The 282,201-nt window shown below is 50.5% G+C and overlaps 8 protein-coding genes and 2 long non-coding RNA genes across 14 annotated transcripts; 7 read left to right on the plus strand and 3 right to left on the minus strand.

The window, feature by feature from the left end:
- The first annotated feature begins 2,798 nt into the window (after nt 1–2,798).
- On the plus strand, nt 2,799–10,517 carry LOC118588061. Its single transcript, XR_004945493.1, has 3 exons — nt 2,799–2,853; nt 8,621–8,823; nt 10,109–10,517. It is a non-coding gene; the product is annotated as an uncharacterized LOC118588061 (long non-coding RNA).
- On the minus strand, nt 7,090–13,947 carry Glyctk (glycerate kinase). Its single transcript, XM_036194367.1, has 5 exons — nt 13,914–13,947; nt 11,228–11,642; nt 10,877–11,028; nt 10,136–10,311; nt 7,090–9,836 (listed from the first exon to the last, which is right to left on the minus strand). The coding sequence occupies exons 2-5, from the start codon at nt 11,602–11,604 to the stop codon at nt 8,961–8,963; spliced, it is 1,581 nt and encodes a 526-aa protein (XP_036050260.1). The 5' UTR covers nt 11,605–11,642; nt 13,914–13,947; the 3' UTR covers nt 7,090–8,960.
- Nucleotides 13,948–25,818: 11,871 nt separating this feature from the next.
- On the plus strand, nt 25,819–46,338 carry Wdr82 (WD repeat domain 82). Its single transcript, XM_036192914.1, has 9 exons — nt 25,819–26,314; nt 31,415–31,512; nt 35,786–35,852; nt 39,168–39,267; nt 39,731–39,847; nt 40,170–40,325; nt 40,757–40,826; nt 41,795–41,937; nt 43,787–46,338. Exons 1-9 carry the CDS (start codon nt 26,154–26,156, stop codon nt 43,814–43,816), a joined length of 942 nt encoding a protein of 313 aa, XP_036048807.1. The 5' UTR covers nt 25,819–26,153; the 3' UTR covers nt 43,817–46,338.
- Nucleotides 46,339–48,758: 2,420 nt separating this feature from the next.
- On the minus strand, nt 48,759–53,195 carry Ppm1m (protein phosphatase, Mg2+/Mn2+ dependent 1M). The gene is made up of 10 exons (XM_036193088.1): nt 52,909–53,195; nt 51,981–52,104; nt 51,644–51,898; nt 51,112–51,224; nt 50,672–50,756; nt 50,454–50,572; nt 50,217–50,280; nt 49,894–50,001; nt 49,634–49,782; nt 48,759–49,361 (listed from the first exon to the last, which is right to left on the minus strand). Exons 1-10 carry the CDS (start codon nt 53,130–53,132, stop codon nt 49,217–49,219), a joined length of 1,386 nt encoding a protein of 461 aa, XP_036048981.1. The 5' UTR covers nt 53,133–53,195; the 3' UTR covers nt 48,759–49,216.
- A 4,626-nt stretch (nt 53,196–57,821) lies between these two features.
- Nucleotides 57,822–69,590, plus strand: Twf2 (twinfilin actin binding protein 2). Its single transcript, XM_036194366.1, has 9 exons — nt 57,822–58,025; nt 61,251–61,328; nt 65,838–66,016; nt 66,355–66,450; nt 66,897–67,001; nt 67,112–67,237; nt 68,272–68,422; nt 68,559–68,680; nt 69,000–69,590. Exons 1-9 carry the CDS (start codon nt 58,001–58,003, stop codon nt 69,165–69,167), a joined length of 1,050 nt encoding a protein of 349 aa, XP_036050259.1. The 5' UTR covers nt 57,822–58,000; the 3' UTR covers nt 69,168–69,590.
- Nucleotides 69,591–74,268: 4,678 nt separating this feature from the next.
- On the plus strand, nt 74,269–78,832 carry Tlr9 (toll like receptor 9). Its single transcript, XM_036193759.1, has 2 exons — nt 74,269–74,290; nt 75,092–78,832. The coding sequence occupies exons 1-2, from the start codon at nt 74,288–74,290 to the stop codon at nt 78,185–78,187; spliced, it is 3,099 nt and encodes a 1,032-aa protein (XP_036049652.1). The 5' UTR covers nt 74,269–74,287; the 3' UTR covers nt 78,188–78,832.
- A 9,166-nt stretch (nt 78,833–87,998) lies between these two features.
- Alas1 (5'-aminolevulinate synthase 1) lies at nt 87,999–100,681 on the minus strand. Its single transcript, XM_036193179.1, has 11 exons — nt 100,514–100,681; nt 99,481–99,699; nt 96,536–96,763; nt 95,397–95,546; nt 94,850–95,072; nt 93,828–94,012; nt 93,003–93,182; nt 92,255–92,419; nt 90,492–90,760; nt 89,677–89,839; nt 87,999–88,309 (listed from the first exon to the last, which is right to left on the minus strand). Exons 2-11 carry the CDS (start codon nt 99,677–99,679, stop codon nt 88,149–88,151), a joined length of 1,923 nt encoding a protein of 640 aa, XP_036049072.1. The 5' UTR covers nt 99,680–99,699; nt 100,514–100,681; the 3' UTR covers nt 87,999–88,148.
- Nucleotides 99,676–206,243, plus strand: Poc1a (POC1 centriolar protein A). 5 transcript variants are annotated; one of them, XM_036193182.1, is made up of 12 exons: nt 99,676–99,716; nt 133,704–133,859; nt 135,374–135,458; nt 137,417–137,588; nt 137,904–138,083; nt 139,443–139,550; nt 140,759–140,874; nt 146,523–146,656; nt 156,995–157,063; nt 160,373–160,465; nt 184,080–184,223; nt 205,429–206,243. In XM_036193182.1, the coding sequence occupies exons 2-12, from the start codon at nt 133,842–133,844 to the stop codon at nt 205,525–205,527; spliced, it is 1,218 nt and encodes a 405-aa protein (XP_036049075.1). In that variant the 5' UTR covers nt 99,676–99,716; nt 133,704–133,841; the 3' UTR covers nt 205,528–206,243. The 5 variants fall into 5 exon arrangements, with proteins under 5 accessions (XP_036049075.1, XP_036049073.1, XP_036049074.1 ...); XM_036193180.1 differs by lacking the exon at nt 99,676–99,716 and adding an exon at nt 132,971–133,435 and having other exon boundaries at nt 133,552–133,859; XM_036193181.1 differs by lacking the exon at nt 99,676–99,716 and adding an exon at nt 132,971–133,435.
- Nucleotides 206,244–224,373: 18,130 nt separating this feature from the next.
- Dusp7 (dual specificity phosphatase 7) lies at nt 224,374–230,124 on the plus strand. Its single transcript, XM_036193313.1, has 3 exons — nt 224,374–225,156; nt 226,511–226,945; nt 229,341–230,124. Exons 1-3 carry the CDS (start codon nt 224,640–224,642, stop codon nt 229,646–229,648), a joined length of 1,260 nt encoding a protein of 419 aa, XP_036049206.1. The 5' UTR covers nt 224,374–224,639; the 3' UTR covers nt 229,649–230,124.
- Nucleotides 230,125–244,021: 13,897 nt separating this feature from the next.
- On the plus strand, nt 244,022–252,267 carry LOC118587801. The gene is made up of 3 exons (XR_004945472.1): nt 244,022–244,161; nt 245,054–245,312; nt 252,134–252,267. It is a non-coding gene; the product is annotated as an uncharacterized LOC118587801 (long non-coding RNA).
- Nucleotides 252,268–282,201: the final 29,934 nt, after the last annotated feature.

The following is a 282,201-nucleotide window of genomic DNA, read 5'->3' on the forward strand; positions in this document are numbered from 1 at the left end:
GGAGTGGGAATGGGAAGATGTATGAATGCATGAATGGCAAACACAGAAAGAAAAAGCAAACGGAGGAGGACACCAACAGCTGAGCAGTAAGACTACTCGAGAACTGCAGAGACGGCTCAATGCTTAGGAGCGCTGGCTGCCCTTGCAAAAAACTTGGGTTTGATTCCCAGGACCATGTGACAGCTCGTGACCATCTGCAACTCCAGCTCCAGGGATCTGTTACCCTCTTCTGGCCTCCACGGACACCAGTCACACATGTGCTCCACAGACATCCATGCAAGAGCTGTCATTTAAAAAATCAAAATAGAAGCCGGGCGTTGGTACGCACCTTTGATCCCAGCACTCAGGGGCTGGCAGATCCCTGTGAGTTCGAGACCAGCCTGGTTTACACAACGAATTCCAGGACAGCCAGGGCCATTACATGGGGGGGGGGGGAGGATCAAAATAATTTAACAAAAAAAAAAGAATAGTTGAATAAGCTGACACAATGCCTTTTGTCTATAATGCCAGCACTGGAGAAGCTGAGGCAGAAGAATCACTGCAAGTTCAAGGCCAGCCTCAGCTACATAGCAAGTACCAGCAAAGCCTGGGCTACAGAGTGTGATTCTGTCTCAAAAAAAAAAAAAAGTTAAATATATAAAAATATACCCACAAGGACATATGGGTGTCATTCATACTATTCTTATTCTGGCAACTTTAAGTTCAAAATAATTCTTAAATAAAAAGTAGTTTAAAATACCAGGCAGGTTGGGGATTTAGCTCAGTGATAGAGTGCTTGCCTAGCAAGCACAAGGCCCTGGGTTCAGTCCTCAGCTCAAACAAAAACAAACAACCAGGCATAATTGTGCATGCCTGTAGGCTAAGGCAGGAGGACTGCAGTTCAGCCTGGACTGCATAGGGAGTCCCAGGCCAGCCTAGCTACGTAGTAAGTTCCTATCTCCAATAATAATAACGATGGTGATGATGGTGATAATAAGGACTATGATGGTCAGGAGCTGGAAAAGGGGCTCAGTAGGTAAAGTGCTTTTGGGCAAGCATAAAGACTAGAATTCGGATCCCCAGGATCTGAGTGAAAGCCAGGTGTGGCTGTGAGACTAGAATCCCTGCAACTGGGAGGCAGAGACAGTGAATCCCAGGGACTTGCTGGTCAGCCAGGCAAGCCAAAAAGGTGAGGTTTAGTGAGACTCTGTCTCAAAAAAATAGGTGGGGAAGCCACTGAAGAAGACGTGCCAGAGTACCCCTGACCAAATGCGTCCACATGGGTGGGAGCATCCCCACATATGCACACATACATGCACCACACACAAGGACTGGGGATGTAGTTCGGCGGTAGCACGTTTGTCTAGCATAAGCAAAGTCCTGGGTTCCAGCCCTAACATTAAAAATTGTTGTTGTTGTTGTTGTTGTTGTTGTTGTTGTTGTTGAAGTAATGAGAAAGGAAGAAAAGTCTTTTTCCTTTCTGGGGCTCAGGTCCCTGGAGAAGACTTCTGTGACAGCCCAGTGATGTGACCCTGCTGGGTGGAGTTTGAGGGCGAACTCTCCCCCCAAACCACCACCATAGCTTTATATGCTCCACCCCCTTGCTCCCGAAAATGACTATGAGGAATCTCAGGGTGAACAAGAGGAGAACTTTCTTCGGTGGGCAGGTACAGGAGGAAAGGCAGCAGGAGCTCCTGCACTTCGGAGGAGACCTGATTGCTCCCCAGACACCCCCCCTCCCTCCACCAGCACTAACACGTGCTGAGCCCTGCTGGCCAAGGCAACTTTCCCAGGCAGTGGCCTTGCCGGTCACATCTTGGGCAGCAAGAGGGTCACAGCGAAGACCGTCGGGTCACCTTTCTGCATCAGGCAGCCCAAGAAGCACATGGGGTGGTGTGGGAGGCCTCAGCTTCAGGTGGGTCTGTGGGGAAGCGCTCTGTGTCCACTCCTCACTGCCTCTTCCCCGGCTTGGCTTCCCACCCCTCTGCTTCCTCCATAGGCCCACCATCCTCTGCTCCTCCCATGGGGCCCCTCGGACCCCCTCCCGATGAACTGTCTCTTCCCCCTCCCCTTCAAAGGCAGTGACACCAGCATCCTGATGTGTGGTCAATCGTGGAGTGTGGGGTAGGGTGTTCAGAGCTCCCAAGGAAAGGGAGCCCTGCCTGTTCCCCCAGACCCTGGACCTCGAGGGGCCACTCCAGCCTGGGCAGCGGGAGTGAAGCTGCCAGCGGAGATCAGGACACTCCGGTGTAGGCTCAGGGCTGGGGCACCTGCGGTCAGCAGGGGTCCTACTCTTCCCTCAGACACCTTTGTTCTCCAGCCTTTGTGGCTGGCCCCGGCCTCCCAAGCCAGCCCACCAGCCCTTGTCCTTTGCCTGGCAGGTCTCTCTCCCAGCCATCCCCGCTTTCCTGCATCGCTTTTTACCCATTCAAGTCTCAGATCAGAACCTGGCATGGGACGGGGTGGGACCCCTTCGCTCACTGCGGCCCTTCTCCCGCAAGGCTCCCTCTTCTGCCCACACCCCCTTACTTGCCCCAATCCCCTCACCCTGCTCTTGCTCCCCGCCCCTCTCTCCTCTCAGCCTGGCCCCCTCCCCATTTCCTCTTCCCTCCTTTCTTGGCCCTCCAGTTCGGGGAGTCGGGCTTTCTCTCGGCAGGGGCAGTGGCGGCTCGTTGTCCTCCCCTCTCCCCTCACCCTCTCCCTTCTCTCTTCCCCCTCCAGCCTCCACTCCTCACTCCTCGTCTGCTCACTCACCCTCTCCCTCTCCCGCCGCCCCCCCTCTTTCTCCCCCACCTCTTTGTTTCAGCTGAGAACCGGCTCCTCGGGACAGTTCCCACACTGCAGTGCCTCTGGTGAGGAGACAGCGCCACTGAGGTAAGCTGGGGGTTCGGGGACACAGGCGCGGGGCAGCCGAAGCCCTGGGGGCGGGCAGGTGGGGACGGTGGGTAGCCCGGCACATCACTTCTCTGCCCAGGGCAACGGAAGCAGCAGAGGGCTAGCCGCAGGTGCCCTACCGGTCAGCAAGAGCAGGGTGGAGGGAGAGGGCTAGCAGGGAGCTGGCAGGCTGTCCTTGCCCTGGTACCCAGCTCCTGATGATGGCCCAAGACTGAGGGAGACCCTCCCGGGACCCCGACAGAGTGAAGGGGGAAGCTGGGACACCCAGAACAGCGCACCCCTGAAGGTTTGAGTCTACGCCCAGTCCTCCCTGCCTCTAGCTGAGCTGCAGCTTGGAGATTGCCAGGGGGCATCAGCCGCACTGACCGCCTTGTGACCCTCACAAGTGCCTGTCCCGGGGTTGCTTGTGGGTCGGAATATGCTGGGGCTGTTCCTACTGCCCAGGTAGAGGGGGCGGGGCAGAGCTCTCTCCCCTATCACCAGCTCCCAGGAATCCTCCAAGCTATTGACCCCGAGACTCACAAAGCCATAGGAAACCGGACATCTTTCCCTTCTCTACGGGTCTTTGACCAGCTCCCGCCCAGACAGGGTGCCCAGGACAGCATTCCCCAGAGTTGCAAACAGCATCTGAGGCCAGGGAACAGATGTTCCTGCAATTGGCTCCCTGGGACCGGGAGAGACAGAAAGGTATCCGGCTCTGTGGGAGGGGTGGGGTGAAGAGGCGGGAAGCAGGTGGAGACAGAGCCCTGCCTCTTGAGGGAAGCTACAGGTGCACTTTCTGGGACAACCTGGAGCCACCGGAAGGAGCTAAGAGCCTAAAGCTGGGTGGGGAGTAGGAGCAGTCGGAAGGGACAGGGGCTGAGCACCCCGGCCCCTTCTCAGCTGGGGCTCCAGTCGGAGGCAGGGCTGGCTCTGACTGGGACCAAGTCTGAAAAGCTCCTAGTCCCAAGTGCGCTCTCTGCTGGTTGCAGGAGAGCCAGAGAAGGATAGGTGGGAGAGCGGTGACCCACAGGGGACCTTCCCACAGGGGTGCATTCTGAGGGAAGGCCTCAGGCTGCCGGTCTGGGGTAGGACCTGATCCTACAGCTTTTGGGGTAGGACCAGATCCCACCCAGGGCCAGTAGTGGACGAGATGATCCCATGAGTTACAGTTACTAAGCGTGCTGGCCTAAGGACTGAGCGCCTAGGGCACACATTTACAGACGCCACCTCTCCCTCACCCTCAACCAGAACTGCGTTTTAGTAGATAGAGCAGCAGCCACTGATTCTCCCACCACTCTACCCCAGATGGAGCTGGTGTAGTTGCTATAGACCAAATAGCCACGTCCAGCCCACACCCTCCAGCCACCACAAGCCAGCCTGGGCCAAGGGGGGGGGGGGGGGGGGGTAAGCAAAGCCTCAGGACCAACACAAGTGGTTTCCTAAGAGGCTTGACCCCAACGATCCCTCCCAGGCTGGGCACAGCTCACTCTAGCTCTGCCTTCTGTGAAAGTCTACCTAAGTCATTGGGGTCAGGGCTCACCCCAAATCTTCTGATCCAGCCTGGGGCCAGGCCAGCCATCCCCTCCCTAATCTGGGCCTATGTCCCTCATGCATGAACCAAACTCAGAGGGAGGCAGGCTTCCCTACCTTTTTTTCTGGGACATAAGGGGACCATCGTCCTGCTAGACAGGTAGCTGACTAGCTCCAGCTAGCCCTCCTCAGTTCCTAGACCACCCATAACTCAAATACCATCCCTGAACTGGAGGTATAGCTCAGTGACGGGCACTCCCAAACACACACACACACACACACACACACAACACACACTAAGGAGAAGGGACTGGAGATCTAACTCAGCTGGTAGAGTACTCAGCTTGCACTCAGGAGGCCTGTGTTCGATCCCCAACACCACATGAAACTGTGATGATGGCACACATTTGTATTCATGAGACAGAGAAAGGGAGATGGAGAAATTCAAAGTCATCCTTGGCTACATCGCAAGCTCAAGGCCAACCTGAGCTATATGAGACGCTGTCTTAAAAAGGGAGGGGGTGGCTGGCTACTGCCATTCTCATGTCAGAGGACATAGGTGGCAGGTGGCTTGCTGGGCTTCAGGCCATGAACACCAAGGTCCTGCTGGCTCCAATCTTGGCCCCTTCTGGCAAGAAGAGGGCCTCTCTAAATTGAGATCTCTTTACAGGTATCTTTGGAAGATACTAATATTCCAGAATTTTTTTTACAGATTTTTATCTATTTTTAAAGACTTATTTTTTTAATTTTATGTGCATAAGTGGTTTGCCTGCATGTATGTATGTGTGTATGTATGTACATCACATGTATGCCTGGTGCTCACAGAGACCAGAAGAGGGTGTTGGATCCCTGGCACTATAGTTACAGACAGCTGGAACTGCCATGTGGCGGCTGGGCACTGATCTCAGGTCCTCTGGAAGAACAGCCATCTCTATAGCTTCGTCTACCTAGCCCTTTTCCCCCTTTCTCTCCCTGAGCTTCCTGTTTGCATCGAGCTTCCGCATATAGATCCTCTGCTGCTGCTAACCCCACCCCACCAGAGAAGAGCGGGACACAAACACTGTCTCCATCAGCAAAAGGAGGAAAGACAGGTTAACAGGCCAAGACAAGGGCCTGGGACCTGGATCCCCTCTAATGCGCCTTCCAGGCCACTGAAGTGCCCACTCCAGTGAGATTTTATAGGAACAGACACTCTCCACACCCTCTAATGGACAAACTAACTGTCCAGTCTCTCCACCTCCTAAATCCTCACAGCACTGATGACATTCCCAGGGACAGAGGGGCTCATTAATTCCCAAGGATGTTTGAACCAGGGCTTTCATCTTGATTCCAAAGTGGGCATCTAAAGAGTTGCCAATGAACTGGGTGTGGTGGTACCTTTAATCCCAGCACTTGGGAGACGACAGAGGCAGATGTATTGCTCTGAGCTGAAAGCCAGCCAGTGCTACACAGTGACCTGGTCTCAAAAAAAATAAAAACAGAACAGAGTTGCCAGGCCTAAATGAAGGCTACAGGACTGAGGCCATAAGGAAGGAAGGACAAGCTGGAAGTCACATGATGTGTCTCTCCACCTGGAACCCTCCTACCTCCTCGCATACCTTCCTCCCCTGTCCTCTCCATCAATCCTGCCACATCCTCTTGGTATCACTTCTTGCTGAAATCTCCATGAACCTTGCCTCTGCTATCAAAGGACGGTTCACTCCCCTGGTCAGGCCCACAAGGCTCCCACCTGCCTTCCATCCCACCTCTGCCAGCCTTTCAGGTCTCCACGCCCACCACGTTCCACAACACCCCCAACATTCTAACCACACCAAATGCCTGCACCTTGGAATGGAGGGTATGGAGGCCTGCTCAGTGGCTGGTTGGAGGTTGCATTGGACACACACTCCTACACATGCACACTCAGGTGTATGCACACCTTTATGTAGAAGCCCACCATTCACATGCATGGGATTTCCTACCAAATTCCTTGTCACGCTGCCCTTCCATCCACAAAGAGACCAAGAAACCTGCTTTACAGATCCCTGAAGAGGCTAAGTGTGGTCACATGACCATCCTCAAACCCCCGAGAGGCAACAAGGAAAGAAAAGGTACATCCCCTAACTCCACTGAGCCTTGGGTTGGCCCCAGGGTATCTGAGCCCCAAAGGGCAGCAGAGGATGACTCAAGGATCCAAACCAGGTTCTCAGTCTGGGTCTGTGACTACCTTCCTCTGTCTCCCGACAGACCATCTTCTCTAGTTCTCCAGGTATAGGACAAATGGGTTTAGATAAGCTGACCCCAAAAAGGCTCTCCAGACTCACAGTTCATGCCAATTGCAGACAATGAGGAGTTTGTAGTGTAAAGAAGGGCTGGGCACCCTCATGGAAAAATCCTCTAGCCATGGAAAGTATCAGCACATGAAGATGAAAAGGGAATCTGGGCAGCCAAAAACTGAGTCAGGAGAGCTGGCAGCCAAAAACCAAAGAAGGGGAGTGCCTTCAATAATCCATAATTGATAAGACGTGTTGTGTATTTAGCCATTCATTCATTTATTTTACTTTTCAGGGCTGGGAACTGAACCAGGGCGTCACACACGCTAGAACAGCAAGTACCATTGACTGTATTCCCAGCCTTCTTGTTAAAGCTCTTTGAAATGGGATCTCACTTAACTGCCTAGGCTGGCCTTGAATTCTCTCTGTAGCTCAGGCTAGCCATGAATTCTCAGTCCTCCTGCCTCTCAAGTACCCTGGGATATACAGGCCTGTGCTACCAGGCCCACCTACATAATTGACATTTAGGGAGGAAAAAAAAGTCCTATTGAGCACTAACTGTGAGGAATCTGCATATTTTTATCATCTAGACTGACCAAATATATAGGCAAGCAAATACAATGAGTTAGGTCCACCAACTGTTTGCTCTAAAGGGTCCAATTCAGACCCTGGTCCCCAGACTCTGAAAACATAGTTACAGAAAAGGGACCAAGGTAGACAAGACTCTGCCCATGCGTAAGGCCCTCAGCAGGCAATGGAGGCAGCCATACCCACAAGCAACCCTACTCTGAAAAGCACCTGTGGGGGCACCAGAGGCGTTCTGACACCAGTGTCCCGTGCTCACATGCTCACCACACAAAGACAGGATGTGGCTGACAGACAAGTCCTTGGTCCCCAGCCCTCTTCTCTCGAAGCTCTTGCCTGCAACTTGGTGTCCAACAGGAATACATTCCCAAGGTCAAGAACACAGAGGCAGGACTCCTCTAGTGGAGGCCTGAACACCCGTGTAAAGACAAAATCCCCTGAGACTTTGACCGTCTCCATCAGTAAAGAAAATGGTGCACACCACTCCACTCTCCTAACCCTCTCTGGTCCTCAGAGTCAGCTTGCCTTGTTTATCTCCCTCCTGGTCCCTGGAACACGCAGGATCTAGCTCTCCAGGTCATGGCCCAACTGCCAGCCAGACTGTCCAGAGCCCAAGGAGACGGGCAGCTCTACCCCAGGACACATCAGCTCTGAGCTAGACCTCCCGCACATCCTCACAGTGGAAGAAGGGCCCATAGGAGCAGCCCCAGGCCTCACTGTTCTCTATGGCTTTTTATTCCTATGTGATTCTGTTGCTCACTCATATAGGGATTGGAGCCGTGGCGTACGGTGAGGATAACCAACGGAGGGCTCTGATACTGAGCAGGAAAGCTCAAGGGGAGCCAGGCCAGTGGCTGCAGGCCCACCCAAGGGACTCACCTCTGACAGCTGAAACAGGAGGGGGTGAGAGATGGCTGAACTCCTTCACTGCTCTGACCTACCATTCTAGTCCTGGAGACAGGTACCGAATGCTGGCACCAGGACCCCAACGGTGTACCCAGAACACATGGAACATGGCGTGTAGGGAGCATGGCATATTTAAGAGAGGGGGTAAGATAAAGGAGGAGAGCTAAGAGTAGTCCAAATGCTGAAGGAATATCCTCGGTGTCAAGTAGAAAATTTCCACCCAGCCAGGCTACAGCAGGAAGAGGAGAAACAGTGGCCAGGTTGCCACAGGGAGTCATGGTTGAATAGGTAACGATCCTTAAACCTGTCCTGCTCACCCACATTGAGGCTGCCAGGAGCCGTATTCAACCCTCCCAGATTCCCAGAGAAACTCTGTGAGATGCCGGCAAAATTGCTAGGAGCACACCACGCTCCCCTCTCCAGCAGCTACCCGCAGCCATACTGAGGACAGTGAGCTGAGACCCCCACAACATCCTTCTTTTTATTTTCAGGCTCCCTAACTTTACTCCACGGGAGAACCAGGCTGAGGACTTTGGCAGATGGGCTCCTGGGGAGAAAATAAAGACTGGGAACTGGCTGAGGAGCTTCCTGCGGGTCTCAGGGGTACCTGCTGACATGACAGGAAGAAGGGGTGGAAAGGAGCCCTCGTCTTCTAGTCTAGTTGGGGAATGGATATGGAGACCATCTGTGGGAGGTGAGTGGAGCAACAGGGAGCCAGACTAAGGGGACAGGGATCCTAAAGTACAGTGAGGCCCTGGCAACAAGCCCGTGATCTTCCCACGAGATCCTGCCCATATATACCCATATACTCTCAAAATAGGAACTATGCCGTCACTGAGGATGAAAAATCAGGAGGTGGACATCCATGACATTGGTCCCTGTCAACCCTGTCTGCAGCAAGTGTGTTCCACCCTGGAATCGGCAAAAGAAGGTGTATGAGTCATTGTGGGAAAGGAAGGTGGCTATGTCCAGGCCTTCAGCAGAAGCCTGGCTGACAAGATCAGACATGACCCAGGCCCCAGCCACCTTGGTAGGCCCATCCTGCCCATCAGTGCCTCCACTCAAAAATAGCACATCAACAGGCCCCAGTGGCTGTCTTCCCAGCTCTGTTCCCACATGCAGGGCCAGTTCTTGGTTCCGGCCACCCTTGCCAGAGCCCTGCAGCTGCACTGTGGGCTCACCACCAGCCAGGAGGCAGACTGGCCCGTTAGCCTTCGCCACAGCTTCCAGGGCCTCCTCCAGCTGCAGGTCTGGGAGCTGGAGCTCAGCTGCCAGCTGATGGAGTTTTGCCTCCTCCTCCTCTTCCTCCAAGGAATGCCCAGCCGTGGATGAAGCGAGGCGGGCTGCAGCCACCCGGGCTAGCAGTCCATAGAACCGGGCCACATTTTTAACATCGCCCTGAATGGCTGTACTCAGCACAAGGGCTTGGTAGCCCAGGACCTCAGCCTGCCTCTGAGCCTCAGCCAGAGCCAGAGAATTAGAGCCGATGATCACATTGAGAACATGACCACAAGTATGTGGCCCGTGGGGGTCAGAATCAGCTCGAGAGAGCACAGTCTTCACGGAACGTGGCAGTGCGGCACGCAGGCCATAGTGATTAAGAATGTGCAGGCAATCTTGCACACTGTGGGAACTGGCCACAGTAGGGCCACTGGCGATCACCTCCAAAGGGTCCCCAATCACGTCTGACAAGATGAGGCTCACCACCTAGACAAAGGCCATAAAAATAAGGCTCAGTCTTGACCCTCCATGCCCCGGGGCCCTTAAGGACAAACCGGTCCTGGGTGTACACCCCCTGGCATGCTTCCTTGCCCACATCTATCTGCTCCTGGACACTGTCAGGTGTGCTGGCAGAACACTAACCAGGGAGCATCCCTCTGGCCCTCTTTGGCCTCCTCCCAGGACTTCCCTGACGAGGCCCCTGCCAACTTGTATGTCGGCCTAAACTTTCCTATCCCTGTCACATGTGGGGAACCCAGGGCTGGCTGAAGAAGTGATGAGTGCACCTGAGCAGGATAGGCAGCCTGAGCCAGCCCTCCACCCTTCAGCTGGGACAGGGCCTTCCGGATGGTGTTCAGCTCCTGAATTGTGGCTCCACGGGCTGCCAGCAGCTTGGTGAGCATCTGTTTCTCCTCCAGTGTGACAGGTGGGATGGGAGCAGGCAGCAGGGCTGAGCCCCCACCTGCAGAGCCAGTGAGGGTGTCAGGAAGAAGAGACGGGAACCAGATAGACCACAGGGGAGGGGGGATGTGGACTAAGACAGTGGAGTTACAGTGCCCCCCTGTGGACATGGAGTGAAGTTGTCCCCTCGCTGGGGTACTCCAGACCCCAGAAGATGCTAGAAGGGCTGGGGATATAGCTCAGTAGTGGAGTGTTTGTCTAGTCCGTGTGACGTGCCCTCAGCACCACAAAAATTATATTTTTTGAAAGCATGGACTAAGGAAGAGCAAGGAAATAAAACAGCAGACAACCAAAGAGAGAGTGCTGTGGGGGCTGGAAATCCGGCTTGTAGAGCCTGGGTGGCGCTGTTGCAGACAGAAACGTTTTCCAAAGGTTCTGATGTGTTAGCATGTTAGTGTGCCCTCACCGTCACAGCTCAGAACAGATGACTACCCCTGGCATCCCCCCTCCCCCCTGCATGGTACCCTCTAGGCTCCTCACTGTCTCTCTTGTTCCCACTTTACCCTGTGACGTGGTATTTGGGACATCCCCCTGTGAGTTGTTCTCAGCTGATCTGGAACCCACACCTGAGATGAGCACAAGCAGCAGATCATTGGCTGTGAGCCCCTCTGCCAGCTGCTGGATGGCCAGTGCAGCCCTCAGAGCATCACGGTCCGGTAGGTTGTCCTCTGCACCCTCAAACACCTGGATGTGGCTGTGCAGCTTCAGCAGCATCTCTCTGAGGAGGGAGCAAACGGGGATGGGATGGGGTGGGCTCCTCTCCTCCCACCTGACTTCCAGCTGTCCATCAGGGACAGTGACATGAGTAAGGAGGCCCACCAGGCCAGACCCAGGAGACAGGGAGGCCAAGAAGGAAGAGGGGTTTTCCTCCAAAGGGCAGCGGAGAGCAGCCCCGCCCTCCCCCAGTGGATTCTTACTGCTTTCCGGCATGCTCCATAGCAGCTCGGATCCCCTTGGGAACGCTGATCACACCCTGCACAAGATGCTGGCCCAGTAGCTCCTCAGCTGCAGCTGCCATGCCCAATACAGCCTTGCCGAAGCCCACTAGGTGGAGGTTTTCCTTTAGCTGAAAGCTCCGGTCCCGCACCTTCAGCTGTCTGCCACTAGGATCCAAGGACAGTGCCCTTTGCAGCATGGGGCCCGGCTGCACAGCGCCCACAGCACTCTCAAATAGCTGTCGTGCCCGTTCTGCCAAGGCCACACCACTGGTCATCCTGGCCAATGGGGGCCCCCAGAGGAACGGACGTGACGGGGCTCGGAGGAGACAGGGCAAGATCTGTAGGGCTGCAGCCATGCCCACATCTCTCAGCAAAGCCTTGTATCCATAGCTGCCTAGAGAGAGAGGAGAATGAGACCACAGACAGAACCCTACCGTCATGGCCACCCCTCTGAGAGCTCAGGGCTGGTGGACTCCATAGCCATTGTTGCAAGAACGAGCCACCTGAAATGAAAGCTGAAGAATTCATGAAGCCTGCAGCGAACCTGATCCTACTCCAGTCCTGCAAGCCCAGCCCTGATGCCCAGCCACGTCCTCCTCCTCTGTAGGCCACACACGGGTCTTCTAGACACTCTGCCCCAAGTCCAAAGTTCCTATGAAGTGGAGCCTCCTCCTGGGTCACCCCCTTTGGCTGGGAGTTAATCATTCACAAAGGAAGCCATTCCTCCCAGTGGTCTCCTGCACCTCGTTTCCACATCCTTCACTGCCAAGCCCTCACACCACACACCACACACCACACACCACACACCACACACCACACACCACACACCACGGCTCCTTTCTGGCATTTCTGCCTTGCCTTTTTACCACTTCACTGCCAAAAGAAAGAAACAGAAAGGCTGTTGGTTGTCTCACCAACTGACCCCAAGCCCACTGACCTCTAGCCTGATCTATTTCATTGGCTCCTAAGACTAGTCTGGGAATGCTGAGTCCATGTAGAAAAGGCTACATACAGGCTTAGCAGTGCACATGACCCGAGGATCTCAGCACTGAGACCAGTTCAGCAAGAGGTCCAGGCACAGATCAGGAGTAGCTACAAAAGCTGACTCAAGGGGAGACTTTAGGCAAGACCCCAGTTCATCTGCAAGAGGACGTGAGCTATGGGACTCAATCTACAGCATAAGAAAAGATGCCCTTCTACCCACACAGCTGGGCAGGGTCAACCTTGCCAGGAACACCCCTTTCTGGCTCCATGATAGCAAAATAAGCCCTGAGTTACACCACTCAGAGCAGAAACAGCCCAGTGCTGGAGCAGGCAAAGGCCAGGTTCCTAACTATGCCCAATCATTTTCCACACTGGGCAGAGTGAAAAACAGAAAGGTCTTGGGGTAAAGGTCAGGACGCTCTACAGGGTAAACGTAGGGACAACGAAGCAAAAGGACTCATCATAGCTTTTGGGTATCTAAATCTGGAGACAGAGGAGTACTGGAGCCCAAACCCATGTTTTGCATATGATAAGTATGCACTCTATCGCTGAGATACATTAAAGCCCCTAAATAAGATACTTATTGTAATGCCTTCCATTATGCTGAAAGACAATTGTTTCAGTAAGCGAGGATACAAGAACAAGTCTAGGAACTAGTTTTTTTAAAGTGTGTAGTATATCTTTTCTCAAACTGAGTTCATTTGCAAGATGAGAGGTGGGATGAAATTAAGCCCTGGGAATTCCTTACATGAAAACTGGACATGTTTACAGACAACCCACAGCCAGTTCCCTGTATATTCTTTTTTACAACACAGCTAGCTTTTTTTTTTTAAAACTGTGAACTACACGGCCACGTGGCATAGGTCTGGAAGTGGCATGTTGTTTAGGAGTGGGATAAATTGTTAACTGGAGGGGTTTTGTTTTTTAATCTGTTGCATTGGACGGAGCATCAGAAAGCCTTTAGTGTCTGGCAAACAAGTTATCAGCCCTCCACCACTGTGGAGTCCATGACTTCATACATGATAGAGATGATCTCTCCCACAGAACCATACTTTTCAAGTTCCAGGGCTTGGAGCTAAGTGCATCTTTGCATCTAAAACATACAATGCTCAGCCTCAGTTGAACTTTTGTCTATCTCACAGAGGAGCAAAGCCTAGAAGATCCCTAATAGAATCCAGGACAAAGGAATGCTCAAGGCCAAAGTTGCCAGATAAAATGCAGGACATTTGATGAAACTTCTATTTCGGATAAGTAATTTTTTAGTATAAATATGATCAGAACATTTGGGATTATATGTAACTAAAAATTACGTTGTGGTGAGTTTAAATTTAATTGGATGACTTTCATTTTCAGTTTCCAAATCCCCAACTCTATTTAAGAGACTACACCTCTCCAGCACCGCTGCACTCGGGGTTGCTAAGTGAGGAAATGCGAAGACCAGCCTTGCCTCCTTCCGGAACAAAGTGGGGCTGACGTCACATCCGGATCTGGCCATCCGCCAGGTGACCGGAAGTGACGTCGCCGAGACTAATGGCCTGTAATCTTCGCGAGAGAGAAATTATGCCGCACAATACTAGGTGTCGCAGAAAGTAAGGGGCTGCTGTCGCCTGGATTCGCCTCCGTCTGGAGGCGTCAGGAATGATTTCCAAGGTCTATATATGTCCTTGAGACGCAAACTTACCTTCCTGCCGCTTCCAGCACTGGAGACCGGAAGTGCTCTGGTGGGTGGGGATTCATCCGGAAATGGCAGGTCTGGGGCTTCCCTAGAGACCAGGAACGTGGGTCAGAACTTGCGTGCCTCACTGACATCCAGAAAACCTGAAAAGAGGTGTATGGAGCCCTCCGGTTTCTGCATTCCTGCCGTGGATTCTCATTGATTTGTAATGATCCCTCCCTCTTCATCCTGTTAGATATAGTCAGTCATTAAATACACCCCGAATTCCTGTTAGGTGCCAGACACCAGGCTGAACCATCAGAGAGAGCTACAACCCACCCCTCTAGAGAGATTTAGGGTCATCCTTGCTCCTCCGCATAGTTACACTTCTTTTACAGTTCATTGATGTTTCCCACCCTCCTCCAGGAGCCACCATATACAGCTAATTCAGCAAAATATTTCCATGATCTTTGAATACAAGTGCAGACTGCCTGTAAACAAAAATGACCGTGAGCCTTCTTCCTCCCTACCCTTGCTCTCACCTTGTGTCCACTATGACCCAAGCGTGATGCCTACCCCACATTCAAAAATCAACTATTTGGCTAGACTCCAAAAACACAAGAGTACACTTTTTTTTTTTTTTAACTGATGAAAAGGATTTCTTCAAACATGTTTACTTAAAAAGTTTTGGTTTTTGCCCTGCTGCTCCCCACACACACAGGGACACACTGCGTAGCCTAGGCTGTCTTCCTTCAAGTTCATGATCCTCTTGCCTCTGCCTCCTGAGTAACTAAAATCGCTCAGGCATGTACTTCTGTGTAATTGAGAAGCTTAATCACCCACCCACCTACCATTTAGACCTTGCTTCTTGACACTTCCACTACTCAGCAACTCGTTAAGATATTGCTGTTCTATGTCAGTCTGGGCAACCCACTGGGAAGAAGAAAGAGAGGAAGGGAGGGGAAGGGGGAGGGGGTTGGGGAGATGGGGAGATGGCTCAACAGTTAAGAGCACTGACTGCTCTTCCAGAGGACCTAGCACCCACATGGCAACTCACAACTGCCTGTAATTCCAGTTCCAAGGGATATGGCACCCTCACACAGACATGCAAGCGAAAATGCACATAAAATGCACAATGCACATAAAAATCTTAAAAAGAAGAAAGAAGGAGGGTAAAAGGAAATTCCAGTTTCTGTTTGTATGTTGGGCAATAGAAATATAAGAATTAAATCAACTCAATATCATTCAGGAGTTTACAGTCCAGTGGGTTTAATCTTCTTGCTGTTAAAAAGCATCTTGTGAATAGTTTGGGAATGACAATGGAGTTTAAAAAATGGGTACAGGAAAAATGAGTACAGGGAGCTAGAAAGATGGTTCTGTGGTTAAGAGCACTTGTTCTTGTAAAGATCTTGAGCTCTGTTCCTAGCACCCAAAGGGTTTACAACTCTCCAGAACTCCAGTTCCAGGGAAGCTGATGCCATCTTCTGACCTCCTCAGCCACCAGGCATTCATGTGGTACACATACATACATGAGGCAAAGCATTTATACACATAAAGAAATCTTTTTAATTTTTATTTATTTATATTTTATCTATGAGTGTTCTGCATATATACCTGCACTCCAGCAGAGGGCATCAGATCCTATAGATGGTCATAAGCCACCATGTGGTTGCTGGGAATTGAACTCAGGACTTCTAAAAAAGCAGCCAATGCTCTTAACCCCTAAGCCATCTCTCCAGCCCAAGAAATCTTTTTTTAAGAAAATGAAGACAGGGCTGGTAATGTAGCTCAACTGATAGAGAGCTTGTTTGGCATGCACAAGGCCTTGGGTCTGGTCCACAGCATCAAATAAAACAGTGTTTATAGCACATGCCTAAATATCAACATTTAGAAATCAGACTCTCAAAGTCATCCTTGTCTATGTGGTTTAAAGTGAGTCTAGGATACATAAAAAAAAAAAAAAAGGAAGGAAGGAAGGGAGAGAGAGAGAGAGAGAGAGAGAGAGAAAGAAAGAAAGAAAGAAAGAAAGAAAGAAAGAAAGAAAGAAAGAAAGAAAGAAAAATTGGGGGACTGAAGAGATAGCTCAGCTGTTCAGAGCACTTGATACTCTTCCAAAGGATGGGGTTTGATTCCCAGCACCCACATGTCAGCTTACAACCATTTGTAACTCTAGTTCCAAGGGATCCAGTGCCTTCTTCTGGCCTCTGAGGGTACCAGGTACACACACAATACACTTACATACATGCAGATGACACACACACACATAAAATTAGAAAATAATTAATTAAAACAATAAATGAAGGGTTGGGGATTTAGCTCAGTGGTAGAGCGCTAAGGCCCTGGGTTCAATACTCAGCTCCAAAAAAAAAAAAACAATAAATGAATAAATGAATAGTACCTGAGGAGTTACACCCAAGGTTGTCTTTTGTTCTCACACACATGCACACATATGAAATAACCTATCTGCAGTTCTGATGTCTGGTCATGGCTTATTTCTGTTTCCAAAATGGCAGTTTAATCACTGTATCCTCGGGAGGAGATAAAATAGGGCTTCACATGGTAGAGAGTTGAAAGGTCTCTTAGAAGAGGCCTTGACCTCATTTACAATGGACTTATTCTCAGGATCTAGCCATCTCCCAGAATCCCCACTTTTTGGTGGTTGGTTTTTTTTTGGGGGGGTGTTTTTTTGTTTTGAGAAAGGGCCTCATTTTGTAGTTCTAGTTGTCCTAGAACTCACTATGTAGAACAGACTCAAAGAGCTCTGCCTGCCTCTGTCTCTGGAATGCTGGGATTAAAGTTTTGCACCACCACACCTGAATAAGGCTCTACTTCTTAACATTATTTTACTGAAGATTGAATTGCAACAAGAATTTTAGAGATACAAATATCCCAACAATAGCAGCACTCAGTAGTTTGGAGTCGCACCTAATGGGAGATTCTGCAGACTAATCTACTGACTGGAATCCTGTGATTCTGGAGGATTGGAATGATGCACATCTAAAGCTGAAATTATTAGTTCCCTTGAGATTTTGTTGATGCTTGGGTCAGGTGTCATTTTATTTGTATGTGGTGTGTGTGCCTCTGTGCGGGTATATACACGAGTGCAGGTGTCCAGGAAGCTAGAGTCCCCTGAAACTGAAGTTAAATCAATTGTGAACTGCCTCACCTGGGAGACTGGAATTGAACAAGAGACCTCTAGAAGAGCAGCACACACCCTTCACCACTGAGCCCTCTCTCCAGCCCTTCGTTTAGTGATTTTTGTTTTGTTTTGTTTGAGACAGGGTTTCACACTATACCCCAGGTGTGTGTACCCCAGGTTGACCTGGAATTCATGGCAATCCTTCTGCCTCAGCCTCTTATGTGAGCTACCATGCCAAGCTTTTTAGTGCCCTTAGTAGACATGTATCACCTCTCTCTCTATCTGACCTGACATCACTTTAACAATAAAGTCTCTGAAGTGCAATAACCTACCAGCAAGCCCGCTAGCTTCACTCAACCCAAGAGCTAAGAATGCTGTTAGATAGCATCTGAGACCCACAGCAGAGCTTTCCTGTTTGGGTAAATGCAATAACATATACTCCCTTCTGCGACTATAAAATTATTATATAGCTGAGCGGTGGTGGCACACGACTTTAATCCCAGCACTCGGGAGGCAGAGGCAGGCAGATCTCTGTGAGTTCCAGGCCAGCCTGGCCTACAGAGTGAGTTCCAGGACAGCCAGAGCTACACAGAGAAAGCCTGTCTCGAAAAAGAAAAAGAAAACAACTGATTTTTGAAACTGTATTTATTTAGATGGTGTGTTCATGACATATAGATGCAGCACAAGTGTGGACGGACAAGGAGGCCAGAGCACACCTTGGTGAGTCACCTCTCTCCATCCACATTGACATGGGCTCCAGGAATCAGACTCCAGTTACCGGGGCTGTGCCGCAAGTATTTTTACCAACTGAGCCAACTCACCAGCCAAAAACGGATTCCATTTATGAAACATTTTTAAGAACCCAGACTGTCATCAGCTCCATATTGAAAGCCGCTGACTCTCCTAAAGTCGCTTCAGATGTCTGTGTTGTCCTTCACGTGTCCTTGATAACCTGGACCTTGAGCCCCATAGTTCCTTGTCTGCTCAGCCCTTCTTCCTTACCTAATACCTCACAGGGTCTGCACCAGTGGCTTGGCCACTCGCCACAGAGCTTTGGGGTTAAAAACTGGAAGAGCCGGGTGGTGGTGGCACACACCTTTAATCTCAGCACTCGGGAGGCAGAGGCAGGTGGATCTCCCTGAGTTCGAGGCCAGCCTGGTCTACAGAGCGAGTTCTAGGAAAAGTGCAAAGCTACACAGAGAAACCCTGTCTTGGAAAAAAACAAAAACAAAAACCTTGGAAGAACTTCCTTGGTGGGATGTCCCAGGTCAGCCCTGTGTGAGGTTCTGCTGTGCCCAAAAGAGCCAATAACTCTAGAAACTAGTGATGGAACGAGGAAAGGGTTTTGTTGTTTTGTGGGTTTTTTTAATAAGGGGGGGGGGCATGTTCCATGTGTGTACAGGTGCCCATGGAGGCCAAAAGAGGACATCAGATCTCCTGGAGCTAGAGTTGACAGGTGATTGAGCTACCTACCCTAGGGAACAGACGCAGGAGGATCATACAGAGTTTGAGGCTAGCTAGTTCTACATAGCAAGTTCCAGGCCAGTCAGAGTTAACACTCAGTGAGATTTTTATCTCAAAACAAACAAAATAATAAATGCATTTTTAATTAAAAGAAGAAGAAGAAGAAGAAGAAGAAGAAGAAGAAGAAGAAGAAGAGCCGGGCGGTGGTGGTGCAGGCCTGTAATCCCAGCACTCGGGAGGCAGAGGCAGGTGGATCTCCTTGAGTTCGAGGCCAGCCTGGTCTACAGAGCTAGTCCAGGACAGGCTCCAAAGCTACAGAGAAACTCTGTCTCGAAAAAAAAAAAAAAAAAAAAAGGAAGGAAGACCGAAAAAAACCTCTTAGTCACAGCCCAGCCCGGGTGTTGGACTCCTATTTTCCAACATATAGAGTTGTTCCAAATTAAACCTTTTATTGGGCTGGCAATGTTGTTTTGTAGTAGAGCACTTGCTCAGCATCTGTGATGCCCAGGGTTCACTCCCCAGCACCACATAGACTGGGCATGGTGGTGCATGTCTCTAACCCTAGCACTCAGGAAGTGGAGGCAGAAGTTCATGGTCATCCTCACTAAATACAAGTTAGAAGTCACATGAAATTCTTTTAAAAAATAAATAAATAAAAGGAAAAAACCATGATTGATCAAAAGTTTGTTTGAAGATCTGTGCACCTGATTTAATCACTAGTCTCTGCTTGGTATTTTCTGGACAAGTACCTTTTAATCATAAGCCTTCCTGTAACCTGTGAATGGGGCAGCCCCAGGGAAAGGATCAATAGATTTTAATTAACGTCACAGTTCATTAAAACATGGAGCTGTGTGCAAGAGAAAAGGAAGTTGCCCTAGTGAATTGAAGAAAGGACTGACACACAAAGAAACAAAACCCTCTCAGCTTAGGGTGGGTGGAGCCTCAGGCTTGGGGCCAGTCCCCTCTGCCATCACCCCTGGCTCTGATGTGCTAGATGTTCCTTGAGACCTTGTCTAGTGGAAGGATGCTAATGTGCCCACCAATGGGTATGGTGGTGCACGCCTTTGCTGACAGCACTCCAGAGGCAGAGGCAGGTGGATCTCTGTGAGTCTGAGCCAGCCTGGTGTCTACATAATGAGTTCCAGGCTAGCCAGGGCTACAAAAATGGACCTTGTCTCAAGGAACAAACAAACAAAAAAGGCCAGAAGAGCTGGCGCAGCAGTTAAGAACACTGGTTGCTCTTCCAGAAGACTCAGGTTCAATTCACAGTACCATAACGGTGGCTCACAACTACAGTTACAGAATAGCCAACAGCTGTTGTGAAAATTACTTTAACTAGGCAAATGTAACTAGGTGTTACATTTACTTCGGCTGTATTAATGATGTAAATATGTCTTACATTTATTTATGCTGCATTTGTTTAATGATGTAAAGATGTGTTGTGTTGCACCTTGCCTGCCTGAGGCACCTGAGTGGTCTAATAAAAAGCTGAATGGGGTTTGGGATTTAGCTCAGTGGTAGAGCACTTGCCTAGCAAGCCCAAGGCCCTGGGTTCGATCCTCAGCTCAAAAAGAAAAAAAAAGCTGAATGGCCAATAGCTAGACAGGAGAGGGATAGGCAGGGCTGAAGGGCAGAGAGAATAAGTAGGAGGAAGAACCTAGGCTGAGAGAAGAAGAGAAAGATATGCTCAGGACCAGGAGCCAGAAGCCAGGCAGCTGCCAGACAGACAGACACTAGAAGCAGTAAAATATGACAGACAGACAGACAGGAGAGAGAGAGAGAGAGAGAGAGAGAGAGAGAGAGAGAGAGAGAGAGAGAGAAAGCGAGCCCTAAGGCAAAACACAGATAAAGAGAAACATTAAAATAAGAGCTAAGATAAGGCAAAGTATTCATAACTAATAATAAATCTCTGTGTCATTTGTGATTTGGGAGCTGGTTGGTGGCCTAAAAGAAAATCTGCTATAAACACCCTCTTCTGGCGTCAGTGTGCATCCATGTGGTGCATAGACATACATGTGGTGATATTTTGTTGTACCCTAGTAAATTTTGCCTGAAGATCAGAGAGCAGAACAAGCCACTAGATTAAACATAGAGGCCAGGCAGTGGTGGCATACACCTTTAATCCTAGCACTCAGTAGACAGAGATCCATGTCTCTGTGAGTTCAAAGCCACCCTGGAGTACATGAGATTGATTCAGTCGAGGAGAGAAACAGAACCAGGCAGTGGTGGCACACACCTTTAATCCCAGTATTTGGCAGTCACACATCTTTAATCCCAGCACTTGAGATCTCCTGCCTTTGCTACCAGTATTTGGAAAGCACACACGTAATTAATCCCAGCACTAGGAAGGAAGTGATGGCTGGGCAAAGAAAGGTATATAAGGCGTGAGGAGACAGAAACTAAAGCCCCTTTCAGCTGGATTCCTTTTGGCTGAGGACTCAGACATTCAGTCAGAGGAATCGTGGAGTTGGCGAGGTGAGAAGTAGCTGTGGCTTGCTCCTTTGTCTCTCTGATCTTTCAGCATTTACCCCAATATCTGGCTCCAGGTTTTTTATTATAAGACTTTTAGGAATTCGTGCAACACATACATGTAGCCAAAACACCCATAATAATAATAAAATATTTTTAAAGTAACAATAATGTCCACCAATAACGGATATTTGGTACCCATGAATACCAAAACCCATGGACATTTAAAGTCCCTTAAAATAATATTTTTGTTTGCTTTTTTTTTTTTTTTTTTTTTTGAGACAAGGTCTAACTGTGTAGCCCTGGCTGTCCTAGAACTCAGAGATCCACCTGCCTCTGCCTTCTCAGTTCTAAAGGCAAGGGGCACCACACCCAGTCCTAAAATAGTATTTGTATATAGGCCACATGCATCCTTCTGTATACTTGAAATTGCCTCCTTTGTAATGTTTGTTTGTTTGTTTGTTTGTTTGTTTTTCAAGACAGGGTTATTCCTGTGTAACTTTAGAGCCTGTCCTGGAACTCACTCTGTAGCCCATGCTGGCCTCAAATTCACAGAGATCCCCTGCCTCTGCCACCTGAGTGCTGGGATTAAAGGCGTGCGCTGCCGCCACCGCCACCACCACCACCACCACCACCACCACCACCACCACCACCACCACCACCACCACAGTGTGTAATTCTTGATACAATATGCATGCTGTGTAATTGCTACACTGAACTGTTTAGGAGGCAACTACAGGACAAGGAAGTCCTTACACACTCAGTTCAGATCTACCTATCCAAGGCTGAACTACACTGTCCATCTATAATCTGGAATCCATGGGCTGTAATGTAGGTTAGATTAGCAGAAAGTGTTTTAAGACTTTGGAGATAGTTTTGTGGATTTTGTGGCAGAGCTTCAGGGGCTAGGCAGTTCCTTCTGCTCCAGGTCAGTCCATATCGTTGCCCTAGAACAAGACTGCACTGTTTGCCAACAATAGGCTTTGTTAAATGTGAATGGTTATTTACCCTTAGCCTTGGGAACAAAGCCAAAGCTGGAGTTGCAGAGTACTGAGTGCATCCAGTCTTGGGTGTTGGCTGTCTTCATGACCTTGAGAAACCACTCAGAAACCCAGTCTTCCTCTTCATAAGCCTAAAAGAGACTAAGGAAGCTTGCTTAGTGTTCACCAGGCCCTGGGTTCAAACCACCACAATAAACAAACAAATAAATAAATGAGCAAGCACACCAGGCAGTGGTGGCATACACCTTTAATCCCAGCACTCAGGCAGGTGGATCTCTGTGAGTTTGAGGCCAGCCTGGTCTACACAGCAAGTTCCAGGACAGCCAAGGCTACATAAAGAAACCCTGCCTCAAAAAAACAAAAGAGAGAAAAGTTCTGTTTTACATTTACTTATTCACTTTGTGTGTGTACATGCCACAAGTCAAGCACAGACAGCAAAGGAGGATTCGGGGAAGTCCGCTCTCTCCTTCAACAGATGGGCTCCATAAGTGACCCAATGTCACATCCATGTCGGGAGAGCATTTTCATCCCTGAGCCATCTCACTTCCCACATACATGGTTAAATAAATAAAACCATCAATGAGGTTGCCACAGAAGATATTATAATTTATAATTTGAGATTGATATAAAATGTTATCTCTGTTCATGACTGCCATAGGACATTTATTTCCTCAAGGGCATTCACTTACCAAATCAAGTAACTCATAAGGTATGCAGCAGTTATACGCGAACTATGCATGATATCTGAAACCTTCTATACAAATTCACCAACAAAATTACTATACAAAATTCTGGGTGGATTTAATTGTGTTCCAACATCCTACCTTTCTTTCCTACACACACCCTCTTTTAACTGGCCCAGTGACGTTACCTGACTCTAGTTATTTCAAGACTCAAAGAAGCCCCGCTGGGCACTTTAGCTCAGAAATGTATCTCCATTAGAATTTGTAAGGAAAAACCTGGAGTGCTTGTAATCCCAACACCTTGAAGGCTGAGACTGGACAATGCCATACACCTAACCACTTTTTTTGTTGTTGTTGTTTTGTTTTGTTTTGCTTTTTGACACAGGGTTTTTCTCTGTGTAGCTTTGTGCCTTTCCTGGAACTCGCTTTGGAGACCAGGCTGGCCTTGAATTTACAAAGATCTGCCTGTCTGTGCCTCCCGAGTGCTGGGATTAAAGGCGTGCGCCACCACCTCCCTGGCTCCTTTTTCTGTTTTTTGATTTTAAGTAGTCTTACTATGTAGCATATTGTCCTCAAAATAATCCTGTTTCAATTTCCTGAGTACTGGGATTCATGTGTATATTACCATTCCCAGCTCTGATTTTTTTGTTTGTTTCATCAAGCAAAAATTAAAAACCCTACAAGGTCTCACTATACAGCCCTGGCTGGCCTCAAACTAGCTATTGTAGACCAGTACTAGTATTAAAGGTGTGAGCCACCAGACCTGGCCTGCAGCTCTTTTTAAATCAATGCAGTTTCCTCTCTAACTTCAGCTTTTCCTCGGCCCACTGTTCACTGGAGCTAGCCATTTTGGGTCATTTTCAAAGTCTGTCCTTTAAGGCAAGCCCACTGTAGCAGAGCAGGGAGCCAAACTAGGAAATGAAACGGAGATGTGTTTCATGACACTCTTTTTTTTTTTTTTTTTTTTTGGTTTTTTGAGACAGGGTTTCTCTGTGTAGCTTTGCGCCTGTCCTGGAACTCACTCTGTAGCCCAGGCTGGCCTCGAACTCACAGAGATCCTCCTGCCTCTGCCTTCCGAAGCTGGAATTAAAGGCATAAGCCACCATGGCCCGGCCTTTTTTCTGCATTTTAAAAATAGTGCAGGCTGCTAATAAGTCTTGGGAGGGAGCTTTGGTCTTAACAGTGAAATCCGGGAAAGGTACAGGATACAATTTTGAAAGCTACCCTTCAAGGATTTCTTTTGGTTGGGAACATTAGGTAGATTGTGGCTGTTTCTGTGTTCATTTTTGTATGTTACTACAGACTCCTCTCATCAAAATGCCATCTCCTAGGTATATTTGCTTCCCAACTGCTGATATAAAAGGACAGCTTTGCCCAGGAACAAGGAGGAGTCAATTTACCCTTAATGACTGTTTCTACCTGGAAGAGAACCACACAAATTTCTAGTCACAGAACAGTACCCCCAAAATATATGTAAAAAAAAAAAATCAATATGTTGACCAATTATATTTGTGGGACTATCAAGTAGATGGGCCACACAGCAAATCTGCAAAGTGGGGAAATAATAGATTTCAGGTATGATGTTACAGCCACCTTAGCTGTAGGGTTGATAAAGCTAAACTGAATGAGGCCTCTCAGGAAGTTTATTAATTAGGAGAATGTTACAAGTTAAAGTAGGGCTGGAGAGATGGCTCAGCCACTAAGAGCACTGGCTGCTCTTCCAGAGGTCCTGAGTTCAATTCCCAGCACCCACATGGCAGGATCTGCTCTCTTCTCACAAAAAGTTGTACATACAGACAGAGCACTCATATACATAAAATTAATAAATCTTTTTAAAAAGTCAAACTAAATGGCTACTAAAAGCAAGGCGGGTACTAAAGATGGCTCAGCAGGTAAAAGCATTTACACACAAATAGGGTTTTGTTTTGTTTTGTTTTGTTTTTCGAGACAGGGTTTCTCTATGTAGCTTTGTGTCTTTCCTGGATCTCGCTCAGTAGACCAGGCTGAACTCGAACTCAGAGATCCGCCTGGCTCTGCCTCCCGAGTGCTGGGATTAAAGGAGTGCGTCACCACTGCCTGGCTACAAATAGTTTTTAAAGAGGCCTAAAATAGTTCACGATCATTTGGCTCTTGGCTACACTTGATCTCCCCACCATTGTGATGTTCTCTAGTCAGTCAGTCCGAGGGATCTTGACTATAGATGTTCTTCAAAGAACTGCAGTTTACACAGCGGGTCCAGAACAGGGCAGCATATCTGACCTTGCCATCTCAAGCTTTCTTGGCAGACCGTATCGTCCCTTTTAGACTCAAAAGCAATCAGTGGGAATTGAGTGCCACAGTCTGTGGAAGATTTTTCTTGAATCAATCTGCAATTTGGGAAGTTGCCATCCATTCAGCTTGCACTCAAACCGGTTTTTTCCCCCCTCAAACCTCAGAACAAATTGTAGCCAGGAGCTCTGCTTTGTCAGGTGGGAACTTCAGTCCAGACTTACAATCTTGTCTTTTTCCCTTAGCCAACTTCTCTCTTGTTCCCTACATCCCTCTAAGGACGTGGGATTCTGCCTCTGGTTATTTCTAACTAGACTCCAATTTCTCTAGTTTCCATTTCGTGGTTTTTATTTTGCTAACCATTGCCCAGGTTATAAGGGCCTCTGGTCACACCTATGAGTGAAGTGTCTCACAGCCCTTCCTAAGGTTCCCCCACCCCCGCACTTAAGTTAGCTCTCTTCATGCGCTTTGACTCTAAAAGTTTTTAAAGAAAGCTCTGACGTTCTGGGCAGTGATTATAGTCTATACCAATAGAAAGAAAAAGGTCACCCACTTAAGATTTTACATGTTGCACTTTATTAAAATGGGGGCTTCCTGGGTTCGTGGTGTAGTGGTCAAGCCCCCCAGTGATGGGTTCACCTGAGTCACACCCACGAACAGGCCACCAGGGGTGATCTCCGCAAGTACCTGCCACCTCAGGGATACCCGAGGCTCCCTGGGGAGCACTCACAAAGGCAGTAGTCCCGAGGCGACCTCAAATTCCCGCCCTCAGGAAAGGCTGTAGACGCTCCACGCCCGCAGGCCTCCCCTTGCACACCCGTGCTCCCGGAACCCGGGCCGCGGAGATGCGAGTCCGCCCGCTGACGTCATCGCCCCGCCCCCTCAGCTCGCGCCTCCGTTCCCGCCCCGCCCCCTTTCCCGACGTTCGCCGCGGCCGAGGCTCCTCGCCCTCTGATTTTGCTTCTCCCTTCAAGATGGCGGAGACAATGAGCCGGCGCAGCGCCGGTTGGCCCTGAAGTGGCTCTGGGGAAGAACGGTCAGTGGGGTCCCGTCATCCCGACGAGAGAGCGTCGCTCGAGGAGGAGGACGCGGCGGCCCGACTGTCAGCCGCGCTCCCGGCAGCCGCCAGCGCGGCGCCCGCACCGCTGGGGTTGGCCCTGAGCAGCCCGCCCGCTCGCTCGCCTCTCGGCCCCGCCCCGGCCCTGCGCCGCCGCGGCTGCCTTCAGCCGCCGCCGCCGCCGCCATGAAGCTGACCGACAGCGTGCTGAGGAGCTTCCGCGTCGCCAAGGTGTTCCGCGAGAACTCGGACAAGATCAACTGCTTCGACTTCAGCCCCAATGGGGAGACGGTCATCTCCAGCAGCGACGATGACTCCATCGTGCTCTATGACTGCCAGGAGGGCAAGTGAGTGTGGCGGTGGCCGCGGGCCGGATCCCGAGCGCCTCCCTCCTTCCCTCTTGTCGCCGGTTCCCGACGGAGGCCCCCCCCAGCCTGTGGTGCACTCCAGCCTGCAGCGGTGCAGGAGATCTTTTCCTTTCTTTTTTACGACGGTCATGGCCGTAGTAATATTAGCGTTGTTATTTCATGTGTCTTTGGTCTCTGGCGAGCGCGCTTCTCCGTCTCTTGCCAAACCCCACCTTGACCTTGACCTTTAAACGCCGCGTCCGTGCCCCCGGCGGCCCGGCGGATAGCCCTTTCCACCCCTCTGACTGCCGGAAGGTGCGGGTCGCCTCTGAGCTCGGTGCAGAACCGTCAGAGCTGCTGTGCCCGTCGGCGGCGTCAGCTCTCTGCCCTCGCCGCGGTGACCTGGATTCAGCCCTGGCACCGCGCCCGTCCCTGCCCCTCCGCTTCCCGCGCGGCCTTTCTGCCGTCAAGCCCCGCGAGATGCCGTTGTTAGCTGTCAGGATTTATCGATTGTGCCAGTGCGAGCTTGCTGCCCTTCCGCTGTACGGATACCCACGCTTACAGTTAACTTGTTAAACAGCCTCCCGGAAACTTTTCTTTGCCAGACTCTTGCGAACTTGGCCGCCCCATTCTGGTCAGAATGCGAGCTCCCTTTAAAACAAAGAAAGAAAGCATTCTGGAACAATTTAGTGTTTCCTTTTGCATTACAAAAAAAAAAAAAAAAAGAGTTTACCCGGGTGTGGCGGCCCAGCCAGCAATCTCAGCATTTGGGCGACAAGGGCAGGCAGATTCTGAGTTCTGGACTTCATAAAGCGAAACTCCAAACAGTCAAAAACCCCGCCAGTGTATGGTTTGTTTGGATCTGGATCTGGTTGTGGGAGTTATATGTTAGTTGGAAAACTACTGTGATTGTGTATCTTAGCTGAGCAGAGCACTTTGCCTTTTTCATGGCCTAGATCCGGGGAGACATTGTCTGCCTGGCCTCACCCCTGTACGTCGAAATCTAGTTTAGGCTCAGTTTTATTTCTCGAGTCAACTTCAGCCACCTTTCCAAAGCAGATGTTTGATTTAATTTAATAGCTGCTGTTTTTGACATCATTTTGTCAAAGTTACCTATGGCTTTGAAGCCTTAGCTTTTCCTTTTGTTTATTTTTTCAAATAACAGACAGTTTTCCTTTGGAACTTGTCTCTGAGTTTATCTAAAGTAAGGCTGTGTTGTAGTCTGAGCTGCATATGATGTTTATCCTCACTGGGGTTAAAGTATTACATAACTGTCTCTGGACCTGCCTGCTGTATGTGGTAGAGTTCCATACAGTGGTGATCCTAGGGAAGAGAGAATTACCAGCTGGACAGATAGTTGTTTGAATTGATGTTCATTTTAGTGTATTGATTTTTTACCTGCTCTGCCCATTTGAGTTTGTTTGGAAGAGCTGGTAGGATTTAAAGTAGAGAACTAGAAGTAATTTGAAGTTGGTTTGCTTGAAATGTTTAGTGCAGTGCATACATAGATTAGAATCTTCCCTCCTAGAGCTGAAATGGAAATGCATATCCCTTATTCAAAGGAACAAAATGCTAAGACTATAAGACTGTTTATTGATGCATAAAATCTTTTTACATGACTACAGACTTAATAGAAAGTTACAGTGTTCCTAAGGACTTTTTTGAAGGAAAAAAAGAACATTCTGCGCCTGTAATTCCAACACTTGGGAGACTAGGGGTGGGAATATTGGAATGCAGCTTGGAACTACATAGTAAGACCCTGTTGCAAGAAAAGAAAATATACGAACTGGAGAGATGGTTAAGAGTATACTTGCTGCTCTTACAGTTCCCAGCACCAGCATGGAGCTTCACAACCATCTATAACTCTAGCTCCAGGGGATCTGACCCCTACTTCTGACTTCTGTGATGCCAGGAACATGTGTGATACACAGACATACTTACAATCAAACCCTTATACCATAAAAATAAAGTAAATAAGTCTTTAAAAACAAACAAACAAAAAACTTGTTTTAAAAAGAAAATATGTTTGGAAAAAAAGGATCCAGGAGCTGGAGAGATGGCTCACGTTAAGAGTACATGCTAATCTTGCAGAGAACCTGGTTCAGTGCCAGAACTGACTTGGAGGCTCACAACTACATTTAACTCCAGTTCCAGGGGACCTGATACTCTCTGGCTCCGTGGGCATTAGACATGCACAGGGTGCACATACATAGATGCAGGCAAAACACTCATACACATATAATCAGTAAATCTAATATATATTTTAGAAGAGCAGTCAAACCATCCCAACATTTGGAACTTAGTGTGTATCCATAGTGCTGGCTGGCTTCAAAAAACAATTCTGCCTGAGCCTTCCATGTGCTAGAATTACAAGTGTGAGCCAGCAATATTTGGCTTAAAAGAATTTTTTTTACATTTTTCTTTTTGTCAAAAGTAGTTTTTTTCCCACAACGTTTCTTTTTGTACATTTTTATTGTGTGAGCTTGCTGTACATGTATAAATCAGGACAGCTTGTAGGGTTTGGTGTTTTCCTTCCATCATGTGAGTCCTAGGGATTGACAGTTGCCTTTAGCCTCTAAACCATCTCATCAGCCCAAAAAGGATTTTTGTTTTGTTTGTTTTTGTCCACTTAAACATTATATTGCATTTCAGTCCTTGAGTTAATTAGGTGCGCACATACACACACACACACACACACACACACACACACACACACACTCTTAGTTTGCCTTAAGACAACAGTTTCATGTAACTCAGGCTACCCTCCAACTCTATCCAAGGCTGGCCTTAAAAACTCCTGATTCTTCTCCTTCGACCTTCCAAGAGCTTGATTATAGATGTGCACCACCCCCACCCCCACACTAGCTGGCTTTACTGTTATTTTCTTTGTTCATACTTTACCTCCAGAATCATAATTTTAAAGAAGGAGCTTGCCAAGATACTTGGAAAAACTGTGCTTAAAAAGACACGTGCAATGATAATACGTTAAGGCTCTTTCTGAGTAGAACTGAAATAAAGAAATAGGTTTCTTTCATTAGGAACAAATCTCAAGTGTTTTTTAGATTTAAGAAATACAGGCCATATCTTATTGGAACCAAGCTTTTTTTGTTTTGTTTTTTGAGATGGTTTCTCTGTGTAGCTTTGTGCCTTTCCTGGAACTGGCTTTGTAGACCAGGCTGGCCTTGAACTCAGAGATCCACTTTATCTTTTTTGTTTACTTGCAGTGTTGAAGTTAGAATCCAGGATCCCATGCATGCTAGGCAATCCTTTTGTGACTAAGCCAAATCCCTAGACCTGTTTTCTATTTTAGATGGGCTGAAATACTAGGATTCACTTTTACCACTGATAGATGCAAAGTTATCAACCTTTAGTGTAGGCACATGCTTAGCCTCACTTAATCATTAGTTACCAAGCACTGGCTGCAGAGCAGAACTCCAGAGGAGACTGGATCTGGTAATAGTTTATTTCACAAAAGGCAGACATATAGAAAGTGTAGTACAAGTTCAAGAACTTTTGTTTGGAATACGTGTCATGAAGCAGAAGGTCTCACCTTCACTGACTTTAACAATTAAAAATGCAAATTGATTCGTAGGCAGCCTGGATCATTTGATTGTTTAACTCACTGGTTCCAAAATAATTTTACATTGAGAAGGTAAGCATTATTTTGCATAAATTCAAACTCTGGGTGAACATTAGTACAGGAGTTTAATTTCTTTTTCCCTTTTGTTTTTGAGACCGGTCTCATTTTGTTGTTGAAACTAGCCTTGACTTTGTAGTGATCCTCCTTTCAAGTTCTGGCTGGAATTGGAGATGTGAACCACCATGTCTAGTTTAAAATTCTTCTAGACATAAATGTAAAACATCCTAAAGGTTTTCTTATTTTCTAACCTGGTTCATGTGGAGAATTCTAGCATTCAAATTTTTGTTTTGGCTATAGGTTTTTCTAAGATCATTTATTTATTTATTTATTTGTTTATTTATTTTATGATTGTGTGCTCTAATTGTCTGTATGCATTTATGCCAGAAGAGGGCATCAGATCCCCCTAAAGATGGTTGTGAACCGCCATGTGGTTGCTGGGAATTGAACTCGGGACCTCTGAAAGAGCTCATGCTCTTAACTGCTGAGCCATCTCTCCAGCCCCCTAAGATCCCTTTTATTTGATCATCAAGGTTTGCATTTAAGGGACTTTAAATAGTTTGGAACTTTGGTGTTGGAGATGTGTCTTCTGAAAGGTTTAGCCAGTACTTTTACCTCCAGATAAGAAGGTTGTACATCTTTAAGAGCGAGTTATATTAGGAACATAGCAGTGTTAACATCTGGTTTCAATTTTAATAGATCATTGCCTTTAAGAAAGTGCTTTCTCCTGGGTGGTGGTGGTGCATGCCTTTAGTCCCAGCACTTGGGAGGTAGAGGCAGCTGGATCTCTGTGAGTTCCAGGACATCCAAGGACTGTTACACAGAGAAACCCTGTCTCAAAAAAAACAAAAAGGAAAAGAAAGTGCTTTCTAAATGAATGGCTTAGGAGAAGTTACTGGCTTTCAGGTACTCTTGTATCGCTCTGTTGTAAGTCATGATTTGTGATATTTCCTGAACCTTTTTCTCAAAATAGTATTCTCAGAGTTTTTACATTTGAAGCCAGGTATGGTGGCCCACTCTTATAATTCTAGCACTGAAGAAGCGCAGGCAGGAGGACCATAAGTTCAAGGCCATCCTCAACCTAGTAACTTAGAGGCCAAGTGAGAACCTGCCTCAACTCTCCCACCCCCCTTCTTTTGAATGCAGTGTGGTAAAAGATTGAATTAATACTCTATATTTACTTTTACTTTCTAACCTGGGCCTTGTGTACACAAATGAACGACTATTCTTGAAGAGCTGTTACATTTGATTTTTATTTTCAAGAGATGGGTTTTGGGGGCTGGAGAGGTGGCTCAGTGGTTAAGAGTTCATACATACTACACTTGCAGAAGACCCGACTTGTATCTACTAATAATCCCTGCTCTTGCCATATCAAGTCAGGAGATGCTGTTTATATGCAGAGCTCCAGTGTTTGTGATGTTGGATTCTGATGGTTTTTGTTTTTTCCTTTGCTTGCTCATCAGACCAAAGAGAACCCTGTACAGTAAGAAGTATGGTGTGGACCTCATCAGATACACTCATGCAGCTAACACAGTCGTTTACAGCTCTAACAAAATAGACGGTAAGCAAGCCTTTTGAGGAGATCACGGGCGTGGTTCCTTTTAGACTTGACAGAATCTTCATGGGGATCTGTGCTGTGGTTATAGTTGGTTTAAATATTTTCCTATAATGTTGGCAGTGCTGGTTACATCATTAAAAGTGAAAGAATGCTGGAAGCAAGCCAAAGTACTTTGGAAGGACTTGGAACAGCGTTTGAAAAATGTCTATGTACAATGGAGAATAGGAAAAGAAAGTAACTAATTATGTTTATGATTTGCACTCCTTGAAACTTGAAAGAATACTTAGCAGAAATGAAGGGAGAAATACTTGACACAGCAATTAGTAAATTACTGGGCCTTTCCATTCAGAATATGTATGTGGCTTAAACCAGGTGTGACACCTTACCTCTGTGTTCTCAGCACTGAGGAGTCTAAGGCTGGAGGAATGGGAGTACCGGGCTAGCCTGGGCTGCAGAGTGAAACCTTATCTTCAGAAACTAAAAAGGCAGGTGGTTGGTATAAAGAAAACGTTTACATTTCTGACTAGGGAGAATAAGACAGAATTACGATATACTAAAGGCAGACTGGAAAGGAGACCAAGTGCATGAAAGTAAACAGTAGAAGCAGCCAGGTGGTGGCGCAGGCCTTTAATCCCAGCACCCGGGAGGGAGGCAGAGGGAGGCGGAGCTCCGTGAGTTTGAAGCCAGCCTGCGAACTAAGAGAGTCCCAGGACAGCGAGGACTGTTAGACAGAGAAACCTTGTCTTGTGGGGAAAAAAAATAGAAGTATCCCAGCACCCAAGTGGTTTGGACCCTATCTGGGCAGTTTAGCATTTGTAGCTAGACCCTGCCTTAAAAACAACAAACAAGGCCGGGCAGTGGGGGTGCACGCCTTTAATCCCAGCACTCGGGAGGCAGAGCCAGGAGGATCTCTGTGAGTTCGAGGCCAGCCTGGTCTACAGAGTGAGTTCCAGGAAAGGCGCAAAGCTACACAGAGAAACCCTGTCTCAAAAAACCAAAAAAGAAAGAAAAAGAAAACCCAAGGCTTACAAATGGTTCACTGTGCTAGCTTAGAGGCAGGTAGAAGAGTTTAGCTAGCTCTTCTATGGTATGTGTCATAAAGAATAGTGTGATGACCTTTGTGGTCTTTGATCCTAGGAATACTTTTTGTTTTGTTTTAAAGTAAAGAAATTTTTGTAGGAATTGAAACTTTCTTTTTAATAAGTAGTCTCTGCTTTTGACTGATTTCCTCTGGAATAAATTCCTAAATTGACAAACTGTCTCAGTGATTGAACTGTCACATGTTTGTTATTTTATCTTATTTTGGCCTTATTGGTACTGATTTACTGATTTGCTTTTTGCAGTAAGATTTCTTAGTATAGAGATAGTGTCACTGTAATTCACATTGCCCTTGATCACATGATGCTTCTGCCCAGTACCGAGATTATAGGTCTGTGCCACTGTGGTAGGCACAGTTAGATTTCTTTTTATTTATGTGTATGTGTGTATTTCTGGGTGGGTGGGTGCCAGTGCCCTTGGGCCAAAAGAGGGCATTAGGTCTGCTGGAGCCTGCCGGCAGTTGTGAGCCATGTGCTGTGAGTGCCAGGAACCACATTCAGGTCCTCTGGAAGAGCAACAAGCACTGTTAACCACTGAGCCGTCATCTCATCTAAGATTTATTTTTTGATCATGTATATATGTGTGTGGAAGTGGTATGTGCACATGTGAACGCAGGTGCCAAAGAGTCTAGAAGGTGGCAGATCCCAGAGCTAGAATTATAGGTTGTTATCAGCTGTCTGGCATGGGTACTGGGGAACTAAGCTCAAGCCCTCTGCAAGTACAGTATGTGCTCTTGATCACAGAATAGTATCTTCTGCCTCCCTCCCTATTTTGAGACAGGCTCTCCCTATGTATCCCTGGCTGGCCTGGTACTCTGTAGACCAGGTTGGCCTTAAACTTAAAGGAATCCTCCTCTGTGCTGGGACTAAAGGCAGGTACCACCATGCCCAGACATTCAGCAAAGATTACTTTAAATTGCTGTTTTAATCTATCTCAAAGCAAATGGGCAGAAGTCTTTCTTTAATGAGACTTCTCTACCTGAACTTGATTTTAGTACATATCTAATTTCTATTTTCCATGCCTGTTTCAGAAGTAGTTTTCTAAGTAGGCAATGCCATTGATGCTTTTGGATAAGGATAAATACTAGGATCCTGGGGCTATCCTAATAATTGGTGTATTTCTTGTTGGGCCGCTTTTCTGAGTAATTAATTAAACGATTCTCCAAACACGGTACAAGATGAGGCAAATGTGTGGCACTTGCAGCTTTGCTGCCAGGCCTCTGCTGTGGGGATGTTGCCTTCCTGCCTCGAGTGCGTCCTGCAGAGTTCCTCCAGTGCACCGTTCTCTTTTGCCTGATTCCAGGCTGAGGTAGTAGTTTGTACAGTTTGAGGGTCTATGATACCACCCGGTACAGGAGATAACTGTACAGGCCACTGCCTTGCCAGGAACAGCGCACCAGCTACCAAGTGGGGTGGAGAAGATGGCGAAGCTCTGCTCATCTCTGGGAGTCCAGGTAACGGGGAAGGGAATCTCTCTTTAGGGCAGGGGAGTAGTTCCTAGCACTAGAATAACCAGAAATGCTTATGGTTGTCCTTTGAGAGGCTGGAGTTGTTCAAATAAACCATGTAGAATTCTGTTACAGATTGTATGGAAAGGATTCCTTTTTTTTCCCTCTTAGGGTAAATGCACTTTCATTAGAGAGTATGTTGCTCACACCAGTAATCTCAGCATTTGGGAGGCTGAGGCTGGAGAATTGCTGCTAATTTTGAAGCTGGCCTGGGATATATAATAGGTTCCAAGCTAGCTTTGACTATAAAGTGAGACCCTGACACACAACACACACACACACACACACACACACACACACACACACACACACACACACACAAAACGAAAACAAAAAAACCCCACCTTTGTAAGCCACTTGATATTCTTTTTTTGTCTGTTTGTTTTATCTTTGTTTTTCAGGACAGGGTTTCTCTATGTAACAACCCTGGCTGTCCTGGAACTCACAGGGAGGGATCCTGCTGCCTCTGCCTCCCAAGTGCTAGGCTTAAAGGTGTGTGCCACCACACCTGGCTTGGACCTCTTATCTTCTGTTTGCCTTTTATCTTTCTCTACCTATTTTTTGTTGTTGTTGTTGTTTTGTTTTGTTTTGAGTGATGTTTTGGTTTGGTTTTTGAGACAGAGTTTCACTAAATGTTCCCCATGGTGGTCTCCAGTATGTTGAGATTACAGGTTATAGTCACCATGTCCAGCTTTTCTTCATCTTTTTAGGAGCATAGTAATTTCCTACTTTCTAGTTCTAGTAAGGGCCTCACCCATGCTAGGTAAGCACTATGCCCTGAGCTGCATACCCAGCCTCACTTCATTCTGCTGTCAACATAATCTTTTTATCGTTTTTTCTTTTCTTTTTATTTTATGTGTGTGAGTGGTTTGCTTGCATGTGTGTCTATGTATCATGTGTCTGGTGCCCAGGGAGGTTAGAAGAGGATGTCAGATCCCCTGGAATTGGAATTATAGACAGTTGTGGTCCACTATGTGGGTTCTGGGAATGGAAGCCAGGTGCTCTAAACCACTCTGCAGCCCTTATGGTTTGCTTTTCTAGATGGAATTCTTTCTTTCACCCCCCCCCCCTTTTTCTTTGACAGATCTGGCTGTGTAGTAGCACTGACTATTCTCAAACTCACTATGAAGCCCTCTAGTTTTCAGTCCTAATACTTAGTATAAGAGTTGTCATTTTGCAGATACTAAAATTAGTGTTTATAGCCAGTGATTTTTTTTTCCTTGCCAGAAAATACTTATGTAGGACAAGTTGAATTTTAAATTATGAAGAATCCAAAGATTGGTAGCAAAACTGTGGTTTTTTTTTTTTTTTTTTTTTTTTTAATGTAGTCTTTACTCTGAGTCCCCCCACCCCCACTCCAATGCTGCAGATTGAACTCTGAGATTCTCATACACTAGGCAAGCACATCACCATTGAATTGTCTATCTGGGCCCCGAAACAGTGATATTAAGTGTTGGTATAAATGCTATCAAATGAAAACTTGGCTTTTGAGTTGTATGAATCTATATGTGTACTCTTAAGTTGTTGAGAGAAGTTGTTTGCCTTTATCTGTCTGTAATTTGCTTGGGTGATAGAATACAGTGGGTTCTTAGGCCTTGTCTTTTCAGAAATGAAAATGCAGCGTGAATTCGATTAAATGGTGAAATGTCACCCCTGGTTTGTTTCTTACAGATACTATCCGTTACTTGTCGTTGCATGACAACAAATACATCAGATATTTTCCTGGACACAGCAAAAGGTAAGACTCGAGTATTACAGGGTTAGAGTTCCTTTATCTCAAGAGAAGGGAGAGGTCTTGTTAGTAGATCCAGCCTGCCTTGTGCTGTCCAGGATTTCTCTTCATCTTTCATCTTGTTGACTGATCTCAGTCAGCTCTTGGTTTACTGAGGTAATGGAAGCAGAAGATGGGTTTCAGAAATAACTACATAGTCTCTGTTAAAATTTAAATGAGGAGTCGGACATTGGTGGTGCACGCCTTTAATACCAGTACTCAGAAGGAAAGGCAGGGGGATCTCTCGAGTCTGAGGATTGACTGATCTACACAGAGAAACCCTGCCTTGAAAAAACAAAGGGGGGACATTTGTAAGTAGGAGCTTGGAGTATACTTTAGTGGCTGAGCACATGCTTAGCATGTGAGTGACTCTAGATTCAATTCTTCATACCCAAAATAAATAAATACAATTAATGAGGGGTTACACGTGGCTCAGTGCAAGAGCATGCTTTTGCCGTGTGTGTGTGTGTGTGTGTGTGTGTGTGTGTGTGTGTGTGTGTTTAAGAAACGTGAACTAAAGTTATGCTTTAAGATTAGACTTGGTATTTCTCAATTAGCTCTTAACAAAAGAACTGTTTGCATTTATGAGGCCTTTCACTACAAAGGCCAACATTGAATTAGTCTCTACATGAAAAATGTTCCTTATGATGTAAAAGGGGTTTTTGTTGTTGTTTGTTTTTTAAGCTATATTTATGTATCTTATGTATATGGGTGTTGTGTCTACATACATGTCTGCACACCAGAAGAGGGTAGCAGATCCATGGGTGGTTATGCACTGCTATGTGGGTGCTGGGAATTGAACCCAGGACCTCTGGAAGTGCAGCCAGTGTTCTTAACCACTGAGCCATCTCTCCATGGCACCATTTGTAGATGGACTTTTATTTTTGTCCTACCTGCCAGCTCCCAAATAGCTACACAGAGACTTTGTTCATCTACTTTTTGTCTCATGGCTTTATTACCTTTACCTATGCTGCTTCCTCTCTGTCTGTCTGGTGACTGTGCCTTTCTCCTTCCCAGCATTCTCTCTGCCCCCAAAGTCCTGCCTAGCTATTGACTGTTTAGCTTTTTATTTAACCAATCCAAGTGACACTTCTTCACAGTGTACAAAGAGATTATCCCACAACATTCCAGCCCCCCCCCCCTTTTTTTGGAAAAAGGTCTTACTATGTGGCCTTGGCTGTCCTAGAGCTCATTGTCTAGACCAGGCTGGCCTCAAACTCCTAGGGATCTGCCTGCCTCTGCCTCCCAAGTGCTGGGACCAAAGGCATGTCTATTAATATAGATGATACAGAGTGGTAGTATAGTGCCCTCACAGGTGTTACGTCACTTGCTGAGAGGTGTAAAAAGATATCTGTCTATTTACCCCAGAAAGCCAAAGAAATGATTCCACCCAAATCTTTGTGAATGAGTTTAATTCTGGTCGCCTATAGGAGCACGGGCAACTTAAATGGCAGCTATATTCTTCTCCCTCCTCTCCCAAGAAATGGTTAGCTCCTCTATGTCCTTGGAAGGGATCAGGGTCTTTCGAGAGTTCCACAATAGCAGGCACAGCTGCCCGGATGACAGGAGAGGTGGCTGAGAGCTGCTGGACTTGATGATGCACGCCTTTAATCTCAGCGCTCAGGAGGCAGAAGCAGGCAGATCTCTGTGAGTTCCAGGCCAGCCTGGCTGTGTACATAGCAAGCTCCAAGACTATAGAGAGAGACCCTATCTCAAAAAGAAAAAAAAAAATGTACTTCTGGATGAACATGGTGTGGTATGTACTTGTAATTCTAGTGCTGTGGAGGCTGAGGTAGGAGGATTGTTACAAATTGGAAGCCAGCTTTAGATACATAGTAAATTAAAGGTCAGCCTGGGGTACATATCATTAATACCCCGTCTCAAACTCCTCCCTCCAAAATAAATAAATAAATAATAGTTCAGTAAAGAAGTTGCGCTTACAAGTAGGTGGGCAGGGTATTTCTGTGCTGCTGAAGACAGGAAGTGTTGGTTACTGTGTAAGCCAAACATGGGCCAGCTTATTCACTTTTGCTCTAGTGTCTTGGCACCTTGTGAACTGGCAGGTAAGTTTCCCTAGTGCCAGGGGTTTGGTTCTTATGTTCCCTATACTTATCAGCACAGAGCCTTTTGTATCCACTTGGACCTGTGAACTTTTGAGCTAGACAGTGTGACAAAATTGCATGTCCATGTGCATTATGCTATCTGTTTTACTATGGCAGCCTGGGCTATATGAAACCCTATCTCAAAATAAGAAATACAATTTAGTGATTGTATGTATGTATGCATGTATGTATGTAGTTGGGCAATCACTGCTAGTATAATTCCAGAATATTTTCATCTCCCTAAGAGAAACTGTGTACCCATTAGCAGCCATTCATCTAAGTGATGTCTCTAGATTTGCCTATAAGTGGACATTTTGTATAAATGGTGTCAGATAACATATGTGTGTGTCTCCTTCCATGTAACATGATGTTTCCAAAGTTTATCCCTGTTGTCATATGAATTAGCACTTAGTTTCTTTTTGTTTTCAAATAATATTTTGTCATGTTATATGGCTAGTCCACATCTTGTTGATTTGTTAATTAGTGAGCATTTGGGTCATTCCCATTCATAATGCTACTATAAAAGCCTGAACATTTTGGTGTAGACATTTTCAGTTTGCTAAAGTATATATACCTAGGAATGGAATTTCTGAGTCACATAACTTTCCAGAAAAAAGTATGGTTTGTTTGGTTGGTTGGTTAATTTTGGCTTTTTTGTGGTGGGGTCAGAGGATCAGGCTTGGAATTCACTATATAGACTAGACTAGCACTGAACTCAGAGGTCCACTTGCCTCTCCCTACCTCCCTAGCACCACCACACCTGGCCTGAAAAGGTCTTTGGTAGAGCATCTGTACCATGTTTTCATCAGTGGTATATACAGTGTTCTAAGTCCCACTATGTTCCTCTTCACCATACTGAGCAATCTTAGGACAGCCGTTAGTGGTGTGAACTAATATCTCACCGTGCTTTTGATTTTCAGTAGAGTTTTGTTTTTAACACTAGCACTGTGCTGTATAGCTCCAGCCTGAGACCATGCATTTTTTATACGGAGGCTTTAGGTTGGTTTTTTTTTGTTTGTTTGTTTTTTTTTTTTAATTAGCTACTTTTGATTGCTTCAGATAAGTTTGTGTATGCTTCCTAAGAAAACAGGTATATGTAGGCAGGCAGAGTGGTTTAGGGTTCGCATCCAATTTTTGCTCATATTTTGCTTCAACTCCTATTTATCTTGATACATTGCAGGGTGGTGGCCTTGTCCATGTCACCTGTGGATGACACTTTCATTTCTGGGTCTCTTGATAAGACCATTCGACTCTGGGATCTCCGGTCTCCTAACTGCCAGGTAATGGTACCTCACAGTTACATTTTTGAGCATTTTCTGTGGAAAGCATTATCAGCTCTCCCTCTCAGTTAAGGGAGACAACAGTGGTTCCATTTTGGGATCCCAGAGTCTTATGTGGCAGCAAAACCTTTTACCAGTTGACTACTGCTTGGTAAGCAGATCTCCTACTCCAGAGCAGATTGCATTATGATGTGGCTTAGTGCTTGAAAAACTGCCTAGAACCTTTAGCCTCAAGGGGTTTGTTTCTCTTTGAATCTGTAATATTATATAGTTAAGGCTGATTGGAAATGCATCATATAGTTACATTTTACATTTTAGTCAGTTTTGTGTGTCTACTTTTAATGTTTTGTAGGTAGGCTGGATACAGTTCCTATTCCTTCCTTGTTTGCACTGGAAAAAAATCAATGATTGAGTGGTGGGCTCCTTCATTCATTCATTAACTCGTTGTTCTCTTCTTTCTTAGGGCCTCATGCATCTACAGGGCAAACCAGTTTGTTCCTTTGATCCAGAAGGGTTAATTTTTGCCGCAGGTGTCAACTCAGAAATGGTCAAACTTTATGACCTTCGTTCTTTTGATAAGGTAAATCTTTGAATCCTTGAGCTATATTAAGGCTGCAGAAATTTTAAGGGCAAGTTGGACGTTTGAGAACCCTTTCTAGGCCAGGCATAGTGGCACACATCTTCAATTCCAACACTACACTCCAAAGCAGATGCAGGTGAATTTCTGTGAGGCCAGCCTGGTCTCCATAGTGAGACCCTGTATAAAAAGACAGCCTTTCTGTGATGAGGAGCAAGTAGTGGGTAACAGAGTGGCAGAGAATCTAAATGGATAGAAAAGAAGTTCTAATAGAGGAAGTATTGATGTGTGTGGAGCCTAGGGACTGCTATTTTGTGTTTTGCAGGGACCATTTGCAACCTTTAAGATGCAGTATGATCGGACTTGTGAGTGGACAGGACTTAAGTTCAGCAATGATGGCAAACTCATACTCATCTCCACCAACGGCAGCTTCATCCGTCTTATTGATGCTTTCAAGGGTGTGGTGATGCACACATTTGGGGTGAGCTGGCAGCTTTGAATAATGGCTGTTTCCTTGCTCGTAAGACCTGGGTTGGGAATGCTGTTAGCTGGATTGTGGAGATCAGCAGTTATCCTTGACTCAGTGATGGGGCATGGACCTATGTTTTCTTCCTGCACATGAACTTTACCTCCTTTGTATTGCAGTCACTCACCTCTTACAAATGACATACGTTTGCTTTTCATTTGGTCTTGGTAACACTGCACATTCAAAGACCTTTAGTGGAAAGGGGCTTGTGTGTTGGGATGGGTATTTCTTTTTTTTTTTTTCCCCAGAACTGAGGCTTGAACCCAGGGCCTTGCGCTTGCTAGGCAGGCACTCTACCACTGAGTTAAACCCCCAACCCCGGGATGGTATTTCTATGCAATTGTTTCTATTACTGGCCCTATAATGAGAACCATTCTTTGTTTCAGGGTTATGCTAACAGCAAAGCTGTTACACTCGAAGCTTCATTTACTCCAGATTCACAGTTTATTATGATTGGTGAGCTGTTTTCATTTTCCTTGTTACTTCTCTGGTACTGTGCATTTGTTTATGTTATCAAGCAAAGTAACTGAAATGCTGTTCAATATATGCTTTCAGATTTCTGTATAGCACCTCCAGACTTCATAGTTCCCTTTACTGTGTACATAAGCGTACATGAAGTGCCATGTGGGTGGAGGTCAGAGAACATCTTTGGGGCATCAGTTTTCTCCTTCCATCATTTGAGTTCCATTGGTCAGACTCATGTGGCCAGACTTCCTGGCAGTCCACCTTTACCTTCTGAGCCATCTCTCTGGCTTTGTTTGCTCATTTTTCTTGTTTTTCCGATAGTCTTGTTTATATATATATAACCCTTCTGACCATGAAGTTGCTATGTAGTCAGGGATTACTTTGGATTTCTGATTCTCCCAAGTGCTAGGATTGCAGGAGTGTGCCATCACACTGGCAGGGTTCTTTATGGAACTGGCAATGTGCTGGGTTTCCCTTCGTGAGCTTTAGAATTAGGCTCTTAAAAAGCATTTCTGTATTGTGTTGATAGCTTGGTGTAACCTTCAGTAGTCTCGGTATCCAGATGTTGGCAGGCTAATGATATTAGCTCCCTTTCTGGATGGGAAATGTAAAGGTATGAGGGGGAAATGACTTAGGAATAGTGAAGCACTCCTGCACATCATTCTAATTGCCGGCACTTGGGTGCTGTTACTGGAAGGCAGAAGTATGAAAGTTAGAAGTTTGAGGCTGACTTGGGCGTCATAGAGAATTCAGAATAATCTGGATTATATAACAAAAATAAGTCCCTGAAGAGAAGGAAACAATTAGATCAAGATCAATTCCCAGTGTCCTTCCTCCATTGTGCTCTTAGTTTCTGCTGAGTGATGTGTCCTGAAACTTTTTCTAGATCTCAATCTGTCTTTTTCTCACCTGTCTTTATTTGCCTCTTGAAGTGTTACTGTCTTAATCATTCTGTTTAGGTTCAGAAGATGGCAAGATTCATGTCTGGAATGGAGAGAGTGGTATAAAAGTAGCTGTATTGGATGGCAAACACACGGGTCCCATTACCTGTTTGCAGTTCAACCCCAAGTTCATGACCTTTGCCAGCGCCTGTTCCAACATGGTATGTGAAGAGTGAGAGATATTTTCTATTAGGATCCTCTTGATTTGGGGTGTTGGGTGCCTCGGACAGCAAACTGTGTTCTATCCACATAGTACAAGTTCATGTTTCAGAAGTGGTGACTTCCCTGTTACATACCCACATCATGAGATACCTGACGAGGCTGGCTGCATTTTTTACTTTTGTTCCTCTTCCAGTAAGATAGGATCATCCATGCTTTCTGAAGAGGTTTGCAGAGCAGTTTTTGCTCTGGTGCGAGGTTTTTTAGGCCCAAGCTACTTAGGTTCTTTTGACATTAATTTTACGCCTTAAAATATTCTGACCAACCTTTTATAGGTGCATTCTTTCAGAAGTTTTGAATGTTGTTTTGGTTTGGCTTTTGGAAATAAGGCCTCTCTCTAGCCCAGGCTGACCATGTACTCCAGTTAATCTCCCTGCCTTACAGCCTCCTGAAGGCTGAGATGAGAAGTGTGAGCCACCATGCCTCCATTCTTTTCCATTGAATTCCTCAAAAATTCTTCTAGTGGTCTGAAACTATCCATTTATGCACTTCCTTTGTTTTTATTACTTTTTTGTATATTTTATTTATTCCAGGAGGGGGTCTCTGGGTAGACCTAGCTGTCCTAGAACTCTTTGTAGACGAGGCAGCCTTGAACTCAGAGATCCACCTGCCTCTGCCTCCCAGGAGCTGGGACTAAAACTATGCATCACCATACCTAACTTCATTTTGTTTTTATTTTGTGTTTTCTTGAACATGTGCCATGACGCGTGTAGAGGTCAAAGGATGACTTGTGGAAACTGGTTCTCTCCTTCCACCCCAGACATGTTAATCTTAGCACTTGGAAGGTAGAGGCAGGAGAACCAGGAGTTCAATCCAGCCTGGGTTATATGAAACCCTGTCTCAAATACAAACAAATTAAAAACAAGGAAAGAGTTCTGAGGAGATAGAAACACTTATTGTTAAGCCTGACAACCTGAGTTTTATCTCTGGAACTCATAAGAAAATTAACTCTCAAAAGTTGATTTCTGTACAATGATGTACACACACACACACACACACACATGCACACACGCACGTGTAAATTTAGAAAACAGAATTAACTGGAGATGGGAGATAGGTGACCCTTTGTCTCTAGTTTCCCTGAAGTCTGTTATCTTCCAGTAGGAACTTGGATGAGGTGTTTTGCTCCTGACTTTATCCAGAGCCTAGTACCCCCTCTTCCTCTGGTGTTGAGGCTTGAGCCTGGGGCCTTTACTACTGAGCTGCACCTCTAGCCCACTTCTTGTCTTTAGGAACCAAGAAGATAGAGTCAGAAGAAGTGCAGCAGTGGCTGGGAACAGACTTAGAGCACATGCCTGGCATGGATGAGGCCCTGGCTTCAGTCCTCCAGGACTGGAGGGCCAGAAGGAAACTAAGCTGGATGTGTTGGCATCCACCTGTAATCTAAACATTTGGATGGTAGAGGCCTGAAGGTCAGTTCAGGGTCATCTTTGGTTACATAGTGAGTTTGAAATCATGTAAAACCAAAAAGCCACTTGACCCTCAAAGGCAGCAAAACCATCTCATCCAAACCTTCTTCTCAGATTCAGGAAGGAAAGGGTATGATTGAGGCCACCTTGAGATTAGCTGTGAGGCCAGGTTACCCACAGGAGTGAATGTTGGAAATAAACACAACTTTCAGTGTTTCTGGCTCAGTAGAAACAATGGTTTGGTCAGGAGTAAGGGCCTCCAGACTGTAATTCCTTCATCATTGGGGTTGGGCTCCTTGATGCTGCGAGGTGGGGAAGAACAACCTTCCATTGTAAGAAGAAGCCTGGCTTTTTAAAAAGCTGATTTGTGTTCTCCTTCCAGGCCTTCTGGTTGCCCACCATTGATGACTGATCCTGACACTGCTCGGCTATGTGTACAGTGAGGGCGTCCAACAGGAAAAGTCAGAGGTGACTGAGATGACAGTGGGATTGACTGGATCATTTGACTGGACTGGAGAACATCTTTCCACATGGCCTTCCCAGGGATGTGCTGTCCATCTGCTCTGAAGAATCCCTTTGCTGAGCGCCTTCCAAAGGACTCTTGGTGCTGCAGATTCAGTTGGCTCTCAGCCTTTCCAGCTCTCAGTGCACCAAGCTCTTCAGAGGGTGACTATTTAGGATTAGGTTACAGTGGGGCCCTTGAGCCTCAATTTTGAATATATATATTTGCTGCTGAAGAGCCAGTGACGTCACCAGTTTCTGCACATCCTTCTCCCACCCCAGAAATGCATGGGAAGCCACATGGTTTTGAGATGCTAGGGCAGCTCAGCACCTCTTGCCCTCACCCTGCATGTCTTGTTACTGGGTCTCCCTGTGTAATTGTGGCATTATTCCACAACCATCATGTTTCTTAGGTGCCAAACATTTACAAAAATAAGTCTTCATATATACCTTGGGGTCAAAGAAAGGGACAAATAGAGAAGGACCTTGTTTGTCAGGAGGCTTTACAGTATTCCTGTGTAGGTGGGTGGGGCAGGTCTTGGGCTTGGATGTTGGCTAGCAAAAGGCCCAAGCCTCTGAAAGGGAGGGAAGGGAGTAGCAGGTAAATTCTGAGAGCTGAAAGGTTTAACAGCCTGGTGCAATTTCCCCCATCAAGACAGTCCCACAGTCTTTGTGGGGATCCTACCGAGCTTGGCTTGTACAAAAAGCAAGGTAGTAGTTTATTTTTGTACCTGAGTCACATCACGTTTTCCTGAGGGCCAGTATTGTGGAATGAGTCTGAGTTGTTTACACTGATGCCTTCCTTCCCTGCCCACCGCGAATTGTGTACATAGTCAGCAGATGACACCCCTCTTCCCCAGCTCCTACCCAAGAGCTGGCTCTAGGCCTGTGTTATATGTTCTATTTAGCCTTTTTATATATGACCCTTGATCTGTTTGTATTTGAGCACAGTGTGTGTGTCCAATTAAATACTCTCTCACTCATCTAGTTGATCAAGAGTTGAGCAGGAGAGGGAACCCTGCAGCTGAGAAAGACTCTTTGTGGGTAGTGTTTGCCACAAGTGTTAGTCTTCTCTGTTAACTTCGGGAGACAACGTGAAGCAGAGCTTCTAGTGTTTGCTGTTTTCATGGCAGCTAAGTAAGAGCCTTGGGATAACTCCCTTGTGCTCTTTAAGCCACACTTTGGGGCCCTCTCTACAGTATTAGAATCTTTTTTTGCCTGATTATGCTCTGTCTGCACCTGTATATGTGTGACAGTCACTTCTGCATGGCTTCTTTGCCTGGCTTGTGGCATTTGGGGACAGGGTGCTAAACCAGTGTTTTTAGTTTGTCAGGACTCCTCACCTGTTGCGTCAGCATCATTGCCCTTTTCTTGCTTTCTCCTGAGAGAAGGCTAGGACCAGACTGACAAGAGCTGCAGCTGGCCTTTTCTTCCCAGTACGGCCACCTCAGAGGAGAACAGATGATAGTCAGACATTTATATAAGCGAGCAGTACCCCTGCAGCTCCAGAAATCAAGACCCATCAGGCTGATTTGTCCATGAGTACCCAGCTGCGAGGGTGTCGGTCAGGCCATCACTGCTTCTGTTTAAGAGCAGGCACGGACTTCGAACTGCTAACGCTATGTTTTAAGCAATTACTTTTTGACTTGTTATTCCAACTGAAAAGGTGGCCACCTTCACTGAAGTCTCGTAAGTGTTGCTGAGCAGTCCTGCCTTCCCAGAATGGACAAACTATAGGAGCCAGGTGATTGGAAATGTTACTGCCTACCTTCAGGATCTAAGAGTCCCTGTTTGGAGGAACTGTTGGGAGCAAAGGTCTGTAACTATGGATTAGTAAGGCTGCATAACCTGAAAGTAGAGCGGCTTGCCTGGTCACAGAGAAGTGAGTTCATGAGTGTCCAAAGCTGAGGCAGCATGTGCTTGGAAAACACACTGCCTCACAGCCTCTGCTGGGCCCTGTGGCAGCAGAGCTGAGTTCTGAATTGGGAGGGAAAGGTTCAGCTGGAACTTAGGATTCTGTATGTGGTCACAGGGTAAGCAAGAGGGAGAAAGCAATGGCAGTCTGGGGGTGTGTTCCTGGGATGTATCACTGTACTCTGAATGTCAGCCACAGCCACTGCTCTGTGTGGCAGAGGACACCACACTGTTCAACCACCAGCCACTGGGGTTTTTTAATGAATTATTCCCCATTGTAACTGACAACTACTGCTTATGAAGGAAAATTGGGGGATTTTTAAGAACCAATTTGCCACCCAAATGGTACCACTGTTAATTTTGATGTTAAATGTTCCTCTAGATATCTCTGTGCATAGACTTTGGTGTGTTTACATAGTTGTTACCCTACTGTACATACAATTTTATGTCCCTTTTGTACTTAACATAAACTTTTTTTTTTTTTGCCATGTTACCAGTCTTAAACAGAATTTTATGGCTTACAGTCTCTTCCATTGAGTTTCTGTGACATTATTTACCTGCTTCACTTCAGAAGAGATGTGTTGTTCCAATATTCTGGCTCAGGTGGAGCTGCCTGCAATGTTGTGAATTGTTGGGCTTCTTTCAGGCCTGTGGGCAACAGGAACCCCCTGGGCCCATCCTTTAACCCCAGACTCCAATTAAATTACCACGGGGCTAGTAATGAGTTACTGGAGAAGGTGAGCCTGACTTCAAAGGTGAACCCATTCTTCAAAGACCTCCTCACTGTCTGCCTTTTGCTGTTTACCTCAAACTTTGACAAAGTTGGCATCCTAGGGCCCTAGGATCCTAGCTGTCTGCCTGGTGAGCCACCTGCTTGGCATATGCATTGGGAATTGTTGCCACTCTGGGCCCTGCTTTATGCTTCCCTGACTGAATCAGAATAGGTAAAAATCTTGGCCTGCCACTTCAGAAGAAAATGGCTTGGTTTAGCTGACTAGGCTTTCCTGCTTGGTCTACTCTAAGAGATCCCTCAAAGCCTGGTGCGAGTATACAGCAAGATGGATCAGCAGCTGAAAGTTCTTGCCACACAAGCATGACAACCTGAGTCCAGTCCCCAGAACCCATGGTGGAAGGAAAAAACCCACTTCCTGAAAGTTGTCCTTAGATTTCCATACATGCCACAAAAGTCACAAATGTAATAAAAGCCTGCTGCAGCTACTACAACATGCTCGCAATAGAGAGACCTGGTATGCCCACTCCCTCAGTGTGTGAACAAGAGGAACAGGCAGTAGGTGTGGGGGCGAGCTTGCTCAGCAGTTGGTATGGGCAAGAGGCAGGCACAGGATGTTGTCTGCACTTTGCCGAGAGGATGTGGAGGGATGTGCTGAAGAAAGAGGAAGCCAAATTCAGCAGCTTTAGACAGTGACACTAGCATCTGCCAGCTGATGCTGGTGGTCTATGTGTTACACAGGAAATGGGAAGTACCAATGTGTTCAGTCCTGTCTTCCCTGGGTAGCATACAGGAAATGAATCTAAGATGAGGAAATGGGGTCTGAGCATCCCAGGTGAGTTAACTATGCAAGCTTTTTAGCTGCATTCCAGAGCTGTGTGTTGCCTGAAGTCCCCTTGATGGTAATACTAGGAGTGAGTCAGGTAAAGCTCATGTGATGAATACTGTATTTCAACAGATACTTCAGAACCTCAGTAAGTTCTAGATGGTGACAGAGGTTTTGGTTTAGTTTTTCAAGACAGGGTTTCTCTGTACAGCCCTGGCTGTCCTGGAATTTACTCTAGACCAGGCTGGCCTTAAATTCCCAGAGATCCTCCTCCTGAGCACTGGGATTAAAGGCATGCGCCGCCCCCACTACCTCTGGCCTAGGCTGGCAAGTCTTAAGGGGAAGATGAAAAGTGAAGTTTCATAAAGCCCTTACTAACTCAAAATGTAAAGCACCAGGTCACTCAGAAGTAAGTGATGAGTCTGGTAGTGATCTACACCTGTTATCTCAGTATTTAGACTGAGGCCGACTCAGGCTATGGAAGTTTCAGACTAGCCTGGCCTACACAGCAAGAAACCTACCACTCTAGAGGCAGAAACAAAGGGATCACAAAGTTGAGGCCACAATACAGTTTCAGAACTGACAAGGCTACATAGTGAAACTCTTGCAAAACAATTTTAGAAAGTGGAAAGGCAGCCCTTATGGTACCTACAGTCCAGAGTTCGCAGGTATTAAATGTCTTCTCATTCCCTGGCAACAATGAGGGGGCTGAGCATGGGAACCAGCCCTGATTATATGCAAGCTTCCATAGTGAAACTAAAAGGAATCTACAGAAAGGCCACAAGAAACGGCAGTGTGTCGACCAAGCTGTGAGCAACTCACAATTCACAAGGGCTCTTTTATAGGCAAGCATTTAATGTCAGGCTGGCTGAATACCTACAGGGAAAACTATGGCTGGTGCTGGAGGTAGAGATGAGTGAATCCTTGGAGGCTGGGCAGGGTAGAGTAGGCAGGAGGGCAGCAGAGGGGGTGGGGGACCATCCTAGGCTAAAAATGGAGTGTTAGAAACAAGGAGAACTGGCTAGCTGAAAAGTAGATGTCCTTGGAGTAAGCTCTGGGAAACAACAGACACTGTTAGCATAGGTATAGGGCAGGCCTGGGACTGGGGAAGAGCAATCACTGGCAGCCAGGCTCCAGGCAGCAACAATTGGCCTAGCCAACTCTGGAAGCTTCTCTCACCGTTTTGCTCTAAGTTTTATTTGGGATCTGTGCCCTCCATGGTCAGAGAGCAGAGCAGGGTCTGAACTGTTCTCAGGAGCTGTCTTCAAGATGGCTGGTCCAGCCAGGCACAGTGGTGCACGCCAGTGCTCAGGAGGCAGAGACAGGTGATCTCTGAGTTCAAGACCAGCCTGGTCTACATAGCGAGTTCCAGGACAGCCAGAACTACGTAATAGACCCTATCTTAAAGAGAAAAAAGTGGAAAAAAAAGATAGTTGATCCAGCAGATGTGGGATTGCCCAGAGGTCTCAAGAAGGCACCTTGTGTGGGCAGATGGTTAGATGAACCTGACACTCATGGGTCAGAACCAAATGAGCTAGCTGCCTGCTCCCCAAGGCATCTGTCTTATTATCCTAAATCCTTTAGGCTGCTGAGGAGCCAACAGATACCATACTTTGTAAATGATCTCTGCCAGGAAGATGTTACCATTGCAGAAAGTGGGACCTGGTAGGCTAGGCTCTCCACCCACTGCTCTCTTTGAAACAGATAGTTAAGGCAGAAAGCAAGAGCACTGAGCTGTGGCGGGGGACAGGCCAGACAGGGCCCGCTCTTGGCCACAGTGGATGTATGCTCAGACTGCACTGGTCCTGAAGAGGTCATAGAATGTGCAAGTATCTGAATCCTCAGTGGCCACAACTGCCTTGGCCCTGGTTGTGCAAAGGAATCACAAACACAGAGACGTCATCATAGGACACCTGCCCTTCTCCAGCGGCACCATCCTCCTTCCCCTGTGTGCTGTGTATCAGCATTTTAGCCAGCTCTGAGAACCTGCAAAGACATAACTGAAGATGTACTCTGGAAGTAAAGCAGAAGGCCAAGCCAGGCCTCCCTCCAGAACCTGCTTCACAAGGACAAGACACCTGGGAGACCCTTAAATGTGGTGCAACTAAGGGCCATAAACTAGATTACCAGACCTAACATCTTTTTTTTGAAGTCATATCCCCTCTCCCTTGGGACAACCTGCCCTGAGTTAGTGCTGTCTTCGAAGCTGTAGCTACCTGGACCAAACCGTCCAGTCCGGTCCCCCTCAGCCACAGTACCTGTATGGGTCCTCTCGGTTCCCAGTGAGGAAGCTCCGCACAAGCTGTGCCACCTGCTCATTAGATAGGACATCCCAGAGCCCATCAGTTGCCATGACAACCACATCCTCCTCTTGCAGTGCCAGCTGGTCCACATCCAGCACAGTCACCTGCAACATAAGCCTGAGGATCCTTCAATGCTCCCTTCCTAGCTCCTACAAGGCTCATTTTCTGCCCTTCCTGGGCACTGGAACCTGGGGTGGGCTACATTGCTCTATCACCTGTGGGATGGAGAGCAGGAAGGGCTTGAGCTGGATGTTGGTGTCCAGGACTCTAAGCTGATGGTCTCCGAGGCCTCGGGAGACAGCCAGTGTTCCAAGTAACCGAGCCTGGGGGAAAGGGAGGGGTGAGATGATAGTGATGAGCTTAGCACATGCCCAGGGTCTGCCTCTCCTGAGCACAAAGCGGGAAGTGGGGGGGGGGGCTGGCTTCTAAGGGAGAAACATCTGAGGGAACTGAGGATACAGCCACAGCCACTAGTAAGGGACAAAGGAGCTCCCAGCTTCAGGGAGCAACTCAAAGGGATTCTGCAGGGGGCACTGACCTGCCTACCCTGTCCATGAATCAGTGGGTACTTGAGGTCAGACTTTTCCACCTGTTTGTAGCTCCTGCAGGAGCAGACCTAGAATCAGCCAAAGGCCCACACCCTGCTGCAGCTTCTTCCATCCTCAAGCCTGGCTACCACGCCTTCACACACCCACCTTGCCCAAGCACAGCTGCCTCAGGCCATACAGATGAGCCTGGACCTCTTCCCACCCTGTCCCCCATCCCCACAGCTCACCAGCCATTCATGTGATGATCCCTGAACAAAACCTTCTGCCCTACATCATCCCCCTTCAGCCGCCGAGGGAACTCCAGTCGGGTGAACTCACCAGCCAGAAGCTCAGGGTAGATAAAGGCCTAGGATGTGGAGGTTGATTTCAGATGGGGCTTCCTTCCCAGGGTCCTATGTGGCCCCTGACACAGGGAGTTGGGGGTCCCTCTGCCAAGAAGACCTACCAGCTGCTGGATCCGCTGCCGCTCTGTTTCTGGAGTGAACTCAGAACTCAGCACCCGTATCTCATCTCTCCGCACCAAGATGGCTCTAAACAGGTTGGAAGGGGAAGAGGTCTATCAAACAACTTCCATACTCACCCATGGCCACCCTCCTTCCACCCTTCTCCAACACCAGGGGCCACTTCTGGCCATGCTGATCCCTTGTTCAAATCCCTCCATGACTGCCTCAGACCTATAGAGTAAAGGTGCAGCCCGTTAGCATGGCCCCTGTAGCTCCTGTCTGCCCTAGCATCAATGTCCACTCTTACACTTGGCTTATGCCAAGTACAAATACATCTTGGTCAGCCAGTCCCCCTCATTTCTAACCCTCCTTCCACTTCTTCTCAACCCTCTTTGGTACCCTCCTGCCCACTACCCTGCCCACCCTCCAAGGGTCCACTCACCTGCTATCCCCAGCATTGGCCACATACAGCTTCCCCTGCAGGGACACTGCCACCAGGGCTGTACAGCCACCCACCTGGCCTGAGGCCTCCAGCTCTCTCCCAATCACATCATCCTGGAGCAAACCAAGGGCATCATAGCTGCTGCCCAGCTGGCAACCATCTCCAGCCCCCCACCCCTTACAATTGCATTCCCACAAGCAAGCCTACAAACCCCAAAAGCTTGGCCATTAATTAGCTCTTGAATTCCTGTGTAAAGAGAATTCACACAAGGGAAGTGTAATTCAAAACAGGAAGAGAAACCAGTGCTTGCTCTGAGGGCCAACGGCAGTACAGGTGAGCAATTAGCACACAATAGGAACTAGATAAATGGAAGGTTAAGCTGAGGACCATGGAGCTATGACTAGGAAAGAACAAATCCATACAACCTTCTCTCCACAGTCCAAGGAATGGGGTGACTATGGTATGTAGCTATACCCCCAGTTTCTTAAGTCCCTAGGGGAAAACATCCCTTCTCCCCAAAGGACCCACTCACACATTCCTGGAAGGCGCTCTCCAGGGCCCCAATCACCAAGTCTTCTGCCCGAATGCCCTTTTCCTCCACAAACTGGGGGTCACTGGAGCAGACACAGCGACCACTGAGATGCATGGGGGGCTGAGTGGCCATCATGCCTTCTACCACAGCTTCCAGCTGCCGGCGCAGGCAGGAATGCAGGGTGTTGGCAGCCAAGATGGCTGCTGTAGGTCCACCATGCCCATCAAAGAGTGCCCAATAATGACCTGTCAGGAACTGCACAGGAGGGGCTGTCAGCCTCCACCAAGCACATCCTGGCGTTAGCCTGAAAGTGGGGTTCAGGCAGGGCTGTACTCACCTCCTCTGGGCACACCGTCAGCCACTCCTGATCTTCTTCAATCCCAAACTCACACCGCCGGATGCACAGCTTTCCACAAGCAGCCTGATCCTCATTGAACTCAGATTTCTCTGCATTGATAATCCTGAGGCCATGAAATCACCAGTGATGTCTCATCTATGTCACTGTGGCACAGAGACTCCACCCAGGACAACTGCTTCTGGGTGCTGTCCCTGACACCACACCTAGACAACTTTTCTTATTTTGTGTGTGAGTGTGCATGTGTGTGCACAGACCAGAGGTGGACGTTGGGATTTTCCCTCTATTGTGCTCCATCTTAGTTTTTTGAGACAGGTCAGGCTCTTACTAAATCGGGGGCTCACTGATTCAACTAGACTGCCTGACCAGCAAGTCCTGTATCTTCCTGCATCTGCCTCCCCAGTGCTGAGATTACATGAACTGCCACGCCCAGCTTTTTACAAGGTTGTTGGAGATTCGAACTCTGATCCTCATGCTTGCTCTGCAAGCCAGTTATTTTACAGAGCCCCAATGATGTAAGTTTTGTAACTGTTCAGTGGCTTTGTCACTAGGGTCAAAATCAGAGCCCAGGCCATTTTAGAGACATTGGGCTGGCCCAAGGTTTGTGAGGTTCATCTCTGTCCCAACCCTATCCCATAGAGCATAGGCCAAATCCAGAGTGAGGTGCGAGGTGAGACACACATCTCCAAAGGCCAGAATAAAGGAAGGTCCAGACCCGGGATAACTCTCCCGGGACCTCCAACCTTCTCCAAAAGAAAATGCCAGAGTGGGAAAAGAAGGAATGTTGTCAACAGTCCCGGGATCAGGACAAGAAGGGGGTTAGCAGGAGTGCCCACACTCAGCCAGTTTTCTAGATCAGCACAGAACCCGACGAGATCAAGGAGGGGGGCGCGGGGGCAAAGACACTCACTCGGCGTAGCCTGCGTTCCAGGGCAGCGTGCGGCCCCGCGCCGGGCTGCGCACGGGCCGGGAGTCCGGGCGGCGCGAGGCGTCGGTGGCGCCGGGGCTGGAGCCTGAGCCGCGCAGGAAGCGGGGCCGGTGATAGGGGACAGGGCTGGAGCGCGGCCCCACTGGCTGCGGCTCTGGAAGTGGACCCCCAGGTAGGAAGCGGCGCCGGAACCAGCCGGCGGACATTGCGTGGCGGCCGGGGGCTGCCGGCGCAGAGCGGGACGCCAGGGTCCCGCCCGCCCCAGGGAGGAAGCGGGCCTGGGGGTGGGGCCTGGGCTGGGAGGCCACGCCCCCTCCTGGCTCTCCCGCCCCAGGGTGTGCGGCCAGTGAACACAGCCACCCCTTGTAAGAAAAGGAAAGCGTTCACCCACCCCACTTTACAGGCAGGAAAACTGAGGCCAGGCGAGAGTGGCACTGAGCAGGCACGAAGGCTCACCCGCACCTGTGGGACTCTGAGTGGGGAAACCCTTCCCTCTACTCTAGGAACTGTGAAGTCATCTCCAGTGGGTGCTGGGCGAGAGTCACACAGAGCCTCAGCCTCGCGCTGCTAGCAACCGTCTTACGCAAGGGGAGGACGGGGACAGTATGTCCTTGGAGATGTGCGATGTGCGACTGCGACGACACACTGACTAAGAGCGTGCCCAGAGGCCCACTCCCCAATGGCTGCCCCTACAGTCAAGATAGCTTTTCTGGACAGTACAAGATTCTCCCTGGAGTGTGAATGACGGACGAGAGGAACCTATGGGAATTCAAAGGGGAGTGTAGTTCCTTTTTCCAGCTTGTCAAAGGTACAACCTTGAGCTGCGGGAAGGGTAAGAATTTCACTGATGCTAGGCGGTGGTGGCGCATACCTTTAGTCCCAGCACTCCAGAGGCAGAGGCAGGTGGATGTCTGTAAATTCGAAGCCAGCCTGGTCTACAGAGTGAGATCCAGAACAGGCTCCAAAGCTACATAGAGAAACCCTGTCTTGAAAAACCAAAAAAAAAAAAAAAAAAAAAAGAGAGAGAAAAAAGAATTTCACTGATATCTCTTTTGTTTTGAGACAGGCTTTCACCATGTAGCCCAGGCTAGCCTGGAACTTGCTTTGTAAGCCAGGCTGGCCTCAAACTAGGCACCCCTGCCTCTGCCTCCCGAGTACTACAATTACTGGCAAGTGCATCACTCTGGTTCAGAATGTCTCTTAACCTCTAGGTAGCTGTCACTGTTGAGGGCTGGCAGCAGTGTCCCCTTTATGTCTGTACATTGACAGAGCCTTGTCACTTTCTGTCACCTAAGTCCAGAAGGGAGAGCTCAGGCCCACAGAGGGGAAGTGTTAGATGCCCAGGGTTTGCAGTATGACAGTGCAGCTGAGTCAGACCTCCGCTCAAGGTATTTCTCTTCCTCTTTTCTCCAGGAAACCAACTTAAAATCTCTTAAGGCTCAAGGATGGATGGATGAGGCGTCTTCTACCCTTGCCTCTGCTCCTAAACCCAGTCAGGGCTCAGTAGGCCTCACTTCCTTCAGTCAGCCAGCCCTCCTCTGCTGCATTTCCTCCTGCCCAAGGCGGAGGGGTCTTAGGGAACAGAGCTGCTTTAGTAACTTGCAGGTGGGGGGTAACCTACTGAGCCCACCTAGTAACAGCCACACTCGGGGCATAGGAGCAGGATGGAGATAAGGCCGAGCCTGGAGGTGACAGAGAGTAAGGTTCCGCCAGGTGGTGCCTGATCCAGGTATGAGTAAGGGACAAAGTCTGAGAAAGTTACAGCGTGACACCCCACCCCCTGCTCCAACAAAAGACAGGGTTACCTAGGATCTGTTGGCCTAAGTCTCTTTAGTTCTTGCTGTAACAAAGTATCTGCAAAAGCAACTACCGGAAGGAAGATCTTGTTCAGTCCACGCGGGGGAGGCGGCCCGAAGCAGGGCCATCAGGAATGAGAGGCAACTGGCCAGTGGTCCGCGGCCAGGAAGAGGCGACTCTTCCCTAGTTATTCAGACCCCACCCGACAGGATGCTGCCCACACTCAGGGCGGGTCTCCTCTCCTAGTTAAACTCTTCTGGAAATGCCCTCACAGACAAAGCTCAAAGGTTCCGCTCCTAGATACTTAATTTCATACTCAAGGTCAGTCATCACACTGTTCGACGTAGGCTTCCATAGCCTATTTACCCATCCTTGACAATCCAATTCTTACCAAAGTTTTAAAATTTTTGCCTACAGGTAAGTAAAATTCCAAATACAGTCCAGTTTTCATGTTTGCCATTTTTTTCTGACTCCTTGATTGCTTGTTGACAGAGTCCCATGTGGCCCAGGCTGGCCAGGAACTCACTATGTAGCCCAGGCTAATCTTGAACCTTTTTTTCTATTTGTTTGTTTGTTTGCTTTTGAGGCAGAATCTAGCTGTGTAGCCCTGGCTGGTCAGGAACACATTGTGTAGACCAGGACAGCCTTGAATTCACAGAGATCCACCTGCTTTTGTCTCCTTAGTGCTGGGATTACCGTTAATTGCCACCGCACCTGGTTTATGTAATGCTGGGGATCGAACCTAGGGCTTTCCACATGTTAGAAAAGCTCTGTTAGCTGAGCCATATCCCCAGCCCTAGGATGTTGTTTTAACTAGTTATTGCTTGTTTTCCTTTTTATTTTGTTTGTGTGTGTGGTGTATACATATACTATGTGCACATGTGTGTTCGAGTGTAATGTAAAAACCAATGGTGGACACCAGCCATCTATCTTTTATTTTGTTTTTTGTTTTTTTGTTTTTGTTGTTGTTGTTGTTTAATTCTCTCACTCAGCTAGGAGCTCTCCATTTAGCTGGGCTGGCTGGCAAATGAGCTCCAGGTAGGTAGTGGCCTGTCTCCTTGAACCCCCCTCCTCATAGTCCCCGTGGTCTCCCTGCCCGGCCCAGGGGGTAAAGCCAAGTTTTTTCACGCTGGCGCTGGGAATCTGGACTCATATGCCTGCATGTGACTGAGCCATCTCTCCAGTGCCAGACTATTAATTTATCTATTTTTGGCTTTTTTAAAAAAGTTTTTTATTTCATTTTTAAAATGTTTTGTGTGTCTGAGTGTTTTGCCAGCATGTATCTCTGTGCACCACATCTGTGTCTAGTCCTAGGAGGCCAGAAGGAACTGGAGTTACAGACAGTTGTGAGCTGTTATGTCATGTGGGTGCTGGGAACCAAACGCGGGTCCTGTGCAAGAGTAGCAGCAAGTGCTGTTAACCACGGAGCCATCTGTCCAGTCCTATTTGTCTATTTTTAAATAACAAGCTTCAGGGCTGGAGAGATGGTTAAGAGCACTAGCTACAGGTTGGGGATTTAGCTCAGTGGTAGAGTGCTTGCCTAGCAAGCTCAAGGCCCTGGGTTCAGTCCTCAGCTCTGGGGGGCAAAAAAAAAAGCACTTGCTACTGGGGCTGGAGAGATGGCTCAGTGGTTAAGAACACTGACTGCTCTTCCAGAGGTCCTGAGTTAGTTAATTCCCAGCAATCACAGGGTGGCTCACAACCATCTGTAATGAGAGCTGGTGCCCTCTTCTGGCTTGCAAGGACACATGCAGGCAGAACACTGTATATTTAATAAATAAATAAATCTTTAGGGGCTGGAGAGATGGCTCAGGGGTTAAGGACACAGGCTGCTCTCCCAGAGGTCCTGAGTTCAATTCCCAGCACCCAACATGGTGGCTCACAACTATCTGTAATGAGGTCTAGCGCCCTTTTCTGGTCTGCAGGAATATATGCAGACAGAACACTGTGTACATTTAATAAATAAATTAAACCTTTGGCCGGGTGGTGGTGGCACACACCTGTAATCCCAGCACTCGGGAGGCAGAGCCAGGTGGATCTCTGTGAGTCTGAGGCCAGCCTGGGCTACCAAGTGAGTTCCAGGAAAAAGGCGCAAAGCTACACAGGGAAACCCTTGTCTCAAAAAGCAAAAAAAAAAAAAAAAAAAAAAAAAGCACAGGCTGCTCTTCCAGAGGTCCTGAATTCAGTTCTCAGCGACCACATGGTGGCTCACAACCATCTCTAGTGAAATCTAATGCCCTCTTCTGGCATAAAGTCATACATGTAGATAGAGAGCACTCATATACATAAAATAAATAAATCTTTATTTAAAAAATTAAGCCGGGCGGTATTAGGGCACATCTTTAATCTCAGCACTCAGGAGGCAGAGGCAGGTGGATCTCTGTGAGTTCCAGGCCAGCCTGGTCTACAGAGCGAGTTCCAGGACGGCCAGGATTGTTATACAGAGAAACCTTGTGTCAGAAAACCAAAAGGAAAAAAAAATTAAGAATACTAGCGGCTAAATGGCTGTTAGCATTAACATCAGGAAAGGCCTCTGATAATGGAGACGAGTTCATTAGGAATTGGGAAGTTTCTCAAAGTTCCAGTCCTTCAACCACAGGCCTCAGCACATGCACCTTCTTTTTGGAAAACTTCCCACCACTCTACTAGGTCACCCCGGTCTCCTACTGTATTCGATCCAAAATTCACCCCCTCATTTTCTCAGCGTTATGTCTCCAGCCACCACATTGACCGTGCACCTGATGACTGGTCAGTCTAGGTTTCCACCTATGAAGAAAAGTCTGAGGATCAAGACCACACACACTAACACGCGCGCGCGCGCCGCCTACACTGAGCTCCCCTCACGTGTCACAAATTGGGGGACGCCTGGATCGCCCCCCCAAAACCTCCTCAGAGGCAAACGCACAGTCCCTCCCACGCCCAAGCGCGGATCCGCCCACAGGCCTCCTGGATTGTGGCCTACCAGCGCTCGCCCACACACCCCTCGGGCACCCGGAGGCCCCTTCTGTGCCATAGTGGTGGTAGCGGCACGGCACACGGCCATCCGGACCCCGGTGCCCGCTGCGCGCACGCGCGGCACTAGTGCCCGCCTCTGCCGGCCTCGCCCTCCGGGGGCGGAGCGCGCTGGGGGCGGGTCCTGCGGCACCGCCCGGGAAGCTGCGCGAAGCTGGGCGCCGCCGCCACATCCTCCGGAGCTCTGGGTCCAGGCGAGCCGAGTCGAGCCGGGCCAGGACCAAGCGGAGCGCTCCGACGGTACGAGCGAGCCGAACGCTGAGCCATGGCGCACCAGACCGGCATCCATGGTGAGGGCGGATGGAGGGCGGACAAGGGGCCCAAGGGCTCTGCCGCGCCTGGTCTGCGAGCTTGGTCCCTTCATCCTCCTCTTCCTCGCACCCTCCAGGGAAATTCCTGTTCTTCTTTGCAGCCGCGAGTCCCTGGGATGGACACATCTTGGGGGAGTACAGACTGCTGTACATAGCCGAGAGTGGGTGCACATGAATGCACACAGCAAGGGTGGAAGTATCTTGTGTACTCATCTGGGGGCGGATGTGCCTGTGTGTACCCGTCTGGGTATTTTTGTTCTTTTCTGGAGGTGGGGTGTACCCGGATGTGCACATCTGGAAAAGTGTACATGCATGTGCACATGTCCTCTGTATACAGTCCTGTGTGTGCACATCTGGATGCGACTTGGTTATGCCTATCCAGGCTCCTTGGTGTGCATGCATTAGTGGCTGGTTTTGGACACTGTAGGTGCCATGGACCATCTCAGACATCATCAGTGTTTCCTGACAGCGTGCACACATCTGTCTATGGGAGTCTGCATGTGTGCACAGTTTAGGCACATCTCAGTGTGTGTGTGTGTGTTATCGTGGATGCTTGCACAGTGTCTTATGACTGACATGAGCTTGTGTGTAAATGTGGACAGGATATCCTGACCTTTACTCCTTCCAGGACCCCCATACTCCTGCACTAGGCTGGTCAAAAGCTGGCGTAGAGCCCCTCTTCTTAAGTACTATGGGGAGAGTTGCGCATCTGACCTTGGCCTCTGACTTCTTCTGTTTTCCACTCTGATCTGCTCCAACCAGGATTGTAAAAGCCCCAACTTTAGGCTGGAAGCAGGGAAGAGGGTCAGAATTCAGGCTTTCTAGGAGAGCTTCGGTCTCCACCCTCATTTACAGGAAGCTTCTACAGCCCAGAGTGTCACACCCACAGTTCCGCTCCAGAGTCCCAGTTTCCTCCTTAGATAGACTAAAACGGAAGCACTAGCTAGGAGCCAGGTGTTTTGGCCCTACCTTGTCTCACTGGCCCTATCTCTTACTGGCTTGGAAGGGCTGCTTCCCTGGCCAGTTGGGAAGGCCAGGCTGCTTGCCTAGACAGCTTGTTGGTTTGGCCATCAGCCACCCCTGTCACATCATGATCCCCTGCCCAGGGCTGCCACCATCGACCCGCCTGACCGCCTGAATCCCTGCTTGCGGTTGTGGCTACTTGGTGAATGGATAGCGTTCAGAGGCTTGCCCCCACCCCCCTACCCCCGCCCCATCCCCATCCTGCTTGTCCTGAGCATGCAGGGACCTGATGGCCTCCCACAGGTGGGCCATCCTCTCCTGGAGATGGAGGGCCAGTTTTCCTGAGTCAGCTTCAAAGTGGGGAACTGCCCGTGAGAGACTGCTGCGTGGCCTGCCCCTTCCTTCCTCTTTGTCTGGTCTGAGCTGCTGAGAGACAGGCCTGCCTTTGAGGGTGTGCACCTTCCTCTTTGGGGCCTGCTGGAGATAGCAGGAAAGACCACCCTGGAGGATCAGGTGCCAGCCTTGGCCTGGCCATAGGAGGAGGCCTGGTGACCTCAAGAGTGAGGCCCGAGAAGGAGCGTAACCTGAGGCTTGCTAGAGTTGGAGGTGGGCACGGTGGGGGCAGGGAGGCATGAATCTTTGATGACACGGGCTCAGGTGTCCCAGGTCTGGCCTCTAGATTATTGATGGTTACTGGGGTGGGGTAGGAAGGGATGTCACTTTCCCTGCTGGCTTTTCAGTCTGCTCTGGTAACAGTAGAAGGGGCTTGTCAGCCTCCCTCTGGGGAGCTTCTTGGCCTCTCTTGCAAGGTCTAGGCAGGTAGGAGGAGCAATAAGACACAGCCACCCTTAGATCAAGAAAAGAATTATTAACAGAAGTCCCATTCCCTAACACCTTCTCTCATGTACTCCTTACCACAGACCTTTGAGTTGAGGGAATTAGCGCTGTTTTATAGATGAGGTTCAGAGAGGTCAGAGGTCACACAGCTAAGAGGGAGCTGGAGCCCCAAAGATCAGACTTGAAGCTTCAAGCATCTACTGATGGTTATTAGCCATGCATGCCCAGTGGGGCTATGTCCCTTTGGGTATAGCCCCAAGCCATGCTTCTCTGTCCCCAGGGCTTGATAGACTTTGTTAGGCCCCTGGCCACACAGTGACCTTCATGGTGGTATCCAACCTGAGATTCAGGCATAAGGCCACTCCACAGGGTAAACAGGGAGCACCTGAGGACATGCCTGAGCGTTTGTTTACTTAAAGCCCCTCTACCCCGCCCCTAAGCTGCCCATCAGCTGCCCAATCCAGGGCCTATAAATATTCTCTGATCTCAACTCTCCAGCTGTGTTCCTGCTGGGATTCTTCTGACCCTTGACAGCCCCAAGGTCACACTCACCCAGAGACCCAAGCAGGTCCCTTACACACTTGGACTGTGTTTTCTACTCCAGTACCACTAGTGGAGCTGAGACGATTCATGGTCCTCTAGCCCTGACCATGGTCCTCACCTTGGCACTGTGTCCTTAGTCATTAGTGACCTTCCGGGTCTGCTGCCCAGGTTCCAAGATGGAGTCTCCTTTCTAGGTACCACTCCTCCTCCAGGAAGCCTTCCTTACTGCCCGGCAGCTGAGGCTTTATTGCCCCTTGATAGGGCTGTGTTGGGTCTGGTGGGCCCCTCCTTTGGAACAAACTGGCTGGGGGCTTGGAGTCCAAGTGCATTCCTGTGTCATCTACACCCATGTCTGTATAAATTGTCTATATTGCCTGTACACATGGTGTAGACACATTGCAGCTGTGTCTGGTGCGTGCGTGCGTGCGTGCGTGCGTGCGTGCGTGCGTGCGCGTGTTTGAACGTCTAAATGAGCGTGTCCACTTACATTGACCAGCTGAGTGGGGTTCATCTACTGCTGGATCACCCTGTGGTCGGGGACAGGTGGGTGCCCTTCATTCTCACCAGCTTGTCTTGTCTTAGAACTTTCTCCATCTTCAAGTGGACTGCCCCATTCCTGCCTGCCCTTCCTGTCAGCAGAGCGATCCCAGCCAGCAGGCCATCTGCCTGCCACTCCTGCTAGCTAAATTTGGGAGCTTGTGTTCAGTAGCTGTCTCAGGTTCCCAGTCACATGGGGGAACCATATTTAACCCACTTCCCAGCCCAGCAGCCATCAGACCCCACGGGACACCAGCAGACCCAGACTCATCCGTATCCACTCTGCCTGCTCACCACCAACGACTATGTTTCTTGTGCTTGTAGCCACTGAAGAGCTAAAGGAATTCTTTGCCAAGGCCCGGGCTGGCTCCATCCGACTCATCAAAGTTGTCATTGAGGACGGTGAGTGTCCCCCACATGCTGGGGCATGGGATGGAGGCTGAACCCAGTTGCTTCTGGGGATAGGAACGATGGGTGTTAGCTTCCGGCCCCCTTTAGACCTCATTTTCTGCATCTGAGAATGGAATGGGGCCACTCACAGAGGAGCCTTATGGGGGTCCTACAGGTAGGGATCACTCTCGTGCAGAGCTCTGTCCTGTGGTTGTGTTCAGCCTCAGTACCTAGAGTGACCTTTTTTTTAAAAAAAGATTTATTTATTTATTACGGATACAGTGTTCTGCCTACATGTATTCCTGCAGACCAGAAGAGGGCACCAGATCTCATTACAGATGGTTGTGAGCCACCATGTGGGTGCTGGGAATTGATCTCGGGACCTTTGGAAGAGCAGCCAGTGCTCTTAACCTCTGAGCCATCTCTCCGAGGCTGTGTGACTTTTGAGATGGCTTTGTCAGGGTGCTGGGCTAGTAGATGGCAGGGACCCAGTGAAGACCTACTGTATGTATGTTGCATGTGTGCATACATGCTTAGGTGTGTGGTCGGCAGGCTGGACCTGGCTAGGCTGCTGGCTGTAGGAGGACTGAGATGCCAAGGACCTTCCTCAGAATGGGAAGCAACAACTCATGTCTTGCTCATTCTGAAAACAGGACAGAGTAATTCTGTACTTGACGGGACCTTGAACTGACTGTGGGACCCAGGGTTCTTACCAGGCGGTGCTAGAGGCATGAGGGTGTGGGGCTTGAGACAAGGCCTGAAGTAGAAGTATTCAAGAAGACAGAGGCTCTGTCTGCAGCTGAAATAGGGGTGGGGAGACAAGGAGTCCCTCTTCCTTCTGTGCCCAGCGGCTGCCTCAGCAGGGAGGGTGTGGCTGCGGGGCGGAGGTGTGATCCTGGCATTCTCAGCAGTCATGCTGTCGTGAGCCCTTGGGCACTGGCACCCAGTGTCCATTCACTTTAGCAAGGCCTGCCAGACCCAGAATTCATCTCAGGCTTTAGGGCCATAGCTAGGCTGGGCTTTGTCCAGATGCCCTCAGAGACTGGGTAGGGGTTGTTATGGTAGGTGACAAATGAGGCCTCCTGCCCCCCCCCCCAAAGAGAAGCTGGAGATCATTGACTCTGTGCCTTAACCTCCCAGGTAAGATGTCACTTGTAGATGGTCCCCATACACATAAAGAGTCTCTAGGTAGAGTCTTACCTTAATTCTGCATTCCAGGTGTTGGGGTACCTGGGAATGCCTGGGTTAGGGGTTTTACATTCTAGTTGAGTATGACTGGAGCACCTGATTTTTCTATAAAAACTAAATTATAGTTCATTTTTGGTTTGGGTTTTTTGTTTGTTTTGTTTTCAAAAACAGGGTTTCTCTGTATAGCTTTGGTTCTCCTGGAACTCTCTGTGTAGACCAGGCTGGCCTTGAACTCACAGAGATACGTCTGCCTCTACCTTCTGGGTGCTGGGATTAAAAGTGTGCGCCACTGCCCTAGTTCTCTTTTTAAAACACAAAACAACAACAAACACCTGTCTGTGTCTGTGTCTGTGAATACAGTGCTCAGTGAAGCCAGAAGAGGGCATCAGATCTGCTGGTAGTGGAGTCGCAGGCAGTTGTGAGCTGCCTGACCTGGGTTCTGGGAGTCAAAGCCAGGTCCTCTGGAGAATCAGCCAGTGTTTTCAGCTGAACCATCTCTCCAACCCTAAATTGCACTTCTTATGTGAAATTCCTGTGATAGCTTGGCATGATGTGTAGACAGTCTTAGTAAGTAAGAAACACAGAGCCAAATACAGAGGAAATAGCCAGAGAGATCAGAGCACTAGCCACAACTAGCTTTAGCTTACCACCAGCAGTAGCTTCCCCAGAGAGAGCTACTTCCTGCCTGACTTGTGTTTTTATTGCCTTTCTGTTCTGCCTTCTCATTGACTCTTAAGTCCAGCCACATGTGACTTCCTCGTCACTGCCTGTCTATACAGACCTCCAGGTCTCTATGGTTGGTACTGGGATTAAAGGCACTGTCACCATGCTTGGCTGTGTCCTTGACCACACTGAGACTCTGCCTACCAGGTGATTGGATTAAGGGCATGTGCTACCACCACCAGACTTCTGCTTAATGGCTGTTTGACCTCTGATCTCCAGGCAATGTTATTTATTAACATATAAATAAAATATCACATTTCATCACAAATAAAGTATCATCACAATAGGATATGCCTATAATACTGGCACTTGAGAGGGCTGAGACTGGAGGAACTCAAGTTTGAAGCCAGCCTAGGATATATAGACTTGTCTCCAAATAGAAAAATGAAGCCTTGGGAGGTAGAGTTGTGAGAATCAGGAGTTTATGGGCATTCTTGGCTATATAGTAAGTTGAAAGCCAGCCTGGACTGCATGAGCCCTGGTCTAAAAAATACCAATAGTAATAATAAAATTCTGGATTTTTAAAAAAGATTTGTTGTTTTTTATTATTATTATTATTATTATTATTATTATTATTATTATTATTATGTATACAGTATCCTCCAGGCATGTATGCCTGCAGGCCAGAAGAGGGCACCAGATCTCATTATAGATGGTTGTAAGCCACCATGTGGTTGGTGGGAATTGAACTCAGGACCTCTGGAAGAGCAGCCAGTACTCTTAATCTCTGAGCCATCTCTCCAGCCCCCAAGTCCTGGTTTATTTTTAAATTTATATTTAGTGTACGTGGGTGCGTGCATGTGTATATCCCTGGGTTTGAACTCAGGTCATCAGGAGGCTTGGTGGTCAGTACCTTTACCCTGAGTTACCTCACCTGTTCAAACATTCTGGCTTACAAATGAGAACAAGAGGCTGAAGAGATGGTTCAGCAGTTAGGAGCATTCATGACCCAGATTCAGCTCAGCTTCGATATGGTGGCTCACAACCATCTGCCACTTCAGTTCAGGGGATCAAACACCTTCTGATTTCCGTGGGTACCAGGCACACACATGATGCACATACATAAGTCTAGGCAAAACACTCATAAAATAAGTAAATAAAACCTTAAAAAATATGAACAATAAAGTAAACAACACTGTGTTTGGTTCCCCAACCTCACCAGCCTATAGCTGCTCACTTTCTTTTCGTTTTGTTTGGTTTTTGGTTTTCTCTGTGTTGCCCTAGCTGTCCTCGAACTCACAGAGATCCGCCTGCCTCTGCCTCCCGAGTGCTGGCATTAAAGGCGTGCGCCGCCACCGCCCGTCTTGTCCGGCTAACTTTCAACCCTGATTCCCATCTGAGTTCTGGGTGGGCAGGGAAAGAGGCCAGGGCCTGCAGAGGCGGTTAGACTGGTGGCCTCGCATGTTGGATTCTTAGGCAGCTGGATTCATGTCCCTATCAAAAAGACCTGGTGGGATCTGGTGAAGTGCTGGCAGGGACCAGCTACGATCACGGTTTTGGCCAGTTCTTCCTCTGGGTTGGCCTGTATGACCAAGTGCATGTATGGTGTCCCAAAGAGGTCTCAGCCTGAAACTGTGGTTGGATGACCTACTCTAAGCCGGGTGGTGGTGGTGCACGCCTGTAATCCCAGCACTCGGGAGGCAGAGACAGGCGGATCTCTGTGAATTCGAGGCTAGCCTGGTCTACAGAGCTAGTCCAGGACAGACTCCAAAGCTACAGAGAAACCCTGTCTCAGAAATAAATAAACAAACAAACAAACAAACAAACAAATAAATAAATAAATGAAATAACCACAAGCAGGAGCTGGGCATGATGATGCACACATGTAATCCCAAGCCTTCAAGAGGCTGATGACTGATGCAGAAGGATCGTGAGTTCAGGGTCAAATGGGGCTATGTAGTGAAACCTTGCCTTAAAAAAATAGTTGGCTACTATTGGTTTTTTACTTTGAGGGAGAGAGCTGAAGCTAGGGTGGTAGCCTCTCCCTTAGCACTTTGTCCTGAGGGGCATATCAGAGCCAGGGGCTAAGGGAGTTGAGAGCAAGAAGTCATACACAGTTAATGCACTGAACACAGGGCAACAGTGGCACACACCTTTAATCCCAGCACTCGGGAGGCAGAGCCAGGCAGATCTCTGTGAGTTCAAGACCAGCCTGGTCTACAGCGCGAGATCCAGGACAGGCACCAAAACTACAGAGAAACCCTGTCTTGAGAGGGAAAAAAAAAAAAAAGAATGCACTGAGCAGCACCGGTGTAGGAATGCCTTGAGGGGACTGTGTTGTGGCTGGCAGTGGGCACATAAATGTGTTCCTTTGTGTGTTTGTGTGTGCACAGATACATGACTGTACATGAATACAAGCGTTTGCAGGTGTGGGGTGTGTGCAAAGGAAGCCACCTGCAGCTGGCAACCATGACCTGGTTCATTCACTCCTATTCATCACTCAGGATCCAACTTCATACTTTGGGGATTTGAGGGCTCCTGGGAGAGTGGGGTGAAGTGGCCACCAGTAGGTCTGAGATAGCTCAGAAAGCTACATCCGTAGGACAGAGGTCCCCAGGCAGAGGGGGAGGTAGGATGTGCCACTTCGGCTCACCCGGCCTCTGCCCCCAGAGCAGCTCGTGCTCGGTGCCTCGCAGGAGCCAGTGGGACGCTGGGACCAGGACTACGACAGGGCTGTGCTGCCGCTGCTAGATGCCCAGGAGCCCTGCTACCTCCTCTTCCGCCTTGACTCTCAGAATGCCCAGGGTTTCGAGTGGCTCTTCCTGGCCTGGTCACCTGATAATTCACCTGTGAGTCCTGGGCACCACTGCCCATCTCCCTGCTTGGGGCCGGTGGGAAGTGGGGAGAACAGATGAGAGATTGGCTCAAGGAGGGTAATGGAAGGAATGTTAGTTAGGGTCTGCCCCCAACCCTGTCTGTTTGAATGGCCTGACTCGGGCCGTTTGAGCTGGGTGGAGGCTCCCCCTGCTGGCGAAAGCTGCCTGATACAGCTCTGCTGCGCCCCCTGCTGGGAATATGGGACCAGTGAGATGACCTGATTCCGTGCCCTGCCTCCCTCTTCTGGGGCTCGCGTTGGCTCCAGTTGGCAGCTTGGCTCACGGGCGCCTCACAGTTTGCCCCATCTCAGGTGCGGCTGAAGATGTTGTATGCGGCCACACGAGCCACAGTGAAGAAGGAGTTTGGAGGCGGCCACATCAAGGATGAGCTCTTCGGGACAGTAAAGGTTAGTTACCCAAGGCAGAATGCAAGGGTGAGGCATTATGTGAGGGTCACAGCAACTCGGTGCCAGGCTCAGGGTGAAAAATAGGACTCGCCATAGTTGACACAGTGTTTGCCTAGCATGCATGAAACCCTGGGTTGATTCCTAGTTCTCAGGAAGTGGAGACAGGAGGATCAGAAGTTCAAGGTCATTGCTGACTGTGTAGTGAGTTTGAGGCTGGCTTTGGTGCTACATAAGATGCTGTTTCGGGTTGGGGATTTAGCTCAGTGGTAGAGCGCTCGCCTAGCAAGCACCAGGCCCTGGGTTCGATCCTCAGCTCAAAAAAAAAAGCTTTCTCAAATAAAAGAAATGGAAGGATGGGGAATCTGAGAGCTACAAGCTGAGATACACAGTGGGCTTATGCCTGCCTGCCTGGGGTGTCCATTTCTACCTCTGAGCCTGCCCCACAGGACGACCTCTCCTTGGCGGGGTACCAGAAACACCTGTCGTCCTGTGCGGCACCTGCCCCACTTACTTCGGCAGAGAGAGAGCTCCAGCAGATCCGCATCAACGAGGTGGGTGTGCAGGGTGTGTGCTGGGAGTTGCTACCTCCCCCCCCCCCCCCCACCCCCCGTAGGCTGCAACTGGGTAGTAAGGCTTTCCTTCATGGTCGCCCCACCCCCAGGTGAAGACGGAGATCAGCGTGGAAAGCAAGCACCAGACCCTGCAGGGCCTGGCCTTCCCCCTGCAGCCTGAGGCCCAGCGGGCCCTCCAGCAACTCAAGCAGAGGACAGTCAACTATATCCAGCTGGTGGGTGCACAGGCGTGTCACGTGTCCACGACACACAGCCAGGCACCGTGGGCTTCCCCTACTCCTGGTTATGTGTTTGCAGATGGGCACAGAGCCCAATCCCCATCTCCTGAGCGGTTCCTCTAATCCGTGGTTTTTGTTTGTTTGTTTGTTTGTTTTGTATGTATGAGGATCAAACCCAGGGCCTTGCACTTGCTAAGCAAGCGCTCTACCACTGAGCTAAGTCCCCAACCTGGTCCGTGTTGTTCTTAGACCGGGGATGTAGTTCAGTTGGCAGAGCGCTTGCCTGCCATTCACTGGGATTTGATCCTCAGCAGCAGCACACAGAACTGGGTGTGGTGGCACACACCTGTAATCTCAGCCCTCAGGAGGCAGAGGCAGGAGCATCAGAGCTCAGTGTCATCCTTGGCTACATAAGGAGTTTGAGATCAACCTAATCTGCACAAGACTGTTTCTTTTATTTTTTCTCCTTTGGTGCCTGTCCTGGAACTCGATTTGTAGACCAAGTTGGCCTTGAACTCACAGAGATCCACCTGCCTCTGCCTTTTTTTTTCTTTTTCTTTCTCTCTAAAAAAAAAAAAGAGTGTACTGTTTTTCTCTCCTCTCCCTGCCCCCAAATCCTGGCCACAACAGACATCCTGTAAACAGTTCCTCTGTAACCCCCTTGACTACCTCTTTCCCAGGCAGAGTTCTTCTGCCACCTCTGACCACGCAGGCTGGCTCTCCCTTCCACTTTCCTGGGGCTTTGCCTCTGAGGATGGAGCCATTGCAACGTCTAGCTGAGGTCACAGTCCTCCACACCACCCCAGAAGGGGATCTCGGGGGGGGGGGGGGCTCATCCTTAGCTGAACCTTCAAAGGGGCAGAGTTAGGGCCAGGCCTGGAAGGTCTCTTTAGAATAACCCCTGCAGCCTGAGGTCGAGCCTTGGGGAGGGGACCCCGGGGAGAAGGACCCCCAAACACTCTGGCCCGCCTACCAGTCCTGTTTCTTAGTGGGTACAGTGGTGCCCTCACACCACCCCTTCTCCTCCTCAGAAGCTGGACCTGGAACGGGAGACCATTGAGCTGGTACACACAGAGCCCACAAATGTGGCCCAGCTGCCCTCACGGGTTCCCCAAGATGCTGCCCGCTACCACTTCTTCCTATACAAGCATACCCATGAGGGTGACTCCCTTGAGTCTGTGGGTGAGTAGCAATGGCAGGGACCTCAATTCTGCACCGGCCAGGAGCAGCAGTGACAAGCCACTGCTTGGTCCTGCTATGGGGGTAGAGGCATGCAGGTGCCCCAGCCTGTGTGGGCTCACCTCCTCATCCTCCACAGTGTTCATCTACTCCATGCCGGGGTACAAGTGCAGCATTAAGGAGCGCATGCTCTATTCCAGCTGCAAGAACCGTCTCCTCGACTCTGTAGAGCAAGACTTCCAGCTGGACATAGCTAAGAAGGTATGGCCTGTGTCCATCACCGCACTCTCCGTGTGGGACCCTGGAGTCCTAAGTCCGTATGGGATCCATTGCTGCAACATTGGATGGGTAGGGAGCCGAAGATGTGGGACAGCCAAGACATACACAAGCCCAACCTCCTTTCCTTAGGTCTTAGGTGACTGGGAGAAGCTGACTTGGGCCAGCAGGGTAACAGCCCTGCGTTATATATCCTCTGGTGACCTAAGATAGATGTCAGGGTTGACTGGAGGAGTGAGACTTCCTAAGAGTGGTGTGTGTTGGACCCTCAGCTTAGTGACGGCTTCTGTCTTGCTCCATGCAGATTGAGATTGGTGATGGGACAGAGCTGACAGCCGACTTCCTCTACGATGAGGTGCATCCCAAGCAGCATGCCTTCAAGCAGGCATTCGCCAAGCCCAAAGGCCCTGGGGGCAAGCGGGGCCATAAGCGCCTCATCCGGGGCCCCGGCGAGAATGGAGATGACAGCTAGGTGTCTGGACTGGGAACAGGGCCAGGCATGTGGACTGCTGGGTTGCCGCCCTACCATCCCTGCACCCCCTTCCTCCCTAGCCTGGGCTCTAAGGAATTGGTTCCTGTGGGACAGGAGGGCAAGTGACTGAACACATGTGCTACTTTCAAGGGCCATTGGACCAGCACTTCGTGACCCTGCCCTGTGGCTGTCCCTTTCTTTCATCTGTGTGCACAGGGTGGCTGGAGACCCCTTCCTGGCTCTTTCAAGGGGTCTGAGTCGGGGGGCCTGGCATGAACCTAGCCTCCAGTCTGATGCTGTGGTCCCAGCTCAGTCCAGAAGCCTTTGGCCACAGAGCGTAGGGACGGTTGGCAGGGGCCAGATGTCACAGGAAGGGATGGTTGAACGCTGTATTTTCTAAAGAATAAAATATTTTTAAATCAATACTGAGCCTGACTCTGAATTGGGGCCTTTGTTTGCATGGTTGTCTTTTTGCTTGTTCAGAAGGGGCTTTGCTGGCCTGCTAGGGTGAAGCCCAAGCACTCTTGGCCTCAGATGTACGGGAGATACTTTGAGAGTGAGGGAGAAGCCCTGCCCAGGAGGCCCACACACTTCCATGAGGTTATGGACATCTGGGTGTCTCTGTTTCCTGTGAGTGCTGTGACAAGTTACCACAAACTCGGTGGCTTGAAAAAGAGGTAGTTTGAGCCCAATCTGAGCAAAACTCTGTTTAAAAAAGGAAAAGAAAACCTTGCACATTTATTTGTACAGATCTGGAGGCTGGACAAGGCTAACACCATGGTACAGACAGCTGGCCTCCGGCTGTGTTCTTAGCTCTGAATTTGAAGACCCAGATCCTGCATCTCTGTGCTTCCCTGGCCTTGTGCCTCCGTCTGTTGTCACACCTTTTCATCTTTAACATCTTAGTGTTGTGTTTGAGACAGGGCCTCACTGTCTAGTGACTGAGACGATCATCCTGCCTCAGCCTCCCTGATGCTGGCGTTACCAGCACACATCACCACACCTGCCTCTGTCTCTGTTTCATTTGTTGGGTGGATTTTTGAGACAGAATCTCATGTACCCCAAGCTGGCCTCCCAATGGGCTCTGTAGCTGAGGCTGATCTTGAACCTCTAGAGGCATGCACCATTGTGCCTAGCTTATGGGGTGTCGGAGATCAAATCCAAGGCCTTGTGAATGCTAAGCAAGTAGTGTGGCAGCTAAGCTACATCCACAGTACCCGGTGCTTTATAACAAACACTTTCTCAGCTTCCTGTCCACACTTCCCCTACAATAATGTAGCATGGGAGGAATTAGAAGGTGGATCCCTAAGAAGGCACTGTTTGTTTTGGTATTTTCAAGACAGGGTTTCTCTGTGTAACAGCCCTAGATGTCCTGGAACTAGCTCTATAGACCAGGCTGGCCTTGAACTCAGAGATCCATCTGCTTCTGCCTCCTAAGTGCTGGGATTAAAGGTGAGTGCCACCACGGCCCGGCTTCAGTGTTTGTTTTTTGAGCTGAGGATCGAGCCCAGGGCCTTGCACAGAGACAGAATCTTACTATGTAGCCCTGGCTAGCCTGGAGCTTTGCTATGTAAACCAGGCTGGCCTCAAAATCACAGAGATCCACCTGTTTCTTGCCTCTTGAGTGCCAAGATTAAAGGTGTGTGTCACTACATTTGGCTCCTAAGAAGGCACTGTTGATCCTACCACCCTGGGTGAGGGCTCTCTGGCTGGGTTTTCATGGCACCAAGGCTATAATGGGTATTCTAGCGACCTGTATCTTGGAGTCTCCAGTCCTATGTGTCCTTGACCATGTTGTCAGCATCCCTGTGCCCGTCTTCAGGCTTGCTTTCCTATTCCCAAGGAATGCACACTGACTCTGTGGTCCATGAGGAGTCACTTAGCCTCTGAGAAAGTGCCCAAGTTTGATACTCAGCAGAAGCCAGGGGTCAGTCTATGCCTCTGAAGAATGGGTAGACAGACACCTCCTAGCTCAGGACAGGAGGGCTGGAGAAACATTTGGCTGCTGAGTGGATACTGTCCTTTCTCCTGGATCAGAACATTGTCCCATTGCAGGGGCCCTTTTGTACCCTGTTAAAGCCCCTAGGATTATGGGTAGAAAATCTGGGACCCTGGCAAAGAGCCACAGGAGACTCAGCCCAAATACTGGTTCTCAGGCAGGCAAGAAGATAGCGCAGATGACGCTCAAGCTGCCAAGCCAGCCCGATCATTGGCACCGCGGACACTGTTTACTATGGAAACCACTCTGATGAGGGTCTGGGCAGAGCCAGGAGACTGATGTAGAACCCTGCCCCTTTCGGGAGGAAGGCCCATTATTCTCTCATTCATTCATTTATTCAGACTTCACTCAGAGATACCCTGACCACCAAAGCTGAGTGGGCAGGACATAGCCTCAGCAGATATTGAGCAGTGCCACAGACACAGGTAGAGGTTCTTATCCTCAAGAAGTCAACATTCCAACAGGAGAGTAAGACAGTATCCAGCAGTGCATGACAGGTGGGTGGCATGGTGTGGCAGCAAAGAGAAAACCAGCAGGCCACAGTGCTCAGGCAAGCCAGGCCTGGGCTGGCAGGCTCACTTACGTCTGTATTTCTTTTGAGTCAGGGTTTCACTATGTGGCCCGGGCAGGCTTTGAACTCTCATTCTCCTGCATCATCCTTGTGGTGCTGGAAGAACGGGTGTGTCGCTGAGCTAAGAGGTCCATGAGAAGGTCAGGGAAGGCCCCATGGAAAGAGAGGATGGTATGAGCAGTGTATAAAGGCAGAAAATAAAATGGACCATGTGGAGAATCTGGGGAAGAGAGTGTCCAGGCAGAAGGAAGAGAATGTTCAAAGGCCCCGAAGCTAGAAAGTGCAGAGATACATCCAAACAACAAAAAGCCAGGGTGGCTGTCAGCAGATGGGGAGAAATGGAATGGCAGGGAGCATAGAGCCTGGGCTACTGTTTGGACAGTGACTAGGGCTCCAGACAGTTATGGAGGGACCTGGGTAGAGGAGGGACCCAGAATGGAAGTTTTGAACAGAGAAGGTGGAGAGATGGCTCAGCAGTTAAGTGCATTGATTGCTTTCCCAGAGGACCTAGGTTCAGTTCCCAGCACACACATGGCAGCTCACAGCTGTGTATAGCACCAGTTGCAGGAGATCTGATGTGCTCTTCTGACCTCCTCTGACACTAGGCTTGCAAGTGGTCCAGGCAACATATACACATGCACACACACACACACACACACACACACACACACACACACACACGTATACACAAGGCCTTTCCAGGGGCTCAATGTGAATTGCTGGGGATATCTTTCTGTTGTGCATATATGTTGTTCCCATTGGTTAATAAAGAAGCTGCTTTGGCCTATGGTAAGGCAGCTTAGAGGCAGGCAGGAAATCCAAGGAGAGAGACAGAAAGAGAAAGGCAGAGTTGAGGGAGACACCAGCACCGCCAGGAGAAGCAAGGCATGAAAGTACCAGTAAAACCACGGCCACGTGGCAACTTATAAATAGGAATGAGTTAAGGTATAAGAGCTAGCTAGCAAGAAGCGTGCCATAGCCCATGCAGTTTGTAAATAATACAAGCCTCTGTGTGTTTACTTGGGTCTGAGTGGCTGCGGGACCTCAAGTGAGAGATTGTTCTGGACTGCAGGGAGCCAGGCAGGACCCGAGAAACTCACGGCTACAGTGAAGAGGCTGCAGGAGACGAGAGAGCAGGACCAGGGTGATGTTAGAGACGACGTCAGCGCAGGCAGGCAGATAGGTGTGCAGGGTTGTGAGCAGTGGGCAGCTTCTGAAGGGACAGTATCAGGGCTTAAGATTCCCGGGGCTTTCTAGGGCTTTGGGCTTGAACCATCTGAGTTCCAGTCACCTGGGCCAAAGGAGAGTGGGAAGAATTGTGTGGTCAGTGTTGCATAGCACTTTCCTCCAAGGGAGGCGTCCCATCCTTCGGGGAAGCTCCTTAAAACTCAGGATGTGAACAACTGAAAAGCTTCAGGAAGTCCCTGAGAGGGATCAGATGCACTAGGCCCTCGATCCCCAAGCTGGTACTCACAGTAAGGACCACTGAGAGGCACTGTCAGACAAGCGGGGGGGGGGTAGGGTGGGGAGTGGGGGATGGGTAAGAGGGACCTGCCTGAAAGAAGCAGAAACCAGCTGAGCTGCCTGGAAAAGGCTCTGACCAGCTGAGTTGCCTAGAAAATTCCCTCTCCAACATTTGTGAGCTGCCACCCGATTGGGCTACAAAGCTGCAGGTTTCCAGCTTTTGTGGAATCCATGCTGGGGTGGGCTTTTGGTGGTCTCTGAGTCATGTCTGTCCCTTTAAGTGAGCCTTCACCCATACCTTGTGTCCATAACTCCAGGAAAGCTCACCGGCTAGCCAACTGGGACTCGGGTGCTGACCTCAGCTTTGGTCTGTCATTGGTTGCCTTTCTCAGGTGAGTACACATCTGCACGCATCTCGCCAGGAATCATGCCACACAACAGCAAGATCACCCAGAGTTCCAGGTGGACCAGCCACTGGGGTCTGATGGGCTACGGGGGGGCGGGGGGCTGGGGATACAGAGCAGGAGCTACTATTCCCGGAAGAGATATCGAGGCTGCTGCAGTGGTGAAGGCAGATAGATGTTGGCTCCAGCCTCTGGCTCACAGAGGCTCCTCAGAGTTCTAGGGAAGGAGCAGGTGGGGGAGCCTGCCCTGGGCGTACCCACAGAGCAAGCACAGAGGCATGAGAGTGAGGTGACACCTTCCATGCGGGTGTCAACACTCAGCCTAGCTCTGCCAAGCTACTTTAGACCCTGGTTTCTCATTGACCTTGGGCAGGACTCTGGGCTTTGGTTCCTTCCCATACCTCCCAGGGGACAGATATGAAGCCCTCATGGCTGACTGTGGGGTGAGGAAGAGAATGGAAAGAGGAAGGGGTGAAGAGGCCGGCCTGCCTGCCTGCCATTTGACTATGCAAATGACCTGTGACTCACGGTACCACCTGCCCTCCCCGGGTAGGGATAAAGTATCTATCAAGCTGTAGTGAAAGTATCACTTCCTCAATTCTCTAAGGGACCCTGGTGGAACATCCTTCTCTGCCGCCCAGCTTGTCAGAGGGACCCTCTAGAGAAGACTCCATTTCCCAACATGGTAGGACTGCAGTTCTCAGCCCCCCAGGGGGTGGGTGTCACGGGAGGGGATGATGTTCGAAAGGTCACAGTGGAAAGGACAGTCCACTCGGTGCCCTCGGGATATTCATGGACCCCTAAGGAAATTGGAACAAAAGTCATTCTCTGAGCAGGGAGGGTGCTAGGTGGGTAGGGAGGCTGAGGCCTGGGACTTCAGTCCATGGTGGCGGCTGACCTTACACACAGCAGACCCGCTGCCCGTTGCTCCCTCTGGGCCTTCTGAGTCTCAGCAGGTTGAAGGTTCTCAAGTCAGATTGGGGAAGCAAATGGAGGTTAAAAAAAGCTAGTTCGTACCAGCGAGGAGCCAGCTACATCTCAGGGGGCTTCGGAGCTCCCCGCCCTTTGGCCAAGGAGAGGCCAGGAAGTGAGTGGAACACAGCTTCAGGGAGGCTGCAGGAGCAGAGCCCAGGCAGCTGCTGTGTTCAGGAGAAAAGAGCTGAGGCCCCAGAGGAGAGGAAGAGAAAGTGTGAGAGGCCCACTGGGCCTGTCGGATTCTGTCCTGGCCCTGCTATGGTTTGCGTTCCCAGCAAAAAGCTCCAAGTCTAGGGTCTGGATTTCAGGCCCAATCCTGGTTCTGTGTCCTAATCCTGAGTCAGTGGCTGAGCCTAAAACCAAGGAGCAGTTCTGAGCAGGCGGAAGGAGGCTGGAGGGTGGGGCACTTGGAAAGGATTTGGAAGCCTTGAAGGATGCCCTAGTGAGGAAGAGAGGGTAGGAGAGGTGGGCAGGATAACACTAGACACTCACCCAGTCCTGGCTCTCACAGGTTCTCTGTCACAGGACCCTTCACCCCTTGTCTCTCCTGATACAAGCTGCAGTGCTGGCCGAAGTCGTGGCCCTGGGCACCCTGCCTGCCTTCCTGCCCTGTGAGCTGAAGCCTCGTGGCCTGGTAGACTGTAACTGGTTGTTCCTGAAGTCTGTGCCCCGCTTCTCGGCAGAGGCTGCCCGTTCCAACGTCACCAGCCTCTCCTTGATCTCCAACCGCATCCACCACCTGCATAATTCCGACTTCGTCCACCTGTCCAACCTGCGGCACCTGAACCTCAAATGGAACTGCCCGCCCACGGGCCTCAGTCCCATGCACTTCCCCTGCCACATGACCATCGAGCGCAACACCTTCGTGGTTGTGCGTACACTGGAAGAGCTGAACCTGAGCTACAATGGCATCACCACTGTACCCCCACTGCCCAGCTCCCTAACGAACCTGAGCCTGAGCCACACCAACATCCTGGTACTAGATTCTACCAGCCTCGCTGGCCTGTACAACCTGCGCTTTCTCTTCATGGATGGGAACTGCTACTACAAGAATCCCTGCGGTACGGCAGTGGAGGTGGCCCCAGGTGCTCTCCTGGGCCTGAGCAATCTCACCCACTTGTCACTCAAGTATAACAACCTCGAAAAGGTGCCCCGCCAACTGCCCCCCAGCCTGGAGTACCTACTGGTGTCTTATAACCGCATTGTCAAGCTGGTACCTGAAGACCTCGCCAATCTGACCTCCCTGCGAGTACTTGATGTGGGTGGGAACTGTCGCCGCTGCGACCATGCCTTCAACCCCTGTACAGAATGTGGACAAGAGTCCCTCCAGCTGCACCCTGAGACCTTCCGTCACCTGAGCCACCTCGAAGGCCTGGTGCTGAAGGACAGTTCTCTCCACACGCTGAGCTCCTCCTGGTTCCAAGGCCTCGTCAACCTTTCAGTGCTGGACCTAAGTGAGAACTTTCTCTACGACTGTATTACCCAGACTACGGTCTTCCAGAACCTGACAAGCCTGCGCAAGCTCGACCTGTCCTTCAATTATTGCAAGAAGATATCATTTGCCAAGCGCCACCTGACAAAGTCCTTCGAGGGTCTGGTGTCACTGCAAGAGCTGAACCTGAACGGCATCTTCTTCCGATTGCTCAACAAGAACACACTCAGGCCACTGACCAATCTGCCCCACCTCCACACCCTGCATCTTCAGATGAACTTCATCAACCAGGCCCAGCTCAGCATCTTCGGTACCTTCCCAAACCTTCATTTTGTGGACCTGTCAGAGAACCGCATCAGTGGGTCTTTGATAATGTCAGCAGCCACCCCTGAAGAAGCAGACAATGGGGAGCAGGAGAGTCTGGGGTCTGGGGTTCCTGCCCCAACTCTACTGAGCACCCCTGGCTCTAAGGACTTCATGGTCAGGTGCAGGAACCTCAAGTTTACCTTGGATCTGTCTCGGAACAACCTGGTGGTAGTCAAGCCAGAGATGTTCGTCAACCTCTCACACCTCCAGTGCCTAAGCCTGAGCCACAACAGTATTGCACAGGCTGTCAATGGCTCTCAGTTCCTGCTGCTGACCAATCTGCAGGTGCTAGACCTGTCCCATAACAAGCTGGACTTGTATCACGGGCGTTCGTTCACTGAACTCCCACAATTGCAGGCCCTGGACCTGAGCTACAACAACCAGCCCTTCAGCATGCAGGGTATTGGCCACAACTTTAGTTTTGTGTCCCGCCTGTCCATGCTGCAGTACCTTAGCCTGGCACACAATGACATTCACAGCCGCGTGTCCTCACATCTTCGCAGTACCTCGCTGAGGTCCCTAGACTTCAGTGGCAATGCTGTAGGCCTCATGTGGGGTGAGGGGAACCTTTACCTCCAATTCTTCCGGGATCTGCGTCGCCTTTACCAGCTGGACCTGTCTCAGAATCGTCTGCATATCCTCCTGCCCCAGAACCTCGACAACCTCCCCAAGAGCCTGAGGATTCTGAATCTCCGTGACAATTACCTGTCTTTCTTTAACTGGAGCAGCCTGACCTTCCTGCCCAACTTGAAAGTTCTGGACCTGGCAGGAAACCAGCTAAAGGCCCTGACCAACGGCACCCTGCCTAATGGCACCCTGCTCCAGAAACTGGATGTGAGTAGCAACAGTATTATCTCTGTGGCCCCAGCCTTCTTTGCTCTGGCTGTGGAGCTGAAGGAAGTCAACCTCAGTGACAACAACCTCAAGACAGTGGATCGCTCCTGGTTTGGGCCCATAGTGCCCAACCTGACAATGCTAGACGTAAGAAGCAACCCTCTGCACTGTGCCTGTGGGGCGGCCTTCGTGGACTTCCTGCTGGAGGTACAGACCAAAGTGCCCGGCCTGCCCAACCAGGTGAGGTGTGGCAGTCCCGGCCAGCTGCAGGGCCGTAGCATCTTCGCGCAGGACCTGCGGCTGTGCCTGGATGAAGTCCTCTCCTGGGATTGCTTTGGCCTTTCACTGTTGGCTGTGGCTGTGGGCATGGCGGTGCCATTACTGCAGCATCTCTGCGGCTGGGACGTCTGGTACTGTTTCCACCTGTGCCTGGCATGGATACCTTTACTGGCCCGGGGTCGGCGCGGCGCCCAAGCCCTGCCCTACGATGCCTTTGTAGTGTTCGACAAGGCGCAGAGCGCAGTGGCCGACTGGGTGTATAACGAGCTGAGGGTGCGGCTGGAGGAGCGGCGCGGGCACCGAGCCCTGCGCCTGTGCCTGGAGGACCGGGATTGGCTGCCGGGCCAGTCGCTCTTCGAGAATCTCTGGGCCTCCATCTATGGCAGCCGCAAGACGCTGTTTGTGCTGGCCCACACGGACAGGGTCAGTGGCCTCCTGCGCACCAGCTTCCTGCTGGCTCAACAGCGCCTGCTGGAGGACCGCAAGGACGTGGTGGTGCTGGTGATCTTGCGCCCCGATGCGCACCGCTCCCGCTACGTGCGCCTGCGCCAGCGCCTCTGCCGCCAGAGTGTGCTCTTCTGGCCCCAGCAGCCCAACGGGCAGGGCAGCTTCTGGGCCCAACTGTGCACAGCCCTGACTAGGGACAACCGCCACTTCTATAACCGGAACTTCTGCCGGGGACCCACAGCAGAATAGCCCAGAGCAACGACTGGGAACAGCGGCACCTTCACGCCTGGCCATCCGGGTTGCTCCGCCTGCCTTGCTCTGTCCTGCTTTACTTCACCGGTATCTGGCAGGTGTTCGATACATGCTGCCAAACCACCAATCCCGGGCTCCTGGGCGGTGTGGGTGGGAGGAGAGATGGGAAAATTCTCCATCTCTCCGCACAGTAAAGAGAGAGAAGATAGATAAAAACGGGACCCACAGAACAAAGGTTGGCTGTGAAGGGCAATTTTCTTCGCCGGCATCTTCCAGGAGGGTCGGAAGATAATCACCAAATGTGGACCTGATCCTTCCCAGAGAACAGGGCCAGGTCTGGCTTTTTTGTTTTATTTTTTTAAAGCTGTTCTCTGAATTCCCCGCCCTCCGTGCTGGCCTGTGTCAGCACCTGTCTGTCTGTCTTGCCCTAAGCAAGGTCCTGAGAAAACTCCCAAGCAGGGCTGTGTTCACTACTAGGTGTGTAGGAAAAAAGGGATGATTGCACGCTCGGGGGAGCCGGGGGCATGCCTAAGCTGGACAATGAAGGCCAGCCTTGATTAGAGTCCCGTCAGTGCCAGCAGCAGCAAGGAGCTGAGAGCCACAGATGATCAAAGGTGTATTAAACCTGTGTGTGTGTGTGTGTGTGTGTGTGTGTGTGTGTGTGTGTGTGTGTGTTGTGTGTGGGTATGTGTGGTGTGTGTGTGGTGTGTGTGGTGTGTGTGTGTATGTGGTGTGTGTGTATGTGGTGTGTGTGTGGTGTGTGTGGGTATGTGTGGTGTGTGTGTGTATGTGGTGTGTGTGTGTGTATGTGGTGTGTGTGTGTGTGTGTGTGTGTGTGGTGTGTGTGTGTGTGTGTGTGTGTGTGTGTGTGTGTGGTGTGTGTGGTGTGTGTGGGTATGTGTGGTGTGTGTGTGGTGTGTGTGTGGTGTGTGTGTGTGTGTATGTGGTGTGTGTGTATGTGGTGTGTGTGTGTGTGGTGTGTGTGTGTGTGTGTGTGTGGTGTGTATGTGTGGTGTATGTGGTGTGTATACACTCGTACATGTGCATTTGGAGGTCAATCTCACACAACGTCTTTCTTCTGGTGCTATACGTTTGGTTTTTGAAACGGTCTTTCCAGAGCTCACCAATTAGCCTATGTTGGCCAGCCAGAGAGCCCAGCCAGCTTCCCAGCCCTGGGATTCTAAAGGCACTCACCACACCTAGCCTTATCACGTGGGTTTGGGGGATCAAATTCAGGTCACCATGCTTGCGTGACAAGCACTGTACAAACAAGCCATCTTCCCAGCACTGTGTCTGCCCTTTGGACATCATGACAAACATTGTCACCTTTGAGAGCTGTGTGGTGAGTTAAAACACAGAACAAATCATGACCAAAAAAAAAAAAAAAAAAAAAAAGCCTAACAAAAAAATTCAGCAGATGGTTTTGTGTCGGGCTGCATTCACAGCTGTCCGTGGGTCCACCAGTCTGTGGGCCACAGACTGAACACACCTATTAAGATGAACTCCTAATCCACCCCTTCCCACTTCCATCCAGAGGTTCATGCCAGGTCACTGTACAGACATCAAAAGACACCTGGTGAGCTACCACCTGGCTACAAAGGGAAGGGGTCCTCTTCCATGGGCTTGTCTCTCAGACCTGCTTACATTCAGGCTGAGGCCTAGTCATATCTGATCAAGATGACTATGTACATGTGTTTCTTTCTTCCTTTTTTTTCAAGACAGGTTTCTCTGTGCAGCCCCAGCTAGCCTAGAACTCACTATGTAAACCAGGCTGGCCTTGAACTCAGAGCTCTGCCTGCCTCTGCTGCATGAGTACTGGGATTAAAGGCATGTGCCACCACTGCCCAGCTTTTTCTTTTTTTAGTCAGGGCTCGCTACATAGCCCTGGCTAACCTGGAACTCTATGTAGACCAGGCTGGCCTGGGACCCACAGAGATCCACTTGCTTCTGCCTCCAAAGTGCTGGGGTTAAAGATGTGTACTACCATGCTCAGAATTTATTTTTTTAATTTTAAATAAATTTGCCTTTATTTCGTATGTATGTGGGGGCGGGGGATGCGTGAGGGCCATGACTGGCTTGTGGAGGTCAGAGGTCAAAGGAGTCAGTTCTCTCCTTCCACCGTGCGCGGTCCAGAGACTGAACTCAGTTGGAGATGTAAGTCAGTTCCAGAAAAGAAGCTGCACCTCCCACCGAGCCTTCTGAGAGGTTGCTTAAAACATCAGTCATGTGTGGAGGTTGGACTGCTGTGGGCCCAGAAACTAATTACAATTTATCTTGGGCTACAATTCTAATAAATTATAACTTACCTCTGACTGGCCATTCCTTGCCTGTCTCTCTGTCTAACCGAACAGATAAATGTGTTCACTTAACAAAAACATAGGGCTTTCCCCCCCCCACCAACCAAAAGGCTAAGAATGTTATCAGATAGCAGCTGAGGTCGATAGTTGCAGTTCACCTGCCCTCTCCTTTGCTTGAACCCACCTACTTACGTTTCGACCAGTGTATTTGAAAGGTGGCCCAACTGGAAGTGTTTTTGTGGGGTTTTTTTGTTTGTTTGTTTTTCCTGAGACAGGGTTTCTCTGTGTAGCCCTGGCTGTCCCGGAACTCACTCTGTAGACCAGGCTGGTCTCGAACTCACAGAGATGTGTTGGAAGTTCCTGCAGAGCTGCAGCTGGTTTGATTCTGGGGTGTTATAAGCACCTAGCTTTGATCTGTCTTTTGTGATTGTTACCTTTCATCTCCACTACCTTCCATGTAAATCTTGTCTAAAGGTGCAAAGCCTGTGTAAAGCTTGGTTGGGGAACAATCCCAATCCAGAAAACTGTGATAGTCCTTAACTGGCAATTTGTATTTGGCATTGTCCCTTTGGGGAGCTTGGATAAGAGGTTTTGGGATACAAATTAACTTGCTAAAGGTGTAAATTGGAGAACAATAAAAAAGCCCTTTGCTAAGCTACAAGTGAGTCAGTCCAGAGAGACTGATCCCCCTGTAGCTGCAAAGGCAAAAGATTTCTTCCCACACAACAGAGATCCACCTGCCTCTGCCTCCCAAGTGCTGGAATTAAAGGTGTGCGCCATTATGCCTGGTTTCTACTTGTGATTTTCTCTGTTCTGTTTCTATAAGAATATCAAACTGTTACCACATTGGAACATGGAATTTGAAGTAACCTAAATCTGTGTTCCCAGACCATGGTCACTGGCATTTGGTTCCAGAATAAACTATCTCTAATCCCCTTCAAATCCAGAGTTTTGTTTTTGTGTCAACAGAGACAAGGGCCTTAACCAGATGGGTCTTCTAACTGGCCCCTAAACATTTTTTTTTGTTTGTTTGTTTGGTTGGTTTTTGTTTTTCGAGACAGGATTTCTTTGTAGCTTTGGAGCCTGTCCTGGACTAGCTCTGTAGATCAGGCTGGCCTCGAACTCACAGAGATCCACCTGCCTCTGCCTCCCAAGTGCTGGGATTACAGGCGTGCGCCACCATTGCCCGGCTTAACATTTTTACTATGTTTATGTATTTGTTTATTGTGGGAGCCTTTACCCACTTGGCTGTCTCCTTTCTTTCTTTCTTTCTTTCTTTCTTTCTTTCTTTCTTTCTTTCTTTCTCTCTCTCTCTCTCTCTCTCTCTCTCTCTCTCTCTCTCTCTCTCTTCCTTTTTTTCCTTCCTGTCTGTATTTTTCAGACACGATCTCACTACATAGCCCTGGCTGTCTTAGAACTCACTCTGTAGACCAGACTGGCCTCTAACTCACAGATATCCTCTGTCTCTGCTTCCTGAGTCCTGGGATTAAAGGTGTAGACCATCACTCCCAGATCTGTGTTTCTGATTTTTTAGGTACAGTGTAGACATCAGAATAGAGCTAGTGTGGGTGGATAGGGTCCGTTGAACTTGCGGGTAGTGTTGAACCTGGAACCTTCAGGACCCTGATCCTGAGACTGCTGTCTTCAGCACCACAGCCAAACAGCCTTTGAGAAGCAGAGGAGAACACACAGCCTCACAGAGCTGGGGTCTGGAGGGGTGGAGCAGAACTGAACCGGTTTGGCAGGCTCAGGCCAGCGGCCATTCAGGGCCTCCTACTCGGGGGTGGGGGGGAGTGTTGGAGCTAGCCACAGACGAACTGCTGATTTTGCAACCTGTTTGCCAGCTGCTCTGTTCCTCTCCCTGGCATCTCCAGGCATAGCCATGAAGGAAGTACAGGTCATCTTCCTCTTTTGTGAGTGTGTGTGTGTGTGTTACTGGTGTCTGAACTCAAGGCCTTGTAGATGTTGGTACTTTACCACTGAGCTATACTTTTTTTTTTCTCTCTCTCTCTCTAAGGCTTACTCAGCCTTCTTTCTTTCTTTCTTTCTTTCTTTCTTTCTTTCTTTCTTTTTTAAATAATTTATTTTTCTATTATCAGCTTGATACAGTACAAATTCTTATCCTAATAGTGAAATGTTTCACTGAGGCTTGCCCAGTGATTGAGTAAAACCAAAACTTACTATAAGCCACAGTCATCCTAGGGTGCCCCCTGCTATGTAGCCTCCCTGGTTCTGTGGATTGCAGTATGGCAGTTTCTCAGAAAATTGGGAATTGATCTACCTCAAGGACCAGCCATACCACTCTTGGGCATATACCCAAGGAATGCTCATCCATACCACAAAGATACATGCTCAACTATGCTCATAGCAGCACTATTTGTAATAGCCAGAATCTGGAAAAAACCTAGATGCCCGTCAACTGAAGAATGGATTAAGAAAATGTGCTTTATATACACAATGGAGTACTTACTACTCAGCAGAGAAAAACAATGACAGCATGAAATTCTCAGGCAAATGGATGGAACTAGAAAATATCATCCTGAGTGAGATAACACAAACCCGGAAGGACAAACATGGTATGCACTCACTCATAAGTGGATTCTAGATAGAAAGCAAAGAACAATCAGAGCTATAACTTCTTTCTGGCTCAAGCATGGGCCTTCTGCCATGATGTCCCCTCTTATCTACTCAAATGAAAGGCAGGACAGTCCCTGGCCTACCGAGGCCCATGAGTCCCATGCAGGCCCTGTCCTGGGTGGCCTGGAAAAAGAAAACACAAGAGCTTTCCTCTGCAGCCTGAAAGCCTGGGAAAGTCCCTGTTGAGTGACTCGGATTGTCTCAACCACAGCCCGAAGCAAAAGGAGGAAGCAGGCTCCTGCCTAGGGCCAGTGTTGGGCTGTTTATCTCCCAGGACAGCAAGGCTGCTCTCCCGGCGGTTCCAGGCAGAATATGTGTCTACTCAATTACCCACTCACCTCACAGGTGCTCTGAGCAGTCTGTGAGCCTGGCGGGGGCAGAGCTCCACCAAGCGAGGTTAGGTGGGAACCAACTCTCCTGCACTGTGGTTAAAAGCAGAGTTTCTGGATGGCTTCTGGCCCTCTCCTCCACACTGTTATTGGCTCAGCCACATCAGGAAAAGAGTTAGGACGCTGGTCAGGTTACCAGGGACTGCATTCTAGCTGTTTGGGTTGTCTTGGGCAGGCAGCCTTCCTGTTGGGAGCTTCAGTTTGTTCATCTCTAAAGAGATTGGCCAGAGCTATTGTGTTGATGACGTGTATAAAGGCCTCAGCTGTCTTTGTTGGGAATGGGGATTGATGCTTGGATCCATCAACTGACAGGGCCCCGGCTCCGTTGTTTCTCTTTCCTCCCAGAGGATGACACTCCTGGCCAGGAGTCCCTGCCCAGGTCACTGACAAGGTCTGAAGGTGGGCATCGGAGGTATGGGAAGTTCTCTGTGAGAGAATCTGCAGGCCTTTGCGTTGCCTCCTCCTGTCAGGGAGCAGTGAGGACCAAACAAGTTGAACTATAGGCACAAGATAGGAATGGCTGACAGGAGGAAAAGGTCAACCTGAGGAAAGTCTGCATACTAGAAGTTTTTATACACACTTGTATGTGTGGGTATACATGAGGGTGTGCACAGAGGCTAGTGGACAACCCCAGGTGCTGTCTTCAGGAATGCTGACAGCTTTCTTTGAATCAGAGTCTCTTCTTGGCCTGAAGCTCACCAATTGAGCTAGATTGGCTGGCCAGTGAGCTACATGGGTTCTCCTATCTCTGCTTCCGCAGGACTGGGATTCTGGGAACGCACCATCATGAGCGGCATTTCTAAGTGGGTCGGGGGTCAGATCGGGGCCTCATGCTCACAAGATATGTATTTTACTGAGCTGAGCCCCCTGCTGTTTTAACTAACAACTCACTTTGTGTCCTAAGCATCTAAACATCCTTGCCAACAAAACTTCCACGGCATCATATAGTTTCACATTAGGTTGGCTTAGAAAAGCTATTAATTGTCATTTTTAAACAGTCACATGTCCCATCTGCTACTTGCAGACTCTTCCATGCTGTGTTTTCATAACCTCAAGAAGCAGGAAGGGAAAACAGACCCGCAGACCTTGTTCACCCTGCTGGCTCCATCTTATGAAGGAAGAGTGGGTCTTCCCAAGCATTCCGACATTCGCCCTGCCACAGGCAAACAATCCCACTTGAAGGAAAGGTGACGGGGGTGGGGGGCTGGGGGGTGTTGTAGGCGTGTGAACGTGAGGGACAATGGGTAGCTCTGGAAGCTGGGAAGTCAGGAAGGAACTATATTGTGGTTCTGAGGTGATGTGACTTCTCTCATACCCAGTGGTTTGTCTGGGTATGATGCCTTTATCTGCTGGGACCATGACGCAGCCAAGCTCCACGCAATCCGTCAAACAAAGGCACGTGACCTATAGGTCTCAGCATAATCCTGCCCGGTGAGAGCATGCCATTGTCCCATCTACAGCTGTGAGGCAGACAGGATTCTCATTTCCAGATGCCTGGCCTTTCCTCCGCTCACTTGTTCTGTCTATGTGATCGGGGTGTCACTAGGGCCCCTTTCATTCAATCAATACATATTTTCTCAGCACCTACTGAATATTGGGCTCTGTGCTGGACTTGGAGGGGACAGAATGGAGAAGACAAGCTGTCCTCAAAGCAATATTACAGCCAGGTGGTGGCACACACCTTTAATCCTAGCACTCAGGAGGCAGAGGCAGGCGGATCTCAGAGTTCTAGGTCAGCCTGGTTGACAGAGAGAGTTCCAGGACAACCAGGGCTACACAGAGAAACCCTGTCTCGGGGGTGGTGGTGGGGAAAGGGAGAGAGCAACCATGTGTGGAGACCAGGGTGTTGAAGGGCACCGAGGTAGGAGGCCAAGAAAAGTGTGGAGTTCCAGAGGCTATTTACAGGACTGTTCTCAGCCAAATGGCTGCCATCTGCAGGAATTCAGCTGGACCTGCTGGCCAGAGAGCATCAGAGCTGGGCTTGTTGACTCTTCGAAAGGGTGTAGGCAGTCTCATAGGACCCTTGCCCAAGAATCCAGCCACCCCTTCTGGGGTGGTTTGAATGTAATTGGCCCCCATAAGATCATAGGGGGTGGCACTATTAGGAGGTGTGGCTTTGTTGGAGTAGGTATGGCCTTGTTGAAAGAAGTGTGTCACTGTGGAGGTGAGCTTTGAGGTTTCATATATGCTCAAGCCACGCCATGTCTCAGTTCACTTCCTGATGCCTATGGATCAAGATGTAGGATTCGCCGGGCGGTGGTGGCACATGCCTTTAATTCCAGCCCTCGGGAGGCAGAGGCAGGTGGATCTCTGTGAGTTCCAGGCCAGCCTGGTCTACAGAGTGAGTTCCAGGACAGGCTCCAAAGCTACACAGAGAAACCCTGTCTCGAAAAAACAAACGAACAAAAACCCCAAACAAACAAACAAAAAAAGAGTTGCCATGGTCATGGTGTCTCTTCACAGCAATAAAAACCTTAACTAAGACAATTGCCCTGTAAGGAAGCTTGAACTCATTATTTCTCCATAGTGAATTCTGGTGAATACACACCTTGGTTTGTCATTGGGACTGTAGGAGGAGGGGTTGGATGCTGTTTACATTTCTCCAAGGGAAGGAATTTTAGCAACAGAGGAGGTGCCTGGGCTAGCATGTCTGGGAAGGTATCCTTAGGAATTTTTTTTTTTTTTCAAGATTTAGTTATGTATATGACTGCTCTATCTGCATGTATGAATTTATGCCAGAAGAGGGCATCAGATTCCCCTAAAGATGGTTGTGAGCCACCATGTGGTTGCTGGGAATTGAACTCAGGACCTCTGGAAGAGCAGCTGATACTCTTAAATGCTGAGCCATCTCTCCAGACCCGATTTTTTTTTTTTTTCCTAATTTGAGACAGGGTTTCTCTGTGTACCCCTGGCTGTCCTGGAACTTGCTCTGTAGCCCAGGCTGGCCTTGATCTCACAGATCTGCCTGGCTCTGCCTCTGCGTGCTGGATCAAAGGCGTGCGCCACCACACCCGGTATGAAAACTTAACTTGAATTAAGAGTGACTATACAGTGACCCAGAGCAGGAAAGTCTAAGCAGAGAAAGACCTAGAGTGAAGCCCAGCTACAAGCAGAGTAAACAAGCAGGGGTGGAATGATTAGTGGGGCGAGTTGGTCAGGAACCCAATCCATGCGTAGGAGTCTAGGACTCTCACTACGATTAGAAGAGTCGAGTTTCTGTGTGAGAGGAACAGGGTGTTTGTTTGTTTTGAGACAGGTTGGGCTTGAACTTGATACGCAGCTGCTCTACCTCCTCAGGGCTGGGATTATAGGAACGTGACAGTGGTGATGCCTGGTTTATGAGAGGTTGGTGATCAAATCCAGAGGCTTTGTGTACACTAGGAAAGCACTCTGCCTACCGAGCTTCGTTCACAGTCTGGATCTGTGGTTTATAAGACCTCTCAGCCTGCTTTTGGGGCGGAGGCCAAGGAGGATGAGGGAAGTAGTGGCCTGCCTGAGATGGGTTTTGCTGCTGTTATGGAAGAGAACAGAGCTGACTCCAGATGAGAGACCGGATCATCTGGGCCAATGATGTGAGGCCCATGTGCAGAAGGGGTTGTGGGGTGCGGGGGCAGGGTACTTTCTACACCCTGCCAGGTGGAGCACTGAGTGAAGCAGGACCATCTACAGTCATAGGAGCACCCAGCTCAGAGGGAGCACCGCTGAGAACAGTGAATGGCCCATCTTAGACTTGAATGGGAAAGCTGTGAAAAACCCAAGGCCAACCACTCGACACCACCGAGGGATCTAACGAGGGGCAGCAGAGCCAGTGGCTGGGGTTGGCAAGACAGGCAGTATGTGGCAAGCAGAAAGCAACCTCCACAGGGAACAGGGGTGGCAGGGGCTGTGCAAAGAAAACGGGACAAAGACGGTTGCAGCTGTGAGGGGTCTAGCCTGGGTGATGTGGCTATTGCTCAGAGAGGTGAGGCCTGCTGCAGGCCTGTGGGGTAAGGGGGCAGCAGAGGGGGAGAAACTTAGGACAAGACAAGGGGCTTCAGAACGTGCAGGAAGCAGCAAGACCCAAATACAAATGCAGAAGGTGGAGGAGGGGCACAAAGCCCCCACATTCTCTGCAAAGGACATGACTCAGGGTTGGGGAGCTGGCAGGCTGCAAGACTTGGTAAGCATAGATGGGCCCTCCTTCAGGCTTGACTTTCAATGGGAAGTGTGAGGTTGAGGCAGTGGCTGAGGGAAGCAGGAAGGACAGAGCTGTGACAGGGCTGTGGGGACACTGACCCCCCTCTAGTTCTGAGGCAGAAAGTTTCAAGGGAAACTGGCAGCAGGTGGTATCACCACTTGCAGTTACTGGGGTGCCATCTGGACTACCTCCAGGCTGAGGCCCGTGCTGGTCAGATCCGAGCAGAGCAGAAGGCCCTCAGACATCAGTTTATACAGCTACAGTAAGGGCCAGATGACGGTTATTTCTCCATTTAGTAGTCAGTAGCAGAAACACCTAGCACACAAGAATTTATTTTCTGGACTATGATTTTACTATAGATTAAGATTTAATATATAATTTATTTCACATATAAAGACAATTCTGGCTACTATTTGGATATGGTAATGGCCTGGGGTTAGGTGAGTAACTGGACACAGTCAGGCCTGGGCAGACACCATCTTGCTCATGCCTGAGAAATAGGCTTTTTCTCTCTCACTCATCACTTCAAAGTGCAGCGGCCTCCTGCAGAAGTTACATTCTGCTGACGAATGTGGCTTCAGTTCCAGCCCTACTTGCTTCCACGTGACCAGCAGCTTCTCTGTGGGGAAAGACAGTTTTTGAGCACCATAGGAATCTTCTGCTCAAAAGAATCAGAGCACATGTCCACACAGAAACCTGCACCCCAGTGTTCACAGCAGCCCCATTCCTAAGACTTCAACAGTGGAAGCATTCTGGCGTTCGTGCACTGATGCATACATGAATGAGGCAAATCCACACATGGACTAATATAGGGCAATGACAAGAACAGAGCCAGCACTCACTGGAGTGAGAGAGGAGATCTGTGAGCTCTGGGCCAGCCCAGGCTGCAGACACAATGAGACTCTGTCTTAGAAATAAGTAAATAAATGAACAGTACTGATTAATGCTAGAACATGAACAAAACTCTGAGCACTGGCTGCTGGCTGAGGGCAGTCAGCCTAAAGGACCATGGATCACTCACATGGCCCCACTTACACCCAATGGCCAGAGAGAAGGAGCAGCCAGGGGTGGGCGAGACCAGGAAGAAGGGAAGCAAATGCTAATGAGCGCACAGCTTCATCCTTGAGTGATGAATGTTCTAGAGGCAGAGGTAAAGGCTTCTCAACACTGTGACTGTATCTAAAAACCTTTTAATACTGGATTTTAAGGTGAAATTTATAGTATGTGAATTAATCTCAATGACACAGTTCTAAGACTAAAAACAGGAAAACACAGTCCAGAGTAGGGTCTTTCTTCACGAACCAGCTTCAGGAAGCTGCTGCAGTGTCCGGAACACCAGCCTGAGTATCTCGGAGGTTTGGGGAAGCGGTTCTCCGGGGTGGAGTACCTGCTCAGCACGCCAAGACCCTGAGTTCAACCCCAACACCAAAGCCGTGCAAAAGTCCTCTGAGCATCTTCAACAGAAAGTCTGTCCTTGGGAGTTACGCCCACTAGGAGGGCCCAAGAGGGCAAAGTTCCTGTGAGGCAATGATACCGTAGAGCTAAACCCCCCAATCTCCACCTTTGGACATGGCGGGTGGGGAGCAGAGAGCCACCAGAATGAGTTAGTTCAAGGACCTGATGTCAGGAAGGGGAGGGTGCAAAGAAATATGAGCTGGCTTCTAGAGGCCAGGGCAGACTTGTGCTGTCAGGGGCCTCTAGTCCCTCAATGGCCACACCCCCGCATCCACACGATGGGAGAGGGCATGGGGGACGGGGCAGACTTCCTGAGAGCTTCCCAACGGACCGGACCGTGCACACTGCCAAGTGAACCGCTACTGTCTAAGTGTAGAGTTTTGTCATGTGCCAGCTGAGGACATGCCTAGCTGCTCGGGACAGGAAGAAACCAATGTGCGCCTCAAGCACTGGGGTAAATACTGCCAGAGCCGTGTGCAGGCCTCATGCAGCTCACTAGAGGTACGGTTACAGTGAGGTGCACCAACTCACCGAGGAAGAAGCTCATCATCTGCGGTGTGTGGTGCGGGGTGGGGGCAATCCGCAGGAGTTCCTCCCCACGCGGTACCGTTGGGTAGTTGATGGCTTGGACATAGATGTTATGCCTGCTCATCAGTTCATCACAGATTTCTGTGTTTTTAGCAGCATCGGCGACCTAAGTTCCATCACAGCAAGAGCAGGGTCAGAGTGAGACATGCTAATTTGGCGGAGACAGTCAAGGACGTGTGTTCAGGAATGAGGCTCAGGCTCAGGGCCAGACTGAAGTTGGGTCAGTGCAAGCCTGGGGGAGATGGGAAATGCTGCCTGCACACCTGTAATTTAAGGGAGCTGGCACTTGCAGGGTAGACCTCAACACTGAAATGTCACATGGCTGTCCTCTCAGGCCACGCGTGGTCAAGGAGTTGCTTTTTTTTTTTTTTTCCCCACAAGCAAATCCTGTTCCCAGGAGGGACTGCCCTGCTCTGGTGATACTAGTTATTTTCTTACATTAACTGACATTAACAGGGCTATGATTTGTAGAAGGGAATGCAAGATCTAATTTGAACTTCACTAAGTGGAAAGTTACACTTCAAAGCTGCCCATGATTAAGCTTCTAGAGCTTTCCAGACACACATGTGTGTTTACCCCATTAAGGTCAGTGCTCTGGAGAGGGAAGCTGTGCTCCAGCCCTGCTGATGACAGAGACATGGCAGAGGGCCACTGGCTGAGGTCCCAGCCCTAGCAATCACCCTGCCCAGGCCCAACTTCAGGAAGTTGGAATCAGAACTGTCACATCATGTGGAGTCTAATCACAGACAGGCCATTACCCGCACGGGGATGATATGGCTGGGGCAGTGGATGACCGGGAGGCCAGCGTCCATTAGCATCTGTCTCATAAGCTTGACATTGCGCTGGTGCTGGCGGCGAAGGGCACGGCCCTCAGCACTCTTCAGGATCCGAACAGACTCCAGGGCTCCAGCCAGCAGCATGGGAGGCAGGGAGGTGGTGAAAATAAAGCCAGCAGCATAGGAGCGCACGGTGTCGACCAGCAAACTTGTGCTGGCAATGTACCCTCCAACACAGCCGAACGCCTTCCCTGCAAGGAGGAGCTCTGTTAGGCTGGCAACAGCAGTAGGGACACTGAGGCACCACAGAGCCTGCAGGCACTGACTTGGCAGCAGTCACCTGGCTAAGGCATCTGCTGCAGTGCCGAGACCTTACTTGCTACTCAAGCAAACGGGAGACTCTTGACAATCGGCATTTGCTGGATAAATACAAACACTCAGACCTGTTCGGGCTGAATCAGGGCCAGGCTTATTGTTCAGTTCTGGCCAACGCCCTGGTATAATCTGTATCTCAAGTTTCAGGATTAAGGACTCCAGAGGGGTTCTCAGGAGCCTTAACTCTATGTTCTGAAGTGAACATTTTTGCTGAACCGCAAGAGGATTAAGTAGGTTCAGACTCCTATAGTGGAAAATCTCTCCACCTAGCACTTTCCACCTCACTGTACCATACCTCCAACAAGCCCACACCACAAATTGGGATTGGGCACCTGAATAGGTGCCTTTCCTCTGGCATCTCCAGGTGTGTGTGTGGTGGGGAGGCTCTCACTCCCTTGACAGGGCTGGAGGATGCTGGGTTTTGCTTGCTGGTCCTTGACTAAGTGTAGGCTTTAACTTGGCATTCACTGACTGCTACATGGGTTTCTCGCTGCCCTTAACAAATTCAGAATGTTTAAGGAAAAAGAAACACACACACAAACACACACACAAACACACACACACACACACACACACACACACACACGCACACACACAAAATCCTCTCTTAATGAGTCTCACAGGCAAAGGCAACAACATCTATAGAATGATCTATAAACAACTCATTTATCTTCTCTACAGAAATTCTGATGTAGAGCCTATTGCTATTTCTATCATATCGATGGGGAAAAAACAACAGGTATGGAAAGGTCAGCTCCTAAGCCAAGGTCACACAGCTAGGGAGCTCCTCAGCCAGGATTGCAGGCCAGACTTCAGGGTGCCAGCATGAGGAGAGGACTGGCTGGGACAGCTAGACCACTTGCTCCCTGTGCTAGGCACAGAGCAGAGCATTTCCCACACCTCAGAGGAAAGCATGGGAGCGCTCTCTCCTTTTGAATTCAGCAGCACAGAATGAAGGCTTTGGTCACAGCATGTAGTGAGAACCACAAGTATGGCTGGAATGAGCTCAGATGGCAAGAAATATAATTTCTGTCATAGTTAGCCGTGGGAGTCTGTGACCCTCCATGTCCCCAGGGCTGCTTCGAAGCTGGACTAGCGTTCACCAGGATGAAAAAATTCACTGCAAGATGGGAATGGTAGTACCCCTGCAAACCCAGCACCCAAAAACAGGAGGCTGCCCTGAGGCCAGCCTGGGCTATAGACTGAGACCCTGTCCATGACAACAAAATTCACCCCAAAGAGAAACAGTCCAGGCTTTACATGTTACCACACTGCTTCCTATCCCAGTGCCAGTTAGACCAGCCAGGCATTGGTCTTGCTATGTATCCTAAGTTCAGTGTAAAAGGGCCAAATTTACAAAGCATACATACCAAGTGTCCCAGAAATGATGTCCATTTTTGCCATGACTCCATCCCGATCACCAATCCCTCCACCTCGAGCCCCATACAGCCCCACCGCATGGACCTCATCCACAAAGGTGATTGCTCCAAACTCATGGGCCACATCACACAGCTCTTCCAGAGGGCATACTGCTCCTAAAGAAAGTCAAGGAAAATGTTAGTAATCATGGTTAGAGCCAAAGCAAAGTACTTACATTCTTTTTTTTTTTTTTTTTGGCTTTTTTTTGGGTGGGGGTGGGGGGCTTTTTGAGACAGGGTTTCTCTGTGTAGCCCTGGCTGCCTTGGAACTCACTCTGTAGACCAGGCTGGCTTTGAATTCAGATCCATCTGTCTCTGCCTCCCGAGTGCTGGGATTAAAGGTGTGTGTGCGCCACCACCGTCCAGCATACCTTACATTCTATGGGTCATTTTTAGTCCCGGAGGGAAAATGAACTTCCCCCAGTGAGGTCATAGAGTCTAGCAACAGCCAGAGCAGAAAACCCAGTTACCCCATCCATATAATGTCTTCCAATTACAGAATCCCAGCAGAGAAAAATGCAAAACCAAAAAGAAACATCATATTTTTGTTTGTTTTGGGAGTGAAGTGCAGGACCTTATACACAGTTAAGCAGAAGCTTGACAACCAGCTATATCCCCTGGGCCCACATACCATACTTTTGAAACAGTTCAAGTCTGCTTCTGCATCTCAGGCTTCAGGTTAGTCTCAGCATAGACTTACCGTCCATTGAATGAACAGTTTCAAATGCTACAATCTTGGGGACTGAGGGGTCAGATCTTTGCAGCAGCTCTCTGAGATGGTTGACATCGTTGTGGCGGTAGATATACTTTGGCACTCGACTGTTGCGAATCCCTTGGATCATGGAGGCATGGTTTCCAGAATCAGAGTAAATTTCACAGCCTGACATAAGAAAAATGCTACTTAGTGGCAGAGGCAATATCCTGGACAGATACAAGAGACCTTTTCTTGCTGACAATGCATTGAAAATGTTCACTATGGACAGCACTGGGAGCCAGTATTTGTCCTGACACAGAACTGGCTACGGCTTCTCTTCTGGGGAAATGCAGGGGCAGAGATCCCCATGGCTGCTCGGATGGAGCTCAGCAGCGAAGCACAGGATTGACATGAGCTGACACTCTGGGCTCCATCCCAGCACCATGGAACACAAAGCACAAAAACCGCAGAGAACAATCCTTGAAGCCACAATGCCAATCCTCAGAAGCCCAGCATTCTGAGGTAGAGAACCAAGAGTTTGAGGACAGCCTGGGTTATACAGTGAGACTATGTCCGAAACCAAAAACTGTCTCCAAAAAAAAAAAAGGGGTACCTCATTTCAAACTCGATGAGGCTATGACTAAATGCAATGCAGCGTGTGCTAAAGGGACTTCTTAGCATATGAAGGACACTTGAGTCAGGATCTTAAGGACGGGACCTTAAGGACGGGGCTACCAGGCCGACCTGGAGTGGGCCTTCTGTGCAGCCAATGTTCTCGTCATCGTGCGGAACCCTCAAATGTGCCAGGTCACTGCCACTGGGCTTCCTTACCTGGCATCATCTTAGCCAGGGTGAAGAGGGTGGAGTCGTTGGCTACGAAGCAGGAGGAAAACAAGAGCGCTGCATCTTTGCCGTGGAGGTCGGCCAGCTCCTGCTCCAGGTCCACATGGAACTTGCTGGTGCCAGAAATATTCCTGGTTCCACCAGCTCCAGCCCCATGCTGTTTCACAGTCTCCCTGTTAAAAAATAAAATACCAATAACTCCAGGGTTCAGATCTCCAGAACTCATTCATTTATTTAACATTTACACTTATCATGTACACAGTGTTCTGCCTCCATGCCAGAAGAGGGCACCAGATCTCATTGTAGATGGTTGTGAGCCACCATGTCGTTGCTGGGAATTGAACTCAGGACCTCTGGAAGAACAGCCAGTGCTCTCAACCTCTGAGCCATCTCTCCAGTCCCAGAACTCATTTAAAATCCAGGGGACTTACATTCCTACAACCCCAGCACTGGAGCAGAGTAACTTAAACTAAGGCTTCTTTTTTTCTGAGACTAATCACTGCCCCAATAATACGTTAAGAGAAAGCTCACTCTAGAAGGCTGCAAAGCAGTTACACATTAGGACACATACACACTATATGCTATTGCTTAACCTCACATGGGACTCTCTGTAGCAAGCCTCTTGAATAATTTGATGAACAACTCTCTTTCTTCAGGATGGTCCCCCTGAAGGACAAAGATGGGGCCTTCATCCTTTGAAACACATCCTACTGAAATAGCCTCATCCACATCTTCACATTTTCCTCTAAAACAGTCAAAGGCTAAGAATATTGTGCCAGATGGTCGGTTCGGCAGGCAAAGGGGATTGCTGTAAGGCCTGGTGACCTGCGCTCAGGCCCAGAACTCCTGTAGAGGTGGAAGGAGAGCTGGCGCTACAAAGAACAGTAGTGTATCACCGCGGTTTGCTTTCAGTGACTATTTAAATATTCTCCCGCCAAATGTCCAGCTGTATAAACCATCTATGTCTGGCCAATATTGCTAGTGGTATCTGAAAGCTGACAAGGACTTACAGGACTGCCCCACACACGCGCGGGTGGCGACTCATGCCCAGGTAGTCATTACTGCACCAGACCGACACCTGCTTTTTGGTGATGAGGGAGTCCGTGTAATCATCTGCCATGGGGAAGATTTGTGCTCTCCGGTTCACAGTTTTAAAAACTCGGTAGGTATGGTCATTTTTTTTCTCATCAATTTTCTTCTCAAAGAAACGATCATATTGAAAAGTGGCAACAGCTAAAATGGAAACAAAGAAAAGACAGTACAGCCTTTTAAGAAGAATATCCGGGTTTGGGGAAGGAGAGACCTGAGTTCAAATCTCAGTTTGGCCACTTCATAGCACTAGGTTCAGGACTAGAGTGACTGTACTTGTCAAGTGTCGGGCACACTGTCCAGCACATAGGCGAAGGGTGATGGAAGAGAGAGGCCAATGATCAGTAGCAGTCACTGCACTATGCCCAACAGTACTCAAGCAAGGGCCACAGGGCTCCAGGTCTCACCTCACCACACAACTTCACATTTATTCTGATACACATTTAACTCATAAACAAGAAGACTCACATTTTGGCAAGTTATCCTGAAGAAGATGAGACACTCTTTCTGGCCTTTGCTTTCGCATGATATCCTGGAAGTTCTTCAGCAGCTGGCTTGGGTCCTCTCCATCGGCTTTCATGTTGATCACACTGGGAGTCACTGAGCTTTGGGCAACCTCTATCGCAAAAAGAACAAGAGGCATAAAAGATAGACTTTTACTCTTAGTTCACAACACCCTCTAGGCATACTGTCAAAAATAGCTTATGGGATGGATGGGCATGGCTAGAGATAGCTCATCATCTAAGAGGACCTGAGTTCAATTCCCAGCATCCATATGGTGGCTCCAAGCTAGCTGTCTGTACTACAGTTCTGGGATCTGATGCCCTCTTCTGACCTCCTTGAGAACTAGGCATATTTTGGTGCAGACATACATGTAGGCAAAACATTTTTAATCCCAGCACTTGGGAGGCAAAGGCAGGCGGATCTCTGTGAGTTCGAGGCCAGCCTGGTCTACAGAGCGAGATCCAGGAAAGGCGCAAAGCTACACAGAGAAACCCTGTCTCGAAAAACAACAACAACAACAACAAAATATATAGGGTCTCTCTATGTAGGCCTGGCTGTCCTGGAACTGGCTATGTAGACCAGAATGCTTTAAACTCACACTGACCCTCCTGCCTCTGCTTCCCAGGAACCGGAATTAAAGGTGTGTGCCATGCTCAGCATGCTGAAGCCTTTAGAGGCCGTTGGGAGCTTAGATGAAGGTAAGGTTGCCTTTCCATGACTCTCAGTAGGATACACAGCTTGGGAGGCCCAGGCTAGCACTTACTGCAGTAATACCAGTAATTCTACCTTCTGTCCTACCAAAGGGGAGGAAGGACCAAAGAGACAAAGGAATGCTGGCATCTGTTCAAGACTGCAGGTTATTCCAGAAAGTAAGCATGACTTGGGAAGCCGGTTACCTCCTACACCTCACCAGAAAGCAAGTCCCACATTTTGCAATGCAGCCCGGACTGTCTAGCTGAGGAGCTTCCTTCCCCTTCATTACTAAAAGAGGAAGGTATTGCCATTACTCCTCGGCTGGCCTACTAATAGCTCACATATAAACTGGAGGTCCCAGGAGCAAAACGACAGGCTCCCCTTCCACTGGCCACAGTTGTTTCTGGTACCTTTCCTCACAGCATGCATTTCCTGCACATCCTCCTGAAGCTCCAGGCTGGCCTTGCGGAAGACACTGCTGCCTGTCTGGCTCAGCTGTGCGGCCAGGAAAGGGCACTTGCTCCCGGAGCCCTGGCTTGTAGCGGGTGACAGGTGTCCAGACGGGAGCTGTGTGCCATCTGGAGTCTGCTGGGATTCGTCAGGAGCCTGCTGGACTGTGGCTTTGGCAGATTTCTCTTCTGCAGAAGGAAATGGAAAGAATGAGACGTCAGACCAAGTCACTGAGTCTTCTCACCTCAAACTTTATACTCATTCCAGTCCATAACCCATGCTCAAGCTTACCTTTGCTAAACTCTGCTAATATCTGTTCTCACCTGCCTCACCATAGTGGAGGGCCTCTGAAGGGTTTGTTGGCCCATCCCAGTTACCTCTTAAACTCACAGGTGTTCTCCTTATAAACCCAATATCACTATTTTATACTTTCAGACAACCCAACATACTTTTTCCATTTATTAAGACAGGGTCGGGGGGCTGGAGAGATGGCTCAGAGGTTAAGAGCACTGGCTGCTCTTCCAGAAGTCCTGAGTTCAATTCCCAGCAACCACATGGTGGCTTACAACCATCTGTAATGAGATCTGGAGCCCTCTTCTGTATACATAATAAATAAATAAAATCTTTAAAAAAAAAAAAAAAAAGACAGGGTCACCGGACGGTGGTGGCACACACCTTTAATCCCAGCACTCAGGAGGCAGAGGCAGGCAGATCTCTGTGAGTTCGAGGCCAGCCTGGGCTACAGAGTGAGTTCCAGGACAGGCTCCAAAGCTATACAGAGAAACCCTATACAGGATGCTTGACTTGGCAATCCTCCTGCCTCAGACTCCCGAGTGCTGGGACTATGTGTGCGCTTCGCCCCCAAAGCTCTTGATGTAGATCACTGTCAGTAATTTCTACCTCATGTACACTCAGCATATTTCAGGAGAGTAATGTTCTCTCAGGCACCTGGAAGCAGTCACACAGTTATTTTCTCTTCATATTTTCAAAAAAGATTTATTATGTATACACTGTTCTGCCTGCAGGCAAGAAGAGGGCACCAGATCCCATTACAGATGGTTGTGAGCCACCATGTGGGTGCTGGGAATTGAACTCAGGACCTCTGGAAGAGCAGCCAGTGCTCTTAACCTCTGAGCCATCTCTCCAGCCTTCTCTTCATATTTTCTAAGTAGATTCCTAATAAAGCTCAACCAGTTTGAAAAATACTTCTGAAACTCAGACAAACAGCTATCACTTAGATCTTCACATTGTCCTCTCTGGGTTCCAACTATTGGTGTGCCTGGAAAAGGCCCAGGTTACCGTCACACAGCTCACCTACTTTCCTGTTGAAGTTCATCAAGGAAAGCTGCTGATGTAACACAACTGACTGGTTCTGTGCTCTAGGTTACAGTCACGCCTCGGTCCCTTGAGCAATGTGCTCATCACCTTCCTTCTAGAAAAGTCTTCCTTCATCGTTTTAGAATACCCCATGAGTCATGGCTGCTCTTTCTACAACTTGGATAAGGTGTCTCAATACAGTTTCCATAACATTTTCTATAAAGGGAAGTCGAGAGATGTTCTTTTGAAATTAACTTAATTTTATAAGTAATGCAGATCTGTTACGGAAAGTCTAGACAACGGAAGGGAAAATGAGCCTTCTAACTCAAAACATGGCCACTAGTGACAGTGTGAGAAAAGACAACTGACTCCGGACAGGAACTCCCCTGAGGACTAAGTCCTGCCCACTTACATAACAAGTGTTCCTTTCCTACAGGTTCTCGTCCAAGGGAAGCCTGGGAGGGAAAGGCTCACGAGGATTAGGTGGACTCTGAAAAACCCCTCTCCTGACAGAACCTGACTAAGACCATGCCGGTCTGCTCATTAAAACTTAGCTGTCTGGGTCGGATCCATGCATTACAATCACTAAGACCATGCCTCACTTACATACGCACCTAAACAGTGAGGCTGAACAGAGTGGAGTGGCAGCTGCCAGGCACTGGGGGAAGGGAGTGTGGGAGCTGATTTAGTTTGGGAAGATGAAGAAAGTTCTGGAACTGGATGGTGGCAGAACAACATGAATGTATGTAATATTACAGAGTCACACATTTGAATGATTAAAATGGACACTGTAGTGGTGCATGCTCATAATACTAGCACTTAAAAGGCTGAGGCAGGAGGATTGCCACAAGTTGGAGGGACATCTGGAAAAAAATTAAAAGCTAAAGTGGTTGTTATATGCATTCTACAAAAATAATTTTTTTTCTTTTTTTGCTTAAAAGGAAAACAAACAAACAAACAAAAAAGATGGCTCAGTGGTTAAGAGCACTTGTTGCTCTTACAGAGGACTCTGGGTCAATTTCCAGCACTGAGAAGGTGGCTCACAACCATCTGTGACAAGATGGACCCCCTCTTCTGGCCTCCTTGGGCACCAGGCATGCATGTGGTGCGGCCGAACATTCATACACATAAAACAAAGTGAATAAATCTTTTAAAAAATAAAAACAAAACCTGACAGCAGTAGCTCAGGTCTGTGATGTCAGCACTGGGCAGGCAGAGGCAGGGTCATGATCTCTGTGGCCAGCCCAGGCTACCTAGTGAGTTCCAGGCTTGCCTATGATACAAAGTGAGACCCTGCCTCAAAATACTAAACAGATTTTAAAATGACTACTTTACGAGTCAAAGGCCAAATCTTTATTGAGGAAAAGGTTGCTAGTGACTGCTTGTACCAGGCAATGAGGAAACACTAGAACCCCGCAATCCAGAAACCTGTATTGTTTCACTTTTAAATCCAGGAGCATGAGAAGCTCCTAATCTGTGAGTCAGAGTTACACAAGATGACCGCCCCCCCTCACACACACAGTGCTGATCCCTCCCTCAGAGTGGCCCGCACACCAAGGAGGTGCTCCTCACTGCTAACCCTACTTACTCTCATTGGCTGGAGGGGTTTCTTTGACCTGCTGGCAGTGTACCGCTGAAGTGGACAGGGTTCGAGGGGCTGGCTTGGCTCCAACTTCCATCATCTTGGGGCAGTTTTGAGCATAGAACAAGAGAGATTTTCCTGCCTTCTGCAGAAAGGCCTGAGGAACTCGAGATAAGAACGGGCATCGTCGAACCACAGTCTCCATGTCTGCAAAGGTGCTGGCTCCTGTAGAAGAACCCATGGTGAGTGCTATGCCAAGGGTGCCCCAGATATACATCTCACTCAAAACAAAAACAAAGAAACAAAACGAACGACAGACAGCACCCGCACAGGACTAGGTAAGGGAGTGGTGGCCATACTCAACCCAGGTCACCAACTTCATTCTCCACCTCTACGTAAAAGCACCCTCCTCCTCACACAAGGCAACTTCACCAGCGTAAATAGGGACGATTAATAACCAGGGGGATGGAAGAGACGAAGGACAAAGCAGACTAGTGGGGGGTAGGAGGGGCAGAGGCTCCTCGAAGGGTGCCCAGTGTAGGCAAGGCACCTTAGCACACATCCAGCGCCAACAGCGAGGCTAGAGAAGCAGTCACTGTCACCTATCCAGGTAGGCAGGGCTCATGGGGATCCTACCAACCCGAGGAAGCAGCGGGGGAGAGTCTAGACCGGCCCTGAGTGCCCGAGACAAGGTCATGCCCCTACAGCTGGAACCCGGAAAGGGGGCAGAAAGAAGGGTAGGGTCGGGGCTGACTCGGAGAGTCGGGCTGGTGGAAGGAGGTCAGCGGTGAGTCAGAGGTTCCCCGGGGTCGCAAGCTCGAGAATGGCATGGGTAGGAAGGAGATTCTGAAGCCGCCTGTCAAACGCCGAATGTCAGGAGGGGACGGAACGGGGCCTCTGAGGTAGCTCCAGAGGTAAAGAGGGAGGCGGCGGCGGTGGTGGTGGACGCTGAGCCAAGGTGGGGGCCGGAGGGGGATGTGGCGTGCGGCCGCGGTGGCGGGGCGCGCCGGCCTCCTGCGACCACCGAGCGGGCTCTCACCTGCGCGGGCTCTGGACGGGGCAGCGATGGGCACTCGAGAGGAGGGCGCTGAACGGACGGACCAATGCCCTTGCCCACTATAGCAGCCTAGGGACGCAACCGCTTTGGCCCTAATATAGAGCCAGAGTGACCGCTGCGCATGCGCCGTGGGCGCGGCCTGTCCGGCGCATGCGCGCCGTCGTCGGCCGGGCAGGCTGGCACGGCTGTCCTTGTGGGCTCTGCTCCAGCTGGTGGGCTGTGACTTGGGCCTACGCTTCCAGGATCAGAAGGGCAAGGCGATGGGCAGGCAAGTCCCTTTTTGGACCTGATCCTTCGGCCTGGCCCTCTGTCATCTTTCACAAACAGCCCTGTGCGTCAGATCCCTGCGCCCCAGTGTGTTGGGCGTAAACCAACCACTCGGGAACCTACCTGCTAGTAAAAGGGTTTCTTGGACTTAGAGGAAGGGGTGATGGATCTTAAAAATCTGATCAACCAGGGGCTTAGTTTTGTCTGTGGCAATGACAGGCCTTTCCTACTGGATGCATGGCCCTGGTGAGGATATGCTAAGGTGTCTTGGATTGAAGCAGCAGCAGCCGAAGGGAGCCCAGTGGTGGCGTATTCTGGCCCAAACTGAAGAGAAGAGGAAACTGAGGAACTGGCCAGATGGGGCCCATAGCTCGCAGCTCTAGCCATCCAGATGTGAGGGTGACATGACACACAGACATAGGATGTAACAGCTGTAAGTTACTGTTCTTGTTTTTGAGACAAGGTCTCATGTAGTAAAACCAAGCTGGCCTCAAAATTGTTACATAGCCAAAGATGACCTTGAACTCCTGCCTCTACGATCCCCCGCTCCCCAGTGCTGGGATTACAGGTATGAGCCGCCATGCCTGGCGTATATAGCACCAGGATTGAACCCAGGGTCTCGTGGCAAACACTGCTAATTGAGCTACATCCAGACCCTGGTTTTTGTTGTTGTTATTTTCGTGAGTCAGCGTCTTGCTCTGTGGACCAGGCTGGCCTCAAACTTTCCCAGATTCTCCTGCTTCTGTCTCAAATGCTGGGGTTACATAATGTGCTGCAATACTGAACTAGCTCTTGTTTTTATTCTACATTGAGCATTGTCCAAAGTCCTCGCTGGCCGTGATGCACACCAATTGAATGGCTTAGTCCTCCATCCTGTGTTAATCCCAAAGATGGGAGGAATACACCAACCCAAATCATCTTGGCCAAATGAATTAAAGCAAACTTTTTTTAAAATTCGTGGGCATGGTCTGCCTCCCCTTAAATAGAGGTTTGAGAGGTGAGCATTGGACTTGAGGAAGACAAGGTTTTCATAGCTCAGGGGTTGGCAGTTTCCAAATGGGGAATTTGGCAGACAAAATAGGTGAGGTTACAGGAGCAACAGGTAGTCATAACAACCTTTTGAAACAATCCTAAATGGTCTCACGAATCCTAAATGGTCTTATAATAAAAACCTGGAGCAAGATATCAGGGTGAAAGTTGAAAGACCAGAGAAACAGAGCAAGCCACAGCTACCACCTCTTACCTCACCAACTCCTCAGCCTGACAGAGCCTCTGCAAGAGAGTGAACTCCTGTCTCCCCACCACCACCTTATATTCATTCCCTTCTCTGCCCAGCCATATCACTTCCTGTTTCAACCTTCCTACTGCTTGGATTAAAGGTGTATGATCCCAAGTGCTGGAATTAAAGGTGTGTGCTACCACTGCCTGGCTCTGTTTCTTTTTTAGACTGCATTAATCTCGTGTAGCCCAGTTTGGCTTTGAACTCACAGAAATCCAGATAGATCTCTGCCTCTGCCTCCCGAGTGCTAGGATTTAAAGGTGTGTGCCACCACTGCCTGACCTCTGTAGCTAACTCTATGGCTGGGTCTGTCTTCTGATCTTCAGGCAAGCTTTATTTCATAGATTACAAATAGAGTTGCAAGATGGTTATAACTTTTTGAACCAAAGATATGGTTGCCATTTCCTGGACTAGGCAGAGCAGAACCATCTATTGGTAAGATTACAGGCAGGGCATAGCCCAATCCTTGAGAAACAGGTTTAATCATAAACAGGAATGAATCCAGTTTGTCTTTACTAAAAAATGGCTTTTAAGCCTAAAATGGAGGTAAGCTGGTTCTTCACCTGGAGTTCAGAGCTGAATCCTGCCTCCTTTGAGGCTCCTGAGACCTCACCTGAGGGGTAGGGCTTGGCAGTCTCTCAGGAACGCCAACCTGGACTCCTTATTCCACACCCTTCTCATCTTGCCCCAGACTAGGTTAGGCTGGACCTGTGCCAAGCCAAGAGCTGCCCTCCTGCAGCTGGAGAAAGAACCATCCTGGTTGCTTTTTTCTCAGCTGGACATCAACAAGCAGAACAAAGTCCAGAATGATAAAGATGGAGGTGTCCCCAGGCACTTCCTGATTCCCTCTGAATCCCCAGGTAGCTGTAAGACTGGCATGATGAGTCTGTGACTGCAGAGGAGGCACTTGAGTCCAGAGTGGCACTGTGAGCATGCCAGGATGAGGGCTCTGGTCTACTTGTCCGAGACCTGGCCACCATCTTGCTAAGGGGTAGCACCTATCAGTCAGAGAGAAGAGAGAAGGCCAGCTCTTGAACACAGAGCTAAGACCTGGTGCTGAGTGACTGTGTTTGCTTTGGGTCTCCCTTTCCTTATCTGGGCAATGGGATCATAATGCCTGCTGCCTGGCTGTCTTAGGAGCTGTTGGGGTGAAGCAGAGAAAACTGAATATCGGAGCAAACCTGAGCTCTAAATTCAGCTTTGACTCTCAGTTGGCTTTGGCCTTCACAGCCAAGGCTTGATTTCCTCATCTGTGAAGCTTTCCCAGTGGTGGGCTTGTTGCAGGAGTGTCAGGGTGCAGTCAAGCCTGCAGAGGCTTATTTATTGTTTAAACTCAGGGCAGCTCTCTGGGAATTTCCTGTTTAATGAAGGGTGGGGGGTGGGGCTAGGGGGCCAGGAGGCCCACCCACAAGTAAAATGAAATAGGATGTTGTAAACAATCCGAAGTAGAGGAACTATTACTTTAACAGGAAGGAGGGAGATTCCAGCCACCAGGAAGGCGTCCTGAAGAGAAGTAGGCGCTGGCTGGAAGAAGGGTGGGTCTATGTGGAGAACGCTGGGTAAAAACAGGAGTGGAGAGTCCCAGGCCTGTGGGAGAGGAGCGTGGTGTGTGAGTCAGCCTGAAAGCTTGGTCACTTGTATACAACAGCCGGAAGCTGGGGCAGGAGCTTAGACCAGAGAGGCTTTAAATGAGCCATAGTGTCAGAACCCAAAGAATCACTACCAAGGTTCTGCCCAAAATGCAGGTCTCTAGGCTACACTCCTCGATTTTTTTGAGCCAGGAATCTGTACTTTAAATAGACCACCCTTCTGGTGCTGTGGGTGCTAGGTCTCTTAGGGCCACATGTCGGGGTACGTCACTCCAATGGTTCGTGTTTAAGACCTCGAAGGACAAAGCTAAGTCCAAGAATTCTAACCTGAGTGCTGCTGCATTCAACTTCTTGAGCAGGTCCTCCATGTTCTCAGTTTCCATCTTTGTGAAGTAGGAGTGACCCAACCTGCCTTGGTCTGTGCTAAGTGAGCCCTGTGCTGGTCTAGCAGCCATCCTCTCCTGGGTTGCTGCTTCCAGTCAAGTCCTCCCTTCTCTAAGGATCCTTCCCTTCCCTCTCTCTCCCCACCACCCGACCCCCCTCCCATCCTCCCACCACCCCTCTTGAGCTGCAGTACAAACTCCTCTTATCCTTTGCTCTGACCCTGAACACGGGGACCCAAACCGATGGAGTTCAAGCAAGGTCAGCCCTCTTCTAGCAATGACGTGGAGACCTTACTGTTTCTCAGCCAGTCTGCGTCACTGTCACGGTCAGGGACTGCTGCACGTAGCACCCGGCCCCACAGTCAAGGCAGAAGGAAAATGTCAACTCTTGCCCCAGAATCCCCACTCCTTTCTCTGGGCCCCACAAGCTGTTTTCAGCAGTGCCCCTCCATAATAAGCTCACCAGCCAGTCTTACTGATTACCACTCAGAGTTTCCCCTCAAGGAGACCCTGGTAGCAGGGGACAGTGCTGCCTAGCATGCACTGTCAATTCCAGTAATGCAAAGCTAAAGTAAAAAGAAAAGAAAGCCTTCCAGCCCAGGCTGCTGCTGCCTGCTGTAGCTTTGGACCAGCGGGACATCTTGTACTAGTACCCACATGTGCAAGTAGGTGAGGGCTTCCTGGCAGCCCAGCTCTGCCTTGGAGTGCTGGAAACATGAACTCCAGGTTTACAGTGACAGGGCTCAGGAGCCACTGTGTGAGATGGGATGTAGGGACTGAGGAGAGAGACTGAGGCCCCTACTCTGCTGTCTCCCTGCCTTTGGAACGACTTCAAGTGCTGGGTGACCTGGAGCAGAGGGAGCAGTGTAGGCCCTGACTTCTGTTCATGAAGCTGAGGGTGGGATTGGGGACTCTGGCTGGAGGGAAGCTGTAACAGGGCCCCCAGACCTTAGCATAACTGACGCCATGATTGAAGTACCATTCAGGCTGTAAAACTCAGCACACAGAGAGAACCACCTGTGGAAACTAAAACAAAGGCCTAATCCATCCAAGTCCATGCTTAGGGGGAAATCTCTAAATGGACTAAATTTGCTTTCTGGTTTCCTCTTCTGGCTAACTATTCTTGTTAACTGAAGTATGTCAACCAAGTATATGGTTTTTGTGCCTAAAAACTCCCTGAGAAAGGCTCAGGGCTACACTGGGATCCCAAACACCTAGTGTAGTTGTGGCCCGCTAATAGAGACTTTCTATTGGCTTAAACACATGTCTGAGCAGTCTTTTCTGGTGGCTATCCCACAACAGAACAGGGCTATTAATGCTCCAGAGGCAGGTGTCATTAGGTCTCTCACAGGACAGCCCACCTCCAATTCCGTTCTAGAGATCAGGAGATGTCCAGAAGGTCCCAGAGATCCCCAGAACCTAGGCCTCCAGCCACACACAACAAATTATGGCCTAGAGATCTGCTTGGCTCAAGTCCTATTTTGTTTTCATTGTTTTGTTTTTGTTTTTATGTTTTGGTTTTTATTTATTTTTAGAGAACCAACATAACGTGCTTTTTGGTTTGTTTGTTTGTTTGTTTGTTTTTGCTTAAAAAGCAATGCCAGGCTAACCAGATGGCTCAGTGAGTCAAGGCACTTGCTGCCAAGCCTGATCATCTCAATCCCTAAGCTCCACATGGTAGGAGAGAACCAACTCCTGCAAGTTGTCTTCTGTTCTCCACACACATGCATTCAGACACACGGTAAATTAATAAAAAATATCATTTACAGCTGGGTGGTGGTGGCGTATGACTTTAATCTCAGCACTTGGGAGGCAGAGGCAGTCGGATCTCTGTAAATTCTAGGCCAGCCTGGTCTACAGAGTGAGTTCCAGGACAGCCAGGGTTACACAGAGAAACCGTGTCTCAGGAAAAAAAACAAAAACAAACAAACAAAAAAAACTTTACAAAACCAATGTCTCTGCTGCAAATAAATCTGGGTCAAAATAGATGACTTCAAGATGACATCAGTTCCATTTGTCAGTTAGCCAAAGAAACTGTCAACTTTATTAACATTGTTTCCATTTCTAAATCATCCTTGAAAGAAATATAGGGGTCACACTGTCCTCAAAGTGATCCAGAGGGTGAAGCTTGCTGTCTGGATTCATGTTTTCACCAGTTAAAGAAGTATTTTTTTATTTTATTTTATTTTAATTAATTTATTTATTTATTTTGGGTTTTTAGAGACAGGGTTTCTCTGTGTAGCTTTGTGACTGTCCTGGATCTCACTCTGTAGACCAGGCTGACCTCGAACTCACCAAGATCCGCCTGCCTCTGCCTCCTGAGTGCTGGGATTACAGGCATGTGCCACCACTGCCCGGCTTATTTTTATTTTTTTAGACAAGGTTTTGTTATATAGCCTTAGCTGATCTGGAACTTGCTATGTAGACCAGGCTGACCTCAAACTCACAGACTCTGCCCCTGCTTCCAAGGGCCAGGATGCACCACCATGGCTGGTTTTCTTGAGACAAGATCTTGCTATAGGGTGTGTGTGTGTGTGTGTGTGTGTGTGTGTCCTCTGATTTGGCAGTATGTGCCTTTACCTGATGAGTCATTTCGCCAGCCCCTTGTAGGCTTCTTTTGTGAAGCTGCTTCCTGTCATGATTCATGACAACATCGACCAGAGATTTAAGTGAAGGCATTTCACTGATGGGCGGTCCTCAGGCTGAGCCTCTGTCCTGTAGGCCACCTTCCCCTCAGTGTCCAGGCGCAGGCCATCTTTGATCTCTCTTCTCACCTTAGCTGATGGCCTCCTGAAATGTTGGGGAGGCAGAGTCCAGGAAAAGACCTGGTGTGAGCCAGGGTGCTGGGGGAGGGGAGGTAGGAGGTGGAGTCTTGTCAGAGCTGAGATGGGAGGTCAAGGAGAGGCAAATTAAGACAGAGCAATGGAGCCAAGGATTTAGTGAAGTCTGGGAAGCCTCATGAAGGATACCAGAGAAGCTTGAGTCGGTCAGACAATGGAAGAAGATAGATGTATGTCACGAAAGAAAGGTGACAGTCCCAACCAGCCGCAGCCAGATTTTCACTGTTACTCAGCTTCATGCCATTGCCTGCAGCAGCCTGAGTTCTTTCAGAGACCTTGACTCCCTAAAGAGAGACTCTTGACTTTGCTGAAGAGTTTTAGGATGAGCCAGTGCTGTGGGATAATGCTCTTGGACACTGTAAGGATTTGTCACTCGTTTTGGTTTAATAAAATGCTGATTGGCCAGTAGCCAAGCAGGAAGTCTAGGAGGGGCGACCAGAAGAATTGTGGGAAGAGGAAAGGAGGGGTGGAGTCCTCAGCCGATGAAGAGGAAGTAAGATGAAAATGTTGGACTGAGAAAAGGTACCAGGCCATGTGGCTAAACATAGACAAGAATTATGGGTTAATTTAAGCATAAGAGCTAGTTAGTTATAAGCCTGAGCAATAGGCCAAACAGTTTTATAATTAATATAAGCCTCTGTGTGTTCATTTGGGACTGACTGGCTTCGGGACCAGGCAAAACAGAAACTTCTGCCTACAAGCCAGTGTGAAACAAAATTAGATTAGGGAGAAAGTTTAACGTTGTTTTCTTTGTTGTTTTAACATAGCTTTAAGTAGAGAGTTGGTAGAAAAAGAAGTCCTCGGGGAAAGACAAGATACAGCCCAGCTGGATGTGGACCTCTTAGGAGTAATGTCTAACCCTGTTAGTACAAGTCACATACATGACTTGGAAGCTCTTAAAGGTCTCTCCAAAATGGTTGCTAAGAAACTTCTGCTTTTCTTTCTTTGCCATCTTCTTTTTATTATTAGCCTCCTCCTCCTCCTCCTCCTCCTCCTCCTCCTCCTCCTCCTCCTCCTTCTCCTCCTCCTCCTCATCCTCCTCCTCTTTCTCTTCCTCCTCTCCTCCTTCTTCTTTGTCCTCTTTTCACCCAATTCTTGTTTTGTTTTGTCTTTTTTTCAAGACAGGGTTTCTCTGTGTAGCCCTGACTGTCCCGGAACTCACTCTGTAGACCAGGCTGGCCTTCAACTCACAGAGATCTGCTTGCCTCTGCCTCCCAAATGCTGGGATTAAAGATGTGTGCCACTATACTGGGCTTTCTTCTTTTTTTTGAGACAGGGTCTTATTGGGTAGCCTTGGCTGGCCTAGAACTCACTAGGTAGACTAGGCTGGTCTCGAACTCACCAAGATTCATCTGCCTTTGCCAAGTTCTGAGTTCATGGAGTACAGCACCACACCAGAATCTGTCCTCTCCTTTGATAAATGAAAGTATAGGGTGGATCTAGAGGTGCCTAGGGCAGGACAACAACCTGGTAAGATAAAAGCATCGGGCAACAGGAGTTTCACAAGGGTGTTAGGACCCATCTTTTACTATGAATGGGCATTTCTTGTGAGATGTCTAGAAAACAGATTACAGCTGGCAGGGAGAAAGACCATATATACACCCCAACTACACTAGACCTTAGCATGACTTGTTGCTAACTTAGCATTCTTATTTAAAATATCTTTGTATAAAAGAATCTTGTCTCTGTGTGGGCAACCTTCATAGCAAATGCTGTCAGTTGTACTGGAATTTTTTTTAAACATTTATCTTAGGGGAGCATACCACAGCGCACATACCGAGGCTATGAGAGGATGACTTTCAGAAAGAAGTTGGTTCTCTCCTTCCACCATGTGGATTCTGGAAATTGAACTCAGATCATCAGGCTTGGTGGCAAGCATCTTTACCTGCTGAGCCATTTCATCAGTGCTATGGTAGAACAGAATGCTTTGACAGACTCTCAGGCTAGCTCCTCCATTCCCTTCCTGTGTCCCCCTCATTTCCCCTTGTCTTTCTAGCCTAAGCAATGTGACTATCACCCACAACAGGGGCCTTGCTCTATGATCCCATAGGCATTTAAAGGCCTATTCTGCATTCTTTCTGCCAAAAGAGAAGGACCCTGGAACAAAAGGGAAGGGAAGCCAAGAGAGTGAACAGAGGCCGGAGTGTGGTGGCCGAGAGAGTGAGCAAAGGCGGCAGTGTGGCACACACCTTTAATCCCAGCACTCAGAAGGCAGAGGCAGGCAGAACTCTGTGAGTTCAGGCCAGTCAGGGCTATCTGAGACTCTGTCTCAAAGACACACACACACACACACACACACACACACACACACACACACACGCACACACACACAGAGAGAGAGAGAGAGAGAGAGAGAGAGAGAGAGAGAGAGAGAGAGAGAGAGAGAGAGAGATTAGGGACTCAGAGGGGAAGTAGATCTGGTTGTATGGTCAGGGAGGACAGTGGGGGGACAGTTGCTAAAAATGCAGTTACCAAATGTGTTCAAGAGTTTGGCCAGATGCTGTGGCTGTTGCCAACTTCAGGTTCCCTTTGACGCAACCGTACAGGATGGTGCCACAATTAGTCCCTATATGGGACAGAGCCCAGGATAGATAACTTGGATACATCCAGCAAGAAGGAAGTATGGCTGACTGTTGGCCTCTGCCTTCAAGACCAGTTTTTCAAACCTAGGGAGAACCTTCAAGGAACCAGGCTGTGGCTGCACTGAGGGTCTCAGGGGCTCAGTGAAGGTGTTTCTGTACTCTGGGTGACTGATCCAGCTGGAGTCCCAGCACTGGTCCATAGCCAGCCAGGATCTTAGGAGGCCCCACACACCTGGGGACATCACTCATTACCATCATCTGTGCACAGTCAGGGGCTCTGAACCTCTCTCTTCCCATTTGGGGAGTCCCTAGAAGGTGACTGGCTCTTTTGCCCACACCACATAACTTTCTTCTAATACTAGGAATCAGGAACCTGTTCTTTCTGCCTCTTTGCCTGCGTCCAACCACATCTCATCTCTTCTGCATGCTGACAGTAGAAGAGTAACAACCACTACCTGTCGTAGACATGAGGAAGCCATGCAGGGGTGTGTGTGTGTGTGTGTGTGTGTGTGTGTGTGTGTGTATGCGTGTGCGTGTGCGTGTGTGTGTGTGTGTGTGTGTGTATGTGTGTGGTGTGTGTTTGGGCTTATGAGACAGGGTTTGTCTGTGTAACAGTCCTGGCTGTCCTGGATCTCACTCAGTAGACCAGGCTGGCCTCGAACTCACAGAGATCCGCCTGACTCTGCCTCCCGAGTGCTGGGATTAAGGCGTACACCACCACTGCCCGGCCAGCATGTGTGTTTTAAGCCTGATTCTTACAAGCACCTATCCAGTGTCCCTATCTTATATTCCTTCCTCCAGCCTCAAGCAGTCAGCACAGACCCTGAGCTTCATTTTCCTCATACACAAAAAGTGAGTGATACTTCTGTGATGGTCAAACATCACGTGTGACCTTAACTTGGCCACTGGGCTCACTGTTTACATGCTAGTCTGGATGTTACTGTGACTAACACTTGTGAACAGCTGATTTTACTTTGTTTGTTTGTTTTTGTTTTTCGAGACACGATTTCTCTGTGTAGTTTTGGTGCCTTTCCTGGAACTCACTCTGTAGCCCAGGCTGGCCTTGAACTCACAGAGATCCACCTGGCTCTGCCTCCAGAGTGCTGGGATTACAGGCGAGCGCCACCACCGCCCTTGTCTGTTTTGAATAGCCTTTTACTACTCAGGCGACCTCAGGCCTTCTCACCCTTCCCGCCCCTGTCCCATCCGCAGGGCTGTTGTCCCATCCAGGGCTCTGAAGAGAAGAGTGGCCAGCATGGGATCCCCTCCCTCCAGTTCTCAGAGGTGTCCAATCCACCACTCTTCTACAGACTTCCTCCTTGTCAGTCTCTGCAATCACTCGGGCCATTTTCATCCCATCAGTTCCATTTCTCAGGAGAACCCCGACTGGTGCTCTCTTTATGTAAGACTGGGCTGAAGGCTCAGTGGAAGGGACAATGTCTTTCTGGAGCAACTATACCTTGAAGCAGCAGGCAGGAAGTGTCGGTTGTTGGCTACAGATGAGAAAATCGAGGGCTCAGAAAGTGATGTGTCTAAAGCCTCAGAGAGCTGGAGTCACATTCCAGCCATACCTGCCTTTCCCTTGTCACCCACCTCCTTACCAGCTAGCCAAGGGGCTCACTATGGGCTATGTCTTTCCAGAAGTTCCCTCTGGGTTCCCTCAGGCACTGGTGGGGAAGTAAGACCAGAACCCTATTAGGACTCCTGGTACTGAATAACAGATTAACAGATTCTTGTGCAACGTAGCTGGGGGTTGTGGCATGCCAGCACTCAATTGCTCCACGGCTGTCTTGTGGCTTTGAGATAGCGGGGTCAACAGAGGAGCAGCAACAGCTGGAAGGCCTTGCCTATGTCTCTGCAGCCCTTTGAAAGACAGACCTGGGATCTGCATCCCAGAAGCTTTTGGGAGCCCCAGAGGTGAGGGCAGCGGTGGAGCCGGAAGGCTCTAGTCCGCCCAGCCTTCCGCGGTCAGGGAGTCTGGTGCTCCTGAGGTGTAGCAAGGCACTTCTTTACCAGTTCTACCTTCATCCCTTATCCTCAGCCCTTCTCCCAGCTCCTCCTTTCCACTTTATCTGTTTTGTAGATCTGAGCAGTTTCAGGCACTAAGGGATCATGGGGCTTGTGCACACACACCGAGAACAGATGTCAGACACAGGTACTTCTGGAATGGAAGCAGGAGGGCACCACAGCTCAGTGGGTAAAGGCACTTGCCATGAAAACCTAATGACCTGATGTTTAGAACCCATGTGAAGGTGGAGGAGAGAACCAACTCCCAAAGTTGTCTTTGACCTTCACACGTGTCCACACACCTGTATTATGCACACACACACAGTAATAGCATAAACAAAAATCTATAAGAAATAGTACTTGAGCTGGGCGGTGGTGGCGCATGCCTTTAATCCCAGCACTTGGGAGGCAGAGCCAGGTGGATCTTTGTGAGTTCAAGGCCAGCCTGGGCTACAGAGAGAGATCCAGGAAAGGTGCAAAGCTACACAGAGAAACCCTGTCTCGGAAAACCAAAAAGAAAAGAGAAAAAAGAACTAGTAATTGAGACCCTATGAGCACAGATTATCCAGACAAACCCTACTACTGTTAATAATTGGATGCTAATTTTCTTTTTTCTTTTTGGTTTTTCGAGACAGGGTTTCTCTGTAGCTTTTGGAGCTTGTCCTGGATTAGCTCTGTAGACCAGGCTGGCCTCGAACTCACAGAGATCCACCTGCCTCTGCCTCCCGAGTGCTGGGATTACAGGCGTGCACCACCACTGCCCAGCACTAATTTTCTTTTTTGACACAAGATTTCTAGTCAAAGCTGGCCTCTAATTCCCTAGGTAGTTAAAGATGACCTTGAACTCCTGGTCTTCCTGCCTCTTCCTAAATGCTGATTTATGCAGTACCAGGATTGAACTCAGGCCTCATACAGGATAATCAGGCTATCAACTGAGCTACATTCCCAGAATGATGATAAATGCTTTATTTTATTTTATTTCTTTTTTAGTTTATTTTATCTTATGTGTTATATATGAATGCCAGCCTGCATGTATATGCACCTTGTGTATGCTTGGTACCCCCGGAGGCTGGAAGAAGGTGTTAGGTGCTCTGGAACTGGAGTTACAGGTGGTTGTAAGCCTTCATGTGGGTTCAGGGAACCAAACCCAGGTCCTCTGAAAGAGCAGCAAGTGTTCTTAACCATTAAGCTGCCCCACCAGCTCCTGGATGATAATTTCTCACTATGAAGACACCCTTAGGTGGTTTGCAGTGATGATCTGTTTGAAAATGAACTGTCAAGAAAAGAACTCTACCCTGCTAGGGACTGTGCTGTGGCCTCTCAGTTAGAGCTTGCTCATGGAAGCTATCTCCGTGGGGTCTTCTGAGAACTGTAGGGAGGGGATCCCATGCTGGCCAATCTGTGCCTGTAGGTTCTCTTCAGAGCCCTGGATAGGACAACAGCCCTGCGGATGGGACAGGGGTGGGAAAGGGTGAGAAGGCCTGAGGTCGCCTGAGTATTCAATATTCAAAACAGACAAGGGTGGTGGTGGCGCTCGCCTGTAATCCCAGCACTCTGGAGGCAGAGCCAGATGGATCTCTGTGAGTTCAAGGCCAGCCTGGGCTACAGAGTGAGTTCCAAGACAGGCACCAAAACTACACAGAGAAACCCTGTCTCGAAAAACAAAAACAAAACCCAACCAGACGATGGGAGAAGGTTAGGAAAGGGGTCTTGTGGAATGGGCTGAGGCCCTTTCAGTTTCTAGCCTGCCACAGCGGTAGCTCCATCAACGTGGTTTGACTTGGAGGGTCCAGTTAAGAGAGGGTCTTGCAGGCTGGAGAGATGGCTTAGAGGTTAAGAGCACTGACTGCCCTTCCAGAGGTCCTGAGTTCAATTCCCAGCACCCACATGGTGGCTCACAACCATCTGTAATGAGATCTGGTGCCCTCTTCTGTATACATAATAAATAAATAAATCTTTTTAAAAAAAAAAAGAGAGAGAGAGGGTCTTGTTCTGTGGGGTGAGAAGACAGTTCTGTAGCCTTGGGGTTCAACCTCAGGCAGAGAAGGCATTGGGGCTCAGCAGGGGACCTGCTGGCAGGAGGGGACAGCCACATACATTACCTAACCTCCAGAGTTCATGGGGCTGGATGCAGTGACTGGTTATGACACCTTCTGTGCTTCCCCCAGCTAACTGCCACAAGCCCACTAAGCCCCAGGTTCCTCTTTGCTTAGCTTTCCACACAGAGGTCTGCTGAGCTGTGCTTTCATTAACCTGACCTGGAGGTTTGGAGGGCAACAAGCTGGTCCCCCACCCCATCCCAGGACACACAATGAGTACTCGTTGACAAATGAATGCAGTATATAAATGAATGAGGATTATATGTGGACTGTGTGTGAATGAGTTTAGCTGTGGGTCCCTAGGCCCCAGAAAAGGGGTAGTCTGTTAGTCTTTGGGCACACTGTGTCAGCAAAGAAGTTGATGTAGAAAGCTAGAAGCTGATGGCTGGTCAGCAAGGAGCCTGAAGAGAGGCTGGGGAACATTAAGATCATCCTAGGGCACCCAGTTGCTTGGACACCCTCGAGAGCCTGCCCTGGTAGGCTCTGTAAGTGACCAGTCTGGAAACCCTGCTACCATATGCCATCCAGGTAAATATATATATATATATATATATATATATATATATATATATATATATATATATATATGTATATATATTAAAGTCATACAAGCCCTCCAATGTGTCCACAGCAGCACCTTTTGCTCCACTGACCATGGGAAGGCCTGCTCTGATTCTCAGCCTGTTCAGCAAACTGAATATGAAGTCAGTGGAACCCCCTTGGAACTGACTTAGGATAGAGACTAATCACAGCACATGTGTCAAATCTTTTTTTTTCCCCCATGGTTTCTCTGTGTAGCCCTGGCTGTCCTGGAACTAACTACCCTATAGACCAGGCTGGCCTCGAACTCACAGAGATCTACCTGCCTCACCACCATCCTGCTTTCCTTTATGTATGTATGTATGTATGTATGTATGTATGTATGTATTTACTTATTTACTTACTTATTTTCATGTGGCAAATCATCTCAGATTCCCAGGACTCTCTCTTTTTTTTTTTTTCTTGAGCTGAGGATCGAACCTAAGGCCTTGTGCTTGCTAGGTGAGCGCTCTACCACTGAGCTAAATCCCCAACCCAGGCCAGGACTCTCTCTAGGCCCCTCTTCCACACCCCTTTCTGGCCAGTTCATTAGAAGATGACTATGGCGATGCAGGGTCACCATGGAACAGCTGAGGCGTTTTTCAAAGGGCAGCTGAGTGGTCACCCAGCACCAGGTGCAGTACGGGAGCTAGAGAACACAAACTCAGCACTCTGAGCTGGCATTTTTCCCGTGACTAGAAGGCTGTTCTCCAGGGTTCTGTGGTCAGATAACTTGGTGTATTATATAATTCCCTTTATATTGGGTAACTGTGTTTCAAGAACAGTTTCCCACAGTCTGCCTGTGTGTTAGCAGGCAGAAAATTGCTGGCCAGCTCTAAAGCGATAGTTCAGCTGTGAAAGATCTTATGGCCAACTTCCTTTTAGAATAACTGGCTGATTACATTCACAGGCACAATACTGGACAGCTCTTGAATACATACACAACCTCAGGCCACAAAGTCCTCAGAGACACAAATACCTATCACAAATGGCCATGCTCCCAAGCCCCTGGTTACAGAGACAACACCACAAAAACCAGCTGCTTTAGATAGCCACAATGTCACATTGCTACAAGTGACAATATAACCAATTGTCAGGATTGATAGCCGTAGTGTGCCATGGTTGGGACTTCATCATACACTCGTGGGCTGAGTTCAACAGGGTCATCTCATAGCCTTGCATTACTTCACCTCTACTGTGTTGACCCCTGCCAAGGGCTGCTGGGATATGTTGTCATCTGCACTCCCAATGAATCCAGGGGAATCATGAGGCCTGTCTGTCATCCCCCTGTTACCTCCTCAGTAGTCCCCTCCTCAGGCCCTGCTGTCCTGATGGCCCTTCAACACGCCTGAAAAAGTATAAACTTACCAGAATGTGGACTCTGGGGTAGTACGATCACGTTGTGGACTCTAACAGCCCCTTTCTTTCTGGGTCTCAATTTCTCCACCTGCCAGTGGCAATGTGAATGGAAGAGGCAGTTCCAGTCTCCAATCCTTTGGCTCCTCTGGTATTCACTAAGTGTCTACTCCAATCACATTGCCCAAAGCCTATTGCTAATGAAGATCCCTGCAAGGTATCCTTGGAAGCAAAGAGAATCCAGCCATTCCTGAGGCCTGGGAGAGGCTCCCTGAGGCAGGTCTGCTGTTTGGTTGTCTACAGGCCTGGAAGAGTGACTCTCCAGCTTGCAACCTCCAGGTACCCACCTAAAGCCTCTGTAAATAATGTCTCTGAGCTCAGAGGATTGGTCTCTGGAAACAAGGAAAAAAACCTTCATGAGAAGCTGCCTTGTGACCTGGCAATAGACTCGGTCAGGGTGGGCACTCTGAGCACCCATAGGTGGCTGTTGTTCTGGGAAAGCCAAGATGGTGGCTCTCCCTGGTGTCTTTCTTGTTTGTTGATCTTCCCTCCAGAGAGTCCAGAGAATCAATGTATGAAGCTCTGTAGTCAAGTTCCCTTGCCCTGAGCCTGGGGAAAGGTCAACTGATGTGTACCTAACCCAAGTCCTCTCAGGGTCACCAGGAAACAATGGAGGCTTCTCTTCTAAGAGCAACTGAGTGGCCACTTGGTGCCAGGTATACTTTAGGAGCCAGAGAACACAAACAACATTCTGAGCTGATGTTTTTCCCTGTGACTAGATGTTTATTGGATGTTCTCGAGCATTCTGTGGTCAGGAGAGTTAGTGTATTATATAATTCACAAGTTCTGAAGACAGGTGAGCTGGCTTTTCATTCTGTGGGGTTTGGCATGAGTTGTGAGCAAGCTGTGTGCATGGGGATGTGGGCGGAGGAGACATTCAGGTGTGCCTTGTTTCCCAACAGCTGAGCACAGGACCTGTCCTAAGAGTATAGTGAGGTCTAGTGGGTCTCCAGAAGTACTTGAGGGCTGAGGACCTAGCTCAGTGGTAGAGCACTTGTCTAATGCACTTAACAAGGACAAGAGCCCTTTCAAAAGCCCAAACTATGTACAGTCCCTCCACAGCTTAGAGCAGACTAGTGACTTCCTTCTAGAAGCTACTTCCTCATAGGGATCTGCAACACCCAGCCACTTTATTGACAGACCCTCAGTTTTCTATCCCTTAAATCCAATTAAGAAATTCCCACCTGGGGCCCCTGCTGCTGCCGCCCTCTGTCTCCAATGTTCCTTCCCTTCAGTTTGGCCTGCCAACCTCATGTTGGTCTTCCCTATTTCCCTGTCCCAGAGCATGCTCTTCTACAAAGTCCTTGCTGACCACTAGCGTTTTGGCCATCCCCTGCCCCTCCCACCTTGCTCTCAACCTCCCTGTGTGCTGGAACTTTCTGATCTCTTTATCCTCTGTCAACTCCAGGAGGCTAAGGCTTGTTGACGGCTCCACCCCACAGTACGCAGTTCAGGGGTACAGGTAGAGAGCTGCTTTTAAATGAGAGAAACCTGGAGCAGCCCAAAGAGCCCCCACAGGCCTGGAGCTTGGACCTCTCAGGCCAGCCAGGCTGGAGAAGATGGCACTATCCCACAGGAGGGAGCAGAGAGGCTTTCCCAGCCTTGACAGGTCTGGAGTCCTAGGAGAGTCTAGGGAGGGAACACAAGACTTGGGAAGAGGGAGTGGCCCTGTAGGTCATGTCACCGGTTCCAAGAGTCTTATCAGTGCTAACCTGTGTCCTATTCCCTGGAGCATGTCATGTTCCTGACAGTGCACACAGGTCAAGGTGGTACGGATGAACTCGGCTCACCCAGCGACCTCAGCTCTCCACAGTGATCCTGATGAGCTCACAGGCAGTCCTGTGGCAGAAGCCAGAAGGTTCTGAGTGGAAGAGAAACCAGAGAGAGACAAGCCTGTCCATCCCAACCCACCTTCCTGGCCCAGGAGGCCTCCAGTGGGCAACTGTAGGGAAGAGGGTTTAGCTTGGGCCAGACTGATTCCAGATGTCTGAGAGTTCTAAGGAGGGATGGTCAGAGGAACCCCTCTGATCCACTCCTTTCTTTGACTGGAAGTGTTATCCACCATCTCCACTGAGGTTCCCTGATCCCAGACCCCACAAGTGGCTATGCCAGCTGGGCACCTCTCCCTGCCCCCCCCCCACGTCCTCCATCAAACCAAAGCTGTGCATTTGGGTAGCCTTGGAAATACAGGGCTCTCTGTGTATCTGCACATGATGTCAGTGCTGGCCTTGCTTAACATTCCTAAGGAAATCTCTGAGGATCAAAGCTTTGACTTTGGTGGCCCTTTCACGGAGGAACTTGAAAATTGTGTCCTGGGCCTGGCTTGTAAACCAAGCGCGCGCGCACGCACACACACATACACACACACACACACACACACACACACACACTCATGTGAATATGTGAATATGTGGGTCCATGCATGAAAAGTTTGCCTGCCTGGCCCTCTCAGCCTCCCCTATCTGCTCATTTCAGAGACTACTTGTTAGCAGGTACGGATGCACCAGGCACTACCCCAGATTGTATTCCCCTAAAAGATACATCCAACTCCATCCCCTGCTGTCAGTGAATCTGATCTTATTTTGAAATAGGGACTTTGCAAATGTCAGAGCAAATGAATCCATCCTAGATGAGACTGGTTCACAAGAGGGAAATCTGGACACTGAAAGTCAAGACAGCCACGTGAAGAAAGGAGGCAGAGCATAGCGAGGTACTGTTCCTAGAGGCAATGTCTAGGCAGAGGTGGGAAGTGTGCCCCTTCTTGATGCCTAGCACACCTTATTGCCTATAAATAGAAGGTCCATGTCCCCTGAACGATATTCAAAGCCTCCCTGGTTACTGTCCAGGCTCCCGGGGGCCACAAGGTTGAGAGAGAGGAGGCCCAGAGTCTAGACTTAATATCATCTCAGTAGGAGTCCCAACCCCATTGCCCTGCACCCACTGCACTCTGACCCCTGTTTCCATACCGGCCTGAGGATGGGAGCTGCTGCTGCTGCTGCCCAAAGCAGAGCCAGAACAATCTGGTCACATCTGTAGAAGCTTGGCACAGTTTGGATGACCCTGAGCCAGGGAGGGTGGAGAAGAAGAAAGGGCAAGGCCACAGGCTGCTTGCTGTTGTGCTGTTCTTTCTGTGAACTCATAGAAGTTGGCACAAACAGAAGTTTCTGGACTCCCTGTGCCCATGAGTGTAAAAGGGCACCAGCACACTTATTAACATGGACATATGGTGTAATGGTTTATGCTGACATATCTGGTTCCCTCTTTCTTGCCATTTTTGCCTAGACAAACCTCACTTTCAACTACTAGGGCTGGAGACCCAAGGCATGAGGCCTTCCTTTGTCCTAGGAGCCCAGAGGCCCTGTGTAGGGCAGAAGGGAAATGCCAGGCCCAACTGTGCCTGTTGGGAATGGGTGGACAAGCGGACACGCCCTCACTCTTCAGGGAGAGCCTTGGGCACTGATGTGTGACATGCCCCAGGGGCTTTTGAGTGACAATGAGGGTTTGTCACTCAACATAGTAACAAAACTGTCACTGTCACTTCCCTTTCCTGCCTCTCTTTCCCACACCATCCTGGTGTTTCTACAGTCACTCTCCACACAACCAAAAACCTTCTAATCTACTGGCTCTCAACCTTGCTAATGCCGCCACCCTTTAATACAGCCCCCCACACACAGAATTTGTTTGTTTGTTTTTGTTTTTTCAAGACAGGGTTTCTCTGTGCAGCTTTGGAGCCTGTCCTGGAACTCTCTCTGTAGCCCATGCTGGCCTCGAACTCACAGAGATCCGCCTGGCTCTGCCTCCTGAGTGCTGGGATGAAAGGCACCACCGCCTAGTTTAGGATTATTTTTGTAATGTAAATTTTTTTTAGAGATTGAAGTTTGTCTAAGGGGTCATTATCTACAGGTTGAGAACCACTGCTAATCCTTTCTCCAGGTCAGCCAGAAAAGCCCAGATTAAAATGCCCATATACTTCATCCATTCCCTATGATGAAGGAAGGGTCTAAATGAAGTAAGACTCCTCCAGGAACATTCAGGTCCTCAGCTAGAACAAGATGGGGCCCCAGTAACCCCAGAGGAGATGACACTGGCCTGAGTAGCCTAAGCTCCACATGTTCAGCGATGAGGCATCCATAGAGGTCAGAGACATTTAAGACCAAATTCAGGGTAGGTCAGGAGTCCCTACACACTTCACATAGCATTGGGCAGAGGGAATGCCTAGAGCAGGGATAAGGGTGGGAAGGTGTGGCCTATGAAGTCATCCCAGTTGGGTGGCACAGTAGTGAGGGTAGAGAGGAGGCAGACACTAAGCAGGTGGACAATGGGGAGTCTGGCCTTATCCTGGCCATGGGGAACCACAGATGGACTTCAATGGAGGAAACATGCTGTGGGTGGGCCCCAGGGAGGTGGACAAGTGTTTTCTCTTTCCTCCTCCAGGACCTGAGGACCAGCCACTTTCTCTCTGGAGCTCAATCTTTGCCTTGTACAACCTAGTGGTTGTGTGACTCATGGATGGACCTGAATGGGACGAAAAAATGATCCTTCATAGAGAAGGTTTTGCCACCTGGGTGAGTTCTTGCTTCTTAGAGCTGGGCTGAGAGGTAACAGCCTCTGAGGAGTGAATTCACCCTGCTCAGCTCTGGGACTCTCCTCTTACCTTTCCCTCCCTGATGTTTCTCCTGCTCCCAGAAGCCTCTACTCTGCCACTGGATGCCTCCCTGCCCCATGATGAGTTGAACTCCAGTGAGAACACTCACCAAGTTCAGCCTGTTTGTGGCCCTTGTCTTGTCTGCCTTCCCTTGTTCAGCAGTCACTAGCCTGCCCTGCTGAGCCAGGTATGGGGGCTGGGATGCACATGCTGCTCTCTAGATGTGTGGAACCGTGTAACAGGGCTGAGGACACAGCAGTGTTCCACAAACACCCATGGAACTGAATTGCTTGCTCCTGAGTGAATATGAGCCCCTCCCTGAGCCCAGGCTTCATGGGGGGGGGGGGGAATGGTGGAAACTGTCTCCCAATGGCTGTGGATTCCAGGAGTTGACTTGTTTATCACTGCCTGGGTGGCCAGCCTCCAGCAGCACAAGGCTCCAAGGGAAATCCACAGCACTGGCCTGTACTAGACTTTTCTGTCTGAGGGGAAAAAGACAGTCTCTTGATGGTTTCCTTCTCTGTTTCTCTCTGTTCTTCTATTGTGTACTTATCCCTACAACTTATATACCCCAACAAAATCTTTTAGACAATACAGGAAACATAATGTGGTTACATTCTATTTTTCAAGTGGATGATTATATGAGTACAAGTAAAAACATGTTTTCATCTTCCTTACATTTTTAAAAACAAAGTCACCCCAACAACTTACACATATTTAAACCTAAGTAATTTGTTACAGATTAACAGAACATGAGCAAGCAAAAAGCATTTTTTTCCCAGCCAACTCTTTTGTTGGCAGGTTGCATGTTGTGGTTACAAAGAAAGAATCCACCACTTTATTATTTATCTTGAAAGGTCATCTTATAAGGAATCTTAAAGGAATCACAAACCTAAATGTTTATACATAAAAACAATCAGTCAGCTGTACTTTAGATCTTTAGGGTGCATACCCACTCATCAGTAGTTTCTTATACAGGAGATTGAGGGCAGGAATGGGTACAATAATTAATCACCATCTTTGATCATCAACCAACCCTAGCTAGAAAGTCCATCAGTAGTAACAGTTGGGCTACTTTGTATTTTTTACCTCAGCTATGTGTCCTTGTGAACTTTAGATTGTTTTCTGGGGTTTCTCATCTTAAAGTTATTATCAAAACATCTGATCTAACCTGAAGTTATTTTCAGGCTTTGTTTCAGCTAATGATACAAACTGAAACCTGTGAACACATCTCCCAATGTTAATGTTAAAAGAATTTAAGCTGGGGCTGGAGAGATGGCTCAGTGGTTAAGAGCATTGGCTATTCTTCCAAAGGACCCAGGTTCAATTCCCAGCACACACATGGCAGATTACAACTGTCTGTAGCTACAGTTCCAGGGGATCTGGCATACATGCTGGCAAAACACCAATACACATAAAAATAAATGAATTTAAAAAAAACTCTGTATAAACTGACATTATTATTATCATTTAGACAGTACAGTTTAGGAAAATGTCATCTTCACAATAATCCACAGGTAAAAATGTCTAGTAGAACAGGATGTTTCCATGAGATAAACACACTACATTACAGGCAGTGGGGATCTCCCCACACCCATTCACACCATGCCAGATACCAGAGAAAGATGGCAGCAGCAAACTTGTAAAGGCACAGCAGAAGCAAAAGACATTCCAGGATCGTCTGTGGTCTCAGGGCCTTGTCTATGTGAAATTCACCCACCAGGGAGTTGTCTCCTGAGCTGACACCAGGAACTTCAATTGCCACCAGCTGCTCCTCTGACATGGCCACTGGTACTTGCTAAACAAGTCTGGATGGCTTTTCCTGTGCTCTGTGGGGACAGGTGCCCCAAAGGTCACAATCAATCTCTGTCTGCCCCCAGGGAGCTCTAGTTCTAGCATGGAAGACAAACCCAACCACCACCTAAGCAGGGAGGAGGCTGGAGCCTTCGGGTGCAGCCTGGGGTCATAGGAAGCATCTCTGAGGAGGTGATATGCAGGCTAGACCTGGAAGAGCGTGATCTTACAAAGAAAGATTTGGGGTAAGCCAGTGCAAAGGACAGTGTGGTGAAGTGAGGCCTGGATGTGCCCCTTGACTACATCCATCCACTGAGACCAGAAAAATCTCCTATATATCTAGCAGTCAGGCAGGCCTAAGGTAAAGCTCCTTCCCTGCAGCTGTCCACTAGAGTGGGCAGTCCAGGTCAGGGCCAGTGGAGGAAGAGGAGGAGGACAGACCTGGAACTGATCTCAGAACTTTCTGGCTCTGACCATGGGGCAGTCTGTGAGCTTTCCAGGGCCACCATGGGAGGTGGTGTGCACTGACAGAACACAGAGAAAGGACACATGGACTTGTTTAGTCTGTAAAGTGAGGCACCAGATGGAATCATGATGCAAGAGGAGGTCACAGCTGGGACTTGTCTCGTACCCCTGGTCAGAGCTTCACAGCTAGGTGATGGTTCCCCTGCTTCCTAAGGGCAAGGCAGGGCTGTCCTTTCCAGTGAGGCCCCACGACTGCATCACAGCCACGATGGGGACCTTGGCAAACTCAAGCGTCTGCCATCTTCCCTGACAGAAGCCAACTAAAGCAGGCCTGAGAATGGACATTTATAGCAAGACCTCCGTGGATTCTCCACTGCACCCTGCATCCCCTGGAGACCTGGGCTGGGAGGACTCAGCCCATTTGATGATCAGCTGAGCAGTCAGGCAGAGCATAGTGGTACGCACATAATCTCTGAACAAATACTCAGGATGTGGAGGCAGGAGAATCTGGAGTTTAAGGTCAGCCTGGCTACATCATGAGTTCAAGGCTAGCTCGAAATCCACAGTGAGACCATGGGGCAGACAGTCTGTGAGCTTGCAAAAAAAAAAAAATCAAGAGCTGCCAGTAAGACAGCTCAGCAGACAAAGGCCCTTGTCACTGATGACGCAAATCTGATGATCTGAGTTTGATCCCAGGAATTCATGTAAAGGCAGAGAGAACACATTCCACAGAATGGTCTTCTGACCTCCACATGTATGCTGTGGCAAAGTACCACATTAAAAACTGTTGCCTGGGTTTGGGGATTTAGCTCAGTGGTAGAGTGCTTGCCTAGCAAGCGCAAGACCCTGGGTTCCATCCTCAGCTCTGGAAAAAAACAAAAAACAAAAAACAAAAAACAAACAAAACAAAACAAAACCCTGTTGCTCAAATTTCTAAATGGTCTTTTAATAAAAACCTGGAGCCAGATATTGGTATAAATGCTGAAAGATCAGAGAGACAAAGGAACAAGCCACTTCTTAACTCTAGGACTCCTCAGCCTAAAAAGCCTTAGCCAATAGGCCTCTAGCTGAATGAGCTTCCTCAGCTGAAAAAGCTTCTAGTTCCTGTCTCCTCACGCCTTATATACCTTTCTCTGCCCAGCCATTAAAGGCATGTGTGCCTCCCAATTACTGGGGTTAAAGGTGTGTGCCACCACTGCCTGGCTCTGTGTTTAATCCAGTGGCTTGTTCTGTTCTCTGATCTTCAGGTAAATTTTATTAGGGTACACAATATATCACCACTAAAAAGGGCAGCACCACAAAAAAGGGCAGCACTCAGGAGACAGAGGCAGGAGGATCTCTGTGAGTTCGAGACCAGTCTGGTCTACAGAGCTAGTCCAGGACAGCCAAAGCTGCACAAAGAAACCCTGTCTTGGAAAAACCAACCAACCAAACAAACAAACAAACAAACAAACAAACAACCAAAAAGGGCCTGGGATGTAGCTTAGTGGTAGAGAGCATGCTTAACACAAGCAAGGTTCTGGGTTTGAATCCCCACTACTGAAAATAAAAAGTCTTAAAAACTATGACTAGGGACTGGAGCCATAGCTTAGCGGTTAAGAGCACTGGCTGCTCTTCTGGAGGACCCCAGTTCAATTCCCAGCACCCACATTTGGAAGCTCACAACTGTCTCTAACTCCAGTTCCAGGTGATCCAACACCCTCTTCTGGCTTCCACAGGCACTAGACACATGTGATGCACACGACATGCATACAGGCATAACATCAATATTACATAAAATAAGATAAAAAAGAATTTAAGCCGGGCGGTGATGGCGCATGCCTGTAATCCCAGCACTCGGGAGACAGAGGCAGATGGATCTCTGTGAGTTCGAGGCCAGCCTGGTCTCCAAAGCAAGTTCTAGGAAAGATGCAAAGCTACACAGAGAAACCCTGTCTCGAAAAACTAAAAGAATTTAAAAATACAACCATCTGAGTGACAGTGGACCGTCACAGGACAACTAGGGGCTTTTACATGTGAGACCGGCTGCTTTGGGACAGTCTTGGCTCCATCTCTTTTGGGGGGACAGGCAAGTCTCCAGAGCCCTCTTAAGTAATGCAGCATCCCAAACTGGTTCAGACCTCTTAGTCTTTCTCCCTGAATACAGCAGAACTAAGAGGTCAGGCCTGCAGACAGAGGGGTTCTAATCTTAGTGCCTCCTTTACCAACTCTGTGCCTCAGTTTCTCCAACAGTAAAATGGGCTTAGTACTGCACTGCTCCTGAGGTCATGGTTAAGACTTCATTTGCATTAGTTATTTGTCCACACAGTAGATGACTGTCTGGTTTCAGGCTACTTCCTGAAGTCCCATTAATGTTCCCACCTCAAGGGTTGGGGTTTAGCTCAGTGGTAGAGCGCTTGCCTAGCAAGCGCAAGGCCCTGGGTTCGGTCCTCAGCTGGGGGTGGGGTGCGGAAAGTGTGCGGGGGTGGGGGATGGGGGTAGGTGGGTGGGAGGGGGGGTTGGTGGCACACGCCTTTAATTCCAGCACTGGGAGGCAGAGTCAGGCGGATCTCTATGAGTTCAAAGCCAGCCTGGTCTACAGAGCAAGATCCAAGACAGGCACCAAAACTACACAGAGAAACCCTGTCTCGAAAAAACAAAACAAAAAATAATAAATAAGTAAATAGTAAAATGTTCCCACCTCAAATACTCTGGAAATAGCCAGAAAAGCCCTTTTATATGGCAGAAAGAGTTATGGCCAGGGCTGGAGAGGTGGCTCAGAGGTTAAGAGCACTGTTTGCTCTTCCAAAGGTCCTGAGTTCAATTCCCAGCAACCACATGGTGGCTCACAACCATCTGTAGTGAGATCTGGTGCCCTCTTCTGGCCTGCAGAGATATGTGCAGACAGAATACTGTTTACATAATAAATAAATCTTAAAAAAAGAGAGAGAGAGAGAGAGAGAGAGAGAGAGAGAGAGAGAGAGAGAGTTATGGCCAATCTCATTCTGTCCTGTTCCAGGTCTCTAGGTTGGACTAGTATATCTGACCCCTTGCCTTTACCAGGATACTGGGGCATAGGCCAAAAAACTTCTACAGGTATCATAGATTGGGCACCACATCCCTTCATGACCTTACCAGAAGACTAAAGTCCAAGTGGTCAATGACTTGCCTGAGGCCACAGAGCCAACTCATATTCTGGAGCTGTGCTGGCCAATACAGTAGTCACTAGCCATACACTGCTGACTATATCTAAATGAATTAAGGTAAAATAAGATGAAGAATTCAGTTCTTCAGCCACACTAACCACATTTCAAGTATTCACATATGACCAGTGGATATCACGCTGGACAAACATGTGGACATTTGCACAGCCCTAGAAAAGTCTTTTGGTCATTACTGGTCAAGAGCCAGGGTTCTCAGTCCTGGATGTCCATTGGACTCACCTGGAGAGCTTTAAAACACTGGTGTTACGCCATGCATGACGGCACATACCTTTAATCCTAGCACTGGGCAGGAAGATCTCTGTGAGTTCAAGGCCGGCCAGGTCTACAGAACAACTTTCAGGCTGGCCAGGGATACATAGTGAGACCATATCACAAACAAAACCAGCGGTGTTAGGCTGGGCATGTAGTTCACTAGGTAGGATGCTTGCCTAGCAGTACAAGGCCCAACATTTGAGTCTGGTGCCTTAGACCCCCCCGCCCCCCACCATCCTGACATGATGAGGCCCTGGGTTTTATCCCCGGCACCATATAAACTGGGCATAGTAAGCATGCCTGTGATCCAAGTATTTAGCAGGCAGAGGCAGGGGGATCAGAAATTCATGATTCTCTTATATGATGAATTTGCTGCCAGCCTAGTATACAGGAAGCTGTTTGAAACAACAAAGTATGCAGGGCCATGGCGGTGCACGCCTTTAACCCCAGCACTGGGGAGGCATAGGCAGGCAGTCTTTGTGATTTTGAGGCCAGCCTGGTCTACAGGAGTGAGTTCCAGGGCAGCCAGGGCTACACAGAGAAACCCTGTCTCAACAACAACAACAAACAACAACAACAAAACTAAAACTCTGATGTTGGAGCTCCTCATGCAGAGGCTCTGCACAACACCCAGGCTGAGAGCTGTGCTCTAAAGCTGTGGCTACTTTATTTATTGGAAAAGATCTACACTTTGAACTCAGCCTGTGTGTATTTCCACCCTGCTCTCAGTCGGTGCTTGCAGGCCCACAGCAGGAAATCCTGCTGAGAAAGTTGCCTTCATCACAGCTGGGATTCCCTGGCTCATTCCCTGGCTCTGGGCACTGTGAAAGTGGCCTGGGACTTTTTGGGGCCAGGAGAGAAAGAGCATAGGTCAGGCTTAGGGGATGTGAATAGAAGGCTTGGAACACAGAGATATCGCCATCTGACTTGAGAGGGTTGTTAATAATCAGCTCCACATCCACACACTTCTTAGGGAACCAACTACAAGGAAACATGGTCCCAAGTCAGCATTATGTTTTATTTCCAGAAACCACAAGACAGTTCCAGTCAGGTCCACTGCCTGCAACATGGGAAGATGGGCCAAAGCTAGGTGCTCAGCTAGAGGGACCCCCTTTAACATCCCTGTTGGCGAGGGATATTTTACCAGCGTGACTACTGTAGCTGGACGGAGGAGCAGGGTAGGTAAGGCTGAAGACCTATGGCTCCATTGGCTTTCTTCTCTCTCTAGGTTGTGGCCTGCTTTTAGAGACAGCTGACTCACTGGGTCTTGTCAGCTCTTCGAAGGGTACCACTAACACCCAGAACTGCTGTGGGACTCCCTGGGGAAGGTACTCTGCAACATCACTCCCACAGCAAGTGGACCTGGGCCATAGTCCCAGCTGAGGGGCATATGGAGCTCCTTTATTTCACTGTAGCTCTAGGGCAGGGTGTGTGGTTTACTGGAGACCAATTCCCAAGGATCCAGTCTGCTTTTCTGTCCTTACAATCTGGTTTTACCCCGATCTCATCTGCTTTGTCCTGATCCACATGCTTCTGTTTATCTCTCTTTTCAGACCTTTGTTGAGTGTGTTACCTACAAACTGTCCTTCCTAAGCCAGATAAGGCATCCCACACCCAAAGTCACAGCACTTGGGACACAGAGGCAAGAGATCCGGAGTTCAAGGTCCCCTTTGGCTATATAGTGAATTAGGGACTAGCCTGGGCTACATGAGATCTTGTCTGAAAACAAAACAAAATAAGAAACAAGGCTGGTTGTGGTGGCGCACGCCTTTAATCTGAGCACTCTAGAGGCAGAGGTGGGTGGATCTCTATGAATTCTAGGCCAGCCTGGTCTACACAGTGAGTTTCAGGGCTATCCAAGGCTACATAGTGAGACCCTGTTACAACAACAAAGGACAACCACGAAAAAACCCAGTGTGCAGATGACAATGAGTCACTGGAGGAAAGTGAAGCAGGGAAAAGGGAGGAGAGGGCTGATGTTTTAAGTAGAGTGGTCATAATGTTTGAACAAATCCTCATGGAAGTGACAGAACCAGTTGTCCCTGGCATTGAATCCAGTATAAAATCCTGAGCATGGAGCCAGGCACACTCTTGTTCAATGACTGATAAGGCCAACAGGGCTGCAGCACCGGGAGCTGGGAAGAGTACTGGGAGTCGGGATAGGAGGTGTTGGCTAGGCTGTTGGCGCAGAGGAAGTATGATGTCATACATTTCATATTAAGTGACAGAGAAACATCAGGCTCCAACATGAATTAATAACTCATGGGATGTCCCCACCCTTGTGTAGCAAGTATGGAACTACGACTGTACTGTAATTGAGAACACAGAGGCTGGGAGAGGCAGTGTGACTCTTACTAGCTGATCCAGCTTGCAGGGGGGCAGAGCCTGGGTGCATCCCCAGACCAGGCTAACCCTGGGGACAAACCCTGAGCTGCTCTGGCACAGAATTTCAAACCCAGGCCCTGGGCAGATACAGACCAGATTGCCCGAGAGCACCGGTGGAATCTCCAGGCTGGGCTGGGCTGAAGAGCGGGGTCCCTGCCTTTGCTACTCTGTCTTCACTCCACCCTGGGCTGGCCCGGGAATCTGGGTTGTAGAAGGATGATGAGAGGTTCACGCACGTGGACAGAGACTTTCCGTACGGGGCGTGAAAAGGCAGTGCCTCTTGTAGCCCCTAACATTAAGCTCTTGCCAGCATGGAGGCTCCTCAAACATTGAACTCTGACACAATGTGGAGGCCCCAGTCAAAGCTGCAGTTCAATCTCATGGATTGGACAAGGGTACGAGGCCTGCTCACTGAGGTGGGCCTTCTCTCGTCTCTTCCCTGGTGGGCAGGGAGAGAGAAGACTGGGATTTGGAAAGATCTGGAGGAGACCTGGAGACTGAGCAAAATCTTCCCGTGACTCTCGGTTGGAGCAAAACTATTTTATATGTTTTTCTTTTTCCTTCTTTTGTTTTTTGAGGTGCGGTCTCTCTATGTAGTCTTGGCTGTCCTGGAACTTGCTATGTAGACCAGGCTGGCATCGAACTCACAGAGATCCACCTGCCTCTGCCTCCCGAGTGCTGGGATTAAAGGCATTCACCACCACTGCCCGCTCTTAAGTTTTTCCAAACTCAACTTTCCCTTTTATTTTGTAGCACTGAAGATGGAATTTAGGGCTTGATGGAGCTATAGCCTCAGCTTCCTTTTCTACATTTGTTTTTATTTTTTTTTACATTTGTTTAATTAATTTACTTTTGTGTTTGTGGGCACATATGCCATGGTGCACATGTAGATGCCAAAGGACAACTTGAAGGAGTTGATTCTCTGCTTCCACCATGGATGGTGTGTGTGTGTGTGTGTGTGTGTGTGTGTGTGTGTGTTTGTGTGTCTCGAGGAGTAAAGATCAAAGGAAGCAAGAACGTAGTTTGGTTCAACACCACTAAGAAGCCAGTGTTGGTTCAAACTTGAGGAAGTCTGACCCCAAGTAGTTTATTTTCAGCATATTAAAACTTAGTAAAACCAGGCAGCAGTGGCACATGCCTTTAATCCCAGCACTCGGGAGACAGAGGCAGGCGGATCTCTGTGAGTTTGAGGCCAGTCTGGTCTCTAAAGCGAGTTCCAGGAAAGACACAAAGCTACACAGAGAAACCCTGTCTCTTGAAAAGCCAACAAACAAACAAACAAACAAAACAATAACAAAAAAACATACCAAAACAAAACTTGGTGAAACTATTCCTAGTGATAATGGATTCCATCTCATGTGTACAATAAAGCTTAAGATGTGATTATATCAAAACTCTTTGTAAGTACATGTGATACCTTCCATAAAGATAGGTTCTGTAGATTGACAAGCTCACAATAAGGGTGTGGGGGGAAGATTTCCATGTGGTCTCCCCACACCGATAGAGAAAAAGCTTACCAGGCTATTAAAGACATCCATTCCCAGCACTCTAGGTTATGCATTCCTTCCTTTGAAGGAACCAGCCTATCATTCCTGGTTCCCTTTAGTGCTCTTCCGTGAGCACAAGGAACTCCACGCCTCCCATACCTTCTGGGATTGAACTCAAGTTACCAGGCTTGCTCGGCAGCAGGCACTTTTCCCTGCTCAGCCATCTCACTGCCCCTTTCTTTTGAAAAATATTTATTTATTTATTTATTCATTTAGTTAGTTAGTGTGTACCTGTCTGTGTACACGCCTGTGTGTGAAAATGGAGGCCAGAAGAGAGGGTGAACCGCTGAGTTACTTACAGGAGTATGGACAAAGGGTTACTTACTCCTTTTCACTTTTTATTTTGAGACAGGGTCTTACTGAATTTCCCAGGCTGGCCTCACATTCACTCTGTGGCCCAGGAGGCTAAGAACCTGTGATCATCCTATCTCAGCTTCTCCAGTAACTGTGATTACAGGGCTGAGCCACTGGGCCTGCTTAAACCCAGTCTTCTGAATTAAAGATTCCTAATTTAACAGGTAAAACAGACAAACTTGCTGCCACCCAACAAAAAAACATCCCAAGTCTAGTAGTCAGATTTCTCTGCATTCCCCCCTCCCCATCCCACTCCCCACCCCTCAACACGTGCTTTGAATATTTAGCTGGCTACTGAGATCAGGCTGTGCCCTGCTCTAAATTACTCCACCTTGTGTGAAAGAGTGCCTTTCCAGCCATGCCCTGCCCTAGGTGACTTCATGGTACACAGCAGCAGCTGGCTTTATTGTGAATGCAAACACAGAGGCAGAATGACTCTATATTTCTTTGTGCATGTAGATTATCACTACCTGTTGAGGCACCAACCATGATACAAGTATTTAAGATTGGAATCATGGGGCTCAGTTGGGCCAGTGCTTGCCTAGCAATGCATGAATGCCTGGGTTCAATCCCCACCATTGTATAACCCAAACACCATAGTACGAGCCTCTACTCCAAGAATGGAGGCAGTATCCTCTGGAGTTCAAAATTGTCTTCACCAATGTAGTGATCTGGAGGCCAGCCTGGGCCACATGAGACCCTTCTTGTAAAAGGGCCCCAGATCTTAGCCCAACTGACTTCATGATTGAAGTTACTGTACCATTCAGACTGTAAAACTCAGCACATAGACAACACCACCTACCAAAACTAAAACGAAGGCCTAGTCCACCAAAGTCCATGCTTATGGGGAAATCTCTAAATGGACTAACCTTGCTTTCTGGCTTCTGTGGTTCCTCTTCTGGCTAACTGTTCTTGTTAACTGAAGTATGTCAACCAAGAATATGGTTTTTGTGTTTAAAAGCTGCCCCTGAGAAAGGCTCAGTGCTACACTCAGATCCCAAACACCCAGTGTAGCTGCCGGCTGGCTAATAAGACTTTCTGTTGGCTTAAACACACATCTGAACAGTCTTCTCTGTTGGCTACCCCACAATATTCTCAATGAAATCAAGAAAAAAGAAAAACATTTGAATAAAGAACTTGTGGCTGGGGCTGGAGAGAGCAGTGAAGGGCATTGGCTGCTCTTGCAGAGGACCCTGGCTAAGTTCCCAGCACCCACATGATAACTCACAACTGTTTGTAACTCCAGTTCCAGGGGATCTGATGTCTTCTTCTGGCCTCTGTAGACATCAGACATATGTGTGGTGTATATACATACATGTAGGTAAGCACTCATACGCATAGATATTTTGTTTGTTTTGTTTTTGGAGACAGAATCTGTCCGTGTAGCTCTGACTGTCATGGAACTCACTCTGTAGACCAGGCTGGCCTCAAAACCCAGAGATCTACCTGCCTCTGCTTCCTGAGTGAATGGTAGGATTCAAGGCATGTGCGACCACCACTCAGCTCACATAAATCTTAAAAAATAAAAATAAAAGGGGGCTGAAGAGATGGCTCAGTGATTAAGAGTACTGGCTGCTCTTCCAGAGGTCCTGCGTTTCCTTCCCAGCAACCACATGGTGTGACTCACAACTATCTGTAATGAGATCTGGTGCTCTCTTCTGGCCTGCAGGCAGAACACTGTATACATAATAAATGAAATAATTCTTTAAAATAAGAGAATCTGTGACTACTGGAGGAAGAAGCAGGAGGATCTCATGAGTTTGAGGCCAGCCTGGTCTACAGAGCAAGTTCCAGGAAAGCTAGGACTACATAGAGACCCTATCTCAAAAACAAAACAACAAATTTGACATAGCTTGTGAATTTATCGTTATTCACTACATTTCGACATTGTAGAAATATAGAAATGTGTCCATCATGTTTCTGGCATGGTGTGCTCATGACACTTATAGGCAAGAAAACAACGGAATATGGGAAGACTGAGAAATTGTCCCCCAAACGGTGCTGAACAATCCAGACTGTATTGTGTATGTGAACAACTATTTTTGTCTTGGGAATTTCACAGTATCTAAGTTGGCCCAAACATTTCTAACATAAAGGAACCAATGATATGCCAACATAATTAAAATAGCAACAGTTATATGTCCACTTCTTGTATCTTTCCTAAAGAGATTTTAAAAATATTATTTTTAATTAAGTGTATGTGTGTGTCTATGCATGTGAGCGCAGGTGCCAAAGGAGACCTGAGGTGTTGAATTGCCTTAGAACTGGAGTCACAGGCAGTTGTGAGCCATCTGACATGGGTGCTGGGAATAGAACTTGAGTTCCCTGGGAGAGCCGTATACACTCTCTTAACCAGTGAGCCATTCTTTGAGGTCCAAATACACTTCTCCACACGTCAGTTTCTGAGTTTACTGTCCCTGAAGATTTAGGGACACGGTCTCAAGTCTAGGCATGTAGTAAGAAACCTCAGGATACATCCAGATCTTAATTAGTGTTGGAGTATGGACAAGTTGGCCTACCCAGGAGAGGTGATGGGAGGTTCTTGAATCTTACAAAACATCCAGTTCAGGTCGGGTGCACGTTGGGAAGATTCCCATGGGAAGCGCAGTAGGAAAAAAGGTCACTAAGGGCCTTCTCTGCTTTCACTGCAGGAAGTGAGAAAGGACGGCCTCTGCTGGTCCGGCCCGAGAATTGCGTCTTTTACCTTTTGATAGGGTCAGGTTACGTAAGCGAACCCAAGATTATCCCCCAGACTACCCAGAGATGGGAAGACATGGACTTCTTTTAGACATAGCGTATGTAAAAGCTTCTCAAGGCTGAAGAGTTCTGGGAAGGCCAGGCTGCAATCACATTCACTCTTAGGACGAACGGAGAAGACTACCCTCAGAGCAGACATTTTTCCTGGGGTCACCCAGTAAAGCCAGTAGAGACTTAAGGATTGAACACAGGTCTCTCTACTCCATGGTTGTGATTCTGAGTGACTCCAGTCCTTTTCAATAGACGCCTAGGAGCATTCGGAGGAACCAACCATTTTGAGGTCCCGAGGGGCGAGTAACCGGTTCTCAATGGCGCCTTAGGCGGAAGCTTTAAAGCAGCACCGAACAGCAACACAAGTGTCCTCCTTCCGGTATCCTTAAGGCCGTCACCCTGAATGGTAAAGCCCCGCCCACCCCGGGGCATCTCGGGAAATGCAGTTCTACCTTTATTTAGACTGTAGGGTAAGTGCTATGTAGAACTTCATTTCCCGGAGGGCTGAGCGCTCTGTTACCAGAGCTAGACGGTGCGCCGAAGGCCCGAAACCTTTATTTAGATTTTTTTTTTTTTTTTTTTTTAGTTCTAAGAAGGAAGGTGTGACAGCGAACTGAGGCTTTTGGCTGCTCGGCGGGTTATCTCATCGGGCGAAGCTGTCGGACGAGACCGGCGCCTGTCGAGCGGCCCCACTTCTGGTCGGCGGGCAAAAACAGAGCTCTTCTCCTTTAATTGCAGTGGGCGGGACGCGGCGACTCCGCCGGCGTTGCTATTGGCGGCGATTGGGGGCGCGGAAACTGAACTGGCACAACTGCCGCCGCAACTACCTCGGGATTTTGGGGTGCTGCTGGTCCTGCCAGCCCTGCCAGCCCCGCCATGGCCGCTCCCACTCCGGTAAGTCCCTGTAGAGTGGTCGCCTGGGTAGCTGGAGCAATGGCCGCGAGAGGGATTCTGGGGTTGCCTCCCCACTAAGGTCACGGAGTGGGTCTGGGCATTGACTCAGCTCCCCAAGCGCCAGGCCAGATGCTGGACAAGCCGGGCGAACAAACAAGTCCCTGCCTCTGGGACTTACGGCTTAGCAAAGAAGACACATGCAAGGCCTTGTCGTGGCCTGGAACCAGTGTGAGCCTCGTCATCCTGTCCTCTTACGTCCTTTCCAGTCGGTGGAAACAGGCCATGGGGATGCCTGAGGTGTCGGAAGCCTTTAGTATGACCTGGGACCGATTGTGACCTCGCTCTCAGTCCAGAAAAGGACTCCAAATTGGTCTTTTAAATAAGAGTTTGCTTCCAAAGTGCTTGGTGCTCTGGCGAGGTGGTAGCCGATGGTCCCTGATGCACCTAAAGACTTGGGCAAAAATAGAACCTCGACTTTTGACTGCCAGTCTGATGTTCTGTTTACATAAATAACAACATACTGTTTTTAGGGGAGAGGAGGCCCACATGCAGGGAACTTCGCAGGGAAGAGGGCATTGGGAAGGGGGTCCCACTGATCAGGGTTGGACCTGAACATGCTTCTGCCCACTGAGCCTAGGATGGACACTACCTTGCCCTTATTTTTCCAAGAGGCTCAGGTGAGGACAAGAGACTGAATGGGTATTTGCTGCATAGTTGGAGCCCTCCCCTGAACTACCACTCCATCTGTTAAAAGGCGTGGTCTGGCAGGTGTGTTGGGGGTGGAGCTGGGCATTGGGCCTCACCTTTGTTTTGGGTACAGCTCTGTGGGGTAGCAGTGATATGCCATAGAAATGTCCTTTCCCAAGCTGGGTTCCTTGGAGCTCCTAAAATCCTCTTTTTGAAGTTTTTGATGTTTGAGATGGAAGGAGATAACTTACTATGGTTGGGGTATAACTCCTAAAGTCTTGTATGTAGCTTTGGCTAGCCTGGAACTCACTATGTAGATCAGGCTGACCTAGAACTCACAGAGGTTTACCTGCCCCTGCCTCCTGAGTGCCGGGATTAAAGGTATGTGGCACCACACTCGACCCATATTTGGCTCATTTGTTGTGGATTTGTTGATTCATCTGCTCATGGGCCTGTGTTTGTAGATTGTGTATCCTTCCTTCTTACTTTATTCATTTATTCTAATAGGTTTTAGTGGATTCCTTAGGATTTCCTATATACAAGTTATAAAAAACGTTTGAGTGGCCAGGTAGTGGTGGTTCACACATTTAATCCCAGCAATTAGGGGGCAGAGGCAGGTGGATCTCTGTGAGTTCCAGGCCAGCCTGGTCTACAGAGAGAGTTCTTGGACAGCCAGGACTGTTATATAGAGAAACATTGTTTCAAAAAAAAAAAAAAAAAAAAAAAATACCTTGAGTGTTTTCAACATCTCCTGGTTATAGGAAGAGTCTTGGTCCCAGAGAAGCCCCTTCCTCGGGCTTTACCCATTTGACCTTGCTCTCCCTTAGGATGACCCCTCACTGGAGAGGCATTTTAAGGGCCACCGAGATGCAGTCACCAGTGTGGACTTCAGTCTCAACACGAAGCAGCTGGGTAAGAGAAGGCATTTATCTTGTCTGGGGCTCTCGATTCTAGACTGAGAAGGCTGAGTTCTTCCTGGGAGGACTGGTGTGGGACACCAGAGTACAGCCAGGACTGCTGCCTTGTCTAATCCTTTGTATTGCTTATGAGGCTCCATAGGCTCCGTTGTACATGACAAGGGTATAATGCTCAGAGAGGTTAGCAGCCTTGCCAGGGTCATGCAGCCTTTATTTATTTTAATTTTTTCCTTTTATTGAAAAAGTTTCTTTTTTCTCACAAAATACGTCATGATTACAGTTTCCACTCCCTCTACTTCTCACAGTTCCTTCCCACGTCCCCTCCCATCTGGACCCACTCCCTTTCTGTCTCACATTAGAAAAAAACAGGCAGCCGGGCGGTGGTGGTGCACACCTGTAATCCCAGCACTCGGGAGGCAGAGGCAGGTGGATCTCAGTGAGTTTGAGGCCAGCCTGGTCTACAGAGCTAGTCCAGGACAGGCTCCAAAGCTACAGAGAAACCCTGTCTCGAACCCCCCCCCCCCAAAAAAAAAGGCTTCTAAGGGATAATAATAAAATATAATAAAATAAAACAAAAACTATCGCATCAGAGTTGGACAAAACAAACAAACAAGGAAAAGAACCCCAAAAGAAGGCACAACAGGGGGCTGGAGAGATGGCTCAGAGGTTAAGAACACTGGCTGTTCTTCCAGAGGTCCTGAGTTCAATTCCCAGCAACCACATGTTGGCTCACAACCATCTGTAATGAGATCTGGTGCCCTCTTCTAGCCTGCAGACATACATGCAATCAGAACACTGTATACATATTAAATAAATAAATCTTAAAAAAAAAAAAGGCACAACAATCAGAGACACACTTGTTCCTCACACTCAGGAATCCCATAGTGAACATTAAATTGGAAGCTATAATATATATGAAAAGGAACTGGTGCAGATCCATTCAGGCTCGATGCATGCTGGTCATGCATCCTTTGAGAGACTAGGGTCTAGGTTTTTCCACATCCTGGCCACTTCTTGAGTCTGCTCTGGAGTGGGCTCCAAACTGGCTCCTTGTTCTTGAGCCTTCAGTTTGATTGCCCACGGGAATGTGGCACATTTTCTTTTTACAGGGACCTACTAGTGAGAAAGAGTGTTGAAGCAGGCCCGTCTCCCAACTCCATACCGCTACCCCTTCCTTGTACACTTCCTTATATTTGTTCCTAAATAGCTTTCCTGCTGCAGATTCCTTTCTCCATGGATGAGGCTTGCCTCTTTAACTTGTTGTTGAGGTTTGTCAGAAGCTGTCAGTGTAGTGGTCTGCTGTAAGCAGAGAGGAGGCTGAAGCCATTTTTGTCTGTCCCCTCCTGAGGTGTCTTACTAAGTTTGGTCCTTTTATTTTTAATTTATTTTTAGATTGTCTTATTTGTATGAATGTTTGCATGTTTGTCTGTGTACCACGCATGTGCATGGTGCCCGCGGAGTCTAGAAGAGGACACAGGACTCCCCAAAATTGAAGTTATAGACTGTTGTGAGCCACCCTGTGGAAAAGTAGCAAGTGCTCTTAATCGCTGAGCCAGCTCTCTAGCCCCAAGTTGGTCCTTTGAATAGTTAAAGGCCTTCTGTGTCTGACTGGCTCCTGAGTGTCGGGAGGACTTGCCCCTGTGCTCTCAGAGTATCACTGGGGAGACCCCACAGGGGTCATTTCATAGGACCCTGGGTTGCAGTCAGAAATGGCATGTGAATGGCCTGTCAGTCTGGTTCCTGTGTTGGCCTGCTGCATGGAGAACTGCCAGGCCTTAACTCTCCAAACTACATGTCAGCAGTCACAGGAAGTGCGGGCCACCCCTGGGATCCTTTTCATTGCCCTGCTGTGAAGGTGGAGCTGGGCTTGTTGCTCTCCTGTGTCCCCAGCAATGAGGCAGGTGCTCAAGGTTCTTGAGATCTGAGAATAATCATGTCACCCACGATCCTCAGCCAGCGGCTCCATGGACTCATGCCTCATGATCTGGCACATGAAGCCCCAGTCACGTGCTTACCGCTTCACGGGCCACAAGGACGCTGTGACTTGTGTGAACTTCTCCCCGTCAGGACACCTGCTTGCCTCAGGCTCCAGAGACAAGACTGTTCGCATCTGGGTACCCAATGTGTGAGTTATGGACCTCAAGGGACTGACAGCATCGAGGGACTTGGGTCCTTATCCTGGCTTTGAGCTGGTCACAATGGGACATGTGGCCTCTGAGAGGTGCCAGCAGAGGGCTTTAGTTGGGGCTGTCTCCTCTGGTTGGAAGGACTCATGAGGGTAGAGGTGGGGAGAAGCACTTTGTTTCTGTTGGGGTGGCTCTTGCCTTTCTGAGGGGAGACTGGGACAGTCAGGCCTGGAGAGAGAGAGAGAACTTGCTGTACTTGTAGCTCCTCATGTCACTATTATGAATCTCCTGAGTCTGGATATCTATCCGCATAGCAAGGGTGAGTCAACCGTGTTTCGTGCACACACGGCCACAGTGAGGAGTGTCCACTGGTGCAGTGATGGCCAGTCGCTCGTGACAGCCTCTGACGACAAGACAGTCAAGGTGTGGTCAACTCATCGCCAGAGATTCCTGTTTTCCCTGAGCCAGCACATCAACTGGGTCCGCTGTGCCAAGTGAGCATTCCCTGACTGGAAAACCCGGGAGGATGGAGGGTTGTGGGGGCAGAGAGGAACACTGTGTCAGCCTGTGACCTTGGATGTATCCCCGAGCCTAGATTTCCTAATCTGTAACACGTCAGCAGCTGTGGTTGCTGCACTGAACTTGTCGGGAGCTTCACTGGCTCATGTGTGATAACATTAGTCAGCCACGCCCCTCTGCCAGGGATGCTGAGTACTCCCAGGACGCAGCAGCAGCTCCTGTTGGCCTCCCTCCGGACAGTTCTGCCAGCTAGGGAGCGTCCTTCTCATTTGGCAGAAAAGGGAACAGGCTCAGAACAGTATCTTGCCTGGGGTTATGCAGTGGGAAGGTGGTAGAGCTGGGGCCTGAGCCCACATTTCTCTGGCACTTGGGTTCGCCTATTTTCCTCAGAGCTTAACTGTGCTCCAGAGCTGCTAGGTGGGGGCTGATCTTGAGGCCCTGGCTTTCGTGTGGGAGGCAGTGCTGTGACATAGCATGCTGGCTGACTTGAAGAATTGCAGACACAGATATGCCTGCCTGTGGCCTCTTCAGCTCCTTCCAACAGAGCTTTCTCATGTCACAGCTCTGCTCCAGAGGAGGGGGTTAGGGTGGCCAGACCGCTAAGAAACCATGAAAATCAGAGGTTAGGGACCATTGAGTTATCTTCCTCTGCGGATACCATGGAAGTTACTTATTCCCTAGGCCAGAACCATTCTTTATTCTGGGAAGGCCCTGTTCTGAGAGGTCTTATGCTGAAGGACCTAAGAATTGAGGGGGCACGGGTATGATGTCCACAGTAGGCCTCTCTCTGATGGTGGGCTTCAGGACCTCCATGCGTTTTTGTCGGCCCATTGTGTTGTGCTGATGTCCCGATGTGGGGCTCCTGACCTCCTCCGTACATCAAGCAGTACCAGTTGTGTATTGCTGCAGGCCATGTGCCTCCTGGGTATTCTGTGCATTGTGCTACTGCATGCTGACTGTGGGCACTGGAGGGACGGATCTCAGAGAGGGAAGCCACTTGCCAGGGCCACTGAGGGTACGAGAGCAGCACAGGTGACCCTGGGAGTTCCTGGGTCAGGTAGCTGGGTCTAGTGGTGCACACCTATAGTCTCAGGTCTTGGGGGGCAGGAGGATTGCCACAGTTTGAGGCCAGCCTGATCTACATATAGAGTGGTGCAGTCCAGCCAGGGCTACATAGTGAGACCCTATGTCAAAACCACAATAACACAAAAGGCTTAAAATGCTCAGAGAATTCTTGGCTCAGAAAACAGCGTGTGGGGAGAGGTGGCTGTAGAGAAGATGGTGTGGCAATCAGAGTCTGTTAGTAGTGTGTGCCTTATGCCCGTTCAACTTAGGTTCTCCCCTGATGGGCGGCTCATCGTGTCGGCCAGTGATGACAAGACTGTCAAGCTGTGGGACAAGACCAGTCGGGAGTGTGTCCACTCATACTGTGAGCATGGCGGGTGAGTCCTTATTGGTGTTCTCCATCTGCAGGTGCTCCTGCACAGCTCAGGGCATGAGGAGGCCCAGTGGCCTTTGGGGACTGGGCCTATGCAAGTGGCAGCCCTGCTTGCTGCTCTCCAGCTGACTTGCCTTTTCTGTGAGCTTTGTACCTTTTTCTTTGTGGATGGACAGTTAAGCCTGCCCCCCCCACCCCCCCAGCAGAAACACTTCAGTTAGAGTCATGCAGTAATTTGGTCTCTTTCCCTCTTTAGTTTCTGGTTCTCAGAATGTACTGTGTCTCTCGGAGCATTGAATCAGCCCCCAAACTGCATGTTAAAACTTGGCAGTGGGTTGGGGATTCAGCTCAGTGGTAGAGTGCTTGCCTAGCAAGCACAAGGTTCTGGGTTTGATCCCCAGCTCAAAAAACAAAACAAAACAAAACAAAACTTGGCAACACCCGTGGCGATGATTTATGAATGAAAGCCTCTGGTTCCTGTAGCAGGCAGCAGCTCTTTGTTCTGTACCACACCATACACGCAGAGAAGGAGGAGCCTGCCTCTGAGCAGGGCATAGCTTTCCTAAGTGTCTAAGCGGACTGCAGCTTTACTCCTCTTTCTATAAGCCGGGACTCACAGGCAGGGGCCCCTCCAGAGTGCCCGAGTACCGAGGATAGTGCATTGAAGGCTCCTGGCCTGTCTTCTAGAGATAGATGGATTAGTAGTCTTTGTGGCCCTGGTGGACCTTCCCACCTGTGCCTCAGTTGGCAGGACCTGTCTTGGAGCTAGCCCTGCCAAAAGGAAGCTCAGAGCAACTTGGCTGACTTGTTGGTCTGAAGATGGCTGTTTCCACTTGTACTGAGAACCGAGCAGTGGGCTGGGCATGGTTACACACTTGTAATCTCAGTCTGAGGAAGGGAGGTAGGAAGATGAGTCTGGGTACATAGTGAATAGCGAGCTGTTGTCTCAAAGAAACATCGGGAGGGAGGGAGGGAGAGAAGGGAGAGAAGGGAGAGAGGGAGGGGGGGGGGGACACGGTCCCTGATAAATCTACTTTACTTCACTGCTGGCCACTGATGTCACCTGCTTCTTGGTCTTTCTTGGCCACCTGGTGAAGAATCGTGTTCCAGGTTGAGGGAACTGGGTGGACAGACAAACAGGGACAGGACACTTCTGGGTCCATGCTAACCTAGGAGGACCTCTCAGAGCACGTGACCATCCTGTCTCCCCAGCTTTGTCACCTATGTGGACTTCCACCCCAGTGGGACGTGTATCGCGGCTGCAGGCATGGACAACACGGTGAAGGTGTGGGATGTGCGGACTCACCGGCTGCTGCAGCATTATCAACGTGAGTGGTGGACAGTGTCCCAGGCCCACAGGTAGCTCTGGGGAGACAGCTAGTGCCAGGCTTGTGGTTCATTGCCGTGGTGATTAGCCAGGCCCAGGCCCAGCCCTGAGCTGGGAGGAATCCTGTGGGTTAGCCAGGATGAATAGTTGGTGCTATAGCTGTCTTGGCTTGGCATGTTGATTAGGAGGTACCCTGCTATGGGATAGCAGACTCACTACACTGTGGGTTTCTGGCTAGGACTGTCCCTAAGGGCTACTTCTTGAGAGCTCCCATACTATTCATTTCTCCCTGTGATGACTTCCCAGGGTCAGGAAGACAGGGCTACCCATAGTGGTCATTGTTGGTGGGAGCTTGGCCTCATGTTATTCTCCACAGATCTGCCTAGAGCCATGAACCAGGTAGAAGATTGACATTAACTCCGGCCAGGCCCCGCTTCCAGGCCAGGCCCTGCTGCATTTAACTGTCCCCTTGGATGGCAGAGCAGTCCTGGGAGCTGAGCTCCAAGCTCAGTCTTTTTTTTTTTACCTTTCTAGAGCTTTATTGGGAGAGAAAGGGGGAGAGATGGGGAGAGGGAAAAAGGAAAGAAGGGAGGGAGAGAGAGACAGAGAGAGAGAAGGGGAGAGAGACAGAGAGACCGTGAGGAGGGAAGAGAGTGGAAAGAGAAAAGGCTTTTTTTGTTTGTTTGTTTTTTGAGACAGAGTTTCTCTGTGTAGTTTTGGTGCCTGTCCTGGATCTCACTCTGTAGCCCAGGCTGGCTTTGAACTCACAGAGATAACGCCTGGCTCTGCCTCCCAAGTGCTGGGATTAAAGGCGTGCGCCACGCTGCCCAGCCTGGAGCTCAGTCTTTAGCACTCGCTACCCAGTATCCCCAACAGCACTTTCTTGGTTGCTTCTCAGATGTTGGACCACTTTCTTGGGTTACTGAGGTGAGCAGAGCTTCTGGAATGGGGAGAAGTTCCTGGTTTGGGACAGGACAGAGTGGAGCGTGGGTTCTGTAGCCAGCTTCATGGATCCCAGCCGTGTGACACTGGGCGAGTTCAGTTGACCCCTTGGAGCTCTTGGACAGTGATAGGTTCATCTTACACTGATTACGTATGATACGGGTTTGCGTTAGCTCGAGTGAAGAATGGAAAGTGGCTGGCACAACATGGCAACAGTGACCGTGCCTGCTGCTCCTGGCTCTCCCCGGGATTTGTCTAGGCATACAGTACACAGCATCACCACCAGGTGGCAGGCCTTAGCCACGAAAACCAGGTCTTTCCTATTCCAAGAGCCTAGGCATCTGCCATTGGTGTTCTTTCCTGGCTTCTAGAGCAGAACAGCAGTGTGCTCAGCCTTCCATCTGGAGAAGTGTGGGCCTCCCTCGGGCTCAGAGACTTCTTTTTTTGTTCCAGGCCAGGCCTAAGGAAAGGCCTAGGGTTGGAGACTGGACATTATCTCCACGGTGACTGGTGAAGGCGGCAGAGCCAGGAGGGCTTGGACAGAGAGATGGGGGCAGGAAAGGGACAAGGGCATGCAGCAGCCAGGCATGCCGCAGCTGGGAGTTCAGGCTGTGTTCTGTGAGGGGTGATCCGATGAGAGAGGACATGCAGGGATTCTAGTGCAATGCTTGGTGTGCTGTGTGCCACACAACCCCACGCTGGGAGAAGAGGATTTCCAGCTGTCTCCAGCAGAGTCTGAGTCTCCCTGATGGATCGGGGGAGCCTAGAGCTGGTGTTCATGAGTTATAGCAGCATGCACTCATTGGAAGGACACTGAATGCCACCTCTAAACCTAAGGTTCCAAATCCTCATGGTTGGCAGCTTTGGGGCATGACACTCAAGGAGCAAATGGATGAGGGGCATTTGAGAGGACAAAGTTGAGTGAGATTCTGCTAGGGTGTGTGTGGGTGATAGACCCTGGCCGATGGTGCATGGATTTCCATGCCCAGTGTAGCAGGCGTCCGAGTGCAGAGGGGTCAGACCAAGGGGACCACTTAAGTACAGTGAGTAGAGGCAGATGCGGATGCTGTGGTGGTGGAGGATCCCACTGGGCCCTGGGATCTGGGACATGAGAAGGGCCAGTGCCGTAGCCTGTGCTCTTATTATTGGAGGACCACTGAAGAGCAAAGGTCTCCAAAGCAGCCAGACTGAGAACCATGGGATAGCTGGGGGAAGGCAGAGCCTGAAGGAGAACAGGGTCTCAGGAGGAGGCAGGCAGGAGGTGGGACAATAGAGAGGAGATGGGGGAAGAGGCCTGTGGGTCCTTAAGGGAGTGAGCTTGGTCATGGGCAGAAGGACAGCTCAGTGCTAGCCGAGCTAGGAGGTGTGTGGACTTGAGTGAGCATCAAGGCCTAGTTTCGAGTGGACCAGAGTGCTTGCAACCCACAGGTTCCTCTGAAAGCTTTCAGTGGGTGATTGCTGCTCTCCTTGCCACTTGGGATGGAACTCCTGGCAAGGCTGTAGGGTCATATTTGTCAGCTGTCCTGGTGTGTGGTGGAGCCTTGTGGGGACTTTTGGCACCCTATAAACACAGCCAGCTTCCTCCTGAGTTTCTCACACAAGGCTGTGGTACCTGGTAGGTGTTCACAAGAGAGCAAACTCACCCCTGGTTGGTGGGGGAGAAACACCTCTCACTCTGCTGTCTGATGCTAGGCTCTGGATAGGTCTGCTCAAGTCTAGGGCCTACCCAGAGAGCCCCATGGCTAAAACAGTGCTTGGGAGGCACACACCTCTTCAGTGCACCCATAGGTCTGTTTGGAGGCTGATTGCTCAAAAGGCCCCTCAGTACTGTGGTAGCCAACCTCTGATCTCTCTTCTGTTGCAGATCCCTAAGAAATCCTAAGGACGCAGTGATTCCGAATGTCTCCCCTGGTGATGCTGGGTGGTTGCCAGACACTTCTAAGTAGCTTTCTGGTTTGAGAGGCTGATGGGCTCTTCTAAGAGAATGTAGTTAGTACTACTGTAGTGTGCACCGGCTGCCCCATGGTCATGCTTCCTGCTCTTGACTGAGTTGTTGGAGTCATGCTTGCCTCAGCTCTGAGCTTCAGCATATGACCATCACTGTTCATCTAAGGCTGACTGACGGTCCTCCAGGCAAGGAGGACTATCAATGCAAGGAGCATTTCTGATTTCCCAATGCAGTATGGGTTGGTGGAGCCCTGGGAGTGCCATTTCCCGTGGAGGTGGGTTAAGTGCCATATGCTCAGAGCCCACATTAAGACTGTTCAAACATCTGAGCAGCAGCCCCCGCCATCCCAGAACTTAGAATGTGCTTTGTGGTTTACAGGCATGTGCAGGTCCGTGATCCAGGCACAGGCCTGGGTGACAAGCCAGACATGGGCATTTCCGCTTCCTCCACAGAGAGCATGAGGCTTGCCTGTAGCCACGCAGCTGAAAGGCAAATCTAGCTCTTCAGTAGGAAGGGTTTGGGAGTCTGCCCACCATTCCCACACTGGGTCCTACACACCCTAGTGTTTTACTCACAGGGTTTCTAGGAGAGATAGTTTTCTTTTTCTCTTCTTCTTTTTCTTTCTTCCTTCCTTCCTTTTTTTTTTTTTTTTGGTTTTCAAGACAGGGTTTTTCTGTGTAGCCCTGGCGGTCCTAGAACTCACTCTGTAGCCCAGGCTGGCCTCCAACTCACAGAGATCCGCCTGCCTCTGCTCCTGTGTGCTGGGATTAAAGGTGTGTGCCACTACCGACCGGCAGATGGTTCTCCTGACTGGCTTTCAGCAGGCTTGCCCTTGTCATGCCCAGGAGTTGGAGTTGAAATTCTTAGTCCTGAGTTCTCTGGTCACTGCTTCCTAAAAACATATCCACACCCCCCACCCTACTGAAGAGGTGTTTTTTGTTTTTGTTTTCGTTTTTTAATTTCTTTTATTTTTGTACATATGGTATGGGTGTTTTTCCTGTATGTCTGTCTGTTTGCTGCTGCTGTCTTGGTGGCTCAGGGGAAGCCCAGGCTCCCTGAGCATGCCTCACGGTGCTCACCTGTCTACCACTGTCCTTGCTTCTGCTTCCTTTCTTAGGTGGGGCTTGGGTGGCCTTCTTTTGAGGGCAGGCTGAGGGGTCTCCAGGAGTGGGCTACAGAAGCCTTCAGATCTTCTCCAGGCTGCCTCCTGGAGTTGTGTCTTTGGAACGTGTTGTTCAGATATAAATACCAGATTACATAAAGCCTTGGCTGTCTCCCCTAAGTGTGCTTGGGAACATGTCTCCACACTCCCTAACACATCAGTACACCAGAGTGGTTAGCATCTGAGGCTTCCTGTGATCCTCGTGGGCTCTGCTGAGGGCCTTGCAGAGGTTCCTACATCCTCTCAGAGCCCAGGGGAGAGCCTGGCTTTTGAACTTGCCTCTTTATTTGTGGCAATGCCAACCTGTCAGGGTCACGATTCTCTCAGCTGCTCTGGTCTCTTCAGTAGAGTAGTGGTAGTGAGCAGGAAGGTATAAAGCTCTTTGCAGCAGCTGTGATGAGCAGGTCATGCTTTGGCTATGATGTTGTTCCTTCCCCTTGGGGACTACGTGGCTCTGCCCATCTCTACTAGCTCCATATACAACATGCCTTCAACCTCAAGGAAGGGCTGCGTAGCCTCAGGGGCTTCTTTCTGAACAGCCATCCTAAGTAACTGCTCCCTCTCCATTTTCTGAGTCCCACTTGGGGCCAGCCACGGAGCCAGTAGTGAGGCACTTGGCTTGGTCTCTGATGGAGGTGGTGATGTCTCAAGACAGCAGATGGGAGTCTCAACGCAGCATGTAAAGGAGAGGGTGAACTGGTGTGAGGCTTGTGTGTCAGGAAGGGTGAATGAACAGGGCCCAGCCAGGAGTTTATCTTCAAGTTATCTCCTCAGAAAGCCCCCAGGGGAGATGATTTTAAGTGGAGAACTTGAAGATCAGGGACAGGGCAAGAGACTTCTAGGCCCACTGGGAACAAGGGGTGAAAAGGCTTTACAGATGGGCAAGCCACAAAGTTGGGGTGACTGATTTTTGGAGAATGAGGGACACCAGAATAGATGGTAGGCTTGGTAGGGATGGTGGAGAAGGGAGTCATGGGTGCCAAATGGGTAAAGTCGAAGGGCACAGGGCCAGAGGGATACCCGTGCTGGCACTGGGGTCCAAAGGTTCAGTTGAGATTAACTAGTGGCATCTGCATGCCAGCCCCAACAGTGCTGTGGTGCAGATGAAGAAGCTGCCCGGGTCCGTCAGGGTGACTGTTTAGGGTCACAAAGGCAGGCCAGTGGGGAGACAAGGATGGGAGTTCAAGCCCTGCTGGCCCCTGACAATCTGCATCTTCTGCTTGCTCTCCCCACATGAGTCCTGTCCTGCAGGATAGCACATTGTATTGTTTTGTCAGACATTCAGCACTCTATTTGCCTCTTCTCTTCCAGGTTCACTAGAGTGTTAGGGGAAAGGAGAAGGAGCGTGTGATCCTCTTGCTTGCCGTATCTGTTCCTTCATGGTGTCCCCCTTTGCCTGCACTTGGTCCCTATCCATAAATTGTGCCACTCTCCTGGAAAATCCATGTAGGGTTCCCTACCTCGCTAAGTAATGGCTGTTCTAGCCTGGCCCCCCAAGGCCAATGCTGAGGCACTGGTGACTCTCAGTGCCTGTCCCAGGCTTCAGCTGTGTTCTGCGGGCCTCCCAGCCAGTGCCTGATGGCTGTCCTTTCTCCAGTACACAGTGCAGCCGTGAATGCCCTCTCCTTCCACCCGTCGGGAAGCTACCTCATCACAGCCTCCAGCGACTCAACCCTGAAGATCCTGGACCTGATGGAGGGCCGGCTGCTCTACACACTCCATGGGCACCAGGTGAGGGGTATTGGCATGGCGTGGGGCGGAAGCACAGCTTTGATGCAGGTGCATGGCTAGGTTTCACCTGACGGGGGGTTCATCTGAGGGGCCTTCCCCTGGAGCCCACTGTGGTTCCATCTCAGCCTAGACAATGCAGTGAGATGCAGAGATAGGTCTGGCATCTGCAGGAGCTGATAGAGGCCTTTTTTGTGACCTCAATTGATTGCTGGGGTTGAACCTGATGTGCCTGAGAAGGGAAAGGGAGTGGGGAACTTAAGATTGGGAAAGGTGTGGGCTGAATGAAATCAGTCTCCTAAAGGGCTTAGGCGCCTCAGTCTGGTGGTTGAGTAGTGTCTTAGAACCCTAGTCACCATTGGAGTTCTGAGATGCACTGATTTCCATGACCTCAGAGACAAAGACATGTTTTTTAGAGGTTGGGGCAAGAGAGAGAATCTGCATGTTTGTTTAGGAATTCCTGGCATTGAATCAAAGGAGCAGAAGCTTTCTGTCTGTGTGGCTTCAAAGAGCATCGGCCCTGTGAACAATCTGGTCGATGGTAGCAAGTAGATGGCTCCTGTGGGTCATCTGCAGGAGTTGGGCTGCATACAGTTCTCACCAGCAGCTGGCCTGGGGCCAGGCCTCTCATGTACAACCCCGCCAGGAAGTTGAGATGTAGCTGTTTCCTGCTAAACAGATCAGTCACCAAAGTGTCTTCTGTTGGAACATAGTCACCATGTGCAAGTGGGGGAGAGTGTGGAGTTCAGAAATGTTAAGTGTGACCTTTTCTCCAGTGTGAGCTGGAGGAAGGCAGGACAAGAAGTAGGTTTGGTCCTCAAGGGCTCAGGGTGCTCTGGGGGAGCTTGTGTAACCTGGGCCAACAGCCAGGTGTGGAGTCTCTAGCGTAGGGCTCCCAGAGCTGTTTCTGTTGGAGCACATGCAGGCCTTCTGACCATGGCTCAGAGGTGAGGACATAGCCTTTTCTTCTTTCTTGGGACCTGAAAGCTACTTGTTTCTCCCCTAGTGGTGAGCCCCTGTCTTCCCATGTTGAGGAGTAGGCCTGTCTTCCCTGGGCCACCACGCCAGGTGCAGTGCTCAGTGTCCTAGGATGTAGTGACTGCAAGCCAGTTGCTTAGACTCTCGTGTAACCGTGAGGGCCCATGAAGCTACCTCTCCCGCTCCCCGTGGACAAAACAAAAGCACTTCTCAGAAACAACTCGTAAGCAGGTGCTTACAACTGACAGTCCAGACTTTCCCTCTCTGTGAGGGTCCTTTGAATGGTGGACTTCTCGCAGCCCGAGGACACTTCAGTGTGGGTTGCAAATGTCCTCCCCAGTATTCTGGTGCATTAACCAGCACATAAAGGCAGAGCTGTTGATGTTGTTTTCTCTGCAGCTGTCTGGCATCTGCTCCCTGCTCCCTGAGTCAGGCAGGAGGGACATGAAATGGAGGGCATGGCCTACTCTTTGGTGCTCACAGCTTGGGCTGTGGAGGACTGCAGTTAAGGCAGAGGAATTAAACCACAAGGACAGACCGAGTCTTGTAAAGTTCTCGGAGGGCTGGATGAGAGTGGGCGGGCCCTGCCTGTCTCCCCAGCTCAGATGACGGAGAGAGTCAGAACCTAAGGCCCAGATGTTTTGCTCTGCTCACCCTATAAGCCCCATATCCACTACAGAAACAGGGTTTTTGTCACCGGTTTTACGAGCTTCTCTTGTTGAGGTCTCTGACACCTAGCCCTCTTTGGGGGTACTACCAGCCCAGGGTATCCCCTAGGCTTGGCTTCTTCAGAGTTCTGTAGGCTGATCAGGAAGCCAGGGTTTGCCCAGATTCTGCTCCATGCCCACGTTTCCCAGAATCCCAGCTCTTTCTAGAGATACCTTTGTGTTCTTTGTCTGCCCCCTTCCTCTTCAAGGCCCTTCGTGAGGCTCCTGTACACTCAGCTGGTGGTGGCTGCTCAGTGCTGTTCTCCACAGCCAGTGTCCTCACCCCTGCATGATGCGGTAGCAGCTTTGAAGTTTCTTTGGGGCACTTACTAAAGATATAGAGTGTTTCTGGTTTGAAAAGTTGAGTGTCAGGGCAGAAGCAAGGGAGAATGTGGTCAAGGGTGCTGGAGAAAGAGCCTCAGTTGCACCAGCCCAGTCCAGCTCACCTGCCTGGCCCTGTTTGGAGAAAGTTCAGTGTCAGCTTCCCAAAAGGGAGGATGTTATAGGTAAAACAGCCTTGATTATCTGGATAGTTGGTTCAAACATAAAGCCCACCAACTGGACTGAACTCTGCTTATGGAGAGCTGTGGCCAAGAGTGGAGTTGGATCCACTCCATCCCTGGAGGCTGCTCTGGGCTCTCTGTGACTTGAGAGGGTTTGTCAGCTGTTATGAAGCAGGTTTGGCTAAGCTCCATGAAGTTCTCTGTCTTCATCTCTGGCTAAGTCCTTGAGAGAGGGTCAGCTGGGAGCCACATCACAAGAGGCTGCAGACCACTGGGCCCCAGTCCCACAGGTAAGCAGTCTTTGGGGCCCTCTGCTTGTGAAGTCCATTCCCTGCCTTGATCTTCTAGAGGTGCAGGTGGGCTCTGGTGACTTGAGCATTTGCATTGTGTTCCAGGAGGTGATGACTTGATGGGGGATGAAGCAGAGCTGTTACCAGCCCTCCCAGCTGGGTGTGGCTTAGCAGCTCTAGGGCTTGTATGTGGTTCCTGACTGCCCAGTGAGTCTGTCCTGCAGATAAGCAGGATGGCAGATTTGAAAACACTTGCAGATGGGTGACACTGAGGCCTATGTACGTCTCAGGACAGCAGAGCTGAGATGTTTCTGCTGCCCTCACTTGCCAGCCACATGTGGCTTTGACATCGAGTTGTGGTTTCACCCTTGGCTCCACATCACTAGCCTGGATAAGATGGCAGCAGGCCTCATGGCTGCTGTATCCCAACTTTATTGCTGTGTGACCAACTTTGGGAGGTCCAACTAGTGGCAGTTCCTAGGCGCAATCCTTAGAAAGCTGTCACAGGGAATTCCATTTGGCAAGCAAGCGGGACAGCAACTAACTTCCTTCCTTCCTTCCTTCCTTCCTTCCTTCCTTCCTTCCTTCCTTCCTTCCTTCCTTTGTTTTTCAAGACAGGGTTTCTCTGTGTAGTTTTGGTGCTTGTCTTAGATCTCCCTCTGTAGCCCAGGCTGGCCTCGAACTCACAGAGATCTGCCTGGCTCTGCCTCCCAAGTGCTGGGATTAAAGGCGTGCGCCACCACGCCCGGCTGACAGCAACTTTCTTATACTTCCATTTCCACACATGTGGGAGGAGGGCGAGCACAGGCTGAGGGTGGAGCCCTGGGGAGGTCAGCCTCACAGTCATATCGGGAAGCAGCCCTCCAAGAGTATTGAGGGGCTGTGCATGCTGGAGAGCTGTGCTTCCATGTCCTGTCATGAGGGCAAGGCCTAAGCGGGCGCTTTTGGGGAGACTGTAGGGAAGGGTCCCACGTAGGAGGAAGAAGGGTCAGGGCTACAGTGCTTGGGTGGTGTTCTCATCTGGGTTGAGGCCACAGCTGCCTCAGTGTATCTTTCCATTGTCTCCTTTGGCACAAGGGCATTAGCACGAAGTAACTTGCCAAGCACCAGGATAAGTCAAGATCACCCAGTCAGCCTTGAGTTTCTTGGAGCTTTGTGGGGATGTAGAAGGCCGATATCAGCCAAGGAGTCTGACCATGTGGTACTTTGGTCATTCTCTGGTGTGTGATGGGTCAGACTTCCCAGCGGCCCACTCGAAGGGCATTCTATATATGCAGCCTCCCCTGTTGAATATAATGAAATATTTATGAACCCTTAAGGGGTTCAATATAGGGTGAAGGACCCCTATTGTGAAGCTTAGAATCTCACTGTGGAGTGAGGGGCTTACATTGTTGGGCAAAGAACTTGCTTTTTTGGGTGAGTGGCTTACTTTGTTGAGCTAAAGGCTTACTCTGGGTCAAGGGGCTTGCTCTTAAGTGAGGAATTTGCTCTGTGTGGCTGGGGCTTGTTTTGTGTGGGACGGCCCCCTTCTGGGGTAAGGGACTTATTCTGTTGAGCTAAGGGCTTACTTTGTGGATGAGGGGCTCTTACTATGAGCTCACTCTGAGGGGTAAGCAGGGTTGGTTGTTGTTGTTGGTTTTTTGTTTGTTTGTTCGTTTTTTTGCTTTTTGTTTGCTATAACAAAATGCCCCCAAATTCAAGCATGGTAGCACACAGTAGCAATGCCAGCATTTAGGAGGCTAAGGCAGAAGGTTTACAAGTTCAAGGCCACCCGGGCTGCTAGTGTGCTGTAGCCTCAAAACAATAACTATAATTAAAAAAAAGTCTCAAGTTGGGAAATTTATGAAGATCAGAAGCTATTTTCTCATGCTCTGGAGATGGGGAGGTCCAAAGTGAAGGTGTTAGCCTTTGGTGAAGGCTGTTGCTGTTGCTGTTCTCTGCTTTCAAGGTGGTACCTCGATGCCACATCCTTCAGGGGAGGAATCCTGTGCCATGTATTCCACCTCACTTGGCAGATAACAGGTGGGCAAAAAAGCCAAATTCCCTGTGTTCAAGCTCTTCCATAAGAGCCCCTAATCCCATTTAAAAGGCAGAGCCTGATGATTCAACTTCCTCTTAAAGAATACTTTGGAATACTGTTGCTTTGGGGACTAAAACTGGCTAGAAATTGGCCAGTTTATTGCAGACATAAAGATTTCTGGTATTCTCATGTAGATCCGACTTTGGAACTCAGAACTACATAGGGTCCATTTTACAGTTCCTGTTGCTTGGCATCTGGGGGCATGTGAGGATGGCTTTTCTGAGGTTCTGTGGGGAGATTGCTGAGTGACATGGCTGACAGGCCAGAGAGCTGGCTTGGACTTGTGTGGGTCCTGGCCTTTTAACACTCTGCCTTAGCTTGGAGCCTCTGAGCAATGGTGGAATGCAGCGGGCTGTCTAAAGCCTCCAGATGAACCCTAAGTGGACACTGCCACTCTTCTGGTCAAGTCAGCTCCAGAGAGGGGCCTGCCCTGAGTCTGAGGCTTGGGGAGTCTGCCACCCTGGTGGCAGTTAAGCAGGGAGGAACGAATCCCAGCTTGTCTCTCCATGCAGTGCAGATCTGGGGAAGTGGGAGCTGTAAAGGAGCTGCAGTGTGGCCCCCTCATTTTACGTCAGGGAATACCGGCAGGAGAGGGAAAGGCTTTTCCATCAACTGCAGCTGTCATTTGAAGCCTCGTGCCCTGAGCAGGGCCCTCCCAGATCTGTGTGGCAAGTGTGGGGGTAAGGTGCTAGAAATATAGATTTATTTTTCTGTATTTTCTGAAACCTAGTCTTGAGCCATGCTCATTTGGCTTAAATCCCCTAGAGCTATTTGGGAGAAGATGGTGGGTGGGCTGTAGGCAGAGAGTTAAATCTGGTATTAGTGGCTGTGCAGTTGGTATTCGTGTTACTGCAGAGTATTACTGTGGAGTGACTGAGCTGCACACCATCCGGCAAGTGCAGACAGCTACCCTGGTGTGGGTGGGAACACTTGCCACAGGCCTAGGCATGGGCAGAGGCTGCTGACTGCACTCGTGGTGGGAGCTCAGGCTTCTGAGGGACCTACACGCGTATTCTTTACACTTGGGCCATGCCAGGCCCTAGACTGGGGTTGGGGAAGTGAGGGAGAGCAATCTTAGGTGCTTGGGTTGCCCTTGGGGCTGCAGCAGTGGAAGTGAGCTTCTGGAATGTCTCTCCACCCTGTATCTTGAGTGCACTCAGCCCTTGTCCAATCGCTTTGTTCTGAAGGAGTATTTTGATAGTCAATAGGGTCTTACCTGGTATTGGTTGGACTCCTCTGGGAAGTATAAGGTACCGTGAAGACAGGGAGTAGTAACTCATGTGTACCATTGTAAGAAACCCAGAGTCAGCCTGGCCCTCTGTCACCCTCTAGCAATCCAGAGTTAAGAGCTAGGAGCAGGCGTCTTAGATCAGGGTTGAGAGAGAGCTTTGCTTTCCACGGGCAGCACCTCCTACACAGAGTTTTAATGTCCCTGTGGGTCACCACTTGGATATACAAGCATCTGGTATGCTGGACTGAATTTCTACACAGGGTCAGAGGCCAGAACACCCACATCAGAAGTCCCTTGGCCTCCTTGGTCACCGTGATGGCCACTCTTTGCTTTTTTGCCTACTTGGGGCATGTGTGGTGTGACGGCCCTGTTTGTTTGCTAGTACGTGGCATGTCAGGGTGCCTGCCTAGACTTGGGCTCTTGGGGCACCATGGTCAGAATTCAGGTGTCACAGAGTCCGGAGAGTGTGAGGAGAGTCCAGAGATCTGTTTAAAGGTATCAGAGTGTGCAATTTAACTTAGTCACTATGGGCTTCTTTGTTTTGCCTGATGCTTGCTGTTTAAGTAAATTAATGGAAATGGACAAAGAACTGGCCAGATGGCTTGTGGGTAAAGGTCCTTGCTGCCAAGCATTGTTATTTTGCCTTCATGTATGTATGTGTGAGGCTGTCAGATCTTGGAGTTGTAGACAGTTGTTAGCTGCCATGTGGGTGCTGGGAATTGAACCCAGGTTCTCTGGAAGAGCAGTCTGTAGTCAGACTTTTTTGTTGGGACTATCAGCTCCCCAATAATGACACGGAGACTTATTAATATGAAAGCTGGGCTGATAGCTTAGGCTTGTTTCTAACTAGCTCCTATAACTTAAATTAACCCATTTCCATTAATTTACTTTCTGTCTCGTGGCTTTATTATTTCACCTCTATAGTACCCATCCTGCTTGCTTTGCATCTCCTGGTGACTCTGCCCTTCTTCCCAGCATCCTCTGTACCTGGAAATTCTGCCTAGATATTGGCCCTTCAGCTTTTTATTAAACCAGTCAGAGTGACACAACAGCAGCCAGTGCTCTTAACTGCTGAGCCATCTCTCCAGCTCCTGATGACCTGAGCTCTCTACCCAGAACCTGTATGGTAGAAAGAGAGAACCGACTCCTGCAAGTTGTCCCCCTACTTCCACATGTGTGCCCTGGTGCGTGTGAGTGCATGAGAAACAGTTCCATAAAATGCAGAGAAAACAATCAGCAGCATAGATCCTCTGAGATCCTGTTGACAAGAAGAAGCATGGGATGAAAGGACTGGGTGTGAGGTCAGCCAGGTATGGTAAGGTCAGGAGAGAGAACAGGGGAGACACCGTGTGTATGTAGTGTTCATGATAGGTTAAGAACAATCACCTCATAAAGAACTCCAGGGAAGGGGAGGGGCTCTAGTTGAGCTTGTGAAGCATCCGCATGGATGTGGTCAGGAGCAGACAAGGGACAGGGTCCCCAGCATGCGGACCAGTCTGCTGCTGGGGTGCAGAGCAGCTGGAATCTGCATTGCTGAAGGCCCAGCAAGAAATGCCCAAGTCCCACTCCAGTCCTGTGGAGGCACCAGGGAAGACCTGGGGTGAAAGAACCAAGCTACATCCCTGCCTGGAGCTGGCCTCCAGTGCACCAGGAGTAGCTGATCAGATGAAAAGACTAGGCTGCCATGAAGCTAGACATACCGTATTTGATTACTGGCACTGTCAGAAAAGAACTCCCTAACTCCCCTTGGCTTGGAAACCTTAGAGTTAGTCACTTCCAAATAACTGATGACCTAAAGAAGAACTTGAGTCAAAACTGACAATTTGGAAGGGGATGACAACAAAAGTGTTGCAGACTAGAAACTTCTGGGATCTGGCTAAGGTGGTGTCAGAGATAAGTTTGTCGCCTTGAGTTTATTTAAAATGAAGGGAGAGTGGGATGGCTGAAGAGCTCAGTGTTGAGCTCCAGGAGGAACACCGAGAAAGAGACCTTTTTTGGCTCAGCCTTTGAGGAGCAGTGAGCAGTAGAGTAGGCTAGAACGTTGGTGAAGGGCAAGATCAACGGAGGCTGGCTTATCCAGGACCTGAGAGCCAAACTCCCGAACATTGAGCATAGGAAGGAGGGCCTGGTCTGTGTAGTCACCATCTGAGAAACACAGCATTATGTGATTTTGTCATTGGGGCAAACATTCTAGTTGGTGCTTTCATGAACTGAGGTGGCTCCAGTGGCATGGTGATACAATCTGGGGTGTGGGGTACAGGCTGCACTCTGAGTGCCCCAGGCTACTTGCTTGGCTCTCAGCAGACTAGCAGAAGCCTCTGATGAGCGCTGCTCTTTCTAGGAATGCAGAGGCTCCTGGTTGCAGAAGCCTTGCTGCCTCTCAGTAAACAGGCACTACTGGGGAGGGGTGTGGGCCCCACAGAGCCTCCTGGTTGTTTCCTTATCCCTCAGTCTCCTGAGAGACTTGGTCTCCTGGGAAAACACCAGAACATTAGCACCTGCCCTCTGGCCCTAATCCCCTATAAGCTGGGCGCATTCTTGGAGTCTGCTGCTATTGCTGCTGACATCTTGTTCCCAGCCTGGCAGCTGGTGGTGGAGTGATGACAGGCAGTGCGAGCCATGAGTGTGTGTGCTCCCTTCGCTGCTGGCCCTTCCTGGAGCTCTTCTCGGGAGCTCTGGGTGGGCGAAGGGCCTGTCTGCTTTTGAAACTCCACGCTCTGGTCTCCTTCCTTTCCTTTCTTCCCTGTCTTTCCCTCAAAATGAGAAGCATCTTATTGTCTTACAGCATCGCCATGCATTCATTAGAAAGTTCCAGGTATGCAAATGGTCAAGATTGTCAGCAGTCAAGTAGATTCTCTCTGAAAGTGTATCACCTTCCTCCATCAGCCTTGTAACCCTTTGCCATCTGTCCCCTGGAGGGGCGTTCCCCACCTCCACTCTCTGCAAATGCAGCCAGTGTCACTCAGAATGGAGTCACATGGTCCAGTAGGCCTCACACCTGGGATTTGACACTCACTGTTCATGGATATGAGTGGGCGCTGTTCCCTCTCAGCAAAAGTGGGTCCACTTTATCTTGGTTAATGGTAGGTTAGAATTCCTGGCACTGCTGGGGGTAGGGTAGGCCTGAGCCTGTGAATCCACTTGTTGGAGAAGGGAGGTGACAGGCAGGCATAGGCTTTGTATATGTCCTCTTGGCTTTGTTCTCCCAACTTGGAATGGTAAAGGCACTGGCTGTCCTCTGGGGATTAGGTGGCTTAATACAGCGCAGGGCTCTGAACCGGTGCTGACCATGTGAAATTCTTCCTGTCTTGTCGCCCCAGTATGAGCCCCTCAGAGAGGAAGAACTAGAGGTGGATTCTGGAAGCCAGAGCAGGCGTGTACTTCTGCTCCATGTGCCTGAGCCTGGGAAGCCCTGCTCGCAGCCTGTGTCCTGGGAGAGAAGCTGCTGTGGCTGGGAGGTCTCTTGCCAGCCTAAGCCATGGTGGTCCTTCCTAGCTCTGAGTGCAGGGTGTTTCCCATGTCCCCTTGTCTCTAGCCCAGGCTGCTGAAAGCCCCTCCTGTGCGCAGTTCTTGTTACACTCTGCTGGCCTAGAGGAACTGGGTGACCTTTGTGACAGATGTAAGAGAACTGTGATCTGGTTGTGCCTGCAGAATGCCAGGCACTGGCCATGGTAAAGGTTCAGTTGGAAGGGAGAAGGTTCCATCTGTGCCTGTGACCTTGCTTGGCCTGTCTTTCTGGAATGGATTCCAGGCATGTGGGGAGGACTGTTTTTTCCCTAGTGGGAGATCATGACTCCTCTCAACCAGGGTGTGCTTGTTGGAGAGCGCTGCATAGCATGCACTTGAAATGCCCCTTTCGATGGTCACCCGGACCTTTTGTCCCTAGGAAGCCAGAGAAGTACATTACCCTACCAGGTCCCAACTAAGGAAAATGGCATGGACAGTGCAGGGACACGGTGTCATTTGGGTCCACTCCCCACGCACCTTCGGTAATTCCTCCTCAGCCTCCTTCCTGTTGCTCAGGCCCCTGACTTGGCCTTGTTCACTTGAGCCATTGGCTTCTCCTTGGCTCCCACTTCTCTGGTCTACCACAGTGCGCTACTGGATGTGCATCTCTGACCTCCCGCTTCTTGGTAGGGAAGCCATGAAAATGATGCCCGCCTGGCCAGACTGCCAGTGTGAATGTCCCGCTCCCTCCTCTGCCCTCCCTTGAGCCCACAGCCTGGCCTCTGTCTGTTGAGACATTTGAGAGCAGAGGTCCAGCAGCCGTTCTTGTACCTGAGCACATGCAGGCTTCTTGGACAAGGGCTAAGGAGGACTGGTGTTGAAGGAGTGCTCAGACCTTGTCCCACTGCTGCTGTCTTTCAGGGACTGCATAGACTGGAGGGATCTTTTTGGAGTGGGTGTAGGATGTGTGTTGAGATAGGGTCTTATGTAACCCAGGCCGGCCTGGAATTCCTGATTTCCCTGCCTCCACCTCCCACATGCTGGGATCACTGGTGTGTTACCGTGTTCAGCTGACCTTTGACGTTTATTCTGTTTGTTTTGCTAGGGACCTGCTACCACCGTTGCCTTTTCAAGAACGGGGGCGTATTTTGCTTCTGGAGGCTCTGATGAGCAGGTATGTAAGAAAGAATGGCCTAAGGAGTCTGAGCTGATCCTGCTTAGAACCCCTCAGGAGGCTGGAGGCCATCATGGTGAAGATACTGTGATGGAGCTTGGGGGTAGGGGTGGTGCTCAGGTCCAAAGCGGTTGCTGTCCCCAAGCAAGTCTCCTTCAGGGATGACCTGTGGAAGTATCTCAGACTAGAATGGGTTGAAAGGAGTTTGAGCTAATTATTGTGGGGAAAATGTTGAAGATTTTCAGGGTTGTTTTTTTTTTTTTTTTCTCTCCTGATTACATAAAGAGTGAAGAATTACTAGGTACTTACTGCAGATCTGGTAATGCGTCAGTGTGGTAAGAATTTCATAGCTCATTTAGTTCTCCTGAGTCCTGTGGGGCAAGTCTTCCTATTTTATTCTTATAGATGAGAAAACAGTCCCAGCAGGTGGCAGAGACAGGGACAGGCACTGAGCCCGCATGACTGTGGAGCCTTGGTTCTTCCCTGGAAGCCTCTACTCCATTCTTGCTGCCTTTTGTTTCCTGGCCTGCTGCATGTCGAAAGGGTCAGTGTTTTCTGTATCCTTGGTTGCAGAGAGGAAGTCCTGTCCCATTTCATCATCTTTGCCCTGAGGCTTCATCCTGTCACCCCTGTGACTCCTTGCCCAGACTGCTAAAAGCCAAGGGCTTATCTGCGGGTGGTGGGTGTGTGTGTGGGTACTCTGACCTTGGTGCCCAGCTCAAAGCCTGGCCTGGGAAAGGTATGGGGTGCTGTGGACTGCACCTGTTAGCAGTCTCCCCGTGTATTTACACAGTCCTCTTTCTGGAGGAAAGAGCAGTGGCTGTGAACACAGTGGATCTCTGGTGGATTGCTGAGAATGCTCATCCTCTGGGTACTGGCCTCACAGCTCTGCTGCTCAGCCTAGACGAATCCTGCTGGCCTTCCATGAGTCCCAGCTGCTGTGAAATGTACTGATTTTCCAAGAAAGCAGAGGCTAGTTAGAGGTTCTTTGTCCACAGCCTGGATAACAGCCACGCCAGCACCAGGTCCGAGCTAGCAGCCAAAGAGGAGGGTAAAGGGAGAGGAAGGGAAAAAGTCTTGAGCCTCCAGTGAGCAAGGAAAACGGGAACTGTATGGCAGATACACATGCTAACCGTGTAGTAGATGTACATGTTAAATAGCCATGCTAAAATGAAGTCACACAGCACATGAGGCAACCTGGGGGAAAGCTTCGCCCTGCCATGGCCATCCTCAGACAGCGGTGAGGCTGTCAGCTCTCTGGACTGTTCACATCTGCTCATGTATTTGCGGGTGTTATCTCTGCATTCATGCCGGCCACTCTGGTGCTAGGAACGTTAGGTCTCCACAGTTATACAAGGACCTTGTACATGGGGTATGCATATGCCAACATTCTCTTCGTAAATTGACAGATGAGGTATTCATGTGTCCATCCGTCTTGAGCTGGGAACAGTGGAACTGCTCAGGGAGAGGTGGAGCCTTCTTCCTAAGAAGTGCTGTGTTTCAGTGGGGTGGTGACTAGGGCATAAGTCTTCCTCTTGGGGGATAGAGTGGTGGTTTTTTGTTTTGTTTTTGTTTGTTTGTTTTGTTTTTCGAGACAGGGTTTCTCTGTAGCTTTGGAGCCTGTCCTAGAACTCGCTTTGTAGATCAGGCTGGCCTTGAACTCACAGAGATCTGCCTGCCTCTGCCTCCTGAGTGCTGGGATTACAGGCGTGCGCCACCACTGCCCGGCTTGGTTTAGTTTTTTGTGGCCTCATTGGCTTCCATTGACTATTGGTCATGTTGCATGATTCCTCCTGTGCTGGCCAAGCCAGCCATCCCGAAAGTAGCCCTTGAAGAAGCCAGCCGCCTGTGGTTTCTAGCCGCCAGTAGGGGGTGCTCTAGCTGCCTAAGCTTTTGTGGAAGTGTCTTCAGTCATCATCCTGCTTGGGAAGAGGCTGCCTGTAGTTGTTTATTTATTTACTTATTTGAAATTATTATTATTATTTTGTTTGTTTGTTTGTTTTTCGAGACAGGGTTTCTCTGTGTAGCTTTGGTGCCTGTCCTGAAACTTACTCTGTAGCACAGGCTGGCCTTGAACTCACAGAGATGCATCTGCTCTGCCTCCCGAGTGCTGGGATTAAAGGCGTGCACCACCACTGCTAACTTTTGTTTTGTTTTGTTTTTAATGTTTGTGGGTGTTTTGCCTGCATGTATGTCTGTACATTCATATGGACATGTACATTCATGCAGTACCTGTGAAGGCCAGAAGAGGGCATCAGATCCCCTGGTACTGCAGTTACAGAGGTTGCTAATAGCTGTGCTGGGACTCAAACCTGGGTCCTTTGGAAGAACAGCCTGTGCTCTTAACTACTGAAGCCCCTTTGTTTGTTTGTTTGTTTGTTTGTTTGTTTGTTTTGAGGCTGGATCTCACACTGTGGTGCTGGGTAACCTATATAGGCTAGCCAGGCCTTGAACTCACAGACTTGCCTGCCTTTAACCTCCAGAATTTGTACTACAACACCTGGCTAGGAGTATGTTTTTTACTGTTAAACTTACTAGGCTTAGGATAATGAGTGTGTTGGCATCCATTTCCTGATGCCAATGACTGTGTTACACTGTGTCCTGTGAGCCTCCTAGCAGCCCTGGGAGCTGGGAGCTGGGGGCTGGGGTCTTTTAAATCCCTCACCTAGGCCTCACAGTAAGCCAGTGGTTCTCAACCTTCCCAACACCGAGACCCTTTAATACAGTTCCTCACGTTGTGGGGACCCCCAACCATAAACTTTTCGTTGCTACTTCGTAACTGTAATTTTGCTACTATTATGAATCATAATGTAAATATCTGATATGCAGGATATCTGATATTTGGGGGTAAGAGACCCCCAAAGAGGTCTTGACCCACAGGTTGAAACTGCTCAGTAAGGGGTAGAGATCTGCCATTAACCCAGTAGGTGGCTTGGAGTTCATGTTCACCTCTTCCCACAGTGTCCTGAACAGGGCCACCACCCTTAAGAGCTTCCTTTTCAGAGAGACAAATGATAGACGGACGAGGAGAGGGAACAAATGGATTCAACAGTGATTCTGACATTGAGTCACCTAGGACACTCAGGGAGAGGGACAAGGAGGTGCTCAGGTCTAACTGTGCTCCATGGCTACATCATGGTACTCCATCCTGGTGCCACAGGCCTGTCCCCAAAACTTACTCTCAGGGGTGTAGGACAGGTCCGGAGTGGAGTTGGGGTGTGAGATGGGAACCACTTTAGCTCAGAACTTCGGGATTGATTTCTGGGTCCATTTTCTCCCTTCATTTTCTGTGCCTGTTGGTCTTGACAGGTGATGGTTTGGAAGAGTAACTTTGATGTTGTTGATTATGGAGACGTGAAAGTACAGAGGCCTCCACCCCTGGCCAGCTCTGCTGGGAATCTGGTAAGTGGCTTAGCAGTCAGGCTTGAGCCCTGTAACTCTGGGATGGTCACAGTGAGCAGCACTGGGCTTGGAGACGAGGAGGCCTGGGGGCTTCTCTGTTATCAGAAAGGGACCCTGGGAAGGTCTATCAAATAATGCTTTGGTGCCTTGACTCCAATCTGGAATGAACAAGTGAGGCATAAAAGCTACAGAGCAGCTGTAGTGTCCAGGACCCTAGCCCTGTAGGTGGGGAGTGTTGTCGTACTGCTGCTGGAGTGAGGCCAAGGACCCAAGTCCATGTTCCTTGACGGCTCAGGACACAAAGCCTCAGCTGGGACGGGTGAGAAGACCCTGGTTTGGTTAATCTCACTTCTTTTTTCTTTAAGCCATGGTGAGGAAGTTCCTCAGCCACAAACCATTTTTAGTACCTTTGTTGGTAAAAGGGCATTCAGTGTTCCTGAATAAAAATAACTAATTTTGTAGAGTAAATATTTGGGAGAAAAATGATAACTGACAAAGTCTCATTAAATAGACCCATATTCAACTTTAGTTGAAATAAAGTCAAGATTGTGATCACAAAGGTGTAAGCTTCTGTGGCGACAGACTGTTTAAATCTTTCTTCCCTGGACCATAGAAGCACCATGGCCTCCCTAGCAGGAGGAAACTGGCCTGAACAACAGGAAGTGGCTCACCCAACGCCCCAGCAAGTCAAGGCTAGAACTCAGAATAGAAGCAGGAAGCCTCCTTAGTCTGTCCCAGGCTTACTGTGGCTCTATAGCTGAATTTTGCTACCTGCTCTAGCTGCTTCCAGAGTAGGCCACATCGAGCCCACAGTTTTCTCCCAAGGACCTCCCCTTGACTGGCCACTTAGCTGGGACGTTTTGTTTCTGCTGAGTGTTTGCTAATGAGCCTTGAGCTATGGGCTAGTTGGGGCTCTCTAGGTTGCACTGATGTTCTCCTTGCTGCTGATTCCATTTTTCTTTTTCTTTTTGTTTTGTTTTGGGTTTTTTGTTTGTTTTTGACAGTTTCTCTGTATAGCCCTGGCTGTCCTGGAACTCACTCTCCAGACCAGACTGGCCTTGAACTCACAGAGATCTGCCTGCTTCTGCCTCCTGAGTGCTGGGATCAAAGGCATGCACCACCACCACCCAGTTTGCCGATTCCTTTTTTACCTAAAAGAATCGTGTGTTGGTCCTGCCTTCTGTTCTGTGGCACCCTGACTAAGGCATTCATGACAAGATCAGCACTGCTAAGACCTTTGTGTGTGCTCATTGCTTGCAGAGTGAGTAGGTGGTTCCTGTTCTGGTTCTCAGATGTAACCATGCTGTCTCCTCTGAACAAGGCTAAATAACCACGGGGACTACCGGTGCAGGGGGTTGCCTGAGACACGGGTGCCCATGGCAGGGGGTGCCAGTGGCAGGGGCTACTTGGCAGCCTTTCCTATCCTAGGAGGGAGGGTACTGCTATCCGCCTCTTGGGAATGGTTAGTATCCACCAGGTAGAAGAAAAGTCCACGTTTTTTAAAAATTGTTATTATAAAAAGATTGATGCCAGTATTGAGCGTATTTCTCCCAACCCCTGCTCTCCCCTTTCTCTCTCCTCCCTTCCAGGAGTCTCCTTTGCTCCCTGTAGTCTCACTTCCACCTCTGTGTCATATGTCTGGATACAATTTCATGAGTGTATATAAAATCTAGGAACCACAGGTGAGAGAAGACGTATGGAGTTTGCTTTCTGAGACTGGCTTGATTCAGTTAATACGGTGTCGCTGGTTGCATCCATTTGCAAACAACGTAACTTCATTCCTTTGGTAATCTGGCTGGTGTGGGTGCTGCTGCAAGAGTCTGCTCCTCCAGTACATACCCAGCAGTGCTCTAGCTGGGCCGCACAGTAGGTCTCTTTTAGTTGTTTCAGGTGCCTCCAACCTAACTCCCACAGTGGTTATGAGTTTGCATTTCCACCAACAGGCATAAGTGGTCCGTTGGTCTACATCCTTGCCAGTCTGTCGTTTGTGTCTTAATGTCTGCTATTCTGACTGGGCTGAGGTGGATCTCAGTGTAGTTTTGATGGCTAGTGAGGTTGCCTGTATTTTTTTTTCTTATAATTATTAGGAAAATGACTTGGAAAACTGCTTGTTGTCCCTCAGCCCCACTCAGAATGGAGAACATATCACCTTGTTTCCCAGAGCTTCAGGGCCTGAGAGTCTGTGGTGTGATCACGTGGGTAGAGGAAGCCAGCAGGACAAGGTGGGCATTGGCAGGTGAAAGGCTCAACCAGCACTCAAGGCAGCCAGCTGTCCCCAAACTGCTTTGAGGCCCAGGCAGAGCTATTGGTACAGTCCTGCCAGTGGTCTATCATACATGGAACTAGAGTAGGGCGCATGATATGGGTTCTGGCATCATGGAGTTGACTCTGAATCCTGCTGAGCAGCCCTGGACAGAGCACCTCATCTCCCCAAGCCTCCATTTCCTCAGTGGATCAGAGTACCCACAGGCCAATCCTGAAGATTACTGAAGTGACATAGTAATTGGGACCCATTCTTGGTCGAGATAAGAACGTCTTGTTCTTTGTCCTAAGTCCCTTGTAGAGCCTTGAGAGGACAGGTAGGCCTTCTAGACAGCCACCTACCCCACCCAAACTCCAGCTGCTGCCCAAGAGACTTCTCTGAAAGGGACAGAGGAAAGCCAGAGTGTTGCTAGGCCTGGTGTGTGTGCGTGTGCGTGTGCGTGTGCGTGTGTGTGTGTGTGTGTGTGTGTGTGTGTGTGTGTGTGAACTGACCATTTTAATCATGTCTCAGTATCTGTCTCAGTAAGCCATCAACATCCTCTCCACAATTTTGTCGTCCTCCTAGGCTGGAGACAGCTAGTTTTTGCAGAACTGTGATGACTAGGCTTTCCCCTGAGGTGGGAAGGGGAGCTGGTTAATGTGTTCCTACCCTTCTTTCCAGAGCTTTTCCCAGCACTCAGATTTCCTCGCTGGCCAGAGTGCTCTGCTCCTCAGGGAGCCCAGGAGCACTACTGTGTCCTGTGAACAGAGTCTGACAGGCTCCCACGCTCCATTTCTGCCCACATCCCATCCTTCCAAGAACTCGGGGTTGCTCAACTTCAGCGATTCATATCCAGGGGCAGAGAGTTATTTGAGTGTTTGCTGTCCTATGTACTGTGAGATCTTTAGTAGTGCCCTGGTATTTACCCAGTGCATGCTGGTGGCATCCTACTCCCCAGTTTTGATGACCAGAAATGTCTTCAGATGTTGTCAGGTGCCCCCAGCTGAGAATCACTGCAGAAGCTTCTTCTTCATGAGGAGCCCAGAAAGAGAGCGGTGGGATGAGTGAGGTGAGGGATGTGGAGAAGTGTGGAGAGGAAACTCGGGAAAGCTGCTCCAGGAGCCTGGGCAAGGACTCCACTCAGTTGGGTCAGTTCTGGATTCCCACCAGGTGTGGACCAGAGCACTCAGAGGTTTCTGGTAGTCCATTTTGTAAGAATACTGCTTGGTCTATCCAGTTTCAGAGTCTCAGAGATGTTGGGAAACAATAAGAAAAGACTTTTCACCTTTAACAACTTGATTTTCTTCAAACTGGAGCATGTTTCTTGCCTTTCCTACCCAAAGGCTACCTGGCTCAGCGATAATGCCTGATAAGAGATTTAGTGCCTGACCAGGGTGGTTTGACTTCTCAAAGAGCCTTGATCTAGCTCTGCTGTGTGTCTGATGCTCTACCCCTTCATCTCTGTCTCCAAATCACCTGAGGCACTGAGACAGAGTGGACGTTCCTGGACATTCGGAGTTCTCAGAGAGGTCATAGAGCCAAGTGTGGTGTGGAACTTCTGACCATGTACTTTCTCCATTGTGTCCATTGGAAGCCCAAGGGGCAGACCTTGCCTGGACCCCTTGCTGCTCCCCAACCAACAGAGGATGTCAAGGACAATTTTGTGAGCCTTTGGAGGTCCCTTCACCCTATACACACACACACACACACACACACACACACACACACACGCCTGTGACCCCATTTGTGACTATGACGTTTCAGCTTTCAGATCTTGGAAGGAAGGCTGTCCTTAAACTCACTCCAAGCAGAGCTCTGTTCACTGCGGAGCTATTTTCAACCTCTGGTTGAGATTCACAGCTTATTTTTAGGCACATTTCATGTTGAAAAGCACAAGCCACTTCCCAGCCATTCAGAATGAGAATAATGGGTGCCATTTTCCTTCTGTTCTGGGCTGAGTTGTCCAAAGGGGGATTTCAGGGCTTGTGACTGTAGCATTTTCTCTGCTTGGAACATTGTACATGAAGGATTCCAGGCCATGCTGTGGCTGAAGGTGGGCAGGAGTCTCCATGCTCTGTCCTGAAAGAAGATTGGAAGGGCTGCTTTGGGGCAGATGAGTGCCTCCTAGAGGGGTATGGTTGGGTACCACAAGAGCCTCTCTGTAGCAGATACTTGTACTGGTGTTTCAGGGTCTAATGTTTAGCCCTGTTTCCTGCTGTAGCCCTGGCCTTCTGCCTTCTGTTCTTGCCCTCCTGGTACTTAAGGTCTATCCCTTACGCAGAAAGACCCTTGTGTCTTGGCTGATTTTTGAGCAGCATCTTGCCCACCCCAAATCTCAAGCTTCTCCAGGATGGATTTCTACCCCAGAAGTACTTTTACACTTTTTTTTTTTTTTGGACAAGGTCTCACTATGTAGACCAAGCTGACTTTGAACTCCTATCTGCCTACCTCTGCCTACATTGCTGGGATTAAAGGTGTGCACCACCATGCCCAGCTTTTTAAGCTACTTTTAATGAACAAAGATGCATTATTTGGATCTGCCCTTCTGTTTGCCACAATCGGAGGCCCGTTACGCAATTGAGAGGGTTGTACTAGTCGGGTAGGGGCGGGAGAACACAAAGTTCTAGGTAATTCAATGAAGCTTACAGGGGAAAAAACAACCCACTTCCTGAGTTCTCAGGGTTGGCTGCTCCGGTTTAGACATTAACCTTCTCTCTGGGGTTGAGGGCTTTTCTCTGCTCACTTCTCAAGATAGCATTTGAAGGAGAAAAGCTACCTGTGGTTAAGAGCTTGGCTTCTGGCTTCTGACCAACCAGTGATTGAATCCTGTCCCTGCCCTGTTTGTGCTGTGCTCCAGCCAGTGGCCGGATCTCTGTGGTCTTAGCTCTTCCTCTGTCAACCTGGGAGTCACTGGGTCCTCCTTCGTGGGATTCCACAGGTGGCATGCCAAGCGACACTTGGCCCTGTTCCTGGCACATGGCGAGTGCTCACCAAGCTGTAGCTATTTCAAGAATGTTCCCCTGCCCTCTTCTGTCTTCTAAGAGGCAGTCAGAATGATCAAGTGTTCTGACCGTTTGGGGTGGGGGGCATGGACCGGGTGTGAGTGCATTTCTGACTGGGATAATTTTGGGTGCTGGCTCCTCCCTACAGCAGGTAGTCCTTGTGAGGACTGGGGAGGGTTTTAGAACCTTGCAAGCGTATGTTGTGTTTTTAAATGACAGATCCCAAGTCTTCTGAGCTTGCAGATAAGAAAATAAACCTCTGAGGTAGGTGGAAACAAAACATATACACACCACACACCACACACCACACACACACACACACACACACACACACACACACACACCACAACACACAACACACACACACACACCACACACACCACATATACACACACCACACATATACACACTACACACACACACCACATACACACACCACACATATATACACACACACCACACACACCACACTCACCACATATACACAAACACACACCACATACACACACATACCACACACACACACCACACACACACACACACACACACACACACCACATACACACACACCACACACACATACACACACACCACATACATACATACACACACACCACACATACACACACACCATACGCACCACATATATACACACACACACCACATATACACACACACACCACATACATACACACACCATACACACACCACACACACCACACACACACACACACACACACACACCACATACATACACACACCACACATATATACACACACACCACACACACACCACATACATACATACACACACACCACACATATACACACACACACCACATATACACACACACACCACATATACACACACACACCACATACATACACACACCACACATATATATACACACACACCACACACACACCTACACACACACACACATATACACACACACACCACATACATACACACACCACACATACATACACACACCACACATATATACACACACACACCACATATATACACACACACACCATACACACACATACATACACACACACACACCACATACACACACACACCATACACACACATATATACACACACACACCACATATACACACACACACCACATACATACACACACCACACATATACACACACACACACACACACACACACACACACACACACACACCCCTCTCCTAACCACCCTCAGCATCCCTTAGGACAAGATACCCAGGATCTCAGAACCTCAGTGCTAGAACCTTCCCTGGAGAAGGGGTTGGCTCAGCCAGGAACATCTACCCTTAGCCTGAGGCCTCCTCCTTAAGGAGGTCTGCCTCTCCTGCCTTGTGCCCAGGCTCTGAGGACAAGCTGTCGTCACCTGCTGTGCCTGTGTTTTTGTTTTGGGTGCTGCCATGGAGTTCTGATTTTGGGGATCTGATTTCTGCTCTGTAGATACTTGCCCTATGCTGAGATCTGGGGGGTTCTAAGTGCTTGTGGTGGTTTCTTAAGACCTAGCTTTTCCTTACAGGAAAATCACCTAAGAAGGCAAAGAGGAGACCCGTGTCTTGGTGTCTTTCAGCTGCTGTAACAAAATACTGTAGACTAGGTAGCTTTTAAACAACAGAAGTTCATGTCTCACAGTTCTGGAGGTTGGGGTGTGCAAGCAAGGCACTGATAGTCACTGGCGGGGATCCGGTGGTGCAGAAGTAATTCCTTCCCTCTGTCTGTCTTCTGTAGTAGACAGTGCTGGCTAAAACCCTTCTATAAGGGCACTAATCCTAATCATGGTGGGTGTGTCCTCATGACCTAGATACCCACAAAGGCTCAATTCCAAATATGTTAGGGATTATGATTCTAACATATACATTTTATAGGGGACACAAATATTCAGGCTATTAGCAATTTGACTTTCAGACTTGGGAATGTTTCTCAGAACTCAGATTTCTGTTTTGGCATTTGCTTTTTGTAGTGAGAAATAAGGATTTAAGCTGGGTACAATGGCACATACCTATAATCCCAGTCCTTGGAAGGTGGTGGGAGGAAGATCAGGAGTTCAAGGTCATTCTTGACTGTGTAAGAGGTTGGAGGCCAGCATGAGCTACAAGAGAGCTTCCTGCTCCCCAAAACAAAACATCACAAAACAAGCAGAAGAAATTCAAATTCAAAAGCATGCTTAGCAGGAGGGTCATTGAGGGTGTTTGAAGCAGAATGAACCCCAGATTTATGTAGCTTAAAAAAGAACTTCTCCCTTCTTCACTTGACCCCATTCTGGCTCTCCCTCCCCCCCAAGACTGTTAAAGGGAATTCTTGGCTTTCTGCCTGCTGCGGTGAATCAGATGCCCAGCGGTTGCACAGCTTGGAAAAGGGCTGTTTTCACAGGGCCCATCCCCCCGACATATGGAACTGCCCCTGCCTCTGGGTCCAGGGCATTTCTGGTAGTTGAGCTGTATCTCTTCATATGTTGTATGTTGTGCACCTGCTGAATGACTAGCTGTGTCCATGTGTCCCTCATCTCTGTTGACGAAAGCTTGGTGGGAAATGGGGAAACAGATTCTCCTGAAGGGCCCCCATTCCTCCTTGTTTGGCTCTTGGGAAACTTTGCACATCTCAGGGGGCTTTGAAGGGTGACTTGGGAACAATGGGGATATTGGAACTTACCTGGTTGTATGCCTCTGTGTGGCTTCTGGTACAATTCATTCATGCCTTCTGCATACAGAGATCATATGACATGCTGGTGAATGGTTCTAGACCCAGTCTGTCCCCCTTGGGTGCAGCAAAACCAAGAGACCTTTGAATGGAGAAGCAAAGGGGTCTCCCCCACTTCTTCTTCAGCATCCTCAGACCTAGGACAAATACCCAGGCTCGGTGTGTGTGTGAATGCACACTCACATGCAGAGCCGTGGCATTGCTGTGGGGGTCTCTGGAGTCTGATTCCCTACCACCTTTGGTCAGGTGTGATCGTCAGTGCCTCCCACTGCTGTTGATTTCTCCCACTGCAGACATGGGGTGCTGTGGGTCTGGGCACAGTCCAAGGGATGCCGGGTAATCTGGCTGCTTAGGTGCCTTCTTGGCATGAAGAGGGGAATCTTACACAGATGGGCTGTTTGCACAAAGTGACATTTGCAGACGTCCCTAAGCCATGTCAGCTGGACTTCCTTGGCAGTATTGGGATCAAGACAGGCTTGTGAGACAATCACTATGTAATCCTGGCTGGTGGTCTGGAGGTCAGGCTGGCCTCGAACTCATAGAGTTTTGCTTGCCTCTCTCTGCTTCCTGGGTACTGGGATTACAAGTGTGCACCACCATGCCCAGCCAAGCCAGTTCTTTTAACACTTGACATTGATTGTCCTGAGCTCCTCCAACTGGTTCTCAAACTCAGATGGACATCATCGCCCATGTAGGGACATTAAAACTTACTGTGTCTGGTTTGGTAGAGAGCTTACACTTCCAACACATTTCCAGGAGATGCTGATGCTGCTAGTGCAGGGACCCATTCTGAAAACCACTGGTCTATTGGAAGACAGTCTGTCCAGCAGTGTCTGGTGTCCTAGACATTTCTGTGTCTGGTAGAAGGTACAGCTTAGGAGAGGCAATTGAAGAATCAGCATCCCTTTCATCCCACTCTAGTGGAAGAGGGGGTGTAGGGGAAGGGGTACAGTTTGGTTAGAACGTTCAGGATTGTTCGCTGTCCCTAAACCTTTAAACCTGTGGGTACCCATCAGTCTGCTTAGAAATAGGCTGGCTGATATACAGTTTATTATCGCAATGACTGTCAGTAAGGAAGATGCTGCCCTGCCATAGGTCTCTGCCAGGCCTGTCTTCCCATCTTGTCTCCTGGCTGCCACTAGATGCTGTGCCTCTAATCTAGTCACTTGTTCTTAAATCTCCATGTCCAGGCCACTGCTTTCTACACTGTCCTCAGTGTCTCCTTTTGTGCTATCTCTGTCTCCTACCTCTCACACTGTAATTGTGGGTACCTAGACCAGCTCCCATCCTCTAGAGAAGGGTACCTAGGCCAGCTCCCATCCTCTAGAGATGAGGGTACCTAGGCCAGCTCCCATCCTCTAGAGATGAGGGTACCTAGGCCAGCTCCCATCCTCTAGAGATGAGGGTACCTAGGCTAGCTCCCATCCTCTAGAGATGAGGGTACCTAGGCAGTTCCTATCCTCTAGAGAAGGGTACCTAGGCCAGCTCCCATCCTCTAGAGATGAGGGTACCTAGGCCAGCTCCCATCCTCTAGAGATGAGGGTACCTAGGCCAGCTCCCATCCTCTAGAGATGAGGGTACCTAGGCCAGCTCCCATCCTCTAGAGAAGGGTACCTAGGCCAGCTCCCATCCTCTAGAGATGAGGGTACCTAGGCCAGCTCCCATCCTCTAGAGATGAGGGTACCTAGGCCAGCTCCCATCCTCTAGAGAAGGGTACCTAGGCCAGCTCCCATCCTCTAGAGATGAGGGTACCTAGGCAGTTCCTATCCTCTAGAGAAGGGTACCTAGGCCAGCTCCCATCCTCTAGAGAAGGGTACCTAGGCCAGCTCCCATCCTCTAGAGATGAGGGTACCTAGGCCAGCTCCCATCCTCTAGAGATGAGGGTACCTAGGCCAGCTCCCATCCTCTAGAGAAGGGTACCTAGGCCAGCTCCCATCCTCTAGAGATGAGGGTACCTAGGCAGTTCCTATCCTCTAGAGATGAGGGTACCTAGGCAGTTCCTATCCTCTAGAGATGAGGGTACGTAGGCCAGCTCCCATCCTCTAGAGATGAGGGTACCTAGGCAGTTCCTATCCTCTAGAGATGAGGGTACCTAGGCAGTTCCTATCCTCTAGAGATGAGGGTACCTAGGCAGTTCCTATCCTCTAGAGATGAGGGTACCTAGGCCAGCTCCCATCCTCTAGAGATGAGGGTACCTAGGCCAGCTCCCATCCTGAAAAGAGCCTGCTGACTCTTGAATCCACAAGACATCCAGGGGCCTTGGGTTCAGTCCTGCATGTGTCATGATTCATCCAGCATGTAAATCAGACCCTAAAACCCCTTTTTGAGTTGCGCTAACTCCTTTGGGGGATTTTCCTCCTCACTGTGGGCTCAGGGCTCTTGATAGCCCCACTTTTGCATGTGAGCAGCTGGTTCTGAGTCAGAGACAACAATGGGGTGGCCAAACCATTGAGCTTCATTATAAGGCCCACATTGCCCTCAGACATCTGTCATCTCAACCACTGCTGGGTTACTGCCGTTTTGCTAATGGTGATGACAAGCCACCTCTAGCCCTGTCAGGCCACACTTTGAAGTCACCTTTCCATGAAAGAGCCAGCAGAGGCCACAGAAGGGTCTAGCCAGCTTTGTGGTGCAGAGCAAAGCACACGAGAGCTGGGGCTGCAGGCATTGGGGCTCTCTTCCTTTGGGTCTATCCTACTTTTCAAAACCCAGAAAGCCAAAAGAGGGAGAAAGCAGCCACACGTAGAGACAAGTCCAGGTGCCTGACTCTGGCTCGGCTCCTCTGAGCCACTGTCTCCAGCAGGGTTGCTGTCAGCTCTTGAGCGCCTTCCTCCTTTGTGTAGTCTCCCCGGTGGTCAGGAGGCTGGAAGTTCTTTTCCCTTGTTTTTGAGACAAGGTCTCTCTACATAGCCCTGGCTGTCCTAAAACTCACTATGGAGACTAGGTTGGCCTTGAACCGACAAAGACCTTCCTGCTTCTGCCTCCTGAGTACTAGGATTAAAGGCATGTGTCACTGGGTCTGGGCTTTTTTATTTTATTTTTAAGGGATGTGTGTGTGTGTGTGTGTGTGTGTGTGTATGTGCACAAGTGTGGAAGTCAGAAGACAACTTTCAGGAGTTCTCTCCTTCTATCATGCGGGTCTTGAACTCAGGTCACCACATTTGGTGGCAAGCACCTTTACTCACTGAGCCACCTCACCAGCCCTAGAAATTCTTCCTACTCCTCCTGCCCAGGGCAGTCCTCTCCCAGAGTAGCCACTCTTTCCCACCCTCAGTTATTCGAAGTCCTAGGACTGAGCTTTGCTCTCCCCATAGCAGCCAGCATGTGCCTGAAAAGGATGCTCAGGAAGTGAGGGTGTGGAGGACATTCTGGGATCATTGAGCACTGTGGCTGAGTGTGTGAGCCTACTGCCTGCCTTTGGCCCTTTCCGTGAGGGATTTTTTTCATGGTCCAGACTGAATGAAGAAAGTAGCTTTCTGGCCTCATTTGTCTCCTTAGCAGCAGGTGGTGTGGGGTGATGTGGGCAGCCAGCAAGCCATAAAGGTTGGTAGAAGCTGCATGTCTAGAACAGAGTTCCAGAATTTCTTTTCATTTGAAATGGAAAAACCCTTTTTGCATTTTATATTTTCCAGATTGGCTAGTAGTGTTGACCATGTGGTGTAAGGGTGTTGGATAATACTTGTGTTTATGTTCTTATTGGTTACCATGGCAAAAAAAAAAAAAATCAGAATAGATGGTTTCCATGGAGATTATCTTACAGTTAGTTTCTGTGAAGGTCTGGACACTGCTATGGGTTCAGTGAATATTGTCACTGCCATCAGGGGTTTTCTCTATGCAGTGCCAAAGACTCATGCAGACATTCTTTGGGTTTGGTCAAAGTCATCTGCCTCCCATGCTTGCAGACCTCAGGGCCCCAAAGGTGGTGGTAGCCCTGTGGCTCTGCTTCCTGCTGGGGTTCCCCAGGCTAGCATCAGCCCACAGCACTTGTTATCAAAACAAACAAAAGCCTTTGTGTGACAGAAATGTTCAGTTTAGTACTAGAGTGAAGCGGTAACATATCGGGCCCCCAGGACCCCTCACCTGGTTTCTACACTCGCCAACCTTACATCTTCCCCACACTTCTTAGAAGCCCTCAGAGCATATCTTTAATTCCAGATATAACATTTTACTCTAAATAAGGATTTTCCTTGGTTATATAACTGTAATACTCTTGTCACATTCAACAAAATTAGTGATTTCTTCCTAGCAATACCTAGAACATGTTCACATTTTCGCATACTGGGTCAAGATGTCATTTTGTGGGGCTGGGAATGCTTAGTTGGCAGAGTGTCTGCCTTTAGCATGCCCAAAGTACTGGGTCTGATTCCCAGCACCAAATAAAAACAGCTGTGGTGATGTGTGACTATAATCCCAGCCGTTGGGAGCAGAGGCAGAAGGATCATAAGTTCAAGGTCATCTACATAGCAATTTCAAGGCCAGCCTGTGTTATATGAGGCCCTGTCATATAATCTCAAAGAAAAAGAAAAATTGTATTGTTCTCTTTGCTAGAGTAAGGATATAAAAAGCATTAATACCCTTGTGTATCACCCTGTTATCTGAATATGTGGTGATATATTGTGTCCCCCAATATATTTTGCATCCTAATAAACTTATCTGGTGTCAGAGAACAGAAAATGGTAGCACACGCCTTTAATCCTAGCATTCTGAAGGCAGAGATCCATCCGGATCTCTGAGTTCAAAGCCACACTGGAAACAGCCAGGCATGATGACTCATGCCTTTAATCCCAGGAAGTGATGGCAGGAAGCAGAAAGGTATATAAGGCGTGAGGACCAGGAACTAGAGCCTGGTGAAGCTTTTAGGCTTTTGAGGAGCAGTTCAGCTGAGATCCATTCAGATGAGGACACAGAGGCTTCCAGTCTGAGGAAGCAAGATCAGCTGAGGAATTGGCAAGGTGAGGTAGCTGTGGCTTGTTCTGCTTCTCTGCTCTTCCAGCGTTCACCCCAATGTCTGGCTCCTGGGTTTGTTTTCATTAATAAGACCTTTTAAGATTTGTGTTACATGAATACTCCTCTTGTCCTGCCTGTAGTTCAGGGTAGAGGGGTTCAGAGTCTTTGGCCTGCACCTGGAGTCAGGCCAGGGACAAGGGGAGCTCCTGGACCCACTGTCCTCAGGGATACCTATGTCTTCTGGAACTATGGTGGGCAGGTGGCAAGCTACTGCTAGTGACCTAGACCAGGCATTGGATAAGGTACTGGCCCTCTTTGAAGCCTGCAGGAGGAGGGGAGAGAGAGGAATGATGTAACTACAGTTCATTCTGCTGTCTACAACTTCTTTTTCTGGGAAAGAGAGAGGCCATGAGACCCCATAGGATATGGCTTCCCATGGAAGCATAGAGGCACTGGCAAAGGACTCTGGCTAATCTGAGGCCAGCTGCCTTTGTTGAGTGGATCGTTGGGCCTGGGTGTCTGTCTTGGCAAGCCTTAGTTTATGTACTATTATGCTGTGCAAAACATGAATTAACAGAGCTTGGGAGTGGTGCCCGGGGTATGGTCTGTGGCTCTGACACTCTCGATTGAACTAAGTGCAAGGAAAACTTAAAATAGCCAGCCTTTGTTCCTGGAGTTTTAAAATTCAACTCCAGTAGTTACAATGATCTATCTTCAAGTGGATCTATAAATAAACTGCTACTGTTCCTCTTTGTCACCAAAAGCTTCCTCGTCTTCCATAGACGTCTCTCAGCCGCTCATCTTCATTAGATGCCTCTCATCTGTGGGGCAGCTGCAGCCCTCAGCAAGCTGGGCTGACACATGGAGATTGTAAAGACAGCAGCATGTTCCCTCTTTAAAAGCCAGTTCCCCCAACATTAACTACATAGGGAGAAATAATAGCTTTGCATTGGAGAAACTTGGAGAGAGGACAGTCCCCACTGATCTAGATCAGCGCCCTCAGCATTAAGTCCTGTCTGCCCAGACCCTGCAGTGTCAAAATGTGTAACCTGAATCCAGTCATGTGACACACCAGACATACCCAAACTGAGAGCCACTTGAGAAAATAACTGACCAATATTCCTCAAAAGTGTCAGTCATGAAAGAAAGGAAGATTGAGGAGCCGACACAGATTGCAGGAAGCTGAATTAATAATAAAGCACAGTGAAGGGACAGAAACGGGGCAGCTGGGAAAGTGCTCATCCCACAAATGTGAAGACCTCAGTTTGGAACCCAGCACTCAGGTGTGGCAATGCACACCTGTGATCCCAGTGGTGGGAGCCTCAGCTTCTGTGAGAAATCTTGTCTCAAAAGATAAAGTGGAGAACACCGAGGAAGACAGCCAACAATGACCTCTGCCCTCCACTGGTGTGTGCAGGCACACACATGCACACACACAAATCCTGGGTAATATCCTGTCTAGACTGGTGACCCAAGGACGTTAGCTGCAGAAACTGGTGAAACTCAGATGAGGCTGCTTTTCTGGGTGGTGGTATTTCCCAGTGTTGCTCTCCTGGTCCAGACACTGTCCTGCGGGTTTGTAAGATACTAACACTGGGGTGATGGACGATTTTTGTAACTTTTGTATAAGTCTCAAATTAGTTCAAAACAATTTAAGCTTTAAAAAAAACACAAAAACCCAACTACAGTCAACACTGAGGCTTTATTAGAGTTCTTGATCTCCTTCCTCCCTACCCTCCAGGCACTTGCTATATGGAGGGCAGACATTTCTAGATATCCCTGAGAGAATCAGCATAGCTGTAGTGGGCCTTAAGGAGTGTTTGTGGAATTGACCTGAACAGGAGCTGCCCTGATTGGAGACCCGGATGTGTTCCAAGGGAGCACTGTTTCCCAGGAGCAAGTCGGAGGTTGGCTGATTAGCTCCGTTGTTTCCTTCCTAACGTCCCTGTGGTCTGACTGCTCACCTTTATTCTGGTTTGCCTTCCCTAAATATGTAATATTAGCTCCTTTTTAAGACTTTGGGCTATTTTTCTTGTTTGTTTGGTTGGTTAATTTTTGAGACAGGGTGTCTCTAAGTAGCTATGGCTGGCCTGAAATTCCCTATGTAGACCAGGCTTGCCATGAATTCATAGAGATCCACTTGCCTCTGCTTCCCAAGTGCCAGGATTAAAGGGGTGCTCCTTTACTGTGCCTGGCAAACATCTGTACTTTTTATTGTTATTGAGAGCAGATGTGAACCCTGCCTGCCAGGGCATTCTCTTCCCCTTTTGAAGAGTCCCCACTCTGGGTGGGAAATGCTTGAAGACTCTTGCAGAGCCCAGGAGTGGCCGTCCTAGTCCTGGGACAAGCGGAGCAGGGCTCTATGTTTTGTCTGTGTGTCGTTTACTCATGCCCACAGGCCTGAGAGCAGCCTTGTGTTCCCTACCCCTCTGAGGGAGATCATGACATGAAAAGGTTTACTATGTTACCTTTGGTTCTGAAACCCAGGTCACACTGGTTCTGCATGGCAGGGAGAGCCTGGCACCAATGTGTTAATCAGGCCTGTGGATCCCTTGCCATCCATTTAAAGACATGTACTCAGCTTCCCAGCAGTGAGAACCTATCTAGTCAGGGTGTAGCCCTGAGACCTGTTGGGGTCTTTGGTTCAGAGTGTTCCATTCAGCCTTGAGATCTTGTATGTCTATTCCAGGACTTCAGCACTCTGCCCTCCCCAGAGCTGGTGAGGGGACCAGGCATGTTGATAAGTGTAGAAAGCCAGCAGTTGTGAGCAAATCCTAGGCTCACCCTTGGGCAAACATTGACCAGACTGCCAAATAATTAGATGCTTTTAGGAAACCAGAATTCCTTGTGGCTTCAGAGCTATGTTTAGTACCAGAAGTTTCTTCTCCTGTTGGATTCCATGCTGGAACCCTAAATTACAAGACAAATACGGCTATAGTCTATCCATTCTGCAAATATATGTGATTTCAGAAGCTAGCTGTGCCCCTTCCACGTGAGACGTGGGCATGAGGCTGAGTCTAAGTGAGCTCTGCCTTTTAATTCCCTCCCCAGGGCCAGGTTCAAAAAACATGAAGGCAACTGTTAGCTTCTGAGAGTGGCCAAAAGCCTGACGTCAGGGCAGAGACACCTTCTGAATTCCTTTTGCTAAGTGAGCAGACTGCAGTGAAAGGATTTAACTACTGTGTGTGTCTGTGTGTCTGTCTGTCTGTGTGTCTGAATGTGTATGTGTGTCTCCGTGTGTGTATCTGTGTCTCTGTATGTCTATGTGTGTATGTATGTGTGTATGTCTCTGTGTGTATGTGTCTGTGTGTTTGCATGTGTGTCTGAGTGTGTCTCTCTGTGTGTGTCTAAGTGTCTCTGTGTGTTTGTGTGTCTGTGTGTATCTGTGTGTGTGTGTGTGTGTGTGTGTGTGTGTGTGTGTGTGTCCACCCATTCCCACTCAGCCAGTCTTTGGAAGCTCAGTGATATGCTTTGATGTGTTAAGTAGGCAGTGACCAGGCAAGGCTGTGCAAGAAGAAAATGAGTGAGAACCCAGCCCTAGGTCACCTCAGCCTCCCCGTTCTGGCCCCATCTGAAGCCATGGGTCAGTTCTTGGACACTTGTCCATTTTAGGAGCAGGCTGGGCAGGGGACAAGGTCCAGGGTGAACAATTGTATACCTTGAGCAAATGTTAATCATCACCCATTCACCCACCTGCAGCTCAGCTCACAGCATCTTCCAGTCAAACGGCAGCTGCTTCTGGCTTCTTGCCCACTGTGGGCAGTTCTTGCTTGATTCTGCATGGATCCCTGTGTGGCTAAGGGCTGCTTGCGAACCCTGCCTATGGAGTCAGCTTCTTCCTCCCTTCCACTGGGGAGACTACATTGAAATGAGGTTCTCTGCCTCACACATGTGGGAATTAATTCACATTTTGCTGGCAAGCCTCATGGACCTCTCACTAGAGTCATCAGCCTGCGGTGTAGCCCCTTAGTGATGCTCTATGGGAGGTGGTGTTTTTCACCTTGAGTGCACAGTGGCAATGATGGAATGTCAAGTGTGGTGTGTGCAGGACAGGAGGGCTCCTGGGGCAGTTTAGATTTAGACAGGATCTCACTGTGTAGACCAGACTGGCCTTGAACTCATAGAGATCTGTCTGCCTCTGCCTCTGCCTCTGCCTCTGCCTCTGCCTCTGCCTCTGCCTCTGCCCAAATTAAAGGTGTGTACTATCATGCACAGCTATTATGAGGTGGATTTATTTGTTTTTTGTTTTTTTGCATGTATGTGTGAGTAATATGTAAACGTGTGGGTGCATGTGTATGCGGTTGTGTGTGTACTTGCTTGTAGAGGCCAGAGGTTGATACTCAGTTATCTATTGATCCTATATTTTGCTGTTTCAGCTACTTGAGCTAGCCAGCTTGCTCTTGGAATTCTGTCTCCACCTCCAGAGCACTGGGATTATAGGCCAGCCATCACACCTGTCAAGATTTATGGGGTTTTGTGAATACAAATTCCAGTCCTTGTGCCTATGTGCCAAGCCCTTTACTTTACCCACTAAGCCATCTGTGACACAATTTTTTTTTTTCAAGACAGGTTTTTCTCTGTAGTTTTGGTGCATGTCCTGGACCTCACTCTGTAGACCAGGCTGACCTTGAACTCATAGAGATCTGCCTGGCTCTCCCTCCCAAGTGCTGGGATTAAAGGCGTGTACCACCAGCACTCAACTCTGTAATAAAAATCTTAAAAGGTCTTATTAATAAAAAAAACCTAGTGCCAGCTATTGGGGTGAATTCTGAAAGATCAGAGAAGCAGAACAAGTCATAGCTAACCTCACCTCAACAACTCCTCATCAGATCCTGTTTCCACGAATCCTCAGACTGAAAGTTTCTGAGTCCTCACTGGAATGGATCTCAGCTGAAAGTTTCTGAGTCCTCACTGGAATGGATCTCAGCTGAACTGTTGCTAAAAGCCTAAAAGCTTAAAAAGCCTCTAGTTCCTGGTCCTCACGCCTTATATACCTTTCTGCTTCCTTCCATCACTTCCTGGGATTAAAGGCATGTGTCCTTCCCAAGCAAGACATAAAATCTCAAGTGCTGGGACTAAAGGTGTGTGTCACCATGCCTGGCTGTTTCCAGTGTGGCCTTGAACTCACAGAGATCCAGATGGATCTCTGCCTCCCAAGTGATCTGATTAAAGGTGTGTGTGCCACCATTTTCTGCCCTCTATGTCTAATCTAGTGGCTATTCTGTTCTCTGACCCTCAGATAACTTTTATTAGAGTACACAGCCATCTCCTTGGCCCCTATTCATTGACTTGCTGTCTAAGTTAGTTTGTACTTAGAATTTATGTAAGTGGAATCATACAATTACTTGCTCATTTGATCTGATCTCTTTCAACTTAATTATTTTGAGGTTGATCTATGTTGTTACATATATAAGTAGTTCAAAACTTTTACCGCTGAAGAGGATTCAATTGAATGGCTATACCAGTCTGTTTATCTATCTGAGGTTATTGATAGATAACATTGGGTTATTTTCAGCTATTTGGTATTACAAAAAAAAAAAAAAATAGCTGCTGTGAACTTTCATATACATATTTTCTAAGGATATACGTTTCTGTTTCCTTATAGTGTATGGCTAGAACATATAATGGGCATAATGCAAAGCTTATAATAGGATAAGCTTTTAAGTAACTGTCCAACTGCATGTGCTCAGTCTTATGTGGTAGGTATGGGGATCAAACTGAGGGCCTCGTACATGCTAGGCCTATATCCCTAACCTTGGCTTTTGTGGAGGTTGAGGGGAAGGTTCTTTCTTTCTTTTAAAAATTTATGTGTATGAGTGTTTTTACATATATATATATACCACATTCCTGGTGTCCAAGGGAATCAGAAGAGGTTATCAGAGCCCCTGGAGCTAGAATTAGAGACATCTTAGCCACAATGTGGGTGCTAGGAACAGAACTCAGATTCTCTGGAAGAGTTAAAAAAAAAAAAAAAAAAAAAAAAAAAAAAAAAAAAAAACTTGATTCTTTTAGATTGTCCCTTCTTTTCTTGTAGGGTGGGATTCATGCTCCCTGGCCCCAACTCCCAGTGTCCTAGGCCCATTGTGTAGCCAGCTGACCAGGTAGGAGATCAGCCCAGAGTGATTGCTGTGGCACGGAAGACCTACAGACTGTCCAGATCTGTTTTTAATGAAATTTCATGCTTTGATTCCTCGTGTGCCTGGGTGACTGAGCATCAGCCACAGCTAGAGACTTTAATGCTGTTCCTGCTGTGTGTGAAGGGCGGAGCCCATGGTGACACCTGACAGGGAGGTGACTGAAGAAACAGAAACCCAGGCAGGCATCCTGTGAACATCCTGTGAGAGCCTAGGATCCCCCTCCAGGTGTGAGAAGGGTCACCTATGGGTCCCAAGGGGAATTTTCATGAAGTTAAGTAGATAAGTCTGGAGATTCATCTTTCTTGTGGTTTTGGTATTAAAATATTTGATGTAAGTGGCATAGTGTGGAGCTGTACCTATGGGCTGGTTTTAGTTGGCAGTTTGCTTATGATACACTGGATGTGTTAGTTTTTCTCCTGCTGTGGAAAAGTACCTATCAGAGCAGGTGAAGGAAAGAGGGGTTTATTTTGGCTCACAGTTTGAGAGGATACAGTCCATCATGTGGGGTAGGCAAGGTGCAGAGCATGAGGTGGCCGGTCAGACTGTGTCTGCAGGTCAGGAAGCGGAAAGAGACGGTGGATGCCACTGTTCCGCTCAGTTCTCCCTGTTCAGTCTGGGACCCCAACCTGTGGGATGCTGTTGCCCACATTCAGGGTGGGCCACTCCTCCTTGGTTAAACCTGTGGAAACACCTCACAGACATGACCAAAGCTGTGTCCCTGATGCCTCCAGGAATAAGGATCACACCTGGTAGCCACTAGAGCCCCAGGATGCTTTGCTGGAAACTGGCGTGGTCTTTCCTCTAGTGTTGCTGTGCTCACTCTGCCCTCAGCATCACTCAGGCCTGCCTGCTTCTCACCAGGGCACTTAGTCTCCCAGGTCTGCTTTTGCCTGTTCACCAGGCTTCACAGGAAGTGCCACAGCTCTCGATGCTAGAGTGCAGGTGAGTGACCACAGGGCTTGGGGCAGGGCCATGGCCCTTTGCTGCAGTGCAGACACTCAAGAGGTTTTGTCACGGGAATTTCACTGTGCCTGTGGGTTGGGCCCTTTGAGGCTTCAAATATTTGTGGAGGGTCTATGCTCTCTGCTGGGCAGGCATTCCAGGTCAGACGGAGGAGCAGTGATACAGAAACTGTTAGGCTCAGGAGAGCTAGTGGCCTCCACAGAGACACTGAAGAGAAAATGCACATGGAAGTCCAGCTGCATCAGTATGACCTGTCACCTGTCACAGGCTGCCTGACACCCAGTATGACCTGTCACCTGTCACAGGCTGCCTGACACGTTTGTGCCATGAGGTTAGACCCCAGCCAGATGATTTTGAGCCAGGTCCCATAACCTGCCAGGGTGATCTTTCCTGGGAGAACACTTAGCCTGAGTGTCTTCTGACTGCAAAATAATAAAATAATCCCTACTGTGAAGGATCCTCATGATTTAGTGAGGTGGCATTAAATCAGGTCCTACAATGGTGTCAGGTGAACAGCAGTAACCAGCCCAGTCAGCCTGCAGTGCTGGGATGCTGGGGCTTTGTTCTTTTGAGACAGGATGACCTAGACTGTGGCCATAAATTCACTGTATAGCCAGGCTGGCCTCACATGTGATCCTCTTGTCTCAGCTTCCCAAGTGCTGGGGTTACAGATACCATGCTCAGCTTCCTGAAACCCCAGATTTTTAAAAAAAATTTTTCCTTTTGTTTTCTATTTTTTTAATTAAAATTTTATTTATTATTATTGAATGTGTATGTGCGCACTAGTCTGTGGGTACCAGGCACACTAGTATGTACATGGAGGTTAGAGGACAACTTCTGGTCATTGGTTCTTTCCTCCCGATGTGGGTTTGGGATTGAACTCAGCAAACACTTGTCCCCACTAAGCCGTCTCCCCACCACCCCAATCTCCATATGTAGCCCAGGCTACCCTGGAGTTCTCAGCCTCTTGTCTTAGCCTCCAGGTGCTGGGATTGCATTTCTCTCCTCAGTTTCCTTTGCTGTGACATGAAGAGAGCCCATGTGAAAGCATGGTATCCATGGGAACACACTTCTGCTTGGAGCACTATGGCTCTTGTCCTTACTGCTCCCTTGGATCTGCTCAGCTTTGGCTCAGAGGGAGATTGCTAAAGTTGGCGCTCACTCCCCACCCCCACCTCATCATCCACTGTTTCCAGAAGCCCAGTTCAGCACTGGCAGCTTCTGGGCTGTTCTGCAGAAACACTCAGAATTTCCATTCCCTCCTTCCCGGGCAGCCGTCAGCACAGGCTGGCCGTCCCCATGTAGAGGCCCGCTGTCAGGACAGGAAGCCTGTAACATTCTCTCAGCAGTCTTTTCTGGTAGAGCCACGGAACTCAGTGCCTAGGGAAGAGTGTGTCTGTCTGGAAGGAGAGGGTACAGGACTGAGAACATTTCTCAAGGCTTGCTGGTGACTTCAGATGAGTTCAGTCATTGACTCCATTTTACAGATGATGAGGTAGAGGCAGTGGTAGAGGTCAGTGAGGAAACCAAGGCCTCTCTGGCTTCTCATTCCTCACCAGTGACAGAACTGCCTGGGCCTAGGGATCACTGTGGTAGACCCCAGCTTTCTTGGCAAGGCTGGCAGACTTCTGAAGTGTTACCGTTTGGACTGAGCTCCTGGGTGGGCATTGAGATCCAAAGTGCTTGGTCCCTGGAAGGACTAGGAGAGCTTAGGAAATGGCCATATCAGCCAGCAGACATGTCAACATGGGCCTGTGGGCATGGCACTGATTCCTCCAGAATGTCCCTCCGGCTCACGTCTCACACTCAAGTTCTTTGGCCACCAGATCTGTCATTTTTCAAGTTCACATCAGTATGTCCTTGAGAGTTTGTGGTTTATGCGATCAGGACTCTTGGTAAAGGAAAATGTGCAGGTAAGTTCCTCACGCTAAATTGTCCTTGTGTTCTTCCTTTGTCACTTGGGGTCCTCTCCTGGGTCCCTTCTTTTCAAGTCTGGGCTGTAGTCCAGGTGAGCATCTGCCAGGGCTGGGTTGCTGTGGATTAGTCAAGGAGGGAAGACATTGAGAGGAGATGTAAGCAGCCAGCTGCTGACCGTGGGTCCACAGGCATCCCAGTATGGTCAGGGCTGGGGGTATCCTAGGTGAGTCCCAGGTGTACCCAGTATACTCCACTGCCTGTGGCTCTGGGAGGTAGGCAGCTTCTGGCTAGAGTAGGCTTGGCTCTGTGGTGCATAGGTGGTTCACAAGCCTTGAGCCTAGTGATGTCCTGGGTTTGTGGGGAAAGAAGTGATGGGAACAGGCAGGAGAGGCAACAGATCCGTGGCCAGGCCGTAGAGAAGCCAGCATTGATTGATGTGTCTGTGTTCCAGCCCTTGTTCTGAGACAAAGTGAGAGGAACAGGGCTGGAAGAAGGAGGTCCAGGTATGCAGGAGCAGAGGAGTTCCTGATGGGGAGGGCAGTGTACTTCTAGCAGAGGGAGAAGTGTAGGGAAAGCACCCATGGAGAGGAAAATATGTTGTGAATGCCAAGGCACTGAGACAAGAGAGGGGCATGGTAGGAGGTAGACTGGATGGACACCCTGAGGGTGACATGACTGGGTACATCTGGAATGTCCATTAGACATTTGTGGGTCACCAAAACTTAGGGGTGGCCCGGAACACTGGCTGTCACTAGCACACAGTGGAGCTACAGCCATTGGAACTGTGGTATCTGTTAACCTGCCCCCAGGCACCATGCTCAGGGAATCCTCCTGCTCAACACATGCAGGCTGCTTCCTGGGACAGGAGAAGCCTGCATCTGAGTATAGAGGGGCTCAGTGACCCTTCAAATCATAAAAACCCAAGTGCCTCCCGTTCCTGGAGTCCTGTCTGAAACAAGCCAGCTGTGCCTGTCCTGTGGGTTCTGGCTCTTGCCAGCCATTTGGGCAGAACAGTCACACAGAGATCTTTGTTTTTCCAGGGGATCTGGGGCAGGGAAGGATCTGGAACATCCCTTCTCATTTCTGGGCCACAGCTGCTGGGCCCTCAGGAAGGCATTAGTGAAGCCTGGGGCAGCCAGTATTGGGAGGGTGGACTTGAAGTTATACTGCTATCTCAGAGAAGAGGTGACTTCAGGGCCATGCAGTCTTTATGTCTCTGGCTCCTCCAAGATGCATGCTGGATAATGCCTGAGAGTGAGGGGTGAGGATGGACCAGCCTTCCCGAGGACCTCTGGGAGTAGTACTCTGAGGGCGCTTGGTCCACCTGCCCCTTTGCCTAGACCCTATCTCCTCTGGACTGCTGGGCACTCGACTCCACTTCTCGGTCTCTGCCGTGAAAGATGGATGTGTGAATCTCGGTGTGTTGGAGGCTTTGTTCCCTGTCACTGCTCTTTCCTGCTGACACTTAGAAGCCATTTCCTCAAGTTTCCTGATTTCTCAGATCATCTGTCTTTGAAGATGATCTCCCTCCTTGTTTCCTCAAGTACTAAATAGACTGAGGGACTGTTCTCTTTCTTTCTTTCTTTTTTTTTTTTAGCTGAGGATCAAACCCAGGGCCTTGCACTTGCTAGGCAAGCACTCTACCACTGAGCTAAATCTCCAACCCCTGTTCTCTTTCTGTCTTTAGCCAGAAATGGATTTGCATGGCCCACCAGGCAGAGACAAGAGTCTGGAGTCAGTGCAAGGCCAGCCCCAAGAGCCTGTCAATATGCCCCAGACGCTGACCAGCACACTGGAGCACATTGTGAGCCAGCTGGACGTCCTCACACAGGTAGGGTGTGTGTGTGCGTGTACACACACACACACACACACACACACACACACACATACACACACACACACACTACTGCATTACTCTAGCGTTTGAATCATTTGATGTTGGTTGGCAGGTACTGAGTTTTATTTTGTTTTAGTGAGGGTCATTTTGTGTAGCCTAGGCTGACCTTGAACTGGAAATCTTCTTACCCCAGCCTCCTGTGTTAGAGGTGTGTGTGTGTGTGTGTGTGTGTGTGTGTGTGTGTGTGTGTGACAGAGACAGAGAGACAGACTGTGCCCAGCAAGTACTAGGTTTTTAAAAATAGAAGCTCACAGTGCCTTTGTGTTCCTCATGAACTCAGTGTGTTCCTCACTGGGTCAAAAGAATGGTGGCTGTCTTGGTTATGTTTTCTGTTGCTGTAATGAAACACCATGACTAAAAACAAGTTGGAGGAAAGGGTTCATTTGGCTTATACTTTCACATTGTAGTCCGTCATTAGAGGAAGTCAGGACAGGAACTCAAACAGGGCAGGAACCTGAAGGCAGGTACTAATGCCATGAAGGGGAACTGCTTACTGGTTTGTTCAGCCTGCTTTCTTATAGAATCCAGGATCACCAGCTCAGTGGTGGTACTTCGGGAACCCACAAAGGTTTCCTAGTGAGATCTGAGCTTGCTTTACCCAGCAGGGTTACCTAAGAGGATGGCTAGACCACGTGTGGTTACCAGGTGTTGTGTGGTGTGCTTTGATCTGGGGGTGGGGGGGAAGGTCTTTTGCCCCACCCCTTGGCATTGTTTGTGTTTCTGTCTGTCTTAATCTCCACTATCATTCTCTCTACAAGTTTCTCATCCCTCTCTCCTCAAGAGTGCTCTGAGTAAAAGTGGGAGCTGGCTTCCCACATGGCACCACCCACAGTGGACTGTGCCTCCCCCATCAAACACTAATTAAGAAAATGCCCTACAGGCTTGCCTGCTGCCTGATCTTACAGAAGCATTTTCTGTTGGTTTTCAAGACAGGGTTTCTCTTTGTAGCAGGGACCATCCTGGAACTCGCTCTATAGACCAGACTGGCTTTGAACTCAGAGATCTACCTGCCTCTGCCTACTGAGTGCTGGGATCAAAGGTTTGTGCCACCACTACCCAACCGGAAGCATTTTCTTAATGGAGGTTCTCTCTTCTTGGATGACTCTAATGTGTGACAAGTTGACATAAGGCTAGTACAGAGGCTTACACCTTTGATTTTAGCACTGGGGAAGTAGAGGCAGGTGGGAGTTTCTGAGTTTGAGGCTGGCTTGATCTATATATTAAGTTCCAGGCTGGCCAAGGCTGTGTAGTGTGAGTGTTTCTATGTGTGTGAACGGGGAGGAGGGAGAGAAAGAAAAGAGATAGAGAATGGACCTGTTTTCCAACCTACATTATTGAAGTATCAGTGGCTTTCCCGGGATCCTGGCTGTTGGAGCTGTGTAAGCTGAAACCACCAGACTCCAAAATCACCATACAGGTTTCTGCCAAAGTTTGCCCACCAGCTATGGCTGAAGCCACAATGGTTCCTTGAGAGAAGCACTGTCCATCCATCCCATTCCCACCTTCCAGAATGCTGGGATTAGTGAGTTCGAGTTTCTGCAAGCCTGAGTTTGGACTCAGTGTCATTTTTTATTCCCTAGGTGTCCTTGGAAAAACCCCTTTAGTTCTCTAAACTCTGGTGCCTTGACCTGTAATGCACCAGTGGTCTGGGCGCTTGGCTCCATGTGTGTGGTAAGGGTTAGCAGATTTGAATCTCTGCAGAGTTTGGCTCATGCCTGATTCTAGGTATCTGCTGAGTATTTACTGTGGTCCTGCCCATGATCTTCATCGGTGAGGAAAATGTGGGTCCTACTCTCCAGAGCTTAACTGACACTGGCAACTTGGAATTTATAGTATAGCAGCTTCAGTATGAACAAATAATCCTGGCATGAGGTAGCAGCTGCACTGGAGGATGCCCAGAGGAGCATCACCTCTGAGGGAGGCCTGACAGAAGAGCAGCCTGCCTGTGGTCTGGAGGGACCGCGCAGATCCCAGGGCAGCTGACTGTGGCGCAGTGGGCAGGGCAGTGCTGAGAGAGTCTCTGTCCCCCTGGTGCCTTGGCTTTAGCTGCCAGGCAGGGACTCCACAGACCCCCGTGGCCCATGCTGGCTTGTGCCTAATGAGGCTGTGGGGGGGGGACACATGGTAGGCTAGGAAGGGTTATAAAAGCAGGGAGAGGAGATGCGGTCCCCAGTCCAGCTCTACAGAGGGATGCGAAGGACAGCTGGTAGAAATGGAGCCCAAGCCTTTGCCTGACTCTGGACCTTGGGTTAAGTGAGAAAAGCTATTCCACATTGTGTCTCATCCCCGGTGCAACATCAGCCTTGAGCCCACGGGTGGAAGGAAGCATCCAAGGGAGAGGTGGGCATCAGGGTTGTGGGACTCCAGAGCACAATGTACAGACACTCTGAAAGCCTGTTAACCCCCTGTGAAGAAAGCCTGCTCGAAGAGATGTGAGCAGCGTGCAGAGTCTTTAAGATGAAAAACCCACTTCAGGCCTGACAGAAACTGCCTCATGTGCTTCACAGCCTCTTCAAGTGAGAGGTCAGAGGAGGTAGAGTCATTAGGCCTTTACAGGATAAAATTGGAAATTAAGTCCGAGAAGGTGGCTAAAAATACAGGAGCATAACATTGAAAACATTTCCTGCTGCTTGCTGATTTAGGGGTGTACATGGAAGGCTTTGTTTTGTGTTAGCAGTCAGGAGTATGATAGTAGCTTTGTAAGGAACTCGTAGCACAGAGCAGAAGGGGCCTGCAGCTGAGTGGATGCCCTGTGACACCCTTGTCCTACCTGAGAGTGTTTGGCCTCTGCAAATCCACAGTGCTCTTATCTTATGTTCCTTAGTGCCATGATGTGAAAAGCGTTCCCCTCGAAGCCAGTATGTCCTGAGGAAGCTTGGGTTCCATGAAGCCCTACACAGGGCCATAGACTCAGCCCAACTTTGTACAAGGCCCATTGGGTTACTCCAGATGCTCTTGGGAGGCTTGGTCATTGGTTGTTTTCTAGACCTAGTCCAAACTGAACCAGCCCTCTCCTGAGCCTAAGGCCAGGTAGCCACTGCTGCCTTCCTTCCAAGTGGCTTGTTGAGCCAGGCTCCCTGTTTCATCTGTGAGTTCTGGCCTTGGGTCTACCCTCAGCAGCTATTCCTCACTGTGTATTTAGTCTTTTTTTTTTTTTTTTTTTTTGAGCTGAGGATCGAACCCAGGGCCTTGCGCTTGCTAGGCAAGTACTCTATCACTGAGCTGAATCCCCAACACTGTGTACTTAGTCTTAAAGCCCTCTGTGCTCTGGCCACCTCAGCACTGGCTCCTGCTTGAGTGAGGGCCATGTGAATCATGTGTTGTGTGCTCTGAGCACACTTACTGCCCTTTGCTTCTCTTCATGGAAGTCTACTTCTGTGTGGTCTCCTAGAGGGAGATGGCCTTCTTGGGTCCCTTACACGTCTATCCTACAGAACATCCTTCCAGGGAGAGCCACTGCAGTAGACAGTGGACAGGGATGAGTCCCGAGTGAGTCACGTGTCTTCTCATGCTATGTTACAAAGGACTAGTTCTTTTTTGGTTTTTTGAGACAGGGTTTCTCTGTATAGTCTTGACTGTCCTGGAACTTGTGCTGTAGCCCAGGCTGGCCTTGAACTCACAGAGATCCGCCTGCTTCTGCTTCCCAAGTGCTGGGATCAAAGGTGTGTGCACCACCTCCCTAGTTCTTAAAGATGAATTCCTAGTTCACACTGACTATCCTTGAAATGCTGCGGCAAGAGGATCAGCACTGTAAGGCCAGCCTGGGCTACACGGCCAAATGGTTTCTCAAAATACCAGAAAAATAGAAATAAACAAAAGCCTACATTCTTTAACAGTCTGGGTGTGTGGGTGGACAGCTCAAGGGAGCAAGACCACCTCTGTGGATGTTTGTGGTCTGTCTGCCACCACTGTAAGGGACAGGTACAAAATCTCAGCTCTCTAGGGTGACACCCTCACCCAGCAGTCTTTCTAGAAGGAGCAGTCCTGAAGTCAGAAATCTGAGCAGTCCCCCTTGGGGCTCAGTGTGTGTCTGACTTCACTGCAGCCTTAACTGGTGATCTGGGGACAACTTAAGCCTCCTGTGCCCTGATCTCCAAGCCTGGGATGCCATGCTCTTACCAGCACCCACTCTCCAGGCCTCTGGGAATATAAACTGTGTCATCAAGCAGTGTCCAGCAGTGCCCAGGTGTGTTCCTGCTGTGTTAGGAGCCACCCAGTGCTGCCACTGCTACTTCACTAGGCTTGCTGGGGACAGGGCCTTCTGTATGACAGTACCACAAGGCCTTCCTCCCAGTCTCCTACTGCCTCCTGAAGCTAGACCTTCTTCTGCCCAAGAGAGCCATTGCTCAGCCCTTACACAGAAGTGATGGTTCTCCTGTGCACACACATTCACTGAGCCCATTCTGTGTTAGTTCCTATGTGAAACCCGGTCCCGCTCCTGAGAAGTCTCCTTGACTGGATTAGATGCTGGAGCCAGGCTTTAAGGGGGAGCGGGCACCTGGGGCCATTGAGAAAGCTAGGAGCCATGTATAAGAAGCACAGGCAGCCAAGGCATGGACACCTTGGGTCCTCTGGTGGGAGTTAGAGAAGAGCAGCCCAGGAGTGATTGGACACTGAACAGAGCAGAGCTGGAGCCTGAGCCAGCAGAAGCATGAGGGATGTGGGAGTGAGACAGAGACACAACAGAGAGACCAGGACTTAAGCAAGAGGCAGAGCTGTCACAGGCTTGCTCCTGGGGAGCAACTCCCTAAAACCTTGGAGCTAGATTTCACTGCAGGTCAAGGAAGCAGGTGGTGAGATCAGCAAACTGTGAGGCATCTAGTCTCCCCAGCAAGCAAGTGGTCCCCCTAGGGCCTAGAGGCCTTGCAGATCTGTCAGAATTCCAACTGCCCTTGGGGTTTGTGCAACATCAAAAATCAGTTCTTTAACACACACACACACACACACATGCTCACCCGCTCTTGCGCGCGCGCACACACACACACACACACACATATGACTGTACACGCATTTGTGTTGTGCTGGTTTTACCTTTTGGAGAAACCCCTGTTTTTATAAAGTGCATGCATTACTTGCATTACTTTTCAAAAGTGCATTTATGAGCTAGGTGCAGTAGTACACCCCTTTAGTTCCAGCACTGGGGAGGCAGAGGCAGGTGGATCTCTGTGAGTTTGACGCTAGCTGGTCTACAGAGTGAGTTCCAAGACAGCCAGGGCTACACAAACCCTGTCTCAGAAAGGAGTATGTGTGCATGGCATTTATAAGAGGAAAAAAGAGGAACATAACTTGAAATGACCTTGCGAGGCATGGGCCTTTGCCTGTCTCCTGCTGTCTGTAATCCCAATAGGCAGTCTTCAGATTGGCCTGACCTTTCGGGTCTCCTCCGGTCGTTTTCGATGGAAAGTCCCTGAGAACATGCTCCTGATGCTTAGCTGAGGCCTCAGCTCTTCCAAGGCTTCCCTTTACAGCCTTCACTTGACTTCACCTCAGGCTTGCCAGTAGTCAGCATCTTACCAGGTGCTGATAAGGCCTTCCTATGGCTTGTGTCCCTGAATCTACCCAGCCCCTGGCTTGGGCAAGAAGCAGGTGGTCCTGATCTTAACGTACGTAGGCAGAGCATCCCCTCAACCCCTTGCTAAACAGTGTGGGTGGAATTTTGGGGTGTCTTGATTGAGAAGTTTCCCATGGAACCAGCAGGATGGCTCATCCAGTGAAGCACTCCTGTGCACACCTGGAACTCTTGGGTCCCTGGAACTCACGTAAAGGTGAGAGGAGAAAACTCACTTCTCAGAGTCCTCTGACCTCCACACACATGCCGTGGACTCTGTGCCCCTTTCCTCAGTAATGACTAATTTTTAAAAGAAGAAGTTTAGGGCTGGAGAGATGGCTCAGCGGTTAAGAGAGTTTTCATCAAAAATGCTGGCACATAGCTCAGTAGGAGTGCTTGTCCAGAATTCACGGTACACTGACTTCCATTCCCACTGCTGCCCACCAGAGACTTCCTGTAGAGCAAACTTGACCTTCCTGAAGGACAAAGCCACAGTCCTTGCTCTGGGCTCTGACTGCAGAGCCCAAAGGGTAGCCCCTGAGGCCACCTGCAGAGAAAGCGCGAGCGCGCACACACACACACACACACACACACACACACACACACACACACACACACTTACCATGGCGCGTGCTCTCAGTGTAGGAGAGACCTTGTCCTTACTGCTCCTGTGAGGCTGCTACTTGAGGCTTCTCTTGTTCCTCTGCTGAGTTCATGGAGAATCTGATCCCAACTGGATGCCATCCCTGCTCAGAGTAGCCGGGATTCTTCAGCTTTATTCATGCCCACCAAGTATGGAGAGGAGTAGTTCCCTCTTGGGATTCATGGATATTCTCACTGAATGAGCTGCCTGCCTGTCAGATACCTCAGCACATCTACTCTCCTGGATTTGGAGGCGATCTGAGTATCTTGGACAGTTGGTACCATTCCTGTGGCCTCAGTTTCCTCTTTTATGAATGGAGATAGTCAGACCTGCTGCGGTCCTTGGTTAACTGGTAAACTGGACTGGGGCAGATGTGTGGTAAAGACCAGCAGCAGTGCGTCCAGTGTTGTCTGAGGCACTGTGAGGAAGACCTGAGATAGCCCATAGCATGGGCACAGCAGAAGTGGACATTCGAGACCAGAAATCCTGTGAGCTTCCAGGGAAATGCCAGTGTCTGTCTGGCTTGTAGAGGGAGCATGAGAGATTGGGCTGAGGCTGTTGAAATTTAGGGATAGGTCTTTGAACCTGGGCTAAGGCATTCAGGACCAAGAACGAAGGGCTTCAAAGATGTACGTTTCTCATGATAGTCTTTCTTTAAATCGAGTTACACAGTAGCCCAGGAGGCCGCTGTGAGAAGCGCTGTGTGGGGCCATCCAGCAGCTTAGTGGTTTTTGTTTTAGACGCCAACAGTAACTGGCTTGGGGAAAATGTGGGTGTTCGTTTTTTCTTAAGATTTATTTAATTTTATTTTATGTGTATGGGTGTTTTGTCTGCATGTACGTATGTCTGGTGCCCATGGAGGCCCTGAAAAGGTGTCAGATCCTCTGGAACTAGAGTTAGAGATGGTTGTGAGCTGCCAGGTGGGTACTGAGAACCAAACTCAGGCCCTCTGGGAGAGCAGCTAGCCTCTTAACGGCTGAGCCATTTCTCTAGCCCTGAAAATGTCTTTTTTTTTTTTTTTTTTTTTAAAGACAAGGTTTCAATATGTAGCCTTGGCTGGCTGGCAATCAGCTCATAGAGACCCGCCTGCCTCTGCCTCCTCTGTCTCTCCAGGGGACTTCGCTATGAGCTCATCTTCAACCTCATCACCTCCACACCCAACACTTACCTGTCCTGTGGCCACTCACATCACTCTCTTGCTGAGCCTGCCTGAGTCCTCTGCTCACAAGCTGGCTCTACCCCAGAAGGCTGTAGGGTGTACAGAAAAGCCAGGAGAAGGGCAAAAAGGCCTGGCTGCGCTGGTTGGGCTTTGCTTCTTAAGGCTTTCTATAGGGTGGAGCTTCTAGTCCAGCAGATAGAGGCCTGTGGAGTGTCCATTCCTGCTGTTTCTGTTCCACTGGCCACCACACTTCCCATGTTACCCTTCACAAGCATAGACATAACCACTGTGCTGCTACATGGTGTCCACCTTTCAGTCTTGTGAGGTGGTCAGTAACATCAGCATCTCTGATAGAGCCAGGTCTTCCCATGCGGCCTTTCAAAATCTGCTCTGCCATCACGCCAGGTTTATAGCCCTCATGGCAAGATCTGAAGGACTTCAACCAGACGTTAGGGCTGCCAGACCTACTTGCTTGATGTCAGATACTGAGGGACACCAGCACAGGCTCTGACCTGCATGCCCTTTCCTCTTGTATCCTGTAGATGCTGAAAAGCTAGCTAGCAGGCAGGTAGAGTCCTGGTCAAGCTTACTGCCCCCACGGCTCCCCTATGTTCCTCTATGGACTCTGAGAATCATCAAGAATTGCTGGGCAGGGGCTAGCTACCCCCCTGAGCATTTGAGGCCCTGGGTCTCTTCAGGAGATGGGGTGGAGCGTGGAGGTGTGGCCAGTGACCTAGGAGCCTGGGAGGCTTCTGTGAGCAACCCAGCACAAACTTAGCCAGTGACTTGGTGGTTTTGTTTCAGAAGCCAACAGCAGAGTTATTTTTGACTCCAGTTTCACATCTTGCTGCTTTTTAAAAATACCAAGCCATGAAATTCTTGCAAATTCTTGCTCCAACTTTTTTTCCCTAGCGTGCAATGCTTCAGGCTAGCCCCAGCCATGCTGTGATGTCACAGTCAGGTTCCTATGGCAAATAGAGACTGCTAGGGTGCTAATCTAAGACTTGAAATTTAAGCAAGAAGAACCAGGCCCTACAAGCTCTGCTGCTTTGGGGCTCCTTGGCAGTTGAGTTTGCTAAATGTTCAGGTCTCTGAGCCCTGCCGGTATCATTCAACAAGGCCAAGGGTTTTTGTTTGATTTGGGGATTAAATACCTTTAACCACCCCTGTCCTGCTAAATCCTGGCAGTTCTCTGCTGGATGGGCTTCTGAGGTAGTGTCCAGTTCCACACTGGTGGGAAAGGTGGGATTACTAGGGCATGCTTCTGTGCTATGGGCCAGGCCTGGCTGCTTTGGGGCTTTCAGTGGCCTTCTTTGCCAGGCAGGCCAGCTATTGTTTGTAGGAATAGACTGAATTATAGTTATATTTTCCCTAGGGTTGGTCCTCCCATGGGATCCCAAACCCAGTTTGTCGGGAAGGTACAGAGCAAGTCCCCTTGCGTGCCTTCTGCAGTCCCTGCTTCCAAGAGGATGCTTGTTTGTTTCCACCCAGACCACCCTCTGCACATCAGTGTTTGCAGCAAGCACATCTAGCTACCACACAGTCTTGGTCCAGAGTGGATTTGTCATCCTTCTCTCTATAAGGGCATTCATGGGCAACCCTTTCAGCCACAGTCAAGTTCAGAACAGCCTGAGCCCCTGCCACTTGGGGCTTTGGAGACAAGAGGCTTGTTTGTTTCTCTGTTAAGAGGCTACTTCCTGGGAGACGAGGGACTGAAGACATTGTGTAATCTGCGGTAGGGACAGGCTTGATGCCTGCCTTTAGCTAGTTGCAGAGGCACCGGAAGAGTAAGAACATCTGTCTTGGTCCCCAGCTCCTCCTTCCCAGCCCTGTTGCTGGCTTTGGCATTCAGTCCACAGGCTCCTGTGGCTTTACAATAGGGAAGAGTGGGGGAGGCTGTTCCCTCCTCAAGTCAGGGCAGAATGCAGCCTCCCATCGTGGCACACAGCTTATTAGCTGCACTCCAAAGCTAGCTCATGTTTGTTATTGCATGGAGGGCTGGATGGCAGCTCCCTTGGGATCTGGTAGACACCTCTTGCTCTCCATCTTCTATCCCGTCTGCGGTTGTGGTGAAAAGTAAACCCCCCCCCACACACACACACACAAAGAAGCAGCAGATTGAAATGGGCTGGGCAATGACTGTGGTTACCTCTGGAGCCTGGGAATGTTCACAGCCAGTCATACGAGATTTCTTCTGAGGCTCCAAGCAGATCTGAGGAGTGGGGAGGGCTGGAAGATGGTGAGCAGCAGTGGGGGAGGGGGGACATATGGGACACATGCATGGACCCCTCATTCGGGCTGATGCAGGATGTGCTTAGAGATGGGTAAGGGGAACTCCAGTAATTTGTCCTTGTTCATCTGGAGCTCTCTCGAGGAAGGGTCGAGCACAGAACACAAGAAGGGGCCTGTGTAAGCTTTATGGCAGGCAGCTGCAGGCGGGCCTATTCTGCTCTGAGATTAACCAAGCCACAGCTGACCCTGTAGCTGCCAGCGCACTCTCTGTGGAAGCAAAGCCAGGGAAGCTACCACAGTCCTGCTCTTTGCAGTCGCTCACTTTGACCCGAGCCTGCACTCAAAGCACGCACCCTCTTCATACCCTGGGGGCTGGGGCAAGAAGAGAAGGAAGTGTCAAGCTTTAACTAGCATGGCGATTGGAAAGAACATTCTTTGACTCGTTCTGATCTGGGCCTAGCTAGTGCCTCTAGAAGACTCAGGGTGGCGAAGCAGATTTTCGCTGGTGGGCCAGTGTACACTTGGCAGGGCAGGGAAACTTATGAAAACCCACCCTGATGACATATGCCCTTCTCTGTCCCTGCAGTTGTCCTGTTGGGCATGAGCTGCAGCCAGCTTGCCAGGCCATGCTGCGGTTTTTCAAGCCTCTCAGCTACAGAGCAGTCTCCCAGGCTTGAGGCTGCAAAAGGTGGCCAAGGTTTATGCCCCTACTTAGCCACTGTTGGACTTCACATAGAATCAGCATAACAGAACCACTGGACAGGGCAGCAGTGGCTATAATCCCAGCACTCGAGAGGCAGAGTCAAATGGATCTCTGTGAGTTCAAGGCCAGCCTGGTTTAAAGAGCGAGATCCAAGACAGGAACCAAAACTACACAGAGAAACCCTGTCTCGAAAAACCAAATGAATGAATGAATGAATAAATAAATAAATAAACCCACCCAAAAAACCCCAAACAGAACCACCGGACAAACTTGCCTGGCTTCCTGTGCTGTGTCTGCTGACAGAGAGGAGCCTAAACCCAGGTCCACGTTGGCAGGACCGTGTTTTGCTGTCCTTTTTGGTGTGAGCAGCACTCTTAGGGCCCAGGAGCATCTGGCTTTACAGATGCAGGGGTGGGTCCTTTATGGTGTCTCCTTTGAAGGAAAGGCTGTGCTTGTCGGAGAGGGATTGCTATGAAGCCATGAGAAGGTAAATTAGTCAAAATTCCTTAATCCAGTAGCTAATCCACTGATAGAAAATAGCATTTCCTATACATCCCAAAGAGAGCTAATCCTCAGGACAGATGGGGCCTGGGGCATGTGAGAACATCAAAGAAGTCGTCTATCCCTGAGATGATGGGAACCAGAGCTTGGACCCATGGCTCCAGGGCCAAAAGCTTATGCTGCTTGCAGCAGACTGTGGGCTGAGGGGCATGGTTAGCGATTCTGAGGGATTTCTATAGATTCTTGTGTTTTATGGGCCAGCTGTGTGTGATCCTGGGTACTCCAGCATGTCAGATGTCATCCTAAGAGGGGACCTCCATTCCTTCCCTTCGGAGTTCAGACCGTGAAGCTGTAAGTCATCAAATCAGAGCTGAGGTTGGACGAGGAGGAACCCACAGATTCTTTGATTCTGGCTCTGATATTGTCTCCCCCATTTCCTGCTCTGCTGAAGTCAGGCTGTTTCTCCTAAGGCGAGCCAGAGGAGGGCCACACCATGGGTAGGGTCTTTGGTCTCTGTCCCCATCTCCCTCCCCTTCCATCCCTTCAAACTTGTCATGTCCAGGGATTCAAGTGAAGTAAGTGCTGTTCGGCAGCAGGTAGACTCACCACCCACTTGAGCATCCTTTGGTCTCAGGGAACTGTGTTCTTGACACTCGTCCAGCACTCAGGACTCAACGTTTGTCCATCAGGTACTTCTAAGTATGTCCTGGAACTTGTCTGTGAATGAGACTTATCCAAACCCTGCCCTTGTGGTACAGACACTGGATGACTGACTGACAGGCTGCTTGAAGGCCAGTGTTGGCACCCTCAGAGTCGAAAGCCCCTCTGCAACAAACCATTAAATGTGGGCTGTGACTAGGAGGCTGAATGAGTGGTGGGAAAGATTGAACCCAAACCAGCAGCCTGTCCCCAGGGAACCAAACCAGCAGCCCGACCCCAGGGAACCAAACCAGCAGCCTGTCCCCAGGGAACCAAACCAGCAGCCCGACCCCCGGGAACCAAACCAGCAGCCTGTGCCCAGGGAACCAAACCAGCAGCCTGTCCCCAGGGAACCATGTTGGCCCCTCTAGTCCCATGTCACCCTGACATATAACTGGCCAGGGCACCTTTAGCAAGGCAAGGCTTCCTATGTGCACACATGTGCACACACACAGGGACGTGTACCAAGAGATAAGACTGGGGCTTGCTAGGGACAGAGCAGAGCCGAGACAGGCTGCATACCCAGCATCCCTACAAGACTCACAGCAGAGAGAGAGATTCCCAGCATCCCTACAAGACCTCACAGCAGAGAGAGAGATTCCCAGCATCCCTACAAGACTCACAACAGAGAGAGAGATTCCCAGCATCCCTACAAGACTCACAGCAGGGAGAGAGATTCCCAGCATCCCTACAAGACCTCACAACAGAGAGAGAGATTCCCAGCATCCCTACAAGACTCACAACAGAGAGAGAGATTCCCAGCATCCCTACAAGACCTCACAGCAGAGAGAGAGATTCCCAGCATCCCTACAAGACTCACAGCAGAGAGAGAGATTCCCAGCATCCCTACAAGACCTCACAGCAGAGAGAGAGATTCCCAGCATCCCTACAAGACCTCACAGCAGAGAGAGAGATTCCCAGCATCCCTACAAGACTCACAGCAGAGAGAGAGATTCCCAGCATCCCTACAAGACCTCACAACAGAGAGAGAGATTCCCAGCATCCCTACAAGACTCAACAGCAGAGAGAGAGATTCCCAGCATCCCTACAAGACTCACAGCAGAGAGAGAGATTCCCAACATCCCTACAAGACTCACAGCAGAGAGAGAGATTCCCAGCATCCCTATAAGACCTCACAGCAGAGAGAGAGATTCCCAGCATCCCTACAAGACTCACAGCAGAGAGAGAGATTCCCAGCATCCCTACAAGACTCACAACAGAGAGAGATTCCCAGCATCCCTACAAGACCTCATAGCAGAGAGAGAGGTTCCCAGCATCCCTACAAGACTCACAGCAGAGAGAGATTCCCAGCATCTCTACAAGACCTCATAGCAGAGAGAGCTTCTCCATGTACTGCATCTGTTTTAGATGTTGAGCATCTGAGTGGAGTCAAACCATGCTACAGTGAGATTAATTCCACATTTTCCATCTTTAAAATGGAGCCAAAGGAGTTAGATAATGTGTAGCACAGTCCAGGTCAGGCTCTTGAAGCCAGTGGCCAGCCTCAGAACATCTCCCCAGCCTGCCACTTTCACTCATAGCGCTGTGCCAGGGTAACTGCACCCCTTTCTTTGACCAAGAGCAGCTAGCACTCCTTAACCTCTACTAATTGAATCCTGTGTTTGGTGGGGGAGGGGAGGTTACTGGGGAACCCAAGACCCTCCAGATCTCCTCAGGGAACCCAAGTCAGCCACAGTTCTGGAAATGATTAAAAGCAGCTTTCTGTTGTAAGGGAGCTATAAGAAGCCACAGACCACTGTGCACTCCAGTGGCTCAGACCCTCTCAGGACTGACCACAGGATACCCTCTTTGGGACTTCAGTGAGATTTCCCCACTATCCCAAAGGTCAGCCAGGGCAAGAACTAGGGGTGTCATGTTGCCCACAGTGCACCCTGTTCACAACCCAACAGTAAGTGAATAAACACAAGCTGTTGACTGTGTGTTGCAGGAGCTCTGAAACCTGTATTTTTACATACAGGAAAACTGAGTCAGGTAACTTAGCCAAGGCCAGTCGGCAAGCAGGTCAAATTCAAATATGAACACAGACGGACCATCAAAGTCTGGAGCCTGTTCTTTTGTCATGCGGGCCAAAGCTTACTGGGAATCGCTGTGACATTTCCTGGGGGCTCACACCCCTTCTGTAGCCATGCTGAAAGGGGAGGAAGGCAGACCCCAAGCATGAACTGGAGCCCAGGAGGGAATCCTGGGAGAGAGGTTGGGCTGTGTCTTTGAGAAGCAGTAGTGACCTATTGCGCAGAGCCACAAGTTCCATGGGAGTGTCACAGCAAGGAGTCTGAAGTCTTGGGTAGAAGAGGGCTATGTCAGAAGCAGTGGGAAGAATGGGGATCAAGGGTGACCTAAGAGAGGGAGTCACTAGGAAGCTGAGATGCATGTGTCGGGGACAGGCAGGGCACAAACCCCGGAGTATGACAAGGAAGGTATGGGGCCACGGTGCTGGCTGGATGTGGTGTGTCCTGGTGCTGAAGGAGACCAGTAGAGCACAGGCGGTCACCTGAACCTTCTCTACAGTAGTCCCTTCTCTACAGAGCCCTCGTGTAAAGGCCCTGCTCCAGCTACCTTGTTTACTATGATAAAACACCCAAGTGCTACCTCTGTCCAACAGTCCTGCCTTTTCCTAGCTAGAGTGGATCCCTATCTTGCCCCATCAGACTAGGGAAGATGTCCCAGGCCCAGGCTTCCCTCTAGACTAGTTTCTCCTCCTCTTGCCCAGGCTTGATAGGTATGTGGCTGGATGTTGGCGTTCCATTCCATCTGTTCACCTGTCCTAGAACCTTGTTCATGTGCACGTTTCCTGCTTTCCAGCTCATGGAACAAGCTCAGGAGGCTCCCTCCTTCTTGGACTCTGCTATCTCCCCAGTGCACAGTGGTCTGTGGCTTCTTATAGCTCCCTTCCTGCTACGATGGCACTCACCATCAGTGATGGTGGAGCAGTTTTGCCAAATCTCAGCCCTTCCAGACTTGTGCTGGCCACAGCAGTGTCTAGAAGCCCTCAGGAGCCAGTCCCTTGTGCTGCGTGTGTAGGTGCCTGTGGTAATGAGAGCTACTGGATGTCCTGAGTGGGTCCTTTTGACCCACTGAGTGTCCTGTGGTTCTTCAGGCTCCAGCTTCCACAAGAGAGGCCTTCTGCACAGCTAGTGGTGACAGTGGCTGTGGGAAGTAGCTGTGGAAGGTTTGTGCCTCTGAATGTGTGCCCTGTGCCCTGCGTTCTGAAGTGCCCTCCATTCCTCTGCTTGTGGGACCAGGTGGCTAGGGTCAGTTCTTCGCCCAGAGTTCATTCAGCAACCATCAGCCTGCATGATGGTCCCAGCACCATATCATCTTCCTTGCTCGTACCTGCTCAGACCTGTGCTCAGGGATGGCAGCAGGAAGTGGAGACTTCCTCCTTCCCTTTCCTCTCGGGCTGAGGTGCTGGAACCCTACTCTAACTTCTTTCTTTCCTTTTATTTGGGGGGTGAGCAGTTCAATACAGGCTTTCTCTGTGTAGCCCTGGCTGTCCTGGAACTCACTCTGTAGACCAGGTTGGCTTTGAACTCAGAGATCCACCTGCCCTGCCTCCCAAGTGCTGGGATTAAAGGCGTGCACCACCACCGTGAGCACAACTTTATTATTTCTATTGTGTATCTCTTCCTACCCGACCACCCTGGCCTCCTGAGTTTCCCAGGTGTCGCTAGGGCCTTTCCACTCATCCTCTACTTGAGAAGCACCACGTTTTACCCGCCTTACGACATCTGGTCATGGCTCTCTGCCGGAGACGGTACCCTCCCTCTCAGCATTGCCAGCTGCAGGCTGGGTCCCAGAGTGGGGGAGCTAGGTCAGGGCACCATCCCGATGTGTCAGACATACACCGCGCTCTGCTCTCTTGCCTTATTCCCAAACACAGAGTGGGAAGTAGGATAAAAGAAGAAATAAGCTGCTGGGTGGTGGTGGCATGCGCCTTTAATTCCAGCACTCGGGAGGCAGAGCCAGGCAGATCTCTGTGAGTTCGAGGCCAGCCTGGTCTACAGATTGAGATCCAGGACAGGCACCAAAACTACACGGAGAAACCCTGTCTCGAAAAACCAAAAAGGAAAGGAGGAGGAGGAAGAGGAGGAGGAGAAGGAGAAAGGGTTGTAGAAAGATGCGGGACCAGCCCACCTCAAGAGAAAACCGGCCAGAGAGGGAAAGAGGCCAGGGAGACTACAGGAAGGGAGGTCAGTGTGAGGAGATAGGAGACTGGGCAGGGGGTGGCCATCAGGAGAAAGAAGGGACAAATCAAGGTCCACACGACCCAGGGAGAGAGTACGTGGATGTCAAGGGCTATGTGCCACTCCATGAGGTGTGAGGGACAACTGTACAAGTTGTACCTGACCTTTTCACTTTTCACCTTTTTTCAGGTGAAAAAATGTAGTCTCAGGGTTCTGGACTTTCTCACCCCTCTTTACCATGCTCACAGAACTCTTCTCTGGAATTATGGAGAGCCTATAAGTGCTCTGTGGCCACCTGTGAGGCCCTATAAACTTGCCCTGGCTTCCTTTGGTCAGTCAAAGAATGCCTGAATCCCAGTCACACTAGTCAGAGAAGCTAAGACTCCTCAGCCACCTCAGGCCAACAGAGATACCCAAGCCCAGGTTCGGTCTCATGCAGAGCATCTGATGTGACCAATGTGGGCTTCTGGTCACAAGCAGGAGCTAGATTCAGCTGTTTGGGGTCCCAGAGCTTTCTTGGGATGCTAGCAGGCCTTCAGCAAATGTCTCATAACTCCTGCTGGTACAGAAAGTCATCTATCAAAACGACCCTGGTGCTGTGTTCCTCTGCCACTTGGGGTGGGGAGCCCAGGTGCCAGACAGCTCAGGCTTGGCATTTTGGTACACCCTCTTTGAGAGTCACCGTAGTTCTTAGGCGACTAAAAATAGAGGCTGTCACTTTCAAGTCAGCTCCTTTTGGACTGTTTGGAGGCCCTGCAGGGTGTTCCATAATATGTCTCACTCGCCTTGAACTATGGGTGAGAGAAGAGGTACTTGCTTGCCCTGGGAATGCTGCGACAGATCGCTGCCTCCCTCCCCTTGCAGGAAAGTCAGAATGGAAAGAGAACACCGAACAGTCCTGGGAGGGTTTTCCTCCAGAAGCCCAGGATGAGTCATACCGGAAGCCCCACCTCCTAGCCCCAGCTCCTGGGTCCTCATCTGCTGCCCAGAGCCAAGGGCTGCCCAGGCGCTTCTCACTGTACTCTTGGTCCCCAAGACCTTAATACTTCCTTCCCATCACTTCTGGGGCTGGCCAGTCCCTCCCTGGCCATCTCCTACGGGGCTCAGCAGCACCCTGGCAGGGTCCTTGGCTCTGCCAGACTAGATTCTTCTTTCCTGCGGCAGGGGCTGTGGACTTACTGCCCTCTCCTCCTTTGCCCCCCCCCAGCTACTCCCCTCCCCCGGCAGTGAGGATCCCCTCAGAAACACTTGCTCTGCTGCTCGCTGTGCCTCTTCTCAGACCACTACAGGCCCCACACTCCGTCTCTCTGGGCTTTCTTCTCTCTAACCTGAGTCTTGGCTCGCCCTTCAGAGAGCTCTCTAATTTTGTCCACTTTCCTCCAGGGCTTCCCTTTCTGCAGTCTGAGCTCGGCTTCCACCACCCGCCCTCACATCCCTGATTCTACCTTGCCTTCCCACAGCTGTGCAGCCCCTTCCAGACTATTCCTAGGCAGCAGCAGCCGCCAGAGTGCCTCATGGCACTTTCCTGCTGCTCTGATGATGCAGTGGGCTGTGGGGCCTGAGGCCCTCTCTCCTTGGCCTATAGTGTGAGCCTCCTGTGGATGTCTGTTTTGCCTGGTGAGCTCCCCCTCGGCTCCTGCTCTGCCTCATTTCCTTGGTGTAGCGTGAGGCCAGGCTGGCCAGGGTAAAGCTTGCCTTGTGCCTCCTTAAACCAGTGGGCACCTGTCCGCCCACTGATTCCTGGATAAGATTGTCCCTATAACATTACCTCTTTTTTCTACTCTGTAGACCAGGCTGCCCTTGACTCCTGAACTCACAGAGATCTGCTTGCCTCCACCTCGCCGAGTGCTAGGATTAAAGACGTGCACTACTACTGCCCAGCTTCTTTAAATAATAATAATAATAATAATAATAATAATAATAATAATAATAATAATAATAAATTGTGTATGTATGATGTACCCACACACACAAGCATACTGCAGCATGCATGTAAAGGTCAGTGGACAGCTCTGGGCATTGATTCTGTCCTTCAGACATGGACTCTAAGGCTCAAACTCAGAATGGCAGTCTTTTGTGGCCATCTCACCAACCTTAACATTTGACTTCTGCCATAACACCAAACCTAAGTGTTTAAGCAAATTGAAGATGGTTTGCCTGGGGGGGGGGGGGCTGTGATCTGGAAAGTAGTCTCAGTGTTCTCGGTTATGGGGCAGGGGTGCCGCGTAGCCCTGAGCAATGTCTTTGGACTGCTTGTGTTTAGCCACTAGGGCTGGAAGTTGCTGTGACAGGTGCTCTCCCTTGGGCACCTGCCACCTGGCCTGACACCGTTCCCTCTGAGGGACTGGGCTAGGGCTCTGCTCTCTGGTCAGAGCATGCTGAGAGACGGCGTGGATTACTGGAGGGCCTGGAAGGCTAGTTCTCATCTGCCTTTGCAGAAGAGAAAATCCAGGCTGGCAGGCTGTGGCATGGACTCCTGATAGTGTAGGTGAACCTTTAAAGTCCACTCACATTCTGAGAGTGAGGTATGACCTTATTTCCTAGCCCAGCCAGACCAGACCCCTGTGACAGGAGAAGCCCCAGGGGAGGCCCCAGGGGGTTGAAATGAGGTGAGCAGCTAGCCACCCCGAGACTGGGTTCCCCTGCATGGGCTCTGGGCAGGAAGAGGGTACAGCAACTGCTTTTGTCCTTGGACAGTGAGGCAGTACATACTTACTGAGCCTTCTGAGTGCCGGACACTAATGTAGACATGTGCTCAGCACAGGTAAAAGTCACACATGAAAAAGCCTAGGTTAGTCCTTACCAGGGATGTCCCAGATGTCCTACATGCCACCTGGATGCTCTTTTCCTCCCCCTCCAGGTGCTGGCACAGCAGCAGCTCTCCTGCAGTGCTGTGACCCATGCAGACCCCTGCCAGGGCCTTGCTGAGCTACATCATCTGGCTAAGCGTGCCCAGCTCTGCTACTCAGATGCCCTGGTGGGACTGCTCCATTGCTGGGGAGAAAGGCACAGCGTGTGCTGGAGATACAGCTGAGTCGGTACAGTGAGTGTGTCTAGCTTGCACAAAGCCCTTGATTTGATACCCAGCACCAAACTGAGCATTAATCAGGCTTGGTGACTCATGTATGCCTATGATCCTAATACTAAGAGGGAGAGGCAGGAGAAAAGTTCAAGGCCATCCTCAGCTTAATAGTGAGTTCAAGGCCAGCCTGGGCTGCAGGAGACCTTGTCCCAAAACAAAGGAAAAAGAAAAAAATACTATTTTCCTGGGAGGGTATACAATCCAAATTAATGTGAGTTACAGCCTCACACTGAGATACCGCAGCGGATGTCAAGAACATGGTTTCCAGGTCCCAGCTTTGTCATGGGGACCATTTTTTGTGAAAATGAACTTGTGTGCTTTATTAGAATAGGGTCATCAAGGAGAAAATGTGAAGCTGAGGATGCCAGGCACATTCTAATGTACAGATATCTAGAAATCCCTCCTGTCCAAGTCCATCCTTAAGGCTCAAAACACATTAAGATCAAATGGGTCTTGGAACTGCCTGGTAGTCATCCCTGGTGGTGACCGCCACCTGACCCCTTGGCAGAACAGGCTTAGGGGCAGAACAGACAGGGAAAGTGTTGTCCAAATATAAAGATGGTGTGACTCTTGAAGCTTGCCTGGCAGGGAGTGAAGCTAGAGAGTAGTGGGGGAGATGCAGGTGTGAGGGGCATCCCAGCAGTGGAAAGGTTGAGGCAGGAGGATTGCTATGAGTTTGAGGTTAGTTTGGAGTACATATATCAAGGCTTCAAAGCAAGGAAGGGGTCCCCCATCAGAACTAGAAACAAAGTGTCTCCGGTGGGCCCAGCACCCTTCATTAGTGAGTGGCTGTGACCCAGAGGGCGTTTTCTCTCCAGTGTAATCTAATATGGACAGATTTAAGGACTGCATTCCTGCTGGCCTGAAGTATGGGCCTCCCTCCGAGGGAACCCAGTGGAGGCCCCAGTATTGCCATTGGTCCAGCGTCTCTTGTTTTTGGAGTCCACAGTCTCTGCATTTGGAAATTGGGTTTCTGTTAAAAATTTTAAAAGGAAGGGAAAAAAAAGTCAGAAAAGGAAATGGCTCCAGCCAGGCTCCCCCACTGTGGCCTTGAGTCTGGACTGTCTGCCGGAAAGGGTCTGGAAGAATTATTATTTTGGCAATGTGAGTTTCACAGCAGCCGATGGAAACTTCCAGGAATGCTGCTCGGGCCAGCCGGGGGCTGTTTCCACTGCCACTTTTACGAGATGCAGACCCGGTCCTGGCTGGCTGGCCAACTTGGGGATATGATGAGTTCTTTGAGCTTCGCTCTGCCTCTGGAGGTCCAGTTCATGTTCCACAGACAGTGGTCTTTCCCCCATCCCTGGCTAGTTCATTCCAAAGGGGCCAGCCATCAGGTGGGGCACCTCCGTGACAGCTGACGTCTTCACAGCTGCATTGAAGGGGAAACTCTCCCAGAATGTCTCCATTTTATCAAGTGCATGAAAGCTCTCTTCTGGATCAAGCTCGAGTCTTCATGGGACCTCAGGGAACAGGACAATCTCTCTTGAGAGATATCACTGGGGAAATTACATGACCTTCCTAGTGCCTGTGGTAACCAAGCCTGATGCACTCACAGTGGCCTTTGCCTGCAGTGACCTTATCTCCAGTGGCTGGTATGGCCTTCATGTATGCAGTAGACACTCAGCAACCCTCAGTGGTGGAAATGAAATGACCAGCTGAGCATGGGGTCAACCCAGCAAGTGTTAGGGTAGGCGTGATTGGTGGGACAGGCTGGGGTGGGTAGCCCCTCCGAGAAGTATGCAGCTGTCCACTACTGACACTGCCCAAAGCTAGAGGAAGTAGACCACTTTTGTGGGAGCCCTGTCTGCAAGATGGGTCTTGGTCTGTGAAGTCCACACAGCCTCAGGTGACTGGATCCGTAGGCAGACTTTGTGCTGGGTGTGTGGAAGTAAGTGGATCACCTGGCATTGTCACTTGCCAGTGATCACCCTCATCCTCACCCCCAGGTGGCACTGTCTCCCTCTGGGCTCTGGGGACTCCCTCCCAGCTTATCCCCTGCCCACCTTGGGAAGAGTCCCTCAGCACAGAGCGGGGGAAGTGTCCTGGACAGGCCCAGGTGAAGTAGTGTCATCATGCAGGGCAACTTCCTTCCCAGACAGAGGTGCTCCATGGTCTCTGGTGATGGACAGAGCCTGGGCCAGGCTAGGGGTCAAAATTCCTTATGCCATGATTATCTTGGGAGAAGGGCTGAGGGCTGTGAGATCTGCCACCTGCCTCCCTCCCTGCAAGGCATCTTTTTCTGCCCGCAGAGCCTGTTGGTTGGAAGCGAGGCCCTGGCATTGGGCAGCAGGTCTGGTGGCTTGTAGTGATCCCCAGGGCAGCAAGGTGGGCCCCGCGTCCTGAAATGACACTTTTGTGTTGCAGACAGTGTCCATCCTGGAGCAGCGGCTGACACTGACAGAAGACAAGCTGAGGCGGTGTCTAGAGAACCAGCAGCTAATCATGCAGAGAACGCCATCATGATTGGGACAGGAATCGGGAGCTCAGTCCACTAGGGATTTGTACGGGGCTTAGTAAATAAATAAAGGGAGCCACACCTGGACCCAGTCTGGGATTGGGTGCTCCTGCTCCCCCACCCCCAAGTGCTGTTTGTACCTGGAGCCTCCCCACCCGACCATAGGACGCTCCCAGTAGGCAGTGCACACAGAAGGGAAACTTGAGACCCTGCTGGCAGGACCACACTCAGTTTAACCAAAAGGAACCACTTGGACCGTGCGCTCCCTCAGAGTCCTAAGATGGTGGCCCGCTGTCTGGAGAGCCTTGCTAGGTTTTCACTCAACCTCACTTCAGTCCCCTGCCTGGCTTCTAAGTCGGCAGCTCATTGCTTGGACGAACCAAGAATTTTCTCTCCACCTGACCCCCGCCTCCAGAAAGCCCCCAGTGGGACCATCTGAGTCGAACAAGCTTGGTGGAATGGGTAGGGCCTTTCAAAGGCTTTACTTTCTGTTACCACAAATATTCACCAGGGCCTGTGACTCCTTCCTCTCTACATGCATGAGAACAAAGGAATCTGAAAATTAAAACTAATTTGACTGATCCTTGTTGCAGGAATGGCTTGTTCTGGGTAAGACCTAACCAGTCCCCCATCCCAGGGCCCGTAAAGAGAGAATCACAGCAGCAACAGAGGGGTTGGGGGTGTGTTGTTGGAGGATTGTTTCTGAGACCAAGGATACCCTTGTTTGCAGCTGTTTCGGGGTGCTGGAGTGCAAGGGTAGCCAAAGCCCTGTGCACTACCCACCTTCCCCAGCTGGTTTCCACCAGAGTGTGGAGGTCCCAGACACCCTGTTTCCATTCATTCATGAGGGTTTCCAGGGGCCCCTCCTCCACATCTGGACTGGGAAAGCCAGAGGGAGTGCTTTCCATGTCTGCATTACCTGTACCGTCAGCCTTCAGCGTCTGGAGGCTTAGCCAACCAGGGAGCTCCTTATCCCATAATATACTGTCCTGCCCTGCCCTGGGGTGGGTGCAGTACTAGAACTCCCCGGAAGCTGTCAGGACCGGCTAGTTAGCATGGTCACAGCCCTTGCAGCTTCCAGAAGTAGAGCCTGAATGTCTAAGAGTGCAAGCTGGCAGGAGGGCCAGCCTGTGTTGATTCCTGATAAACCACAAGTGTGGGAGGTTGCCTCCTCTAGCTGAATTCCAGAGTCAGACCTTGGTCCTGCCCGCCCCCAGCTATAACCCTCAACACTCGGTCTTACCTATCTGAGGCTCTGGTTGTTACAGAGTTTAGAAGCAATGACCTCTGTTCCTCTAGGCGCTGCACTCTGCCAGTGCAGAGTAAGTGGCTCAAGGGACCCTGTCACTCTGTCCAGTCCCACTAGATGGCAGAGCCCATTGTCAGGGACAGCAGCTGCAGTGCAGGAGCCTGGTAGCCTGCATTGGCAGGAAAGCCTCTCAGCTGCTTCAGGAGGTAGTAAGCCCCCCGTCCCAGGAGCTTTAGCTGGCTGCCTACTCAAAGGGTGCAGCTTGTGAAGCCAACCTTGTCATCCCCTCCCGTGCTGGTCTGCCATCCGGCATGGGCTCCTCTGGTGAAGGCAGGCCGAGTGTGGCATACACCTTTGGTCCCAGCACTCAGCACTCAGGAGGCAGAGACAGGTGGATCTCCAAGTGAGACCCTGTCTCACAAACAGGTAGAGGTGGGAGCTGAGAATCAGTGTCCGTCCGCTCTGCCTCCTGCTGCAGGTGCAAGGTGACCAGCTGCCTCAAGCTCATGCTGTTTGACTTCCTCACCATGGTGGACTGTGAACCAAATGAACCTTTCCTTCCTGGAGCTGCTGTTGCCAAGTGAGAGCGGCCTTCCTGGGCTGTTTCCACAGTCCCCCACCCCCACCCCCTTAGTAGAGCCGCAGTGACCTCGGGAGTAGGGGAAGTGCAGTTCTCAGTAGGCTCACATTCTACCTATCACTGGGCTTTCTCAGCCTCCATTGGAATGGTCTTTACTTCCATGCCCAGGGCAGACTTATGAAAGGCTAGAGCTCATTTAGGGCCAGGTTCTTCCCAAAGGGTCCTTTTCGCTCCCACAAGAGCCAGCTCAGAACTTCCCTGCTCCAAGAAGCTGGGGACCCAAGTTGCACCTGGTTGGGGAGGAGGTCTACAGTCCTCTTACCACTCCGGGCGTTGACTAGCTACACTGTCACCTCCTACCCCTGTGAAGACTTTCCAGCTCCCTGAGCTGGACAACTGTCTGGAATGCTAGGGGGTCCAACACGGGGGTGGGGGTGGGGCTGGATGGACTTGGGGGGCTTGCAAGGCTGGAGGTCATGTAGATGGGCCTTTCTTGTGATATTTTTTGTTTTGTTTTGTTTTTTGTTTTTCGAGACAGGGTTTCTCTGTGTAGCTTTGCGCCTTTCCTGGAACTCACTTGCTAGTCCAGGCTGGCTTCGAACTCACAGAGATCCGCCTGCCTCTGCCTCCTGAGTGCTGGGATTAAAGGCGTGCACCACCACCGCCCAGCCTGATAGCTCCTCTTCTCCCACCCCCTCCCTCTTGCTCCACACACAAAAGCAGCCCTCTGAAAGTTCGGCAATGGCTCCACATTGGATTTAACTGAGCTCCCAGAGAGGCTCTGACTCTTTCCCTCCCTCCCGTCCTCATCCCCCTCTCCCCCTAAGGAGTATCTGGTTAAGCTTGCCCTGGCCAGCTTGCTGGGGTTCCAGGCCTGGGCCTGCACTTGTCAGAAACAGTGGTGCTAGGCAGCCCTGGGAAGAAGTGGCCAAGCCTGCTCCTAGCCATGGTTTGCCTCTACTGCCGTGATAAGACATTCTGACCCAAAGCATCCTGGGGAGGAAAAGGCTAACTTATCTTACACATCCAGATCTCAGGCCATGCCTAAGGGAAGTCAGGGCAGGAACTCAAGCAGAGGCCATGGAGAAGCCCAACTTGCTGTCCATGGCTCACTCAGCCTTTTTATACAACCCAGGATCACTAGCTGAGGGGTGGCACCACCAGGGGCTGGACCCTCCCACACCGATCATTAATCAAGAGAGTGCCCCACAGATTTGCCTGCAGGCCAATACGATGGAAGTATTTTCTCAGCTGAGGGTCCTCCCTTCTTCTCAAATGACTCTAGCTTGTCAAGTTAACCACAACTAACCACACATGGCAGGCCTACCTGCCCCTCATCTTTGAGTACCACCCTCCCACTCAGGGGCATCTAACAAGTATGGTCCAAGAGCTCCCAAAGGCTTGTGGCTATTTCCACAGTCTCTGCCTTGGAGCACTCTCTCATTTTCCTGCCTTCTGTCCTGAGGTCTCTGTCTTGCGACTTTGCCACAGCTCATGATTTCTTCCTGGTAGTGGGCAGAGCAGCAGAGATGAGCTGATCTTCCTTATCATTGCCCAGGTTCTAGCTCTTTGGTCTTGAAAAGTCCCCTCAGCTGGGCAGTGATGGCACATACATGCCTTTAATCCCAGCATTCGGGAGACAGGCTGGTGAATCTCCATGAGTTCAAGGTCAGTCTGATCTACAGAACAAGTTCCAGGACAGCCGGGACTGCACAGAGAAACCCTGGTTCAAAATAAGAAAGGAAGAAAAGCCCCTCCTATTTTCTGCCCTCTGTAAAATACTCGGGTGTGAATGTGGATGACATATGACTGTCTATTACCCCACAGCCAGGTCTCTTTCCTGGCACTCGCTCTACATATCCATGGAGACGGGGATTCGTGGGCCCAGGGTCTCTGGCTCAGAACCCCAGGTGGCCTTCATTCCTTGTTCAGTGGCTCCTGCCACAGGCATCTCCAGGGGCGAGGAGGAGTTTGGGAGTGCGAGGAGGCAAACAGCCACTTCTGCCACCACTAGGGTTAGCGCAGGTTTGGGGTGGATATCTGTGATTACCGAGAACCCCGGAAACCCAGCCCACTGAGCAAGCGAGTACAGGTTGAGTCACCCCCACTCACCCTGCCATCCCAGCTCCGTCATCAACCTCATCTTCCTAATGATTGGCTCAAGCTAGGCCCTTGATGGCCCCAGCCTAAACTGGTGTGTGACCGTCCAAGGGGGGCCAGAGGCTACAGGGGCAGCTTCTCACCCACAGCCCCTCTCCCTGCCTCACCCACCTTGGGTTGCTGAGGAGAACTAAGTTTGCTGAGGGAGCTGTGACAGGCAGCATCATTGCCCCAGGGCATACTTCCATTTCCCGTGAACTTGGCTGCTTGGCCATGGGGCCTGGTTCCTTTACCTGGGAGACTAGCGCGCCCCAGCTGAGGCACCGTGAGCACTGTGGGCTTACTTCCACCACACTAAGGGAGTGCCCTCTAGAAGCTTCACCCTGCCTTTTGGCCCAGGATGTGGAGCACGCACGCATGACTATGCTGGGGTGGACTGTGAGCTGCCCAGAGTGCCTGTTGCTGCTAGGAAGCATGGGGGCCAGCGCCTCCTGCACGTGGAAGCGCTCTCCAGAGAACCTATTTCTAGAGCAAGGGTAGGTTCTCACTTAGATGAGGCCACCAACCAGTGGCCTGCAGTCAGTGGTGGAAGAACCCCCACCCCAGCCCTCCCACTCCTACGGCCTGGAGAAGTCTGTTCCCCCGAAGAAGGAAGGAAGCCTGCTTTCCTGTGCTTCCTGCTCTCAGCCACTTCTTTCAGGCACAGCATGTGTTCCTGGAAGGGAGTCCTTTAGTCTGTTTGGTAGGTCCCCTGAGGGCCCACAGGTTAGTGTCCTGAAGCCACACCAACACCCTATCCATCTCCACCTTCCAGACGGACGTCTGCCCTTGATTTAGATGTTTCTGAGCTCCTGGGCTCATGTTTAGCCAGGCCTGTGTGTTCTCTCCATCTCAGCCCTGGCCCTGGAAGAATGGTGTCCTAAATGCTCTGCTTCCCTGCCTTCCACCAGGCTTGGCCCGGCCCAGGGCCTCGCTGGGATTTGACAGATCCCTCTAGAACAACCCTGCTCTTCAAGAAACTGCTACACTAACCCAGCCCACCTCCACGCTGAGCTCCTTAGACTGACCCCAGCCAAGGACCCAACCCTCGTGCTCAGGGCAGGACATGTTCATCTCTCCCCAGCCCTGCTCAGGGCTCAGAATTTTTTTTTTTCCCATGACAGCTGTTGCAGAATTTGTCCCTCAGAAGCCTCTGAAACCCGGAGCTGAAAAGCATGTGTAATTAACACTCCTGCTTCTCCAGGCAGCAGCTCGCATGCGCCCACACCTATGCCCGCTCCCTGGAAACAGAAGGAACTTTCCGTCCCAGAAACCAGGCTGCTATGGACCCCAGCAGGAGCTGGGAGACTAACATCATTCCAGATGTGGGTTGTGACCATCTCCCCCAAGTGGTTGGGATGCACCTAGAATAAGGTCAGTCATGAGATGCCACAAGGATGCTCACAGCCCTTTGAGAGGGGTCTAGTCTCCTGTTGAGAGCCAGTGCCTCTGATCTGAAGGAAATGCAGGTCCTCAGACCCCTATGGTGGGTGTGGAAGCCTCAGGCAGGGATGCCTGGTACCGACAACCAACCTCCCCAAGAGCATGAGCCTCTTCAGCCCTCCTGCAGAGCAGCAGCTAGCCTGGCAAGGAGCCAAGGCCTTTCCAACCTGGTCTCCCACGCCTGCCCTGCCTGCCCCTGGCAACCCCATTGGTTCTCAGCACAGCACTCAAGCTGTCAAAGGGGCAAACTGAAAGACAGTGGGTAACAGAAAGCTTATAGACAACTCCTGCTCCTGCTCAGCCTCCTCCAAAGACAGGCCAAGTGGGCCCCTCATTCCCATCCCCCTCAGTCCCAGGGCCTTTGCACACACTGCTCCTGCAGCCAAGAATGCAGGACCTCACCTCTGAGTCTCAGCCTTCATACTGCTAGCATGGAGTGACAGCCGAAGGAGCCTTGTGGTCTGCTGGAAGACTTGCTGAGACAATTCATGCACAGTCCCAAGAGCTGGGGTTGTCTCCAGTGGAATAGGATCCATGGCCCAGGGAGGAGATAGGAACTCAAGAGTTGGGCCTGGATTATTGCTGTTCCCATGCCAGCCAGCCAGCTCAGCCTCTGTTAACTATCTGGGCTCCACTGGGGCTCAGCAAGTATTCCTGTGTGTGTGTGTGGGGGGGGGGGGGTGGCGTTCCATTGTGCTCCATGGTGCCTTCACATGCCTTTGCCCAACTGCCACAACATCTTTTACTGGACTCTACCACCCACCACACACCGGTATGGCCTTCCCCCAGTGGACTTCCAACCACCAGGCCAAGCCAGGTGCCTCTACACAACTCTTGTGCCAGGCAGGCCTCCCTATGCACTAGCCAAGAAAGCCAAGGTGGTGTTCAGGCTGGTGGTTAGCTCCTCAGACCAGCAGGCCTGGTGAGAGGGCAGGGCTTGAGAGAACGCTGTCACTAGTCACCAGAAGTGAGGTGCCTTCTGTCCCCAATTTCTCCTGCTTACTAGGTCCTTTCCCCCAACCCACTGTGGTCCGGGACCCTAGATAAGCAGAGTCAGGATCAGGGCTTTTTCTGGCTGTGAGAAAAGAGAGGCCTCCTAGGGGCCTCTTGTACCGCCCCCATCCAGCCACTGGCCTGGGGCCTCCTGCAGGGGCCTGGGAGCCTGTCTGCCAGTCTGGAGCTGTGGTAAAGCTTCTGGGGACCAAGTCTGTCTTGGCTTCCTCCACAGCCATATGTTTCCAACCCCTTCCCAGGCCCCTCTCCTCCTCCCCAGCCCCTTCCCATTTCCTCGCTCAGCCATCCACTCCATGTGGAACTAATTAAGAGACCCTCAGGGCTCGTAACCCAACTCCGCCCTGGCTTGGGGAGGGTGCTCTGTCCGTGTGCACATTCCCCAACCCGTCCCTGTCTGGTCCTGACCAGCTCTAAGCTGAGACCACAAAGAACTGGCCGTGACCAAGAGTCAGCTTGTTGATGGAAGGAAGTATAGCCAGGCCATCTTGGCTCTTCCTCGGCTCTCCCTTAAAGTACCTCAGCCTCCCAAGCAGCTGGACTAGGAGCTCTGATCCCAATGGGGAGCTGGACCAGTGTAAAAGGCAAAGTCCAGGGGGTCCCTGGGGCAGACTTCGGGGGTTCTGAGTCACTAACTTGGTCATCTGCAGCTTCCCAACGTAAGGTCACATTCTCCTAAAAGCCCCACTCCCTGGAGGTTATGCAAAAAAAAAAAAAAAATCTGGTGCTGATCACTCCCTCTGATCACCAAAGTTTGGGAAATGCCAGGATGGATAGCTCCCTGCAGGACTGTCAGAGCCTTCTGTGTGTTCCTATAGAGTGGAATTGTCTGGAGAGGTGTGACCACATGACCTAGTGGGCCTCGTGTTCGGAATGGCGGTGACAGCTAAGAAGAGAGCTGGAGCCCATGGTGGCGGGGGTGGGGGTGGGGATACTGTGGCTAAGACTAGAGGTTGAAGGATGCTTGAGTCAGGCCAGGGCCCTGGTGATTCCCCACCTGGTTTTCCTTCCTTATGGGAGAGCAGGCAGGGGTGGGACAGCACGGGTGCTGAGGCCCAAGCTGGCAGGCAGGGCCTTTCCCATGCAGTGAGACCTGCACGGGCAGGCCCAGGCTGTTGGGAGTGTCCACGCTGCCACCCCAGGGCAATATCAGCCTGGGGATGGGGCAGCCACTGGCTCAGGGTTCAAAAGAGCGCCTTTGTCTCTGCTTCACACCCGCTTGGGGCCAGCCTCTGCTCAGAGCCCACTCTACCTACATGCATGCCGGCACAGGTGTCCCACACCCTCCTGGCACTCGGCTCCAGAGGCTCCCCACCAGGGTCCTCTTCTAGTTCTCACTTCTCTCTTGTCTGAACACAAGGAGGGCCGAGCAGGGGAAAGCTAGGCTTTTCACACATGCTTGCTACGCCTTTCCTGCCTCATAGAGGCCTTGCATGGCATCGCACAACCCACTTTACAGAGAAAGAAACAGGTTGGGGGAGAGGCAGTGATGGGCCGGAGTTGGAACCAGCTGTCTTAGGCTTTCCAGTTTCCACCTCACCCCATTTCATCCCTACTCTGTCCCTCCCGAAAGTCGCGGTGTAAGGCCTGGCAGGTGTCTGTTCTTGAGTGTCTCTGACACAGTTGGACCAGCCCAAGACGACTCCTGCTTACCTATAGGACATGAGAACAGAGCAGGGTCTACGCTCAGCCAGCCCCCTGGGCCACAGAGGTGCTTCCCCGGTATTTCTGATTAAGAGCCTGCCAGGCTTCCCTCTGGGAGTTAGCTAGGCAAATGGAGGAGATGAAGGGCTAAGGGCTGAAGCCCCACCTGGAGCTATCCCAAGTGACAACACAGCTGATGTCTTCTCCACTCCCCGGGTCTTCCTGTGGCTCCTGGGAGTCCCACATCCTGTCTGGAAATGAGAGTCAGAGCGGTGATTTCAGTTCTGGCTTTGCTGTCTCCTCCCTTCCTCCCTTCCTTCCTTTCTTTTTCTTCCTTTTTTTTTTTTTTTTTTTAGACATAGTCTCACTATGCAGCTCTAGCTGTCCTGGAACTCACTATGTAGACCAGGCTAGCCTCAAACTCATAGAAATCCAAGATCCACCTGCCTCTGCCTCCCAGGTGCTGGGATTAAAGGTGTTCGCCATTCCTCCTGGCTCGTGCTCTCTTCATGAGCTAGAGCTGAGTGCCAGGAGGAAGACGGGGTAGCTTCCAGCAAAGCTAGCCTCTTGCCCATCCTGTCCTCACATTAGAGAACAGAGTCAAAGTTCGCTGAACCTCTGCACCCTTCCACAATCTTTTATGTGCTTTCTGGGATGGAGGGGGACCTCCGTTGGGACACTTGCTGATATGGAAGAAGTAGGCCTCGGGGCAGCCAGCCACCAGATAGGGGCATCCCCAATCTGTTTCCTGGCACCACCAACCTGGGGACAGGCAGCCTCGCTCCAGGACAGCCCAGCCTATGGGAGTTGTACTAGGTGTGAAACCTGGGACAGGGACCTCAAGCCAGCGCCTGTGTCTGGCCAGGCCAGGTGGTTCCCAGGCCATTTCCCAGGCATCATCATGGTCACCATCACTATCAATGCCTCATAGGAGGGATTCCTGAAAAACAGGGCTGCGTAGGCTGCTAGGGAGGGGACCAGACAGGCCCAGGCGACAGGCAGAGTCTAATGAGGCAATTAGGCCTTGCAGTTACTGAGAGACCTGCCCACCCAAGGCAAGCCCAGCCCAGGCCCCTGGCACATCCGCCAGCCCAGGCCAGGTGCCCTGGGAATTCCTGGCCTGCTCCACCCTCCCAGCTTCAGAGGTGGGACTGGTTTGATTGTCAAGGACCTTTTTACTCCTGCTTTCCTAGTTTAAAAACCAGGCACGTTCGGAGAGACAGAACCAGGGACCACTAACTCCATCACTACTTTTTACAGTTGAGTTAGGGGAGTTAGCAGGGCCCAACCCATAGGTACTCTAGGCCCTTCCTGGCTGAGGTAACCATAAAAGGACCAGAAGCTTAGTGACAGAGGCCAAGGATGACATGGTGAGCAATAGAGCAGGCAGCTAAATACCCTGCTTTCCAAAGCACTGCTTCTTTAAGAGTCCAGGGTGGGCTCATGGGGGTGCTGCCTCTAGCCAGGGTCTTTCATAGAGGAGGGAAGGACAGAGTACTTGGAATGCTGGAAAGGGGATACTTCAGGGCAGGGACCCCTTTCCCTCTCTGAGGCCCAAGAAAAATTTCAGCAGCCTATCTGATTCCCCCTGGCTCTCCAGAGATGACTTCGGTATTGGCAGATGGGGCATCTGGCTGAATCAAACCCCCCTCGCTACTTCTTTGGGTTTAAGAGGTGCTGGGATGGGCCTAGACCCAGGCTCAGGATTCTAAGGATTCAAGTTCCACAGAGAGGCTAGAGTTCTGGTTCAGCCTGTGGAGGAAGGGTATGCCACACTGATCCTGGCAGGGCAAGGAGGGGCTCTGACAGGAATTTGAGGCCCTGGCAAGGGGGAGAGCAGGGGCTGGGGCAGGGAGCCTTTGGGCTCCAGGTTCTCCTACTGAGCATCCGCAGGTAGGTCAGAGGGGACATACTGAAAGCCACATGGAGAATGGAAGTGAGAGGCTTCCAGAATCATACCATGTGACAGGGGAGGCCCCAACACATTTTAAATCATAGGCGCAGATGCTTATGGCTGACAACATAGAAGCTTCTAGAAGCATGCTGGGGTGGGTTCTAATCCTGACACAGCCACTTTGCAGGTATCTGCTCTGGCTAAGAAGGGGGGTCTGGGGAAGAAAAAGAAGGTAGTCCAAGGCAAAAGCAGGAAGGCAAGTTCTAGGAGAGGGACTGACCAGGCGCCACCACCCGGGCAAGAACCAGCAAAGGTGTCCGTCCAAGAGGAAGCCGGATGGACCTTGTCAGAGGCTAGCCAAAGAGTCAAAGAGTGTGGTGGACAGCTGAGACTCCAGGGCCTGGGTAGACCACCTATGTTTGCCATAGAAGTAGAAAACCAACCGCCCTGCAGCCCGTCTATGAGGTAAGTGCTGCCTATTGTCCCTCCCCACATCTTCCCACACTGTGCCAGTCTTCCAACCTGGGGGTGGGAGATGTGGGGGAGGGCAGAGGAGCCTGGAACCAATGAGAACCCTAGCAAAGAAAGAGGCACTCTGGATTTTAGTCCGGACCCAGGCCTTGGCCACAGCTTGACTTGTGACCATGGGCCTCAGTTTCTTCATCTGTCAAAGAAGTTGGCAACACTCCCAGAGCTGACGCAAAGGCCGGGGAACATGTTGGACACAGTCAGATGCGCACCTGGCCAGTAAGCCCAAGGGGGCTGGTGTGTGGGAACTCATACTGGAAGCCCCAGGCAGTCCTCCACCCTCTCCCTAGACTGCCCTTCCCACTTGCTCATGTTTATATGTTTCCTTCCCATCACCTGGGCCACCATGACTCACCCCGGGCCCTGTGGGTATATGAGTAAGTGGCTGGGACCAGTGCCAAGCCAATGGGCAAGACACTTCCCTTCCTGGGCCTCAGCTTTCCCATCTGTAGAACGGTCGGAGGCCTTCTTTGCTCACCTCATTAAGGAATCCGGGACAGTTGCAGGGCTGAGGAGGTGAAAGCAAGAAATGGCCATGAAGAGAGGGCAGCGCAGGCCTCACCTGCCCGGAACTACCCGGCTGGCACAGCTGTCACCATCTTCTCAGGGATACCAAGAACTTGGAATGGGCAGTGAGAGACCTAGCTGCTCCAGGACTCGGGCTTGACACTGCGGGTGGTAGTACTCAAGTGAGGAAAGGGACCAGGCCCCGTGGGATGAAGCCTTGTAAGTGGGTAAAGGTGGGAACTGCCGGACCCTGTAAGGGAGAATTTGGAGCTTGAACAGACCCTACCATGCCAGGCAGAAAAACTCCCTGAGCCAGGGGCACCTCAGGAACTCAAGATGTGATGATGGGCATTGTGGCATAAACATGGAATTCCAGCAGAGAGAATGGGCCTGAAGTGGGAGGCTTGAGGGTTCAAGGCCAGCCTTAGGTACACAGTGAGACCCTTTCTCAAAAACAAAACGGCTTAGAGACAGAGCTCAATGGCAGAGTGCCTGTCTATCATGTGAGAGAGTCCCTAAGTTCAGTCTCCAGTACTTGGTAAGAGGATGGGATGAGTTCAGAGGGTAGGGGGCAGGAGCACAGTGGATCAGGGAGTATGAGGGTCAAAGGTCATGAGTGAGAGGGTGAGCCAAGAGGCCACAGCTGGTATGGCTGTGAATTGAGGGCCCACCACAAAGAAGGGGTTTTGTCTTTTTGCAGTACAAGGGCATGAGTATGGAGTCAGAGAAGAACTTGGTGGTCCCCTTCCATCATGTGAGTACCAGGGATCGAACTCAGATCCACAGGCTCAGTGGCAAGTGCCTATACCTGATGAACCATTTCACCAGCCCCTACTTTATTTTTTTGTTTGTTTGTTTGTTTTTTGAGCCAAGGTCTCACTAGGTTGCCCAAGCTGGCCTTCAGTTTGCTCTATAGTCTAGTCAGGTCTTGAGCTTGGGAGCCTCCCACCTCAGCCTCCTGGATAGCTGGGGACTACAGACTTGTGTCACCAGGCCTGGCTACAGATAGGCTTTACGCCCTTTTCCTATCACAAGTATTAGGTCTGGCAATGTTTGCTATAAAGATGTTAGAAGTCAGGATATGGCTTAGCAAGAAGAAGTGCTGCAATTGACTGGTAATGCCTGCCTGGAGTAAAACATAGATGACTGCCCCATGTGGATTCCTGCCTCCTGTTTCCCATTCTCAGACTGGTTTCTGTAGATGGGGCCTGTGGCTGAGAAAGGCATACTCTCAGAGTAAGTAGCCACAGGGACTCCATGTAGAGAAATTCTGTTCTGTCCTGCTGGGTAAGGAGGACTTACATTATTCTGATCTTCCATGAATTCCTGTCTTGTGTCTTTTCTGTCACAGAGCAGGCTCTCAAAAAGTGTTTGAGAAACCGGGAAATGGTAGTGCATGCCTTTAATCTCAGCAGAGGCAGGGGCAGAGGCAGAGACAGAAAGGCAGAGGGGCAGAGGGGCAGAGGCAGAGGCAGGGACAAAGGCAAAGACAGAAAGGCAGAGAGGCAGGGGCAGAGGGGCAGAGAGGCAGAGGGGCAGAGAGGCAGAGGGGCAGAGGCAGGGGCAGAGGGGCAGAGGCAGAGAGGCAGAGGGGCAGAGAGGCAGAGGGGCAGAGGCACAGAGGCAGAGGGGCAGAGAGGCAGAGGCAGAGGCAGGTAGATCTCTGTATCTCTATGAACAGAGCTAGTTCCAGCCAAGGCTACACAAAGAATCCTATCTTGAAAAACGAACAAACAAAAAGAAGTGTTTGAGAGGATGGGCGGGAGGCTGGCCTAGGACCTGGCTCTTTTCTCTCCTTCTCCTCTGCCTTCTTTGGGCAGCCTTGGCCAGATTCCCACAGGTATTCCTTCCCAGGCCCTTGCTTCTGTCCTGTCATGTTTCATGCTTTGACTGACCTGGACATGGTCCTATCTCTTGCTCTGGTTATTTGTTCCCCAAGGCTCTGCATTCTCACCTGCTCAGCCCACACATCTGGGCAGATGTGGCTCCCAGCCACCCTGTGCCCTAGGACTGTCATTTGGGGCCAAGAGGAGGGCAAGGGGTGAGCCGAGAGTGGAATCCTCATCCTTCAAGAACTTCACACCACTGAGACCCTAGAACCAACCAATAGGAGACAGTGAGTCTGGGTTGGGGAAGGAGTGTGGTTCCCATTGGTTTGATGGAACAGCTCCTCTGGCTAGCCCGTCTGTCCCACCTTACAGGAGCAGCGAGTGCCAGCCAGGGGCTGAGTATGTGCATGCATCCAACAATGTGTGCACATGCACTTAGGTGCCTGTGAACATGTATGGATCCTAGGGAGATGTATGCATGTCTCCGGGCCTATGTTGTATGTTCTGGAATGTGTATGTGTGTGTAGATGCAAACATATAAGCATGTATAGCAAGAGTTCTGTTCAGGACTAGTCTTTCACAGATTACTGCTCACCTACTTGTCTGGACATCTACTCAGGTGAAGGACCCACCAAGGGCTGAGCAAGCTGTTCCAAGGGGCAAGGGTAAGCAGAGTGAGTATGAGTCTCCAATGGTGGCCTGGGGGAGCTTCACTGGGCACAGGCTGGCTGAGCCAACAGCAGCAGGAGTCATTGACTGCAGTGTTCCTCACGGCGCAGCCCTACTCCTTTTTTTTTCTTTTTTCTTTTGAAACCAGAACATTTATTTTATGACTGACTGAAATTCCTCAAGATGAACTGGATGCTGCAACAGCTGCCCTCTTGGGTTTGGGTGTTGTCCCTTCTCGGAATCCATGTCTGAATCTTCCACAGACAATTTTCAGGTGCCTCATCTGCCCGGTCCCGGTAGTGTTTCGTCTCTTAGCCTTGGCACTCCAGTTATACTTTCTCTTGCGCTTGGCCAGGTAGCCACACTTGCCACAGGTCGACTTCTGAAGGTGGCAGGCCTTAGAGCCACAGCGGCAGCACAGCGTGTGCGACTTATTGCGAGGCTTTTTGTCGGCTGCAGGCAGGATGGCCCAGGGAGGAAGGATGGAAAGAGAGTTACAGAGCCCAGGAACCACACTCATCATCTTGCTTCTCGCCCTACTCATTTCTAATAGGGAATGGGAGGTAGATCTGCTAGGAAGCCACCCTCTTAGCTGGAATTGTAGGATGCACCTGTAGTCCCAGCATTCAGGAGGCAGAAATGAGGGTTGTAATTTGAAGCCAGCCTGGGCTACAACCCATACGAAAGAGCAGTCTTGTCTCAAAAGCAAAACAAAACAAAAAAACAAACAAGAAAAAAGTTGGAGGGGCTACAGAAAGGAGAAAAAAATACATAAATAGGTGCTCACCCTAAATGTGTGCTAGCTCGTTTGGGCTGAGGACAAGTAAGTGACCCTTACCTACAGGACATGCTACTCAACATGATTGTCCATCTTGAAGAAATCCATCGGTTGGGGATTTAGCTCAGTGGTAGAGTGCTTACCTAGCAAGCGCAAGGCCCTGGGTTCGATCCTCAGCTCCATATACAAAAAGAAGAAGAAGAAGAAGAAGAAGAAGAAGAAGAAGAAGAAGAAGAAGAAGAAGAAGAAGAAGAAGAAGAAGAAGAAGAAGAAGAAGAAGAAGAAATAATCCATGTTTGGGGTCACCAAGCCACACACGGAGAAGGGGCACACCACTTCACATCCGTCCTCCTGCCAGAAAGCAGCGAAAGGCAGGAAATGCCCCCTCAACGCGTCATGGCCAGGCTTGTCCTCCGTCATTCTGGGTTGGACGTGCACAGACAGAGAAGGCAGCTTCAAACATGCCTTGTGAGTTCCAGGAAATTAGGGGTGAGACAGGGACAGAGGAAGCAGATGACCATACATATCCCTGGGCATCCAAACTGAGGAAGTCTGTAGGTGGACTGTCCGGTAACTGTGACGGCTGCAGACCTGATGGGAACAAGGATCCTGGAAGCTTGCTGCAGCTAATCAGACTGCAGGATCAAAGGAGGCTCCTGGAAAGTGACATCTGAGCTGAGATCAGAAAGAAGGCAATGGCTAGGGGCAAGAACTGTCCAGACCTTTGCAGGGGATGGTTGTGCAACAGTTTCCTCTGAGATTGAAATATTCCATCCTGCAGGGAAGCTCCTTAAGCAGGAAGGTAAACAACTCAAAATAGCTTCAGGAAGTCCCTGACACCGACCAGATTCACTAGGCCCCTCCCTGTCAGAGTAAGCAATAAAGGCTGAGCCGTCCTCACTGAAGAGCAGAGACAAGTTGCAAAGAAGACTCTGAGAACAGACCAGCTGCCAGAAAGAAGCAGAAGCCAGCTGAGCTGCCTGGAAAAGGTTTAGATCAGAGTCACTTGAAAAGGACACTCGCCAGCCTGTGGATCTGCCTGCAGGCTGTGCAGGGTGCTCCATGTTCTCAGCTTTGTGAGCTGTCACTAGTGCTGGGGGGGGGGGTGCTGTTGGTGATGCAGCTGTCTTTGAGTTATTTCTGCTCCTTTAAGTAACCCCAATAAAACTCATGGTTCACCAAATTGGACTTTGGTGGTATACGTACCTTGGTCTGTCCTGGGCTCTCTATCTGCAGTAAGTAGATGTGTGTGTGTGTGTGTGTGTGTGTGTGTGTGTGTGTGTGTGTGTGTGTGTGTGTTGCCATCTCCTCAGGAAGTTTTGTCACACAACAGTGGTGCAAAGGCCTGGAAGTGGGAAGAGGCTCACTCTGCCTTCACAGAGCTAAGGTAAACCCACCTGCATACACCCTTCTGGGGTCTGCTTACCTCAGGGGTGCAGACCTGTGAAGGAAGCCGTCCTCTGGTCTGCCTTTCCCTCAGGGTCACCCTGGTAAGGTAGGCACTTCTGTGAGATGCAAGAACTGTCCAAAGGGAGGGGGCACCAGGTTCCCAGCAAAATAAACAGAACATCTCTTTCAAGGCCCTTCTCCCAGCATCTATGAGACTCCCAGGTCCTGAGTGTTCACTCAGAACCAAGGCTTTGGGACTTTCCTCCAACCTGGGTGATGCCCTGACCCTGCCCACCTCTCACAGGCTTCTTCTCCTTCATCCCTTTGTTCCCACGGTCATCCTCTCCCCACATGGTCTCCCTCACCCAAACTGCTTCTTTTTCCATCCCTACTGAGTGCACCCCCATCCCCACCCCCATCCAGGAGCATTTCCAATTCCCACCATCCTGAAGGCATATGTCCCTTTGAGGGACTCCAGAGAGGAGAGGGACCAAGCAGTGGGCTACAGGAACACCCCAAAGCTGTCACTTTTAACTGAGCCATCACTGGGCCGAACCACTGATTCTCCACCTCCCATTCCCAGGCCTTCGGAAGCGAGCATGCCTGCACACAGTGGGATCTGGCCTGACCAGGGGACAGCAGCAGACTCTTGCTAATGTGACTCTAGCTGGCCCCACTGGGGATGTCTCAGTGACAGCATGTTAGTAAATCACAAACTCACCCGAGGAGAGGTCCCAAGCCTAAGCTTCCTCCTAAAGAAAAAAGTCTCTGGGTTTGTGTGGCTTGAACCCATCTGTAACTCTAGTCCCAGGGGATCCTGTGCCCACTTCTGGCCTCTGTAGGCACCAGGCACCCACACAAGTGATACTTTAATGTACAAGCCAACAGAACATGTCAACAATTTTTTTTTTTTTTTTTAATTAGAGCCAGGTGGTGGTGGCCTTTAATCCTAGCACTCAGGAGCCAGAGGCAGGCAAATAACTCTGTGAGTTCGAGGCTGACCTGTCTACACAGTTAGTTCCAGGCTGGCCAGGGCTAAACAGAGAAATCCTGTCTTGAAAAACCAACAAACAAAAAATTGAAAGAAAAGGGACTCTAGGCTGCTGAGGGTCTAGGGAGAACAGAGATGAGCGTTTAACCCTGGTAGCACAGAGGGACAAGCACCTAGGCTGCTGGGGCTGGAGGAGGGACAGTTGCTTCCGGCTCCAGGGGCCCAGCCCCCAGGTCTGCTATGAATGAGTCACAGTCCACATTCATTCTCCCCTGGGGGACTGCTGCTGCATCCATCTCCAACAACCAGCGCCCAGACTGGCCCCAGGAGTACAGCCTGAGTTGTTCTCTTCCTGGAAGGATGATGGATGGGTAGACAGTTTGAGTATTGTCTGAATTAGTGTGTGTGCTCTCCTTTCCTCTTTCCCTCCCTTGCTCCCTCCCTCCCTTCCTCTCTCGTTTTTTTGTTTGTTTGTTTTTGTTTTTGTTTTTTTCGAGACAAGGTTTCTCTGTAGCTTTGGAGCCTGTCCTGAACTAGCTCTGTGGACCAGGCTGGCCTCGAACTCACAGAGATCCACCTGCCTCTGCCTCCCAAGTGCTGGGATTACAGGCTTGCGCCACCACCGCCCGGCTCTCTCGTTTTGTTTTGTTTTTTGTTTTTGTTTTTGAGACAGGGTTTCTCTATGTAGCTCTGGCTGTCCTGGAACTCACTCTGTAGACCAGGCTGGCCTGGAACTCAGAGATCCACCTGCCTCTGTCTCCCAAGTACTGAGATTAAAGGCATGCGGACGCCACCATAGCCTGCCCAAATTGGCGCTCATGTTGGCAGAACTGAGGCCAAGAAGGGAGAAACATTCTCAGGTCATATGACACGTGAGCAAGTGGCAGGACAGACAGGGTCCTGACGGTGGGGCTCTAGCTGTCTACAAGCAGTGTCCTGCCACCCCAGAACAGTACTCCCCAAAGGATCGATTCTCCTTGACATCTACAACTCCCCGCTTACAAGACCTTCTGACTGCCCCCGCTGTGACCTTTCTGAGAGAGTAGAAGAGAGCTCCCAGGGCTGTCAGGTGTCGGGGAGCAGACCCTCTAAGTGGGAGCTGGGGACTCTAACTACAGCCCGACTGGCCATCAGAGTGAGGGGTTAAGCTTCAAGTTGGGCCACGCTGCCTGTCAGGATAATGCACCTGCGACTTAGGGGAAACAGCTCTTTCTCAGGAAAGACAACCTCAGTTTGGTAAAGAACGCACGGTAGGGCCTGCGCACGCGCGCCACCGGAGCGCGGCCGCTTTGTTCCTGCCCTACCTGCAGATGCATTTACCTCCTCAGCCCCGCCCTCCTGAGCGCTTATATCCCTAGCTCAGCGAGACCCCGCCCACTTCCAGCTGGGTGGAACCGGCTGCGGGCCCCGCCTCCTTTCCCCACCCCCTCTTTCGGCGGTGATTGACTAGCTGCCGCGCGCGTGCCCGCCCACCGCAAAAGTTGATTGGTGCACGGAGAGGGAGGTAGGTGAAGGAAAGCTGATTATGGAGCGCTTTCTCCCTCCCACCCGCCCCAGTGGGAAAGTCACGTGGCGCTTCACTCCGCGCTAGTCACCGCCGCACTCGTAAAAGCTTTCTTAAAGCGCTCGCGTACCCTCACCATCCCTGGGTCCTTTCAGAATTTTTTTCAGCTGTGCCTGCGGTGGGTGACAGTGGTCCTTGAACCATCCTACCCCCCCGAGTCACCTAGGTGATGACTCCCTCAGCAGACTTGCTGGGGTAAGACCCTCCCAACTCAGGTCTGGAACCTATGGCCATCAGGGGGCCGATGCGGCTTTCTAAAACTGAGACCGCCCAACACAGAGCACGACACGTAGTAGGAATTCAGTTTCCATTTGTTGAATGAACGCGGTCATTGGATGAATGAGGATAACAGATCAGAGGAGGGAAGGTTGGCTCTGGGTGGCCGCCCCCCACGCCCCAATCCTGGAGAAACTCTGCTTCTGTAAATGTTGGGTGGGGTCCCCGTGCAGCCTTCCTGCAGGGCACAGGTCTGGGCGCTCAGCCTGAGGGGATCCACGAGGGCACCTTGCCCGGGGCACCTGGGCTTGGGCCCCCCGGGCAGGTCGTAGCCAGGTCCCGGCTAGGCAGGACCGCAGGAGCCGGCCGAGGGCGCTCCCGCGCAGCTTGCGGGGGAGGGGCTGCGGAGGCGCGGTGCCTTTAAGCCCAGGCGCCGGCCTCGCGGCCCCGCCTCCCGGAGGACGCCCGGGCGCGCGGCCGCCGGAGCCGCGGTTTAATTGGGGCTGTCAGGCCGCGGCACGCGCGGAGGGCCGGCCGGGCGGGACTGAGGCCGGAGGCTGGGAGGCCGGGGCGGCGGGCGCGCGGCTCGGCGGGAGGCGGGCGCCCGGAGACGCGGCTGGGGCCAGCGCGGCCGGGGCGCCGTCCCTGGGCTGGGTTGCCCGGCCCCCGGCCCCGGCCCCGGGCTCCCCATGAAAAACCAGCTCCGCGGGCCCCCAGTGCGGGCGCACATGTCGGCTTCGGGGGCCGCGGCGGCTGGGGGCACCCGGGCGGGGTCGGAGCCCGGTGCGGGATCTGGGTCCGGCGCGGGCATCGGGGCGGGAGCGACGACGGGAGCGGGGGCCATGCCCTGCAAGAGCGCCGAGTGGCTGCAGGAGGAGCTGGAGGCGCGCGGTGGCGCGTCCCTTCTGCTGCTGGATTGCCGGCCGCACGAGCTCTTCGAGTCCTCGCACATCGAGACGGCCATCAACCTGGCCATCCCGGGTCTCATGCTGCGCCGCCTGCGCAAGGGCAATCTGCCCATCCGCTCCATCATTCCCAACCATGCTGACAAGGAGCGCTTCGCCACGCGCTGCAAGGCAGCCACCGTGCTGCTCTATGACGAGGCCACGGCTGAGTGGCAGCCCGAGCCCGGCGCTCCCGCCTCGGTTCTCGGCCTGCTCCTGCAGAAGCTGCGGGACGACGGCTGCCAGGCCTACTACCTCCAAGGTAAGAGCAGAACCTAGACCCCAGACGGCGTTGGGGTTGTGCCGCTGCTCCCTGGCGCCCTCGCTGCAGCCTGTTTCCTTTCCACACGCTTGGCCAGGCCGGGCGCCACGTCGCCCCTGGCCCGAATCCGCCCTTCTTCTGGGAGCCATCCCTCAAGGCGTGGGTTTAGCCAGGCACAGGGTACCCAATCTGTGTCTTCTTTCTCAGCACCATTTGGTGGCCGAAACAAACTTTTCCCCTTCCTTTTAATTTTTTCCCCCTGTTGATGGGGAGGCGACAGCGCACAGGCTCCCACTGAGCTTCTCCAAGGAGGGGAGAGATCACTGCTGGAACCCAGAAAGGAGCAGGGCCCACAGGCTAGCCTGGAATTCGTGTCATTGGAAGGCTAGGATCGGGAAGACACCTTTCACAGTACCATCCAGCCTCCTGTGCTTGGGGGCCGATTATGTTGGTTTCCCTGGGATCCTAGTATGGCCCCTACCGACCAGGATTGCGGCTTCTTGGAGGCACTTGGGCAGGATGTGGGCAGTGGCCCAGGTGTGTGTGTTGGAGGGGGGGGTGTCCTCAGTCCCTTGCCCCCCGAGCTTATAGAAGTGGGAGGCCGGCAGGGGGGCTAGTGGCTGCAGCCGGTGTTTCCAATTAACATTCCAAAATGGCCTCTTGCTGGCAGCAGACAGGCGGGGAGGGGAGGGGAGGGGAGTCCTGCGGCACCCTCGGGTGCCGCAGGGCCATGCCTAGCTGCATGGTGCTGCTTGTCTTTCATGTCCTTGTATAGCCCCCATGGCCCTTCTCTGGGTCACATGGGGGGTGCTTGTGTTGAGGAAGGGCTTCAGAGAAAAGTGGATCACTACTACCCATTTCCCCTCTTGCTGGGGGAAAGGACCAACAGTGTCTTCACACCATCCTCTACAAGTGTGGTTGCCTAGGCGCTCTGCCTCTGACTGGCCCATATGTGTTCTGGCTCTTCTCTCATTTTGGAATAGGGTTTGCTGACCTACAGGTGCTAGCCTGAGATGGATGGTTGGCTTTTCTTTATCCATTAGCTACTCCTGAGCACTCAGGTGTGTTAGGTAGATGTGGCCCGTCCTCAGCTGCTCTTTATCGAGTGGTATGGTCAGTATCCCTGGGGTTATAGGAAATGGCTCAGATCTTAGGCCTCAGTTTCCTTATCTGTGACGTGGTATTAGTTTTGATGGCAAGACCACATTGAGTGGGTGCATGTGCAATGTGTTTGGCATGGTCACATTGTCCCTTGATGTGGACATGCTGTGGCCTTTGACATGGGGAATCCTGGCCATTAATGGCCCTTTGGGACTCACCAGACCTCCCCTTCCCCATCTTGCCCTGGCCACAGGTGGTTTCAACAAGTTCCAGACGGAGTACTCAGAGCATTGCGAGACTAACGTGGACAGCTCATCCTCTCCGAGCGGCTCACCACCCACCTCTGTGCTGGGCCTGGGGGGCCTGCGCATCAGTTCTGACTGCTCGGACGGCGAGTCAGACCGAGAGCTGCCCAGCAGTGCCACTGAGTCGGATGGCAGCCCTGTGCCATCCAGCCAGCCAGCCTTCCCAGTCCAGATCCTGCCCTACCTCTACCTCGGCTGTGCCAAGGACTCTACCAACCTGGATATACTTGGCAAGTACGGCATCAAATATATCCTCAATGTTACACCCAACTTGCCCAATGCCTTTGAGCATGGTGGCGAGTTCACCTACAAGCAGATCCCCATCTCTGACCACTGGAGCCAAAACCTCTCTCAGTTCTTCCCTGAGGCCATCAGCTTCATTGGTAAGTGTCGTTGTGCACTGGGCAGAGTGGGTGGGTGGGCGAGGCAAGGTGTGTGAGGGACGCTGGGTGTCGCCCCTGCCCAACTGGGTACCGCTGGGCCTGTCAAGACCTGTGTGTGTTCTGCATGTGCCAGCGTGTGCCCGTGGGTGTACCCATGCTTGCTGTGACTCACTGAGTCCCTCAGGCCCCTCTACCTGTTAGGACCTGAGCAGTCCCCTGAATCCTGGACTCCCCCAGCTCTCATCCCCTCCTGGGCACTCTCTCAAGTCCGACCTGTGTTTTTCTGGCTTTGCTGTAGTTTCAAGCGCAGCAAGCTGAAACATCACAGCTTACAGACCCCCACGGGTCTCACGTGCTCTGCATCACGCCTCGGCACATGTGTCTCTCCAGAATGGGGCTGTCACGATGCCTCTTTGGGCTTTATTGTGGATCTGAAAGGGCTAGAAGGTAGCCCTGGAGCCAGACTGACCCCAAACAGGTAGCTTTGGATGCCCCCAAGTGCCCCATATGGGACCCAGATGCTCTTAGCTGCCTACATAGAAGAAGGTGGAAGCAGCTTGAGGAAGGCCTCCATCCCCGACCTCAGCTGACTCAGGCTCTCCCTCCTGCTTCCTCCTTGGCCAGCTGGCTTGGAGGTCATCTCTTCTGGCCTCGAGTCTTAACCAGGCAGCCAGGAAAGGACTCAGGCTCCGGATAAACATAAACCCTGTGCCCTTTGAGCTTGGGGCTTCTGTTTCTGCCCAGCCTCCAGTGGCAGAGGACCTGGGCAGTGTTTTCCAGATTGATGGCCACTGTGTCCAGCTGAGGGCGTTTGGTGTCAGCTGGGCTGGGCTAACTTTAACAACAGGAAGTGGAAGGCTTCCCCGCCTCATCCGCTTACTGGGAACCAAAACTAGGTGCCCAGGCTGCGAGGAAGGAAGGAAGCTGAGGCCTGGGGGAGGGGCTGCCCAGAGCTTCCAGCCCTGCCCTAGGGGACAGAGCCAAGCACTCTGGCGGTGCTACCTCAGTGTTTGGGTTCCCACAAAGATGGAGGGTGCAGAGAGGGGGACCCCAGTTTGCTCAGGACTAAACCTGGCTTGTGGGTGGTTTAATTCTTGAAAGCTCTCCTCCATGTCTGGTGAGGAACGAGGAAACAGAACAGGATACAGAGGTGGAAGGGAAGGTTCCCCTTATTTGACAAGGGAAGGAATCTCGGGGCCCCAGCCTCCTGTGAGGACCCAGTGAGACAGGATTAAGCCACGCTCTGAAAACTTGAGGAAAAGTTTCAGTGTGGGCCATCTGGGAGTGACCGTGCTGTGGCATTCTGGGGGCTTTCCCTTTCACCCCTTCCCCAAATTTCAAAGTCAGACCGCTTGACCCTTTACAGAGCCCTATCGTCACCTCTCCTGCCAATCCTGCCCCCAGTACCAAAGCCAGTGGCCAGCCCATCAGTCCTACTGTCTGCTCAGGAGTAGGCCCCTCAGATGAACAGAGACGATGAGGAGAGACTTGCCAGGCCGGAGGCAAAGAATTATGGGTGAACAAGTGTATCTTATAGGGAGCATCAATTGCCTACGTAAGGATCCTGGGACTGTCTCTTGTTCGTGTCCCTAGCAGCACTGGTACAGAAAGAAGCTGCTGCCGTGGGGTCTAGGGGAGAAGGTCCCAGTACCACTGGTCAGTGGCTCCGTCAGTGTTTGTGGAGTTCCTACTATTGCCAGACAGAGGTGTCTGTAGTGGCCCTAAAGGAAACGGGAAGGGTCGGGGAGGAAGAAAGGGGACTAGCTATGGTAGGAGGTGTCGTCTCGTCCCTGGATCTTCAGGAGCTAGAGTTCAGATGTCGGGGACTGATTGGGTAGAGTACATGGCCACGCTGGGCCCGGCTACCTACTTCTTGCCACTGATGCCCAAGCCCACATTCTAGGATGTGCTGGGAGTCCCCGTGGTAGTGGGTGCTAAGTAGAAGGACCCTCTGTGTGTGTGGCCTTGTCACTTGGTTTCTACATCTGTTCTCACATTGACATAATGGGTTTACTGGCCGTGGTGCCATCAGGAGGATGTGGGTCACACCCTTTTACCACTTGTGGCCATGGTGGGGCTAGTAGTGACCCCAGTGGTGACAGGAATCGTGCTTGGTGAAGCTCTCCCTTGGCTCGGGTCCCCCACGAAAGCACTGAGAATAAATAAAGCCAGGCTGCATAGAGGAGGACCCTGAGGCACAGAGGCGGTCCAGGGCTCAACCGTAGCATGGTGTTGCCTTCTACCACCCCATTTGTGCTGGGCCCTTCAAACATCAGCCCGTGCTGGCCAGCCACTGCCCTCTGTACCTCCGCTCTTCCGCTGTGACCCATCTGCCCACCCGTTGGGGAGGTTTCTTGGAGATGGCTCTACTCTGACCCTGGTTCCTATGTTTCAGATGAAGCCCGCTCCAAGAAGTGTGGTGTCTTGGTGCACTGCCTAGCAGGCATCAGCCGTTCGGTGACAGTTACTGTAGCCTACCTGATGCAAAAGATGAACCTGTCCCTCAACGATGCCTATGACTTCGTTAAAAGGAAAAAGTCTAACATCTCGCCCAACTTCAACTTCATGGGTCAGCTGCTGGACTTTGAGCGGACGCTGGGGCTCAACAGCCCGTGCGACAACCATGCACCCAGTGAACAGCTCTACTTCTCCACACCCACCAACCGCAACCTGTTCCCAATCAACACACTCGAGTCCACGTGAGGCCTGATGAACTGATGGGCGCAGCACCAGGGTCTCCCAGCCTTCCACAGGGCCTGATGTGGGGGGGGGGAAGGCCTAGCCTGCTGCTCCCCTGGCCTGAAGAACCCACAGATGTCACCTGTGTCCAGAGAACCAGGCTGAGCTCCCGTGTTGTCCCGGGCAGGGCCCACAGCAAGGCCGCCTGTGGTAGCACATGCCGGAGTAGCTTCAGCTTTCCAGACATGGGCTGCTGAAGTGAGCATGGGCCTCAACTTTCAGACTTGTGGCGTGGGGGCCAGTGGGGCTTTGTCTCTGCCCCAGGACATCCATTGCGCTGACGGCCCAGCCATGTGACTGTTTTAAACACATACCCACAGATCTGAGTTTACTGCTTCTGTCAGGAAAACCCAAGCTCCCTGGAGCACAGAGTATTCACGCTCTTCTTGGTTTTTCTTCCTTTCTTTCTTTTTTAACAAGAAGTGTTATTTTTCGGGCTACATGCAACAGTGGATTGTATAAACCAATTTCACCCCTTAATCTGCAAGAGAGAGAGAGAGAGAGAGAGAGAGAGAGAGAGAGAGAGAGAGAGATGTGTTCTCAGTTTCATTTCTTCCTATTTCAGAAAGCAACCACTGGTGTGTTTTCTTTTTGTTTTCAATGGAGAAGACACACCACGTGTTCTTGACCAAATGCATTTTGCACATGTTTAGCCTCTGCTTTCCCAGCAGGCCATTCTTGCAGGAGTGGGTGGCTGCTCTCCGGGCATCAGGACCCCTGGTTATACCATCTCTTACCTATGGCCCAGACCAGTCCAGTGCCTCATTTGCACTGGCCAGTTGCTATGAGTTGTACTCAGTGGGCACTGGTGGTCTCTGGATTATCCGCCCTCCTGCCCACCTTCTGAGGGTCCTGCAGACCTCGCCGAGGCAGAAGGTAGTGGTTCTGCCACCTCTTGCTGGAGGTGGTGCCACAGGGGAATGCCAAGCAGTAGCGTTAGCCACGTGGGCTCAGTCCCTAAGAGGGCAGGGCCCTCACCCTGTATTAATTTCCCTTCCACTATGTCGTTATCTCTGTCTCTAACTGGGAAGAGAGACCCCACAGTGCTTGGGTAAAGCATGGATGGTGAGGTCCGCCCCGCCTTCCCAGTCTCTTCCCTCACCGTGGCTTTGATCGCTTTCCACTCCCAGCCCCCTTGTCCAGGTGCACACCTGCCCTGGCCTGCGTTGCCTGTGCCTTTTACCTGCAGGCAACCCAAGGAAGGGCTGGGGCAGGTGGGGCAAGACAGGCCAGTGGAGGGAGTGTGAGGCTGTCTGCCACCCAGTCAGTATCCATAGCACAAAGCCACAGGTTCCACAATGCTCCTCCGGCTTTTTCCTTTTCAAGCCTCTTCTTGTCAGAAACCATGTGAAATGGAAAGGGGAGTGCTGGGGTCCTGGCGGAGCCAGCACCTGAAGTGGGCAGTGAACAAGGCCACAGAAATGCCACCCACCACAGCTTACCTCAGAGGGGTGGTTTTCAGGGATTCTTCAGGGCAGCAGGTTAAAAATCTTGCCACAGTCGAGAAATTGACACACAAAAAAAACTTCCATGCTGTACATGGTATGTCTCTGTCTCTGTCTCTCTCTCTCATTTAAAAAAAAAACTAGGAAGATGGATCAGAGTGTAAATGAGGGTATACCAGAGGGTGGCCAGCTTTGCTTTATGATCTTATGAAGGAAAATTTGTGACCCTACATATAAATACACACACACACACACACACACACACACACACACACACACATATATATCCCGAGCCAGCAACGGGACTTTGTTTATATTGCAAATAAATATTATTTTTTCTTTAAATGGAGTCATGGTGTTCAGTAAGGGCCTGGGGAGGTGAGAGAGAAGTAGCATTGCCTGTTTCCACAAGAGGGGGCCTCACCTTGCCTAGAGTCTGCCGGGAGGTGGTCCAGGTCACCATCTTTAAAGTAGAGTCGAGCCGGGCAATGTGGTGGCGCACACTCGGGAGGCAGAGGCAGGCAGATCTCTGTGAGTTCGAGGCCAGCCTGGTCTACAGAGTGAGATCCAGGACAGCCAAGGCTACACAGAGAAACCCTGTCTGGAAAAGCTTAGGTAGAGCCAAGCTCATGGAGACACTAATCATCTCATGTTTGGCATGATTGGCTTGTGTTTTTCTGGTGAGGGCGTGGGCATGCTCAAGCCTCCATTGGGGCTCCCACAGTTGGGAGCAAGAAAGCGGCTCTGGTGAGTGAGGGCCACAGTGGGCAGTAGCCCCTTACTGGAGATGGTGCTTCAGTCCCTTTATGCCTGCATCAGGTGGACACAGGTGCAAGGTGGGTAGGCAGGGTCAGAGGTGAGGGCAGCCTCACCTCTCCCAGGACTCTCCCCTCTCTCCAGGCTCCTCTCTGACCTTGTCTCGCTGCTCACAAGTTACAGAGTACCAGAACAGTCACTACCTTCTCAGCTATCTGCTGTGACTGGTACCCTCAATTCAGTGCTTGGGACTTGAGAGTAAAGGACCCCACATCCCTGCAAGTTGAATGCCAGAGAAGTGGGGGTTCTCAACGTTGGCTAAGGGGCGGTTGCCACTCAGGGCCATGGTCCTTCTGTGCCAGGGGCAGGCAGGGCTGGGTGTCTGAGAAGGCAGAGACTGCGCCTTTGTTCCCTCTCAGTGCCCTTGCCTGGGGCTGGGGAAGCCCGCGGGCGCCTGGCTGGGGGCTGGGCCCTTAGGCCGAGTAAGTGCCTGGCAGTGCCAGTGTGCCCAAGGACATTCTGGGGGTGGGAACAGCACTCACTTCCTGAACAGACTCCTCAAGCTGAGGACTGAGGGCTTGTGAGTGCATGAAGGGGCCAACCCCATCACTTCCCAACCATAAACTCTTAAGCCCAGTGGTCTCTCTGACCCTCAATATCCTCATTGTATAGAAATTCCTGGGGTTGGGGACTTAGCTCAGAGGTAGAGCACTTGCCTAGCAAGCACAAGGCCCTGGGTTCAGTCCTCAGCTCTGAAAAAAGAAAGAAAGAAAGAAAGAAATTCCTTACAGCCAGGCGGTGGTGGCGCACGCCTTTAATTCCAGCACTTGGGAGGCAGAGCTAGGTGGATCTCTGAGTTCGAGGCCAGCCTAGGCTACAGAGCAAGATCCAGGACAGGCACCAAAACTACACGGAGAAATCCTGTCTAAAAAAAAAAATCCTTCCACCCTCACACTGCCTAGCTAACACTACAGGGTGGTGGTCCAGATCATGGCTGAGTAGCTGTGCCCTGGTTCCTTACTCTGAAACCTTAGGCTAGGCCATGCAGCTCTGGACCAGAGTCCAACCCTGTGGACTCTGTTATTCCGCCCTGACATAGCCAATCCTCCGTTCCATGGGTTCTGCTCATCCCAAGCCCATCCTTGGCTGCATCCCCAGACACCAGCCTCCCCTGAACTTTGGGTGAACATTGGCTCTATTGGCTCTTGGGCAGCATCCTGGGCTGCTCTACCCTGTCACTTTCCTTCTGGTCCTTTCAGCCCTATAAGGTCCCTGTTTCTGCCTTCTCAGACTCTCCCCTAGGAACCCAAAGAATTCCACTGCTTTGCCGCTTTTTAGCATTCTCATGGGAGAAGGATCAAGCCACTTACTCACTGGCACATTCATGTACCAGCCATTTCCTGTGCTGGCTGGGCAGTCCCAGGAATGGGAACATGCCCCAGGGAAAGCTCTGTGATGTCAGCCTTGGTGGCAGGATAATGGGCCCTCCACTTGTCTTCTGATAAATGAATCCAATTGCAACAGCAAGAGTGACTAAGGCTGGACACCAAGAAGAACTTGAAGCACTATGGACTAGTCACCTTGAGGGGGTGTGTGAAGAAGGAGACCACGTGAAAGATGCTCTTTTCCCTAGGGTGGCCCTGCTCTGAGCTTGGGATGGGAAAGACAGCCTTTAGGATAGGGGCCACTTTACATATCTGCCACCCTCAAGATTGAAAACACTCATGCCTCCCGAATGGGGCAGGTGGGGGGGGGGGGGGGGAGAGCAGGCCCTGATGGAACCTGACCTCTCCCTGCCACTGTTAGTGCACAGCAAACTCAGGGCTGGCGTTCTGTGTCTCAGTGTGGCTGTCCCTGGGTCATTAACACTTCAAACAGAAACCACAGGGTCTGCGGGAGTCTGCCGTCTCTAAGGAGCACTTTAACGTGAACCTCGACACCCTGGTACAGGGAGAGCACCCGTTTCTGGCTCCCAACACCTTTCTCCCTGCTTGTTCCATGCACCAAAACGTAGCACCCTTCCTATCACAGAAACTTCCCTGGACTGGTCCTGTCTGATGCAGAGACCTAGCAGACCCAAGAAACCTTCAGAATCTTCAGGTATCCCCACAGCGGGCTGGCGGGGGAGGGAGTAAGTCACTCCTCACCCTGCTGTTAGTCTTTTCTCAACGCCCTGCCTCCTCCATCAGTCTGGAAACCTTTCTCCCTTGGGCCCTGTGAGAGGCCAGACACACACTCACTCATGTGCATGTGTGAGGCCTCCTCATTTCTTAGGCTAAACAGGTCCAAGCAAGTCCCACAGAGATGAAGGAAACAGCCTGCCTCTGGCGCCAACCTCCTCCCACCGTGTATGCCTTGAGTGACATCAGCCCTTCCCAGGCCTGGACATTAAATCCCAGCATTTAAAGGCTCTCGGGGGCCTTCTCCTCATTGTCTCTTGACTGGGCCTCAGGAGCCCCTGTCAAGACCTCTAGGCCAGGCGGGAATCCACCTTGCCTAGGTGGCCAGTCCCTTCCCGGGCTTCTGCACTCTATGGGCTCTTCCATGGCCACACATCCTCTCGCCTGAGGGCCTGCAGGTGAAGCAATGGGAGCCGTTCCTTTCCACAGGGGGTAAAAGGCTCCTTAGTGACTTCCCGTTCAAGGCTGTCAAGGTCTAATTGGCACTGTCAGATGTCCTAGTTGCTGAGAGCAAGTGTACAGGTCAGGGGATGAGGAGGAGGCTAGGCAGTCACTCATGATGGGTCAGAAGGGCTGGATCACGTGGCCCAGGAGCTAACAGTGAGATGACTTATATCTGGACTGACGAGACTTGGCCCTAGGGGAAGCAGATGTCATATGTGAGCAGAGGGTCCCAACTTGTCTGGCTCCATGTCCAAGGGCTAAATCCTGACTGCCAGCCTCGTGGGTCCAGACCTTAGGAGATGGTCCTCGGGGCTGGGAAGATGGGATGCTTTAGTCATGAGGACTTGAATTCCGATCTCCAGCATCATCAGAATAAATGCTACTCGCTGCACTAGCCTGCTATCCTAGCTAGGAAGGCAGAGAGAAGAGGATCCCTCCAGCTTGCTGGCCAGCCAGTCTAGCCAAGTCATACACATGAACACACACACACACACACACACACACACACATGCTTGTATGGGTCTCAGTCCCTCCTCGTACCTCCTGAGGAAGCTTGTACCTCTCTTCCCTATGCTCTACACTGAGCCCCCAGGAGAGGCAGCCTCTCAGGTTCTTCCCTGCCCATCCTTCCCTGGCCCAGGAAAGCACAACCCCACAGCCCTTCTCAGAGACCTAGGAATGTGAGCCACAGGGATGTCTTTACATAGGACTGCCCCACCCTTGCTGAAAGGGCACCTCCTTTCAGGGGACAGCCACTACCAACTCACTGAGGCCACCTGCATATGGTCACTGCCCAGCCTGATGAGGATAATGGCCTGGAGAGACCTGGCCCCAAACTTGAACCCTGTCTTTCCCAAGGACTTGGGCCTTGGTACCCAGAGGAGCCCAAGGGCCAGTGCTGAAGTCCCTGGCAGGGGGGTGCGGGAGGTCTAAGGGCTGCCAGGACAAGGTGGGACCAGGCCAGGCTTTTTTCCACTCCAGCAGCAGACCCCTGCAGACTCCAGCAGCCTGTCCTCTCTCTTCCTTCTCTTCTCTTCTTTTCTTTTCTTTTCTTTTTGTTTTTTTTTGAGACAGGGTTTCCCTGTGTAATTTTGGTGCCTGTTCTAGATCTCACTCTGTAGCCCAGGCTGGCCTGGAATTCACAGAGATCCGCCTGGCTCTGCCTCCTGAGTGCTGGGATAAAAGGTGTGTGCCACCCCTGCCCTGCTCCCTCCTCTCTTTCTAGGGGACACCCTTCTTCACTTGGTCCTGAGGTCTAGGGGTGTCAGAGTGCTCTTAGCAGAGAGTGCTTAGTCTCTGGTCCCAACTCCATCAACTGCTCCTCCAGGCTCTGGTCTGGAGTTCAGCATGGATTCTGGCTATCCCCATGTGGCCATTAGAAAAGGCCTTAATCCCAGCCTACTCCCTTCCAGTCTTGTCCTTGGATCTGCTCGTCTCCTGTACGATCCCTATCTCCTTCCCCACAGCCTCCCAACCTGCCTACCCTCACCCAGCAGCTCTGGGAGCCCCCTCTAGGCCCTCTAACCCAACCAAGACCTGGTTTCTACCTAGCTCTGCCTCGCTTCCTCCCTGAAGAGCTGGGAGCTAGGAATGGTGTATGTCAGGCATGGGCAAAGCACAGAGGCAAAGCCTTGCTCATACCTGCCCCAGACCCCTAGAGCTGGAACTCTACTTTTCTCTACCCTGTCCCTGTGGGGGAAAGAGAGGCTGAATGATAACTGCCCCCTTGGTCATTAGACATTCTAATAGTCTAACGTCTGCCTTGTCCCTTCCATACCTCTGGACAGAGTTGGAGTGTGATTTCTGTACATCTGTGATTCTCTCCCTAGGGCATTGTGCCCAGAAATGGCATTTCTGGGACCAACACCTGTGTTCTGTTGTTTTGACTTGGCTTCCGAAGAAAAAGAACAGGAGTATTTGGCTTTCCTGCTGGACTATTGTCTCTGACTTGCTAAAACCGAAAGTCCCCTGTCCTTGGCAGAGGCTAGAGACCTAGCTAAGCACCCCTCTGTGGTCCGAGCCCCTGCTGGCCTGCACTGCCCCTCCTGGTTGGCCCTACCCGGGAGTTGTGCTGACTCTGGGGATCCTCAGCAGTTCTGACCGCAGCAAGAGTGATGATATTAATAACACACCCAGCGTGGCCCTCGTTCTGGGTCCCAGTGTCCTGCAGGCTTAAGATGATAAACTCACGTAATCCTTCCTGCAGCCTTCAGAGGAGGGGCTGGGCTAACCATGATGGGCGATGAGGAAGCTGACACAGAGCAGCGCAGCCATGGTTAGGGCGATGCTGCACTGAGCTTGGGCTGCTGACAAAAGCAACCTTCAGTGTTTGAGCTTTTTTAAAGAATTTGTTTGTGTGGTCATACATGTACTCGGGCGTGTTGTGGAGGTCAGAGGACAACTCCAGGGGTCATCTCTCTTCTTTCATCATGCGGGTCCAGGAGCTAGAGCTCCAGTTGTCAGGCTTGACAGCAAGCACACTGACCCATCTCACCGACTCCTAAAGGAGACTTTGGTCTCCATTCCCCTCCTACACCGGAACATCACCAGGAGCCGTGTCTCTGGAAGCTGAACATGGAGGCCCCGCTGAGGGGATTCCAGTGTGTCTGTAGGTTACTGGGAAGGGGACAGTTAGCAACAGGGAAGGAGACTTGGAATGGAGCCAGGGCTGTCCTCCCAGAGCACATGAGCTGGAAGACCAGAGAGGCAGAGACAGCCAGCTCAAATAGGAAACACAGCCTAAGAGGCTCCTCAGAGGGACGACATCTTCCAGCGAACCCCAACTTTCTAAGCATCCTGCCTCCAGTCTTTGTGTGCATGACTTTCTCTTTCTGGGATGTAGAATTACCCACCAGCCCTTTCAAGTGGCCATCACTTATCCGTCTTTTCTCTGAGCCCATCTCCAGTGCCCTCACCTCTAGGAAGCCCTTCCCTAACTTTATTCTCCAAGTGAGGATCTGATGTCCCTCCTGGTTTCCATGAGCCCCTGTGCAGTATCAACCCTGGGCCAGGCCCATTGCCACCCCCCTGGGCCACCTGGGGAACATGGTCAGCTCTGAATATCTATCTGTCTTTGTGAACTGTACACAAAGAGGTATTGCCTAGGTCCCCAGAGAGCTTGCCCTCTTTCATCCCTTCACACGGTCGGTCGGGTTACCCAATCCTGCCTGTCCAGGCTTACAGTGATGCTGAGGAGGTAGCACTGGGCACCCCCCATGGTGCTGCCCCGCTGCCTCTGCCCACCCTCATTGCTACCCTGCCCTTGGCTAGGTTCCAGCCAGAGAAGGTTCTGGCCACTCCTGTTCAAAAAGATCTGCCATTGCCCCAGTTAAGTGGAGGGGTCTGGAGGCCACACTAATTGATTAATTAAACCCTCTCGGTTAATTAGCTGCATCCCTCCAGGGAAAGAAGTCTAGAGCAGAGCCAAAGCCTAGCTAGGACTGGGGGAGGGGTTCATTAGCTGGGGTCAGACCCAGCCTGAAGCTTGATGCTCAGTGGCTGAGGAGGCAGTGGAGAGGGAGGCTGGAGCGGTGTTCTGGGCTCTGGAGCCAGACAGTTCACCTGGGGCAGGGAGAAGGGGCCTTTGTTTGTCCTGGACCCCCATGATGTTCCTGAGCACACGCACCATGAGCTGTAGAGGGTTGGGGGCAGCGCAGGAGAGCTGGAACAGTCCTGCAGGAGCAGAGGGTTGATGTTGCATCTGGCATGGTAAGTCTGGGTTAGTGTTCCTGCACAGGACTGGGAGGATCCAGGTAACCTTGTCCCCGACTGCTGCTTTTCTGCCTTGAGGGAGGCTTTGAATGCCAGCACCAGAACATGAGATTTGGGGTGGAGGTGGGGGCAGGCCGTGGCTTGTTTGCAGCAGGGGCAGCCCCTGATCAGGTTTGGGCTTTAGAAAGAGTTCAGGAGAGGGGCTTGGAGGAACAAGAGAAGGGTAGGAACTGGGTGTCCATGGGACAAGGACACCCAATCAGGTCTGGGGATATACAGATAAACTCCCACTGTGCTGGCTAGGAGCACCCAAGTTCTTCCTCTGCTTCTCTTTCCTTGTTGGCAAGGTGCCACAGGGTGGTGGGTGGAAGGAGATGCCCCTGAGGCTACAGCCTTGGGATATGAATGTCACTGACTTGTTCCCTTGCCCCAGGACAAAGCGCCTTCTTCACCTTGGGCTCTGGGTGGCACTTACAGTCAGTCCCTGAGGTTCACCAGCATGTGAAGTGCCCAGCACCCCATTCAGGATCTACACGATTCTGATTCTAGGGTCTCAGAGGGACACCTGTGTCTAGCCTGGCTCAAGAGGAAGAGGGATTGGCCATAGGTCAGAGGCAGAAAGCCCAGGACATCCCGAGCAGCCACAGGCAGCAGGCAAGGGCTACAGCCTTGGCACAAAGCCTGCCATGGGCTGGTCCTCCAGCTCCCTGAGTGGCTGCCCAAGTGGGAACAATGACCCTTTCACGTCACGCCTCCTCCAGTCACAGCAACTTTGGCGCCGCAGGACAAAGGGGCCGTTTCATCATTGTTGGATTGAATCAACAGCTTGCCGGACAGAGCTCTACTGCCCCCCCCCTCCCCAGCCAGGCCCAGGACTCTGTCTGGTCCAACCACATGGGTCCCAGGGACCCTCCTGGTCCCTATCTTCCTCTTTATGACTCACTATGAGGATACTAGCCCTGTTTCTAAGCCTCCATCTCCCCGTGTGAGGAGGAGGCAGGGCAATGGGCTATCAGGCTCCATCCAGGTTGGCCATACTGAGATGTGCCACTTTCCACCACCTTCTGTCCCCAGTCTGCCTGACCCCAAGGAGGGAGCACTGAGATGGAACAGGGCAACACAGCCTCTGGAAGGGGCCCTGTCCTGAGGGTAGTGAAAGCAGACCCTTGTCTGAGCCCTTGCGCCTGCGTAGCCTTCTGATGCTAGTGGCTTTCCATGTGAGCTAGCCCAAAGCCAGATTTACTCATTTTGGGGTTAGCCTCACCCCACTGTGGACACCTGACTACACAGAGGCTCAAGAGGTTGGTTTGAGCCGGGGTTGGCTAAGGGGAAGATGGAGACCAGCCCTTACCTTGCTTTTTGTAAAGAGACCCTTATCTGGACACCAAGACACAAAATGCACACCACCGCCACTGCCACCACCACTGCCACCACCCTGCCTCCTGTGATCAGGACAAGAATCCAGCCATCTGGGGCCCAACTTCCTCCCAAAGAAGCAAGGACTATGGGACACAGGACAAGTTGTAGTTCCATGTACCTTTGGCCTGAAGGCCATAATGACATCGATAGTTTACATGGGTCCAAAGACCCAGAGGTCTTGGCAATGAGTCAAGGTAATGGGTCTGGGGACCACAGCTGTCTAGAACCACACAGTATAAGCCATTCAAGCAGCCTGGGCATAGACTCTACCATGACAGGCTTTTTCAAACTCGGGACCCTAAGAGTGGAACACACTTGGAGAGTAGCCTCCATGTGTTGGGGATGGATGGATTCACCATCATCCCCATTTCACAGATAAGAACCTGAGGCCCTGAGGTATTGGCCACCTGAACCATTATTGACAGAGCTGGAATACCTCAGCTGTTAAAAGCACACACTGCTTAAGTTTGGTTCCCAGCACCCATATCAGCAGCTCACAACCACCTGTAACTCCAGCTTCAGGGGGTTCAAATGCTGGCCTCCCTAGGTACCCCCATACATGTGTACATACTCCCCACCACATACACATAATTTTTAAAATAAAATCTTAACAAACAAAACCCATATGCACTGTGACTCTAACGTCTCTGGCAGGTAAGAGGCAGAGTTGAGGAGAGAGCTGGAATATGGGGCTGGGCTCAGGGTGGCTCCTGAACACTGGGCAGTATGGTGGATGTGGAGGGCACACAGCGTGTGTGGGTGTGGGAGACCTGCTGGGCTGGGCTGCCTCCGAGGTTCCAGCTGCCATAGTCCCTGCAGGCCTGGCGGCCCTGCATACACATTACCCATTTACCCTGCCTCACTTCCTCTGACTAACCCTAAAGAATTACCCCTCAAGGGGAGTGGAGCCCTGGCATCCATCAGCAGGAAATGCCCAGCTCAGCCCTCCCCAGAGCCACGTGCCCTGGCATCTTATCTGGGTGCTTGCCCAGGCCTCCTAGGAACATAGGGTTAGAGGTGCTGCCTTTGCTGAAGGCTGCTGAGCTCAGCCTGGGCCATCATTAGGTAGTCTGGGGTAGAAGCGGGTGCCCTCTCATACCAGGCTGGCCAAGGATACCCTGCCCCAGTCACCAGTCTTGCTGACACCCTAGCTTTTAGAGTTCTTGGTGTCGAAGAATGAGGGCCTTGGGAGGAAGTTAGGGGCCCAGCCCCAAGCAGATGAGCAAGGCTTGCACTTTCGAACACATTCAACTTCCTTCAATTCCTAGGCCGTGCCGTCCAGGAATAGTCTCTATCTAAGAGGCTGAGAGGGCGAAACTGCCCCCATGCCTGGAGGATGGGAGCCTGGCCTATAGACAATGGAGACCAAGCCCCTCTAGGAAGCTCAGATGATCCTCTGTAGCTGCCCTCGGGCTGAGGTAATGAGACTCGGGCTTTGGACAGCTTCTAGATCAAGGGCACCTGCCCAGGTAGGGCCTGTCCTAAGTGGAGGCCACTGAAACCCAAAGAAGAGGTGCAACAAGCCACAGAGGTCCTCAGAAGGGTCAGGAGGCTAAATTTCTGGATTCTTACTGTAGCTCCACCCCTGAAGGGACAAAGGCTTGCAGCCAGGTCCTTCCTGGTCTCAATCCCAGCATTGGCCAGATTGCTATTGACGATGACCTTGGTTCAGATTCTGAGTGCTTGCAAAATGCCTGCCAGGCCGAACACTCTAGTGTCGTGTAGCCAGAAGGCCCAATCAGCATGTTTCTTGAGAGTTCCTATGAGAGTTCCCCATGGAGTGGAGGGGCACTAAGATTCAGTAACGGCAAGGCCAGCCAGCACTGTCGCTGGGTCAAGTGACAACATCTAAGATATTCTTAGATGGAGACTAGGCATAGAGCAGCTTGCCTAAGCCTAAGTGAGAGTCAACACTCACACTGAGATTTATGCAGAGTAACTTGAAAGCATTTTTAACACTCAAACCATAAAACAGTGCAGCCAGGGTCGGCATGGGACAAACAGAAAGCCCCATAGCTGCTGGGCCGGCAACCTGTACCCGTGAATCTCCTTAGTGCCTCCTTGTACATTCACTCATGGCTTCCTGGGCCAGTCAGTGACTCCAGGCTATGTGATCCAGGGCCAGCCCTGCCCTCTCGAGCCTGTAACCGCAAGTCCTACACCGTGAGTTCCTGCCCTCCTTCAAGGATATGGGCAGAATCGGAGATCTCAGATGAGCAATGTCCGTGGAGACAGCTCAGTCTGGCTTTGCCCTCAGACTGGTCTGTGGCCCACCGTCAGGAGGGACCCTCTGTGTGACTCTCAGGTGGGTCACTTCACTTCTTTGAGTCTCACTTGAATGAGGACAATGACGATACCTCATCAGACATGGGGTACCCTGGGGCCCCGGGAAAGAGGAGACAGCCCCTCCCAGGACAGCAGTAGTGCATACACAGAGGGTGCTCAAAAGTTTTAGGGGTGCAGGCTGCTGGGGCCAACTGTGGTGGGCTTTCTACCTGTCCCAGGCCATCACCCTAAGGGCAGATGGCATGGACTATGGCACAGGGAATGGCTGCAGTGGCTCCTGGGTACCCTGTGCCTGTTGCTGTTGACCCACACTGCAAAGGCTTCTCCTCCCAGGGTTTGGAGTTGCACTGTTGAGGCCATGCGAGGTGCAAACAGCCCCGCCACGCATCTGCCGTGACTGGAGGACACAGGGACAGACAGCCGGCCTCTAAACAAGGCATGCACTCTGGCGACCCTGTAGAATGGTGGCGGGAAGAGCCAGGCCATTGTGCCCAGGGCACACCTGTGAAGGAAGGTGGTATCTCTCCCCTGACCATGAGAGCCTGAGCCTGGGCCTGAACTGGTGGCAAGGGTGCCAAACTCCCCTCCCAGAAGGAATCTCCTCCCTGACATCTGGGGCCAGTAACGACCGCTGCTCCAAGCTAAAGACTTGGCTCAGGCTCTCCAACTTACTCCATTACTCCAGCTAGTGTTCAATAAAATGGGGTGTGATGGGGGACCCCAAAGACCCGGCCCTTGCCTGGACAGGAGGGATAGGCTTGAGCTGATTGTCTTGGGTCCTGGCTTTACAGAGAGGCTTAGGAACCAGGCTGTCCCATGGACCCCGATTCAGGCTATCCCTCTGTGCCAGCGGCTGCCTCCTGCTTGAGCTGATAGCACCTCTTCCAGTGATAGATGAAGGCTGCGGCTTGACTGTACCCTCCTCCCTGCCTCCTGCCCCAAGGCAGGGCTAACTCATTCACTCTCAAGTCTCTAAAGAATGAAGTAAACCAGGCGGTGGTGGCGCACGCCTTTAATCCCAGCACTCGGGAGGCAGAGGCCGGCGGATCTCTGTGAGTTCGAGGCCAGCCTGGGCTACAGAGTGAGTTCTAGGAAAGGCGCAAAACTACACAGGGAAACCCTGTCTCGAAAAAAAAAAAAGAATGAAGTAAAGTGGGAGGAGCCAAGAGAAGAGACCATGAGGCCATGGAGCCTTGAGATCATTCATGGTGGTAGGGCCCTAGGTGGACTCACCCCTAGTCCCAGCATGGGGGTGGGTAGCTCAGCCATACCTGGTTTAGTACTCCCCAGCTGTCTTATAACACCTCAGGTACAAGGCATATTGAGCTGCTTTCTGGAAGCCATTTGGCCACTTGAGTCAAAAGATCTGAAAATATGCACAGCCTTTAGCCCAGAAATCCATCCACCCCAGTGTGTCTGCCCCAAGGAAACTGCAACCTGAGCGCACAGAAGGGGCAGCCTCTACCTTGCTCTGTGATCCCTGACTCACATCAGCCTGTCAGCTATGTCCAGACTCCTTCACAGGGATTGTCCCCTCCCACCAGCCTGTGGTCCCACATCTATGCCCTTCCCTGTCCACCCAGGCAGGATATCTGATTCCCAGGAATACAGATGTCCACAGAGGCAGGGAAAAGCAGGCTGTGAGCTTTAGCCCTCCTGTGTGCCAAGCTCCATTCTAGACTTGTCCTCACAGCAAGGTTTTATTCTCCCTGTTTTTCATGCAACAAAGCCAAGGCATCCAGGGCTGCTTGAGGCACAGAGCCAGAGAACTCGGCTGTAATCCTGCAGGCAACAGAGGGAATCCTAAGAGACATGTGGGCAGAGAGGGTATGGAAGCTCCTCCAGGCCCCTCACAGCCTCCCCTGAGTGTTCCAGCACTACCCTTCACAGCGCCATGGCAGGGGCTAGAGGCAGAGGGTGATGCTTGTCTCGTCTCTCTCTCTCTTGTCCCTCTCTTGGCCATGCACACCCAAGCGCTGGTGTCACCCCACAGCCTCTGCTGCAGTCTCTGGATGTGCCTGGAATCCCAACACTGAGCTGCAGAGGTGTCTGGCCAGAGCCGCAAGGTCAATCCCTCTCTTAGCATGGCACACGCTACTGCAGCATCGGCCCAGCCTCAGGGGACCCTCCCCTCATCTTGGAGAAATGGAGACTCCCATTCCACCTCCAGACCTGGGAAAGTAGCATGGGAGATAGAGGCAGGATTCCCGCAGAGCCCTGGACCCATCTCTTCAAGGTAATGGCTGCCGAGCCACCCACATGCACTGTCCAGAGGGCTGAAGGCAGAGCCAGGAGAAAGCCAATGCTCCTCCCCTGGGAACCTAGAGTTTAACAGTACCCTGAGAGCCACGGATGCCCCTCCTGTGGACTCAGGTCAGGTTAGTCCCCCAACTGTGCCCCCTACAGCCGACGTAATTTTGTGCACTTAACCCTAGTATGTCCCAGATTCCTGTTTGGTAAATGGGGAGAGTCTGAACAGAACCTAAGGAGTTTGGAAGAGGCAGGCAGGACAAGACCTGATGTGACCGACCGTGAAAGCTCCTGCCACTGCCACCTGAGTGTGGCCTCAGACTGTTCAGGCTCTGCACAAAGCCTTTTGTGTGCACATTGAATCATCACAAAAGTCCCATGAGACACACCTATTCTCCTCAAGCATGTGGTATGCTCCATGGGTCACAGACAGGCAGAGCGGGCTGAGTCACCTTGGTGTGAGGACAGTGATAGGGGTGAGGGAATGTTGACTTGAAAAGACAGTGGGGGTGGGGTGGGGACAGGAATGAGAACTGGATGGGAAGCCCTTGAAGATGGCAGTCCAAGCACAGGCGGGAGCTAGACCAGCTTCTTCAGAGCCCAGTGTTGGTCTTGGCCACCTTTCCAAAGCGCTGCAAAGGGAGATTGTTCCTGGGCCCCATCCACTCTTAGTAGCTGCCTGAGCCCTCAGCCCAGCTGTCAGGGCTGCCAGTCTTGGTCTCCCCAGCACGGCTTAGCCTTGTCAGGCTGAGATAGACCGTGCTCAGGAGGTGGCAGGCTTAGGTCCTTGATTCCAAGTAACCAGACTCGTATGCAGACCCTAACTGTCCCTGAGACACAGGTGCAGCTCCTGACTTGTCTCCCCCCCCCCCCCCCAGACCCGGCCCAACAGCACGATCAATCACAGCTCTCCAGGCTGCACATGGAGCTGGCATGGTTCCCGGAGAAGTCACCAGCATGAATGGATTCCTTGCCCTGCCACCCCAGCCCCCAGCGGATGAGGAATAGTCAGCCATGAGGCAACAGGAGGCCTCATCTGCCCTGGGAGCTTCCTCCTTCCTACGGAGAAAGTGCCAGTTCCAGGCTGGAGACTCCAGGCCCAGGCTCAACCTTGCCTGCTCGCCTACACCCTCCCAGGTAAGGATCGAAGAAGAGTCAGAGAAAGCTCCCCGTGGTCCTCTGCCTCAGCCCTTTGCTTCCCTCGTCATGTGACATGCTTCTTGGTCCCTTAGCCAGCCTCAACCCAAAGATCCACCAGACCTGACACTGGGCACCTGAGAGGCCCCCAGTGGTGGAATTTGGGGCATAGGGATGGAGCCTGAGCCCGCTGAGGAGTGGGTGGGTCCTTATTGCCGTCATGAGTGGGGAGGCCAAGGAAAACGGTAGGGGCAACAGGAGCTGGTTAGACAAAGAAAGCAAAAGAACAACCCAGTCGAGGCAGGGATGAGGAGAGGACTTCCTGACTTGGGCCTTAGGCTTTAGGACCTGCCGGTGATCAGAGCCCAGTGGCACTTGGTGACCAGTTCTCTAGTATTCTGTGGCAGCCCAGAGTCGCTCTGCACCTCACCAAGCTGAGATGTGCAGTGCTGAGATTGGCAGCCTCGGGGTTCACAGTGACTGGGGCCTCCTCTGGCTAGCACAGGGTTCTGGTGGCCCCATCTTGGGCAGGCCCTTGGCAGCCCTCACGGCACTCAGGCCACAGATTACTGAGAGGCAGCCCTATCCGATCCTGGCACCAGTGTTCTCCAGTTGAGCAATCTCAGGCCAGGCTGGGTGAAGTAAGTTGTAGTATTTCAATGAAAGGGGACCTAGGAGGCTGTGACAAGTCTGCAGTCACTAGTTGGTTTTTTTTGTTTGTTTAAGCAAGGACTCTATGTAGTTCTGGCTGTCCTGGAGCTCGCTCTGTAGACCAGGCTAGTCTTGAACTCACAGAGATCCTTCTGCCTCTGTCTCCCGAGTGCTGGGTTAAAGACGTGCAACACTATGCCTGGCCCACTGGTCGTCTCTTGATCCAGATGGATGTCCCTGAGGCTTTTCCACACCTTTCCACACTCTCCCATCCCTTGTCCCGTTTGATAGATGGAGAGGCTGAACTGAGTATAATGTCCTGACTGGTCCAAGGCCACAGGACGTGTGTGTCACAAGTGGCTTGATTTACCTCACCTTGGTCTCCTGGGCCACAGGAAATAGGAAGGTGTTGGGCTAGTGGCAGAGATGGGAAAGTTCCAAAGCCTTGATCCCCTCTGGAGAGCCGTGGGGGTGAGCATAGCCCTCTCTAGCCTCCCTGTCACTCCTGAAGCTTCAACCCCTCTCTAGCTTCTGATGTCATACCCACCTTCAGCAGCCCCCATCTTCCCACCGTGCAACTGGCCCAGAACTGCTACAGGGACAGACAGAGGCATGAGGTTCCTTTGTTCCTTGTTATTCAAGCCCTGCCCAAGGCAAGCATGAAGCCCGGCTGACGCTCTCTCTGGTCATTACAGTCAACCTCACCCCAGACAGCTAGCTACCCAGAGGTGGAAGAGAGCACCATGTCTGCCTTGTGACTGGACAGTTTCTGAGGTGACAGGAAGGTGGGAGCACACAGTAGGGGAAAGGTGAGAGAGACGAGATGGAGGAGGAAGGCCCCGGGGCGCACGGTAAAGTCAAGGTTCTTAAGCTGTCTGTCATGTCTGGGCCAGCCCTGAAGCCCTAGTCAGAACGTGTTCCTGGGGCCTCATGTCTGTTCATCTCCCTTTGTCCACAGCAAGTATGCAGAGCCATGGTCGACAAGGGAGACCCTGGTGGGGGATCTGTGTGTGTGTGCAAGCACATAGAGGGAGGGCCCTGAGGATGTCTCTTGGGATGTCTGTGAATGCCCCTGTGGTATGTAGATGTGGTATGCCACATCTGCCCTCCACTGGGATAGGGGGTTGGTCCATGTCAGCCAAAACCATCTTTTTCTCTAGTATTGGGCTTGGGTTGCTTCTCTGGCTTGTCCCAGTCCCACCACCAGCTCCTGCACCCATCTTATCGGCATCCAGTGGGAGGGCCTGAGACGGGGATATTAAGTGTCCCAGGATCCTACATCAGGAATCTGGCTGGCTCAGAACCCCTTGCCAGGCCTGGGCTCTTAAGCAATGAGGTACTCCCTGGGGAGTGTTAGTCCCTCTGAGTGTGTGCACTGGGCATGAGGATTATTGATGCTCTGTGATTCTGGGCAGGGTTTAGCCCCTCTGGGCCTTAGCTCCTCTTCTGTAAACAGGGATTAATAATTGTGCAAATCTCCCAGGGTCATGAGAATTAATTAAACAAGAGAGTACCGGAAAACGGAGCTCAGCCAGCGTCTGGGGCAGGGCCGGGGCAGAATGTGCTGTTCCCTAGGTTTCTTTGGTTGTCCTGTGATCATATAGCTGCTCTGTCCCCGAGGAGACCTCTGCTCTGTCTGGGGCCATGAAGCCAGCACCACCTTTGTCTCCCCATACAAATACCAGAACCACTTCTGAGAAGGGTTTGCTCTGGTTTCTGGTTCAGGGGCCAGCCAAAATCCTTGTGTCCTAAAGATTGGAGACTGTGTCTCCTTATGGTTTAATGTCAAGTCACTAGACCTCTGCCATGTAGCAAAAATCCTTTTCATAGCTCCCAGTTCAAATGAGCCCATCTTGGAGTGTGGGTGGAGGCCCCTGGCCAGATTGAAGGAAGGGCCACTCAGTATGGGAGCTTTCAGGGGCCTCAGGGGGTCAGGATGGCACTCATCCAGCAGATCTGTGAAATTCTTTCCGCATGGCTGTAATGACCACAAGCTCCCTTCTGAAGCTCAGGAACCCTTCCAATCCGAATCTGGACCTTCATGCCTTCCCTTCAAGGCCCAGGCTAAAGAGGAATCTCCTAGAAGATAGTTGTGAGGCCCAGGCCCCTCCAATCCCCCTGGGACTTCTATCACCTGTCAGATGAACTCAAAGGGATATCTCTGGTTGAATCTACTGGAGTGTGAAGGAGATTCAGATTTCCTCTCCAAGACTCGCCCTAGATCCTGAGATCTAACACCTGAATACACTAGCCTTCAGGCATGCCAGCTGAGGGAGCGGCAAAAGTGTTCACCATAGTGGGATGGTAAGTCTGGTGCCAGCTTAGTGAAGCATATCCTCATGCCTCCTTCTTCTCCTCTTCCCCATCTCTGTAATCCAAGGCCTAGGCTCAACTCCTTAGCTTTCAAAGAGGGCACTGTCATTTTTAATGGGGCATTTATGGGGACCCAGCAGATGACGGACACACATGTCCCCAGTAAGGAACTTGTCATGTGCTAGAAAGGCAGATCAGAGGGTAAAGGTACTAACTGTCAACACTGAAGACCTGAGTTCAATATTCAGAGCCCACATAGTAGGAGGACAGAAGTGTCCTCTGCAGGTTATCCTCTGACTTTCACACATGTACCATGGTGTGTGCATGTGTTTACACACACTATAAATAGAGAAATGTAATAAAAACCCTCTTAAAAGGTTGTCATCAGCCAGGAGGTGGTGGTGCACACCTTTCATCCCAGCACTCAGGAGGCAGAGGCAGGTGGATCTCTGAGTTCAAGGCCAGCTTGGTCTACAGAGTGAGTTCCAGGACAGCCAGGGATACACAGAGAAACCCTGTCTTGAAAAACGGAAAAAAAAAAAAAAAAAAAAGTCATTGTTTATGCTCACGTGTTTACTCCTCACAGAGTCATTTGTTCGGCTGTTTTTCTTTTTTCTCTTCTCTTTCTTTTTTGACAGAGTCTCTCTTATATAGTCCAGGCTGGCCTTCAACTCTTGATTCTCCTGCCTCAGCTTCCTGAGTGCTAGGATCACAAGCATGTGTCACCACGTTTGGCTGTCCAAAAGCATTGACTGAACCCTACTGAGTGCCGAAGGAGGGAAGAGAGGCAGAACCATGCGGGTCATCCAGACAACTTAGGGCTGATAGCTTCGAGCCAGGCAGAAGGACCCTAGAACTTCCTCCACCTGGTGGGTTTGTTCTAGCCTCTGCCAGTCAGTACCCAAGACCACGATGGACTGACAGTGGCCCACTCTGGCTTGGAACACTTCTCCAAGTGCCCAGCCTTCAAAGTCAAACTGGTTACTTGCTAGAGATGTGGCCTGGGCCTAGCGAATTTAATCTGGGCACTGTCTCCGTCTGCTCCAGACCACAGTGGGAACCGCATAGAGGTCACATGAGTGTATCTAGCAATTGCCCAGCGTTCGGATTCTGTACATGCGCAGCTCAGGGTCTGGTACCTTATTAGGTCATCAATGGGCAACTGCGTCCCAGCCTTAAAGCAGGACGCGCACCCCCCACACACACACTCTCTCTCTCTCTCTCTGCGCCTCTCTCTCTGTTTCCTCTCCGCCAGGCCTGGCTTCCCCATCCTATCCCCTCTTCTCTCTAATGAAGCCCATTCTAACTCTGGTAGCCACGGCCCCTGACTCTGCTGCCAAACAACCAGCCATTTATACTTTCACCTAGTCAGATGTTTCATGAATTTTCTTCCCTCCCACCCTGTTGAGCAGGGCAAAGGGCAGGCCATGGCTCTGTGTTTGCTTCCTCTGCTCAGAGGAAGCCAAAGCCAGACCCTGTACCTCAGTTTCCCATTTATGTCAGTGAGACAGAATCACAGAGGTCCTGCTATTGCAGAATTTAGCCAAAAGGAAACATAATTTGCATGGGCTAAAGCGGCCTATTCACCAAGTACCAGGTGCCTGAGGCCTGCAGTTGTGGGAGCAGGCAGTCACAGCATGGGGTGGGGGTTGAAGTGGGCCCAGGGTGGAGACATGACTCCTCTGGTGACCTCTGAGTGACCCTGGTGTCTCCTGCAGACGGCTCCTTCCAGCTCTGCTCTCTGGCCACTCTTATCTCCTTGATAAATGGCCCGGTGTCCTTGCGGAGGAAGAGCTGTGTGTATCCTTTAGAGCTTTCCCTGCCGGGCCTGGGCAAAGCTGGGTGAAGACCTGGGCCTAGGCGCACGGCCTGTACCCCATGAGTCTGTCAGGTAATGAGAGCACTCTGCATCCAGGGAGGTTAGCTGTCCCCAGATTGTCCCGATGACCACGGTCTGAGAGGAGAAGCAAGGTTTGGGGGCTGGAGAGACGGCTCAGCAGTTAAGAACACTGGCTCCTCTTCCAGAGGACCCGGGTTCAATTCCTAGCACCCACATGGCAGCTCCTGTTCCAGGGTATCTGTCGCCCTCATACAGACATGCACGCAGGAAAAACATCAATTTAAATAAAATAAATAAATTTTTTGAAAAGAGAAGCAAGGTCTAGTTTTCCCCAAAGACCCCTCATTCTGTCCCTGAGTGCCTATTCCCTGCATACCCAATACATACATCAGATAGTCTTGGGTCCTCAGATGCACTGAGCATTGGGCTGGTGGTAGGGAGGAACTGGACATTGCTTTGAATTGTGATCTGTACATGACTCTTAGCAACCATGGCTGGGAACTAGATCCCATAGATAGGGCATCTGTAGAAGGAGGATTGTGCCTGTCTCTGTGGAGTCTCTTGGTCCTCACAGCTGTTTAAACATATCACTGGAGAGCCAGGACCAGGCCCCCAGAAACAGGAAGCTTCCAGGAGCCTGCAGACCCCAACCAGCCTATCTGTCTGCAGAGGGCAAACAGCAAGAGAAATGTCTTCCCTTCCCTTTGGTCAGAGGACCCAGCACCACTGGTTCTCCTCCTGGCTTTAGCCCAATGCCCACATAGGCAAAAGCAGGTTTGTCTGTTTGTCCACATGCACAGTGCTCATCCAACCTACAGCATAAATTGCAGCTGAAGGAAATCTATTGATGGGTGGATGCTGGCTCCATATGCTTGGGTATCTGAATATTTTCATTCAAAAAACGTTTTTGAGTTGTGAGATAGGGTCTTATAAACTCACTGTGGAGCCCAGACAGGACTTGAATCCCTGATTCTCCTGCCTCCACTTCCTAAATACTAAAATTATAGGTGTGTGCCACCATGCCTGGCTGCAAATATGTTATTTTGTTTAAAAAAAAAAATTCTCTCTCATTTTGTAATGAAGTGGCCACCAACTTAGCTGGCTAATCACTTCATGGCTGCCCCCAAACCAGCCAGCCACAGGTGACACTGTCGAAGGATCAGAAGCATATGTCTGTCCATGGGTTAATGCTAGGTTATCCAGCCAGTGCCATATAGCAAAATTCATTTCTGTACCTTCCAGTCTCTAACGGCCTTGTTTGCAGTGTGGGTAAGAGCCCACAGCCAGATTTTAAGGACATTGGGAGGACTCTAAAATGGCTTCCTTTTACATTCAGATTTTAACTGTGTCTTAGTTCCTTTGCCGTTGCTGTGAAAAGACACCATGATCAAGGCAACGTACGTAGGAAAGAGTTTATTGGGCTTATGATTTTCAGAGGGCAAATCCATGACCATCATGGCAGAGAGTATGGCAGCAGGCAGCAGGCAGGCATGGCGCTGGTACAGTAGCTGAGAGCCTACATCCTTAGCCATAAGCACAAGGCAGAGAGAGAGAGCTAACTGGGAATAGCGTGGGCTTTTGAAATCTCAAAGTACCTCTGACTCCAGTGACATACGCCCTCCAAAAAGGCCACACCTCCTAATCCTTCCCAAACAGTTCTATCAACTGAGGACCAAATATTCAAATACACATGTCTACAGGAGCCATTTTCATCCGAATACTATAAACCACCTCTGCAAATTTTCTCATCATATGGATATGGCTCACATTGCCACTCTTAACAGCTGGGTGCACCTGAACTTGCGTTTTTGTTCTAGAAACACTGTGGTTTCTACATTCGTTTACTCAGTAATCACATATATTTATTAAGAACACATTCTGGACTCAGTCTATGGATAAAGTAATGAGATAAGCCAATAAAATCATGATGTATTACCTAGAGTGGAGTCTGTTGTGATCAAACTCTCTCTCTCTCTCTCTCCCTGTTCTCTCTCTTTCTCTGTCTCTCTCTCTGAAGGATCTGAAGGTGTTGTGTGCACCGTGGAACAGTGCTGTAGGCACAGGGACCTATCAAAGTCTTAGGAGCCTGGGAAGCTGTCCTGGGTGTAGTACACAACAAAATGAGCCAGGTATGCAGGTATACACCTTTAATCCCAGCACTCAGGAGGCAGAGGCAGGATGATCTCTGTGAGTTTGAGGCTAGCATGGTCTACATAGTGAGTTCCAGGACATAGAGAGACCCTGTACCAAACAAAAAACAAACAAACAAACAAAACAGAAAAAACAACAACAAAACCAAAATGGAACGCTTCACAAAAGCAGGACACGCCTGCTCAACATCCTGACATCATCAGAACATGCTGACAGCAGAAGCAAACGCCTGAGCATAACCAGGAAGACCCTGGGAACAGTTAGCCCTCACCAATTAGGAGCAGGCCAAAAAGTCTGCAATTACAAGATGAGCCTCAGAAGACTAAAACCAAGACTTCAGGCAGCTCAGCAGACTGGTCTCCATCATACTTTATCACACACTAGTCACGTACTCTAGCAACAAGGGACCCTTTCCGTGAGTAAGTCTCCCATAATATCCTGACGCTGGCCTGGCTCTCACTTTGTGACCACTGAGTGTCCAGCACCCTGGCTGACCTGGCTAAGCATGACTGAAGCCATGACCAGTTAGCCTCTCACTCTCAGGCCAGCACCCGCTCACTGTCCCTCTCCTGCCTGTGGATGAGGACATGATGGCTTGCTGTGCACTGGGCTATCAAGCTTACAGCCCTCATGGCCACCTCCACCTACTGTCCATGAGTCCTGCCTCCCGATACTGCTGGAATCACTTAGAACTAGACTGTTATACTCATTTGTTATGAGTTGTGCACCCCCCCCCTTTATGTGTGAACAATAAACCGTGCGTTTGAAAAAGACACCTGCCTGTGACGTCCAAGGTCTGTTTGAGAGAGCTGGGGACTAAGAAGCTGGCTGTTGAGCAGGAAGTGGCAAGTAAAACCGGAAGGGAAGATGGGCCTTGCGGTGACACTGGGTTTAACCTCAGCACTCAGGAGGCAGAGGCAGGAGGAACTCTGTGAGTTCAAGGCTAACCCAGTCTACATAGTGAGTTCCAGGACAGCCAAGGCTACACAGAGATCGGTCCTATATGAAAACAAACAGAGAAACAACAACAATAAGACAAATAAACAAAATAACATAAAAGGAAGGAAAAAGGTTCCATACAGAAAGAAAAGCCTGGCAGAGCCTGATGGCCACAGGGACCATTGAGGTGAAGGCAGAGAGAGGGAGCCAAGCAGCACACAGGGCCACATGGAGAGCCGGGTCAGGCCAACCTGAAGGAGCAGAAGGCCAGTGGTGACTTGGACAGGCTCCCTCTGGTTGCCAGAGGGAAAGTGGATTCTGAAGGGTTTTGCTCCCAAAAGTCTGGGGCAGGCTTACTTCTATGCCCAGGGATGTATTGTCACCTGCTGCCTCCCTTGTGGCTGTCTAGACTGAAAGCTCCTGAGGGCAGAAATTGGGGTTGAATTTGTATTTACTTCTTTTAGCTCTTCTCCTTCACCCTCTCCTTCTCTCTTTGACATAAGGTTTCATTATTGTATTCAGGTTAGCCTTAAACTCACTACCTAGCCTAGGTTGGCCCTGAACTCATGATCTTCCTACCTCAGCCTCTCAAGTGCTGGGATTAGAACTATGCTAGGCTGGTATCTAGTGAATTTCTAGAAGTCCAGAAGCATTACAGAGCCAGACACACAGCAGGGGCTGACAGAGGAGCTCACTGAAGCATTCATCTATCTGATGATGTCCCTGAAGGTGTCTATCTGGCCCGGCCTCTACCTATGGGCTGGTATCCACAACTTGGTCAGGCACCATTGGATCAACACAGGCAGAATGTACTCGGTAACAAGCTAGGCATTCAGAAAGCAAGCTGGGTACTTCTAATGCCCACATGCTGACTGTAAAGTGGGGAAGCTCTCACCTGGAACCCCACAGCCATATGGTCAGAACTGCCAGCATCATTCATCAAGACAAATCAGTCTGGCAGCCAGAGCCACGCAGGCTGTGGAACTCAGGGTCCTGTCCAGAGTCCATCTGTCCCTGGGCTTTCTCAGGCAAAGGAGGTAAAGGGACAAAGATGGGAGCTGGGGGTGGCTGCAGGTTAACTTCCAGGGAGCCATGGCTGAGAGCTTAAGGAGAACAGCCCCTCATCCAGAAGGATGGCTCAAAGCTGAAGTTGGGCAAATCCAAACTGGTGAGCAATGAGCTGTCTGGCAGGTGAGCTGTGTGAGTCAGAGCCCATGCTGGAGGAACCTCTATCTCCTCTCCATCCCATCATGCATCCTCTGTCCCACTGGGGCTTGAGAAACCATGTCCTCCTGCCCTGCAGCCAGACCCTGTGATTGTGGTATCTGTAGAGGAGGGTGATGCAAGATACCCTCCTCTACCTCCATACCTCTTTACAACACACACACACACACACACACACACACACACAAACACACACACACACACACACACACACACACACACACACACACACACACACATACACACATGCCACCCACCCCACAGCTGATGGACAAGGTCCTCAGATCTGAATGCACCAGTAAATGCCTCCACCCACTCCTTGTGTCTACACCCCAACTCTGCTCCTCTGGCTTGTGCTCTGCTCCCCTGGAACGGTCTTCCCCTTGGTCTCAGGGAGTCCTCCCTCACCTCATGAGTTCCCACCACCTCTTGCTAGTCCCTACCAAAGCTACTCCACCCTGTAACTATCTGGTCACATGACTGTCACCTTCCTTGCCACTCAGTGTTTCAGAGTCCAGCTCAGTATCAGAAGTGACCTCCAAAATGCCTTTGAACTTGGGATTGGTCTTGACTGGACCTCTTTGGCTACAAGCTCACTGTCAAATACCTACAGAGTACATACAGCCTTGACCTGGATACTGATGGGGGCTCTGGACTTGAGGATCCCTACACTCAGAAAGGGAGGGTACATGCTTAGAACTCTTTTGTAACATAGTCCTCACTTGGGAACTGGCCAAGTGAAGGCATTTGAGAGCCGGAAACAGGAAGGGAACTTGGCTTCTGTTCTCCCGCCCAATCTCCAGTTTGGAAGAGGTTCACCCTGTAATTTGGAAGACTAATTTGGTGTGGGGTTAGAAGAAAGCACCGTGTACCAAATGATGCTGCCAAGCTGCTGGAGAGCACTTCTTCCCCCCCCCCCCCCCCAAGACCTGAGATCTTCACCTTCATTCACAGGCCATGCTGCTCCAGGACCCCTCTGAGACCTGAGCTGGGACTCCAAAAAATGTGGGCAGCCAGGGCTCAGGCATGGAAAGGAAGAGAAGAAGAGACCTGACTCCTGGGACTCAGTGCTCCGCAGGCATTATCTTCCCCTAGTCACGGGCACATTAAGGACTCAGCATTTAATCACCGACTATCTAAATGGGGGCTTCCTAGGGACAATGGGTCCCAGATATCAATAACCTGTAGAGGCAGGGCTGGAGAGATGACCCAGCATTTAAGAGCTGCTCCTCTAGAGGACCTGGGTTCTGTTCCCAGCACCCACATGGCGGCTCGCAACTGTCTATAACTCCAGTTCCAGGGGACCTGACACCCTCTTCTGCTCTCCTCAGGCACCAGGGATACATGTGGTGCACAGATACACATACAAGCAAAACGCACATGCACCTAAAAATAAATAAATCTTAAAATAACCTGCAGAGAGCCTCCAGAGAGCAAGGGTCATTCCAGGCCACCCATCCAGAAGATGATGTACTTTTAACTGTTTGGAGAAATGGAGGGAATGGGCACTATAGTAACCTGCCCCAAGTAGTGTCCTCCCTAGACACCCCTGGCTTTAGTTCCTGCCACTTCCCCAAAAGCACTGGAAACATTTAATGCCCCTTCCACGAAGTCACACTTATTGAGGCTACAGGCCACTACCACACTTCTTCCACCATCTCTGTTGTTTGAGACAGTGGAATAGGGCCCCAGGCCTTAGCCCAACTGACTCCATGATGGAGGTACCATTCGGGCTGTAGAAACGAGCACATAGACACCATCACCTACCAAAACTAAAACAAAGACCTAACCTCTCAAAGTCCATAGCCCTGAGGTGATCTCTAAATGGACTAACCTTGCTTTTTGGCTTCTGCGGTTCCTCTTCTGGCTAACTGTTCTTGTTAACTGAAGTATGTCAACCCAGGACATGGTTTTGTGCTTAAAAGCTCACCCTGAGAAAGGCTCAGGGCTACACTGGGATCCCAAACCCCCAGGGTAGACACCAGCTGGCTAAAAGACTTTCTATGGGCTTAAACCCATTTCCAAGCAGTCTGCTCGGGTAGATACCCCACAACAGACAGGTTCTTCTATGTAGCCAAGGCTGATCTTGAACTTGAGTCCTTCCTGACTCAGCCTACTGTGATTAAAGGTGTACATCACTATTGCCTTGCTTTCGGCATTAAACATGTTTCAACCTCTTCCCCTGTAAAGTCCTCTGTGACTGGCAAGCTGATTCCGGTCACCTGCCTTGTAGGTGCCTGGTGGCCTTCTCATCAGGACACAGACTCGGTGAGCATGATTGCTCTTGTTTTGGCCCAGAGCCCTGCCCAGGGTCTGGCTTGGCAGAGCTGTGATAGCTGATAGGCAGAGAGGCCGCTCCACTCATGACTGTGTGGCCCTGGGTCAGAACTGGTACTTCCCTGGGCCTCAGTTTGCTTGTCTGTGGGCCAGACACAGAGCACTCATTAGCGAGCACTCTGGAGTGAGGAGCTGGCTTGGCCTGGGCAATCCTAACCCTCTGACAGCTCATGCCCTCCTCCCGCACCCTCCTCCCACATGGTGCAAGCCTCCTGGCCCAAGCACAGGTCAACCAGTGTGTGTGTGTTCGGGGTGGGGGCATCAGCCCCTGTGTGGCAAAGCTGGGTAGAAGCCTGGAAGGGCAGGGCAGGTAAAAGCTGAAAGCCGTGACTCTGATAGGGTGTCAGGTGACAGGCTCAGTCGGAGTGGTACAAAAGACTCTTTAGAGAGCCCTCCCCCCACATGTATCAGCTCTTTCAGTTCAAAGACCTAGGTATCCTGGCGTAGCATACCCTCCCCAAGCTGTGCCCACCCCCCACCCCACCCCAGTTCACCCACACCCTAGCAACTCTGAAACTCCTGCTAACTGGGCTCAAACCGTCTGTCGCTGGCGCTGGTGATTCACACACTCCGCTCTTCTTTCCTCTTCCTGACTAATTATAGCTCTTGCGTGTTTTTCCTCCTGGAAAAATGTCTTCTTGAAAAATATATCCCCAAGCCAGAGGTAATTAATTTGGTGAGCCTCACGGTATACATTTCAGACTGACTTTTAGGACAGGCAGGTTCCAGGTATGGGGGTATATACTGAGCCACAGAGGAAGGACTGCTGTGGAACGTGAGGTCCGCGCCCATGAGGGTAAGTCACAGAAGCCCAGCCCATCCCTCAAGCCCCTCCCCACGGGTCCCATCATGTCTTTAAGGACCCTGGAGAATAGCAGTCACAGTAACAATCATCTCTGCTGAATACTCTGTCCTGAGCTTGAGAGCAAAATGCCTGCCATATGCATAGACATTTGTACCCGGGTACTTGCTCAAGCATACCTAGATAGAGCTACAACTCTTTGGAAGAGGGCCCACAGTCATCAGTGACCTCAACAGAGATAGACCCCCGGGAAATTAAGCCCTCCAGATTAAGCCTTTACTCTCTCGCCTCTGGGGAATCACAGCGACTAAGTCCTGGAACAGGTCACCACTAGCACCTTGCAAGCTTCTCCAAAGCTTCAGCGGGTGTCTGAGTGGGCAGCCTGGCATGGAAGGAGGGCCCAAGAACAATCGTGAAATGGGCAATCTGAGTCTGGATCAGAGAGCACCAGGCGGAGGAAAAGATAAGACAGAGAGCCATAGGGCACAGGCAGAGACAGAGAGGAGGCAGAGAGCCATAGGGTACCAGCAGAGACAGAGAGGAGGCAGAGGGCCATAGGGCACAGGCAGAGACAGAGAGCCATAGAGTACCAGCAGAGACAGAGAGGAGGCAGAGAGGGAACCTGAAACAGAAATAGGTTTGAGTCCAAGTCTGAAACATAAGGATAAAACCTAGACAGACAAGATAGGAGCTGGGACCCAGCCAAGAGAAAAGTTGGAGTCCTGGACAGTCACAGGAACAGCTGAGATGGGTGGGAAGCCCAGATCCTGCACAGTGGTGTTGTGGCTTCTTCTAAAAGACCAGGGGCTAGGACAGAGCCCAGGCTGAGGACCACTGAGAAGAGAGCAGAGAAGATTCAGGCTCAGTAAGCTTAGGGCTGCTGGAAGGCTCCAAAGAGTACCTTCTATCAGTTCAGGAAGAGTGCTGGAGCATCTCCAGGGCAGGATGCACTCTGGCCTAGGGTTTAGGAGAGCAAATGCCAGTGAAACAAGGGAGCCAGAGTAGAAGCAATCCTATTCCTGGACAGAGTCCTCTAAGCCATGCTCTGTGACTGGCCGTCTTCTCTTCACTCTACCACAGAGATGAAGACTGGCCCAGGGGCTTGGAAAATTCAGGCAAGGCTGGACACCTCATTTCGTGCATGGGGAAGTGCAGTCAGGCTCAGACCTCCTTTCTACCCCAATCCCCAACTGTCATTAAGAAATATATCATCAGCCAGGTGTGATGACTCAAACCTTTAGTCCCAGCACTCGGAAGGCAGAGAGAGACAGATCTCTGTGAGTTCAAGGCCAGCCTGGGCTACGTAGCAGGTTTCAGGCCAGCCAGGGCTACTTAATGAGACTTTGTCTCATAACAAACAAACAAAACCAAAATAAAAATATGTCCTCTCACACAGGGATGGTGGCATAGGCTATGATCTCAGCACTTAGCAGGCTAAAGCAGAAGGATAGTAAATTCAAGGGCAGCCTGGGCTACACAGCAAGTTGTAGGTCAGCCTAGGGTACAGAATAAGAGTCTGTCGTTTTCTTTTTTTAATTAAAAAAAATTTTTTTTTGCCAGGTGGCAGTGGCGCACGCCTTTAATCCCAGCACTCAGGAGACAGAGCCGGCAGACCTCTGTGAGTTTGAGGCCAGCCTGGTCTACAGAGCGAGATCCAGGACAGGTACCAAAACTACACAGAGAAACCCTGTCTCAAAAAACAAACAAAAATAAATAAATACACACACACACACATTATTATTTTATATGCCTGGGTGTTTTGCATACATGAATGTCTGTGCCAGGTATATGCCTGGTACCCTGAAAAGGGCATCAGATTCCCTGGAACTGGGGTTATTGGCAGTTGTGAGCCACCGTTTGGGTGGTGGGAATTAAACCCAGGTCCTCCAGAAGAGTAGCTAGTGCTTTTAACCACTGAGCTATGTCTTAGCCCTAAGAGTCTGTCTTAAACAAATAGCAAACGCCTAGCATGGTAGGGCACACCTATAACCCCAGTTTTCAGTAGGCAGAGACAGGAGGATTACTGTTGAGTTTGGGGCCAGCCTGGCCTTCATAGTGAGTTCCAACCCAGCCGAGGCTATATAGCAAAACCTTGTCTCAAAACAAAACAAGACAGAAAAAAGAAAGAAGTGTGTGTGTGTGTGTGTGTGTGTGTGTGTGTGTATGTGTAGTGCTCACATACATACATACATACATACATACATACATACATACATACATACATACATACATACATACATACATATCCTATCTGCCAGCTCGTTAAGACCAGAAGCCTATCCCTTCTTCAGGCTCCTCAGGCCAGATAGTCTTCTTTACCACAGTGTATGACTATTCTTCTTTCTCTGGGTCCATCAAGGCAAGCTCTGTCTCCTGCTTAGACCCCTCAAGACAAAGTCTGTCAGATGCCCAGGACAAAACTTGATGCCCTTAGACTTCAGAACAGGGTCACCTCCTCAAACTCCTCAGGACAGGACCTGCTAATTCTTGGATTCCCAGACCCCTCAGAATAGAGCCCTGTTGCTCTTTCAGACCCCTCAGGGCAGAGCCCACCAGCTCTTCAGGTCCTTCCTCAGACCACCCCATCAGGGAGAGACCCCTCCCCTAGCTCCAGGCCTGCAGGCCTCTGGCAGCTGAGGAGGTGTTGACAGCTTGCTAACCACAGACAGCCTCTGACTTCAGCTATCACCTCCCCCAACTTCTCTGGACACCTGACATGGCCTCTCCCTGGCCTGGGGTCAGGGCCCAGTGCCCAGGACCTTTTAACCAGGCAGTTGTCACGATTTCCGGCACGAAGCGTCTCTCAGCCACTTTCTTGTCTGGAATCTCCTGGCCAAGTCTGTGCTCTTCTGGGGTCTGTGTCTGAACTTTGAAGCATCTGTCGTTAGAAAGGAGAGGGATACAAGAGAGAGCAGGTGGCCTTGGTGGCCTTGAGCCCAGAAAGCTCGAGGTCCATGCTCGTGAGTCCCAGGAATGGGGGAAATGGCTGTCGATTCTAGGTCAGGGCTTTAGTCAGCCCATGAGTCAGCAGGGCTGCAGACTGCTCACTGGTGGTCTGGGCAGCCCACTGGGTCTGCAATACATGTTGGCCAGGGATTTTTTTTTTTTTATGGAAGCTGATGGTTTTTTCATGGGCCCAGAAAACTTCTTTTTGTAATCACAACTAGAGACAGCACAGTCAGGGTCAATCCAGCTCACAGTGGGTAGACCAATACCACCCACCTCAGCATCTTTATCTGAAAAATGGCCTACAGTAAACCCTTTTCCACAGTGTTCTGAGGACAAGGTTCTCACCTGCGGCCGACACAAAAATGGGCAATGTACTCTGGGAAACCCAGACTCCCCCTCATGGCTCCAAACCATTCCCTACAGCTGTCTTTCTCCTGCCCAGCACCTAATGGCTTAAGCTGATAGACAGCCTTTAGCTACCATCCTAAACCACTGTAGCCCAGAGGACCACACTGAGCTCCTCAGGAAAGAGAAGCCTGGATGGGCACTTAGAATCCAAGACCTAGAGAAGAATCCCCACCCTGGGAAGAAACATGGTTGAGCCCCCTCCTTCCCAGCCTCTGCAAAACTGGGGAACTGTTCGCTGAGTGTCTGCTTACTCTGATGTGGAAACCACAGGCTATGGCCAGAGTTCTTCCCTCTTCCGTATCTTCACTGTGCTTCCCTGCCTTCCAAGCTAACCTGACCTTTGGCCCCAGCTCCTTCAACAAGATGAGAGGGAGGAGAGATGGCCACCCCCATCCCAGACCGTTTTTTAGCCCCCTGGGAACTCGGCGTCCTCCCAGCAAGGGTGCGTGGGTCGTAGTGGGTATTAATAGCTTGGCTGGAGGAGGTGACGAGGACTCTCATAACCAAACTCTGGAAGCTTCGCATACTAGGCAGGCCAGACAATCCTCTTGTCCCTATCTCCCCTATTGGCTCTAAGCTTCATCATTTCTGTCCCCCAGGGGCTTTCTCAGCCCCACCAGCTCCCACCCCCTCACACATGCCTCTAGCTGCCCCTTGGTTTGAACCTTCCACAATCCTCTTGGGCCAGAGCCCTGGTGGGTTGGTGGCTTGAGGCTGCTCTGTGACCTGCCCGTGGGAGATGAGAACAGAGGGGCCTGTGACAAGGCTTTTGGCCTGCACCCTTCCCTGTCCCCTGGCTGGCCGCTCGTTCCTGCATGCCTCCTCCACCTCTGGTTCTGCCGGGGCTATGATGCCTAGTCCTCCAATGTCTGTCCGTGCTCTGCAGAGCATAGGAAAAAGTGGGGAAACTGAGGCAGAAGAATCAGAGCCTGCACACTGTGCAGGTGGGCAGCTCGGCCAAAAGAAAGGTACTCTGGGCTGTGACTGGGGACAGTGTGTTGGCCCAGTGTTGCCTCTAGGGCTCTGCTATGGGGCGGGCACAAACCACACCTGTTGGGAGCACTCACCCTTCCTTCCGCTCTCCCCATCTTGCAGTCAGCAGTCTTGCGGGGAGGGGTTGCAGAAACAGTCAACACCAGAGGAACATGGTCAGTGATGGAGGTGACCCACAGTTCAGCCACCAGCACTGGAGACCTGGGATAGTGGGTATCCTGAGGGCAGGAAAACAGAGTTGGAACCTCTGAAGTGGGCCTTCGGTTCCAGCCCTTTCCAAACTTCAACCCTTGGAAGCCCCATCTTGCTTAACACAGCAGCCTCTCTGTTCCCAGCCGGGCTGATTTATTTCTAGGAAGGTTTCAGAGTCTCCGAGGGCCTCCTTCTCAGGCAGCAGCAGTTGACGAACATAACCATCTGACCCCTGACCTCTAACCCAACCTCAGCCTAAGACCTCACCTTGACCCCTGACTGAGCTCGCACCTCCACCCGCATCGGATCCGAGTAACATTCCTGCCCTCTGACCCCTGACTCCAGATCAACTCTGGCTGCCAAGCAAGATAAAAACTGGAAACCTCTGACCTCTGACCTCTGACCTCAGCTCCAATTGAAGCCTCATCCCGGCAGCTAGATGGATGCGGTGACCTGACTGAGCCCCAAAGCAGTGCTAGGCTCAGGGAGACTGGTCCCTTCCTCCCTTACCTCTGCCCTTGGCTCACCCAGCTCTGGAGGAGCCTCTGTGCTCCTCACAGTCACCTCACCCTGAGCCTTGAAGCAAGATGACGCTAGGAACGTCACACCAGGTGATTTGTGACAGGAGAGCAGAGGCTGGAGACAAAGGCTATTTCTGAGATGAATCTTAGTGCTTTAGACTGAGGCCAGCAAAACCCAGTGGGACAGAGGGAAGGAGGCAGCCGGACCCTCCTCAGACACATATGTACTGCACCGTGGGCTATAGAGGCCCTTAGATAACCTGAGGCTAGGACAAAACTCTCCCCGGGCAAAAAGGCAGACACCCATACCCCCAACCAGGAGGGAACAAATGAAAATAACACACACACCCTCAACTCCTACACCTGTTTTTCTTTCTAGTAAAGAAATATGTATTCCTGGTGGCTCAGAGTGGAAATTGGGTATGAGTCCTGGTTCCCCTTCCAAAGAACGATGAACTGAGCCAAACTGCACAGCCTCAGCCTGCAGTAGCTTCTATATTCCCATCTGTAAAATGGGATTCCATGCTACCTTCATTTCAGGATTTTACAACTTCCAAATGCAATTGTGGAGGCAGTGAGTCTCTGCACATGCCCGGCACACATAGAGAGCTCAGATGAGCTGGTTAGGTATGGTGGTGAAAGTGAGGACAAGGAGGGTCAATTTATGTCCAGCCTCAGCTACATAGTGAGTTGAGGCCAGCCTGGACTACATGAGATCCTATCTTTAAAAAAAAAATCAGGGGTTGGGGATTAAGGGATTAAGGGGTACAGTCCTCATCTGGGGGTGGGGGGGGGGATCAGGCTGGGTGGCAGTGGCACACGCCTTTAATCCCAGCACTCAGGAGGCAGAGGCAGGCAGATCTCTGTGAGTTTGAGGCCAGCCTGGTCTATAGAGTGAGATCCAGGTCGGGAGCCAAAACTACACAGAGAAACCCTGTCTTGAAAAAACATAAATAAATAAATAAATGAAGGAAGGAAGGAAGGAAGGAAGGAAGGAAGGAAGGAAGGAAGGAAGAAGGGAGAGACAAAATCAACTCGGATTATGAGGTGAAGACCCCATCTGATACCTCACCTCTGGTACTTGTCTTGCCCTCTGAGCCAAGAGCTCCTGAGAGACACACTTTGGAAGCCCTGTATAAGATTCTTGGCCTGCAGCAGAAGCAGAAGCTGGCAATTACAGGAGCTGGGACAACATGGAATTTGTCAGCACAGAATTAGGTCATAGAACTCTTAAAACCAAGAAACTGCAGAAGTCTCCCAAACTCAATATCCTAGGGGACAATTCTCATCAAATTTCCTGACCAAGCAAGAATGGCACAAACTGAGCAAGGAAATATGGGTTCCTGACTTGTAACAGCCTGGGTACTCTCAGGTTCTCCCTGAGTGGCCAAAACACAAAGAGAGGGGTAGGGCTCCCTGGCTTCACCATGCTCTTATTTTTTTATGTTTCATTATGTCTGTATGTATGCATCTGTGTAGGGGTATGTGCACATGGGTGTAGGTGCCACAGAGGCCAGAAGAGGGCACCAGATCCTCTGGGGCCAGAGTTACAAACAGTTGTAAACTGACCCACAATGTGGGTTCTGGCAACAGAACTCAGGTCCTCTGCAAGAGCGGTATGTACTCTTAACTGCTGCTCTGTCTCTCCAGCTCACTACTATGGATTTGAATCTCCTCATTTTCTGGGGATTATTCTTCTCTGCCAGCTCAGGTGCCCTGATGGTCCAGCTTCTTCTAGACCACATCCCTAGCCTGTCCACCCTCTTCTGACTCCTAGGATACCACACTCATCTGGGCTAATCCTTGGGACTGTCCCTGCCGCCATTGGCCTTCATGATAGTATACTACAGAGTGGAACTCTGACACACTTGTGACCACAAGCCCTACCCTCTCTGGCCCCCCACAAGTGCAGGAGGTATTGGCCTGTAGGAAGAATGTGAGCACTGGCAAAATGTGGGGACACGTGAGGACACCTACGATACACCAGGGTTTCACATACATAACTTCTAATCCAGGAACCCCAAGGACCAGGTAAGGGAGTTACATACCCAAGACCACTTTGCTGAAAGTGGTAAGGGAATTCTGAGAGGAAAGGAGGTATGAGGCTGCTGTCAAACAGGCGAGGATTTAAGGGCCAGCAACAGACACCTGTGGCCCGATCTCTAGAGCATGGGTGGGGGTGCTAGCCTCCACTATGCCTGGCTGAGCCCCGCCCCTTGGTGCCAGTCCCGCATGACCTTTCTAGGTGGTTAATGAGGGCCCAGACACTGCTCAGTAATTGGCCTCATTAGGCAGCGAGGGCTGCCCAGGGGATGGGGTGGCGGATGCTGGGGCCCTGTGGGGACAGGCCAGACAGCAGCCTGTTAATTACCTGAGAAATCAGACAATTAGACTTTCTGCCTCCCGCGCTCCCGTGTCCTGCTGGCCCCTAATTACTGAACGGCTGCTGAGCAGACCAGGACTGACTGACCTGGATTTGGACTGGGGGCCAGTCCCTGCTCTTTCCCTACCTCCACCCTCTGCCCCCACTACAGGCTCAGAGACTTGGTACCTTTTCCAGGGATCTACCCCTGCAGACCCCCGACCTCCACTCCTTTCCCAGCCCTGGACCCTCGTCCTATCTCTCCTGCCAAAGGCAGCTCCAAAAGAGAAGCGACGGATGCCGAGGTGCTTTACTGTGATGGGATGAAGTGTGTGGGCTGTTGGAATAGGACCCCTGGCTGAAGGTCCCTTTGTATGACTCCTCAGGGTAGAATAGGTACCAGACTGTGCTCAGGAGCAGGGATGTCTGAAGAGATGAATACTCTCCTGGGAGCTTGAATGCACCCCCAGGAGCTGTGTAGGTAGGGCTAGGCCTGTCCTTGGGGATCCTTGGGGAAGGAAGATGGATTTGGAGTGAACAAGCCTGTGGTTGGGGAGGTATGAGGAGAGAGCCATTTTGGGAATTTCTGAAAACCTACCAGAAATGGGGTGATGAGGCTGAGTCAGGTAAGAACAGTTTAACAGCATGTTTGGGGGCCTGGAGGTGGATTCTCAAGCAGCTGTGTGCATTAGGCAATTGACTGGAGAGAGCCAGATGGGCTCTGCTCTGGACTGGTGAGTGGGAAGCTGGGGTGGCTCAGTGGGCAGGGCAGAGACATGGGCTGTGCCTCATCCTGAACATAGGAGCTGTCTGTCAGGGTCTGAAGGAGGCTGTGTGATCATAAAGAACCAGTTTGCAGGAAATACCTGGGCTACTGCTTCCCACACTGAGGCTTTTTGCTGGTTCTATTGTGGGACTAAAAAACCCCATCCACTGTCTCCCTGGAGGATTGGTGGAGGGGTCCCCAAAATTACAGGCTACTCAGAAAGGCATGCCTAGCCTGCAGAGGTCAGGAAGCTAAGTTAATCAGGCTAGGGATGCACTTGGTTAATAGTGGTATGCATGAGGCCCAAGCATCCTGGGCCCCACATAAACACAGGCACTCTGGTACACATTGTAACCCCAGCATGCAGGGTATGGAAGGCAGGAGGGCCAGAAGTTCTAGGTCATCCTCACCTACATGGAAATTTTGAGACCAGCTTAGGCTACAACAACAAGAAAAAGAAATAGTTAAGATCACCTGGCCAGCTGGCTGGAGGGAGCCCCAGAGAGGCACCTGAGGGCCATCCTGGCCTAGCAGAGGCAACCCTGTGGTCACACGGTAGGAGAGAGACAGGTAGGAAACTAGACTGGACACTGGCATTTGAGAGCTGACAAAAGCCACATGGATCCTTGTCTCTAAATGCATTTTCATAATGGAGGGCAGGGGGAGTCATCTGGAGGCCTTGCCCCCAGCCTCCTCCAGAGAAGGAGATAGGAAGGCTTTGTGAGCTTCCTCTACATGGAGGCTGTAATGAGACTCGGGGTGGCCCAAAGCCAGAGGCTGAGAGCGGAGTCTGGGAGCACACAGCCACTGAACACTCCTCTCTCCTCCCCACTGGCTGGAGGGCAGTCTCTGTATAACCACACTGTGCTCTACAACCCTAATTGCTTAGGTACCCAGGTATTTCCTGATAAACACATGCAGCGCTGACCTCAGAGATGTGGGACCTCAAGGCTTCTGCCAACTATTTCCCAGAGAATCAGCCCTGGGACGCACGCACACACGCACACAACCTGTAGCCCTAACTGCCTGTTGGTTCTGAGCTCAACTGGGTTGAACCATCATTATTCATTAGAACAGTCTGTGCCCTTGTACCTTCAGGGCACCATTCCAGACACTATAGTCACCGTCTCGTTGATCTTATTCAACTGGCCATGTGTTTTCCCCTATCACCGCTGAAGGTAGGCCGGGCCTTGCTCCGCATGGTCTCCTTATGGCGCTGGCTGGGTGTATAATACATAGAGGGAGCACTGTGAGTGTATGTTAGGTGAATAGAATGCATGTGTATCAGGGGGTGGGAGTAGTGAATGAGTGACTTGTCCAAAGGCCCTTCGACAGTGTAACATAGGAAGGACTTGAACCTAGGACCTGCACTTACAAGTGCTGTCTATCTTCTCGGGCACTTAGAATGCCCGTAGGACGTTCTGTACAATGGAGCATCTTCGATCTGTGCTCTCACTGTTCGCTGACACTGGCCAGGGTAGATCACCAGGTCCTCTCTCTCTCTCTCTCTCTCTCTCTCTCTCTCTCTCTCTCTCTCTCTCTGTGTGTGTGTGTGTGTGTGTGTGTGTGTGAGAGAGAGAGAGAGAGAGAGAGAGAGAGAGAGAGAGAGAGAGAGTATTCTATTGTTTTAATGCCTGGCCAGACCCACCAAAAAGATGGCCTGGAGAAAGACGATACTGCAGCCGGGCAGTAGTGGCACACACCTTTAATCCCAGCACTCGGGAGGCAGAGGCAGGCAGATCTCTGTGAGTTCGAGGCCAGCCTGGGCTACAGAGCGAGTTCTAGGACTGCCAGGGATACACAGAGAAATCCTGTCTTGAAAAACAAAAACAGAGGAGGAGGAGGAAGGGAGGAAGGAGGGGGGGATGGAGGGAAGAGGAGGAGGAGGAGATGATGATGATACTGCCTAGTGCAGAAGCTCCCATGTGATGTCACTTTTAGGGTCCACAGCTGGCAGGGAGCCAGCTGGGGGAAGGGCAGTTTAGTGAGTGGGGTAAAGGGAGGGGGAAGTCGGGCAGAGCCAGCCCCAGACAGCATAATGGTTTCAGAGCCTACAAACACCCACCCCAACCCAGCTTCCACCTTCTCCATGCCTCAGCTCACAGTCAGCCAGACCTAGGTACAGCTTGCTTCTGCCAATCACTGACTGTGCACTCAGACAGCCTGCTTCCTGTTGAATCCTCAGCTGACTCACCCAGAATCAGGGGAACAATGAGATAAGTCCACAAGTTCTCTGTGCAGATTCCAGGCCTTGCGGGTGTGCCACCAATGATGGCTACTCCGTACTGCCCATTTTCTAGAAGGAAAAACAGAAGCCCGGAGAAGGGTAATATCCCGAGAGCACTGACAGGCCAGAACTAACACTCGGACTCGCTTGTACCTGTGGCAGCATGCTGACCACAGTGAGCCTTGGTGTGAGAAGGTCTGGGAAGTCTCAGCGCTGAAATCCATGGTTTCATTTGGCTGTGTGGAGAAGTCATTCATGTTCAGTGACTCTGTCTAGTGGCCCCATAAACAGGTGCCTAGTTACCCTCATGAGGACTACCCTGAAAGGAGACTCTGCCCCCCACACAGCTTGTCTACAATTCTACCTGGAACACTCATAGTTCCTCCCTGATGCTGAACCCTGCCCCCACCTCTGCACACCAAGCCTTCCGGATCAGCTTCCCAGAAGCTATCTTGGGCCACACTCTTGGCCTAAAGCATCTGCTGGATGTGGCTAGACACACGTCTTGCCTTTGAGGACATTGGACCAGGATGACCAACACCTTCTTGGCTCATTCTCAGAGCCGCACCAAGGTACAGGCTGTTCCTGGAAGACTGTAACATGAGCTGGACCTGGTGGAAACTGGGCCCATGGCCCACACGGCCTAAGGCAGCTCTCTAGCCAGTGACTGCAGGCTAGGCTGTGATTAGGCTCTGCAGGGTTGGGCCCTGGCAAGTCAAGGCCTAGACCTCAGAGATGGTATTAGAACCTTATTCTTTCCTCACAAAAGGGGCTAAATGCCATTAACCCTACCCCTCAGCCTCACGGAGCATGACAGCTGTGTACCTCAGTATCACCTTTCCCAAGGGAGGGGTTGTGTATACCAGGACCTGAGCAGTATGGGCTTCTGTAGTGCTTGCTCTCTGCCTGGCCTGTGACCCTGGGAGAAGCGCCATGCCATCATTATTCTCCTTCCATAGATGAGGTTGTGAAAACTCAAGAGAGGATGGACCATAGTCTGTAGTCACACATCCTTCCAACTAGGCTCAGCCTGACCCTCTGAGCAGGCAAGTACCCTAGCTACCACCAATAAAACAGAAGGCACAGCTACCACGAGCAGGTGGACTCGAAGCCTGGAGAGCCAGGCTGAGTGGCAGGGCAGCCGGGGGCCTTGCACTATGGAGGAAGAAGTAGACATCCTAGTTGGACCTATCCTTTGCCTACTCACTGGACAGGGTGAAGAGCGCTACATTCTTGTGGGGGTGGTAGAGACAGCAAGGGAGACAGTGGCCACTAGCAGACAACCCCCAGGAAAGATGCTGGCTGCATAGACTTACAACTGTCCTGCCATAATCTGTGTCTTGTTCCTGTCACTAAGAGCTGACAAGCCGTGGATGCTCCCATAATCCTTTCCAAATGCCTCACTCCTACCATCAGAGTGGAAAAGATCCCCAACCGGAAACCCTGTGTCCGCCTCCCCACTGGATGGAGAGAGCCTGAGGCAGGTAGTCACTGTTCTCTGTCATAGTTTGGCAGCTAACACAGAGACACTCAATGTATGTGTGCTAAATGCATGGGTGGTTGGCTGGATGGCTACGCCATGGGCTGGATGAATCGACGGTGTGTGTAGTTCCTACAACTGCTGTAAGAGGTTACCACAAAGTTAGGGGCTGAGGCCAGGTGGTGGTGGCATGCGCCTTTAATCCCAGCACTCGGGAGGCAGAGCCAGGCGGATCTCTGTGAGTTTGAGGCCAGCCTGGGCTACCAAGTGAGTTCCAGGAAAAGGTGCAAAGCTACACAGAGAAACTCTGTCTCAAAAAACAAAAAACAAAACAAACAAACAAAAAATTGGGGATGGAAACAAAGCAAATTTATTCTGAAAACGGTGTCTCCACGGGCTGAACTCTCCCAGGTTGCAATCCAGACTCTCAGGGGGTAACCACTTCCTTGCCTTTCTTGGGCTTCCCATTTTCCTTGTCTTCTGGTCCTATTTCTTCATCTTTAGACTCAGACATGGTGGCCAAGTCCTTCTCACAGTCACCTCTCTGGACCTCTCTTCTGAGGCCCTCTTCTCCTCTCCAAGACCCTTGTGATTGCATTAGGCCCACTCAGAAAATCCAAGACAATCTCCCTATTTTGACTCCAGATAATTAGCAGCCCACATTCCATCTGCCACCTTAATCCCCTTTTGCCATGTTAAGTAACACCCTGGGTTCCGGGGACTAGAACGTCTTTGGGAAGCCATTATTCTGTCACTCACACCTGTGAGTTGTATGGACGTGTGCATGGTGGGTTGAATGACGGATGGTTGTCAAACTGCGCGCCTGCGGTGAGGATGAGCAATTTGAGACAGACTGTTTCCTCTCATCTCTGTTTCCTGTTCAAGCACTTAATGAGCCGTAGGCGGCTGAGGGAACTTGACCAGGTCCTGCTCCTCTTCCATTGCATTTTCTCCCCCATCTCCCCCTGGCACCCTCAGACCTGGAGAAAGCCAGTCTACCTGCCAGCTTGGCCCTCCAAACTGTATCTGGATCTACTAGTGAGTGAGAGAACACAGGGGGGCGGGAGGGGACACGACGACAACGATGACATTCAGCTAGGGTAGGGTACCAGGGACTGTGGTGGTTGAAACGGGAAGTACTCCACATAAGCTCAGAGAGTTGAGTACTTGGTTCCCAGTTGATGCCACCGTTTGGGACAGGTGGTGTAGCCTTCGTGGAGGCTTAGAGCGAGCCTTCACAGCCTGACCCCACGTCCAGTTCATCCTCTCTGCTTTAAGCGTGTGGCTGAAGATGTGACCGCTCAGGCCGCTGCCATGCCTCACCACCGGGATGGCTCCCCTCCCCCCTGCCACTGTCAGCCCAAACAAACGCTTCCTTCTGCAAGGTGTCTTGGTCACAGTGTTTTGTTACAGCAGCAGCAGCAGCAGCAGCAGCAGCAGCAGCAGCAGCAGCAAAGTGACCAAGACAGTCTGGAGTCGGGACTCCTGCTGAATGGGATGGAGTACGCATGGGCTCAGTCCTCAGAACCAGCTCAGCTGTGAGGGACTTTGAACTGGGGCGAAGGAAGCCAGTCAACTATGTGTCTCTGCCTCGTGGATCTGTTTAAACGTAGCAGGCTTAACATTACAGAACACCTGCAGAGGGGCACTGGATAATATAACGGACACGCGTCATCTACCACAGAGCTGCCCTGCCAGTGCACAAGCTCCCTGAAGTCTAGGATCGGCTCTGTCTTGCTCACACCTGTGATTACACCAGCATTATGAAGGGTGTTTGGCATCTGTGGGCCCTGATAAATGTCCATGGGTGGAAGCTTCCTGGGGTGCCTCCTTCACCCACCCTGAGTGTCACAAACTGCCCTTTGTCACCTCCTGGCCTTTTAACGGTTCTCTCGTGTTTATATCAACCCCTCAACCTGTATCTAGTTTTGTGTGGGGCTTTGGACTGAACGGAGCCCCTGCAATTTGCTTGTTTCATCCCCACTGGTATGGTTTAGGATTTACCCATGTGGCTGGGGGAGCTGCAGCTGATTTCTGAAATCTGCCACTGCTATTCTTGGAGTTTCTAGTTTCTGCTTAGGAACAGTGCCGCTAAAAATGTCCCCAGGGCTGGGCTCGGCTACTGTTCTGCGTTGTCCCTGGTCTTGTTCCATTCAGGTAGATGCACACCTTCTCTTCCTTTCCCTGGACCCCCTGCATGCACCACCTGGTCCTAGCTACCGGTGCTTTTGTAAACTCAAGCCAGCCACCGGTGAGGGCTGGGGGGTAGGGCGGGGACAGTCCAGGTAGAGACACAGATGCAGGGAATGTCTCCTATCAGAATCCATGCCGAGCCGGGTGGGGGCGTCATGTGCCTTTTAATACCAGCACTCAGGAGGCAGAGGCAGGTGGATCTCTGTGAGTTCGAGGCCAGCCTGGTCTACACAGCTAGCTTCAGGACAGCCAGGGCTACACAAAGAAACCCTATCTCAAAAGACAAAAACAAACAAATAAGAAAAAAGATCCATACCCGTGCACTCCCCTCGAGTCCTCCACAGCCACATCGGATCCCACGGGCCCTAAGGTCAGAACAGGAAAAAATAGTAAACCGAGACTTGATGCCGGATGGCGTTGGGTTCAGATGTCCAGCCATCGGGTCAGGTGAGTTCCTCTTCACCAGCTTCAGTGTCCTCCTGAAGGGAGGGCAGATAACCTCCTCGGTACTGTCCTCTTGGGGCAGTACCAGAGCACCAGACGGTGCTGATGTGAGGTTGTGGCTTTCCCTCATGCTTTGTCATTCCAGTCAGCCCTGCCTGCTCTGGTGACCCACCTCTTTTCCTGCCCTCTTGCCTTCCAGCCCCTTGTGTCCTGGTGGCCCTGGTAAATGGAGCTGGGGATGGCAGGGAGGCACTGATGGCCTCACTGCAGGTAGACCAGTCTCAGCAGCCACGTTGTACCACGGATGTCCCAGTCTCCAGCCATTACTGTCTACCCCCCACAAACCCCTGGACCCTCCACGCTCCCCATCATCCTTCTCTATTCGGAGAACTCCAGGTCTGACAAAGCCCCCCACTATGCCTTGAAGGGTGGCCCCAGGGCAGCCCCTTCAGCTGGCACCAAGGTTTGGGCAGTAACCAGGAGCCTGATGCCTTATAGACAGGTGAGACGTGACCTGCACAGTGGGGACTGAGTCCGGTGCTCGGTTTCATAGTCGCACCTAATTTGCGGATGAGGATGCTGGTTTCAGTGTCACACACAAGGAACAAGACGTAAGTCCAGATGCACGCCTCTGCCTGATGCCTAGTAGGCCTGCATTCCAGGCAGAAAGCCAAGGAAAGAGCAGGAGGGGGGAGGAGGGAAGGGGCTCCTGCTCGGAGGGAGAGAGAGAGAGAGAGAGAGAGAGAGAGAGAGAGAGAGAGAGAGAGAGAGAGAGAGGTGTCCACACAGTCTGTGCTGTTGGAAAGAACCCCCATGCCACACCTCAGCCAGGCTAGTCACCCCCCAGTACAAAGAGCAGGGGTGAAAGCTGCCTGCCTCCAGCCCCGCTGGTCCGGGGAGTAGACCTGGAGGCCGGAGGGGAAACGAGAAGGGACCAGCTCCCTTCCTCAAACTACACCCTTTGCCACCTGCCAGCACTCACTCTTCTCCGCTTCCTTTCAGGGAACCCCCTCCTGGCTGCGGCCACATTCCCTCCAATGCCGCCCCCGCACCCCCCAGGCCCCTCCTCTGCGCCAGGGTGGGAGCCGCAGCGATTCAAGTTATTTTTAGCCAAACTGCCTCCTCCAGGAGATTCAAGTCAAGGGGAAGCCGCCCCCGCGCCTCCAGGAGCTGCTTGCGGAAAGCGACCGATTAAAACCAGTACTGCGCGGGCTGGGTGCCAGGCGGGCAGCCCGCGGTGAGACAGTCCTCTCCCGGCTGGCTCCCAGTGCTAGTGTGCGTTGTTAAGAGTGCCGGGGGTCCCCAAACGCCCTTTATTGCCACCTCTCAGCCTCTGGTCTTCAGACCAACCCACAGGTCCTGCTCTGGCTCCCTCATCCCGCGCCCACTCCAAACCACACCCACATCCCAATCCATTCTAAGCAATACACCAAGAGAGCAGGCAATCTCTCCTCCCATCAGGAAGGATTTGGGGGTAGGGCAGGGGAACCTCTATTTTGCCTTTCTAGCTTTCTGCCCCATCCATCTCCATTCTTCCATCCTTCCATCCATCCTTCCTTCCTCCCTCGTCCCTCCCTTCTCCTTCTTGTCTCTCCTCTCTTTCAGCAGGGTCTCTTGTATCAAACCTGCTGGTAGGCTAGACTCCTTGACTTCTGATTTTCTTGCTCTTAGCTCCTGAGCATTCTGGAGTTACACGCCAAGGGCCCTAGCAGGCTTGAACATGCCATCGACAGATTCTGCCTTTTTCTCTTCTCCCCCATTCCCTCTGCCTTGCTAAACCATCAGGTTAGATTCCTAAAGCTGACCACCAAGGTCTGTTCCCTTATTTGGCCACTTCCTCCTCCTGAGGCTGGCCACCAAGGTCCGGCTGTCAAAGTGTTGAAGTTCAGCAATCAAAAGCCCCCTTTTGGCTAGCCTAACCAACATGACGAATGAAAATTAACCACCTCATCCTAACACAGGGTTTCCCTTTATAAACTGACAGTTGCCTGTGGGTCAAGCCTGACTCCTCTCTGTCCAGAGGCGGTCCTTTGTCCCTCCTGGGCAAATATGCCTTTCCCTTCCCTTGTTCCTTTCTCCCTCTCCCTCGTCTTCTCTCTCCTGTCTTCTGTGTGTCTGGGACAAGTCAATCTCCTTTGTGCTGAGAACTTGGTCTTGGGGTGTCTTGTGCTGATACTGTTTCTTTCAACTGGTGCATACCACCATGTATGGCTCAAGTCACCCTTTGTCTTGTGGGTGCACGATCAGGCAGGAAGAGAAGGCACCGACTCTCTCACTGGAAGCTTCTGGTCCTCAGGAGTTACTAAGAGGCAAAGGCCAAGGTGGCAGTCAGTAAAGGACAGCAGAGTAGCCTAGGGGTTAACCATGGCCAGAGAGCCCCCGTGTGAGCAGGTCACTGGGTCAGGGTCCTATAGATGCTTGGCACAAATGGGTCTAGAGACCTCACCACAACGCCCCATGGTGGGGTGGGGATACCTGCTCGAGGTGACAAGCTGCTGGAGAAGGATTCTGGTCATGAGAGAGTGCCTGAGAATGTGGAGATTTTCCCAATACAGGAATAGGAGGACATCCTGGGACGGGAGGAAGGGGCCCTGTCTCTCCCAGCTCCCTCTGCCTGGGAACCATTTCACAGGAAAGATATCAGCTTCCTTCCTCAAGCGGTCTTCAGCGTCCAGGCCCAGAGATCGCCCAGGGGTAGTTTGACGGAAGGGAAAGGCTCGGTTCTCTTTCCTTGGCCTCAGTCTTCTGCATCATGGGATTATCAGGGTGAGAATGTAGCAAGGTCGGGTCAGAACCATGCCAGGTTCCCAGCTCCTGTCCCACCAGAAGGCTCTTTTCCCTGCCTGACCCTGGGTTAGGACTGAGTTCCGGAGAGGTATGACAACCTCCCCCCCCCCCCCCCGTGCCCCCAACCACACACACAATGCCAGGTCTCAGGAGCTTCAGAAGTGCTGTGACAGTTAAGGAAGTCCGGATCAGCTGGGAGAGCTGTGGGACACACTTGGCCCTTGTCCTATCCAGCCTGTGATGTCCTTCCTTCCTGTCCGACCCCACGAGGCCGGCCTTTTCGCAAGAGGGTTCCCAGGCCTGCCTCCATCCCCCGTGGTCCTTTTCTGCTCAAGCTCTCCCGTGGTCCCCAGCCCCCAGCACTCCAGGTGGTGGCAGCAGTGACCCCGGCCCTAACAGACACAGCTTTGGGAGTTGAGCCTTACGAGGTTGGCCACCGATCTGCCTGGTGGAATCTGAGGCTCACCCTGTGTCTACATTGTCCCACCCAGGAGTCTCCCCAGCCCGTGTGGAGGGGATGGAAAAACAAGAGAGGAGATTCAGCAACCCTTGGGCAGTTGTTGAGTGTCTTAGCTGGTGTCACCCCGCTAGAAAAGGAGTGTGATGGCATGAGAGCCCAATGCCCACTGCCACATCCCTTTTGTTAGGGGACATGAGATGTTTAGGGGCATTCCCACAGATCTCCAGCTCTTCCTGTAATAGCAAGTAGCCCCCGTGACTAGAGGCAGGCTTCACTCTCCCTTACTCAGCCCATGCTGCCTTGGGCTGATGGTGGAGGCAGACACCTCTCAGAGCCCAGCACCCGGTGGGGGCAGGGCAGGCTTTCTGGGGATCCCTAGGAGGAACTGCCAGACACTGCTTCCCCCTGCTGTAGGCCTCATGTGGCCTTCCTTGCTTGGCATGCCTCAACTCTCTCTTTCCTGCCTAACTTGGCCACATACTTCCCTCCTGCCACCGGACTAGGTCCTTCTCGCCAGCCTCAGTCTCCCTACTGTTGATCTTGGCAAGAGAGGCTTGGAAGGAGGCTGGGGACTCAGAGAGTCGGCCTGACGTCTTTGGGCCATGATAGTCCCTCTCATCCATTCAGAGGAATTCTTTGAAAGGTCACGTCATCCTGCCCTCTCTCCCCCTTTAAGAGCCTTCCAGAAGATCCCCAGGGAGGGGCGGTCCCAGGAGGCAGTCAGAGCTTTAACCCCAGAGCTGAGCGAGTCCTCTCTCCCCAACCCCCAGGCCCTTCTTTAGCCTGGGCTGGGGGGATGGGGGCGGGGGGGGCAGGGGCAGCAAAAGGGGAATCCAGACAAGAAGGGGTTACAAGAGAAAGGGGAACTGGAGGGGGTTGTGGTTGCCAAGGCAACAGCATTGCTGGGGCCAGAGGAGGCTGCTGGGGAGGGAAGGGAGAGGGGTGTCCCTCTCGGCCCTGGGCTTCATTCTTCCTGTTCTGACGCTCTTTGTTAACCGCCTTAGCGTCCTTTTGTGTCTGGGGGTGGGAGTGGGGAGCCACTTCAGGGACCGGTTCTGCCCAGCGGAGCTCACCTATTCTGTCCCTCTGTCCCTCCCTCCCTCCCACCTTCCTGTCTGCTCAGTCTCTTACTCTGAGCTTCTAGATTCTCACCTGCCAGCTTGTCTTCCCAGACCCAGACATGGCCCTGACCTGAGCAGACGGGTACCTGTCCCCTCCCAGGGACACACATACCTCCTTTCTGGGCCCGCTGAAGGTTGACAAGAAAGCCTGAGTAGAAAAGCCACCTCCTCTGCCCCCACCCCAGACATTCCAAGTGTCTGTTGGCCAGAGAAGCCAGGGACTTTGATGTCTCCTGGATGTCACTGTTATTGGTCTCATGAGGACAAACCATCCCGTGTCCTCCTGGGTCCCAGTGTGACTAGGATTCTTCAGGGCTGTGGGACTTCTGGAAAGACCCTGTTTTCCAAACTGTGGTGCGAGTGACCAGAACATCGTTGACCCCCAACTGCCCTGCTGCCTCTGGCGCTGACCCTCAGCCTCCAGAACACAGCCTGGGCTCTGGCTTCCTGCTCGTTCAGCGTTAGGTGCTGCAAACCGAGGTTCAGTGAGGGGAGACGCTCTTCCAGCCAGTGGAAGTCGGAATTTAAACCTAAGTCAACTGGTGCTAAAGGCTGTCCCTTTAACCACTGGAAGGCATGGCTTTGGGAAACCTGGAAGTGGTCCAGAGAGGCTGTGCCTAGTGGTGCCCAGAGTCCCCTTTCCTTCTCTGGGGGAAGACATTGCAACACCATCCTAGGAGTCTTCAGTCCAAGGACCTGACACAAGAACCAACCTAAAATCCAGGGGCCGCATTTGCAGATTTGCCATCCAGAAAGGAATGAGAAGCGGCCTCCGCCTGGGCGGCTACAGGATCTTCCCAAGGGAGGGAGCAGAGAGGCCGGCTGCAGCTGAACGTCATCTTTGGTCCCATGCTGCCCCCTGGTGGACAGACTCACATTCCCCTTTGGGACACATTAGCCCTGTGCAGAGGGAATGCAGGGGTCTGTGATAACATAGCAATGGACTGGCCTGCACCTCCTACTTCTGCTGAAACTGAAGATCCTGAGCCCCAGGGCGATGTCCCATGCGGCTCTTCTTTCTCTCTCCCAGGAGCTTTGAAATCCAGGCTCCCAGCAGAAAGTAAACTTAAGAATTGTATTTTGGGGAACTGTAGAAATGACTTAGTGGTTAAGAGTAAGTCTGTTCTTCCAGAGGACCCAAGTTCAATTCTCAGTGCCCATGCCTAGTGATTCACAACTACCTGTAACTCCAGCTTCAGGGCATCTGATGCCTCTGGCTTCTGCTGGTCTAATACACCCACAGAAATCCATATAATTTCATCTTATTAAACATAATAAAATAAGGGGCTGGAGAGATGGTTCAGTGGTTAAGAAGATCTGGGTTCAGTTCCTACATGGCAATTCACAACTGTCTGTGACTCCAGTTCCAGAGGGTCCAACACCCTCACACAGACATACATGAAGGCAAAACACCAATGCGTTAAAAGCAAACACAAACCAGGCAGTGGTGGCACACGCCTTTAATCCTAATACTCGGGAGGTAGAGGCAGGAGGATCTCTGTGTGTTCGAGGCCAGCCTGGTCTTCAGAGTGAGCTCCGGGACAGCCAAGGCTACACAGAGAAACTCTGTTTTGAAAAGCCAAAAATGAGTAAATAAATAAAACATTTTTAAAAGAACTGTATTTTTTTTTTAAGATTTATTTATTACGTATACAGTGTTCTGCCTGCATGTATCCCTGCAGGCCAGAAGAGGGCGCCAGATCTCATTACAGATGGCTGTGAGCCACCATTTGGTTGCTGGGAATTGAACTCAGGCCCTCTGGAAGAACAGCCAGTGCTCTTAACCTCTGAGCCATATTTCCAGCCCCAAAATTGTATTTTTCAACCCTTCATTGCCTGGTCCTGATGTTTCCCTCAGCTGCCGTTTGCATAGCTCTTACATTAGGACGGTCACTACCCATGGGAGCAGACAGTGGCTTGGAAACAGTTTGGGGGTCAGGGTCTCTCTTGCTGACCTGGAATCCCACATACAGTCAAGGATGGCTTTGCAGGTATGAAATGTGTGCATTTAATTCTTCAAGCATTTATCAGGTCCTCACATTCACCTAGTACCGTGCGTGATACCACTAACATAACCCCAGCTGCCTCCAACCATGTTACTTTGCTGAGCTGGCTCCATTGAAGCCCACTTAGATGTGGATCTGGAGAGTCTGAAGAAGGCTGTGTGGTTTAGATAGCTGGAATCTGGGTTGTTCAGTCCAAGTTTGCCTTGTCACTCAGGCTTCCATCCTCCTTCATCCAGGATGAGACTGGCTGAGCCATGCTCTGCTGAGTTCAACGAGTGTTCTGCCCAAAGACTACAGCTCAGAGAAAGGCAAGACAGTTCAGGACTCGACGTGGACTAGAGCCAAGGCAAAAACCACTTACTCAAAGACAGCGCTGGGCACGGTGGCACACTCTAATCCCAGTCCTTGGGAGGCAGAGGCAGGCCTGTCTCGGTGAGTTCGATACCAGTCTGGTCTAAATGCTGAGTTCCAAGCCAGCTCGGGCTACATAGGGAGACCCTGTCTCAAAAACACAAACCCACAAAACAAGCCACAAATAGAAATGGAAGGATGCCGACCCTAGAGGAAGAGTAAGGTCTCCATAGCTGGCTTTGTGCCTGATGCTCCTCTGACATTTGGTCCTGTTCAAGTCTGTTTAGTCATCTCTCCTCAGAAGAATTCATCAATGCTTTGGTTTCTTTTTTGTTTTGCTTTTTCAAGACAAGGTTTCTCTGTGTAGCCCTGGCTGTCTTAGAATTCACTCTGTAGACCAGGCTGGCCTTGAACTCAGAGATCCACCTGCCTCTGCCTCCCAAGTGCTGGGATTATGGGATTAAAGCTGTGTGCTACCACCACCCTCACACAAAGGATTTTCTCAAAAAAAAAAAAAAATCTTGTTTTAGATTTGTGTGAGTGTTTAGCCTGTATGTGCCCCATATGTGTGCCTGGTACCCGTGGAAGTCAGAAGAGGTCATTGGCTTCCCCTGGAACTGGAATTACAGATGGCTGTGAGCTACTGTGTGGGTGCTGGGAACTAGGTTCCTTGCAAGAGCAACCAGTGCTTTTGAACAGCCAATCCATCTCACTAGACCTGTTACAAAGGATTTTCCTGGCATAGAAAATGTGTACAAATTATACACGTTGAACAAGATGTAACAAATTGAATGAGAAAATGGGGCCCAATAAGATTTCCCTTATGAGGACACAGAGGAGCAGAGAATTAAATAAACTGTTCCTAGAAAGAAAACTATGCTTGTGCTCAAGGCTGGCCTTAGCACACCTCACACCCTAAAAACTATGGTCTTGCTGGATCAGTGGTTAAGAGCACTGGCTGCTCTTCCAGAGGATCTAAATTCTGTTCCCAACACCCACGGGGCTGCTCACAATCACCTCTAGTTCCAGGGGACCCAGTGTCATCTTCTGACCTTTCTGAGTTCCAGGTGCTGGGATTAAAGGTGTGCATCACTGTGCCTGGCATATATATAAAACTAAGAGAAAGAAAAATCATGGCTGGCTGGTGGCTCCAGGTCATGGGCCCTGTGGACAGGTCTCCCTGAGTTGGATTCAGGAACGGTCTTCACTCCCCGCCTTCTTCTCAGGCTGGTAGCTGGTCTTTCAGCCCTGGTCTCTTTCTCCCACAGCTCAGTAGTATTGCATAACCATCCACCATCTTTGAATCTGCCTCTCCAGACTGTGGCCTTTCCATACTGTTCTTTCTACAACTGCCAATTTTGAAAAATGATTTATTTTTATTTTATGCACATTGGTGTTTTGCCTGCAAGGCTATATGAGGGTATCAGATCCCCTGGAACTGGAATTACAGACAGTTGTGAACTGCCATGTGGGTGCTGGGAACTGAACCTGAGTCCTCTAGAACTTAACCATGGAGCCATCTCTCCAGCCCTCAATATTCACTTTTTAAAGAGCTATTGAGAGGAACAACTACTCACCTGGAAGATGAGTGTGGATGTGCACATGCCAGAGGGCATGTGTGGAAGCCAGAGGACAATTTGGGGGAGTTAGTTCTCTCCTTTCACCATGAGATCTGGGATTTGAACTCAGGTCACTGGGATTGGGCAGCAAGGGATTTTACCTGCTGAGGCATCATACTTGCCTGTTCCAGCCTGCGCCCTTTGAAGTCATCAAATTCCCTTTGCTAAACCCCACCAAAATAGTTAACCTTTCATCCCTCTGTTCCAACCTCTGGCCTGGTTGCTAGGAGCAGGGTATGGGTGCTTCTTTTAAAAAATGTTGAGCCGGGTGGTGGTGCACATGCCTATAATCCCAGCACTTGGGAGGCAGAAGCAGGCAGATCTCTGTGAGTTTGAGGTCAGTCTGGTCTACAGAGTGAGTTCCAGGACACCTAGGACTGTTACACAGAGAAATCTTGTCTAAAAAAAAAAAAAAAAAAAAAAAAAAAAAAAAAATGTTGATTAAAACAATAACAAACAGCCGGGCGGTGGTGGTGGTGCACACCTTTAATCCCAGTACTCGGGAGGCAGAGCCAGGCGGATCTCTGTGAGTTCGAGGCCAGCCTGGTCTCCAAAGCGAGTTCCAGGAAAGGTGCAAAGCTACACAGAGAAACCCTGTCTCGAAAAACCAAAAAAAAACAAACAAACCCAAAAACAAAAACAAACAAACAAAAAATGGCTGGGCAGTGGCAGACCTTTTAGTCCAAGCATTCAGAGGCAAAGACAGGTGGATCTCTTAGTTCAAGGCTAGCCTAGTCAACAGAGTTCCAGGGCAGCCAGGGCTCCATAGAGAAACTGTCTCGAAAAAACAAAACAAAACCAAAAACCTGTTGATTCCAGATGTGGTGGCACACACCTTTAATCTCAGCACTTGCTAGGTAGAGGCAGACTGATCTCTGTGAATTTGAAGCCAGCCTGTTCTACATAGTGAGTTCTAGGACAGCCAGGAATACATAGAGAGAGTCTGTCTCAAAATAGCAAATAAACAAACAAACAAACAAACAAATAAAAAGAATGTATTTAACGTGTATTGGCATTTTGCCTGCATGTATGTGTACTACATGAGTGCAGTACCTACTGAGGCCAGAACCAGATCCCCTGGGACTGAAGTTACGGATGGTTCTGAGCTGCCATGTGGGTACTGGGAATTGAACTTGGGTCCTCTGGAAGAGCAGCCATGAACTGGCCTTACCTGGGAGCATCCTTTAACAGATGTTGACTAGGTCACTACTCTCCACCGGTGCCGTCAGGCAGGAACAATGAAGGTGGGAAAAACCTCATCCAGTGTGGCAAGGGACACACACATGGATAAGTAAACAATGTACCAGCTGGGCGGTGGTGGCGAACGCCTTTAATCCCAGCACTCGGGAGGCAGAGGCAGAGGCAGGCGGATCTCTGTGAGTTCGAGGCCAGCCTGGGCTACAGAGTGAGTTCCAGGAAAGGCGCAAATCTACACAGAAAAAGAAAAACCCTGTCTCGAAAAACCAAAAAACAAAAAACAAAAACAAAACAAACAAACAAAAAACCAAAAACAATGTACCAAAAGCTCTTAACGCTGTGACCAGAGATGGATGTTCTCCACAGAACAAAACAGGCACTCAATGGTGCTGTGTTTTCTGAGAAGATACATGCATTCCTGAGTCATAAGTTTTAAGAGTTTCAACTTAATTCTCTTTAACTTAACTCTCTCTTCAGAAATTCTGGACCCATGTGACCTGGATGAATGAAGAGCAACTGAATAATATAAAAATAAAAATTTATTTAAATAAAAATT

This window comes from Onychomys torridus, chromosome 7, assembly GCF_903995425.1.
Source record: "Onychomys torridus chromosome 7, mOncTor1.1, whole genome shotgun sequence".
NCBI classification, from domain to species: Eukaryota; Metazoa; Chordata; class Mammalia; order Rodentia; family Cricetidae; genus Onychomys; species Onychomys torridus.

Excerpts from the sequence above, each read along its gene's own strand:
- Glyctk (XM_036194367.1), bottom strand. The coding sequence starts at position 11,604 with ATGGCTGCAGCCCTACAGATCTTGCCCTGTCTCCTCCGAGCCCCGTCA. Across the intron at positions 11,029-11,227 it reads ATGGAGCATGCCGGAAAGCA|AGAGATGCTGCTGAAGCTGC; the intron begins GTAAGAATCCAC and ends CTCCCTCCTCAG. Across the intron at positions 10,312-10,876 it reads GCTGCTTGTGCTCATCTCAG|GTGGGGGCTCAGCCCTGCTG; the intron begins GTGTGGGTTCCA and ends CTGGCTCTGCAG.
- Twf2 (XM_036194366.1), top strand. The coding sequence starts at position 58,001 with ATGGCGCACCAGACCGGCATCCATG. Across the intron at positions 66,451-66,896 it reads AGCTCTTCGGGACAGTAAAG|GACGACCTCTCCTTGGCGGG; the intron begins GTTAGTTACCCA and ends CCTGCCCCACAG. Across the intron at positions 68,681-68,999 it reads AGCTGGACATAGCTAAGAAG|ATTGAGATTGGTGATGGGAC; the intron begins GTATGGCCTGTG and ends TGCTCCATGCAG.
- Wdr82 (XM_036192914.1), top strand. The coding sequence starts at position 26,154 with ATGAAGCTGACCGACAGCGTGCTGAGGAGCTTCCGCGTCGCCAAGGTG. Across the intron at positions 26,315-31,414 it reads TATGACTGCCAGGAGGGCAA|ACCAAAGAGAACCCTGTACA; the intron begins GTGAGTGTGGCG and ends CTTGCTCATCAG. Across the intron at positions 39,268-39,730 it reads TCCGGTCTCCTAACTGCCAG|GGCCTCATGCATCTACAGGG; the intron begins GTAATGGTACCT and ends CTTCTTTCTTAG.
- Dusp7 (XM_036193313.1), top strand. The coding sequence starts at position 224,640 with ATGAAAAACCAGCTCCGCGGGCCCCCAGTGCGGGCGCACATGTCGGCT. Across the intron at positions 225,157-226,510 it reads CCAGGCCTACTACCTCCAAG|GTGGTTTCAACAAGTTCCAG; the intron begins GTAAGAGCAGAA and ends CCCTGGCCACAG. Across the intron at positions 226,946-229,340 it reads TGAGGCCATCAGCTTCATTG|ATGAAGCCCGCTCCAAGAAG; the intron begins GTAAGTGTCGTT and ends CCTATGTTTCAG.
- Ppm1m (XM_036193088.1), bottom strand. The coding sequence starts at position 53,132 with ATGTCCGCCGGCTGGTTCCGGCGCCGCTTCCTACCTGGGGGTCCACTT. Across the intron at positions 51,899-51,980 it reads TGACGGTGTGCCCAGAGGAG|TTCCTGACAGGTCATTATTG; the intron begins GTGAGTACAGCC and ends CCTCCTGTGCAG. Across the intron at positions 50,757-51,111 it reads GCCAATGCTGGGGATAGCAG|AGCCATCTTGGTGCGGAGAG; the intron begins GTGAGTGGACCC and ends CAACCTGTTTAG.
- Alas1 (XM_036193179.1), bottom strand. The coding sequence starts at position 99,679 with ATGGAGACTGTGGTTCGACGATGCCCGTTCTTATCTCGAGTTCCTCAG. Across the intron at positions 95,547-96,535 it reads AATGCATGCTGTGAGGAAAG|AGGTTGCCCAAAGCTCAGTG; the intron begins GTACCAGAAACA and ends TTTTTGCGATAG. Across the intron at positions 95,073-95,396 it reads TCAGGATAACTTGCCAAAAT|CTGTTGCCACTTTTCAATAT; the intron begins GTGAGTCTTCTT and ends TTTCCATTTTAG.
- Poc1a (XM_036193182.1), top strand. Across the intron at positions 135,459-137,416 it reads TCTCAACACGAAGCAGCTGG|CCAGCGGCTCCATGGACTCA; the intron begins GTAAGAGAAGGC and ends CACGATCCTCAG. Across the intron at positions 146,657-156,994 it reads ACACACTCCATGGGCACCAG|GGACCTGCTACCACCGTTGC; the intron begins GTGAGGGGTATT and ends TTGTTTTGCTAG.